At 46.0% G+C, this 288,358-nt stretch overlaps 2 protein-coding genes and 1 non-coding gene across 8 annotated transcripts; all 3 read left to right on the top strand.

Annotated features, from left to right (window-relative positions):
• Positions 1–50,436: 50,436 nt before the first annotated feature.
• ZBTB7C (zinc finger and BTB domain containing 7C) lies at positions 50,437–191,968 on the top strand. Its single transcript, XM_033164533.1, has 5 exons — positions 50,437–50,500; positions 153,468–153,621; positions 178,985–180,160; positions 189,667–190,333; positions 191,665–191,968. The coding sequence occupies exons 2-4, from the start codon at positions 153,569–153,571 to the stop codon at positions 190,301–190,303; spliced, it is 1,866 nt and encodes a 621-aa protein (XP_033020424.1). The 5' UTR covers positions 50,437–50,500; positions 153,468–153,568; the 3' UTR covers positions 190,304–190,333; positions 191,665–191,968.
• TRNAA-UGC lies at positions 182,447–182,518 on the top strand. Its single transcript has one exon. It is a non-coding gene; the product is annotated as a tRNA-Ala (tRNA).
• Positions 191,969–204,620: 12,652 nt separating the features above from the next.
• On the top strand, positions 204,621–243,849 carry SMAD2 (SMAD family member 2). Of its 6 annotated transcripts, none has more exons than XM_033164840.1 (11): positions 204,622–204,735; positions 220,578–220,862; positions 232,235–232,324; positions 233,370–233,563; positions 236,238–236,372; positions 237,667–237,741; positions 239,382–239,435; positions 241,533–241,745; positions 242,183–242,320; positions 242,504–242,648; positions 243,336–243,849. In XM_033164840.1, the coding sequence occupies exons 2-11, from the start codon at positions 220,627–220,629 to the stop codon at positions 243,457–243,459; spliced, it is 1,404 nt and encodes a 467-aa protein (XP_033020731.1). In that variant the 5' UTR covers positions 204,622–204,735; positions 220,578–220,626; the 3' UTR covers positions 243,460–243,849. The 6 variants fall into 6 exon arrangements, with proteins under 6 accessions (XP_033020736.1, XP_033020731.1, XP_033020732.1 ...); XM_033164841.1 differs by lacking the exon at positions 204,622–204,735 and adding an exon at positions 205,454–205,536; XM_033164842.1 differs by lacking the exon at positions 204,622–204,735 and adding an exon at positions 205,728–205,780.
• Positions 243,850–288,358: the final 44,509 nt, after the last annotated feature.

The raw sequence follows: 288,358 nt of genomic DNA, 5'->3' as shown, positions 1-288,358 counted from the left end.
TTACCTTTAAACTTATTGATTACATTGTGTGTAGCTGCTAAGGTGACTTAAGAGTTGGGCAAGCTTTAGATTTTGGAGAAAATATAACACATGAAGGTATATGGACCCAATGCAAGGTGGGATGGCTTTTAATCATGTTTCTATCAGTGCAATCCTAGGAAATCAGAGCTCACTGTAGATAGACTTCTTTCAGCTTTTATCATATTTGAATGATTAATAATTTCCCTCTGCATAACAATTTGAGGGTAATCTGCATCCAAGTGATAACCAGCTGCTGCAGAACTCTTAATAATTTTCATAAAATAACTAATATATAACTTCCGCTGGTGTTGGAAATGTAGAATTGTAGGTTCACTCCGTATACCTCTGGGTAAGGGACAGCATAGAAATTCAATAAATAAAATAAAATAAAAATATTTCCATGAGTGGTAGATAGAACCCAAAACACAAATATACTGGGCACAATTCAGGGATGCTTTTTATTATAAAAGAATAGAATTGTTTCTTTGTGGTATAAGAAGCTATACATTTATTATTTTTATTTGTGTATAGGCAAAGTTCGAAAAAGTAAGGCTGTGAATTTGTTTCGCAGATAATCACCAGTGCAAGGGTTTTGAAAGCGCAGCACTGTCAAACAATGAAAAGCCTTTCTGTAAAAGAGACCGGAGGAAAAGTTGTTGGACTAGGCGGTATTTGATCAAACCAACTAATGATGTGAGGACGAAATAAGAAAGACGAGATAAATTGGCTTTTCTTTATTGGTGAAAGGGAAAATAGAAAGTAAATCATACTGTTACCTCATGTACTGTCATGTCATACACACACACACACACACACACACACACACACAGTGGTATCTCGGGCACCTCTAGCCCTTAGTGTTATAGTCCAGAAATATTCTCTCTCTCTCTCTGTCTGTCTCTCCCCCCCCTAAATAAAAGGGCATTGAGCAAGAAATAAAACAATACAAAAAATGTGTTACAGGTAGGTAGCCATGTTGGTCTGCCGTAAGGTAAAGGTAAAGGGACCCCTGACCATTAGGTCCAGACGTGGCTGACTCGGGTTGCGGCATTCATCTCGCGTTACTGGCCGAGAAAGCCGGCGTACAGTGGTACCTCGGGTTACATACGCTTCAGGTTACACACGCTTCAGGTTACAGACTCCGCTAACCCAGAAATAACACTTCAGGTTAAGAACTTTGCTTCAGGATAAGAACAGAAATCGTGCTCTGGTGGTGCAGAGGCAACGGGAGGACCCATTAGCTAAAGTGGTGCTTCAGGTTAAGAACAGTTTCAGGTTAAGAACGGACCTCCGGAACGAATTAAGTACATAACCAGAGGTACCACTGTATACTCAAAGGGCTTCCCATATGTGTATATTTATTTAAATAACAAAATAAGGTTAAAACAAAATAAAAATAAAAAATTCCTTCCAGTAGCACCTCAGAGACCAACTAAGTTTGTTCTTGGTATGAGCTTCCGTGTGCAGGCACACTTCTTCAGATGCACACAAAACCTCATACCAAGAACAAACTTAGTTGGTCTCTAAGGTGCTACTGGAAGGAATTGTTTATTTTTTATTTTGTTTTGACTATGGCAGACCAACACGGCTACCTACCTTTAAAATAAGGTTAGTCAGTGTTGCTATCCCCATAACTGAGATGGGGCTGAGGCTTAGTTCCCCTCCATGTTTCTCTGTGTGTGTGTATTTCTGCAGGTGTATTCAAGATATATGGGGTGTTAGGGGAGAGGTAGTACTTTTGCTGGAGGGAGCAGGTGGCGCTGTGGTTTAAACCACTAAGTGTCTTGTGCTTGCCAATCAGAAGGTCAGCGGTTCGAATCCCTGTGACAGAAAGATCTCCCATTGCTCTGTCCCAGCTTCTGCCAACCTAGCAGTTTGAAAGCACGCCAGTGCAAGTAGATAAATAGCTACCACTACAGCGGGAAGATAAACGGTGTTTCCGTGTGCTCTGGCTTCTGTCACGGTGTCCCGTTGTGCCAGAAGCCGTTTAGTCATGCTAGCCAGACGACCGGGAAAGCTTTCTGTGGACAATTGCCGTCTCCCTCAGCCTGAATGTGAGATGAGCGCTGCTCCCCATAGTCGCCTTTCACTGGACTTAACCGCCAAGGGGTCTTTTACCTTTTTACGTTACCTTTCTTGGATGCTATCAGGAAACACAGATTCCCCCCCCCCAGAGTGAAATAATTATATTTTGGAACCAAACAAGACTTCATTTCAGTAGCCCTAGCGGTTGCAAGGAACGTCTGTGGAGATTTTGCTGCACACTTTCCTCAAAAACCAATTTGCACCTTCTTGATGCACTTGACTGGCTTGCTTTCAGTTTCACTCACCCCCCCTTCCCTCCACCCCGCTAATGTTCCCAATGCCATTTGCGTAGCCCACACTTTTAAGAAGCGTTCGTAACATGCAATTGTGTCCCGAGACAGATATAGGGATTGGGATTCTAGGGTAGGCAGCTTCCCTTTCAGACAACAACGCCATCAGAAAGGGTGTTGCCTCTTCTCAACATCCTCTTGCATAAATACTTGATCTGGTTGCATAGTAACCCAGTGATTGGGCACAATTGACCCTCCCCAGCCTCCTCCTTTTTTAAACTCTGGGCCACCACAAATGGCTTGATTTAGATGACCGGGCCTTTTTCTTATAGGCTGCCCAGTCAACTGCATTCATTTAGTACTCTCCTTGCTTAGTTCAGCAATGAAAATATGTGTGATCCATTTAGGGACCATGGGGGAGTTAGATATTCGAGTCACTTTGCATTTCAAGGGGAACCTACCTAATCTGAGTTAACCTTCCCGAACTCAGAACGCCTTCAAAGTTTGCACCTCTCTGAATCCAGCAATCTGTACGAAATCTCTTCGGATTTTTGGGTGCAAATTTCCAGTAACCTGTACAGAACAATGCTCTTAGTAGGGGAATCAGCTTTGCGGATATTAGTATAGGAGAGGGAACCGCATGCAAGAAATATGCATCTTCGGAGATATTAGCACTCAAATGCTGCTGCACTTTCTCAAGAACTTCCCCTCCTCCTTTAATTGCAAACTGATATTGAAATGTAGGGAGCTGAACTGAATAGTGGAAAAATTTGAAACGGGAATTGTCGAATTTGCCCACCCCCTTGATCCGACAGAATCTTGCTCGGCTGATCTCCTGTCTTGTGTTTCCTTTTGCAGAGGTGAAACTCTCACAAACCCTTCCAAGATGCAAATAAAGGGTTATATGAACTGCTGCTACATTGATTCATAGAGAATGCATTCCCTGTGCGTAAGGAAAACAAGGGGAGGTGCATGGGAAATGTATGTGTCAGTGGGGATGTCTGTCTTGCGCAATGTTAACCGATAGGCGGATGCTCTGATCCAGAGTTCAGTGTGTGCCTCAGGGTGCGTGGAATTTCAGCACAACCTAGTTTTGCGTTGTAGGTGGGGAAGGTCCATGTGTGCATTGAAGCCCACCTGCCATAGATTCTCATGGACTGAGAGCATGAGCATGGTAGTAACCTTCAAGGGGTTGCGCTTTGGAAATACAGTGGTACCTTGGGTTAAGAACTTAATTCATTCTGGAGGTCCATTCTTAACCTGAGGTACCACTTTAGCTAATGGGGTCTCCTGCTGCCGCCGTAGGATGTTCTCATCCTGAAGCAAAGTTCCTAACCCGAGGTACTATTTCTGGGTTAGCGGAGTCTGTAACCTGAAGCATCTGTAACCCGAGGTACCACTGCAATATTTAGCATTTGTACACTGCTTTTGTGTATTAAGAGCTCTTTGCCTACACTAGCCCTGTACATTTATTTATTACCTTTATATACCACCTGTATCTTCCAAGGGTCTCAGGGTGGCGTACATGGTTCTCCTGCTCCACATTTCATCCTCACAACAACCCTGTGAGGTAGGTTGGCCCAAGAGATGGTGACTGGCCCAAGGTCACCCATTGAGCTCCATGGCCGAGTAGGGATTTGAACCCTGGTCTCCCAGGTCCTAGTCTGGCACTCTAACCACTACTCAACACTGCCTCTCATGAAACGGCAATGTATGCAGCTGATGCCCCCTCTTTCCTTAAAATTGTCATGTGGTGACAGACCTCCTCCTTCTCTGCTCGGCACTGGTGTCGGCCTCCATTTGGGATATTTCTCAGTGAATTTAGGCCCCTGGAAATTCAGGCGCGAGTCCTCATAATGTTTAAAAATTACGGAAAAAGCCAAGTCTATAGGTGCACCAGGATAATTTATTGTTCTAACACAACCTATAGCTATCACAAGATTACGACTCTCAAGACTCGAGCTATAATGAGACAAAAGCAAGTGCTAGTCTGCTATGAAAGCAATCTAATGAAATCAGTTGAGAAGAACAGAGAATACTGTCAACCTGTTACGGGTGCTGACAGACAGATTCATCAGGAAAAAGGATGAAATTTGTTAAGCCGAGACTGGATTTCAAAGGGACTGTTTTGGTAGGATGCCAAAGATTTGAGCTGCAGATTCAGTGGAACTGAGTTTTGGCATCAGCCTTATCTCGCTTGATTGCTGTGAGCTGGAGGGGCTCGGAGGAATCTAAATGAAGGGTATGGATAGAATTGGCCGGAGAGGCAGGTCATTGCCTATTCTCATAAGGTTGTCCCAACAGGCAAGGCAAGTGTGGAGCTGACAGCAAAACCAAGAGTTGCGATTTGCAGGATTTGGACATGGAGGAGAAGCCAGCAGGAGGAGAAAGTTGGATCCATGCTGAGATTCTAAAATTGTGTTTTAGTGGTGTCCCAGTTTTAAAATCAATCCATTGACAATTTTTCGTTTCATGTGGTATTTTAATACTGCATTTTTGTTTTGTTTTGTGAGCTGCCCAGAAAACTCTTATTATTGGACAGCGATGTAATATAAAAAGGTAAAGGGACCCCTGACCATCAGGTCCAGTCGTGTCCGACTCTGGGGTTGCGGCGATCATCTCGCTCTATAGGCCGAGGGAGCCAGCGTTTGTCCGCAGAAGCTTCCGGGTCATGTGGCCAGCATGACAAAGCCACTTCTGCTGAACCAGAGCAGCGCACGGAAACGCCGTTTACCTTCCCACTAGAGCGGTCCCTATTCATCTACTTGCACTTTGACGTGCTTTCGAACTGCTAGGTGGGCAGGAGCTGGGACCGAGCAACGGGAGCTCACCCCGTGGCAGGGATTCGAACCGCCGACCTTCTGATCAGCAAGCCCTAGACTCTGTGGTTTAACCCACAGCGCCACCTGGGTTCAGCGATATAATATAGCTATTAATAATAATAACACCCCAATCTCCAAGCAGGTGTTCCAGACCCAGGGTTCGGTTTCCTTCAAATGAGGGTCAGGGGAGACTGTAGTGTCTTTAGGATATATGGTTTACTTACGCATATATAAAACCTGAGCAGAAGATGGAGGGCATCACGGCACTAACAACCCAAAACGGTGTCTCTTCTTCATCCATCACAAGTTTAGATGCAGCCTGGATCAAGCATGTCTCCGCCTCCAGCTTTGCAACCTGCTTCCTGGTTAGCTCACACACTACTCTCCTATTGGTCTTCTATCTACCAGCCACACGGGGAAGAGGAAAGGCTTTCCTATCTGTCCTGTGGCACAGATTAACTCCTTTGGAAAAAAAGAAAAGAAATTGTCCAGTAGCACGTTATGGACCAACTTAGTTTGTTCTGGTACAGGTATAAGCTTTCGTGTGCATGCACACTTCTTCAGGTACATACACAAAAGGGACAGACCCTAAGCTCTTTTTTTAGGGAGCGCCAAAGTTGTTCAACTTTGTTTTAGGGGAACCCTGCCTGCCATAACAACAGAACAATGCTGGGTTGTTGCTGTTGTGTGTGTGTGTGTGTGTGTGTGTGTGTCTGTCTGTCTGTCTGTCTGTCTGTGTTTTGCAAAGACCTGCAGAGTCAGGCATGTCCAACGAAGCTCATTGTAATAAAGCAAACCACTGACTCTTTCTTTTCAAATCTAAAGATCTGATGCGATTCATTCCATAGAAAATGGCACTGTTCGCCCGGAGCTTAAATGTACAGGGTAGGGTAGTTCTGCCTCTTTTAAGTTTTGTTAGATATCGGCTCTTTAATTTTTTAAAAAACTTTTGTTGTTGCTGCCGCTTTTGATCCCTGACAATAGTCGTTTAGAGCATTCTGCTCGTCTGTCAGACTTCACCTCCCCAAAGCCACCCAACGGGATCCCGACAGAAGCAAATCTTTGTCTTCATATAAGCGCTGTGCTCCTCTTTCATCTGATGTGGTGCTTATAGGACAACAAAGGGATTAACAGACCAAGGAATGCTTTATGTATTAGCTCACCCAGACAACCACGCCCTGGCTTGTCATAATATTGTTGATAATGGTTTTGGGGCGCAATGTTCCTGTGTGGCCGACTCCCATCTTGCGGGGGAAGTTGGGAGCTGGGGGCATTTTGGGGACACTCCCTCTGTCCTGGCTGCTGGATGAAGAACTCGAACTTGGGTACTGGCAAACGCTTTAGTGCATGTTCTTGTTGTTGTTGTTCAGTCGTTCAGTCGTTTCCGACTCTTCGTGACCCCATGGACCAGAGCACGCCAGGCACGCCTATCCTTCACTGCCTCTCGCAGTTTGGCCAAACTCATGTTAGTCGCTTCGAGAACACTGTCCAACCATCTCATCCTCTGTCGTCCCCTTCTCCTTGTGCCCTCCATCTTTCCCAACATCAGGGTCTTTTCTAGGGAGTTTTCTCTTCTCATGAGGTGGCCAAAGTACTGGAGCCTCAACTTCAGGATCTGTCCTTCTAGTGAGCACTCAGGGCTGATTTCTTTAAGAATGGATAGGTTTGATCTTCTTGCAGTCCATGGGACTCTCAAGAGTCTCCTCCAGCACCATAATTCAAAAGCATCAATTCTTCGGCGATCAGCCTTCTTTATGGTCCAGCTCTCACTTCCGTACATTACTACTGGGAAAACCATAGCTTTAACTATACGGAACTTTGTCGGCAAGGTGATGTCTTTGCTTTTTAAGATGCTGTCTTGGTTTGTCTAGGTTTGTCTATGCTTTAGTGCATAAATCTCAGCAAATAGATGGACAAGGAAAGGGCTAAAGGCACAGCTGCTGAACTGCACAACTATGGATGAACTGAGGAGTTGACCCAACCAGCTACACACCCCCTGTCTCTTCCTTTGGAAGAAGGGGGTGGGTACCAACCTTAGCATGGCCAACGACTGGTATCTCCGGTCCAGCCCTGTTGTAGGTTACAGAGGAGAAAGCTCTTCCTTATTCTACGGTGCAATGCTCAAGCGAAGTCCATCATTAATCACGCCAGGTGGGCAATGTTTGCGAGCATAGGCTGATGGAACATTGGTTTAGGAGGAGGAGGAGGAGGAGGAGATGCAACCTCTTTGTAAGCAGCTTTCATCGCAATTAATTCATAGAATCTTAAGAGCTGGAAGGGACCCTAGGGCCATCTAGTTCAACCCCCTTCAATGCAAGAATCTCAGCTAAAGCAGTTAAGCAATATATAAACGCTGTTAAATAAAAATGAAATGAAATTTTTATTTTTAAAAGAATGACAACCCCCAGGAAGCGGCCAGCTAATATTGCCACCTTCTCAAGTTAGATTGACTCCTAGGTCTTATATCTATCTATACAGGGATTGTGAAATGTATTCTAGAAGTGGAATCCAATACCCGCCTGCTCAGAAGTAAGCCCTGCTGCATTCAGTTGGATTTACTTTATGAAGGTGATGGGGAATCCTTGGTTTGGGGACCAAATATACCCCTTCAATCCTTTCTGACTAATCCTTGGGATTATTTCCACTTTCACTGTCCACCCCTTTCTCTCCAGCCCACGGCCATGACCAGCCCTGTTTCATACTGTTTCTGCCTGCCTGGAATATGTCCTCAGACTCTGATAGTGCCTTTCCTAAATGGAGAACAGGGAGGTTTGTGTGAAACTTGTGTTGCATACAAAGGTAAAATTTACACCAGTTTCCCTGCCCACCACTGGCATGTGGCCCCCGTAAGGTTGCCCGGAATGGACTGTGGCCCTCTTTTCCCAGCCCCAACTAAAGTAGAGGCTGCTCATAAGTCAACGTTAGTAGATTGCGGCTGCTTGTAAGATCGATCTGGAGGAGTGAGCCCCTTCTACCATGTCTCTCAGAAGGTGACCCATGGGGGGCTTGGGAGCAGATGAAGATCAGGGGGAGCCACGCAGGTTACCGGAGAGCAGGCGAGAAGCCATTTCACATCCTCTCTCCCCTCCACACAGACATTGCAACTGAACGTAGTGGTTTCTCCTATCCGGCACGATCCCATTACAGAGCATCTCGCAACGGGCTTTTCTTTTCTTTTCTCTTTTTTTGTATTTTTATTAAAGATTTTCTTGATTTACAAAATTATGTGCAATGTCTCTCATTTTTCCCATGTAGCCTAACATTTTTACAAATCAGTTTCATTTGTTGAGACATGGGGAAGAAAAGGGGGAAAGAGGTGGGCGGGGTAGGGGGAAAGATGGGTGGGGGTGGGATTGGGTGACGATTTTTCTATTTTACTTAATATATGTAGGGTTTGATGTCAGTGTTGCTTGTGCAGGTTCTCTGTTGTTCACTTGTGGTGAGAGAGTTTGGGGTTGGCCTAGGGCAGGGGTCAGCAACCTTTTTCAGCCGTAGGCCGGTCCACTGTCCCTCAGACCATGTGGGGGGCCGGACTGTATTTTGGAAAAAAAATATGAACAAATTCCTATGCCCCACAAATAACCCAGAGATGTATTTTAAATAAAAGCACACATTCTACTCGTGTAAAAACACCAGACAGGCCCCACAAATAACCCAGAGAAGCATTTTAAATAAAAGCACACATTCTGCTCATCTAAAAACACACTGATTCCCGGACTGTCCGTTGGCTGGATTGAGAAAGCGATTGGGCCACATCCAGCCCACGGGCCTTAGGTTGCCTACCCCTGGCCTAGGGTGTGCTTGTTCATTTGTGGTTGGCTGTGGTGGTCTTTGTTTTCATGTGTGAGTGGGGTGGGTGGGTGTTTTGGATCAGGTTAGCTGTATTGATTCGTATGCTGTTGGTGGATTTTTGTGATTATCTTCTTAGGCTGTGTGTGTGATAAAGGGGAGCCCGCAACGGGCTTTTCAATGTTCCTGCTTCCCCCCCTCTCTCTACACACACACACCCTCCTTCCTTCACAAGTCCAGGCTTTTCGCTCCCCCCTTTTTCTTCTCTCAGGTACCCATTATCTGTGCTTACAAGTCACTCGGGAGGTCAGCTTGGTCTATCAACAGCTGCCGAGAGAGATGCTTGCGCTGTTTGCCTCATGAACATCCACTTCTGTGATCTCCGCATAGGCTTAGCTGAAAGGCAAGGTGAATCCTAGGTCTCCGCTTTTGTTTGGCACGCGGAAAACATCCCCGAGGAGCCTCAGATGGGAAAGACGGCTGGTTGCCATTGCTGGTGTGAGTGAGTGAGTGTGTAAGTAATGCACAGCAGTTGCCAGAAACCGCAGGAGGTGCGGGTGCTCCTGTTCTCAGGTCCTGCTTGCTGTGGGGCAGGTGGAGATGCGGTTGGATCAGCCGCACAGCCCAGTTCCCCATGGGGAGCTCAGTGGGGCACACAGTCCCTGCAGAAAGCAGCATTGTCAACCCATAGGCTTGGGACCAAGCACCTGACGGCCTGGATAGCTGAGTTGGTTAGAACATGGTGCTGATAACACCAAGGCTGCAAGTTCGATCCCTGTGTGGGACAGCTGCATATACAACAAAGGAAATCCCCTGTGTTGCAAAACAGAGAACTCTCTAAACAACCAAAAGCAACACGCGGCTAATAACGTACTAACAAGTGTTTATGCAGATGGAAGGAGGTTCTGATCTGAACTTGAGGCAAAATGGCCGCCCTCCGAAGTGGTCTGAGGAGAATCGACTCACTTTCTGAAATGCCGAAGTGGGGTCTGAATAAAATCTTGTGTTTGGTGCACACCTCTAGTGTAAGGTTACCAGATGTCCCCGTTTCCTGGGGACAGTCCCCGGATTAACAAATCAGTCCCCATACAAAATCCATTGAAGTGTCCCCGGATTCATTGAAAAAAAATCTGACAACCTTACATCTAGTGGGTAGCTCTCTCTTGTGCTTGAGTGGTTGTGTTTTAGGGAAGCTTTTAATGTTTAATAGACTACTGTATTTTAATATTCTGTTGGAAGCCGCCCAGAGTGGCTGGGGAAACCCATCCAGATGGGCGGGGTATAAATAATAAATTATTATTATATTATTATTATTTTAGCTTGGAGCAACCCTCAGGGAAAGCGTTTGCAATGAGTGCTGGCTGGGATGGATGGGAATTGTTATCTGAAACATTTTGAGGGCATCAGGTTGGTGAAGGCCGCTAAATTGAATGCACCTGCAAGCAGTGTGACCTGGTAATTCAGTACAGTGGTACCTCGGGTTAAGAACTTAATTCGTTCTGGAGGTCCGTTCTTAACCTGAAACTGTTCTTACCTGAGGTACCACTTTAGCTAATGGGGCCGCCACCGCACGATTTCTGTTCTCATCCTGAGGTAAAGTTCTTAACCCGAGGTACTATTTCTGCGTTAGCGGAGTCTGTAACCTGAAGCGTCTCTAACCTTAGTGTCTGTAACCCGAGGTACCACTATAGTTCCCTCATAGCTTAAATACCGGTTCTCACCAGGTGAGGGCACAGATTCTCTGTATGGAATTGGCACTGTGGAATCTCTTTGGCAACGTTAGGATACCCAGAACTCAGGTATGAATTGGGTGTCAAACCCCTTTCTCACACCCTAGACGCCATCACCAAGCCCTTTGTGCAATTCCTTCACTGGAGTCGTCTCAAAGTTTCACTGAGGACTGAGATGTGTTGTCCCACCATTTTGGGGGGGGGCGGGGAATCAGAAGTCACATTAGCCTCATACTTTTATTATGACCTATGATATGTTATTAAAATGGATTGCAATAAATAATTGGGCACAACAATTTTAGTTTAGTTTTTAGTACTTTTCGTTTTGTGATAAATAGTATCACAGAAGAGACACAGCGGCACATTGATCTCCTTAGAAGGGAGTCCTAGCACCCAAAGGTGCTGTGGGATAATTTGTTGGGAATGGGTTTTGAACTATTATTTTAGTGCTTCCTTTATTTCACCCGTGTACTAATTTTAAATTGTCCATTTAATCACCAGCTGGGTTCACATTTTGATGGTTCAGGCAATATTTGGGCCCTGAAATGCCGATGCTTTTCAGGCAGCACACTGTGTGTGTGTGTGTGGGGGGTGTCCTAAGAGTGTGAATTATGAGCAACTAACTCCTCGGTTCAAATCTCATCTTCACCACGAACCCAGTTAGTTGTTAGGAAAAGCCTTGCAGCATTATCCCCCCCTGAGGGAACACCTTGCCTAGGGGTATTCAGGGAGTTCATGGCCGAGCTAAGATTCTTACCACTCACTACAGCCAGCAGTATGGAAGTGGGAGCTGGACCATAAAGAAGACTGATCGCTGAAGAATTGATACTTTTGCAATATGGTGCTGGAGGAGACTCTTGAGAGTCCCATGGACTGCAAGAAGATCAAACCTATCCATTCTTAAGGAAATCAGCCCTGAGTGCTCACTGGACGGACAGATCCTGAAGTTGAGGCTCCAGTACTTTGGCCACCTCATGAGAAGAGAAGACTCCCTGGAAAAGACCCTGATGTTGGGAAAGACGAAGGGCACAAGGAGAAGGGGACGACAGAGGACGAGATGGTTGGACAGTGTTCTCGAAGCTACTAAAATGAGTTTGACCAAACTGCGGGAGGCAGTGGAAGACAGGAGTGCCTGGTGTGCTCTGGTCCATGGAGTCACGAAGAGTCGGACACAGCTAAACGACTAAACAACAACAACAGCCAGCAATGGGTGAGTGTTTTCCTCTGCCTGTAAGGAGGTGGAGGTACACCCGCTTCGGGGGAAAAAACACCTCTGGACAAAATGGAGAGTAATTATGATAGAACAGTAATTCTGTTCTATTCCCTCCCCCCCAGTTCAAAATGACACCCATGGTTCTACCTCTATGAGGAAGGTAAGGCTGAGAGGCCATGACTGTGCTCCAAGGTCACCCAGTGATGGTGGCTGTGGGCATCACCTGGACCCGCTAAAACCTGGGATCAGGCCACTGAGCCCTCTTCAAGGTCCTTGTATTAATTTGCAAAGCACTGAACAGCTTAGGTCCAGGATATCTTAGGGACCACCTTGGTATCCCAGCCCCGACACTGAGATCACCTGTAGGAGTGTTGCTGGTCATCCAGCGAGTTGGTGACGCTCATTGGACATCAACAAGAAACCAAGCCTTTAATATGGCTCTTCCGATAGGGATTCGGCTCGGCAGGCATTTTCTATACTGAAACTTTTTTTTTTTATGCTGCCAGGCTTATGCAGAGAATTAAAGGAAAACATTTTGCTGTAATCGTTCGCTGGCCATCAGTAATTTGTGTGTGTTTTATTGTGCATATGTAATTGTAGCAAATTTGTTATGTTATGAAATTGCAGTATACAAATTCGTTACGTTATGAAATTGCAGTATACAAGTCATTTTTATGAAGACATAATGTATTGGTTGTCTGTTTATGTAATGGATTTGTAGCTTTCAAGCCACAGTTGTTGCATTTGGGGGCAACCTCCAGGCGGTTGCTATTTTTGGGGTGGGATTCAGTCGCATCCTGGCAAATTCAGAGTGTGCAATTAAAGCTGATTTGGAGGGCTTGTGCAAGAAGCCTGCTTCCGAAAATGGTTGGATTTATTTATTTATTTAGCGGAAAGGCAAGTGATGGAAAACTGCCTGGGAAAGTTTGGGGGAATGCTTGCCTGATACAATACTGTTTAACATCACTGAAAACAAATAAGAGTAAATGCCCATTAAAGAGCCAACGCCATCTCACTTCCCTGCAGGGCGGATTTGATTTAAATCAAATCGATTGACATCACGATTAAAATCACGATTAAAATCATTAGTCGGTAAGACTTGGTTTAAATCATTATTATTTTTTACAGAAAGACTCATTCTTGCTGGTATAATCTTAATATTTACAACCAGATGAAGGTTTCATTTTTGGAATAATAAATTTCCAGAGTAGTTTTTGCGATTATATAAAAAATTACTGATTTGGTTATACTATTAGAAATACATAGACAGATATTTATGAAATTATTGTGAGGCTTGAGAAATTAACTGTTTACATTTGGACAACTTTTCTGCTGTACTTTATTGGAAGGAGAAATATAATAATTTCCTTAATAACAATTTAAACAATTTATTTAACTAAAACAATAGCATTATAGCATAGGTATCCATAGCATAACTGATGTGGTTAAACAATTGTTTTAAAAAACAACATAGACTGAGTTTTAGCACACATGAAAAACTCAAAACAAAACCTTATTTCCTGATGAATAGCCTTTGGACCATAATGTAACTTAAATAGAAAACTATCTTTAGAAAGATTTTTCTTCCAAAAGCATTTTATTTTAAAAATCCGATTTAAATAAAAAAAACCTGATTTAAAAAACAACAACACCCCGATTTAATTTTTCAAAGCCTTTACTCGGGGTGTGGCCGCTGTCTATGCAGACAGATTCTAGGAGTTTTTTTTAGGCTTGGTGTTAAAATAAGAGGAAGGAAGAGACAAGTATGATGTTGGGTATGGGGCTAAGACCGTAAGACGAGCCCTACAGAAGCAGGCAGAGGGTCCCTAATGGAATCATCTTGGAAGCCAGCTCAGTTGTGCTAGAACCGTTAGAACTACCGGTTTCATGTGAGCAATCTGACTGCAGAATTCTGTACCATCCTGAGGTCTTCAGAGGCAGCCCCATGTGGGATATACAGTGATCTACTTCCTGCGAAGATGGAGGCTCTCCTTATCCATCATAGCAGAAAGCAACCGGCAGTTCCATCTCTCCTGGTGGAGGCTGCTCTGCTCTGCTCTGTGTCTTAAAGACAATGGTTCGGAAACTCTTTGAGGACTAATTAGGGTGTTTGCCAAAAGCGCAGCGTCTCAAGTTGCATCAAACGAAGCGGGTCAAAGAAGCAATCGATGCTCTCCCTTTGGAAAAATATGAAAGCCACGAGTTATTTGGATCTGTATCTAGCGTTAACTGGAGCACACGAATCCCTTCCAAGGCAGGGAGCGGCAGCAGAAGAAACAAAATCTTATAATAACAAAGCTAGATATTAATTTTAGCTGGTCCACTTGGCTAAGAGTCAATAGAAGCCAAATTGGATAGCTTTACCTGGTGACTGGAGGGCATTTTGCTTCCCCCTCAGGCAAGCCCAAGCTCCTGTGTGTATTTTAGTGTCTATGAATTGCCAACGTCAGAAATGCTAACAAGTGTGTTATAAATTGAATGAGAATAGCTATTTTTAAGTTCTTTTACCTACTTCCTTAAATAGACACTTTGTGCGAAGCGGGCAGGTTTACAAGACGGGGTTCTGCAGCCTAAGTGAAAGTTAAGAGTAAGGGGAAATAAATTAGGGACACCTTTGATTAGACTATGGATATATGTTCTTGTTTCATAGGAATAGCAGGCAATCGCCCTGGATGATCAGGATCACCTGGGGAAAAGAAAACCCCAGCATTCGAACACTCATTAGGAACATAACAGAATTGCCTTATACTGAGTCAGACTCTTCGGTACATGTGGGATATCTTCAGGAGAACAAAAGGCCAAGGAGTAAACCCTACACAAATCTGCCTAAGATGGTTGGATGGCTCCTTGTATGCTGGTGCCAAAGATCTTGCTCTGATTTTCTTTAGGGCGCTTCATCCGGAAGGATTGAATTCAGACCTGGATCCTGCTTGCTTTATTTAGCTTTGGTCATGGAGTGATGTTGCTTTAACTGTGCTCATACATGATTGTAATGGAATGCACCTGATGAGAAGAGTAGGTTCATTAGCTCCTGAAATCCTGAGAACTACCAGCAGTGGAAACAAAATAGAAAATTCTTTCCAGTAGCACCTTAGAGGCCAACTGAGTTTGTTCTTGGTATGAGCTTTCGTGTGCATGCACACTTCTTCAGATACACTGAAACAGAAGTCACCAGACCCTTAAATATAGTGAGGGAGTGGGGAGGGGTATTACTCAGAAGGGTGGTGGGAATGGGTGATCAGCTGATAGGTGTGGAAAACCTGTTGACAACTCTTAACGGCTGCAATTAGTCTTGCAGGGAAAGGCAAGGGGTGAGATGGCTAAAGATAGCTATGTTATGTATAATGAGATAAGAATCCAATGTCTTTGTTCAGACCAGGTTTCTCCATGGTTTTAAGTGGTTTTAAATGGTGATTAGTTGTAATTCAGCCACTTCTCTTTCCAGTCTATTTCTGAAATTCCTTTGTATTAAGACAGTTACTTTGAGATCTTTTATAGAATGTCCTGGGAGATTGAAGTGTTCTCCTACTGGTTTCTCTGTCTTGTGATTCCTGATATCAGATTTATGTCCATTTATCCTTTACCAGCACTGGTTACCTATTCTTATGAACACTGCTCCGTAGAAAATTGCTTTCAATGTATATTGAGGTATGCTGTTATGTTACATTATTAGTATTGCTATGTTGTATCATTTATAGTGGATATATTGATTTCATGGGTGACTGTGATACATTTCCATGCAGGTTTTTGTTTATTTATTTGTCTATTTATTTTGCAGTTATTTGCTGAAGAAGACGTACACGAAACAGTGTCAATACTGTCCGTTGTCTTACTGTTATTATACATGATAGAAAAATATATGCTACTTGTATTGGCCGTCGTGGTGCTTGTTTTTGGTTCCTTTAGTCCTCATTCTTTAGTCCTTAGAGCCAGTGTGGTGTAGTGGTTAAGAGTGGTAGACTTGTAATCTGGGGAACCGGGTTCGCGTCTCCGCTCCTCCACATGCAGCTGCTGGGTGACCTTGGGCTAGTCACGCTTCTCTGAAGTCTCTCAGCCCCACTCACCTCACAGAGTGTTTGTTGTGGGGGAGGAAGGGAAAGGAGAATGTTAGCCGCTTTGAGACTCCTTCGGGTAGTGATAAAGCGGGATATCAAATCCAAATTCTTCTCTTCTCTTCTTCATCAGCAAGACCGAGATCTTGTGGTCTGGGCGGCCTAGGAGCTCCTTACACACTGCCCAGACTTGCACCCCAGGGAGGTCACTTCAGTGCTGTTTGACTTCACCCCCAGAGGTGCACTCCATTGTCTCTCGAGACAGATATCCATGGAGTGCTCCAACAACAACAACAAAAACACCTGTCTCCAAGTGTGAAGGCAGAACAGATCCATCATGGCTAGTAGCTTATGGATAGCCCTGTCATTCATGAAGTTGTCTAGTTCTCTTTTAAAGCCATGTAGGCTGGGGGCCACCACTGGCTCCTATGGGAGCAAGTTCCATAGTTTATGCGATGTGTGTGAGAACAAGTACTTTCTTTCATCTGTCCTGAATCTTCCACCATTCAGCTTCTTTGGATGTCCACGAGTGCTGGCGTTATGAGAGAGGGAGGGAAACTTTTCTCTCTCTGCTTTCACCACCCCATGCACAAATTTTTACAGATTTCCATCAGGTCAGAGGACTCGCCTTTTCTCTAAACTAAAAAGTCCCAACACTGCTGCCTGACCTGTTAGTGTGAAAAACCAACTGCCTTCCACCAGTAGGAACAGCATCAGACGAAAACAGCTGTTCCCAACCTGGTTCCTTCCAGATGTTGGCATGCTGTGGCAGGATCAGCGGCAGAGGAAGGCAGGACTCCCCGTTTCATTCCTGGTTGTAGTTCAAAGCATCTGAAGGGCACCAGGTTGGGGAAGGCTGAGCTAGACCATGGCCAAGTGACACCTCCACTCCTGCTAGTCAGGGATGTTTTGTATGTTCCGACCAATCATTCTTAAGACAGATTTCATTTTCAGATCCGCGGCATCTTTGATGTACATTGAGTCTGCCCTTTTCAGTTCTGCGTTGCTCCTAGCAATCACGTTAAGTACCTCCATGATCTTTATTTTAGTTCCTTTTTCCTGGTCCTAATTAATGACCCCAGGAGGAATGTGGCGGTTAAGTGGTACAGAGTTTTCTCCAGCAGCTACCTACCACCAGCTTTGCTCTACATGCAACCACTTTTGAAAACAATAGGGCAATCAGAGCCTCTTCACAAGAGTGCTCATATCTGCCTGTTTTTTTTTTTTTTAAGTGGGAGAGAAACAGATTGGGAGAAAGAGGTCAGCCATTTAGGTTAATTGATCCCAAAGAAAGGCTTGGAGAGGTCAGGATTGTAGGAGCTGATGTCCCTGCGGAACAAGTTTGGTCTACAAGAGTCCAATAACTTGGATTCTACAATTGCCACCAAAATGTTCTCTTAGTGCGTGTGAGCACCTATGCACCGTCTGTCCCAGAATTTCACAGATGAAATGAGGGGTGCTGTTGTGCACTTTGCAAAACACACGGTTAGCTGTGTCGGTCCACACAGTTCGGCAATTTATCGGGACCAGCCTAAATGTCATGAAATATTGGGCGGGCTTCGGATTCCTCCATAAATCTTCATCAGATTGCATGTAAAGTAAAACAGAGGTGAAGGGGAACTGGAGAAATGGTGCATTATTTTTTTGGTAAAATCGGAGGAGAACCATAGGAGTGTTTTCTGTTATTGTCATTGGAAATGAACCTTGCCAAGCCGTTATGTGAGAGCGTAGTCTCCTCACCTCAAAAAAGAGTGTTGAGGAGATGGAAAAGGTTCAGAAAAGGGCAAAACAAAACAAAACGGCAGTCACAGGGTGGCCCTGAAAAATTCACATGGGTTTAGGTTTTTGCGGATTTGCACTGACAAGATTCCTTGAGGGGGTGCACTATGGCAGTCACATCCTTGCGCGCTCCCCAGAGGTGTCTGGCTGGTTGCTGTGGCAAGCAGGATGCTGGACCGCATAGACCTTGGGCCTGATCCTGCAGGGCGTTTCTTGCATTCATGCCCTCCTCTTCCTTTGCAAGAAGTACCACTTAGTTCTCCTTTCACCTATGGCTGCTGAATTTCTGATCTGCTACAGTTTGTTTAACAATTTGATACTATTGCATGTCTTCACACTCCAGGCTTTGCTCCGATTCCTGGATCAGCTACTTCACCCGCTGGTTTTCTCTTTGGCTCTGCAAACTGCAAGGGTTTTGCAAGTTTAGGTCTTGCTGCTAACACACCACATCCCCATCACCTACTTTTTCTATATGCTATTATCCAAGCCCATCCTCCTCTAGTTACATGCACCTATTGGCCAGTGGCAGCTAAGCCTGGCCTGAAGCTATTGACACGGTGTTGGGGTGAGCGTACACTGACATCCTCTGGTGTTTGTTAAAGCCGTAAAGCTTTTGCGATTTAGGTCAAGAGGGGAGGCTAAAATTCTCTTTGCTTGAGCGGCAGGAAGATTTGCTGCAAGACATTCAAAGTAATCCTGCATCTCCTTTCCTCTCATGAAGTTCACTAAAGTGGAATTTGCGCTGCAATCTCACCTGTGCAAGCCCTGCTGAAATGAAGGGCATTGTGCAAATTTCAGCGGACGGTGCCCTTGGGTCGCCAAGAGAATGGATTGCGTAAAAATGGCAGATAAGCTGCCTGTTGCCCGACTTAATGGGAGAAAGTATTCGGCTTCCCCCTCAAAGGCACACCATGTTTTCAAAATGGACTGTTTCTTGGCACACTGGTGGGCAGCAGGCCAGCAGGAGTCAATGCTCTGCTTGTGATTCTCCATGGCAGGGAAACTAATTGTTGCAATCAGACGACAGCAAGGAATGTATTCCCTTTCACGTACACTTAAAAGAAAACAACCCTTTCTTAAGAAATTCAAAGCAAGCGGCCCATTGAGCTGAGTGGCCTCCGATTTGTGCTTCCATTAATGCACCAGGTTGGGGGTTGCTCATAATAGATAAAAGAAATATCCAAACTTTCCACCTTAATTAGGCCAACAGTATTTTCTCTGGTTGCCAGCTGTGCTTCTAGCCGTTCTCTCCCCCCTGCCGCCCGCTCCACCATCCCATGTGGAAAAACAGGTCAGAGGTGCAAACTAGGACAGAGAACTCATTTGCCTGAGTGTTTATTTACTTATTGTGTTTCAGTAAGATTTGTTGCCTTAAGGTGGAGATCACAGTGTTTATTTACTTATTGTGTTTCAGTAAGATTTGTTGCCTTAAGGTGGAGATTCACAGCAAAAAAGAAGGTGGATGGATAAATTTTTTTAAATCACATATGAAAAAACCAAGACCCTGCCCCCTATGATTTAGGGGCAGGATTGTGAAAAAGGCATATCATTGCTTGCTCCTTTGTGAAGGCTCGTCCTTTTTTTTTTTTTTGCCTATTGCAAATAGGAATGGGCAAATTTGTCAATTTCATTTTCTCTCAGTTTCTCATTTTGCCACCCTTAAGTTCAGTACCACATTTCCACATCAGGTTGTTGTTGTTGTTGTTGTTGTTGTTGTTGTTGTTGTTTTAAAAAGAAGTCCTCATGAAAATTCACCTGCATTTTAGTGTTAATTGCTCTAAATACACACAGTTTTGCATGCAACACTGCCTAATACAGTGGTACCTCGGTTTAGGAACAGCCCTGTTTACGAACTATTCAGTTTACGAACTCCGCAAAAAACCCGAAAGTAGTGCCCCAGTTTGTGAACTTTACCTCGGTCTAAGAATGGAATCTGAATGGTGGGAGGGTACCAGAAGTGGGAGGCCTCATTAGGGAAAGCACGCCTCAGTTTAAGAATGATTTCGGTTTAAGAATGGACTTCTGGAATGGATTAAGTTCGTAAACCGAGGTGCCACTGCATACATGTTTTTTGCAAAGCATATTTTGCCTACTATTCATATTTCCCCTAATATAATGCATTTCTACCTGTTACACTTATATATGCATTTTAACGTGCACTTTACCCTAGCAGATGTGTTTTTGCATATATTACTTGACTGCACTGCAAAATCCAGAGTAGTACAAATTTCGAGGGATGTCTGTTTTGGAAGGTGCAAATGAGTGAATGCAACTTCGAATGCCAAACTGAATCAAATTTCTCCTTTGTCCCTAATGCAAGAGCTTTGTCGAAAGAGGGAGAGGAATGGCATTGCAAATTGTGCTACAGATAACTTCCCTTAAACTTGCAAATCGGTGGACCCCATCCCCTTTCTTATCAATTCGCAAACACTCTGACTGCTTAGAGGAGAGGTGTGCTGGCCCCAAGGGTTTGTCCGTGAAGCGAGGTCCAAGTCCAGTCCTGGGTCTAGGGGTCCAAAGGAGGTCAGTCCGGCGGGGAGCGAGGCAGGGAGCAGGTCAAGGTCCAAGGCAGGTTCAGGCACAAGGTTGCAGGTTGAGCACACGCTTGCAACTAAGTTGCTCATGCTATGCTTAGGGCGGCCCCGATCCTCTGGAGACTCGCCTCTCCTCCAGGCCTGGAGGCGAGCACTCCTCCTGTAGGCACTTAGCTCCCTTCGCCTCTCTGTCCTGAGCCTCTGCAGCTCAGGAGAGGCTGGTGGGTTACTGGACCCAGAGGCTGCCTCAGCTTCCTCTGAAGAGGCTGGGAGTGGAGCACCTGCAGGCAATGGGTCCTCCTTCCCATCAGGAGCCAGAGCAGACTCTGCTGATGCCTGCATCTGGGGATCCAGCACAGGTGAGGAACCTTCAGGCTCAAGCCCTGGCCCCGGCTCAGCTGGTTCTGGAGGCGGGGAATCCTGTGCAGGCTGGGATCCCTCAGGTTCAGCATCAGAGTCTGACTCCCAGGCCATCACAAGAGGTAATGTGCTCCGGATTGGTTAGGGTCACCCACCTGGCCAATCCAGGAAGCATTGCCCTTGCTAAGTGGGCTGTGCTTGATCTTAGTCCTGTCATCACATTGTGGTCTCCGATTGGCTTGGATCACTTATACACAAGCTCATGCCTGTTCTTGGCTTGGTTGTGGCTGTTCTTCCCTTCACCATGAAATTACAGTTCTCAGATTCTCCCAGGACCAGCCTATGACTGTAAGGGTGGGGGAGAAATTCAATTCAGTTCATGCTTGAAGGCGGACCTACCTGATTTGCACTTTCTGAAACAATACGAGAACTGAAACACAGCCAGGCTTCAGCATTCACACTGCTCCAAATTTTGCGGTGCAGTTCTGCTGCCAAGTAATGTATACAAAAAATAAAATAAAATAAAATAAAATAAAATAAAAAATGCAAGCACTAGGGTGAACTTTGCACAAAAATGCACATATTTGTAAAACAACAACAACAACAACAACAACAACAACGTACTAAACTGCATTGTGTGGGGGAAATTGCTTTGTAAGAACTGTCTGTTGGGCAAAATTGAATACAGACCTGTATATTGTTAGTAGTTTTTATTTGCCGTGGTGGGTGGGTAGCCTTAAACCCTATAAATTAATAAATGTTAGGATTTTGAAACAAAATAAAAAAAAATCCTTCCAGTAGTAGAAGAAGAGGAGTTTGGATTTGATATCCTGCTTTATCACTACCCAAAGGAGTCTCAAAGCGGCTAACATTCTCCTTTCCCTTCCTCCCCCACAACAAACACTCTGTGAGGTGAGCGGGGCTGAGAGACTTCAAAGAAGTGTGACTAGCCCAAGGTCACCCAGCAGCTGCATGTGGAGGAGCGGAGACGCGAACCCGGTTCACCAGATTATGAGTATACCACTCTTAACCACTACACCACACTGGTATCTGAAGACGTATGCATGCACATGAAACCTCACACCAATAACAAACTTTGTTGCTCTCTAAGGTGCTACTGGAAGGATTTTTTTATTTTATTTTGTTTCGACTACAGCAGACCAACACGGCTACCTGCTTGTAGTTAGGATTTTGATTATGTGGGATATGAATGAAAAAACAAGCTGTAGAACTGTGCCAGACAAAGAATCCCTGGGCTGGCTTCTGCAATCCAGCCTAGGCAGGCTAGTGGAGAGCAAAGCCGTTGACATGACAAAAGGTGTTGATGGCCATCTTAAGAGGAATCCTTGGGCCTGGGCAGACAGAGGTTGTCAAGATGGCAGTGTCTCTCTGTGTCTGAGGTGACAGGAAAAGTGTCTTTTAGCAAGGTGTGCTTGGGCAGGCTGACTGAAAGCAGGCTGGGAGATATGCCTTGGTCTCCAGTGCTGCAGGAAACAAGACCCTCTTGAGATGATCATGCTGTAAGATCTGGACTCCCTCCAACTAAACTCAGGTATAAAAATGTGAACAAATCATATTTCGTAAGACTGCAACAGTCTCCAAAGCCAAGACCCCTGGAATTCCGTGCACAGCTTGGCAGGTGGCCGGTAGCAGCGTATTGTGATAATTATTAAGGATAAGGATTAAGATGCTGGTGGGTTTTCATGGGGACTTTGAAAAACAATAATCATTCACATACTTTGGCCACCTCATGAGAAGACAAGACTCCCTGGAAAAGACCCTGATGTTGGGAAAGATGGAGGGCACAAGGAGAAGGGGACAACAGTGGATGAGATGGTTGGACAGTGTTCTCGAAGTGACTAGCATGAGTTTGGCCGAACTGCGGGAGGCAGTGGAGGATAGGGGTGCCTGGCGTGCTCTGGTCCATGGGGTCATGAAGAGTCGGACACGACTGAATGACTGAACAACAACAATAATTCACAAACTGAGTAGAAATGCAGAGTCGTGAGCCTAAGAAGGGAAAATGGGAAACTGAGAAAAACTGGAATGGACAAACTTGTCCCTCCCTATGCGTGAACCAGTTTTATGACAGCTGTGATGTTAGCAGCGCCAGTAGCCGAGGGGGCAGTTGAATGTGATGAATTCATAAAAGCACAAATGCCCGAATTTCTTTACAGCAGGTGCCCAGTATGGCTTGTTCCTTGCTCTGTAGACTCCCAATGGTTAATTCTACTCTGATTCAGTCAACTTGCTAATACAGTGGACGCTCGGGTTGCGAACGCGATCCCTGCGGGAGGCCCGTCCGCAACCCGCAGCGCCGCTCGTCTGCGCACACTTGAATCGCAATTTGGGACTTCTGCACATGCACAAAGCGCATTTTTGCACTTCTGCGCATGCACAAGCTCCTAAACCCGGAAGTAACCCGTTCCAGTAATTCTGGGTTCGGCGCGTAGCGCAACCCGAAAACGCGTAACCCACAGCGTTCGCAACATGAGGTATGACTGTATATTGGTTCCTCACCCAACGATGTCCTTTTGTCTTTCCACTGCACTTGCTTCACAACTGGTCACGTTGGTTAGGGGGACCATCCGTGAGGCAACTACGGCGGAATGAACAAGATGGGGAGTAGAACCAACACCCTCCTCAGATCCCCTGCTGGATCAGTCAGGAATCTTGAGTCTGACAGGCCCATTCAGTGTTTACTCCAGAGGCACTCTCCCCAGGTTTCCACAGAGCTTCAGAGGTGGGTGGGAATTAAGTGAATCAAGACCGGGATAAAACACAGTGTACTCTCTTTCTAGTGATTTCGTGTGCCAACCCACCCCTTTCATTGGGTTAGCAAGCTACAGCTCGATCCAGAAAGGCTTGAACCTGGGAGGACTTTGCACATCACTCCCTTTGCTTGCCTCTGCATTTACATCCCAACTTTGTCATAACTTGCAGCTTGGTGCCTGCCCCAGGGCGAAGGCAGGGAGGAGAAAGGATTAGGGGAACAGGCCCTCTACCTTTGTTCCCTTTTTGCAAACGAATATTACAAGAGAATGTTGGAGGATTTCTTCACCGTATCAAGAAAGGTGCAGGGAAGGAAGAAGCTGGTTGAGAGCTGAGCTTCTGGTTTGCATTTTTAAACTTAGGGACAAGAGTATCTTGCGTCTGCAGTACACAGACAGGATTTTTAAGAGGGAAGGAGACAGACAGAGACCAGCCAGTTCAAGGCTTCTGGTCTTTGGGATCGCTGCTTTCCAGTAGTTCCTGCTTCAAGATCTGTCTTGTTTTTCATGGCTCAGGGTGAAAAAATGTCTCCACAGTTGCCTCCCATACGTCACCCGTGGGTGAGGTAGAATGACCATGAGGCAGGAACAAAATGCAGCCTCCCGTCAGTCAAGTTCTCATCTCAGTTTGCACCAGGCAAGGAGGTGGAATTCAGCTTTGCATTTTAATGAGGAACCACCGGATTCCCACTTCTTGAACCAATAGGTGAACCCAAACACAGCCAACCTTCGAAGTTTGCGCTTCTCCAAATTTTCTGATGCAGTTCGCTGACTGAATAGTGTCTACCAAAATGTATGTGTTAGGGAAAACTGTGCATAAAAATTGTAGTGGAAAGGACATTTAAAAATGCATTACATTATGGAAAATTACTTGCATGTGTTAGTATGTGTTAGTTAAAATGGCATGTTGATCATTTTTTAATGCATTCTAAGAGCAGAAATTTCTGGGCCACCTTTGGAGTGGAATGGAACATTAGTTTTTAGGATCTCTCTCTCTCTCTTTCTCACTGGGAGATGGGTCATAGCTTAGTGGTAGAGCATCTGCTTTGCATGTAAAAGGTCCCAAGTTCAACCCCTGGCATCTCCAGGTAAGGCTGGGAGAGACTTTTCCCAAAACCGGGAGAGCCACTTCCACTGAGTTATATAGACCAATGGTCTGACTTGGTATAATACAATTTCCCATGTTCCTATGCCGCTATTCCTTGGAACGAAGCAACTCACACGTAAGATCGAATGAAGGCCAAAATACAGCATCCTAAAAAATATACCACAAAACATTCCAAAGTTAAACAGGACAAAGTATTTCAAGAAATCTGGAACTGAGTCCTTTCCCATGCTACTTGACCACTTCATCCTAAGGACAGATTGTCACCTTTCCAGGAGAAAGAGCAAGCCATGGCTTCATCCATTGACGGCAAAATTCTGGGCCATCGCTTGTTCTGCAATGGCCTCTTGTTATGCAGAAAGAAAGGGAGGATTTCTCTAGCTTCTTTTACAAACACCCGAGGAGGTCGATTCTCTCTTTTGATTTATTTGCTTTAATATTCTTGAGACCTTGCGACTCCCTTTAAGCCTCAAGAGAACAAAGCCATTCCCAAGTTTGTACTTTTTAATTTCTGCTTTATGGAAATCCCCCTCTTTTCCCCCTCTCTGGTTTGGAATGAATGTGGCAGTTATGGAACCGGAAAACATTGTCCAGGAACAGGAAGATCTATGGCACCCCCCCCCTTTTTAATGAGTCTCCTTTAACCTCCAAGCCCAGAGACCCAGAAGATTTCCTTCCCATATTTTGCTTCCTTGCCCCACATCAGGCTCTAGCACCACTGGGCTTAAGGACCTCCTTGGTTGATGGGGGAACACTTTTTGCACATTTCTACAAGAATTATGGTGCTGGAGGAGACTCTTGAGAGTCCCATGGACTGCAAGAAGACCAAACCTATCCATTCTGAAGGAACTCAGCCCTGAGTGCTCACTGGAAGGACAGATCCTGAAGCTGAGGCTCCAATACTTTGGCCACCTCATGAGAAGAGAAGACTCCCTGGAAAAGACCCTGATGTTGGGAAAGATGGAGGGCACAAGGAGAAGGGGATGACAGAGGACGAGGTGGTTGGACAGTGTTCTCAGAGCTACTAACAGGAGTCTGACCAAACTGCGGGAGGCAGTGGAAGACAGGAGTGCCTGGCGTGCTCTGGTCCATGGGGTCACTAAGAGTCAGACATGACTAAACAACAACAATGACAACAACAACGACAACAACAACAAAAATGTACTTAACATTTTCGTTTTTTGTATGCAGACCTTATGAATGGATGCCGTCATAGAGCATATGCACAAATCAACTGGGATTTAGTCTGCACTTAGTCATGTGCTACCAGACTGTAAGCTGCACCAGTGGGCAACCACTACCTGTTGATGCAGATAGTAGTAACTAGTTGCAAGGTGGTGCAATTTCCATAGCTGGATTGTGACTCTCAGTGAAGAGTTGTCCGTCAGGACTGGCAAGCACATGGAGCAATGAAGGTGCAAGCCCACAGGGAGGAAACATGTCACAACAGGCTAGACCCAGGATAGCCAATAAGATGCTTCACAGATGTTTTGGACTACAACTCCCACAATCCTTGGCGAGTGACCATGCTGACTGTGGTTTATGTTCGTGTTGGAGTCTGCAGCAACTAGAGGTACCATGGTGGCTACCTCTGGATTAAACATTTCATAGGACAAGCAAGGAGGGGGTTTATAGTTGGTCAAGTACTAGGTCAGTTTCCATAGCTGAAGGAAGTATTGCTTATGAATACCAGTTCGCTGGAAACCACAGGAGGGGGAAGAGAGCTCTTGTGCTCAGGTCCTGCTTGCAGGTTTCTCACAGGTATCTGGTTAGCCACCGTGAGAACAGGATGCTGGACTAGATGGGCCATTGGCCTGATCCAGCAGGGCTCTTATTAGTCTTGACCGTGAAGATAGAGTTGCTCCAAAGGAAGAACTGGGAGAGATTCTGCAGACTTACAGGGCAAGGTGGAACATCATTGGTCCCTTGGGACACCTGACATAGCTGTTTAGCAAGGTTTAGGCTGTCCGATGGTACTTTCTCCTCCCCTCCCAACTGCTGGGGAAGATTTGCTAGATGAGATAACAGAACCGAAAGGTCAGCTGGCCAAGAGCATTTCCTTCCTTCTCGGTATGATTTCACAGAACACCCTTCCAGTTTCCCAAGGCTGTTAGGAGAGAGCCAGAGCATCGTTGCTCCAGCCCTACTGAGGGTAATGTGTAGCCCAGCTACTAAGCATAATATTGAGTTATCCAGTCACACTGAGTTTTTTTCCAATGACTTAAGGCAAATAGCAGAAACATTTCAAGTTTGTTCCACCCATGCCATCTGGGCACACTATGTGTTCCCCTCCGCCTCCACGCTTGGGCGTTAGTTGAGATGTGGATCCTGCCATTCCCTAGCAAATGATGTCCATCTTTTTCTTTTTCCGTTGGCCTGGTCCCAAGAAGTGACTAGCTGGGGCCCCAACTGAAGTTGCGATGTGAGTTGGTGGTGATTATAGATCTGCTTGACAACTGGTGGCCCAGCACCTCATACAATCGTAGAGTTGGAAGGGACCTCAAGAGTCATCCAATCCAATTCAGGAATCTCAACTAAAGCATTCGTGACAGTTGGCCTTCTAACCTCTGCTTAGAAACCTCCAAGGAAGGAGAATCTACCACCTTCTGATGGTGTCTGTTCCACTGCTGAGCAGCTCTCACTGTCCGAAAGTTGTTCCTGATGCTTAGTCAGAATCTTCTTTCTTGTCCCAAGGAAGGAATAGCTACAGAAAATGTATTCTCCCCCTCTTCCACCAAAGTTGCCCCTAAGTCTAGAAAACGATTGGGGAGTGGACATTTATGTCAAAAGTTCTATTCAACCTTCTGTTCTCCTTCCCTCCGGTCTTCTCTCCCCCCTGCTCACTAATGGAACACTTCTCGGCATCAAAGAGGCAGCTGTATTCAGAACTCTTCATGATTGCCTCTATCTCTTCAAGATTTCAAAACCGCCAACTACTCCTCAATTTGTTATAACCTGAAAATAATGGCAGATAAAGGGAATTTGTACCGGGAAGCATGCCAAGCTAAAGACATTAAATTATTGAGTGATCTGTATCTGGATAATGGATTTATGGCCTTTAACAACTTTTTCAGAGAGAGGAGGGGGGAATCTAATGTTTTTGTGTGTGCCTAGATTGGGAATTTCTGTACAAATTGTGACCCACTTTTTTCCTTCTAATTGTGATAATTTAAAAACTGATGGAACTACATTTGGATGCTATCTGCTGATTTCTTTATATTGGAAATTAACAAAAGGAGCTAATCAGTCATTTTAAGGCACTTTACAAGTCACTGTGTATTGGAAAAGGTACAGACCATTCATCAAGGCAGAGCTTGAGGACAAAATAATTAGAAACCATACAAGCATAGCAAGGGAAGATTAGGCCGGAATTAGAACCTATAAAGTCCGGTTTATTTTGGGTTATGACAAAATCTGAGCAGGGGCTTTTGCTGTAAAACGTCTTGCTTAAGAAATATTTCATATACGGGCTGGCTAGTTCAAAATGATTTGTGTTGGGATAAAAATGATCTTCTGTCGCTCCCTAGAGGACAGAGTGGTTCTTCAGAGTGGCTGCTGCCGCTTGCTGCGTGAGTGTTGGGAAGGCCGCTCCCTTCCTGCTAATTCCACCTGGCTGAGGGGGCGGGGCCTGCACTCACCGTTACAGCTCAAAAGCCTGCAGTGAGGCCTGGGACATTGCTGCTGCCGCTTGCTGCGTGAGTGTTGGGAAGGCCGCTCCCTTCCTGCTAATTCCACCTGGCTGAGGGGGCGGGGCCTGCACTCACCGTTACAGCTCAAAAGCCTGCAGAGAGGCCTGGGACATTGCTGCTGCCGCTTGCTGCGTGAGTGTTGGGAAGGCCGCTCCCTTCCTGCTAATTCCACCTGGCTGAGGGGGCGGGGCCTGCACTCACCGTTACAGCTCAAAAGCCTGCAGAGAGGCCTGGGACATTGCTGCTGCCGCTTGCTGCGTGAGTGTTGGGAAGGCCGCTCCCTTCCTGCTAATTCCACCTGGCTGAGGGGGCGGGGCCTGCACTCACCGTTACAGCTCAAAAGCCTGCAGTGAGGCCTGGGACATTGCTGCTGCCGCTTGCTGCGTGAGTGTTGGGAAGGCCGCTCCCTTCCTGCTAATTCCACCTGGCTGAGGGGGCGGGGCCTGCACTCACCGTTACAGCTCAAAAGCCTGCAGTGAGGCCTGGGACATTGCTGCTGCCGCTTGCTGCGTGAGTGTTGGGAAGGCCGCTCCCTTCCTGCTAATTCCACCTGGCTGAGGGGGCGGGGCCTGCACTCACCTTTACAGCTTAAAAGCCTGCAGAGAGGCCTGGGACATTGCTGCTGCCGCTTGCTTGTGAGTGTTGGGAAGGCCGCTCCCTTCCTGCTAATTCCACCTGGCTGAGGGGGCGGGGCCTGCACTCACCGTTACAGCTCAAAAGCCTGCAGAGAGGCCTGGGACATTGCTGCTGCCGCTTGCTGCGTGAGTGTTGGGAAGGCCGCTCCCTTCCTGCTAATTCCACCTGGCTGAGGGGGCGGGGCCTGCACTCACCGTTACAGCTCAAAAGCCTGCAGTGAGGCCTGGGACATTGCTGCTGCCGCTTGCTGCGTGAGTGTTGGGAAGGCCGCTCCCTTCCTGCTAATTCCACCTGGCTGAGGGGGCGGGGCCTGCACTCACCGTTACAGCTCAAAAGCCTGCAGTGAGGCCTGGGACATTGCTGCTGCCGCTTGCTGCGTGAGTGTTGGGAAGGCCGCTCCCTTCCTGCTAATTCCAACTGGCTTGGGGGGCGAGGCCTGCACTCACTGCTGCACTTTTAATTTGTTTTAATGGTGGTTTTTATATTATTTTATTATTTTTTGTTGGGGGTGGGGCAAATGTTTAGTTTAATTTTAGCGTTGTTCTCTGTTTTTTATTTGTATTATTTTGTTAATTTAGTGTATGGTCTTTATTTGTTTTTTAAGGGGATAGGGGTAGGGCTGCCTGGGATTGGGCCTCAGCCAACAGGATGGCTGGGGCAGGTTCCACAGGGGGGGTAGTCCTGGAAAGACACCCGATCTCAGTGATCATGGGCAGGAGGAGGAGTCACGCTAAGACCAGATCATGTCATTACCGAGGAGGCAGGTTTAGTCGTTGTCTGAGGACTATCCCTGCCTCCAGGTCTGGTCCTGACCGGATGGATACTGGAATCAGCAGGGGATACCCACATGACCTGAAAGTGTTGCTGTGTAATGCCAGGTCAATGATTAACAAAACCACTGCCATCCACGACTTGATTGTGGATGGAGGATTTGACCTGGCATGTGTAACAGAGACTTGGTTGGATGAAGCAGATGGGCCTGTCCTTGCCGCTGCTTGTCCACCAGGTTTCTCTTACGCACAGCAACCCAGGCCATCTGGGCGGGGAGGGGGGGTTGCAGTGATTTTTAGGAAGTCATTAGTTTGCACCAGGCGTCCTATTGGGAAGACCCAGTTTTCTGAGTGCATGTTCTGGAAGTTGGGCAATAGGGGCAGTACAGGATTCCTTTTGGTGTACCGACCTCCCCGCTGCACCAAGGATTCCCTGCCCGAGCTGCTTCAGGTCGTGGCGGATATGCTCCTGGAGACACCTAGTTTGGTTGTCTTAGGGGATTTTAACATCCATGCCGACACGACCTTACAAGGGGCCGCTCGGGACTTCGTGGAAAGCATGGCCTCCATGGGGCTGTCCCTGAATAAGTCTGGTCCAACTCATAGCCGCGGACATGCCTTAGACCTGGTGTTTACCTCTATGGATGTTGGTGATCTGACACTAAGTAAAAGTGAAACAAAAGAAGTGCCATGGTCAGATCACTTCCTGGTGCAACTGGACTTCTCTGCGACCCTTCCCCTCTGCAGGGAGGTGGGACCGATTCAGATGGTCCGCCCCCGCTACTTAATGGATCCAATTGGCTTCCAGAGAGTGGTAGGGGAAGCATTATCCCATGCTGATGGCCTTTCAGTTGATTCCCTGGTGGCCCGCTGGAATGCGGAGTTAACCAGGGCTATTGACTGTCTGGCTCCGAAGCGTCCTCTCCGATTGCATGGAGCCCGGACAGCTCCGTGGTTTTCCCCGGAGCTGAGGGCGATGAAACAGTCGCTGAGACGGCTAGAGCGCCGGTGGCGGAAAACTCATTCTGAATCAGACCGGACACGGGTTAGAGCTCAACTTCGAGCCTACCAAGTGGCAATGGCGACAGCGAAGAGGACCTTCTTCGCTGTTTCTATTGCATCTGCAGAAAACAGCAGCAGGAGACTCTTCCAGGTGGTTCGCAACCTAGCAGAACCACCTTTGTCACCGGGGTCTGGTAGGGACCCCAAGATCTCCTGCAATGCTTTTGCAAAGTTTTTTGCAGATAAAGTCGCTCAGATTCAGAAGGAGGTAGACTCCACCGTGGGAGCAGGGCCGGGGCGGGAGAGTGCTAGAGCCCTGTCTAGTCATGTTTCATGGGATCAATTCCAATCTGTTACCTCCGAGGATGTGGACAGGCTGCTTGGACGAGTGAAACCGACCACCTGTCTCCTAGATCCTTGCCCATCCTGGCTTATAAAAGCTAGCCGGGAAGGGCTGGGCGATGGGCTCTGCGCGGTGGTGAATGCTTCCCTCTGTGAGGGAATCTTTCCAGACCCGCTGAAAGAGGCGGTCATTAAACCGCTTCTTAAAAAAACATCTCTAGACCCGGCCAATATGGCCAACTATCGCCCAGTCTCAAATTTACCATTCTTGGGCAAGGTGATTGAGCGGGTGGTTGCTGAACAACTCCAAGCACGCCTGGAAGATGCGGACCATTTGGATCCCTTCCAATCAGGATTCAGGCCTCATCATGGGACTGAAACTGCCTTGGTCGCGCTGGTTGATGATCTCCGGCGGGCTAGGGACAAAGGTGAGAGCTGTTTCCTGGTTCTGCTGGATCTCTCAGCGGCCTTTGACACCATCGACCATAACATCCTTCTGGACCAGCTAGAGGGGTTGGGAGCTGGGGGCACTGTTATACAGTGGTTTCGCTCTTTCCTCCTGGGCCGTGTTCAGAAAGTGGTGGTGGGGGATGAGTGTTCAGACCCCTGGGCTCTCACTTGTGGGGTGCCTCAGGGTTCTGTCCTCTCCCCCATGCTTTTTAATATCTATATGAAGCCGCTGGGAGAGATCATCAGGGGGTTTGGGTTGGGTGTTCATCAATATGCAGATGACACCCAGCTCTACCTCTCTTTTAAATCAGAACCAGTGAAGGCGGTGAAGGTCCTGTGTGAGTGCCTGGAGGCTGTTGGAGGATGGATGGCGGCTAACAGATTGAGGTTGAATCCTGACAAGACAGAAGTACTGTTTTTGGGGGACAGGAGGCGGGCGGGGGTGGGGGACTCCCTGGTCCTGAATGGGGCAACTGTGCCCCTGAAGGACCAGGTGCGCAGCCTGGGAGTCATTTTGGACTCACAGCTGTCCATGGAAGCGCAGGTTAATTCTGTGTCCAGGGCGGCTGTCTACCAGCTCCATCTGGTACGCAGGCTGAGACCCTACCTGCCCGTGGACTGTCTTGTCAGAGTGGTGCATGCTCTGGTTATCTCCCGCTTGGACTACTGCAATGCGCTCTACGTGGGGCTACCTTTGAAGGTGACCCGGAAACTGCAATTAATCCAGAATGCGGCAGCTAGACTGGTGACTGGGAGTGGCCGCCGGGACCACATAACACCGGTTCTGAGAGACCTGCATTGGCTCCCAGTACGTTTCCGAGCACAATTCAAAGTGTTGGTGTTGACCTTTAAAGCCCTAAACGGCCTCGGTCCTGTATACCTGAAGGAGCGTCTCCACCCCCAGCATTCAGCCCGGACACTGAGATCCAGCGCCGAGGGCCTTCTGGCGGTTCCCTCACTGCGAGAAGCAAAACTACAGGGAACCAGGCAGAGGGCCTTCTCGGTAGTGGCGCCCGCCCTGTGGAACGCCCTCCCGTCAGAAGTCAAGGGAATAAACAACTACCTGACATTCAGAAAACACCTAAAGGCAGCCCTGTTTAGGGAAGTTTTTAATTTGTGACTCTGTATTGTATTTTGATATTTGTTGGAGGCCGCCCAGAGTGGCTGGGGAGACCCGGCCAGATGGGCGGGGTATAAATAATAAATTATTAAATTATTATTATTATTATTATTCAGAGTGTACCTGAAATGGTGAATGGGTGGGTTTTGACTTTTGATGAGGTTGTGAGAATCTTGCTTTCTCTGCAAGCATGAGGATTACTGTTGGCCATGGCATGGGGTAATGTGGAAGTTCTGTGGGCCACTAGCTATTCATAGAATCATAGAATTGGAAGGGATCCTGAGGATCATCTAGTCCAACCCCCTGCAATGCAGGAATATGCAGCTGTCCCATTTGGGGATCGAACCTGCAACCTTGGCGTTATCAGCACCGCATTCTAACCAACTAGGCTATCCAGTCTTTCAAAGACCTCATCTCACAACATCCCTTAAGGTTGAGGAGCATTGGTGCCCAATAGCTTCTGGAGGGATACTGATGCCCAATTCCTCCTCTTTGGTAAAGGTAAAGGGACCCTTGACCATTAGGTCCAGTTGTGTCCGACTCTGGGATTGCGGTGCTCATCTTGCGTTATTGGCCGAGGGAGCCGGCATACAGTTTCCGGGTCATGTGGCTAGCATGACTAAGCCACTTCTGATGAACCAGAGCAGCGCACGGAAACGCCGTTTACCTTCCCGCCGGAGCGGTACCTATTTATCTACTTGCACTTTTGACGTGCTTTTTAACTGCTAGGTGGGCAGGGTAGTGAAGCTCATGGTCAATGGGTTGACCTGCTGGCTGTGTGGAACCTGCGCCGTGTGCATGTCAGCTGTGAATTCGTAAGGTGGGCACACCCCGCGGCCACCCCCAAAATGGCCGACACTATGCGGCCACCCCCATGATGGCCGCTGTCATGCGGCCTCCACCAACATACTTGACCTCTAAAACTTGTTTGGCGATATTCCGGTCACTGCGAGCCATTGCAGGCGAGTGGTTTCCTGTATGAGTGAATTTGCTGAAGGAGCAGCCAAGGGTGTCTTGTTTTGGCAAAACAGCGTGTCAGGTGCCACCTACCATAGTGTTTCACAGCAACCCAGATCCAGTTTTGCTACATCTCTAGCTCCAAGCACCCAGGTTTCCAAACGAGAGGAGCGGATTGCCAATTTTGGCAAGCTTAGTTGGCTATCTGTTGCTGTACTGGCTGGTTTGTGGGCTTATCCTACCTTTCCACACCATTTAATTGTGTACGCATGCTCTTGATTCGGTCCCCCTCCTTAACAGTGCCACACCTTTCTTTCTGGCTCACTTTTCCACCTAGACACACAGTATGACTATTGCTGTCCAAACAGGCACCAAATTTCCATAGGTGACTGGTGGATACAGTCAGTGGATACCTTCCACAAAAAGGTGGTGTGGTGTTGGTGTGGTGCTGTGTTCTAAACCACCGAGCCTCTTGGGCTTGCTGATCGGAAGGTTGGTGGTTCAAATCCCCGCGATGGGGTGAGCTCCTGTTGCTCTGTCCCAGCTCCTGCCAACCTAGCAGTTCAAAAGCACACCAGTGCAAGTAGATAAATAGGTACCGCTGTGGCGGGAAGGTAAATGGCATTTTTGTGTGCTCTGGTGCCTTTCAACACCTCCTTTTCTCTTTGTAAAATAAAAAGCATGATCCTCTTTTGGCCCCTGGGAAATTCAGCTCCAGGGACCACCATTTGCTCCATAAGACGCACAGATATTTCCCCTTACTTTTTAGGAGAAAAAAAGTGCGTCTTATGGAGCGAAAAATACGGTACATGGTGCTGAATGCCCTCACCTGTAAGATTTAGTCTCTCTGCCAACCACATGGCACCAATATACACAGCAGACACATAAGCCGGACAGCAACATGGGATGTGATTGGAAGATTCAACTGGACAAACATCTCAGCCACTTGGCTACTGGTAAGGTGCCCTTCATAACAGTCCCTTGCCTAGTCATTAATGCTTCCTATTTCTTCCCGTCCCTTTGAAAGATAGCCGTAGATAACTCATTAATTTGCCATTCGTCCATTTGTCAACCCGAATGCCCACACTCGGACAGCCGAGACGTATTCCGTGTCCCGCACGCCTCCCTTGGTCTGCGCAGGGAGGGGATGTTGGATTAAAGGAGGCACGTACAATAGGAGCATCTCAAACGCCGTCTCGAAAAGATCTGATGGAATGTATCAATCACAACTGCCGGGTCCCCCACAATGCTCCGGCCAATATTTCCTCTCTCGGCGTGCGAGGTTGTGCGAGAGCTATTGTTGAGCTCATAATGACTACTCCACTTGGCTACACTCGCGGTATTCAGCTCATTACCTTGCGAAGCACTTTGGGGGGGGGGAAACGCACGGGAGATGAGAGGTGCCCTGTCGGGCCAAACTCAGCTCCATTTGGTAGTACAATAAGGTGCGTTTTATCATGCAACTCTTGACAGACTTTCAGAAGGCAATTGTCTCCCTAATTCGGTATGCCGAGGAGAGTCATTAGCCAGAATTAGCAAAGCCACCGCAGCCCCACACTCTCCCTTTTCGCAGCCGAGATTTCAAAAGCCCGACAAGTCAATCTCTGGTACTTTTGCCGTCGCTGAAAATCTCTTTCAGGTAGAGTGCCGTGGGGTGGGGGTGGGGGGAAGCAGCCGCAGAAATGGCAACTCACTCAACCTCTGCGCAAGCAAAGGAGGCAGCCACACGGCTCCAAAATGCTTCTGCAAGTGCAGATTACCATGCCCGACTGATCTGCAGCACCCTTTGTATGCAAAACAAAACACCGCTAATCTGATGTCAGCAACCGGAATGCCATCCCATTGGAAATTCTTTCGGAGGCACAGTGGGGAGGGAGGGGCTAACTTGAAGGGGGGTCGGCACCTTCAAAAGATGCTCGTTGCACCGCCATGTTTATTTCTGCAGTATGGGCATTTCTTATGTGGGTGCATGCATGCTTTAGACTCCTAAATGGTGGCAGGCCATAGGCTAGATCCAAACCTTCCAGCCTTCCTCCCGTGAGCCAGCACAGGGGTGACAATCAAAGATCCAAACTGGCCAAATTCAGGTATATTCAGATCTTAACTCACCAGGCAGGTATCAGCACCTGGTATCCTTGGGCAACTTCGCAGGGCCCCAACCCTCAATGTGAGGTGGAAAATTTCTGAAGAAGATTTTCCATTTCAAAAGTTCATTGGTCAGAGTGTTGTTGTTGTTCAGTCGTTTAGTCATGTCCGACCCTTTGTGACCCCATGGACCAGAGCATGCCAGGCACTCCTGTCTTCCACTGACTTCCACAGTTTGGTCAGACTCATGTTGGTAGCTTTGAACACTGTCCAACCATCTCGTCCTCTGTTGCCCCCTTCTCCTTCTGCTCTCAATCTTTCCCAACATCAGGGTCTTTTCCAGGGAGTCTTCTCTTCTCATGAGGTGGCCAAAGTCTTGGAGCCTCAGCTTCAGGACCTGTCCTTCCAGTGAGCACTCAGAGTGAGTCGAAGTCAATTGCCGATGCAACAGGAGGCAAGCTTGGCCTGATTCGTTTTTTTTCTTTAGCTTTGCTTACAAAACACAAATAAAACACATGTGCTAAATTAGGTTGCGTTCTAGGGCCCTTCCTTGGACAGAACAGTTTCTTCCACACTTTTGATTCCTCATTGCATCTTCTCAACTTCCTTATTGAACTGTTTCCAGAGTCTGTTAAAATAGCCTCGTTGCACTTAAAAGACTAGCGGCTCCATTGTAGTATAAGCTTTTTTGGACAAGAGCCTACATCAACAGGTATGTAAACCTCAGTTGGCAGAGCTGTCAGTCCATCTGTCTTTACCCACACAAAGGCACAAAGACGGAGAGAAAATATTTAATTATATTTATTTGTTACATTTATATCTGCCCTTTCCTCTTAGGAGCTAAAGTTAGCATACATAGCCCCTCCCATTCTTTCCTCACAACAACCCTGAAAGGTAGGTTAGACCAGTGTTTTTCAACCTTTTTTGGGCAAAGGCACACTTGTTTCATGAAAAAAATCACGAGGCACACCACCATTAGAAAATGTTAAAAAATTTAACTCTGTGCCTATATTGACTATATATAAAGTAATTCTCTTGAATTTTTCAATTTTTCCCACGGCACACCAGGCAACATCTCGCGGCACACTAGTGTGCCGCGGAACAGTGGTTGAAAAACACTGGGTTAGACTGAGGAACAGTGTCTGGCCCAAAGTCACCCAGCAAACTTCATGGCTGAGTGGAGATTTGAACCCTGATCTCCCAGGTCCTGGTCCAACACTCTAGCCGCTACATCACACCAGCTGGGGATATCGGCGATAACACAAGTGACATTTATTTATATTTGTTTTATGTATTAAATTTATATAGCACCCTTCTTCTGAGGGTCACAGGGTAGTTTACAGTATAAAGCCACAAAATTACATAATGACAAACAAAGCAATACCATGCATAGTTTGAAAGGCCATAGATTTTTTAATTGGCCAACGGCCTGGGAGAAGAGGAAAGCTTTTGCTTGGTGCCAAAAGATATATAATGCTGGTGCCAGACGAATCTCCCTGGGGAGAGCATTCCACAAATGGGGAAGAAGAAGAGAAGAAGAGTTTGGATTTGATATCCCGCTTTTCACTACCCAAAGGAGTCTCAAAGCGGCTAACAATCTCCTTTCCCTTCCTCCCCCACAACAAACACTCTGTGAGGTGAGTGGGGCTGAGAGACTTCAAAGAAGTGTGACTAGCCCAAGGTCACCCAGCAGCTGCATGTGGAGGAGCGGAGACACGAACCTGGTTCCCCAGATAACGAGTCTACCGCTCTTAACCACTACACCACACTGGCTCTCCACTACACCACACTGGCTCTACACCACACTGGGGAGCCACTACAGAGGCCCATTTTGTGTTGCCACCCTCCGGACCTCTCGTGGAGGAGGTACACGAAGAAGGTCCTCAGAAAATGATCTCAGGGTCCAGGTAGGTATTGCAGTCCTTGAGGTATTGTGGTCCTGAGTCATGTAAGGCTTTACAGGTCATAAACAGCACTGTGAATTGGCCCCAGAAACTAATTGGCAGCTGGTGCAGTTGGGCCAGGACCGGTGTAATATGCTCGAACAGTCTTTCCTCAAAACAAAATAAAAAAATTCCTTCCGGTAGCACCTTAGAGACCAACTAAGTTTGTTTCAATTATGGTGCTGGAGGAGACTCTTGAGAGTCCCATGGATGGCAAAAAAATCAAACTTATCCATCCTTAAAGAAATCAGCCCTGAGTGCTTGCTGGGAGGACAGATCCTGCAGCTGAGGCTCCAATACTTTGGCCACCTCATGAGAAGAGAAGACTCCCTGGAAAAGACCCTGATGTTGGGAAAGATGGAGGGCACAAGGAGAAGGGGACAACAGAGGACGAGATGGTTGGACAGTGTTCTCGAAGCTACCAACATGAGTGTGACCAAACTGCAGGAGGCAGTGGAAGACAGGAGTGCCTGGTACATGGGGTCACGAAGAGTCGGACACGACCGAACGACTGAACAACAGAACAACAACAAGTTTGTTATTGGTATGAGCTTTTGTGTGCATGAAGAAGTGTGCATGCACACGAAAGCTCATACCAATAACAAACTTAGTTGGTTTCTAAGGTGCTACTGGAAGGAATTTTTTTATTTTGTTTTGACTATGGCAGACCAACACGGCTTCCTACCTCTAACTTGTCTTTCCTCAGTAAGCAACCTGGCTGTTGAATTCTGTACTAGCTGAAGTTTCCAAAATGTCTTCAGAGGCAGCCCCACGTATAACATGGTGCAGTAATAATAATAATAATAATAATAATAATAATAATAATAGTTATTTATACCCCGCACGTCTGGCTGGGTTTCCCCAGCCACTCTGGGCAGCTCCCAACAGAATATTAAAAACATGATAAAACATCAAACATTAAAAACTTCCCTAAACAGGGCTGCCTTCAGATGTCTTCTAAAAGTCAGATAGTTGTTTATTTTCTTGATATCTGATGGGAGCGTGTCCCACAAGGTGGGCTCCACTACCCAGAAGGCCCTCTGCCTGGTTCCCTGTATCCTCTCAGTGAGGGAACCGCCAGAAGGCCCTTGGAGCTGGACCTCAGTGTCTGGGCAGAATGATGCGGGTGGAGATGCTCCTTCAGGTATACTGGACCGAGGCAGTTTAGGGCTTTAAAGGTCAGCACCAACACTTTGAACTGTGCTTGTAAACATACTGGGAGCCAATGTAGGTCTTTCAGGACCTGTGTTAATCCAACCTAGACCATAGACCTCTGAGCATAGACCGCAGAAGCTGATTGCTGTCGTAGGACAGGAAATCACCGTCGTGATTCAAGCCAAAGTGAATAGAATCGAACTTCCTGGCTAGGCATTTCACACTGCAGTCTCCCGTTGATGTTTCCTCTGTTGGAGAATGACAGCATCTGGGTCTGCAGCCAAGGGTATCTCAGTCTGCATGGTGGTGTGTGCCATGCTGCCATTTCCAATGCTGGACTTGTGCCTCCTCCTCCTCCTCCTCCTTCTCCTCCTCCTCCTCCTCCTCCTCCCGTTCTACAAAGGTGTGCTATACGGAACCGAGCACGGCCCTTTGACACGGGCTTGCTGCCTCCTCTGCTGCAAGGGCAGGAGAGTCTTTGCTGACCGTGGGCGGATGAGGGTTAAAGCTGGGGCACCCTGCTGTGGAGGAAAGGCACCTACCCCACCCTATAGGACTCATGCAAATCTGTCAGCCACTGAGGGTGGGGGCTGACAGCTGGGGCCCATCCAGGAATTCGCCCTTTCATGGGGAAGGGCTCGGGGCCTGGGCGAGGCCCCGTTCTCAGGGCGGGGTGTTGGCTGTAGAGCTGCCTGCCGGTGCCCTTCCCTGCCTGCCAAGTGCCAAGCAGGGCGGAGGGCGAGATGGGCTGCGCAGAGAGAGGAGGCTGTTTGGCAGCTTCCGGCTGCAAACATCTTCTGACCAGCTAAAGATATTTCCCAGAAACAGACGGCCATGGTGAAGCCAGTTTGGCTCGTTCATCTAGGGGCCCCACCAGACGAGCTGTTTATTGAGCTCTCGTCCTGATTTGCTCTCACAAAGCTTTTCTGGAGGTTAGATTATAGCCAGTCTTTGGCTGTGTACACACTATTCCTTTAAAGCACATTCCGTGCACCCCTCTCCCCCACAATAATTCTGGTTTAACCCTTGCAGAGTTATAATTCCCAGCAACCCTTGAACAAATGATGGTGCCCAGAATTCTCAGCCTGGAAAATGTGCTTCGGTTGTGCTTTAAGCGTATAGAGTGTGCACAGCCTTAATTGAGCATTAATTCTGAACTGTTGATCAGGAACTTGTCAGCTGTGATTCCTGCATCACAGGGGGTTGGACTAGATGACCCTCATGACCCCCTTACTTCTACACCACACTCTTCCAAATGTACAATTCTCTGATTCTGTGACAAGGAGCCATTTGTCCTGTGTTCATCCTGGTTTCTCTATGGGGTGTTCACATGCCTTCCTGTTGGCCGATCATTCATCCCACCCCATTGCTTTCCAAACTGCAAAAAGTCCTGTCCCCACCTTTTAAAGGTTAATTTTTTGCACCAGGTTGATAGGGTGCTTAAATACACTTTAAATGCACAGACCCAAATTTTTTGGCATGCAGTTGAATCTAAAGTCCCTCATCTGTAGCCCCTTGATTCCACGAGGCTGTAACGCTTCCTCCCCAAAATCTCCTCTGTTAAACCCCACATCGACTGCTTTCCTCCTTTTGACTTATGCATTGGAAACAAGGTGACGGCAGTTTTGTAGCTTTCCACGATCGCCGCTGTTGTCTGCTGCCTGCTTTCCCTGCAGACCCTTTCGTTCCTGATGCCTTTCCTTTTAGCCCCTCACGGAGGGCCTGGTTTCCGTGGTGGGAGCCTTGTTGTGCAGCACAAATTTTAGGAGCCATTTTCCTGATTGCGACCTGCGTGAAGGAAGCACCTCTGCCCGTCAAGGTGACAGAGGGAAACTGGCTAAGATCAGATCGCCTCCTGTTTTAAATCCAACTGATTTGCCCACATGAGTGACAGAGAAACCTAGGAGGCAGAAGAAACATGTGAGCCTCTGCGATGGCATGGGAGTTTATGGGATTAGGTTTAGAGGCTAGGCTGGCCGCCGCCGCCGCCCCATTCCCCCCCCCCCCCCCCGTTTTTCATCACCCTTGTGCTGAGCGAGTTTCCAAGCATGGTGCAGAGTTTGTTTCTCCCAAGGGGAGTCAAAGTTCATTTCTGAAAGAATTTATAGGAACGGGCTCGCTATCATGTGCAGAGTGCCCTTCTCTAATGTGGGGGACTCTCCTTCATTTGTCCAAATTCTTTTGTGTTGCAGCTTGAGAGCCAGTGTGGTGTAGTGGTTAAGAGCGGTAGACTCGTAATCTGGGGAACCGGGTTCGCGTCTCCGCTCCTCCACATGCAGCTGCTGGGTGACCTTGGGCTAGTCACACTTCTTTGAAGTCTCTCAGCCCCACTCACCTCACAGAGTGTTTGTTGTGGGGGAGGAAGGGAAAGGAGAATGTTAGCCGCTTTGAGACTCCTTCGGGTAGTGAAAAGCGGGATATCAAATCCAAACTCCTCCTCCTCCTTCTTCTTCTTCTTCTTCTTCTTCTTCTTCTTCTTCTTCTTCTTCTTCTTCTTCTTCTTCCTCTTCTTCTTCTTCTTCAGAACACAGCAGGTATTGGCAGTAAAAGCAGGTGCTCTGTGATTTTTCCAAGGCATTGCTTGCTCCATGTCAACAGACCCAGAGAATAAAATTATTGATGGGCATGTTACTCTTTGGTTCCTCACAGGAACAGACATAACAGGAGTCAGTGAATTTTTCACCACTCACCTGTGTTGTGAATCTGACTCAAAAACTGGACCAGTTACTAGCAGGTCAAATACTGGATCTGCATCCTGCATTGGCCCTCCTTCGTGTCTCAGGGGGGCCTGTTGGTTGGCTTTCTAAAGCAGCTGCACGTTTGTTTATATTAGTTTATACAACCACCCTTCGCCGTATGGAAATAAAACTTTCAGGTATTTTTTTTTAAAAGAAACAGCTTCAAAAGTGCTCCAGGGGTTGTAGGCTGCTAGATGGAGAAAGTCTGAAAAACTGCAGAATAGGGTGGTATGCTCCCCCCCCGCTCTTTCCCCTATCGGCACTCACACCGGGAGTGAAATGGTTCTGTTTTGGATTCAAAGTGCTAAGGGCGTTTTGATCCAGCTCTTTGCTCCAAGGGTGCTTGTAAAATTGGGTGGAGCCGGGTGAGCGTCGGAAAGTTGTTTTGGCACTGCAGTAAAGCCACAGTGTCCTTTTATTCGAAGCTGCCCTTGAGCCTTAGCTATTAGATGATGCACATTTCCTAGCAGGCACCTCTAGTTCAGACAGATGATAAACCATAGTTCAAGATTACAGGATGAGGCCTCAGTGAGCTTTGGGGAAGGGCAGCGGCTCAGTCGCAGAGCATCTGCTTTCCTTGCAGATGATCCCAGGGTTCATTCTCCAGCATCTCCAGGTAGGGCTGGGAGAGGTTTCTGTCTGAAACTCTGGAGAGCTGCTGCCAATCAGTGCTGCCAGTACTGGGCTAGATGGACCAATGGTCTGACGTGGCGTAAGGCAGATTCTTATCTTCCTGATGCTCACATTGGACCTCAGTAACTCAGAGAAGTAAAAAGACATTCCTTTTTCTCTTCGGTTCAGCTGTGAGGTAGGGCTGGGCAATATCTGGTTTTCAACAACGCGGTATATCACCAGCTAAACATTGCGATATACTGATATACCATGATGTCCGAAGTAAGGATGGAGCCATGTAGAGGCACTGACTGGCTTTACGGTTTTTCCCTACATTGTGATTTTTGCAGAGTACAAACACATACATCATGAATCGCAATATATTGCCAGGTCAAAAACTATGAAACCAATATCGTGAGATGGACTTGAAACCAGTTTTGAATGATATATCGCCCAGCCCTACTGTGAGTTGGAATTCAGAAGCTCCTGCATCTTTCCCCCCCTTAAGCACAGCTTGCCATGGTGTCTGAGCTTGTGGTTAAACCTGGGCTGCCTCGCTCTGGTCTTGTGGAGCAAGGGAGGTTGGTTCTTGTAGGACCAAGGAGAGCTCCTTGTGAGCCACTTTGTCCAAGGCGAACCAAGGCCTTTTATGTCACCCCTCTCATGCTCTGCTTCCTTTGTAGGGCACAGTCTCTTATAGGGAGTCTACTGGTTTGGAGATGGACATTCTCCATGTTCTCCCATCTGGTTCACTCCCTAGGTAGTTGTTGTGCGAGAGATGCTTGGCTCCTCAAGCTCAAGGGAAGATACTCATGGGGGTCATGGTTCCAGTTCCACAAGTCCTGGTCCAGTTGGACTGCTGCTTGCTATCCCCAGGTTCATTGGTCTCTGGTTACCAGTTCAGAAAATACAAATCGAGGGATTGTAACAGATGCAGTTGGGTTTCGATGCCTGGCAGTGTTATTGTTAATGATTATTTGTTGTCACCCATCTCTCATCCCTTCCCAGTCTTTGAGCAAAATCTGCTGTTAGGACAAATTTCTTTCAGTGGGCATAGCCAAATATAAAGGTGGTTAGAAAGAGCATACTTGATGTGTACTGTCAAATAATGGCCCAACCAGAATTTGGCAGCGATAGGAAAAGTGAAGCTGTTGGTTGTGGGGAATCCGCACCCTACATTTGAGGTATTTTGAGGTGTAGATAGTGGCAAGCAATTCCCAGTTTCCGGGAGAAATTAAAAACGCAAAGTTATAGCTACTGATAAAGCAGTCACTCGTCTGGATTAGGGCTCGTTCGGCGAAAATTCGTTATCAGCATGCAGAAATAGAAGGAGAGAAAGGTGGAGGGAGGAAAAGAAGAAGGAGACGGCTATCTGACGGAACAAAACCGAGCACAAAAGGTTTTATCTGGCATTTGTTCGAATGAATAGATTTCTTTTCAAAAGGAGGGGGAATGAATTGGTGGAAAATCTGTATATCTGCCCCGTCATTTTATTATACAAACAAGTGCGCAGCTCTCCAAAAAAGAAGATCAGTCAATTTTCAAATAATGAATGTAGAGACTTAAAAGAAAAAAAGAAGAAAACCTGCATCAGGATCTGGAGGGTGGGTGGGGGAGAAACACAGCGATAGTCTTGTGGTGAATATAAGTTTTTGTTCCTCAAGTCGATGGGGAGAAATTAGACCGGCCGTAGAGCAATTTGAATGAGACAGCCATGTAGGATCCTGGGTTGTTGCTTTTTGCTTTCTCCAATCTGCTCCTCCCAGCTGGAAAGGATTGATTGATGTTCTTGGGGTTTCTCAGAGTCCATCCTGTTGATAGTATGAGTAAAAACGACAGTGTCCTCCAGAAGAAGGATGACCAACTTCTTCAGCCTAGGATGGAGGAGGGTGGAGGAGATTGTTCTCAGTCAAGCTGCTTGGGAATGAGGCTCCATAAGAGCCCCAAAAGAGCCCTGCTGGATCAGGCCCCTCTGTTTAAGAGGGGCTACCCAGATGCCATGGGTCTCAGGTGCTCAGTGGTGGAGCACCAGCTTTGCATGCAGAATGTCTCGAGTTCAGTCTCCAGCATCTCAAATTAAACAAATTGTTATGTACTGAGTTGAATAGGATCCAAAATGCAGCAGTCTGACTGGTCCCAGAACAATAGGATTGAGATTGCAGCAGTCTGATTGGTCCGCAGGAGCCACCTAATCCAGCTCCAGTTGGAAGTGAATCCGCACTCTGATTGGCATACAGGAGTATCCCGGAATCAGCCAATCACGTGGGGCCCATTGTGTAAATAGTGTATATAAAGCAAACGTTTTGGGGGAACTGCATTCCTCACTACTATGAGCTGAATAAAGAGCATGAAATTCACACTCGACTCCGAGTATATTTCACAAATGGAGTAGTAGGCTGTTGAAAAGACAACTGAGACGCTAGATCATGGGTAGACAAACTAAGGCCTGGGGGCCAGATCCAGCCTAATCACCTTCCAACCTGGCCCATGGACGGTCCAGGAATCAGCAGGTTTTTACATGAGTAGAATGTGCCCTTTTATTTAAAATGCATCTCTGGGTTATTTGTGGGGCATAGGGATTCGTTCATTTATTCTTCTTCAAAATATAGTCCGCCCCCCTCCACAAGGTCTGAGGGGCAGTGGACCGCCCCCCCTGCTGAAAAAGTTTGCTGACCCCTGCTCTAGATCAGTAGCGGGCTTTTTCTGGGCAGGAGGGCACATTTGCAAGCTGGAGAAACTGTCATGGACACCACACACTCTCACTCATTCACTCACTATAATAGAATGCTTCTTTCAGAGCTAACTTCAGCGGTGGGAGGGGAGGGACCCTGCAGGCACATATGTATTTGTGGGTGTTGCATTGTCGGCCCTGCCCTAGACAGCCAGTAGGCGCCCATGGGTGCTTCCCAGCCAAAGGAATGCACACAGCAGAGAGTTAACTCTTTGTTGTCAAAGATAACACAGTCGCTTCTGCAGCTCTAGATACCCACACACACCTGTCTAGCACCTAGGCAGCTATTCCCAGGTCTGCGCTCTATGGAGCAGTTGCAGCAACAGGGACCACTCTCCCTCCACCAGTTTATGCACCCTCTGCTGATGGGCTGCACACTTGCAAGCAGAGACTATACTTGCATGGAAACTTCCTTCGCTCATCCCTTTTCAGCCCCCTCCTGGTTCTGGGAGACATTGGTGCAGGAGAGGGCGGGGAAGCACTTTCCTGATCTGCCTCTTCCTTCTCTTCTTCTGGCTCACCCTGTGCCCCACACCCTCCGGCTCTGAAGCTCACCCTGCCTCCAACTTTTGCCTCCTGGCTGGTACAGTTCCCCACAAATCCCTGGCACCCTCTCCTGAGTCAGACTCAAGCCCCTCTTTCCCCCGTGCACAATTGTCAGCGTCCTGACAGTCCCTGACAGAAGGAGTAGGAAGCTGCTTCATGCCAAGTCAGACCTTTTGGTCCATCTAGTTCAGCAATGTCTACTGTTATGTACTGAGTTGAATAGGATCCAAACTGCAGCAGTCTGATTGGTCCTAGAACAATAGGATTGAGATTGCAGCAGTCTGACTGGTCCCAGAACAATAGGATTGAGATTGCAGCAGTCTGATTGGTCCCAGAACAATAGGATTGAGATTGCAGCAGTCTGATTGGTCTGCAGGAGCCACCCAATCCAGCTCCAGCTGGAAGTGAATCCGCACTCTGATTGGCATACAGGAGTATCCCGGAATTAGCCAATCACGTGGGGCCCATTGTGTAAATAGTGTATATAAAGCAAACGTTTTGGGGGAACTACATTCCTCACTACTATGAGCTGAATAAAGAGCATGAAAATCACACTGGACTCCGAGTATCTTTCATCTACCTTGACTGGCAGCTGATTTCCAGGGTTTCAGAAAGGGAGTCTCTCCCAGGCTGGACCACTGAGCTACCTTCCTTCCTAGTAGACAGTTCTTAGATTGACTAATAGTCTGACATAAGACAGCTTCTTACATAAGACATCCAGTGTTCCCATCTCCAACAGATGATGTTCACAGGTGCATAGAGAAGGCCTGTAATCTGAGTGAACTAGGACAGTCAGGCAGGAGGAGCATCAAACATCTCTTCCTCCTCTTGTTGTCTCAAGATCGTATCACTAGTCTAGCAGCCTCCAAATCTTGATTTTTAATATGAACGTAGGAAGGTGTCTGATGCCAAATCAGACCATCGGCTCATCTGCTTTGGCATTGTCTGCACAGTTTCTCCCCGGGTTTTCAGCTGGGGTCCTTTCCAGCCCTATCTGGAGATGCCGGAGATTGAACCTGGGACCTTCTGCATGCAGAGCAGGTGCTCTTCCACTGAGCTACGGCCCTTCCCCATAATAAGCTCTGCAGCTCTTTATCAACCAGCTGGTTGGAGAGCAGCTAAAATGGAGATTACAGGGCAAGAGGGCGAGGCTCCTGGGATCCCATAGTCATGAGCCTGCAGGTAATGTTGAGGGTTGGCATGTCGTGAACAGCGGTGGTTCTTCCACAGCCCAGGTGTGAGGTTGCAGATAAGTGTCCCGAACTTGCTGCAAGGGTGTAAATGTTATCCGCAAATCTATGGCTTATTAATGAATGATGAAAGCTTTCTTTGCGCAATAATACTATTTGCACATGCGACGCATAATGGTGATTCAGATCTACATTTGTGCTGCTGGCTCCGCTTCAGAATGGGAATGGGATGGGGTTAACTCATGCAGATGTGATGCGTAGTGGCGATTTCTGTGTTGCCAAAATGGCATTTCTGCCTCTGATTCTGGACTTCTCTCTGCCACCAACTCCCCCAGCTCATGAAGCCCTGTTACTTCTTCAACTTCCCGCACCTCCTCCTCCCAGTCTTCTCCCTCTGACCATTCACTGTCGTCTCACCACCACTTCCTGGGCTCTGAACCTTCTTCCCTTGGTGGTTTCCTAACTGGATCCTCCCACCTTTCCTCTGCATCCAACCACTCCGCGATATCAGAGACTGAGGACACATTCCAGGCAGGCCAAAACACCAAAAGAGGGTGCAAAGGAGAGCTGGTGAAGAGCATGTCCCGGAGAGAGAGAGGATCGGTTTGGGGATGGCGGATGGTGTGGGGGAGAATCCGCCTGGCCAAATAGAGAGGCCTGAGCTTTCCCACCGCTTGTAGGGAATCAGGACTTCCTCTTGGGCTTTGGTGGCACCTCTGTAAGACTGCTTTTCCAGTGGGCTGCACGAAGCAGAAGCATTTCCCTTCTTGTTGATGGCTTGCTGGTGTTTATCAGCTTTGTGGCCAGGGACCAAACCATTAGCTTTGAGCGCAGCCGTTGCACATCAGCCTAATGATCTCGGCTGGAGCGGGAACGAAGGAGAAGCGACAGGCTAAAGGGCAGGAGGTCGGATGCTGTTAAGGGTCTCCGCGGCAGAAGGAATCGTTAGCAGCTTTGGGGAAGGGAGAGCGGGGCGGCGGATGGTGCTTGTTGCTGACCTTAGTGCAAGTCTGTGCTCGCGCTCTGAATTAAAGGATATTGACGAGCGTTCTGCAAACTGTCGCGTGCCTTGCCCTGCGCAGTCTGCCTCCTGGGGTTGTTGGCTGCATCTCGATTTTCTTATTAGTGTGGTTTTGTTTTTTTTAACACCACTGCTTCCCAAAGGGGTGCACCTGTCAGCAAGGGGTGGGGAGATGGTTTTGGAAATACAGCAAATGCAAAGCGGGGGGGGGGGGGGGGCGTTAAAAAAACAATTATTCTTGCAGCTACAGCAGAGAAAAGGGAAATAAATATCTGCATCTGGTACTCACCATGAAAACATTCTGTCGGTTCTGGCTTAAATGTATCCATTAACGCAGGCAAGTGCATATGTTCAAATAGATATAGAAAGGGCAGTGGGGTGTTCAGATCACTGAGGAATGGATGGTGGCTGTTCACCCTTTCTAGCCATGCAGGATGAATCCCTTTGCAAATGTCAAGGCTCAAAGGGTCCATGTTCATTCCCTATCTGCCAGGAATGAAATTTCAAGAGTGCGTGGACACCTGCAGATATAAAGGATTATGCTGTTTTTTGTTTCTTTCCTGTTATTTCTGCTTGAGACAACTCCGATGAGATAATAATAATAATAATAATTTATTTATACCCCGCCCATCTGGCTGGGTTTCCCCAGCCACTCTGGGTGGCTTTCAACCAAATATTTTAAACAATACAGCATCAAACATTAAAAACTTCCCTAAATAGGGCCGCCTTCAGTTGTCTTTTAAAAGTAAAATAGTTGCTTATTGCCTTGACATCTGCTGGGAGGGCGTTCCACAGAGCAGGTGCCACTACCGAGAAGGCCCTCTGCCTGGTTCCCTGTAACCTCATTTCTTGCAGCGAGGAAAATGCCAGAAGGTCCTTGGTGCTGGACCTCAGTGTCCAGGCTGAATGATGGGGGTGGAGACGCTCCTTCAGGTATACAGGTGAAACTCGAAAAATTAGAATATCGTGGAAAGGTTCATTTCTTTCCGTAATTCAACTTAAAAGGTGAAACTAATATATGAGATAGACTCATGACATGCAAAGCGAGATATGCCAAGCCTTTATTTGTTATAATTGCGATGATTATGGCGTACAGCTGATGAAAACCCCAAAGTTGAAATTGTTAATTTGGGGTTTTCATCAGCTGTACGCCATAATCACCACAATTATAGGAAATAAAGGCTTGACGTATCTCGCTTTGCATGTCATGAGTCTATCTCATATATTAAACTCCAGTAGCTAATGAAAACAATTGCTTACATAAATTGACTTTTCCACGATATTCTAATTTTTCGAGTTACACCTGTACAGGACTGAGGCCATTTAGGGCTTTAAAGATCAGCACCAACACTTTGAATTGTGCTCGGACAACGTACTGGGAGCTCCTTAGTAAAAGGAGCCAAAGTGGTGAATGATTAACATTTCCCAACAGTATTCGCTGCAATTGTGCAGCATTCCCCAACCTGAGGGCCTTCAGTCGGTTTGGACCCCAAGCTCCTCCACCTGCAACCAGAATCACAACCCAAAGACAGGTGCCTTGCTCTGAGGAGCCTGTACAATCTATCACAGCGAAGACAGTAAGGGATGGTGGGAGTTGTAGCCTAATAAATTCTGGAGGGCCCCAAGTTTTATTTTATTTTTATTTATTAGATTTGTATGCTGCCCTTTATGAAAAGGTCGGTTCACAAGGTAAAAATACAAGACAAAAGCACAAATAAATAGCTAAGACAGAAACAACGAAACAATAACACCCCCTCCCACAAATACATTTAAAAGGCTGTATAATATTAATCAGCCAAAGGCCTGGTTGAAGAGGAATGTTTTTGCCTGGTGTCTAAAGATATGTAATGAAGGCACCAGACGAACCTCCCTGGGGAGAGCATTTCACAAGTGGGGAGCCACTGCAGAAAAGGCCCCGTTCCCATGTTGCCACGCTGCAGACCTCATGTGGAAGAGGCACATGAAGGAGGGCCTCAGGTGATGAACACAGAGCCTGGGTTGGTTTTTACGGGGATCATAGAATCATACAATCATACAATCATAGAATCATAGAGTTGGAAGAGACCACAAGGGCCATCCAGTCCAACCCCCTGCCAAGCAGGAAACACCATCAAAGCATTCCTGACAGATGGCTGTCAAGCCTCTGCTTAAAGACCTCCAAAGAAGGAGACTCCACCACACTCCTTGGTAGCAAATCCCACTGCCGAACAGCTCTCACAGTCAGGAAGTTCTTCCTAATGTTTAGGTGGAATCTTCTTTCTTGTATTTTGAATCCATTGCTCCGTGTCCGCTTCTCTGGAGCAGCAGAAAACAAGCTTTCACCCTCCTCTATATGACATCCTTTTATATATTTGAACATGGAGAGGCAGTCCTTGAGGCATTGTGGTCCTGAGCCGTTTATGGCTTCATAGGTCAAAACCAGAACTTTGAACTGGGCCCAGGAGCTAATTGGCCGCCAGTGCAGTTGGGCCAGGATCGGTGTAATATGATCAAACCGTCTTGTCCCAGTGATCAACATGGCCCCAGCTGGGAAAGGCTGTGACTCTTAGCTTGTGATTGCAAAATGCACCAACAATAGCCATTTCCTCTGTTTATAAAAATCAGCTGAGATGGTGGCTCCCTATCTAGATTGGGACTGTGGCAGAGGAAGGTTATTCCCCTCCCCCTGCACAATTTCCCTGCCAAGTGTCAACTTGTCATTGAGAGGGGGACAGGTGCTACCATATTCTACAACAGCCTTCCTCAATTTTTCCCCTTCCGGAGATTTTGGACCGATGGAAATTGTAGTCTAAACATTTGGAGGGGGCACCGGGTTGGGGAAGGCTGTACCCCCTCTCAAGGCTATGGTGCTCGGAAACCTCTGCTAGTTTGAAATAAGGGTGTCTACCACTTACCTGTGCGAACAAGGACATGATCATTATCTCCAATATTCTTCTTTTTGAACTTTCTTCCTTTAGGAAGTGATCAGAGTATCACGGGCAGAGATGCCTTTCTGAAGTTTGACACGGAGGAGAGACAAACAGTGAGTATATAGCGAATTCCTCTTTTACTCCCATCAATGAGCTAGTTAAAGTTGGCTGCTTCTGAGAAATAAGAGCAAGACTGTTGACTTAAGGGCACAGGCTTATTTCCAAATAAAGTTATAGCAAGTGGGACTTACCACTGAGCAGACATGGCTCAAGAAGGAGAGAGCTGCAAGGAACGTTTATTTTTGTTGCCTTTTAAAGAAACATTGAAAATAAAGCCAGTCACCTGTACACAAACAATACAACTTGCATTCCGTTTCTAGAACGTTACGGGAAGCAGCAAATTAAGCAGAAACAGGGGAAACAAGGAATCGGGCTGGACCTTGGTAATCTTTGGTAATACGGCACCCTGAGCGAGGCTAACATTTGCCCCCCTCCCAAATAGATCTTCTTAATTATGGATTTTCTCAATTTGGCGCCTGCTCGTCTCGGCACCTCTTTCCAGCAACTCCTGCGGCCAAGATGGTGCCAAATATTTGCTCTGCTTTCCTTTGGATCCCATCAGCGAGACCGAGGCGGGGGTCTTGTCATCTGGCCAGCCCAGGACCTCCCTACACACTGCCCAGGCTTGCACCCCAGAGAGGTCACTTTGATGCTGCAGTTTGAGTCCCCCCCCCCCCCCGAGGCACACTCCATTGTCCTTCGAGACAGACAGATGGCAGTAACAAGAACAATAATTTATATCCCACATATTTTCCGGCATGGAGTTCCAAGGCGACATATATGTGGTCCCAGCGCGGTCACCCATCCAGTTACTGACCAGGCCCAGACCTGCTTAGCTTCAGCAAGGTGGTGGCCTCATATATTGGGTTGCCATACGGACATAGCCAGGATTCAGCCCTCGTAAACAGTGTCCAAGTGGAAATCGCTGAAACGTCCAGCCCATGTCGGTAGTGTGGGTTTGGGCAAATCTCGTCAAAAATAGCTCAAAAGTTCTCTCACTGTTTTTTGAGATTTCGCTCAACAACTTTGCCAAAAACAAAAACTAAACAACCCTCAACTTTTGCACCTGGGTTTTCACTTTTTGAAATATGGCCACCGTACTCATGTACCTTTAGACTAAGCTGGAACAATGAGTGTTTCAGCTTGGTTTTGCTCAGTGTCCTGCAACACCCCTGATTTTTGCCCCCCCCCCCATATTTTAGCCTTTTGCTCTTGCACTTCCAAAGGAACATTCTTTGCCTGCTTTTTTAGAAAGCTTGCTACAGTAGATGCACACATGCGTACTGTGGTTATAACGACCCCCCCCCCCCCGCAAAAGTGAAACTCTAATCTATGGCAAAGTGGTTAGAATCGTTATCTAGGCCTGCATAATTCCCCCTTCCATCCGGGAAACTGATAAAACATCAAATTGGTGCTGTTTTCTTATCGGCACATGGAATTTGGAGGATGCGAAGTAATGACCTGTCAGCTTTCTGCCAGCAAGCCAGTTTTGCAATGCGCGGGCCTCCCTTAAAATACAGAACAAAATACATAAATGCCTCGATTGCCTTTTTAATAAGGGCTTCTAAGACATCTACCTAAACAGAGAGAGAGAGAGAGAGAGAGAGAGAGAGAGAGAGAGAGAGAGAGAGAGAGATGATATGCAACTCTATGCATAGCGTGAGTGCAGAGATCGCGGTATGGCTCATTATTTTGGGTATCTTTACGCTGCTGTATTTAGAGTCTGTTGCGTTTAGAGTCAAAAGGTGATGCAAGGTGGGACCCCAATAACAAGGCGACCCAGCTCGAGGGACCGGATTGAACCTCTTACTGTCTAATGGGAGCCTAGCATGGCAGGGTTGTAGCATAAATTGCTTGCTGAGAAACCTACTTCCAAGTGCTGTCAGCAACTCAGCCACAGGCAGTCTTGTCATTATGGGGTTCTGCAAAATGCCAGTGTCCCAAACATGCCAACAGGAGAGTTCAGCTTCCTGGGAAGTGGGAGCATCCGGGTGGCTTGTTCTCTGAATTGCTGGTTCTCTGAATGGAAGCTTCTCTGCAAGTCCAATGGAGTCCTGCATTGCAGGGGGTTGGATTGGATGACCCTCGGCACCCCTTCCAACTCTGCAGTTCTGTGATTCGAATCACACTGCACATTTAAAGCCCTATGGTACCGGTCATGGCTTCTCCTCAAGAACCCGGGAGCTGCAGTTTGTTAAGGGTGCTGAGAGTTCTTAGCAGACCCCTTCAGGGGCAGAGGAAGCCTCTTCGCCGCCCGGGGCGGCAAATGCCGCGCGGAGGCACCCCCCCTGGGGGCGGGGCATCCTGACGCGTGCGTCGTGACATCACAACGCACGTTGGGACAGACTGCGCATGTGCGGAAATGCGCTGCTGCTCCCGCAGTGACCGACCGAGCAGCGGCTCGTGGGGCTGCCCCGGCCATCTGTAAAGCAGCATGGGCGGGGTGCCGGGTGGTGGGGCTCGGCTTGGGGAGTGGCGTGAGGGGCCGCCGAGTGTCACCCCCACTCCCCTGGAACCCGGGGCGCCCCGCCCCCATCGCCCCTCCCTTGCTACGCCACTGGACCCCTGTTCCCCTTGCAGAGCTACAGTTCCCAGAGGCATTTAATGGTCAACCCATCTTCCCAGGCAACTCTGGGAATTGTAGCTCAGTTTCAGGGGGAAGGTAGAGGCCTCTCCTAGCAAGGCTCAGCTCCCAGGATTCATTGCAGGTAGCCATGATTGTTTAAAAGTGGCACCCACCACAGTGTTTTAAATCTATGCTGCGAATGTGACCCAAGGGAGGAGCAGGTATGTCAGTTTTGGTTTCTCTCAATTTCTCATCTTTTGAATCTTTTAAGTTCACTTCTTCATATTTCCTTATTAGTTTATGAAGGGTTTTTTTTTTTTTAAAGAGCCCTCAGAAAAATACTAAATGGCATTTTCGAGCAAATTTGTTCTCTTAACGTATGTCATTTTTGTATTAAATTTACTGTTACTGTATTGAATATATACAATTGTATAATATTATATACAATTATATACAAACCTTCGCCCAAAGATCGTGGGGAGGTTTATTATATTATTTTATTTATTGAATTTGTACACCGCCCTCCGTTTGTAGATCTCAGGTTGGTCCACAACATAAAAATACAAGATAAAAACCACACACAAAATAAATAATTAAAAACAAGAACAAACCAATAGCCCCCCTCCCCCACCCTGTCCAACTTTACATCAAAAAACGCAAAACATAAAACATAGAATTGTACAGGATGTGTTGCTAGTGTGTGAAAACGGTCCGGATCCGAGGAGCCCCAGATGTGCACCTCCAGATGTTGGAGACGTCGGGCACCATCCTGGTCTTGCGCCCTGGTCCTGCTTCTTGGTTTCCCAGTTGCATCTGGTTGGCCACTGTGAGAACAGAACACTGGACTCGATGGGCCATTGGCCTGATCCAGCAGGCTCTTAGGTTCTTAGGCAGGGATGTAGGAAGGGGGGGGGCGGACCGCCTTGGGTGCCCTCACTGAGGGGGGGGTTACATTCAGTTTGCCATCCGCCTGCAACTCCCAAGCCTACCCCGAGCCGTCGGGGTAAGGGGGGAGCTGCGCCACTTTGCCTGTGGCATTCCCCCCTTCCCCCTTCATTTTGACAGCTTTGGGGAGGCTTGGGAGTCGCGGGCAGGCGGCGCGCTGAATGTCCGCCATGGGCGGCTTGCTCCGCCCCCGTGAGTGGCTCACTCTGCCCCTGTGGGTGGCTCGCTTCACCTCCGACTGCAGACACCCAAGTTGCTATCCTGCACCTGGGAGGGCACCCTCCACAGCACGCCCCCCCTCAGGAGCGTGTGGCGGAATAAGGCCTGGTTCATCATGGGTTAACCTATCACTCCCATGTTAGGTAGGTGTTCCCTGGGAGGCGGAGCTACTTGGCATTCTAAAAGGAGGGGGAACAACCTAGAAAGGCAGTTGGGGGTTTGGCAGTTGGGTGTGGAGGTTTAGAAAGAGAAACTGCGAGGTTAGGCTTTGGGGAATGGGAGGAAAGGTCATTACCATTGCTAACGGGATGCAGGAAAGATTATAACTGAGCTGAATTATATAAGAAGATTTGTACCAGTAATAACTCAAGACATCCATGTTTTCAAGTTACCTTAATAAAGTTAAAAGTGCTTAAACGTTCGCTGACTGTGGCAGTGCGTCAGTGCCTCAAGAGGTGTGGCTGAGGGGAAAAGCACTAAGGGTTTCCTGTGATAGAGGGAACGGGTGGCTTATTTTCCTGGCATACAGAGGACTGGGCAGTGAAGCCAAAGGTGCCACGCAGTTGCCAAAAAGGGAAGGCGAGCTGCAGTAGTTTGGGAACCCAGGGCGGGAGATCCCAAGGTGGCAAGAGTTGTTTCGAATGTAAAGCACTGAGGTACCCCAGAGACACTCCCATTTGAACGCTTTAGGATTCATTTTAGTCGTCGATGAAACCTAGGGAGAGTCACGGTTGGGGAAGAATCGAAAGGGGAGGGAATAGGATCCCTCACAGAGCGCACCTGCCCTGGGCAGCGTGGACATAGGCTCTGCCGCTGTTCTTAGGTATTTACTTTCGACAGGGAAGGGGCGTAATTCAGGGTTAGTGTGTTTGTTTTGCACTCAGAAGGTCCCATCTTCAGTCTTTGGCATCTCCAGGTAGGGTTAGGAGGTCCATTGCCTGAAGCTCTGCCAACAGGGCTGGATTAACCATTAAACAAAATAAGCATGTGCTTAGGGCATAAAGGGAAGGGGGCACCGAAGACATTTTCCATTGCCAGCTTTTTAATGTGAATGGCTGCCAGCTGCCAGCTGCCAGCTGAGTGTTCATTTTCTCAGCTGAAGTATATTAAGAAGCCCAACGGGACAACTACTGTATTTTTCGCTCCATAAGACGCATCTTTTCCCTCCTTAAAAGTAAGAGGAAATGTCTGTGCGTCTTATGGAGCGAATGCATGGTCCCTGGAGCCGAATTTCCTAGGGGCCAAAAGCAGATCGTGCTCTTTTTTTTTTTTTTTACAAAGAGAGAAGGGGGTGTTGAAAGGAAGCCGCTTAACAGCTGTTCAGCAAGTGATCCGGAGTGAGATAAGGCTCCCTTTCCAGCCCCGCCCCCTTGCCCAGGCCTCCATTGTTGAATGCAGAGGGGGGCTGTTGTTTCTCCAGTGACATGTGACTGGCTGATTAGATTATCTGTCTGGAAACTGTAGAATTGGCTGTAGGACTAGAAGCTGCAGAACTGTGAGTTGAACCCCATAAAAACAGGGCTTTTCCTCTTTGAAAAAGAAGCTGCACCACCTTCAGCTGATCCTCAAAAAAGCAGGGCTTTCCCCCTTTCCTCCTCTAAAAACTAGGTGCGTCTTATGTTCGTGTGCGTCTTATGGAGTGAAAAATATGGTATGCAACAAGGCAGGCTGGGTGCCTGATCTCTACCAAGTATTGAAGCAGATGCATTACATAAGGTTAGTTTTGAGGATCTGATCAAAGACTTTGCAGTGAGAAATTTTTTTTTTTCAAATATAAATAAAGTGGAAGTGCACAAAAATAAACGTTGTTTTCCACCTTTCTGTAGGTTTCGTTTCATTTTGAAAAAAATATATATTTTACAGTATATTATTGTTTCTATTTCGAATTAGATATATACGGAGGCACCAAAATCTTTTAAGTGCTTGGGGCCTCTGAAGGTCTTAATCCAGACCTGTCTGCCAGTCAGTGTCTATCTAGGGTTTCCTAAACTTGGGTCTCCTGCTGTTTTTGAACTACAATTCCCATAATCCCTGACCATCAGGATGATGGGAGTTGTAGTCCAAAAACAGCTGGAGACTTAAGTTTGGGAAACCCTGCTGTAGACAGCACTGAGCTAAATGGTCTGATTCAGTGTAAGGAAGCTTCCTGTGTCCCCAAGTCCATACGGCTCGTGGTTCTTGGGGAAGCTGTGCCTGATTTTCCTACACGTAGAAGCTCCCCCCTTCCACCCTAAGTCTTCTGGCTTCCATCTGAGGGATGTGTTCATAAAAGTTCCCTTTTCTATAGCTCACCTCCTCCTGAAAGGAAAGGTCTGCTACACCTCTGGGGATAATAGCAGGACCACTGTTGAGTTGTAGGAATCTGACAACGCTCTTGTGGAGTGGATGCGAAGCAGGGCACGATAATGGATAGTTTGCAACATCGCTAACAGAAAGAGAGGGTGTCTTTTCAAAAGGAAATGAATCTAGGTTGGCCTGACTTCCTGCTGTGCTCCACTCCAGCCCTCCCGTCCTCACGCACCCCAAAGAGAGAAAGAGATTGCGCTGCAGAAGGGGTCATTTCTTAGCGCAGACACCCCTTCCCGGGCCAGCCGTCTCTGCATCCAATTTCATTGGTTTTCCACGGCTGGGGGGTTGGGGGGGGGCTGCAGATAATGTCCTCCTGTTAATAGAGAGCCGTGAGCATTTACACTTCTGTATTGATAGGAGTGGCTGTTTCATCCTTGCACGTCTGAGATTTCAGCCCTTTCAGGAAGGTCACAATTCCGATGGCATTGAATGCATTGTGCAGAAGAGAACGGAATTCATTCGATATGAAAGCGTTGGCTCCCTCTTTCTCCCCCCCCCCCCGGCTTAAAAAAAAAAGAGTGGGGGAGAGTCTTCTTCCTTCTTCAGGTGCTGGGCTTTCAAGTCGCACAATGCATCAAAGATCCTACGTGCAGACTTTGAAAAGGGCAGAGAAGGCGCTCGCTAATATTTGGACAAAATGAATAATCAGTATCCCGAGACCCCGGCAACTAATTTGGAAGTTCTCGATGCGCCTCCTGGCAGAATCGCTCCCCTGGAACCCGAAGGCTCGGCTAACGAAACGTTTCAAAAATGCCGCTCGGAGACCAACTTTCTGGCCTCTGCGTGCCCCCTTTCAGAATTGTTCCATGGTTAAGAGCTGCTTGTGAAAAGATAAAACGCTGCCCATCCTGGAAAAAGCATGCTTCAAAGAAAGCCCAGGAGCCAGCGAGGATTCCCCCCCCTTCCTCCCCTTTCTTGTGCCTTGGTATTGAAAGTGTTGCTTGCAGGACTTCTTAACGGGGACCTTACAATGCAAAGGAAAATATATTAGCATGGGGGTCCCGTTTGGCAACGTTGTATTATACAGAGGGGTCTAGATTAGATGAAATCTCTCACTGCTGTGGCTTTTGCTTTAAAAAAGAAAGTTTTTTATTTTATTTTTATTTTTTTAAAAAAGATGTTTCATTGCCTCTTTAGACACAGGCCTGGTCGCTCTCCAAGTAACCTGTTGGTCTTTTACAATGGGAAGAAATGCATCTTTGCAGAAGGCCCGTGGGATCGGTTATTTTCTGGTGGTGTTGAGGCTTGCCTTAAAAAGCTGAAGCAAGCTGTCTCCTCTTCTTAATTAAGCTATGGGATAAATTAGGCAGAATGAGAGGATGTAGGCACCACCCCTGTGGTTAATTGCCATTTTCTCACCACTTGCGGAACAAGCCCCTTAGAGCTCATCTGGATGTTATAGTTCTGCAGGAATCTCCAACCCTGTTGTGGCTTCTGCCTTCCAGCTTTACTATTTCGGGGTTGGGGTCCTCCTCACTGTGTGAGCTTCCCCACCCACAACCCACCTCAATTGTATTTGTTGGTGACAGCAAGGAAGCTTTTGAGCTAGGTCAAATGAGGGATAGGGTACCTCTGACCTTCCTGGTGTTATCACAGCGGTATCAGGTTCACCTGCCCCAAACCCCTCTATGATCTAAAGATGAAGGGCTCATCCCTCTTGCCCCATGTCTAGAAAGAACGTGTCTAGGAGCTTTTCTGCTTCTTCCACGCTGCCAAGGCACGGGTGCGAGTGGTTTCACGACCGCCACACAACATTCCCGTGGAAAACATGTTCTTTACTGCTGAATTGGAACAAACAGCAATCTGCAGAAAACCCCATTGCTGTCTGGTCTGATTCAGAATTACAACGCGGGTTTTCTCGGGGAGAAGCGGCGAGACAAAGTGGGGGTGAGCCCTCAGAGAGTAGGGGGTCTTGCTTTATCATGATATTCAGGGAACATATAGAATGGCAATTTATACCGAGTCAGATCATTGTTCCACCTAGCCCAGGGGTCGGCAATTTTTTTAAAGCTGCGGGCCACTCCACTGTCCTTCAGACCTTGTGGTGGGCCAAAGAAGCGGCACTTGGGGAGGAGCTGGAAGAAGAGGCAAGGGGGGCAACTAGTCCTCCTCCCCATCCCCCACCCCCGTCGCTGCGCTTACCTTCCCAGGGGCTGCCACTGCCGCCACCACCAATGCTTCTGTTGCTTCTTCTCATGGGTAGGCAGAGCAAGCTCACCCACTGCGATGTCTGGCCCACAGGAGCACCAGTGGGGTGACGGAGGAGGGAAGATGAGCAGCTTGAAAGGGCTGGCTCCGGAGAGGGGCTGCTTAAAATGGCGCTCAGCCAGCTCAGCCCAGCCCCCTTCCTCCTCTAGGCAGGGCAGGGAGAAGCCTGGAGGAGGGAGGGAGGAGGCGCCGCTGTGGTGTGTGGGAGGGAGAGGGGGGGAAATGGAACGGCACAGGGGAAAAATGGCATAGCCCGAACGAACAGAATCCCCACGCCGATCCATGAACAGTGCACGGACTAGATCCTGAAGGCAATTGGGCCTGATCCAGCCCACAGGCCTTAGTTTGCCAACCCCTGACCTAGCCTAATGTTGTTGACACCTGCTGGCAGCAGATCCCCAGGGTTTCAGGCAGGGTCTCTCCCATTCTGGGAAATTTCTCCCGCAGGGCACTTTCTGGAAGCTTCTTGCAGTTATGGGTTATGGCCATTCTTGGGTGACGCTTGCAAAAGACCAAAACCCAAACCTCACCCCTCCAAACAATGCAAGTAGACTTTGCACCCAATTGTGGGATGGTGGAATAAGCAAAACTCAACAAACTTTGCAATGATTTATTTTATTTTATTTTGGCTCGGCTGCAGAATTTCCATCCCCAGGCCTTTCCCAGGAGAGACACCTTTCATGGCCTCTAGGAAAAAAAACACGCCATGAATAATATCAAGCGGGCGGGGGTGTCGCAGGGACACCTAAGGACCAAATAATTACAACGTCAGCACAGTTGCTCCAGCTATGGAAGCCGAAAGTGCAAAAGTGCCCGACCACAAAAATCATTAAGTGAAATAGAGAACACGCTAATGACTGGGACCAGATTCATCTTTTTTTTTTTTAAGAGCAAGATATTATTACGAAAATCCTTTTTTTTCCTTTAACAGCAAGTGTCTACTCCGAAAGCAGCTCCCTATTCCCCCGGCTGACCTGACTTGTCACATCAAACTTTATTTTTACCATCTGTGGAGCTGTAGCTAAAGTTTTAGCACTCACTTATCTCCTTCTCCCCCAGGCCACAATTAATTGAGGCCAGGAGAGAGGCTGGATCTCTCAGGCAATATTTACAAGACGAAGGGAATGTTAATGGCTTGCTTGGGCTGAGGCTATGGGCCTTTTTTTTTTTTTTTGCAAAAAAAGGTGCTGGGTAGAGCTGGGTGAGGAGGAGATTTCGGGGAACGAGTCTCTGGGAATTCGACTTCTCGGTAAATAAATAAGATCTCTCCACTCCCCCCACCCACCCTCCCGCTGCACTTCCCAATTAAACTTACAGCTCGGCGAGTTTTGCATTTCCCTGGGACCCTTTTGGGGATGGAGTCGCCGTGTGAAATGGGGCGCTGCATATTACGTATGCACACACACACACACACACACACACACACACACACACAAAGAGCAAATTCACTCTCTGCACGCTCTCAGTTTTGCAGTCAACACAACAGCATCCACACACAAGCGGGAAATGCCATTGGCGTAGGGGAAACTCAGGTTTGCAGGAGTCTAAAAAGTCACAGCGGGGGGGGGGGGCTTACCTGAGGGCAGGGGACCCCAAATCATCAAGATGATCAAGGGTCTGGAAACCAAGCCTTATGAGGAACGGTTGAAGGATCTGGGTATATGTAGCCTAGAAAAGAGGAGACTGAGAGGAGAGAGGATAGCCATCTTCAAATATCTAAAGAGCTGTCACGTGGAAGATGGAGCAAGCTTGTTTTCTCCTGCTCTGCAAGGTGGGACTCAAACCAATGGCTACAAGTTACAAGAAAGGAGATTCCAGCTCAACATCAGGAAGAACTTTCTGACAGTAAGAGCTGTTCGGCGAAGGAGTGGTCTCCCTCTGGAGATTGTGGACTCGCCTTCCTTAGAGGTTTGGAAGCAGAGGTTGGATGGCCATCTGTCACGGATGCTTTAGCTGAGATTCCTGCATTGCAGGATGGGATCCTCATGGTCCCATCCAACTCTACGATTCTATAGAATCATATGATTCTATGACTAGATCAGGGGTCAGCAAACTTTTCCAGCAGGGGGCCCGGTCCACTGTCCCTCAGACCTTGTGGGGGGGGGCGGACAATATTTTGAAGAAGAAGAAATGAATGAATTCCTATGCCCCACAAATAACCCAGAGATGCATTTTAAATAAAAGGACACATTCTACTCATGTAAAAACATGCTGATTCCTGGACCGTCCGTGGGCCGGATTTAGAAGGCGATTGGGCCGGATCTGGCCCCCGGGCCTTAGTTTGCCTACCCATGGACTAGATGAACCTTTGACCTAATGCACCAGGCTATTCTTATTTTCTTAAGTTATTAAGTCAATAAGAACATAAGAACAGCCTCTCTTATTCAGAAGAAATTTCTGGTTTCTGTTTCCATTCATTCCCACTGCTAGCCACCTGCTTTCCGCAGCTTGGGCGAGTCCAACTTTAAAAGCAAGACCTGTAATATATCTAGAAGAGTCAGACTTGAAGCAAAATGTATTCTTCAGTCTAAGGGAGGGGATGGGGGCGGGAGGGAGAACGGTTAACCCGGGTCAGAGAGGTAGCAGAAACCACCTGTGGAGAAATTATCAGCTTGCCGCTTCCTGTATGTTTTGGAAAGAGAGTGGGCCTGTGGGTGGTTTTCTTTCTTGAGGAGTAACTTGAAAGCAGATAAGGTCAGGGCTTAAGGATTTGCCTGGGAACAGTTCCCAGTCTTTTTATCAGCACAGAGCAGAAGTCTGGTGTCCCACAAAGGTCCCACATTAACCCTCTGCCTCCTGGCTTCCCAAACTGCGAGACAAGTGAAGGGTGCAGTCAGGTACAAGGGGACTCACCTTCCTCTCCAGTCATCCCCATTTTTTGTGTTTTAATTGACGTTGAGTATGTAAGATATGGGACGCGGGCGGCGCTGTGGGTTCAACCACAGAGCCTAGGGCTTGCCGATCAGAAGGTCGGCGGTTCAAATCCCCGCGACGGGGTGAGCTCCCGTTGCTTGGTCTCAGCTAATGCCCACCTAGCAGTTCAAAAGCACGTCAAAGTGCAAGTAGATAAATAGGTACCGCTCCGGCGGGAAGGTAAACAGCGTTTTTGTGCACTGCTCTGGTTCACCAAAAGCGGCTTAGTCATGCTGGCCACATGACCCGGAAGCTGTACGCCAGCTCCCTCGGCCAGTAAAGCGAGATGAGCGCCGCAACCCCAGAGTCATCTACGACTGGACCTAATGGTCAGGGGTCCCTTTACCTTTACCTTTATGTAAGATATACCTATCTGCTAACTGAGGACTTGAACTCAGAGTTTCATAGGCTGCCTCTGGTCTGTTGAACAGGGCTGGGCGATGGATTGATTATGGATTATTTAATTTCCAGACTACTTAATATATACACTCACAAAAACCCGAAGCAACAAGAGACAATGTAAATTAATATTTTTTACACTAAATAGGTGCAAAAATGTTACATGAATACCAATATATATTCAATATTGATTCATTTTCCTTCTGACACACCCTCTCTCTCAGCTGCAGGGTTCTTATCCGGGGTCCAATGAAACTCTCAGCTTGCCCAGAAAAGAGTTCCTGGAAACAGTAGACACCACCCTAGTTTCTCATTCTAGATTTGTTTTTTTATGGGCAGGCCCAAGGCGGATGCTCCTTCCTAGGGCTGCCAACAGCTGCATCTCATTCAGCTGTATTCTCCACACCCAGTTCCAGGTGCAGCAGGTTTGTTGAGCTTCCCAGAGGGTCCAGAGCAGTCATGGCCAAACTTGGCCCTCCGGATGTTTTGGGACTACAATTCCCATCATTCCTGACCACTGGTCTTGTTAGCTAGGGATTGTGGGAGTTGTAGTCCCAAAACATCTGGAAGGCCAAGTTTGGCCATCCTGGCCCAGAGGATGGGGAATGAACACCCTTCCACTTACAGCTCTTTCTAGAATAGTAGTAGTAGTAGTAGTAGTAGTAGTAGTAGTAATAATAATAATAATAATAATAATAATAATAATAATAATAATAATAATAATTTATTTATACCCCGCCCATCTGGCTGGGTTTCCCCAGCCACTCCGGGCGGCTCCCAACAGAATATTGTTAATAATATTAAAAACATCAGTCATTAAAAACTTCCCTAAACAAGGCTGCCTTCAGATGTTTTCTAAATGTCTGATAGTTGTTTATTTCCTTGACATCTGGTGGGAGGGCATTCCACAGGGCGAGTGCCACCACTGAGAAGGCTCTCTGCCTGGTTCCCTTGGGAACCACCAGAAGAGCTGGACCTCAGTGTCAGGGCTGAACGATGAGGGTGGAGACGCTCCTTCAGGTATACTGGGCTGAGGCCGTTTAGGGCTTTAGGGGTCAACACCAGCACTTTGAATTGTGCTTGGAAACATACTGGGAGCCAATGTAAGTCTTTCAGGACTGGTGTTACGTGGTCTTGGCAGCCGCTTCCAGTCACCAGTCTAGCTGCCACATTCTGGATTAGTTGTAGTTTCCGGGTCACCTTCAAAGGTAGCCCCACGTAGAGCGCATTGCAGTAGTCCAAGCGGGAGATAACCAGAGCATGTACCACTCTGGTGAGAAAGTCTGTGGGCAGGTAGAGTACCAGATGGAGCTGGTAGACAGCCGCCCTGGACACAGAATTAACCTGCGCTTCCATGGACAGCTGTGAGTCCAAAATGACTCCCAGGCTGCGCACCTGGTCCTTCAGGGGCACAGTTACCCCATTTCTCCATCCTCTGTCCTGTCCTGTCCTCTTCCAGCTTTGGCTCTCCAGATGTTTCAGGACTACAGTTCGTATCATGCCTGACCGCTATCTATTCTGGCTGCGGTTGATAGGAGTTGTAGTCCAATGGAAGTATGGAGGGCTCCCATCTCTGTCTAATGGAGTTCCTTGGGAGGATGTGCACTTGAGAGGATGTGAGGGTGCAGAGGGCGATCAGGGTGTAAGTGGTCTTGCTGTTCTTTAAAATGATGTTGTACCATTTTCGTCAACCTTAACCTGTTTAATTGCAGCTCGCTTCGGCAAAAATTCTCTTCGGATTTTCTTTGGTGCATCTGCCAAGATCCGATTCAGTGGGAAAGGCCTGATTTTTACAAGGCGCAGAACAGGGAAATCTCTCGCACCGGGGGGAATCATTTGGCATATGACACAATCAAAGCCAGTGTGGTGTAGTGGTTAAGAGCGGTAGACTCGTAATCTGGGGAACCGGGTTCGTGTCTCCGCTCCTCCACATGCAGCTGCTGGGTGAACTTGGGCTGGTCACACTTCTCTGAAGTCTCTCAGCCCCACTCACCTCACAAAGTGTTTGTTGTAGGGGGGGAAGGGAAAGGAGAATGTTAGCCCCTTTGATACTCCTTCGGGTAGTGATAAAGCGGGATATCAAATCCAAACTCTTCTTCTTCTTCTTCTTCAAAGCATGCGTCAAGCAAAAGGGAATCCCAGGAGCCTCCGATTAGGAGATCTCCAGAAGGCCGTCCTGTGTGGCCCCTGGAGCAGAGCCAGTAGATTTCAGAAGATGATTTTGGCCTGTTACAGATACAGCAATGGGGCAAAGGGAGGAGGGCAGTCCTTTGAGCAGAAGGGACCTAGCTTCCCTTCTGCAGAAAGAGCACACTTTGCCCTCATTGCAGCAACTTTCATGTAAGGCTATTAATGCAGAGGCTGTGCCAGGTTGGAAACTAATTTGGGAAGGGGAATAATAGAACCCAGACCTCCCTGAAGATGCACCAGGAATCCAAACACCCGGGCCTCTCTTGGGATGCTAATGACTAGCTCTCTGCAAATGTGATTCAGTGGAGAAGGGAGGAGACCCGCGCCCTGCCTGAATGATACCGCAATGTCTCCCTTATTAATACAGCATGTTCTTACATTGTGTATACATTAAATACGCTTTAATTGTTATTACTGTAGCTTAATTGCCTCTGCGTTGCCCCAAGCACCTGGGTGGAAGGGTTGAGGCTCGATGCTGCCAATATTTTTGGTACAGTTAAACCTATACTGTATTATAAAAAAGCCTGTTAGACTTGCTTCAACCAAGGACAGACTCACAATGGTTTCCAGCCGTGAACGGCATCCTAGCGCATGGGTCCACGCTCTTGCCCACGTAGGGTGGACTTTCCAGAACAATTTAGGCGAAGTTTTCCCAACCTGGTGCCCTGCAGATGGGGTGTTGTTTTTTGAAATCATGAATCTTGGTATCTGAAGAAGTGTGCATGCACACGAAAGCTCATACCAAGAACAAACTTAGTTGGTCTCTAAGGTGCTACTGGAAGGAATTTTTAATTTTATTTTTTTATGAATCTTCCAGTCATTTGTTTCACTTGACGTGACTTGGTGTAATGAATCAGATCTAAGTTAGAGGATGTTCAGAAACCCACGGTGTTTTAGGAGTTAATGGGCACCCCAGTTTGAGTGGCAGATACCCCTTGGGAGGCGGGACATTCCGCTCTTTAAAAGGAGGGAGGAGCCATTAGAGAGGGAGTGAGTGGTGACTGGAAGAAGGAGGGTGTGGGGCCAGGTTAGGTTTAGGTTAGGTTAGGATCGTTGAAGATGTGTATATGTTGCTGAAAGAAAGAGTTTACACTGTTATGAAACTTAGCTTATGAACCATCACTGAAACCGTTATGTTCTGTAAGAAATAAAGACCTCTTATTGTTGAGCTAAGAAAATATCGTCGTTCATTTGGTCCAGCGAGTTATATAGGCTCTTGAGGAGGGGAACTCAGGGAAAGGACAAAACTAAACTGAAGGGTGATAGTTTGTGTCTTGGAGTTCCCTCAGGAGGGGCTAGCGGGCGGAAACCCTGGTATTGCCAAAGAGTTGCTAAGAGGGCTTAGCTAACTGATATAGTGAGGGGATCTAATAAGGAGAGACCCCGAACTGTAGGCAAAGAAGAGTTTAACCCCTGAAGCCCAGAGCAGAGGATATAACCGGCCACGGCCGCTGGACAGGAAAACTCCCGTTACTAAGGGATCCCCAGATTATAGATAAAAGGGGATTGAAATAACAGATGGACCTCAGAGGGACAGGTGGGGTGCATTGTAATTTGACCCGGAACACCTGATTAAAATTCACTTAGTAACGAGCAGTGGCGTCGCTAGCCTCTGCGCTGCTGGGGGCGGCGGCAGCGCAGAGGCACACCCTGGGGGAGGGGCACGACGCCGCGCGCCGTGACGTCATCATGACGTCACGACGCACGTGTATACAGAAAGGGGGGATTTCCCCCTTTCCGAGGCTTTTTTTCGGCGGGGGGGTGGTGGTGACCAGCGAGGAGGGGGTGACGGGTGACCCCCACCTCGCTGGTCGCCCCCCCCCGCCGAAAAAAAAAAGCGGCGGGAAAGCGGAAAAAGAAGTAGAGCGGCGCTTAAACGCGCCTGCTCTGCTTCCTTTCCAGGCTTTCCCCGCCCCCCCCGCGGTTTTTTTCGGCGGGGGGGTGGTGACCAGCGAGGAGGGAGTGACAAGGGTGACCCCCACCTCGCTGGTCGCCCCCCCCCCGCCGAAAAAAAGCGGCGGAAAGCGGAAAAAGAAGCAGAGCGGCGCTTAAACGCGCCTGCTCTGCTTCCTTTCCAGGCTTTCCCCGCCCCCCCGCGGTTTTTTCGGCGGGGGGGTGACCAGCGAGGAGGGGGTGACAAGGGTGACCCCCACCTCGCTGGTCGGCCCCCCCCCGCCGAAAAAAGCGGCGGAAAGCGGAAAAAGAAGCAGAGCGGCGCTTAAACGCGCCTGCTCTGCTTCCTTTCCAGGCTTTCCCCGCCCGCCCTCCCGCGGTTTTTTCGGCGGGGGGGGGGGTGACCAGCGAGGAGGGGGTGACAACCCCCCTCGCGGGTCGCCCCCCCCGCCGAAAAAAAGCGGCAGAAGCACCCCATCCATGTGCTGCTGCTCCGGGGGTGACGGAGGGAGCGGCGGCGCGTGGGAGTGGCGGGAGGGGCCGCCGCTTGACACCCCCACCCGCCGCTGCTCACCCTGTCACTGGGGGCGTCCCGCCCCCACCGCCCCTCCCCAGCGACGCCCCTGGTAACGAGGGGAGAGTCTGAAGTGGAAGTTCGTCGCACGTGGTGCATTTGTTTCAATCTGTGTAAAAATGCTTCGACTTACAGGAGGAATATTTTAAAATACATTTATCTTTGCGAATGAAAGATCTGATTGTTCTTCTTATCGTCTCCAGCTCTGTGTTTTGTGGCTTTTTTGAGGATTTCATTTGCACTCAGCTATCAATGCAGAGTTACATAGTTCCCTCGATGCAGATTCTGGGTGTCTAGGAGAGAAGCAGCTCCCTGGAAACACCCTCCCGATGAGGTCACTGAGCAAAACAGTTTGCAGGTGGCTGCTTTATCTCAGGATCCTAGGTGTGTAACCTGATAGCTCTGTCTGGCACCTGGGAGGGACAACTCTGCCTGCAATCTCCACCTTGGAACAGAGTCTACAAGATGACCTCCAGGTTGCCTTCGCTCAGGATTGTGGTGGCGGCAGACTAGTCTTGATCCTTTTCTCTAGAGGAACAGTGAGCTAAAACCAGTGCTATTCCCCCCCCCAACCGAAAAAATAGGTGCCAGTACTCACCATGAAAGGGGACATGGGTGCTGCTGTGGGTTAAACCACAGAGCCTAGGGCTTGCTGATCAGAAGGTCAGCAGTTCGAATCCCCGCGATGGGTTGAGCTCCCGTTGCTCGGTCCTTGCTCCTGCCAACCTAGCAGTTTGAAAGCACGTCAAAGTGCAAGTAGATAAATAGGTACCACTCTGGCGGGAAGGTAAACGGCATTTCCGTTCGCTGCTCTGGTTCGCCAGAAGCAGCTTAGTCATGCTGGCCACATGACCCGGAAGCTGTACGCCGGCTCCCTTGGCCAGTAAAGCGAGATGAGCGCCGCAACCCCAGAGTCGTCCGCGACTGGACCTAATGGTCAGGGGTCCCTTTACCTTTACCTTTACTCACTATGAATTTGTTACAGTAAGTGCCACACTTTTTAACAACAACAACAACCAACAAAAGAGGTGCCGGTATCCCCTGGGGGATGGGGGGAATGCACTGGCTAAAACCACGTTTAAGTGCAAATGTTTCTGACATTATGCTGTGCGCTCTGCTGCACCCATGAACACAGAGAATGGAGTGTCGCAGGCAACTTACAATTTTCCACCTGTGGTGTTCGGATAGAGTACCGAAAGTGCTCATTTACGGGAGAAGAGAGCCACCCTAATTGTCTCTGACAACCCCAAAGGGGCGTTGTGAGCCCAGGTTGGCCTCCGCCCGCTTCAGACAGTGCCCTTGTTTGCAGGCTCACACTTCACATTCCTCCCATGCCAACAGGAGCTGACAGCCTTAGCCCACCTACTGAACTAGCGTCGAAGGCTGCGGTGTATTTTGGGCAGCGGAGCCACCTTGTGCCTTGTAGCGCTTTGGGCAGGGCAGGCAAATTGCCTTCAAAAAGCCCAAGAGCATCTCTTCCCCTTCCCTGGCCCGCTTCTGCACTGCCAAGCTGAGGCAGCCTTGTTGCCATGAATGAACCGTGACGACGTCTAGGCTTGTGTTCCACCGAGACAGCGTGTCGCCCCGGAGGAAAATAGCCGCCTGCCACCTCTTCTCGTTTGTGTGTTGTTTGTAAATTGCATCTATGCCCCCATCCTTTTCCTCTGAGGAGCTCCAAGTGGCATAGTTGGTTTCCCTCGCCTCATTTCGTCCCACAACAACCCTGTGAGGTAGGTTAGGCTGAGAGCAAGCCCCGCCCCCCCCCGTGAGCTTCGTGGTCGAGCGGGGATTTGAACCCAGGTCTCCCAGATCCTAGTCTGACACGCTAACCACTACACTGTACTGCCTCTCACAAAGGACTTGCGGTCACTTTTGTGTACAGCCCTCACCTCACACTGTCCTCGGTTTAAGGTTGCTGCTCTGTAGCATGGATGCCGTTCAGGTTCCCTTCTTTGTTTTCATTTCTTTATTAAATTTAATAAAGTCCCCTGCCGTGGCAGGAAGCAAGGCAGCCTCCTAATGCAGGAATCTCAGCTAGGGCATACATGACAAGCTGTGGGGAGCGATCTTTGTTGGCAGGATTGTGTGTGTGTCCTGCATCTCTGAACGAATTTGGTAGGTGTTCTGGCTGAGGTTCATAGAAGCACAGAATTGTAGAGTTGGAAGGGACCCCAAGGGTCATCTAGTCCAACCCCCTGCAATGCAGGAATCTCAGCTAAAGTGATTCCTGGGCTTTATTTTGTGCTTTGATTTAAACGCTTGAATCTACAGCTTCAGGTGTAATCTCTCTATCTTCTTAGCATTCCTTAGGGTAGAGTGAGGATGGAAAATGTGGATCCTACCACTCCTCGGGCACTTATGTGACACGAGGTACTTTGAAGGTGCTTTACGATCTTTTGTGCTTCTCACAACAACCCTGAGAGGTAGGCCATAATTATTTTCTGTGCACGGATGGATTTTTTTAAAATAATAATAATAATAATCAAATTTTTTTCTGTTGCAATTCCTCCTGTGCAAAGGGGCGGGGTGGGAATTGCGGGTAGTGGATGCAAAATTCAGGCCACTGAGATTCTCGGCTGCCACTATTTTCTTAAACAAGTTTCTAGTCCTTATGGGTGCAAAGGATTACCTGGAGGTTGCAGCCTCGGAATTGTGAAATTTCCAGCATCCGAGGGCAGCCCATACATGCCTTGCGTAACCGCGGCTAGCGTCATCGGGATTAAAATTTGCAATCCAGAGACATGATTATGTAAGTTGGCTCCCTATTTGCATAACTTATGCAGGTTGCTGCCTTCATTATTTTTGGGGTGTGGGCAGAATTAATTAAAACAACAACAACAACAACAACAACAACAGCAGCAGCAGCTTGGATTACAGCCTATCCCCAAATATAAAGTGCAGGAGGAACGTTCCTCCAGGCCTTAGCCTTGCTGTGGTCAAGTTAATCCTGTGTCAAAGTCACTTTTCCCTGGAAAAGAGGAACTTTGAATTGGCAGCTGGGGAGAACATCCCCGGTGTGGGCGGACTCCTCTCTTTTCCTGCTGGTGCCAGTTTTTGTTCTTTTTTCTTTTCCTTTTTACGAGGAACTTAAAACGGAGGGAGAATAGAGAAGCTTCTCTTTTCAAACATGTTGTTCAGTCCTAATAGCTTGTAATGAGAGCTGGAGCAGTCTGGGTCTCTGAAGTGGCCGGAAAAGGGCGCCCAAGTGTTGGGGTGTGTGTGTGTGTGTGTGTGAATCTTTAGGAATGAGAAATGCCATTAATCTTGTTGACGTGCGTCCTTGCTACTTCACTGCACTATGCTCCTTCCCTCAAGAAACTCATAATAGTCCTTAGTATTTACTGCAAGTGTGAGCGCTGTCATTTGTTTGTTTCTACGAAGCTAACAACGTTTGAAAGGGCTTTTCGGAGCTCTCTTAAGGGAAGAAGAAGACGGGTCTGTGCCCCAAGGAGCTTCTAAAATAGGTTTAGGAGGAGGGGAGGGGAAGGAAGGGAATAGACGAGTGGAACCAGGGATGAGTGTCAATCCAGTGAAATCACACCCCTGCTTAGGCTGGGTTAAAGATGGAGCTGAGGGAGACATTGTTTATTTACTTCACAAAATTTATACGCTGCTTTCTTTTTGTTGTAGCGAAACCTCAGAGCAGTTTACGAAGGGAATGAAACAAACAAACAAAAAATGCCAGTAAAAAACCCCAACAGTTTAAAACAACTTTGAAACATTAAAAAAAATATTAAAATCGACGATAAGCCGAGAAACAAATTTAAACACCGCTGCCTCAGACAGCGAAAGCAGAACATAGCCACTGTGGCTAGTAGTAGTTGATACCCTCCTCCCTTGTGAATTTGTCCAGCCCCCTTTAAATCTACCCAAGTTGGCGGCCACCACTGTTTCTTGTGGGAGTGAGTTCCATAGTTTAACTGTGTGTTGTGTGAAGAAGTACTTCCTTCCTCCCTCCCCCCCCCCGCCCTCTCATAAGGGCAGCCTGCTGGCTAACCATGGGGAAAAGAAATCTTTTTCACAGTGTTGAACATTTGCAGGATTGTGCCCTCGGGGAGAGCGGACTGTGGCCAAAAGCAGCAGGAGGTTTGAAGAAGAAGAAGAAAAGAAGAATTATGGAGAGAGATTTTCAAGAGGGAGGAGGAGGAGGAGGAAGTGACTCAGTTGCTTGCAGGGAGGGTGGAGAGGAGTGAAGATGGAGGGAAGGGAGGGTAAAGGAAAAGAGTTCCAGAAAGAGAGAGGGGGGTGGGGTGGAGGGCATGAATGAAAGAGACGCCCCTCCCTGGGCTTTGGAGATGGACAGAGATGGAACCAGGCGTGGAGAAGCCAAAGTGCGTGGGAAGCAGAGAAGGGAGGCGAAGGCGATGTCGTCAGAGAAAAAAGGCTCTTCTTAGCAGATGGAATCTTAATAGAAAACACACTCCATGCCTCTGCCTGAGCAACCGATCATCATATTTATTTGACGCGTTCGTTGCATCATATCACACCTCTTTCTCCCCAGCAACTTGAGGCGGGGAACATGGTTCTCCCCCTTCATGAATCCCCACCAAAACCCTGCAAGGGAGGTTAGGCCAAGAGGCAGGGACTGGCCCAAGGTTACTCAGGACCTTCATGGCTCAGTGGGGATTCGAACCCTGGTCTCTCCCCAGGTCACCAGTCCTTGTTACATGTAGGTAGCCGTGTTGGCCTGCCATAGCCGAACAAAATAAAAGAATCCTTCCAGCAACACCCTTAGAGACCAACTAAGTTTGTTATTGGTATGAGCTTTCGTGTGCATGCACACTTCTTCAGATACCAAGTCCGTTGGTCCGACACTCTAAACACTACACCACACTGGCAGCGCCCCCTGCGTACTGCTGTTTCTTGCATTGCTCGTCCCCTTGTCCCTTGACTTTTACTTTCCAGTTCTGAGCAAAAATACCCCTGAATTTCTCCGCCTTATTTGCAGACTGCAAAACTATGGGGGTTGTAACGGAAAATCCCAGGTGTGGAACTGCCCAGCCACCTGGCCCTTAGGGATAAGCCCACTGGTTTCTGTGGAGTTAAATAAAAGAAGTCCAGCCCCTGGAGCAAGGACAAGACAGGGTTTATTGCGCAATAGGTTACAGTCAAACTGCACACCCAGAGCAGCGTTGCAAGAACTTTTAAAAACTCCTACTATATCCCAGAATACAGTTTGGAAACATCATTTACTACATCATCACTACATCACGAAAGGGAAGGGTTATACATGATTGACATATAGGAAAAAACAAGATTAGCATATGGGGGAGGAAACAGAGCAATATCAGGGAGATAGCCCTGGGCCAATGTGAATGGGCGTTTAAGTATTGGCAAGGATACCTTGAGCACCTTATCTGGGAGAGAACAATGGGATTCCAGCTGAGGGATATTAGCAAAGTGGCTTCCTGAAGCACCCACAGATTACCTGCTGAGGCATTTCCCTGTGTACGTGGTCTCTCGCCTACTGGATCATGGCAGAGAGATGGGTTCCCTTAAGGGCATCACTCCATACCCAAATGAGTTTACTCAGGAGGAGACTTTGCTTAGGTGACCCCCCCCCCATAATTTCCGTAAAAGGTACACCATCTTGGCAAAAAGTCTCTTTAACATTTTTGGGTGGAAGAAGAAGAAGAAGAGTTTGGATTTAATATCCCGCTTTATCACTACCCAAAGGAGTCTCAAAGCGGCTAACAATCTCCTTTCCCTTCCTCCCCCACAACAAACACTCTGTGAGGTGAGTGGGGCTGAGAGACTTCAGAGAAGTGTGACTAGCCCAAGGTCACCCAGCAGCTGCATGTGGAGGAGCGGAGACATGAACCCGGTTCCCCAGATTACGAGTCTACCGCTCTTAACCACTACACCACACCGCTCTTAACCACTAAACCACACTGCCCATCACCGCCAGCACAGCTTTTTCCTCTTTCTCCCCTCCAATTTTTTTTTTTTTTGCAACTCTGCTTGCAGCGTATCCTCCATTTTGCACCCCCGACAGTGTGCCAGTCTGAGCATCATCCCACGGGGGATGGGGGAGGAGGGGGGACAAATGGGAGCTGCCACTCCAAAAACGCTGGGGCATATTTGGAGAATATTCCACAAAACCGACCTCTTTTTGAGGGAGGAGGCCAAAAGAAGAGATGGAAGACTCTCAGATATCTTCTCGGGAAACTCCTTTCCAAGAAATCCCAGCTCGTCTGTTTCCCTTCTCCCTCTTTTTCGTAAGGAGATGAGTCCTGCTGGATCAGACGAAAGGCCCTTATAGCCCAGCATCTGATATCAGAGTGGACAGCCAGATGACATAATGGGAATTCCCCCAAGTGTGGTCTGAGCGTAATAAGCACTCTTCCCACCTGCGATTCCCAGCAACGAGCACTCAGATGCATGCTCTGAGTAGCCATAATAGCTGTCTCTTTCGAGTTATATGGACCTTCCTGGTTAGGTTCCTGCTTCATGCCCTCTGATGCCAGAAGTTCTGCTGCAAGTCACATATGGTGTTATAGATCCCACTAACCCCTAGAAATTAATGAATGGTTAGGATTGTGATTAATCGGGATATGGATGAAAAAGTACAAGCTGCACAATTTTGCCGGACAAGGAATTCCCGGGCTGGCTCATGTAAAGCAGCCTCGCTGGCTTAGCGAAGAGCAAATCTGTTAACATGAGAAAGGGTTTGATGGGCCATGGGAGAGGAAGCCTTTAGCCTGGGGAGCAGTTGGTGGCAGGGTAAGTGGGTGTGAGGAGGACAGGAAAGGGAGACTTTTAGCAAGGTGTTCTGGGAAAAATGAAAGAAGAGAGTGAAGAGTTTTGGATTTGATATCCTGCTTTTATCACTACCCGAAGGAGTCTCAAAGCGGCTCACATTCTCCTTTCCCTTCCTCCCCCACAACAAACACTCTGGGAGGTGGTGAGGCTGAGAGACTTCAAAGAAGTGTGACTAGCCCAAGGTCACCCAGCAGCTGCATGTGGAGGAGCGGAGACGCGAACCTGGTTCCCCAGATTACGAGTCTACCGCTCTTAACCACACCACCACACTGGAGTAGGAAGAGAGACGGGGATCCATCTTGAGCAGGCTGGCTGCACTGCTGTGGGGGGCAACCCCCTCTTGAAATGACCATGCTGTAAGATCTGGACTCCTTCCATGCAGACTGAAGGTACAAATAGGTGAATAAACCATATTTCTTAAAGCTAAGACACTATCTGCTGTGTCTCAATTCTCCAAAGGAACGCAGACCTGACGGAGTGCCTGGAACCCCCTGGAATCTTGAAGAGAGTGTGGGGGGGGCACACAACTTTTCTAACAATATTCTTAGTCTTTAAGCTGCCATGAGACCCTTTGCTATTTTGCTGAAGAAGTGTGCATGCACACGAAAGCTCATACCAAGTGTGCATGCACACGAAAGCTCATACCAAGAACAAACTTAGTTGGTCTCTAAGGTGCTACTGGAAGGATTTTTTTTATTTTTATTTTTATTTTGCTAGGGGTTGGGGAAGCTGGTTTGCGTCGCTGCAACGGACTAACCCTGCTGAAATATGCCTGCCCTGCATCTGTTAAATGTCCTAGAAGCTCCCGGTGCCTTATCATTCGCTCAAAGTCAGTAGGAGAACTCCCCCCCCCTACAAACCACTCGTGCGTTAATTGCAAGTTAATAAAAACCCATGCCGCCTCTGTGCCGAACTCGGGTGCATTCAGAGACTGAAGGGCGAGCTGTGCGAAAACGTGTAGGAAGGGATAAGAAAAACATCCCGGCCTCAGGAGCGAGATTGGGCTGGGCCAGAGGGGGAGAGGGAGTTGAGGTCATCTCTCCTTTGGAGAGGCGGGAGGCTGTTTGTGGTCACATTGCATTCTTCAAATCTGCCTTCACAGGAATTAAGGCAGCAGCGGCTGGCAGAGGGATTGGAGGCGGGAGAGTCAGGCAAGACCAGCCAGGCAGTAAGGAAGATGCTGGGGTGGCATTTATATTTCTGAGGCAGGGAGGGGACAGTTTTAGGCTAGAGCAGTTGCCAGCACTGGGGAAACCAGGAGGGACTTGCTATACAGTCCGATATTTTAGAAAGGAAGGCCATCACCTGGTCCCTTTCTTCCTCCTTGCCATTTCAAGAAACAGCCGGGCTGCCAAAACTTAATTCGGCTCGTGTGAATATTCAAAAAGGAAAGCAGGTTTTATTGGTTCGGGTTGGTGCTCCTTCCGATGGGTCACTGATGCCACACAGCCTTGTTTGTTCACACGCTGAGTTAAGAAGGCAAAGGAGGCCAATGAGAGGAGTGGAGGAGATGGAGGCGAATGGGGAATTCTTGGCAGAGGAATTATGGGTCTCTTGAGAGGCTAAACTGGGCGCCTCTAATGAGGCCAGCCAACGGTTGAAGGCGACAAGAGAGAAGGAGAAGACCCAGAGAATGGGCTGTGTATCAGGCTGTGGGGTCTGCCTGAGAGCCAGCGTGGTGTAGTGGTTAAGAGCAGTAGACTCGTAATCTGGTGAACCGGGTTCGCGTCTCCGCTCCTCCACATGCAGCTGCTGGATGACCTTGGGCTTGTCACACTTCTTTGAAGTCTCTCAGCCCCACTCACCTCACAGAGTGTTTGTTGTGGGGGAGGAAGGGAAAGGAGAATGTTAGCCACTTTGAGACTCCTTCGGGTAGTGATAAAGCAGGATATCAAATCCAAACGCTTCTTCTGAGAAATAAGAAGTGAGGAGAGCCTGCCCAGACCATCTTGACAGCAAAGAGGATGCATGAGAACATCTCCCCCATACTGAAATTATTTATTTATTAGACCTTAAAGGTAAAGGGACCCCTGACCATTAGGTCCAGTCGTGTCCGACTCTGGGGTTGCGGCGCTCATCTCGCTTTATTGGCCGAGGGAGCCGGCGTACAGCTTCCAGGTCATGTGGCCAGCATGACAAAGTCGCTTCTGGCGAACCAGAGCAGCGCACGGAAACGCTGTTTACCTTCCCGCTGGAGTGGTACCTATGTATCTACTTGCACTTTGACGTGCTAGGTGGGCAGGAGCTGGGACCGAGCAATGGGAGCTCACCGCGTCGCGTGGATTCAAACCGCCGACCTTCTGATCAGCAAACTCTAGGCTCAGTGGTTTAACCCACTGCGTCACCTTGCATACCGCTTAATAGTAAATAAAACCTCTAGGTGGCTTAGGGGAAAAAATAAGATCGTTTTTTAAAGGTCAAGGTTAAAATCAGTTTCAAAGTATAAATTACTGAGTTTGGGTTATCAACCTGCCTAGATGAGAGAGTGTTTCAGGACAATGTGAAAGCTTTTCTGAGTTTGTTGGCATCCGTCTGTCTTGGGAGACAATGGAGGAATGCGCCTTTGGGGATGAGGTCAAGCTGTTGGAAGGTTTCAGCGCCTGCTGTGGCTGTAGAGACTGATGCAGGAGAGATATGTTTTGTTGCGGCTGGGGCAGATGAAGGTGTATAAGCTATTCTAAGTGGGGGAGAGAGGGGGGAAATGTGGGGAGGAGGAAAAAGTGTTGCGGCTGGTTTCAGTTCTACCCTACTACATGCCGGGGGGGAGCAAGCATTTGTTTTATCTATTCGTACCCCCATGATTCCATCATCACAACAACCTCTATGGTAGACTAGACTTTGAGGGAGTTACTCAGTGAGCTTAAGAACATAAGGAACTCCGCTGGGTGAGATCAAAATTCTGCCTAGCTTAGTGTTCTGTTTCCATGGTCAAGCCTACTTGCAGGACACAAGGATCATACCACTTGTAGGGGAAGTAGAGGCTTGAGCATAGGTGTCCCCAGGTCTCTAACCATGTCTAGCTCTCTAACCATGTGATTGAAACATGCATCACACACCCAACAGGCTGTAAGGACTGGAAGAGAGAGCCAGTGTGGTGTAGTGGTTAAGAGAGGTAGACTCGTTATCTGGGGGAACCGGGTTCGCGTCTCCACTCCTCCACATGCAGCTGCTGGGTGACCTGGGGCTAGTCACACTTCTTTGGAGCCTCTCAGCCCCACTCACCTTACAGAGTGTTTGTTGTGGTGGAAGAATGGAAAGCAGAGTTAGCGCTTTCATGCTCTTTCGGGTAGTGATAAAGCGGGATATCAAATCCAAACTACTCTTCTCTTAACCACTACACCACACTGGCTCTCTCTTCCCAGTCCTTAGATCTTTCTTATATCTTTTTAACAGGAGATATCATGGACTTAATCCATGACACGGCACCTCCTACTCAGACCCTGGCCCGTATTGACCACTATTGTCTTACCCAGGAGAGGAGAACCTCCGGCCTGCAGGTGAAGTTTGGCCAGGCATGGGTCCCAATTTGTCCCACAGACAAGGCCATTTCACCTGACCCACACCCGGCAACAGTTATGATGTCACATGTGGAGCAGGTCGAATGAACAGACTGTGCACATGGATAAAGATCTGAAGAAGGAAGGTCTGCCCAGGGGGGAGGGTGGGAGAGGAGGGGGGAGGACTAGGGAAGAAAGAGAGAGGGAGAGAGAGGGAGAGAGAGAGAGAGAGAGAGAGAGAGAGAGAGAGATGGTAAACCGTAAGGTACTTCGAATGATTTTTTTATGTAAGCCTTTTCAGGAACTATATATAATAATGTTACATTGTTATGCATTGTAGTATGAAATAAGTTTGATTTTGTATTCCGATTTTTCATAGAATAATAATAATAATAATAATAATAATAAAATAAATAAATAAATAAATAAATAATGATAAAAAACACATGTGGAACAGGTAGAGACATGCCTGGACCAGCTGGACAACTGAGATCCCCACGGGGAATTCAATCACACAGCTAATCCCTGCAGGAAGCAGATTCACCAGCCTGGTGCTTCGGAAGTACTGAGCATCAGGATGATGGCAAAGGCTGCAGTTCCAACAACCAGCTGGTGGTTGGTGCTTGGAAAGCAATTGCACAAGGGGCTTTTGACAACACAGCTGACAGTCATCTGATCAGATGATTGGCAGGAGGGCTGTCAGAGTTGGCCAGTAAGGGTGTGGTCTGCCGGGCCAAAAAGATTTTCCCATTCCTGGTTTTAAATTCTCGGGCAGGCGTCCTTCCCTACCTACCTGCATATATCAGGGCTGGGCATCAGTCCGAGGTGAGTCAGGAACCATGGGAGAGGCAGTAGCCAAGACCAAAAAGTGGGTCAGAAGTGAATGGAAATGCAGATTAAGATGCAGATTAAGCAGCAAGCCAGAACCAAAACCTCAACTGCTTAGGAGCTACTGTATGAGGATGATAATGTTGGCAATTAATAAATGTCTGATAAGGATACAGGAACACACTGGGGTTCAAGAAGGCGTTGCTGCACAAGCAAAGCTCACCTGCAACAGGAGGTCCTTTGATACCGGATACTTTCCAGGCAGCCAACGGGGATGGAGTCAGTTCAAGGTGTGAAGGTTACTTCATGGAGAAGGGTGCCACTCCCAATTTACTGGCTCACCACATGGGGCAGCTGTCCACACTTCCCCAGCAACTCCTGACCACCCATCTATACAAATATGCATGTAAATACATGTGGAATCACAGAATTGTAGAGTTGAAGGGACCCCAAGGGGCATCTAGTCCAATGCAATGCAGGAATCTCAACACCCATGACAGATGGCTATCCAACCTCTGCTTAAAAACCTTCAATGAAGGAGAGACCACAACCTCCCGAGGGAGACCATTCCATTGCCGAACACCTGTTACTTTCAGAATGTTCTTCCTGATGTTGAGTCGGAATCCCCTTTCTTATAACTTGAAGCTGTTATTTTGGGTCCTCCTTCCCGGAGCTGGAGGAAAACAAGCCAACTTCATCTTCCATGCGACAGCCCTTGAGATATTTGAGGATGGCTATCAGACCTCCTCTCGGTCTCCTACTTTTTCATGCCAAGCATCCCTCACTCCCTCAACCATTCCTCATAAGGCTTGGTTGCCAGACCCTTGATCATCTTACCTCCTCTGCCCACATTCCAGGTTGTCAATATCCTTCTTAAATTGTGGTGCCCAGAAACTGGACACGGTTACTCCAGATGTGGTCTGCCAAAGGCAGAAAAGAGTGATCGGGACATATACATACCTATTATATTTTCTTGCCTAACGTTGAGATAGCAGAACTTTGCACATGTACAGCTTCCCAGTTTACATTTCTCATTCTCTTGCTTTGCATTGGAGGCCTTTGGAAAAATAGGTGTGGCTTAGCTCAGGGCTAGCTAACATGGTGCCCTCTCGAAGTTTTGGACTACAGCTCTGCAGAGCTCTGACCATTGGCCCTGCTGGCGATGGTGCCTAGATCTTGTAGGGCACCATGTTTGCAAACCCCTGACTTAGTCACACACTCGCTGTGGTCACATGTTTGAGGATCCTGCACCATATGACATACTGGACTTGCACTGGCCTTAGATAACTACAGGAGAACATCCCTCTGCTTGCCACCAGCCGAAGTCGATAATGAAGGTTGCTATGGTTAAGTGTTCTTGAAGCTACTAACATGAGTTTGGCCAAACTGCGAGAGGCAGTGAAGGATAGGCGTGGCCTGGCGTACTCTGGTCCATGGGGTCACGAAGAGTCGGACACGACTGAACGACTGAACAACAACAACAACAATGGTTAAACACCCCGGGTTTTTAATCATTAACACACACTCTCACCCTTTCCCCTTCACTAGCCTCCGGCCCCTCCCTCTGGCCCCAGCTTCCTAGAAGGAGCAGCTCCTAGCAGAAGCTACGAGCAAAATTTCAAAAAAGGTGTTTGTGTCACCCTCCCCTCTGGTTTTTCCAGACTGTATATTGGTGGCAAAGTCAAATGCAAATGAAAATCAAGGGGAACAGGCAGCCATTACCCAGAATCCTTTTCCAAGACATCAGGCGGTTGTCGTATGTTCTTGATGAGTAATTAATGCTCAAGGACATAATAGGGCAGATTTGTGCAGCCAGTTAAAATGTCGCGCAGGTTAAAATGAAAACGGATGGGGGAAGGGTCTGCCTGGAGTCGGGGTAAAGGGCAGCGGGTGCTCATCTTCTCGTGGAACAACTCCTTAGCAATCTTTGGATGAGTGAGATGCCCTTTGGACGTCACAAGATGATAGGAGTAGCCACTGTGGCATTTTGTAGGGCTCTTCCCTCCTCCTAATCAGCCGGCTAAGTAACTCTGGCGACCGTGGGTTCGTCACAGAAGTGGAATTTACGAGGCTCACACCTGACGCCTCTCTTGACAAGTCTGTCCTTCAGGGTTTGGAGATGCGCAGATTCAGAAGTCCCACTTTGAAACAGACCCAAAAAGTCCTGCTGTTTGTAACTCAAACACTGTAAAATAGTGGTCCGGCAAGATCCTGAGCAGTTTTCAAGTCGTCGTGGGGAGGAATGGTTTAGGACAGGCAGATGTTTTGGGACTACAACTCCCATCATCCCTAGCTAACAGGACCAGTGGTCAGGGATGATGGGAATTGTAGTCCCAAAACATCTGGAGGGGCCGAGTTTGGGGATGCCTGGTTTAGGAAGTACTCTGTATCTCTGTTGCACACGGCTTGGAAACGATGGTAATGAATAGCATCTATTTTTTTTTAACCCAGTTGCACCAGATCTAAACCTGGTTCATCAGAGGGGCTGGGGCTGCTCTGCCTGAGCCTGGAAGAGAGAAAAGAAGCCTTTAAAAGTAGTGTTCTGTGCTGGGTTGCCAGGTCGTGTGACCAAGATGAATGCGCTTAAGATTCAGACTAAGTCTCCTCTTCTGCCCCCACCGAATGCCCCTTTGGGGGGGGGAATTTACACTGATTTTTGGCTCAGCTCACCCAAATGTTTCATTGGCTGAGCTACGATTGGAGACTTAACACCGCCTGATCCCAGTCGCCCTTACAATAGGAGTGCCCTCTAATTCTCTACCAAGGCTCATCTGATCTCTACTGCATACCGGTATATTGAAACAGAATCTATTAGTGATATTTGCGCATGAAGGGTGTTCTCTTGCTGTTTTATTCCTATGGCCATGTGTTCTGTCATGATCCCCTGAGGCTTGGGGCTTATCCTCTGTGCTTTCCAAGCATGGTCCGTGGTCAAAACCTCTGTTTCCGAGCACCCTCCCCCCCCGCTCTTGAGCTTTCCCTGTGAAAACCTGATCTTTAGCACTCCATCGGAGCAAACAGCAACGCGCAGAAAAACCCCAATTGAAGTTTGCTCCGATTGAGCACCAAAGAGCAGGTTTTTGCAGGCAGAAAAACCTCACGTTTGGACACAGAGCTTTTAAGAAAGGATCTGTGCCTGGAAAGATCGGGGCAAAAGGGACAAGCTCTTTGTCTTGTAGTCAATCTATTGATAATATCCAAGCAGCTTTGGGATGTGGAATCTCTATTACTCCAGGAAGGGGCTCTTAAAGCCAGATATTGAGGGATAGAAAACTTTAAGTGGGTCAAGTGAAGATCTGAACCAGGGTGATATAAACTGAGCAAGGAAGTTGTTGCAAGATCCACCCACTTCCTGCCTCCCCAGCCCAGCTCCCAACTCCCATTTATCTTTTCTCGTAGACCAGACCTCTTTGCAGTCATGTGCTGTGGGCACAAAAACAGCCCAAGTTCCTTCCTTTGCAGAACTTGTGCAGTGTGCTGCCCTCCAACCAGGCTGACCCCCGACACAGAAGATTGGCTGCGTCCTTTCGTTTGCTGGGCTTTTGTGCGGGTTTTCCTGATGAAGGCAAACAGATGCTTGACACTATCTGCCCTCTCCATGATGTCCCCTCCCTGCTTTGAGGAATCACTGTCCCTGCCTCTTCGGGGACATTGGATTCTTATCTCATTATACATGACAAAGCTATCTTTAGGCGTCTCACCCCTTGCTTTTTCCCGTACGGCCAATTGCAGTCGTTAACAGTCGTCAACAGGTTTTCCACACCCGTCAGCCAATCAACCCATTCCCACCACCCTTCTGAGTAATACTATATATAAGGGTCTGGTGACTTCTGTTTCAGTGTATCTGAAGAAGTGTGCACACGAAAGCTCATACCACGAACAACTTAGTTGGTCTCTAAGGTGCTACTGGAAGGAATTTCTTTAATTTTTTATTTTGTTTTGACTATGGCAGACCAACACGGCTACCTACCTGTAACCAGAGTCAGGAAAGATTTTCCTTTGGATCAGATTGGCCAATGAACTGTTTGTAACTCAAACACTGTAAAATAGTGGTCCGGCAAGATCCTGAGCAGTTTTCAGGATCTTTGAGCTCTGCGGCTCAAAAGGAGGCTGTGGAAGCGGCGGTCCGACGACAGAGAAGAAGAAGAAGAAGAAGAAGAGTTTGGATTTGATATCCCGCTTTTCACTACCCGAAGGAGTCTCAAAGCGGCTAACATTCTCCTTTCCCTTCCTCCCCCACAACAAACACTCTGTGAGGTGAGTGGGGCTGAGAGACTTCAGAGAAGTGTGACTAGCCCAAGGTCACCCAGCAGCTGCATGTGGAGGAGTGCAGGCGCACTCCGTTGTCGGGCCATGTGCTGCCGCTCCCAGGGTGGCGGAGGCAGCGGCAGCGCGTGGAATGGTGGGAGGGGCTGCCGCTTGTCACCCCATGCGCCGCTGTTCGCTCCGTTGTCCCGGGAGCAGCAGCACTGCACACACCGTGCGCTGCTGCTCCCGGGGGGATGGAGCGAGTGGTGCGGCGCGTGGGGTTGACAAGCGGCAGCCCCTCCTGCCACTCCCCACGCTGCCGGTCACCTCGGGAGCAGCAGCGCTGCACGGACAGGGTCCTCCCTCGGCCGTTGTGCTGCTCCCTCCCGGGGCGACCCTGAGCGAGCGGCAGCACGTGGGGGTGACAAGCGGCGGCCCCTCCTGCCACTCCCCACGCTGCCGGTCACCTTGGGAGCAGCCTGTGCTGCACGGACGGGGGCTTGTTCGTCCGTGCGCTGTTGCTCCTGGGGTGACGGAGGGAGCGGCAGCGCTTGGGAAAGGCGGGAGGGGCTGCTGCGCTTGTCACACCCCACGTGCCACTGCCGCTCCATCGCCCTGGGAGCAACAGCTCACGGCCGGGGGAGCACCCTGTCCGTGCAGCGCTGCTGCTCCCAGGGTAACCGGCGTTGCGTTGGGGAGTGGCAGGAGGCCGCCGCGTTGTAAACCCTGTCGCCTGGGGCGTACCGCCCCCACCGCACCCACGCGTACCGCCCCCACCGCACCCCCACGTGATGCCCCTGCCCGGAGGTGCTGTTGATGATCGAACTTGAGACCTTCTGCATGCAAAGTGGGTGTTTTTGCCGCTGAGCTATGGCCCTCGTGAGCAGGAAGCCAACCAATGCTTGCAAAATCAGAAACCGCCCGTGTGCTTCGCGATGATGCCATCATGGGGGGCAATCAATCTGGGTGAGCAGATATTTTAGGAAGGAGCTACCGAAACTCAGCAGAAAGGGGTGTGGTTTCCCCTGCCTCTCTTTGGGCAGTATTCAAAGTACCCGAAAAGATAATTACCATTAATTATAACAAAATAGAAAATTCTTTCCAGTAGCACCTTAGAGGCCAACTGAGTTTGTTCTTGGTATGAGCTTTCGTGTGCATGCACACTTCTTCAGATACACTGAAACACTGAAGTCACCAGATCCTTAAATATAGTGAGGGAGTGGGGAGGGGTATGACTCAGAAGGGTGGTGGGAATGGGTGATCAGCGATAGGTGTGGAAACCTGTGACGACTCTTAATGGCTGCAGGGAAAGGCAAGGGGTGAGATGGCTAAAGATAGCTTTGTTATGTATAATGAGATAAGAATCCAATGTCTTTGTTCAGACCAGGTTTCTCCATGGTTTTAAGTTTGGTGATTAGTTGCATTCAGCCACTTCTCTTTCCAGTCTATTTCTGAAATTTCTTTGTATTAATTAATTAACCATTAATTATGAACAGGTTCAGCTTTGGCTTGTACAAATAACTTATTGCTATTGAGCGCCTTGTATGAATCAGGGTTGCGCTCGGTTCTGCTGCTGGAAACATTAGTAAACACAGAGGGTTTTTTTTTTGCATACGCTGCTGCTTTATCGATCCTGTGGGTTTGGCTCAGTCGCCTCTTCTGGAGCGCAAGGACTGAACGTACAAGTTCTTCGTCACGTTGAGCCGATGCCATGATTGCAAAAGGGCAGCTCCCGGGGAAGACATCGGCAGGAATGAGATCTGCAGCATGTTTCCTTTATTGCTACATGATTGTGCACAGATAGTGCCCCGCCTGATCTGGGGTGAATTTGTTTCTGGGTTTATCCTTTACAGTGTGATTTCGCTGCCTGTTCTTTATCCTTTGAGCAGCAAAGAGAAATGCTGGCCTTTGGCTGGGGCTCTTGGTTTTTCCCTTATCGGGGACTGCAGCTTTACTCATGGGAAAAGGAACAGAATCTATGGGAGCCATTATATTATTATTATTATTATTATATTATAATATTATTATGCTGTGGGGATCAGGTCTGCTTGAAAGTTGTGTAGTAAGAAGCAGGTTTTCCTAGCACCCCCTAAAAGTAAGCTAATGGGGAATGGGTGGACTGCTCAGGTGTATTTCTTAAAATTTATTTGTCTCAATATTTCGATCCTGCCTTTCCATTGAGTTAAGCACTCAAAGGAGCTACCATATTCAGTGAATTATTATTTTTAAAGCAAGCAAGCGGAAACACCAGACAAATAACAGCAGAAAGTAATGAACATTCTCCACATCAAATGGAGTGCACGTTTTGCGTGGTCGCGAGTAGCCCCTGGATCACGGAGCAGCTCCCTGGCAGTGGGTCTGGCAGCGCCTTCCCAGGTTGGATACCTGTGGACTCCGCCTACTCCAGCAGCCGCCCAATCCCGGCTGGGGAGGTGTTGCCAGGGGGATTTGTCAGGTAGAAGGAGGGATTATACAGTACACACAATAGAGCTTGAGTCATACCTGGGAAGCGGCCATCGGATTCAGAGCTTCCCCACCCTCCACTCCCTCAATTGACGTTTACGTTGCAGGTTAATCACCTATTTTCCACAGCCACACAGGCATGCAGGTGCTGCTATGTCAAGGTCGCTGTTGAAGGGCCGGAAAGGACTTTCCCTGCATTGGCAGGTTTCGCATTTCCCGTTAGCAATTCGTCACAACTTTGGCGGTTGCAGGCCTTGGCGGAATCCTTTAGTCATCTACAAGATTGGGGGGGGGGGCGCGGTGACCCCTGCCCCCATTGCGGCAGGCAATAACAGGGTTCCCGTTAAAGGGGGTCTCAGGGGGAGGCATTGACCATACGCCCAGAGGTCGTCACTGCCCCCCCCCTCCAGCGGCGGCGAACGGGAGGGCGGGCTATCTGCTTGAAGATATGTTCTCCAGAGTTAGCCCTCTCCCCACTCATGCTGGATAACCCTGAAATTACCCAGAACCCCCGGCTTGGGGGGGGGCTGGGAAGGATAAATGCCCAATGCCTGAGCCAAGGTCATCCTACATCTGAATATTAATAAAGTTGTGGCCAATTTAATCCCATAGAACGTTGTCACGTGTCGTTATTTCCCTCAGGGGTTCGGGGGACTCCGCCTGGCCACCCAATTTATTTTTTTTTAAAAAATCAGCATCAAAAGCAGCAGATTGTAAAGATGGGGTAAAGGAAAAACTAACATAAAAACCTGGCCAAATACCTGTTTAAATGAAGAAATCTCTTCAGAATTGGCAGAAAGTGAGCCGAAGAGATGCCCTGTTAGATATCCTGGATAAGAAGAGCCCTTTATGTTTGTTAACAGCTACGCTTTCCCTCCTTTTTTCTAAATTATTTCTTATTAGAATGTATATTTTATGCATATCATAATACGATTAATATGTAGTTCTTGTACAGGATACAAACATGAAAATACCCACGCCCTAGTGCAAACAGAACGAGGATTTGTGTTATTTTTGCAGCGTTGGTAACCGCTTTGAAGTATGAAATGGAATACATGTTATTTAAAAAAGGGAAAAACAACTGGTTTTTGGTGTAGTTCGTACAAAAGAGCAGTTAAAGAAATAGCCTGTTTCTAGTTAATAGCCTGGCTGCTGTGTTTGGAAATACCCTAAGTTTCTGAACAGTCGTTATAAGGCAGCTCCACAGAGTGTGTTAGAGCAATCCAGTCTAGATGTGCTAAGCTTATATGACCATCGTAGCAGATTGGGTTGAAGGAAGAAGAAATACCGTATTTTTTGCTCCATAAGACGCACTTTTTTCCTCCTAAAAAGTAAGGGGAAATGCCCTGTGCGTCTTATGGAGCGAATGGTGGTCCCTGGCGCTGAATTGCCCAGGGGCCAAAAGAGGATCATGCTTTTTATTTTACAAAGGAAAAGGGAGTGTTGAAAGGACCCTGCTCAGCAGCTGATCAGCAAGAGATCGGGAGAGAGATAAGAGTCCCCAGCTCCCTTTCAGCCCCGCCCTCCTTTGTTGAATGTGCTGCAGAGGGAGGTTGTTTGTTTCCCCAGCGACATGTGACTGGCTGATTAGATTATCTGTCTGGAAACTGTAGAATGGCTCCCTTTCCTTAAGATTTTTTCAGAATGTGAGTTAAACCTCATAAAATGGGGCTTTTCCTCTTTGCTTTTCCCCCTTTGCAAAGGAACTTTGCTTTTCCCCCCTTTGCAAAAAAGCTGCAAAACCTTTTAAGCTGATCCTCGAAAAAAAACCCCAGGGCTTTTCCCTTTGCAAAACAGCTGCAAAACTTTTAGCTGATCCTAAAAAAAGCCTTTTGCCTTTGCAAAAACAGCTGCAAAACTGTTAGCTGATCCTCAAAAAGCCAGGGCTTTTCCCTTTGCAAAAAAAGCTGCAAAACTTTTAGCTGATCCTCAAAACACACACACACACACAGAGGGCTTTTAGAGGAGGAAAATCAGAAATATATATATTTTTTCCTTGTTTCCTCCTCTAAAAATGAGGTGCGCCCTATGGTCCGGTGCGTTCTATGGAGCGAAAAATACGGTAGCTCCAGACACTGGTCATACGGAAGAAGCAGGTTGAGGGCTTCAAGCCAAGCATTTGGGATTCAGGGCTAATTCTCCCATCTACTGGAGAAATAACTTATCTAGAGATTATACTGCAGTTCCCATAAAGTACCAAAAATTTCTGTGGGTACGTAATATTTTTCATGCCAGAATGGGAGCGGCCAAGTTTTGAAGAGGTGTGTTGGGTCTTCCTTTAGAGTACAGGGACGTCTGGTCTTCCAGATGTTGTTAAATCCCATCAAGCGCAGCCACCATGGCCAATGGATGGTGGGAGTGGGAGTTCAATATCTCGAGAGCCACAAGTTCTCTCATCCACACTAAGGAATGCCAATGGAAGTACCAGTGGTCAAATATCCTCTGCGACCAGCAGTCCTGAACACCCTTCAGAAATGGGTTTTGCTCCCCAAGCCCTTCTAAGTCTGGGGTTGGGCCAAGCAAAAGCTACAGTTAGGCAAAGGATCATAGACACAGAGAGAGACAACAGAACTGCTCAAGGTGCCCGACTATAAAATTGGAGAAATTGAGAGATACATAGCCATATGTAACATAGCAGCATATCTCTTCTTTCTCGTATCCAAAAATGCAAGAAGGGCTTTTACACTCGCCAGAAGCTGGCTATGCCCTCGCCGGGTCTGGAAGGATCCTATAAAAAGTCCCTTATGCTCAGAGACTTTGCGCCTGTTCCTTTGGGGGAAATAGGAAGCTCAGAGCACTTATTGTTTAGATGTCCCTTCTATGAAGAGGCACGTAGTGACACCATTGAACCCCTGCTGGTAAGGCTCGTGGACCTCCCGGAAATAAAAAATACGGACCTTTTTACTGTTAGGCAAAGATCAGAAGACGACCCAGATGTCGCCCGAGTTCTGGTACAGATCTGTAAGACACCCCCTGATTCAAAGTAGTTCGTTAAGAAAATCCCGTAACTCGGTTCCATGGGCGATCTGGGTCATTTCTGTGCGGCAGCTTATCTTAAAGTTTTAAAGTGTCTATACAATTAACGCATTATAAATTTTAATTTTACCATTGTACAATGTTTTAAATGTTTGTTTTCCTGTCGGGATTGTACCCCAAGTGTATTTTATAAGCTGGTCTCTGACTGTAATAAATTCTATCTATCTATCTATCTATCTATCTATCTATCTATATATCTATCTATCTATCTATCTCTATCGTTGTCTATATCTATCTATCTATCTATCTATCTAATCTATCTATCTATCTATCTATCTATCTATCTATCTATCTCTGCTCAAGTATCTGGGGTGACTGGCACTCCCTGTCCCATGCAGGAAACCTGTAGCATTCAATGCCCTGATGTTGAAAATAGGCTCCGGGTTGAGCCTTGGGAATCCCTCGCTCAGTTTATGCTCTGAATCCAACCAAGAAGACTCAACTGCTGCTGTTAAGACCTTCCTTCCCTCAGGCTTGGCACCTGAGCTCCATGTGGGCTGCGTAATTGCAGCACAGTGCTGGGAAGACAAGGTTGGCTTTGGATCAAGAAGTGCTTTGATTCTTTTCAAGGGTATTTCTGGAGCACTCTCCTCTTGTGCAGAGACAAACAATAGCTGCCATGTTTGATCTGCAATTGGTCTTAAATTGCTTGCGTTCCAAATTGCTCAGGCCCCTTCAGAGGCTCTCCCTTCCCTTCCCTTGTGCTCTATCACCACCTGTAAGACTGATTAAAAAGTGTTCTCTTTGCTCTCTCTGTCAACGGACGATCACAGTGGCTCTCCTTGGACAGTTGCCAAGGGCTTTTACTGTCTTGTATCGAATGATCTGAGACCCCGAGGGGTGCCAGGGACAGCCTGAATGGGCTTGGCTGCAGCTGGAGTCATCTGTCACCTCACGGTCCGTATCAGGCAACAGGTATTGGCTTCCAAGGAACTGGATCCAGAATACAAGGGCAGAGTGAGCTCAACAGGACCCTGGAGAGCTTCCTGGCAAAGCAGACGTTGCTTTGACCTAAATCGGGGACGAGGAATCTCTTATTTCCCCTAACAGAGCTACAATTACAAGAGTGGTGTGACAATCAATGCCTCTTCCAAGGGTACTTCTGGGAACTGTAGCTCAATGAGGAGAATTGGGGTCTGCTAATACCCCTCAGCACCTTTAACAAACTACGCCACCCAGGATTCTTTGGGCAAATTCATGGACTGTTGAAATGGTACAATAGTGATTTAAGTGTGACCTAGATGTTGGAGCTCCAACTCCCATCAATCTTGACCAGTGGCCAAGTTGTCTGGGACTGATGGGAGCTGGAGTCCGACAACCACTGGAGGAGCACAAATTCCCCTAAATGGTAAAGCAGATGTGCCGAGTGTCTCAAGTCCCAGTAAGCAAAGAGGTGGCCCAAGTATAAATGAGGAGAGCTCTGGCTTGCTGAGCAGCCCAAGTTCCACGCCTTTGTCTTTTTTCTGCGGGAGCCTCCAGGAGAGTTAGATATATTGGGTGGCTAGAGAAATGGAGGAACTGTGCTTTCTTGCTCCTTGCTCCTGGAGCTTGAACCCTGGACTCTAGCCTTCTCTCAGGAGGTCAGAACTGGTGAAACTGTGGCCCTCAACATTTTGGGGACTACAACCTCACAAACCCCGGCTATTGCTCATGCTAGCAGGGACTGATGGAACTGAAGTCCAGCAACATGGAGCGCTGCAGGTTCCCATTCCTTGATTTAGGGGGCCAGCAGAGTGCTCTCTCTCTCTCTCTCTCTCTCTCTCTCTCCTTCTCTCTCTCTCCCCACACACACCTTTTTTTGAGGTGGTGGTGGGAAAAGGAAGAAGACGTATTTAGAAATGGACAAGGCACTCAAAATGACGTGATGTGAAAGAGCTACAGACATACTTCACAAAGGTGCCACAGGCACAATCTAAGAGATGCCCGCATCTTGGGTTGCCACTTTCTCTCTCCTTTCGTTTGCTGCCCTTCCGCCTATGTCTTTAACGCAACCTGACGCACACAATGCAGGCGGCTGAAGCTTTGACCACCCCTTATCTCCACATTAGGAAAAGCTGGTACATTTCTGTGTGTCGGGTTGCTGTTAACTACACAACGGAGGGTGAGTAAAACAAGCTAGCATCTTTTAAACTTTTAATTATTATAACTTATTTCTGCTTTTCTGGAGATTCCTCATTCCTCTGTCTGCATGCATTATACGATGTAGCATTCTAAAGATAGTAAGCCCCCCCCCTTCACTCTAGAATAACAAACAAACAACAAAACACTCTGTGAGGTGAGTGAGGCTGAGAGACTTCAAAGAAGTGTGACTAGCCCAAGGTCACCCAGCAACTGCATGTGGAGGAGCGGAGACGCGAACCCGGTTCACCAGATTACAAGTCTACCACTCTTAACCACTACACCACACTGGAAGGAAGCCCACATGCAGAAATCGAGTGCAAAAATGCTCTCCCAACTTGTGGTTCATCACAACTGTATTCAGAGGCATATTGCCTCTGACAGCAGAGGTAGAACATACAGTAGTTGTTGTGGCCATGATAGCCGTGTCCTCCATGATTTGGTCAAATCCTCTTCCAAGCCATTCAGCTTGGTAGTGATCACTAGGGCTGGGTGATATCTGGTTTCAACACTGCAATATATCACCAGCTAAAACATCATAATATACCGATATATCACAATGTCTGAAATAAGGATGGGCTATGCAGCTGTCTTCGTGGTTTGCCATACATTGCCGGGCCAAAATTATGAAACCAATATCACAATATGGACTTCAGACCGGGTTTGGACTGATATATAGGCGTGCCTGGCGTGCTCTGGTCCATGGGTCACGAAGAGTCGGACACGACTGAACGACTGAACAACAACAAACAATCGCAAGCCTTAGTCACCACCGCACCTTGTGAGAGCAAATCCCCACAATTTAGCTATACATTCTGTCAATTGTTGTTGTTCAGTCGTTCAGTCGTGTCCGACTCTTCGTGACCCCATGGACCAGAGCACGCCAGGCACGCCTATCCTTCACTGCCTCTCGCAGTTTCGCCAAACTCATATAGTAGCTTCAAGAACACTGTCCAACCATCTCATCCTCTGTCGTCCCCCTTCTCCTTGTGCCCTCCATCTTTCCCAACATCAGGGTCTTTTCAAGGGAAGTCTTCTCTTCTCATGAGGTGGCCAAAGTACTGGAGCCTCAACTCAGGATCTGTCCTTCTAGTGAGCACTCAGGGCCGATTTCCTTGAGAATGGATAGGTTTGATCTTCTTGCAGTCCATGGGACTCTCAAGAGTCTCCTTCAGCACCATAATTCAAAAGCATCAATTCTTCGGCGATCAGCCTTCTTTATGGTCCAGCTATTCTGTCAATAAATACCTCATTTTGTCTGCTCTGAATCATTCAACATCAGCTTCCTTAGATGGCTCCTGGTATCATGGGCAAGGGAGAAAAAATTCTCCCCATCTACTTTCTCCAAACCATCCACCATTTTGTACCCCTATATCGCCACACCTTTCCCCCCCTAAACTCAAAATCCCCGAATGTTGTAGCTTTTCCTCACAAAGGACATTGCTCCAAGCCTCTTGATCATTTTTGTTGCCCTTTCCTGAACCCTTACCCTTTTTTCAGTTGAGGTGAACCGCAGCATTTTTGGGCCATTCAGACTTCCTGCAAGGGGCTGGCTAGCTCCGCTTTCTCTTGCTGTTTAACAAAAGCTTGGCCTTTTATATTACTATTATTAAATCCCGTATTTCTTTTGCGCTTTTGCCACCTCCACCCATACCAGGAAGGAGAGGGGAGAGTTCAGGGTGGATATGGGAACTCGAGTTTCTGTCGGGCGATGAATGCAAGACTGGGGTGAGTCTCCTGCTGTGTTAGACTATATGGTCAAGTTATGAGCTCGATTGACAGCAGTCTGATGGGGAGAGTGATAGCACAAAGCTGCATATTCCCTGTCGGGTGTTCACTGCCCATAGGAAGCGGTATTGTGTGACTGAATGTTCCCCAGAAGGTGGGGGAGGGAGAAGTGATATGGGTCCGTTCTATATATAATTCATCTGTTCATTAGCTCTGTGGTACCAAGGCAAGTGGGAAGATTATTCCGCGTTTCCGAGCATTGTCCATCCGAGATGGGCGCCCGGAGTTTTCCAACCCCATTTATTTAGGACTTCTGAACAATATACCAAATAAATGAGCTCTCTGTTTATCCAACAGAGATCCTATCAGTCCTGTGCCATGTCACTTTTGCAGCATGGCCACAGTGAGAAGATTTGTCCAAGTGTGTGTGCCTGGGACTCCCGGCCAGCAGTGCCCGAAGGGATTTACTTACTGAGGTGTTTATTTTATTAATGAATTATAGACTGTTCATGTAAACAAAACCTGGATGCAATTTACATAAAACAGTATATAAAACAGCTGAGAAAATGCCAATTAAAGAGAGGTTAAAACAGTAGCTATAATACAATATTGAATTGGTGAAAGTGGTGAATATTGACCTGCCCTTCCCCTTAAGGTCCCAAGGCGGGTCACAACTATTTGAAAAGCAAGATTGAGATCTGTTTGAAAACAAATAGCAATTGCAGAGATGGGAGGGTCCCTGAATGATACATCTTATGCGTTGAAGGCTGAGGTAAAGAGGTGTTTCTTCAACATTCCCCGAAAAATGTGTAGTGAAGGTAGTGAAGCCCAACTCTGTGGGCAGGAAGTTTCACAACTTAGGAGCTGCCACAGAAACTGCCATTTCCTGGGAAGGAGATGGTCTTTCAGCCTTATAAAATCAATAGTTTAAGAGTAAGTAAACATAACTTTTTTGCCTCAACTTTGAGCCCTGGGAGTGCAGATAACAACAACAACAACAACAATTTATTTACACCCCGCCCATCTGGTTGGGTTTCCCCAGCCACTCTGGGCAGCTCCCAACAAAATATTAAAAACACGATAAAACATCAAACATTACAAACTTCCCTAAACAGCACTGTCTTCAGATGTCTTCTAAAAGTCAGATAGTTGTTTAATTCCTTGACATCTGATGGGAGGGTGTTTCACAGGGAGGGTGCCACTACTGAGAAGGCCTTCTGCATGATTCCCTGTAACCTCACTTCTCGCAGGGAAGGAAACCGCCAGAAGGCCCTTGGCGCTGGACCTCAGTGTCCGGGCTGAATGATGGGGGTGGAGACACTCCTTCAGGTATACAGGACCGAGGCCGTTTAGGGCTATAAAGGTCAGCACCAACACTTTGAATTGTGCCCAGAAACCTACTGGTGTTATGTGGTCTCAGCGGCCACTCCCAGTCACCAGTCTAGCTGCTGCATTCTGGATTAGTTGTAGTTTCCAGGTCACCTTCAAAGGTAGCCCCATGTAAAGTTTATAAACGTCCAAACCAGCCCTGGTTTATTTAGAGATCTGTTTCTCTCTGTCTCTCGTTTTTCCAACTTTGAATTCAGCTCTCCACACTTCCGCAGCAATTTGCAGATTTCCTAGCATTCTGACGCTTTGTACTCTTGTGTTATGTGCGCAACGAAAGGTCTCGTAAAGTTTCTGCCTCCTCTTGCCCGATTTTCCAAAGCCACCCTTCCTTGCCTCTTTCCCTCAACGCCCTTCCCTTCTCCGGAGTCAGCATCATCCACCAACCAGTTCCAAAACCAGTTCCTTTAAAGCCAAAAGTTCTTCCGTCCCAGCCTCATGCAAATGGGCTGCAGGTTTTCCTTGATGCCAGTGCCAGCCGCCCCAATTAAGCAAATTAATTTACTCTTCCCTTCCAATCTTCACAGTTCAGCATCACGCCACACCCCTCGCCCCACAAGCAATGTTTCTGTTGTGACAGTGTCATGGAATAACCAAGGGTGTTTGTGTGTGTGTGTTTAAGCGGGGGGAGGGGAAGAGATATTGCAAATAATTGTGATTATAAATAGGAAAAAAATTTTTTTCTTTCAACCCCCCCCCAAAAAAACTTTAGGAGGGTTAACCGTTTTTGGAGAGCATAGTCAACACTGGTTGGGGAGGCACACCCCCTCACTGCCCAGCGTCTCTGCAATGTTGTGTCTGAGGCATTGTGTGGGGCGGAAATGGTGGTCTTTGGCGGGCAGCAAAATAAAGCGTTAAAGGTGTTTTAAGAATCTGCCTCTCATACTCTTCTAGATAGAATAATAGTAATAGTAGTAGTAGTAGTAGTAGTAGTAATAATAATAATAATAATAATAATAATTTATTTATACCCCGCCCATCTGGCTGGCTTTCCCCAGCCACTCTGGGCAGCTTCCAACTGAATATGAAATACAATAATCTTTTCTGAACCAACAGAAACTAACCTACTGTATGAAAGTGAAATTTGTATTCATCTCTCTGTGTCCACTGTTGTCTCTGGCCCTGCCACTAGTGACGTGGGGAATCTCAACTGCAGATATCAGCAACTTCTACTTAAAAGTGCATAAAACCCACGTCTTTTCGTTTTGAACCTGGAGTGAAAAATGCACCGTTCTACCGGATTGCTAAGACAGGTCATCTATTAAACAACAGGTGGTGCAATGTGGCCGATTAGAAGAGCCAGTCTTTGACTGTAGCATATTTTCTTCATGGACATGTATATATTATTTAATTGGATTTTTAGGGAGGCCATAAAGAGTTTAATTTCCAACTGAAACTCGGTCAATACATTCTCCGTCTTGGAGCACTTTTGAGACGTAATACGGAGGATGGGAGCAGAGGGAGGAAATCGGGTCAGCTGGATATTTTAGTTCGGGAGAAGCAATATTAAATGTTTGCCCGCAGCAAAAATAGGCGGAGGGAAGGGAAATGGAAAAGAAAGAAGGAAGGAAATAAAGTTTTGTTACTATAAGCAGAAGATACATCGGTGGCTCAGTTCAACTCAGGAAAATGACGGGGAGATTTTTCTTAGCCTGCTGAAATCTTTAAGGCCCTGCCCATACTAAATGGCGTTTCCATGCACTGCTCTGGTTCGCCAGAAGCAGCTTAGTCATGCTGGCCACATGACCCGGAAGCTGTACACCGGCTCCCTCGGCCAGTAAAGTGAGATCAGTGCTGCAACCCCAGACTGGACCTAATGGTCAGGGGTCCCTTTACCTTTACCATACTATACATTTAAAGCAGTATCATATCATTTCCAGCAGTCACAGCTTCCCCCAAATAATTTTGTGAACTGTGCTTTGTTAAGGGTGCTGAGAATTTTTAGGAGGTTACTATTCCCCTCGCAGGCGGCGCTGTGGTCTAAACCTCAGAGCCTAGGGCTTGTCGATCAGAAAGTCGGCGTTTCAAATCCCCGTGATGGGGTGAGCTCCCATTGCTCGGTCCCTGCTCCTGCCCACCTAGCAGTTTGAAAGCACGTCAAAGTGCAAGTAGATAAATAGGTACCACTCTGGCGGGAAGGTAAACGGCGTTTCTGTCCACTGCTCTGGTTCGCCAGAAGCAGCTTAGTCATGCTGGTCACATGATCTGGAAGCTGTACACCTGCTGCCTTGGCCAATAAAGCTAGATGAGCACCGCAACCCCAGAGTCATCCGCAACTGGACCTAACGGTCAGCGGTCCCTTTACCCTTTATTCCCCTCACAGAGTGGTTGCCTGGGCATTGGGCTCCCCATACCCCAACCCTTATAAATAAGAGACCAATAAGACTGGTTTTGGGTCAAAACAGCCCGCAACTTTATTGAATAAAAACAAAAGAGGTTTGGCTTCAGCATTGTTCAGTCGTTCAGTCGTGTCCGACTCTTCGTGACCCCATGGACCAGAGCACGCCAGGCACGCTTATTCTCCACTGCCTCCTGCAGTTTGGCCAAACTCATGCCAGTCGCTTCGAGAACACTGTCCAACCATCTCATCCTCTGTCGTCCCCTTCTCCTTGTGCCCTCCATCTTTCCCAACATCAGGGTCTTTTCTAGGGAGTCTTCTCTTCTCATGAGGTGGCCATGGCTTCGGCATGGGGCAATCTAAATACTTCCAGCCCACCCGCTGGAAGTGATGCATGGTCAATCCAGGTGGGGGTACCTAAGACTTATATCCAATAGGGTGACCCCTGCAGGGACAGCCGTCTGGGGGAGTGCCTTTGGCCCTGGTCCCCCTGGGCACACGGACATAGCCACTCCCCCCGGATCCCTTTAACGGGATACCCCAGCGCTTGGAGGGGCAGGCAGAGACTACAACCTCCCCTCCATCCAAAACATAGGATTGCCCCAATGCCCAAGCAGTGGTGACAATTGCTATGAGGTAGGCAAAACCTCCGGGTCACAGCCAATTAGCTCGGTGTGATAATTCCTACCTGGCCACAGCAAAGTCATTGACTGACTAGCAGCGCAAACCACGGGTGGGCGGGTGGGAAAACCCGGCGCAGGAACAAACAGGCTGAGTCCCAGGTGTAGGCTGCTGAAATGGGCAAGGGGCAGATCCGAGGGAAGCCCACCATCGGCTCCATCAGCTCCGCCCCCTGGCACAACCAAGGTCCCAGCCTGCACCCCCATTCACCAAAGCAGGGTGCAAGCTAGGATCTGGTTCCTGATAGGCGGCGGGGGTTTATGCCTCCTCTGCCCACCAGGAAGGGCACAGCAGTTTGAATTCCTCTGTCGGGGCCCCTTGAAGCCTCCTCCGTCCCACAATGCCTCGGCACCAAAAGGGGTGAACAGACTTCTAAAAGAAATCCCTCTTCCCAGGGAACTCAGGGAGGCGAGCAGGGAATCTGCTAGCAACTCTCAGCACCCTTAACAAACTACACTTCCCAGGATTCATTGGGGGAAGCCCAAAGCTGTAGCCACATGTAATAACATAATTAATGATGTGATTGTTACGTGGTTTTTTAAAAAATAATGACAGTGAACTGCAGGCTGGAAAAGAAAAGTTGACAGCGATTGCTAGTCCTACTTGCCAGATTATATAGGCTCCCCCTTTAAAAAGGGGGGGGGGTTCCTGCACCTCTTTTTCCAGGATAAAGCAATATCTATTAAAATTTTATTAAATCTCCCAAAAAAATTCCAAAACATTGACCATCCTATACAAAAAAAATAAATTCAACACAACTTTCTTCTTGACTCCCCACCTCACTTTTCCTGATGTTTGTTTTTAATATAATAATAATAATAATAATAATAATAATAATAATAATAATAATAATAATTTTATTTATACCCCACCCTCCCCAACCAGAACTGGGCTCAGGGCAGCTAACACCAATAAAATTACAATAAAACAGAAAACAAACGGTGCTGGCACTAATTGAGCCCCCGCAAGAGATGGGAGTTAGCCCCCCCAACCGACCCAGCCAGAGGACCTCTATCTTTGAAGGATTAAACTTCAACCGGCTCTCACGCAGCCATCCAGCCGCAGCTTTCAAGTATCTGGTCAGTGTGTCCGGGGCCGAGTCAGGGCGGCCGTCCATCAACGGATAAAGCTGGGTGTCATCAGCATATTGATGACAACCCAGCCCAAAACTCCAGACAATCCGGGCAAGGGGGTGTATAAAGATATTGAAAAGCATCGGGGAACGGATTGCACCCTGAGGGACTCCACACACCAAGGAGTGCCGCGGCGACAACTCCTTCCCTAGCGCCACCTTCTGTCCCAGACCTGAGATAAAGGAGTGCAACCATTGTCGGACTGTGCCTTGAATCCCCATGTCGGCAAGGTGGTGGTCCAAAAGTTCGTGATCGACCATATCGAAGGCTGCTGACAAATCTAAAAGAATCAGCAGTCCCGACCCGCCTCGATCCAGCTGTCTTCGGAGATGATCTGTTAGGGCAAACAAAGCCGTCTCGGTTTTTTATTAGCTGTTTTACAATACATGTGCTTTTACTATCTAAACTTTGCTTTTCTTAGATCTTTCAGTAATCCACTGCTTCTATTTCAAATCCTGTCCGTGACTTCATGTATGAGTGATACTTTGTTAGATAATCAATCAGTGGTCTCTATTCCTCCTTAAACGCCTCGCCGTTATGCCCTCTTCGTCTGGCAGCTAATTCCGCCATTTCAGCTTAAGTTTCCAGACAGATTTCTACAACATCCCTGTTGAGAGGCAGGTACCACAATGTAGCCTGGGTCTTTGCCTTTTCCAGGGCGTTGGAAGGGACCTCAAGGGTCCTGTAGTCCAGCCCCCTGGAGTGTAGGAATCACAGTTAACGAATCCCTAACAGATGGCCATCCAACCCTTGTTTAAAAACTTCCAGTGAAGGTGTGTCCACCATTTAAATCAAGGGAAGTAATAGTACCACTATATTCTGCTCTGGTCAGACCTCACCTGGAATACTGTGTCCAGTTCTGGGCACCACAGTTCAAGAAGGATACTGACAAGCTGGAACGTGTCCAGAAGAGGGCAACCAAAATGGTCAAAGGCCTGGAAACAATGCCTTATGAGGAACGTCTTAGGGAGCTGGGTATGTTTAGCCTGGAAAAGAGAAGGTTAAGGGGTGATATGATAGCCACGTTCAAATATATAAAAGGATGTCTTATAGAGGAGGGTGAAAGGTTGTTTTCTGCTGCTCCAGAGAAGCGGACACGGAGCAATGGATTCAAACTACAAGAAAGAAGATTCCACCTAAACATTAGGAAGAACTTCCTGACAGTGAGAGCTGTTCGGCAGTGGAATTTGCTGCCAAGGAGTGTGGTGGAGTCTCCTTCTTTGGAGGTCTTTAAGCGGAGGCTTGACAGCCATCTGTCAGGAATGCTTTGATGGTGTTTCCTGCTTGGCAGGGGGTTGGACTGGATGGCCCTTGTGGTCTCTTCCAACTCTTCTATGATTCTATGATCTCCCAAGGTAATGCATCCCACTGTCGAACAGCTCTTGCCACCAGAAAGTTCTTACCAACGTTTAATCGGAATCTCCTTCCCTGTATTTTGATTCTGTTGGCTCGGACCCTACCCTCTGGGGCAGCAAAACACAAGCCTGCTCCATCTTCCATGTAGCAGCCCTTTGAGGGGAGACTTTTACTGCCTTTTGGCTGGTTGTGCCAGGGGTTTCTATGTACAAGGGACGAGTCCTGTCCTTCAGCTTCTCTCCTCCCATGGCCGACTTTACGATGCTGGCCTTCTGTTCTTTCTGCACTTCACCCTCCTCCCACAAGTCTTGAGGGGTGGGGGCTCAAACTGGGAGGTGGGAGAGCAGATCTACACAAGGGTGTATTCCTCTTAGGGCGATATAACCGGAAAACCACTGGGAGGGAATTTTCTCTCTCTCTCTCTCTTCATTTCCAAGGCTGGGTAGATTGGCATTTACTGGACATGGCCCAGATTTTGCTAGGACCTTATCTTGGGGCAGGCATATGGTTTGCACTGGCTCTGCTGATTAATGTACCCGGACACTCCTTAGAAAGCCAGTAGCCAGAGAAGTGTGCTGATAGCGGGGTTGGGTGTGGGATCATAGGAGAAAGGTGGGGGAGGACGTTCAGAAACCAGAGGATTCCAAAACCTTTTTTAAAAAAATCAAATTCCCCTAAGCATTCAACTTCTGCAATTAAAGTAAAGCCTCGCCCAACTTGTCAGCACACAGATTGCTGCTTGTTCATCATTTGAATTGGCTGGTCGTATTTCAGGAGCTCTGCCCTTAGCAAGCAGAATAATTGGGCTGGATAAAGCTTTGGGTGTCGTTGATAAGGGTAATCAAACGTAGCCTTTCCATGGGACTTTTTTGAGTATTCCGATCTCAGCAATCCTTACAGCAACCTCATAAATTCGATTAATATTATTGCTCCCATTTGGCAGATGGAAAGACTGAGGCTGGAGGGGGGGAGGAGTAGGGGAGAGATGCCTAAAGGCACCCAAGGAGTGGTTCATAGTAAAGTCGGGATTTCAATGAGGACCTTCCAAGTTGATAGCTCAGAAGCTGAAAGCTGGTGGCCCAAGCATGCAGAATGAGACAGGAATTGAGAGGTAAATTGCTCCTGAGATAATAGAGCAGAATACGGCGGACTGGAGATTTAAGGTTGCCATATTTTGAAGAGCAAAAAAGAGGACACATTTGCCGACTTCTGCTTTAAACTATGGATTGCTATGACGACTCTCATTTTACATACCCAGGAGAAAGTGGAGGCGTCCTTGAAAAAGAGGACATATGACAACCACTAGATTTAAAAGCAAAGCAAATCACCCTTGTCCCTGGAAGTAGAAGCTAGCACAAGAGGGGAGGAGCTGAGCTAATTTCTCCTTTGTGCAAAAGTTTGTTGCTGCTTTTAAAGGGCATTTTTTTTCTAATAATAAAAGTGTGGTAGTGCATTCAAAAGAAAAGGCTTCCAAAACCTGTAGTGGTACTATCTATTCCATACCCTCCAACATTTCTCTGATGAAAATTCGGACGTCCTAAGGAAAAGTGGGACGCAGGTGGTGCTGTGGTCTAAACCACTGAGCCTAGGGCTTGCCGATCGGAAGGTTGGCGGTTTGAATCCCAGCGACGGGGTGAACTCCCGTTGCTCAGTCCCAGCTCCTGCCAACCTAGCAGTTTGAAAGCACGTCAAAGTGCATGTAGATAAATAGGTACTGTTCCAGCGGGAAGGTAAGCGCCGTTTCCGTGCGCGGCTCTGTTTTCGCCAGAAGCGGCTTAGTCATGCTGGCCACATGACCTGGAAAAACTGTCTGCGGACAAACACCGGCTCCCTCGGCCTGTAAAGAAGAAGAAGAAGAGTTTGGATTTGATATCCCGCTTTATCACTACCCAAAGGAGTCTCAAAGCGGCTAACATTCTCCTTTCCCTTCCTCCCCCACAACAAACACTCTGTGAGGTGAGTGGGGCTGAGAGACTTCAAAGAAGTGTGACTAGCCCAAGGTCACCCAGCAGCTGCATGTGGAGGAGCGGAGACGCGAACCCGGTTCCCCCGATTACGAGTCTACCGCTCTTAACCACTACACCACTCTGGCTCTCAAGATGAGCAAGATGAGCGCCGCAACCCCAGAGTAGTTCACGACTGGACTTAACTGTCAGGGGCCCTTTACCTTTAAGGAAAAGTGGGACATTCCAGGATCAAATCAGAAACTAGGAGAGCTTCTGTAAATCCAGGACAGTCCTTGGAAAATAGGGACACTTGGAGGGTCTGTTTTTCTATCACCACCACCACCACCACCACTGGATTCTAACACTTCATTTTGCTGCAGTTGTATTATAACAGCATGGCATGTGCCAAGGTATCAAGGTAGGGGTTCAGTCCCTTACGTGCAGGAATTCAGCCTGGGATGGATGCAGTTAGAACTAGTAATCTCCTACACACATTCCTGCCCAGATAATCGCCTCTACCCTCCTCATCCATTTCCCCTCTCCTTCTTCCAACTGGCTGGATCCCTCCTCAGCTGCCGTTTCATACTCTGCCAACGTCCCAAATCTGCTACCCTTAAAATGCCCTATATCTGCCTTCCATAGGTTTTGGACTAGCCAGCCTGATGGGAGTTGTAGTCAAAACTACACCAGTTTAGCAGAGGCAAACCTACGTCAAACAATCTCCTCCCTGCTCCCCTCTAAACACATAACCCAAACACAGTTCACTTTATATTCCAGTACAATAGGTTTAAACCTTGCATGGCATTGATATTTTATAGCATATCGCATGGTGTTTGTTTGTGTGTGTGGATAAATTAAGCTCTCTGTGATCCACGGATGTCTTTTAAATTTGCACAGAAGGAATGCATTCTTAATAGTTAAGGTGCAACTAATTGCATTTTTTAAATTTCTAATTTAATTATGCTTTAACTATACCTGCCTTTTTAATCTGATGTTCGTCTAGTTAGTTATTCAGAGCCTGCGCTCTCGGTTTGCAAAACTGCTGCTTAGACGGCAGAAGCCTGGGCAAGAGCCTGCCTTTCTTTAAGAAGAAAGGAGGAAAGAAAGAAAGAAAGAAAGAGAAAGTCTTTCAGAAGAACGCAGTTGGTGAGAAGGGAGCATCTGAAACAGGCGCTGGCTTCCCCCGCGAACTGTTTAAGCCTTTCGTACAGGTGGACAGCCAGGGCTGGGTGCCAAATTCTTTTGGTTTACAGGGAGTGGTGGGAAGGAATCCTTCAAACCGCTCCTAGAAGGGCTTAACTTTCCTCTTTCAAATGAGGGACAAGCTACTACGTTCTGCCGCAGACGCTCGGGGAGAATGCTTTTTCGCAGATGTCTTTCTGAAACAGAACAGCGCGTTTTTACGACCGAAGGCTCCGGGGGAAAGGAGGAGGAAAGAGTTGCGGAGGTACGTCAGGCTTGTCTCCTTTCTCTCTCTCTCTCCCCCCGCTGCTTCGCTCTTTCCCTGAGAAGGGTGGCTGGAGTTTATTATTTTCAGGGCTTCCAAGTTTATTTAATCACAAGGAAGCATCCTGTCTTCTCTGTGCAGAGGCTAATTTGGTTAATTAAAAAAATGTTTCCAGTCTGCCTGAAGTGCCGTAGCGTGTTTCAGTTTGCTGTTCTCTTTTACAGTCTATCACAGCCAACATGTTTTGTTAATTGCTATTCAAAGGAGAAGCTGTGATTCTCTCTCTCTCTCTCCTGTCTTTTTAGTGCTTCTTAAATCCTTCCAAAACACACTGGCATCTTGGCTTGACGTCAACCCAGCAGATAGTAACAGCATCTTCAGTTTCTGCATGTTTCCCCCCCCCCATGTTGGATTCAATACATTATTTTTAATCTTCTTTTTCTTTTCTTTTTTTGGCTGGGAAAAATGTGGCATGGACATACCTTGTTGTTTTAGTGTCTTACAGTGAGTTTGGGCATACTGGATTTTTGTATCCGACAAGATTGTCTCTTTCAGCTTGGTTTGAATCTCACTTTTGCATGGGGGTTGATTCGTCCATCTGACGGTCGCCTTTATGCTCCTTGCAGATTTGTGCCTCAACAAACATGTTGAGTAAAGACTTACCCTGGAATTGAATGCTGCGGATACTCAGGGCTGTAGTTTTAAAAGCCACTCAAAGCGACTGGTTCCGCTGCTCTCAGGGAAGAAGTCTGTCATTATGTACGGAAAACAAGAAACTATCTTATAACCATTGCGTCATTGTGATCTGAAACTCGGGACGGAATATCCTGTCAATAGCTTTGTGCAACTTTTGTGTGGCTTCTCCCCCCCCCCAAAAAAAATCAGATACTAGGAAACAGATGAGGTACTCTGGAGCCTTGGCACATTGTCTTTTCACAGTTCAACCTGTGTGTGTCTACTCAGAAGTAGGCCCCAAGTAAGTGTGTATAGGACTGCAGACTCAGGTGCATGTTGGTTTTAAAAAAAATTGTTGCAAACATTCTCTGGATCATCATGGTGGAAATAATATTTTATACCTTATGGTGTGACATAGAAATTGTAGTGATGTGCTTGATCGTCCGTCAGTATAACCTCTTGCCTCTCATAGCTGAATGAGCCCTGAATGAGGTCAGGATTAGAGATGAGCAAATCATTCTGTGTTTCCCATTTTTTTCCATTCTTAAGATCATTTCTGCACATTTCTACATCTGTTTTCTTTTTTTAAGAAAAAATCCCTTGTGAAAGTTCACCATCAAATTGCTTCTAAAGTTTTGTGTGCAATTCCCCTGATAAACAAGTTTTTGGAAAGCGCCCCCCGCCCCTGAATATAACTTATTTTTGTATGATGTCATTAATAATAGATGCACGCAGTCCATTATATGCATCTTTGTACAGATTACTTGCTTGGAGAAGTGCCCTGAAAAATTCAGAGGTGCGAATTTTTTAAATAAAAAGATGGCTGTGTTTCAGTTTGCATATTGTTCTGTAAAGTACAAATTAGGCAGGTTCACTTTTAAATGTAAACGGAATTGAATTGTTCCCCTTCCTTAGCCAGGGGTACATGCATTTGCATTTTCTTCTTCTGCACAATACATACCTGAAATCTTCGTGGAAAACTGCTATATGGCCTTTTGGGAATAGTGTGTTGTTCAGTTTCTTTAGTAAAGAGCAGCTTGATATCATCAGTCTTGTAGCAATTGCTTTCACTGGAGTACAGATTGTTTAAACAATCCATTGATGGTTGGACTGTGGGTTTCCTTAAATCACACCAAGGTTAGGGACACCGAACTTTTTGTCACTCTTGGGATTTTTGAGGCACAATCGTCTCATGGACATCTGTTAAGAAATTGCTCCTCCACTTACACACACACACACACACACACACACACACAATGTGTACACACATTTTTGCCCAAAGACTTCAGAGGCTTAACATTTCCCTCAAAATTTGCTGGAAAACGTTGCTAGCTGTACCAAACATTTCTTTTTTTATTTTTTTATTTTTAATAAGAATTTATTGGTTTTCCATAAAAAACAACAACAAATAAACACATTCAATCAACATAAAAAACAAATACAACAAAGACTAACAAAAAAGAAACTAATACATACCTCAACCAAACAGGAACACAGGAATCTATTACTTATAATCTCATTTCAATTCTTATTTGGGGGGACTTCCCCCGTTCTCTCTTCTGCGTTCAAATTCTGATTTAATTTTAAGTAGCTTTGTCACTAATTTAACAATCATTCACCATAAATCTTAAACTTCAAATAAACCTCTTATACATCTTATATCATTCAACTTATTGCTGTACCAAACATTTCATTGAAATTTAACTGAGGAAGAAGCTCAAAATTCGCCTGGAATATCTCTTTAGGAAAAATCCAGTGATTGCTTTGCAACGTGCAGGAAGCCCATGAGTGTTTACTAGTATTTGCAGAACTCTTTTTTGCTTCCCTCCCAAATTCATCGCATCTTTCGCATGAGAAACTATTCGGATTTTGCTTTCACTGTTGCTCCAGGCGAAATGTGGGCGGTAGCTCTAGGTGCTCTTTATTTTCTGACAAAATCGGTTCGCGTCGTAGAAGGATGGTGCACGAGCCAAACAAGCAAGCCTTTTAGTGTTGCTGTTCACGTTATTAGTAATATTATTTATAGTGCTGTCATTATATGTGCTGCTTTCCTGTGCAACATAGGCAAGCAACTTGCAGTGACCCAAGGAGGCTGCTCCTTGTAAAGGGGAGCTAAAAACACAGAGGGAGGGCAGAGGAAGAAGCAGGTGTAGAAAGGGTTAAGTGCAGGAACACACAGGGAATACACACACAGAGGCTTAAGACGGCAATTGAATGGGTTAGCCCCGATTCCAGTGGTATTTATTCCCCAAGAATAAAGTTAGATAAAACTGTAGGTTTCTGTTTCTCCCCGTTTCTCATTATTTCAGTCTTATGTTAAATTTGCCACATTTCCACATCGTTTTGCTTTTTTTGTTTGTTAAAGACTGTCCTAAGAAATGTGCGTGCACACAAAAGCTCACACCAAGAGCAAACTTAGTTGGTTTCTAAGGTGCTACTGAAAGGAATTTTTTATTTTATTTTGTTTTGACTAAAGAAAATTCGCCAGCATTTTAGAGCAGATTTCTTCTTTTTTTGCAAGCATTTTTGTTTTCCAAGCAACTCCCCCTATTATAATGCATTTTAAATGTTACTTTTTTAATAATATGTGTATTTTAATCCATACTTTCCCCTGATATATATGCATTTTTGGTTGGAGAACTACACTGCAAAATTCAGTAAAGTGCAGATTTCAAAAGATGGATCTGTTTTGCTTTGCCTATTGTAAACTACAAACCAAACCAAAGTTTCCCCCCATCGTTACCTGATAGAGCCTCCATTTCCAAAATATAGATTCCCTTGCAGCCGCCACGTTATATTTTTCACATTTCAGGGTAATAAACATGTTTTTACAATTGCTCTGGTTACATGACATTCGCTGGCAGTAATTTTAAGGATTTTCGGAGCCCTGTGCATGTTTGCAGAGTTAGTTTCAACAGCTAAGCAAGAATACATAACATTGTAGCCCAGATAAGTGCCCTTGACAACCCTCCACTGCTAGGCAGAAGACCAGAATTCACCAGAAAGTAGTACAGTTCAGTAGTGTGCATGCAAAAATTAAATTAAATTAAATTAAATTGAGAACTGGCATAACATAGTGTCTAAACAAAATAGAAAATTCTTTCCAGTAGCACCTTAGAGACCAACTGAGTTTGTTCTTGGTATGAGCTTTCGTGTGCATGCACACTTCTTCAGATACACTTCTTCCCTGCAAACAATCTGAGATGAATGCTCAATAAATAAGGTGTCTGGAATCACCATTGGCTTCTTCAGATACCAAGAACAAACTCAGTTGGTCTCTAAGGTGCTACTGGAAAGAATTTTCTATTTTGTTTCGACTATGGCAGACCAGCACGGCTACCCACCTGTAACTGGAACTATAGTGTCTAAAACAATAGTTATCGATTCAGAAGCCATAGAATCAAGGAATTGTAGATTTGGAAAGGACCTCTGTAAGCTCTGGAAAGGCCCCTGGGATGCCTAAATCACAACTAGGTTGCTGCTTCAAATATCACCTCTGCCATGAGCTCACCAAGGAAGTGTCTCTCTTGACCCTTCAGCCCATTTGTCTACAGTAAGTGGACATTACAAGCTCTCGGAGATGATCTCGCAACCCTGGGTCCTTTTTTTGCTGCCATGCCAGGTTTGGTTTAGTGTGTTGTTTGAACTTGGACTCCCTCTGAACTGGACCAAACTGTGGTCTACAAGCTGTGGTCCAAAAAGCTTAACATGTCGCGCGAACCAACTCAAAGCATGTGAGGCCCTTTGAACAGTTGTGCTATGAAGATGAAGGTGATGGATGGTTGGTGTGAGAAGCAGGGAAGAGAAGATCTCCCAGGATGGGAGGCTAGGAGAAGAAAGGGAAGCTCACTGGTGAGAGCTGGGAGAATTCACCTCCTTCTGAGTGGTGTAAGAGTTAAGATTTACCTGTGAGAGAGGACTTTGCATTCTTCTTTTTCTTTTTGTTTCTGGTTTTGTTTTGTTTTTTTGGGTAGTGTATTATGAAAAGTCTTAATAAAATCTTACAAAAAGAAAAAAAGCAGTTGCGCTACAGAAGAACTTCTTCCGGTTGTTAAATCCCTGCAGCTGAGATTGAAATATGAATTCAGCTCTCTGAAACTGTACTTCGTTCAGGTGTACAGTTACGTTCCTAGCAAAGGAAGCATGAAAATTCATGTCATTGCCCCAATCCCACAACAGCATTTAAGTTTGTGGTCAAAGTAGTCAATTAGAGCCTCTGAAGACTATAGCTGTGGTTGTTCGTGATATCTTACCCTGCGGAGGGTCTTCATATCTCTCCGTTTCAGCCAAAGGTCTGTTGTGGGACCTAATCAATTTCCCGCTGTGTTCATGCAGGAGTCAGCATTTTCTCTCTCTACACACTGCATGGCTGAAACCACACTGTAGCAATGGATTTCACCACAAAACTATCACACCCCCTGAATCCCTTTGTTGTGGGTCTTGTCGGTGGCTCAGACTGCTGCTAAAGGATGCTTTTTAAAAAACTTATTGCTTTTGTTTTGATTACAAAGGCAATGTGCTCCAGCAAATATAGCTCAGTTGGAAGAGCATGGAAATTCAAGTCCCGTGTTGGGCAAAAAGATTCCTGCATGGCAGGGGGTTGGACTAGATGACCCTCATGGTTACTTCCAACTCCACAATGCTGTGAATCTATTATTCTAAAACCAAGGCGTGCTTCCCCATAGAAAGCAATGCAAAATGGATTAATACGTTCCAGACTTTTAACTTTTAAACAACTCCAAAACAGCAATCCAACATGAATTTTACTATCCAACGAGACCATTGATGCATAAAATGAAAGCAATGACCAATGTACTGTACTATAAAATAAATAAGACAGTATTGTAGAGGATAAAAATTAAAATTATTGTATTTTTTCTTACATGCACTGATGATAGTCATTGTTTGGATGGGTTAGTCATTGTTTTATCCATTTCTGTAGTCACACAATCAATCAATCAATCAATCAATCAATCAGTAGCTGAAGTGGGTTCCACACAGTCACAAAAACGAAGTCACAAACCACAGTCACAAGTCAGTCCCATAAAACGAAGAACAAGTCACGGTCAAAAAAAAAGGAAAAAGCCACACAAACAAAAAGGCAAAAATTAGCAAAAACAAAAGCTCCAAATATTACCTCTGCGCTGCGTGGGTGCTCGGGACTCAACAGCCGACAGACTCAACAGGAAGTGGAAGATGTTCAGCTTCCAAGACAAAGTTCACAAACCGGAACACCTACTTCTGCATTTGCAGCATTCTATTTCCAAGTTGTTCATAAACTTAGCTGTTCTAAAACCAAGGTACCACTGTATTGGGTTTATAAAACCTCCTAGTACAGTGGTACCCTGCAAAACGAATTTCTCAATGGCCGTGCTTCGCAAGACGAGGCATTTGTCTTGCGCGGTACCACTGTAAGAAGAACCCTCCCCGCTCGCCCTCCCCGCTCGCCCCTCACTAACCGCTCTCCCCACTCGCACTCCCCATGCCTGGCTTCCTCCCGCTTGCCCTCCCCGCTCTCCCTGATCGCGCTCCCGACACCCGGCTTCCTCCCGCTTGCCCTTCCCGCTCGCCGCTCACTCACCGCTCTCCCCACTGGCTCGGTGCAGGCGGCAGGAGGCTCCCGCTGGGCCCAGCCAGGCCCAATCCCCCCCCCCTGCTGCTGCCGGCAACAGGCCCTGACTGGTTTTTTCCCATAGGAACGCATTAATTAAATTTCAATGCATTCCTATGGGAAACCTTGCTTCACAAGACGAAATTTCCGCAAGACGAAAAGACTTGCAGAACGAATTAATTTCGTCTTGCGAGGCACCACTGTACTGATTCGGTGTGTGTTCATTTTACATTGCGCACAGAAAACCACACTTAATGAATCCAGAACAACTACCCGCTGTTTACTTGAGAGTTGCAGTCCTTTGTTCATCCGCTTTTAATGGAAGATACAGGCAGTGTGGGTGCCAGAGTGTGGCTTCCAGTGTTTTCAGCGTTCTCCCATCTTTTCTCAGACCTGATCGGTGGTTATTCCCTTCCCCCCACTTAAATTGCAGCGGCAGCACCAGCCTGCAAATCGCTATTGTGGATTTTCAGAGCTTCTGAGTTTTTGGTTATTTTTATTTATTTATTTATTTATTTATTTATATGCCACGCGGGTGGCGCTGTGGTCTAAACCACAGAACCTAGGGCTTGCCGATCAGAAGGTCGGTGGTTTGAATCCCCGTGACAGCGTGAGCTCCCGTTGCTCAGTCCCAGCTCCTGCCAACCTAACAGTTCGAAAGCACGTCAAAGTGGAAGTAGATAAATAGGTACCGCTCCGTCGGGAAGGTAAACGGCGTTTCTGTGCGCTGCTCTGGTTTTGCCAGAAGCGGCTTGGTCGTGCTGGCCACATGAGCCGGAAGCTGTGCGCCAGCTCCCTTAGCCAGTAAAGCGAGATGAGCGCCGCAACCCCAGAGTTGTCCGCGACTGGACTATACAGTCAGGGGTCCCTTTACCTTTACCTTCCCAGAGCCACAGACTTACAGTCTAAAAGTCATGACACAAGGTGGGTGGGTGGGGGAGTGGCAAGCAGAGAAGAGGGAAAAAGCAAAGTGAGGTGCTAGTTTTTTAAATAAAACAGAAGTTTTTACAATGACTAATTAAATAGTTCTTAATTAGAAGCTTTCTTATTGTGGCTCCTGCCCCTATAATTCCTCCTGACCAGTGGGGGATATGGCATTATTTAATTGCCTCTTAATGAGCCTCCCTGTTTCCCCCGCTGTAGTTATTGTTGTCTGTTGTTAATTTTACTTTTTCATCATGTAGAGCAATGAAAATAAAAACAGTGAGAGGAAACAGTAATTAAAGCCCCTGGAACTGAGGAATTAAGTGGGGCAATTCAGGGGCAATTCATCAATATTTTTTGGGCGTGACGAACAGGAAGCAATTACAGCCGGGCACCACACGGAAGAAGCTTTTAATTAAACATGCAGTAGAGTTTTGTTGGGTGGGACATACTTCTCTGTGTTATGTGGTTTTTAATGTGTGCTCTTAGAATCTCCTCATGACAGTAAAAACTGTATAAATTTCTACTCTGGAATTTAAGACATTTTATAAGACTAGTCTGTCAGTTTACATAAAAAATAAATAATCACCACTTGAATTAATCTGAATTTTGAATTGTATTATTGCTTTGGCTACTTCTGTGACCCGTTTTGATCCAGAGCTTTATTTGTAATAGTATGCTAAGTCCTCCTGTTTGTGACACACACTTTCTCAAATTTCCCAGTTCGTTGAAATGGTTTCTGCTTTAGGTGTTGTTTTTTGTGTGTTTTCAACCCTTACTCAGTTCTTGTATTTTTTTTAAAAAATAAAAAAAATATTTCAGGTGTTTTTAAGGATTTGCCTGTAAAGTTAAAAGAGTAAATGACATGGGCGTAGCCAGGATTTTTGTTAGGGGGAGCAGAACTCGGTTTGGGGGGGCAGGGCTTTTGTTAGGGGGCAGAACCAACGTGATTGTTCAGTTAGTTAAGTATTTATATTGTTTTACTTGATCTGGGGGGGTGGAAACTGCCTCCCTTGACTACGGCCATGGTAAATGACCCCTGGACGGTTAAGTCCAGTCAAAAGTGACTGGGGTTGCGGCGCTCATCTCACTTCAGGCTTCTAGCACAACTTCAGGCTTCTGGTACAACGGTGAAGGAAACCAGAGCTCACGGAAATGCCATTTACCTTTCCACCACAGCGGTACCTATTTATCTACTTGCGCTGGTGTGCTTTTGAACTGCTAGGTTGGCAGGAGATGGGACAGAGCAAAGGGAGCTCACTCGGTTGCAGGGATTTGAACTGCCTGTAAGTCACCCTGGGAAACATATGTGGGAGGCAATTCACAAAACAATGTAAGCATTTGTTTTAGATAAAATCATTTCTAACCCGCTTCCTAGTTCAAAAATCTCTGAGCCGTGTACGGTCTAAGACAAACAAGCAATATATCATTAGAACCAAATTACAACACAAAACCAATAGAACAGCAATATAAAAAGACCAGAAAGCATAAGGAAGGAACTAAAACAGATATTTGGGGATCCAGGGAAAGCCCGGGCAAAACCAACCGTCATCATCACCATCATCAGAACAACAACTGGAAGGGGAAACTAGCACTTATGACATCATCAAGTTACTACATGACCCCATATGAACTTTCAATGAAATTCCGAGCACTAGAATTCCCACATTTTCCTGAAACTTGTGAATCATATGAGGAAAGACGGAGATGAAAAACTGGAAGTGCTTGGGATGTGACAAAGGAGTGGAGACTTGTCAGGGTTTTTTTAAAAAAAATTCTGAGAATTAGTAATAAGGCTGGGGTAAAGGGGATGTTATTTTATTAGCTTTTTTTACCCACAAAGGGAATGTAGACCTCAGGATGGTTGGGGATGACCGTTCTGAGCAATTGAAGATTCTCCATCATTGGAGCTTTTAGAGAACTGGGCAGTATGTTACAGCCACCAAGGGTATGTTCTCAAAAATGGCTATCACTGGCGAGTTGTCTGCTCCACGGTGATGATATCTAGGTTTCCTCATCTTGCACTGCTATCGCGTTGAGTTTGCCCTGCCAGTGGCCTCTAGGAGTATAGCATCTAGATCAAGGGAGGTAATAGTACCACTGTATTCCGCTCTGGTCAGACCTCACCTGGAATACGGTGTCCAGTTCTGGGCACCACAGTGCAAGAAGGATACTGACAAGCTGGAACATGTCCAGAGGAGGGCAACTAAAATGGTCAAAGGCCTGGAAACAATGCCTTATGAGGAACGGCTTAGGGAGCTGGGTATGTTTAGCCTGGAGAAGAGAAGGTTAAGGGGTGATATGATAGCCATGTTCAAATATATAAAAGGATTTCATATAGAGGAGGGAGAAAGGTTGTTTTGTGCTGCTCCAGAGAAGCGGACATGGGGCAATGGATTCAAACTTCAAGAAAGAAGATTCCACCTAAACATTAGGAAGAACTTCCTGACAGTAAGAGCTGTTCAACAGTGGAATTTGCTGCCAAGGAGTGTGGTGGAGTCTCCTTCTTTGGAGGTCTTTAAGCAGAGGCTTGACAGCCATCTGTCAGGAATGCTTTGATGGTGTTTCCTGCTTGGCAGGGGGTTGGACTGGATGGCCCTTGTGGTCTCTTCCAACTCTATGATTCTAAGATTCACTGGCATGGCACACGGGAACAGGGAAGTCCACAATGTGATCATGTGACAGGGAGCACTCCAATATGCTATGGAAAGGAGGGGTGTCAAATCCTGATTGAACCTTGAGCAGAAGCCCTCAGCAAGTGAGGGTGTGGGGGGGCTGATCTCATTCACGTCACATTTGTGAGCCCTCAACTGCAGTTGAAGTGGTACATTCCAAAGTAGTGCTGAGTGAAACTTTGGGCAAAATTCAAGAGCAGGGCTGTGAAAAAGCCCCCCTCCAAAAAAAAAATCAGAAGGCCAGTTTTGATAGAGAATAAAATAAAGTTCAGAGTTTGCATGGGGTGGTCTATTAGCTGTGGCACACTGTGTTTCACTTTTTGTTCTTTGTTGTTGTTTTTTGTCTCTTCCTGATGGCCAGCTGTCACCAGATGCCATGTCCCACCCCCATAATGCCTCTGGAATGATGCTAGTGAGATGTATTCTGGTAGCCACCCATAGAGATCACCATTTCCTACCCAGAATTCTCCTTGGAACAAGGTTGTGTCATGACATAGCATCCTGCTGGAAGATATATTAAGGAGAATTCAACATGGTGGCTGTCAGCAGTCAAGCGGCAGAAGTCATGTTTTGAGTTTTGAGTCCTTCCTCTACATGCCCCCTTAGCTGAAAGAGTTCCACTCCCCATGGATGTGAGCCGTGAAATGGAGGGAACATTCCATCTCGGCCCTTTCGCAAACACAACTAACCCTTTCATGGAGAACCAGGTCTAGGTTTGTCAGACATTTGTTGACTAAGCATGGATGAGTTCAGTCCCTGAGACAGTGAGATCAGTCACCCTCTCACATGAGGATGATCACTCCAGTGTGGTGTAGTGGTTAAGAGTGGTAGACTCGTAATCTGGTGAACTGGGTTCGCATCTCCGCTCCTCCACATGCAGCTGCTGGGTGACCTTGGGCTAGTCACACTTCTTTGAAGTCTCTCAGCCCCACTCACCTCACAGAGTGTTTGTTGTGGGGGAGGAAGGGAAAGGAGAATGTTAGCCGCTTTGAGACTCCTTCGGGTAGTGATAAAGCGGGATATCAAATCCAAACTCTTCTTCTTCTTCTTCTTCTTCTTCTTCTTCTTCTTCTTCTTCTTCTTCTTCTTCTTCCTTAGTCTTTTGAAGTAAGTATTTCTAAGATAGATTCCTGCTTCTGGGGAGGGGCTGAACCTGATGACTGACGCAGGTGTCCTTGAGATACCACTGACATTTGAGAGAAATATTAGGCTCTGGCATCCTAGACATCTTTGAATGTCACCGTGTAATTTGACATGGAATGGTAATAATAGTGTAAGATACAAGAACATGCAGATTGGTCAAGCTGACCCTGAGCTGCAGCTCAACATGCTGAACACACAGAAACTATTAATTCACATCTCTGTGGGTGTAATTATAGGGGAGACTTGTCCCCTCCCATATTTCAGAATGGGTGTGGGGATATAATTAGTCTACTTCCCCCTCTCCCCTCCTACATCTTCTCAGCCCACAGTCTCCATAAATTCAACTACTTGAGAACATAGTAAAAAGAGGTAAAAGGAGTGGGAGGGCTGGGATTACTGCCACCCCGTCTGTCTCCATGGATTGAACAAAGATTCAGCTGTGAATGCAAGAACATCAGCATCTGGTTCTATTTGTTCATAAGTAAAAAGCCTAGGGTTTGCCGATCAGAAGGTCGGCGGTTCGAATCCCTGCAACAGGGTGAGCTCCCATTGCTTGGTCCCAGCTCCTGCCCACCTAGCAGTTCCAAAGCACGTCAAAGTGCAAGTAGATAAATAGGTACCACTCTGGCGGGAAGGTAAACGGTGTTTCAGTGTGTTGCTCTGGTTTTGCCAGAAGCAGCTTAGTCATGCTGGCCACATGACCTGGAAACTGTACACCGGCTCCCTCGGCCAGTAAAGCGAGATGAGCGCCGCAACCCCAGAGTCATCCGCGACTGGACCTAATGGTCAGCGGTCCCTTTGTCTTTAAAAATGAGTATGTCCATATGTTTCATTGTCCAAAACACTTCAGTACTTTTTTTGGGGGGGGGGGTTGCTCCAAAGTAGAAATGTTCTCTACAGCAATGGCCTTCAAGCTGTGTTCTGGGTTTTCCAGAATCTTTCCTGGGCAAGTTTCGGTAATTTACACTGCAAATGTTCTGTGCACGTTGGGAAATTTCCTGGTGCCCTAGAGCAGGATGGGGGAATCTCTGATAGTTAGGCCACCCCATCTGGCTTGCAAGGTTGTTTTTGCCAAGCCATTTCTACCTGCCCTGTGCCTGATGTCATATATGGGGCAGGTGAAGTTGTGACTAGGCCCAAGGGGCATTTACAGCTCCATGCAAGCCTTGAAAATCAGCTGGCCATTGGGGTTTGTGCAGGCCCTGAAGGCCAGCCGATTCCCAAGGCTTGCATTGCTCTGTTCATGGCTGTCACCACCAGGTGATGGACAGGGGTCAACTTTGTTCGCCTGCCATACTTGGGCCACAGGATGTCAGAATGATAAGGATCTGGCCTGCCAGCTGGATCCAGTTCCCTACCGCTGCCCTAGACAATTATCTAACTTAGCTTTCCAACCTGTATTTAGTAAACAAAGCTAAGAACATGGAAACAGCCAAGCTTGCCTAATGCTGTCTTTCCATGGACTTTCCTCAGACTCATCACTGAAACTCCCGCCTCTCTAGAAATCAAAGCAGATTTTTTTCTTCCACATTTAAAATAAATAAATATTTGCTTGCTTCTATTTCTTCACTGTTGTTGCCCAGCTTCCTCTTCTTTTAAACTAGATTTGGCTATGACTTTACTATTACAGAAAGCGATCCAAGTTCCAGTGTGGCTTCCTGGCTATTGTTGTCAGGTTTTGCATGGAGGGTTTGCAAGGAAAATCAGGGAGCGTTGTTCAAGGCTGTTGCGCAGTGTATTCCTAAGGCAGCTAGAGGTCTGAATCCACAGGTCCGCACAGAGAGTTTTCGCAAGAATGGCAGGGCTTCTGAGACCTCTTCCCCAGCACCGGCTGCCTGGTTCTAGTTGTAGCACTCTGTGCTTGCAACCAGCCACCCCTGAAGCTTGGCTAAATTTTGGCAGGCCTGGCCTGAGACAGAACAGGGCCGGAACCTCTTCAGCTCCAGCCAGCATGGACAATGGTAAAAGATGATGGGAGTTGTAGTCTAAAGCAGCTGGAGAGCAGCACATGCACATCACAGACCTCTGGTAGTTGTTTTTGTTCAGTCGTTCAGTCGTGTCCGACTCTTCGTGACCCCACGGACCAGAGCACGCCAGGCACCCCTATCCTTCACTGCCTCCCGCAGTTTGGCCAAACCCATGCTAGTTGCTCCGAGAACACTGTCCAACCATCTCATCCTCTGATGTCCCCTTCTCCTTGTGCCCTCCATCTTTCCCAACATCAGGGTCTTTTCTGGGGAGTCTTCTCATGAAGTGGCCAAAGTACTGGAGTCTCAACTTCGGGATCTGTCCTTCCAGTGAGCACTCAGGGCTGATTTCTTTAAGGAGGGATAAGTTTGATCTTTTTAGTTACAGGTAGGTAGCCGTTTTGGTCTGCCATAGTCAAAACAAAATATAAAATCAAACAATCCTTCCAGTTGTCTGCAGATGGTGACAGCAGTCACGAAATTAAAAGACGCCTGCTTCTTGGGAGGAAAGCAATGAGAAACCTAGACAGCATCTTAAAAAGCAGAGACATCACCTTGCCGACAAAGGTCCGTATAGTTAAAGCTATGGTTTTCCCAGTAGTAATGTATGGAAGTGAGAGCTGGACCATAAAGAAGGCTCATCGCCAAAGAATTGATGCTTTTGAATTATGGTGCTAGAGGAGACTATTGAGAGTCCCATGGACTGCAAAAAGATCAAACTTATCCAACCTTAAAGAAATCAGCCCTGAGGGCAGATCCTGAAGTTGAGGCTCCAATACTTTGGCCACCTCATGAGAAGAGAAGACTCCCTAGAAAAGACCCTGATGTTGGGAAAGATGGAGGGCACAAGGAGAAGGGGACGACAGAGGACGAGATGGTTGGACAGTGTTCTCGAAGCGACTGGCATGAGTTTCGCCAAACTGCTGGAGGCAGTGGAGGATAGGGGTGCGTGGTGTGCTCTGGTCCATGGGGTCATGAAGAGTCGGATACGACTGAACGACTGAACAACAACAACAAGTTTGAAAGCTCATACCAAGAACAAACTTAGTTGGCCTCTAAGGTGCTACTGGAAGGATTTTTTTTATTTTATATTTTGTTTTGATCTTTTTGCAGTCCATGGGACTCTCAAGAGTCTCCTCCAGCACCATAATTCTGGTAGTAGGGCTGGCCCAATACATTTTGGCACCTGAGGCAAATCACAAAATGGTACTCCCCTCCTTTCCAGGGAAGAAAGGGTGACTGAAGATTTACTTCATGAACAAAGGGGGTGGGAATTTGCATTGGGATTTGTTGCCCCTGCGGATCCTGGTGCCTGAGGCGGTTGCCTCATGGGTGGGCCGGCCCTGCCTGGTAGAAAGCACTATGGCTGGCACCTGAAACCCATGAAATAATCAAAATGTGCCCAGAAGCAGCGCATAGATCCAAGAACTTCTTAGGATCTTTTGGTGAGTTTTTTTTTTAAGTCTTCAAATGCATGTTAGGACATCTCTGTGGCCGCACCTCTCCTCTCCCTCATTCCTTTATTTAAATTGATTTATATACTGCTGTTCATAAAACAGTGTATTGCAAACTTAAAATAAAACAATAAAACAACTGTTTGTGAAAACCAAAACAAAAACAACAACAACCAAGCACAGCAAAACAGCTCTAGGACACAGCATGGAGCAGTCAACTCTAATTTTCAAAGCTCAGCTGGGATACATTGACTTTTGCTTGTCTGCGAAAAGCTAGCAGAGGGGAGGCAGTGGGAACCTGCTTTGGGAGAAAGCTCCCAAGCATTGGGGCTGCAGCAGAGAAGACCCTGCTCCTTGAGACTGAACTCACCTCCCTATAATATGTAACCCAGAGCAAGGTGGCAAGATTTGATGTGCCGGGGGAGGGGGCTTATATGGGAGGAGATGTTCCCCAGAGACAGGGAACTTTTTGTCGTCCAGATATTGTCAGACTCCCAACTCCCATCAGCCCCAGGCAGCATGCTCAGTGATGATGGCAGCTGTAATGCCAACATTCCTTAGTCCTGCCATAAGGGTGTCATACGAATTTCCTTGCTCCCCATAAACAACAGGTAATCAAGTAGGGTAGAGAAAAGGAGCTCCCAGAATGTGTGTGTCGTTCCTTTTCTAGGCTCAGATCTGTTGCTGGCATGTACACAGATCATGAACTGATCCAAGAATGACAGGATCCCTCCCAGTCCACTGGAGAGCCAGTGTGGTGTAGTGGTTAAGAGCGGTGGACTCGTAATCTGGGGAACCGGGTTCGCGTCTCCACTCCTCCACATGCAGCTGCTGGGTGACCTTGGGCTAGTCACACTTCTCTGAAGTCTCTCAGCCCCACTCACCTCACAGAGTGTTTGTTGTGGGGGAGGAAGGGAAAGGAGAATGTTAGCCGCTTTGAGACTCCTTCGGGTAGTGAAAAGCGGGATATCAAATCCAAACTCTTCCTGCGCTGATGATAGCTGCACACCCTGTATTTTGCACAAGCAAGCTGATTTCTGTTCCTGCTCAATTTAAAATATATATGGGGGGAAAACACAGGCTCAGTTGAGGCCACTGGCTCAAATGGCACTTAGTTTCCAGTCTGGCAGTGCCAGCGACCAGGTTTGCTCTTCCCTTTCTAAATATAAAGATTAGCACTGGGGATAAGGCTCAGGAGCATGTGGCGGGGTCTGTTCTGTAATTACACAGGTGTATAATTGTCCAGAAGTGTTTTGCTTGCCATGTTCCCATTCAGCAGCACGACTGTACAGGTTTGGTCAGTGAGATAGCTGCGTGGTTTATTTTCTTTTGGCTGGGAGCCCTGGAGGATGAATAGAGGGAGGGGATAAGAGGCTGGGATTTTTATTTTCTAATGCCAAGAGCCAACCGGAGACTCCCAACGCATTAGTCAGTGCTCTTTCACTTCCATTCTGTTTTCTCCTCCTTTCTTCCTTCCTTGCTTACTTCAGTGGTGCACCAGGGCTGCCAACACACAGCGTTTAATAATTGCAAAGCAAATCCCACCAAAAACTCTAGTGTCATTATATATAGAGAGAGCATAGCTGTCAAGTTTCGGATTTGAAAATAAGGGATCGGCAGTCTCACCTATCCCGGGGACAGTCACATGTCAGTGGTGGGCGGAGCCAGAAGCAAAAGTGGGCGGAGCAGCAATGTAAACTCCAAGTGGGCTCGGGCTCGGAGCGGAGCAAAGAGGAGGGCAGCCAGCAAAGAGGAGGGCAGCCATGTGCTCCGCGCAATGGAGCCCCATGGTCTTCTTGTCTGATCCCTTCAAAACAGGACAGGAAGCAGCAGCTGCTCAAAGGCAGCCAGGATCCGCCCACCAGCTAACCCTATTGGTCAGCTGAGGGACTCGGCGGCAACGGATAGGGGCTGATGCAGGGGGAGGAATACACCCCCCTGTAAGCACAGGAAACAGCTCCCACTTGTTTTGAGGGCTGAGGCTTTTCTCTCCAAGTAGGCGAGGTCTTCCCACCCAGTCCCTGGCCAGCAGGGGAGGAGCTGCTTCCATTAAAAACGGGAAATTTAAGGGAAATAAAAAATAAGGGAGAGCAGCAGGAAACTGCTTAAAATAAGGGAGAATCCCGGGGAAAACGGGATACTTGACAGCACTGAGAGAGAGAGAGAGGGGAAAGACTCAGTTATTTCCCCAAAGCCTTGGGGCATTTTGGACTGCGATCGTCTGAAGATAAGAATGTAAGAATTGTAAAGTTGGAAGGGACTCCGAGGGCCATCTGGCCCAACCCCCTGCAATTCAGGAATCTCAACTAAAGCATCCATGACAGATGTCCATCCAACCTCTGGTTAAAATCATGCCGTGCAGAAGAGTTCATCATCTTCCAAGGCAGTGCATTCCACTGCCAAACAGCTCTTGCCACCAGAGAGTTCTTCCTAATGCTTCGTCAGAATCTCCTCTCTTGTAAAGTGAACCCATTGTTTCATGTCCTACCCTCTAGAGCAGGGGAAGAAAAAGTTGGATCAGAAGAGCTGCATCGAACCAAAGGGTCTAACTCTACTGCAGCATTCTGCCTTACTTGTTCTGCCAGCTGTTTGTAGGAAGCTTGCAAGCAGGGATCTCTGTGTAGCCTTGGGATATGGAGGTTCCCTTTAGCTGCCATTGATAGATTTATTCACAAATTTGCAAAACTCCAAAAGCCACAGTGCAGTGATTCCAAAAGAGGACATCCATTGGTCCATCTAACTCAGCATCGTCTGCTCTGACTGGCAGCGGCTCTTTAGGATTTCACTTCCAGCCCTACCTGCAGAATAATAATAATAATAATAATAATAATAATAATAATAATAATAATAATTTATTATTTGTACCCCGCCCATCTGGCTGGGTCTCCCCAGCCACTCTGGGCGGCTTCCACCAAACATTAAAATACATTTAAAATATCACAGTTTAAAAACTTCCCTACACAGGGCTGCCTTCAGGTATTTTCTGAATGTCAGGTAGTTGTTTATCCCCTTGACTTCTGATGGGAGGGCGTTCCACAGGGCGGGCACCACTACCGAGAAGGCCCTCTGCCTGGTTCCCTGTAGTTTTGCTTCTCGCAGTGAGGGAACCGACAGAAGGCACTCGGCGCTGGATCTCAGTGTCCGGGCTGAATGATGAGGGTGGAGACGCTCCTTCGGGTATACAGGACCGAGGCCGTTTAGGGCTTTAAAAGTCAGCACCAACACTTTGAATTGTGCTCGGAAACGTACTGGGAGCCAACCTGGACTGAACCTGGAATCTTCTACATATAAACCAGATGCTCTACCACTGAACTATGGTCCTTCTGCAAGAGCAGGGCTGCATAAAGTGCATTGCAGTCATCTATTCGGCAGGTTTCCAGGGCACTGAGTAATGTGGCCAAGCTATCCCTAGCCAGGAATGGTCAGAGCAAGTTCTCAAGGGCTTCAGGACTCTGTCTCAGGCTGAATGTTCAAGATATAGCTGGGTAGCTGCTGGTCTTTACGTTTTCAAAAAGAGTGCCAGCAGTCGCTTCCTTGTTGCGGAATCCTAGGCGTCGCACGATGGCAGCCGTACCTGGCAGACTCTTAATTCAATCTGTCTCCAGTCTCCATCTTGAAACTGAGCCTAATTGCACACTTTATGGCTGCAACATCCAGCCAAAGTTTCTTTTCTTTTGTTTTCCACCTCCCTCCACCTGCACTTTGCATATCATGCACCCTGAATAAAGAGTTCTAGAGAACGTGAAAGCCTTCTCACCATTTTGGGGTATTTCGGCTGTTCCTAATAAATTGCATTCTTCAACTGTGGAGTTTTTCTCACGGACCACCGAAGCATCCTTTGCTTTTTTCATGTTCCAACTATGGAATCTGCTTCCACAAGGGGTAATGATGCCTAACACATTGGATGGCTTTTAAAAAAGGAGTTAGACAAATTAATGGAGGGCAAGGCTATCAGTAGCTACCGTGTTTCTCCTAAAATAAGACACCGTCTTATATATTTTTTTGCTCAAAAAAACACAGTATGGCTTATTTTCAGGGGATGTCTTATTTTAACCGTGTCGCATCGGTACGCTGCATAGCCACGCCTCCCCAGGCTGTTTTAATGGGAGGTACCACGTCACTATGGCTTATTTTCGGGGTATGGCTTATTTTTGGGGAACGGCTTATATTTCACAAATGCATAGAAATCCTGCTATGGCTTATTTTATGGCTATGTCTTATTTTAGGAGAAACAGGGTACTAGCCACAATGGTTGTGTTCTCCCTCCACTGTCAGAGGCAGCGTTCCTCTGAAGATCAGTTGCTGGGAATCCCAGACTTCACATCTCGTTGGCCACTGTGGGAACAGAGTTCTGGACTAGACACACCTGATCCAGCAGATTCTTCTTAGGGCCTGCTTGATCACGATCTCAGTAGGTGCCCTTGGCTCATCTGGTATCTCACACAAATGTAAAATAACAATGAGTTGGCATGGATGAGGATAATAAGGAACTCTGTACACTTTAAGTGGCCTTTAAGCGAACAACAGTCATTGGTGGGAACCATGCATATAGCCAAAGTGATCTTCTTTGGGGCTTGTTGTTGCAAGTTGTGCCGGGGTGATGAACCCTTTTCAGCTTGCTGGCTGCATCCATTCATGGACAACCTTCTGGGTTTCACATGTTGTGGCAGGCAGGGCCACCAGCCATTATTGCAACATACAGCTACTGACTCACACTTGTGTGCATGAAAGAGTTAACCTGAGCCCAGAGCTCAGGTTGCAAGTGGGTGTGGCTTAGCAGGCATGTGGCCAATGGCTCCCAGCTGCGAGAAAAGCCAAGTAAACTGAATATCTCCAAAAAGCAAATTGTGCAGCCAGCACCTTTGCTAACCCAAATATTCCATGATCCTTTTTGTAAGGAAGCCAAGCTCTTTTCTTTTTAAAGTCATTTGGAATCTTTTTCCATTTTTATTTTACTGCCAGCAGATGGAGTCTTTGTTTGCTATAACGTCTGGAAACTCTGTGGGTAAAATCTCCACTTATTTGCAAAGCTAAGTGCCTGTGATTTATTCTAGCCTAAGTATTTTCATGGGAAATGTTTGTTAAAGGTGGATGAAGACAGATGCAAATCTAACCCAAGTTTTAATGTACTTGGAGCAATAATCACCATTGTGCTTAACTCTGCTAATGGAGAGTAAGCTCTCTCACCCAACCCCTCCTCCCTCCAACAGTTGGCTGATCGAGGGTGCCACCCAAATGTGCCTGTAGGGTGTGAGAGCTATGAATTGTGATTGGCATTTCCGGGGATATTCGAGGAGAGAGAGATTTCAACCTTACCTGGGCTAGTAAGCCAAGAGCTACTGTATTGCGGAATCTTGATGGAGTTTCTTCTTCATGTAGGCAGCTTTTATTGATTCAGGATAACACTGACTCAGCACCCTCTGAAACAATGCCAGGTATCCCTGATCATAATCGTTAAAGGATCATTCCTTTAAAATATGGGGACTCTGGCTGATGGCTCCCTAACTACCACATAAAGTTCTTTCCCCCGAGTCTCAGTTTATGTGCTAAATAACGCACATAACCTTTGCACTGAGAAGGAGAAGCTGTGCTCACATCTCCTGTCCAATAGCTTGTGATCCCGTGCCTCTGTGTCTTTGCCCTAAACATTTCTAAAGGGCCACCAGCTCAATGTGCATTGGTGCACCATGCGGTCAGGATCCCCGAGTGCACGATTCTCCCCATAAGTGGACAGCCCTTTGCAGATGTTTAGAGCAAATGCACAGGCGTGGTAGTGCAAGCTGATGGAGGGGGGTCAGGGCCAACAGTGCTATCTCCTCCCCCCCTCCATCCACACAGAAATGCTGCACATGGCTTAATGTCAGAATGTTAGACATGCTGCTCACTGGATTCCACCCCCCCCCCAGAAGAACTGCGGTTTGGAATTGGGTGACCAGACACTCTTTTTTTCTAGGCCACAGCTGAGGGTTGTCCACACAGACAGATGCGTGCAGGAGGCCATATCTCTTACTCCCCCCCTCCCATGAAGAGATATTTTTGATATCAGTGGCTCTCTAGCGAATCAAACGGTGCCTAATCTGCATTGTGGGAGGAGCCCTGGGGCCGTTGCAAAATCCGAACAGGCTGTGCTTTCCCAAGATTTTGCCTCGAGTTCACATCATCATCCATTTGCTTTAATTGCTCCATAATTAATTGCAGCAAAACTGTTCCAAGTTTTGCCTGAACGCACGCACAGCTCAGAAGCTGGAACATCCCCGTTGAACCCACTTCCCTTCCTTTATTGCCACAAAAGAAGTGTTGGCTGCTAAGGGCTTTTCCTAGCGTTCATCACTCTACGCTTGCACAACGAAGAGCGTGGTAGCTGTAGGTGGAACCGATATGGGAACTGAAAGGTCTGGTCCAGGGTCGGCTCTATGATTTTTTTTGGGGGGGGGCACAGTTCTTGGTTGGACCCACCTCCCCCGAGAGAAAGCGCCAAGTAAACAACAGCAACAACAACTTATTTATATTCTGCCCATCTGGCTTGGTTGCCACAGCCGCTCTGGGAGACTCCCAACAAAATATTAAATACACAATAAAACATCAACTGTAATAAACAACAACAACAACAATTTATTATTTATACCCTGCCCATCTGACTGGGTTTCTCTAGCCACTCTGGGCAGCTCCCAACAAAACATGAAAAACATGATAAAACATCAAACATTAAAAACTTCCCTAAACAGGGCTGCCTTGAGATGTCTTCTAAAAGTCAGATAGTTGTTTATTTCCTTGACATCTGATGGGAGGGCGTTCCACAGGGCGGGTGCCACCACCGAGAAGGCTCTCTGCCTGGTTCCCTGTAACCTCACTTTTCGCAGGGAGGGAACTGACAGAAGGCCCTAGGAGCTGGACCTCAGTGGCTGAATGATGGGGGTGGAGATGCTCCTTTAGGTATACTGGGCTGAGGCCGTTTGAGGCTTTAAAAGCTAGCATCAACACTTTGAATTGTGCTCAGAAATGTACTAGGAGCCAGTGAAGATCCTTTAGAATCATAGAATCATAGAGTTGGAAGAGACCACAAGGGCCATCCAGTCCAACCCCCTGCCAAGCAGGAAACACCATCAAAGCCTTCCTGACAGATGGCCGTCAAGCTTCCGCTTAAAGACCTCCAAAGAAGGAGACTCCACCACACTCCTTGGTAGCAAATTCCACTGCCGAACAGCTCTTACTGTCAGGAAGTTCTTCCTAATGTTTAGGTGGAATCTTCTTTCTTGTAGTTTGAATCCATTGCCCTGTGTCTGCTTCTCTGGAGCAGCAGAAAACAACCTTTCTCCCTCCTCTATATGACATCCTTTTATATATTTGAACATGGCTATCATATCAAATATATAAAAGGGTCACCGCCCTCTTGGTCCTGCAGTGGTGAGAGTGCTTACCTTTTTCTCCCTTGACAAGTACACAGAGCTGAAGAAGGTAGTTGGAAGAGTGAACCCCCCCCCCAAAAAAAACTGTGCAGTTGGAAAAATGGGGAGAAAGGCACACTAGGTATACAGGCAATGTCGGGGACAATGTAAACAGGCAACCCAGCCCCCCCCCCCATTTACACACGGTCAATATGCGCACGAAATCACGCATCGTGCAGAACCCAGGAGTGACCCCAAAGCATCACAAAACGGGGTGAAATAGGGCGGGGGTGAGAACAGGGTGTGGTGGAATGAAATGGGGGTGTTTGCAGACATTTTCAAGGGCATTTCAAAAATACGTGATTTCACATGTGCAGAGAGCCTGGAAACGTAACCCCTGCAAAAATGGGGTTTGCCTGTAAACAAATACATAAACTGTCCAAATCATATTAAAACTCCTCTACTTCACTATCTAAGTTGCTATACCAAAAGAAGAAGAAGAAGCCATGAGCCAAGATGGCGGAGGGGAGGGGAATGTACAAGGAGAATTAGCAGCTGCATAACTCTTTTCCCCTGCTGAACATTATCCAATCTGTGTTGGCGGAAAGATATATACCGTACAATAGGTATATAGCCTGTTTGCTGTCTGCCTCCTTTGAAGTTAATACCACACAAAAAAACCACCAGCCCACGCTTTGAGTTGCTCGTATATTCTTGCCCTCAGAATAGAGCTTCAGACCTTCAAAATGCAGCGAATGGCTGTGAAGGGAAAAATACATATGCCTTTTCTTCCTTAGCAATTCATCCCCTTCTAGCATTTCAGCCCCTACCTGTAATAACTAAGCCATTCACGCATTCACCCGCGATCAGAAGGACTTTCATCGCTTTTTTTTACATTTTGAAGAAATCCCTCTCGTGCAAACAATGGTGGCTGCTTCTTATAAGTATCAGTCGCGGTGGGTATTCGTTAGAAAGTGGGATGTACCAAGGACCACCTGACGCCCGTTTCGCTCTGTCACCTGCCGCTGCTCTTGTTTGAACAGATGCACAGATTCCTGCCCTGCCCAAGACTCTCCCCAAATAGTTTTCATAAACAAAGATCGCTCCGCACTACCCTAAACGCACCTGTGTCCAAACCAATTATGGGTCTCGCCAAAATAGTAATCATAGACAAATCTCTTGCTCGGTTACTGGCACGTTTTCATGCCATTTGGTGATGGGATATACGCATGCAGTTGCCTTCCTGCTGTCTGATGTGGTGATTTCAGCACACCCATTTTGCATCCTGGATGTTTCCTTTGAATGTGCCATTGTATGCCGAGAGGCTGTATTTATCATTTCAGTGGGAACCAGTTGCTCTCACTGACGACCCTTCCAGACTGGTGGTTTTGTGTTTTTGGTGTTTTTTAATGTGTATGCATATTCTGCAACCCAGCGATGCAATAATACTGCGACAGTGGTGGATTTATTCTGGACTGTCCATACACCATTCCATTTTATTTATTACTCCATAACACTGCCCCAGTGTTAGCACATTACTTTTTTTTTTTTAAACAAAATTTATTAGCATTTTCATAATATAACACAAACCCAACCCCACACCTACAAATACAAAAACAAATACTAATACACATAATGTCAGGATTCTTCTTCTTATTTGTATATCTTACAAAAAAAAAATTTCTACTTCTGAATCTTGACGCTTGACTTCCCCCGCCTTTTCACCTTCGGTTTTAAATCAGTATACTATTTCCTTAACAACTTTTCTCTATAAAAAATTTTAACTTTACTTAAAAATAACACAACTATCTTGATCTTTTTATTATAACCTAAATCTTAACCATATACTCTTATAACTAAACTTATTTCTTCTATCCTTTATCATGCTGCTTTTGACTTAAGATTCAATATCTCCTTACTTATTTAAAATAAACTTGTAATTAACAGACTTCACACTCCGATTTCGGATACCATGACAGACCATTTGGATTATACATTTAATACTTCAACCCACTCCCCCTCTGTCCATTGTCTTTTTCTGTCTTTCACCAGAACCAGATCTCCAATTATCTTCTTCTGAGTGTCCACAGATCCAGGCATTCACAACAAACCTAGCATCGAGCTTCAGGGTGTTCATCACTTCCTTTCTGGGCTCCTCCGTACCTTTGTACCATACTTCTTCTTCTTGTAGAAATCTTAATTCCATGTCCCTTGCCCCCGAGCTGCCACCTCGGAGTCTGGATATTATAAATTTTCCCGTTCCAGGGCTGCCACCCCCAGAAATCGGTTCCTTTTCCCGGAGTTGCCCAGCCATTTCGAACCATCCTTCAAGCACCCCTCCTAGCTCTTTGCCAAGGTTTGATTCCATTGTATAAAACTTTTGGAAAGCCTCCTCTGTGGAAAGTGAGTCCTTTTTATTTATAATTCCACTCAAAACTTGCAGTTTCCGATTAAGCAGTTCCAGCTTCAAGACAGTGAGCATTTCCTCATCCTTTAAACCAGAGTTCAATACCAGTGCGAGCACAAAGTCCAGCATTTTAGAAGGGAGGGTGAGTGTCAGATTTCAGTTCCTGTCTCTTCCTTCCTTTGTTTCAATTTTTTCCCACGACAGTCCAAGTCGTCGCCATTTCTCCGAAGCCGGAGTATAAAGACCAAAACTTCAAATGGAGATATTTTTTCCCCAGTTAACCCCCAAAGGGAAATCTCAACAGTCTCAGTTTTCAAATTCCAGATACTTTCTATCGATTGTTGTAGCAGCAGTCACTTAAACGGTTAATTTCTTTCAACTCCCGAAGGGAGGGAGGCGGGCTGCCTTTCTTCTTTCCCCCAGATCGTTCCAAGAATACAAAGAGTCAATCAAATACTCACAGCCACTGGGTTCTTATCAGCTCGTTAAAGACAGGTAGAACTTAGACGCTCATCACAGGCTTTGTCGCCGCATTTACATCCCGGTTGGGGCATGTCCCCTATAGCCCGGCTCCGTCGTCCCTTCACCCCCACTCCCCCTTTACAGGGGGAGCGGGGGAAGGGTTCGGAGCCACAACGGGCACAGCCGGGGAGCCCAGGGTGCGGAACGCTCTTCCCGCACCCCAACCGGAGCCCCGCTTTGCGGTAGCAGGGCTCCTAACCCCCGGGATGGACTGGGTGCTTCGCAGCCGAAGCAGCCCACGACCACCCGCAATCCAGTGTTAGCACATTACTACCACCCGGAGGGGTATATTGATCTCTAGCGCAACAAAAGTGAGGCAAAACAACAACCCAACCCACTCTCAGTGACAGCGTTTCAGCAGGAAGTTATGGGATATGCACCGGTCTGAAACAAAGCAGTATATCCATGCTGAAATATTTGCAGGTGCAAACCGTATTGAAAGCAGGAAAAACTGCCTTGATACCATCATGAGCAGGGCTCCCCCCCCAGGGGGTACTCAAGGATATGCAGTATTAGCACCCCCCTTTTTGCTGTTGTTAAAAAGTGTGGCCCTTACTGTAACAACCTCATGATGAGTAACCGGCACCTATTTTTCTTGAAAAAAGCAGTGATTGTGAGCACAAATATTCAGGAATGCACAAGAAAAAGGGCATCTGGAGGGGCCCTTAGTGAGGGCTCCTTCAAAGTGTGCAGCGTGCAAAACTGATGTAGTAAAAGAAAAAATTGTTCAAAGGTAACATGAGCCGCAGAATGAATCAAAGTCTATGTGGTTCTTTTTGGGGTGTAGCTTTCAAATGACAATGCTTTTCATTAAACAGGTGTGATGAAAAAAAGAGAGAGATTGTTAAATGCCCAGGACAGAGGCTATCCAGAGGGGATGTGAGTTATAAGACACTGAAACATTCAGGAAAAGTATGCTGTTCCCAGGGCCCACCTACAATGTTTGGATATGCTGATGTTGGGAAAGATGGAGGTCACAAGGAGAAGGGGACGACAGAGGATGAGATGGTTGGACAGTGTTCTCGAAGCGACTAGCATGAGTTTGGCCAAACTGTGAGAGGCAGTGAAAGATAGGCGTGCCTGGCGTGCTCTGGTCCATGGGGTCACGAAGAGTCGGACACGACTGGACGACTGAAGAGAGAGGAAGTGTACTTTTGGCAATGAAAGAGTTTATTCCTTGTCTGACAGCACTGTGACAAAGGGCAACTGGGGGGCGGGACCAGAGAAGAATTCAAGAATCATAAGCAAAGAGTAATCAAGGTTGGACAGCATCATGGAAGTCATGACCAGAGAACTGGACCAAGAAAGGAAATGCACTTGAGAGTTCAGGTGGACCTTATTGCCCAAGCTGGGAAAGAAAGTCCATTATACTCCTCCTTGCCTAGGGCTGGAGCCAGGAGCCAGCCTGGATGGGTGGAGCCTGCCAGATTAGAAGAGGCTGCAATTGCAAGGTTCCCCACACGGGGCAGTAGGCACTACTTCCTGTGTGAACGTTGTTCAATGAGAGACTGTGTTTACGCAGTGGTTCTTGGCATTCGTAGAGGGACATCTGAATTCAGGTGCATTTCCACCTGAGCTCCTCCCAGTTGGTGCCTGGCTACTGGAACTGGAAGCTCCAGAGGCAGTTCCCTAGCAGGCCAGATTAACCCCAACCTAGCCTTGGCCGTTTTAGAGAGTCTCCTTCAGGAATTCTGCCGCTTGGCTGTTGCTCCAGTTTGGTATGGCGCTGCTGAAATATCGGTAGCTCTCTCAGCTGGACTTGAAGCGAACTAAGCTCTTCACCTGAAACTTAAATGGGACAGGAGATGGTTCAAAATCGTCCAAAAGAAGAGGAGGCGCTCTTGTGCCTGGTGGCCCAGGGGGCAGGGATTGATCAGTTGGAGGGCAGGGCTCTGGCACAAGGGCTGCCCCCATCCCTCCTCTTGGACCAGAGAGGTATATGTGTCCTCCATCGCTCTGCTTGCAAAAAAGGAAAACCTTAGCCCCTCCAGCTGATGACCCTGTACCTGTTATGCATACTAAATCTGCTGCCGGGATATAAAACTCTTTACACTGATTAATTTGAGCTCGCTGATGGCTCTTATCCTGGTTTCAGAGTAATTGTTTCTCTTGTCTGCGGTCTTCCCTCCTTACATTTCACTGCATATTTATTAGGTTCTCTGCCGAGGCTATCTGCGGCCACATTAAACCAATTTACTCCTTGAAACGTCTGACCTTCGATCTGCCAGCTGCATCCTTTCTAAACCAGCAGTGGAGAAAGCGGAGCCTTCTTAACAATGGGCTGGCCGAGGATTCTTGTACCTCTGAATTGTCCCCGGGTCCGCAAAGAAATCAAGTTATTGCACCTTAATCACCGAAAGTCATCTTTATGCTAATAGAATTTTCTATTAGGCCCCCTCTGTTTTCCTGGTGACCTGGTGGTGTCGTCTTAGTTAAAAATGTGAATGCTTAGCCATGTCTGCTCTGAAAGCGCTGTTGATCTTATCAAGGGTTTGCAAGCAAGCACAGAGTTAGGGTCTCTTGGGACTTTGCACACTGATGCCCTTTGTGGGCCACACAAAGCTGCAGACGGGAGGGGGAAATGTCAGTATAGCCATCCCAGGATTTAACTTGGCTCCTCCCCCTTTGCAACCCATTGGCTCCTCCTGTGTTGTTGTGCCTGTGAGAGCTAGCCAGTCAGGTGTGCATCAATTTTTCCCACTTCCTGACCTTCTGTGGTGGCTTCCTGGTCATCTTCAAAGGGGGAATTTGCTAACCTGCTAGATTTCCAGCTTCAGTGTTTTACTGCAGGCTGCTGCCTTCCCTCCGAGTCTTCTTCAGGCAAACATCTCAGCTCAAACTCAACCAGCAAATGACTTAGTCTTCTGTTCATTTGCTGCCTTTCCCCCCTAATATCTGCCTTGGCTTTCCTATGAGATATCCCCTAATGTCCCATCCTAACTCCTGTTTTTGATGGTGCTAGGTTTTGGGCCCTCCTCGTTCGAGCTGGCTTCACAATGAATGGGACCCTGGGCATATTACACCCTGACGAGACCCCTCCACTGTTGACGGATTTATCTGGCAGCAATTCTGGCTTGGGCTGATGGTTGTGTTGATTGAAAACTTCTAGAGGGCATTAGGTTGATACCAGCTAGGACTATCAAACAGTTGGACAATCAAAGACTGTGCCTGCTTATCTGTGCTCCTCCCACTTCAAGCCTCTTCTGATCCTGGGAGACCAGGGGAGAGGGAAGCTTGTCGTAGCAGGAAGAGGGAGACTCCTGTGCCTCTTCACCAGCCTGACCCATCCCTGCCTCTTGCCCTTCCTCCTCCCTTGCTTCAGCTTCTTCCTCTTGATTCTGGACTTCTCTCTGCCACCGACTCTCCCAAGTCACTAAGCCATGTTACCTCTTCAGCTTCTGCCACCTCCTCCTCCTAGTCTTCTCCCTCTGACCACTCATGGTTGTCCTACCGCCACTCCCCAGGCTCTGAGCCTTCTTCTCTTGGTGGTTCCCCACCTGGTTCCTTCCAGCATTCCTCTGCCTCCAACCAGTCCATGACACTGGCTGGGGCTGATGGGTGGGGTGGCCCAAAACATCTGGAGGGCATTAGGTTGATAAAGATTGCTATACCAGCTTGGGCTTTGTGTCCATCTATCCCAGAAGTGTCTGCTCTGACCGGCAGTGGCTCTATAGGGTCTCAGGTAAAGGTAAAGGGACCCCTGACCATTAGGTCTAGTAGCGGACGACTCTGGGGTTGCGGCGCTCATCTCGCTGTATAGACCGAGGGAGCTGGCGTTTGTCCGCAGACAGCTTCCAGGTCATGTGGCCAGCATGACTAAGCCGAACCAGAGCAGCGCACAGAAACGCTGTTTACCTTCCCGCCAGAGTGGTACCTATTTATCTACTTGCACTTTGACATGCTTTCAAACTGCTAGGTTGGCAGGAGCAGGGACCGAGCAACGGGAGCTCACCCCGTCACGGGGATTCGAACCACTGACCTTCTGATCGGCAAGCCCTAGGCTCTGTGGTTTAACCCACAGAGAGCCACCTGCGTCCCAGGTAGAGAAGTCTATTTCCCATTGTCTGCTAAGCTGGCCTCTTTGTTTGTTTGTTTCTTTCCAAGAGTGGAGATGGCAGGGATTAAACCTGGGGCTTTCTGCATTCAAAAGGATATGCTCCACAGCTGAGCTGTGCCCCTCTTCTTGGCACATCTTTGGACTTTTCTGAATTGCCACTCTTGCATTTGCCTGGGCCTTCCCAGATGAACCCGAGAGGACTGTTTGCTCCAACACACACAGCCCCAAATGACAAATCGCAGCCGAGGGAAACATCTGCAAAACCGCATAATGTCGTTTCTGGCCTTGCAGCCTTTGCAAAGGTAGATTTGGTTTCTATTAATAAAGGGATAATAGAATGGGGGAAGCCTGGCACTGTGGCGGCCTTTGGCCGGTTACGGCTGCGTTACAGTTATAGCAGCAGTTGCTGTACAATTATCTGACCACACCGTAGAGCCACAATAGAAACAGAGGCCGGCTGGCTTTTTATTCTTAGTAACAGCAAAACGGGGAAGGTCGGGGAGGGGGGGGGGACTTCGTTTAAACTCCTCCCTGTGGCCAAGGGGAAAGGCAGAGCCAATGGAAGGTCACATAGACCCCCTTCTGTTGTGGAAGTGAGTTTAGGGGCTGCGCCTGCGGGCAGAGAAGCAGTGAGCTTGGTTCGAAGCCCTTCTTAGCCTTGAGCCATGTGGGTGGCCTCGGTCAAGTTATTTTCTTGTGACTTTCGGGTTTCCCCATCCGTTTTTAAAAAAAATGGAATTGGAATGGTGTGCACCGCAAGGATTAATGGGAGACTGAAAATAGTAAGGACAGTTGCCCCCCAGCCACTTACATGGATTCCACTCGCACACGACGACGTTTACGTGGGTCCGCACAATGTAAATAAATAAATAAATAGACTGGCCTTCTCTCACTCCGGCTGGTGCCCGGACGTGAGTGAAGGAAGGAACGTTGGAACACTGCCCAAGTGAGGGAAAACAAAATAAAAAAAATTTAAAAAAATCCTTCCAGTAGCACCTTAGAGACCAACTAAGTTTGTTCTTGGTATGAGCTTTCGTGTGCATGCACACTTCTTCAGATACACTGAAACAGAAGTCACCAGACCCTTATACAGTATATAGTGAGAGAGTGGGGAGGGGTATTACTCAGAAGGGGGGTGGGAATGGGTGATTGGCTGATAGGTGTGGAAAACCTGTTGACGACTGTTAACGACTGTAATTGGTCTTACAGGAAAAAGCAAAGGGTGAGATGGCTAAAGATAGCTTTGTCATGTATAATGAGATAAGAATCCAATGTCTTTGTTCAGACCAGGTCTCTTCATGGTTTGATGTTTGGTGTTGTTTGGTGTGGTGGAGTCTCCTTCTTTGGAGGTCTTTAAGCAGAGGCTTGACAGCCATCTGTCAGGAATGCTTTGATGGTGTTTCCTGCTTGGCAGGGGGGGTAGGAATGGATGGCCCTTGTGATCTCTTCCAACTCTATAATTCTATGATTCCTGACAGATGGCTGTCAAGCCTCCGCTTAAAGACCTCCAAAGAAGGAGACTCCACCACAGTCCTTGGCAGCAAATTCCACTGTCCAACAGCTCTCACTGTCAGGAAGTTCTTCCTAATGTTTAGGTGGAATCTTCTTTCTTGTAGTTTGAATCCATTGCCCCGTGTCCGCTTCTCTGGAGCAGCAGAAAACAACCTTTCTCCCTTCTCTATATGACATCCTTTTATATATTTGAACATGGCTATCATATCACCCCTTAACCTTCTCTTCTCCAGGCTAAACATACCCAGCTCCCTAAGCCGTTCCTCATAAGGCATCGTTTCCAGGCCTTTGACCATTTTGGTTGCCCTCCTCTGGACACGTTCCAGCTTGTCAGTATCCTTCTTGAACTGTGGTGCCCAGAACTGGACACAGTATTCCAGGTGAGGTCTGACCAGAGCGTCGTTTCCCTTGATCGCTTACTTCCCTTGATCTAGATGCTATACTCCTATTGATGCAGCCCAGAATTGCATCAATTGGAATGCTCACAGGCCAGTGTTTCCCAGCTTTCGGTATTTATACTACATTTTTTAAAGAATTGCCGTGAGAGAGCCTTCAAACCTCTTTTGTTGACCACCAGCATTACGCTTTCCACTTTTAAGTCGGGAATAGAGTACTGTGGTTGTTTTGGAAGACGATAATCAGGCATCTGCATAACATGACCAGTCCAACGAAGTTGATGTTGAAGAATCATCGCTTTGACACTGGTGATCTTTGCTTGATGTGTTAACGTTGGATTAATTTTGAGGGTCTGACCAAAAACTTTGCAATTAGAAAAAGTTGGAGAATCCCCCCCCCCCCAAATACAAATAAAGAGAGAGTCTATGAAAGGAACAGGATAAACTGTACTTCCACCTCCCTCCTGCTTACTCCATGGGCGGATTGTGTGGGTGACATGTGCTGTCCTTGCCTGTTGCTCCAAGTTCACAAACCCACTCTCTCATCCCATCCTCATGATGCAGGCACCAACGAGAGTCAGCAGATCTAATCCGCCCACTGAGAAGTCCCTTTGCCGAGTATAATTATTTCTGTTTCCTGAAAGGATTAGAGGATTTAATTAGTGTCCTGTTTGATGTGCCCAGCACAACAGGAGCGGGGGAACGCACAGCCTTCAGACCACCAAAATACACATTGCAGAAGGCTAATAAAACGGCAGGCATCCAGCGAGCGTGTGTATGTTTGCGCAGGAGAGTGTGTGGCTGGTTTGGGGCCTTTCATTCAATCCCCAGTGTCTCTAGGTAGGGCTGGGAGTGGCCCCTGCCTGGAACTCCGGACACCTGAGGCTGCCACAGAGTCCACTGCCTTCAAATAATTTGTGGGTGGCGATGGAGGAAGCAAAGTATGGTTTAAAATGAAGTTCACACACCCAGATAGGTAAAGGCACCTTGGAGAAAGAGACAGACACTGAGACAGACAGACAGAGATGTTGTAGGACACATTAGGGAGGAAGGGAGAGTAGCAGAATTACAACACAGGAGAAAGGATATTGGTCAAAGGTGGTAAATAGTTTCAAAGGTGGGAGTGCTTGCTTGGTGGGAATGCAAAATTGTTTGTATATTTTGGACCAGGGTCTTCGGTATTACCTCCGAAATTGTTAAACAACCCCTATTGCCAAACCCAGCCTAAGCCCTGCTTTCTCTAAACCCAGATTCCAACCCTACTATATCCATCTTAAAGGTTTGATTCTTTTTCTACTGGCACATCTAGTGATAGCGTAGCACTGGAAATCCCAGGTGGAGCTACCTCTTGAGACCTGGTTCAATAATTTTTGGGATGTAGCTAGTTCAGAACGACTAAATGGGCTTAAGAAGAGTTGCAAATGGGGTCATAAAGAAAAATATCTTTGATGAAACCTGGTCTGCCCCCCCTTTTTTTCATTCGTAAGGGAAGAAGAAAGTAAAGCTCTCCCACCAGCCTCACAAACCTGTCTCTGTGGAGAACCGATATGCACTGCCAATGTTTTAAGACCATGTAAAGTGATGCCATGGCTGTTCTTTGCCTTGCCTTGCTATGACTGTATTGTATAATAAAAATATTTTTTAAAATTAAAGTGGGAGGGTGGGAGTATAAGGGATATTCCAGATCAGTCCAAAAACCCATATAGTCAAGTAGCCTGTCCTCCCAGCGGCCAACAGATGTTCTAATGGGAAGCCCGCAAGCAAGACCTGGGTGCAACAACACTCTCTCCACTCTGTCTGCAGTGGAGGTAGAATGTAGCCATTGTGGCTAGTAGTTGTTGATCGCTGTGTCCCCAATGAGTTTGTCCAAACCGCTATCCATCTTGTGGGAGTGAATTTTGCAGTTTAGCTAAGAAGGACTACAGTTGTACCTTGGAAGTCAAACGGAATCTATTCTGGAAGTCTGTTCAACTTCCAAAACATTTGAAAACCAAAGCACGGCTTCTGATTGGCTGCAGGAAGTTCCTGCAGCCAATCAGAAGCCGTGGAAGAAGAAGAAGAAGAGTTTGGATTTGATATCCCGCTTTTCACTACCCTAAGGGGTCTCAAAGCGGCTAACATTCTCCTTTCCCTTCCTCCCCCACAACAAACACTCTGTGAGGTGAGTGGGGCTGAGAGACTTCAGAGAAGTGTGACTAGCCCAAGGTCACCCAGCAGCTGCATGTGGAAGAGTGGAGACACGAACCCGGTTCCCCAGATTACGAGTCTACCGCTCTTAACCACTACACCACACTGGCTCTCTGGAAGCTCCGTCAGACATTTGGCTTCCAAAAATAGTTCGCAAACCGGAACAGTCACTACCGGGTTTGAGACGTTTGGGAGCGAAAACATTCGGGAACTAAGCTGTTCGACTTCCAAGGTACAACTGTACTTCCTTTGGTCTGTCCTGAATCTTCAATCAGCATCATTGGATGACCTCTAAATTGTAGTACCGTCCTCTCTACGTCCCTCTCTACTTTCTTCACACCCTGCGTAACTTCAAAAGACTTTAAAATGTGACATGGTTGATCCCGAATTACATCGCAGGAAACATCTGATAGGTACCCATTGTATCCAAGCGGTAACATTCTGCATGGAAATCACAATAGCAACGAATGTGCCAGGAACGACTGACTGACTATTTTCAGGTACAAACGTGATGCTGTTTTAAACGCTCAGAAAAGCGCTGTATCTGCGCAACAAGAAGGCAGCCTCAGGAGAGAGGATAGGCAAGTTATGGGCAGCAAACAAAAATGAAATGTAAAACGTCGGAAGGCTGTAAGCTGAACCTTGGTAGTCATAAAACATTGTAAGTGCCTCAGGGGCAGCTATCATTTTTACGATAGTCTGTGAAGTGTGAATATTCTTTGTCTTATACAGAACTAACAGCCTCATACCCAGTGTTATTTGGGAACGCTTAAGAAACAAACAAACAAGCAAACAAGCCAGTGAGGTGTTGACCAGTGGTTAAAATCAGTCCCGTCTTGAAAGGTTCACTCCACCATCTTGATTCAAAATGGCGCCCAGTTGTATCCAAGCATAGATGAAGAACTGCTTTGCCTTGTCAGGAACCATGGTGCAAAATTTGGATGCAGTGTCTTAAGAGGTGTCCAAAAGCATAGCAAACAGCTTTCCAAAATATATAATAGATGAAATAATAATAATAATAATAATAATAATAATAATAATAATAATAACCACTATTCATTATCCATGCAAGGCAAGTACCCGCTTCTCCCTGAAGCATTTCCTCAGTGTGTCTGGAGCCCAACACCCTGCCTTTTCTTATGAGGCTGAAATCTCTTCAGGAGCTTTTCCCCACTGCTATCTGCAGATCATCTCCACTTTTTCGCCGTGAAATACGACAGCTGTCTCAAGCAGCTCTGCATCCCCTCCATCTTCCTTGAGGATGACAGGAAAGCGGCCGCTTAACAAATGGGCTGCGTCTCTGAATATCCTCGTTTCCGTTGCGTCGCTATCATATTTTTAAGGCTGACTCTTTCCCTCCGCGCTGTCCGCCCCTTGTGCAGATTGCAAAGAAGCTTTTATTGTTTGCCGAACGATCTCTTGAAATTTCCCAGCTCGTGATGTCTTTGGGGGGCTCCTCTAATCTTCCACCTCCAAAGTGCTGCTTGTTTTTTTTAGCGCTCTCACAAAAATTGAAACACTTTCCCAGCTGTTTATACATCCCTGTCCAATAGGCTAAGAATGTACAGGCATAAGGAGCTGGATCAGGCCAATGGCGCATCTAGTCCAGCACCCTTCTCTTAGAAGGCCCAACCAGATATCCATAGGAAGCCTGAAAACAGCACCTGAGGGCGACAGCACTCTTTCTTCCTGGCGTTCCAGCAATTCAGAAGTGTTGCTGCCTCTAACAGAGGAAGTGTAGAGCAGGCTTCCTCAACCTTGGCCCTCCAGATGTTTTGAGACTACAATTTCCATCATCCCTGACCACTGGTCCTGCTAGCTAGGGATCATGGGAGTTGTAGGCCAAAAACATCTGGACGGCCGAGGTTGAGGAGGCCTGGTGTAGAGCGTAGGCATCGAGGTTTGTAGCCTCTGACAGATGCTCTATTACTGGGGTAGGAGAGTTGGGGGGAAATTCACATCTGGCAACCAATGCACCCCTTCAGTTTCAGATAGTTGTTGTTGTTCAGTCGTTCAGTCGTGTCCGACTCTTTGTGACCCCATGGACCAGAGCACACCAGGCACGCCTATCCTTCAGATCGTACATGGATAAAAAGGTAAAGGGACCCTTGACCATTAGGTCCAGTCGTGGACGACTCTGGGGTTGCACGCTCATCTCACTTTATTGGCCAAGGCAGCCGGTGTACAGCTTCCGGGTCATGTGGCCAGCATGATTAAGCCGCTTCTGGCGGACCAGAGCAGCGCAGGGAAACGCCGTTTACCTTCCTGCCAGAGCGGTACCTATTTATCTACTTGCACTGGCATGCTTTTGAACTGCTAGGTGGGCAGGAGCAGGGACCGAGCAACGGGAGCTCACTCCATCGCGGGGATTCGAACCGCTGACCTTCTGATTGGCAAGCCCAAGAGACTCAGTGGTTTAACCCACAGCACCACCCGCGTACATGGGTAGACGAATCTAAAAACCCCAGAACACAAATTTTACCAGAAGCAATATATTTAGCATTAGCTCTGGTAGTGTATGCACAATTCGGACCAAACTAAGCCTCCTACAGCAAAATATACTGTACATCAAGGACAGGATGCGTGCTTGTGATGAAATAATGTGTGCAAAAAAAGTGTGTATTGTGATAAAGTAATAGTTTAAAATGCACAATATTAGAGAATGCAATAATTTGAAAAAAACATTTCGTTAGGCCAGATCGCTTGCAAAAAAAAAGTGCATATCAGGCAAAACTGTACGCAGAAATGTTTATGTCAAGATAATTTTTATCTAAGATGCTGGCGAATATTCACGAGGACTTGGTTTTTATTTTTCACGCAAACCGCTTTGGAAATGTGAAGTCCAGAAAAATTGAGAGAAATTAAATGGATGGATTTGCCAATCCCTATTGAAGTGAGCCGGGTGAAACTCCCTTCCCTTCGCAATAGGGAGCAGTGTCTGCGGCAGAACGAAACAAGAACCCAAACCCACCCATAAAGGTGCAGGGGTTGGGTGGGAAGGTGTCAAAATGAGCTTTTGCCTTGGGCAATAGAATAGCTAGAGCCAGCCCTGCATAAACAGTAATTGCAGCAATAGATTTTGGGGTGTGGGTTAATTATATAAATCCCCACACCCTGTAAGGGTGCGGCATTGTCTTTTGACCTCACAGTGCTCTTTAGGGTTGCATCTTTCTTGTGTGCCTGGTTGTGACTCGTTGCTGTTCTCCCCCCCCCCCTTTTTTTAATTAAAAGTGGTGTGTCACCTCTAAAACTAGTTTCAGACGCTTCCCAAAGAGTCCTGCTACAGTGTTTCAGGGCTGTTATTTATGTGGAGTTTGGAATTCAGGTGTCTACCGTTAAGTCCTCCACGTGGATAGCTAGCACACCGTGGGCTCTTTCTCTGATGGGCTACCTTTCTCGGTGCAGGGAGGATTAACAAATGCAGAGGAATTCGAAATACGGACCCACTCGACGGAAGCTGTGAAGGCCCGATAGGATTCTTACCACGTGATTTTGTATAGAATCAAATCAATTACAAGACCTGTTTTCTTGGCCTGGCTTTTTGTGCTTGGGGCTAGGTTGATAGGAGAACGAGGTATTAACATTTGCTTGATCTCTTTTATTAAATCATTTCACATCTTATTTTATGTGTTGTGTATCATGGCTGTAAGCCTCTCTCCATCTATCACACGTTCAGAACCGGCCTTCCTCTGAGAAGCTCAGAGATACATACATAAACTCTGTTCCTCCACGACACGGCTCATATCACCCCATCAGTTTCCTGGTCAAGTTGGATGGCAAAGCCCAGATCTTACTCCTCCAAGTCCCTGAGCAAGGAAGCCCAGGCCACTGAGCTCATGCCGTCAGCTCCTGAAACTGGCCTGAGAATATTTTTGTAGCATTTGTTTATTCTAATATTTAGAATTGGATGCCTTAGCAGAAAGGTGACATATAAATGAATTCACACGGCCCCACATTCAGTGGCGTACCGAGGGGAGGCGATGGGGCGGAGTGCCCCGGGTGCCAGCCTGGGGGGAGGGTGACACTCTGCGCCACCCCCTCATTCCCAAGCCGCCACCCAGCACTCCTTCCGTGCGGTGGCAGCAACTTTCAAAACCCTAAAAGTTGCCACTGCTGCACCTGCACGGAAGAGGTGTTGGCCGCTCGCGACCAGCATCTTGGTTGGACTGCACATGTCCGCACATGTGCACTCCACCCTGGATGCTGCGCATGCATCATGACATCACGACGGAGGGTGCCCCACATTTGCTGCTCCGGGCGGCAAAGCGGCTCCCTACACCACAGCCCATATTAGCTTGATGAACCTGAACAGAAATGCCCACATTTTCCAGCATTCTGGTCCCGTGCCCAGAAATATGCTTTTGGGAATTTTACAAACATAACATGAGGGTCATAATAATGTTTAAAACGGTAAAGGTAAAGGACCCTTGACAATTAAGTCCAGTTGCAAACGATTCTGGGGTTCTGGCGCTCATCTCACTTTACTGGCCAAGGGAGCCGACGTTTGTCCGCAGACACTTTTTCCGGGTCTTGTGGCCAGCGTGACTAAGCCGCTTCTGGCGAAACCAGAGCAGTGCATGGAAAAGCTGTTTACCTTCCCGCTGGAGTGGTACCTATTTATCTATTTGCACTTTGACGTGCTTTTGAACTGCTAGGTTGGCAGGAGCTGGGACCGAGCAATGGGAGCTCACCCCATCGCGGGGATTCGAACTGCCAACCTTCCGATCGGCAAGCCCTAGGCTCTGTGGTTTTGACCACAGCGCCACCTGCGTTTAGGGAAGTTTTTAGTGTTTAATGCTGTATTATGTTTTAATATTCAGTTGGGAGCCGCCCAGAGTGGCTGGGGAAACCCAGCCAGATGGGAGGGGTATAAATAATAAATTATTATTATTAAAAGCATCCACATTGAGCCTCAACATTAAACCATGGTTAATGGTAGCTGGTTAGTCTTCCCTCCATGAAACAGCAGAATCTTTTCCATAAAGGCACCTGAGCTTGTAGCCACCTTAGCCAGACGGGGCTTGTCAATGTGATGTTGTTGGACTACAACTCCCAGCTAGCATGGCCAAGGATGATGGGAGCTGTAGTCCAACAACACCTGGCTGCCTGTCCCTCCTCTAGGAGTTAATCCCATAAATGGATTGTTTCTCTTGCAAGGAAGTATTTCCTTTTGTTTTTGCTTCTGAATTGACTTCCTGCCAACTTTATTGGAAGGAAAGGCTAGTAGATCTAGAAGTCAATCTTGCTTAAATGGATATCAATGGCACTCCCCCCTCCTTTTTTTGGGGGGGGGGAGGACTTCGTTCTCTGAGAAGCACATCAAGCCTGATCTGCTGGGGGTTTCAGGAAACCAGCGATGGCAATGTCCTCTGCTAGGCTTTAGAGAGCCGTTGATCATTTGATTCCTTTACTCTTCATTTGCTTTGAGTCTGTAATTGTGTTTGGTAGTAGGGTGCTGTTGTTTTTTGCGATGCAAGCTTTTTGATGGGGCTCGAGAATGCAAAACGGGATATACATTGTAAAAACAGATTTATTTATTTTAAAAGGCAAAGTACCGGTTAGTTCTGCATAAGTGTGCTGCTGTAGTGAATTAAGCCAGTCAATCAATCTCTAATGTGAGAAATGACCTTGATTTCACATTGACTCTGCTTCAACCGCTGTCTTGCGCCTCGTGTGAGTAATCCAGGCAGTCTGGCTGTTCCTCCAATGCACTCCCTGCTGCTTAAAGGTGATTTCTTTGTTAGCTCTGGTCAGTTGTCCTTTAGTCTGCCATCCGGTGCTATGGACAGTGCAATGTTTTAAAGAGAAAACATGATAATATATTATTATTATTATTATTATTATTATTATTATTTTAAATAGCCACATTATTTTAAATAACCTTTCTCGTATTGTTGAAAACAAGGGGTGCCAGAGGCACAGCCCCCCTAATTAAAACCACATCCTTCCTACCCGGAATTAGAAGCCGAAATAAGTTTCAATGGCTGGGCATGTTAGAAAGATTTTTCTGCTTAAACTGTCTGTTTGGCAATTATAGCTTGGGGTTGGGGGCATAGCTTTCAACCTTTTCCTTTTTTTGCGGGAAATTCCCTTATTATAGCATTGGGAAACAGCAGGGAGGGTTGACAGCTATGTATATATCAGTGGGGAACAGCAGGGAGGGTTGACAGATATGGTTGGGGGGTGGAATCATGACAGACGACCACATCTTCTTGGACTTAATGGTGACTCCAAATACTGCTCCTATTATCTCAGCGATAGAGTCTGCTGTCTTTTTTTTTTTTAAAAAAAAAAGGTGGGGAAAGGAAAGAAACAAGGCGCGCTTAAAATATTCTTTTGAGATTTATGTTCCCATTAGAAAGCTGGCAGAAGGAAGTGAGAGAAACATGTAAGGTCATAACCAAAGAGAGCCCCAGCTACTGCTAAGGTGTTTGGGAGCACTGCTGTGCAAACCATTTGATTAATAACCAGGTCCTTGTCATAAAACCACGGGGTGGAGCTGTTTTCCGCCATCGCTTGTGGCTTGGCTCACTTGCCCGAGTCATCTAGGTGCTGAAGCATGGTCAAAAGCAACCGGGAATGGGAGTCACTGAAGTTGCTGGGGGCTTTCCATGACAAGGGTGTGTGTGTGTGTGTGTGTGTGCGCGCGCGCGCGCAAATGTAAAAAAAAAAAGGCTCAGCTGGAAGCAAATGGGGGCTTGGAGTAGGGATGTGAGAAGGCATCGTGTTACATTGAACCCTAGATGCATAACACACAGTAGCGTTTTTGTTCTGCTGCAGTTTGTCTTCCGCCAAAAACTATGCTCACAATTCCTCAGGAAGCTGAATCCTGCCTGACAATTCAGGACTTTTGCAGTGTTTTTCCAGCACTGCAGCCTAATCCCAGGCCCCGGGATACAGCCACACCATCACATTCCCAATGGCATCATAGCACAACACTAGCTCCCTTGTGTATCGGTGGGTTTTCGTGTGACATGTCAGGAAAGATCGACCAGATGGACTGCAGACTTTGACTTCGCTGCAACCACCACCTCCTCCTCCTTTCAGTACCCAAATTAGGCTGAATGGATTCAACCAGGCCCTGGGGTTCAAGTTTCATTGCCATAGAAAAAGACTTTTTCTGGTAGTTTGAGGAACAAACCACCTAGTGAGCTCTCTCTCTCTCTCTCTCTTTAAAATTGCAGCTTCAAATTTTAAGTGCAATTGTAAAAATAGATAAATAAACAGAGAGGAAGCAACCACAGTCTTTGCCGTGAAGTAAATGGAGTAGAGGGTGATACAGTTTTCGTTGAGAGTGGGGTAGGGGAAATGTATGTGAAAACCATCCACATGCAGGGAAGCCAGGCATTCTGGAATCTGCAGTTAACCAGGCCACAGGTCCTCTCAGACGCAAAACAGCTTTGGTGGGTCTGGAGGAACACCACAGAATTACCTTGCATGGTATCTTGAGAAATGGATCTGTTCTCTCAGCTCCTGAACCAAAGCTGAGCCTACCTCAAAGGGTTGTTGTGGGGATTGTGTGAGGAGTGGGGAGGACCACGTACGGCACCTTGAGAGAAAAGTGGGATTTAGATGCAATAAATAAACAAAATAATCATCTTGCATTTTTTTTTAAATCAGTATGGATCCTCAATGCCTGCTGTTGTAACGTGGGGATCGTGATTCAGCAAGTGACTTCAGCTCTGACATAGCAGGCAGGAGACAGCTTCTTCATGTAACACTCTTTATTCAGACAAACAAGACTCGGGGAACTGAAGAGAGGGATGCTACATTTATATGGACAGAAAGACTGGCTAGAAAGTATACATTTAGGAGGGAACAATCTCAAGCAGTCACAAAGCTGCCTTTTGGTGGGAACCAATAAGACTGAGGATCCAAATGCAGCAACTTGAATGAACCAATAGTAGCTGTTCCTTCTGGAACGGGAAGGCAGTTACTTTCCCCTAATGAGAATACAGACAATAGTAATACAGATATTATAACCATTGAATCAATACACGACACCTGTCCTTTCAGATTTCTTTTTTGATGCCATTTTGGAGTAATAATGCATTTGTTTAATTATTATTCAGTATATATCCTGCCCTTCCTCACAAAGTAGCTCAGGATGGCGAACGCCCAAGTGTCGAAAGACTTGAAAGATCTGAAAATATCTAAAAACAATTCCAGCGGAGAAATAGGCTGGGAAAGAGCTCTACTTGCTGAAAAGGTAATGTTTTCAGTAGGCTGAAAAAATGACAAATATGGTGCCTGGCTAATATTTAAGGGGAGGGAATTCCAGATGTTATGTGCCATGGCAATAAAGGCCTATAATGTAAGGAACGGACCTCCTGGTCATATTTGCAAGAGGTTTTCTCCTGTGGAGCGCAGTGATCAATATACAAGGGATGAGACAATCTTTTAGGCATCCTGGTCCCAAACTCTATAGGGCTTTGGGTGCCAGAAGCATGAATGGCATACAAAAAATTGTGGAAGAGATGCACATGAAAACACACAAATTCACACACTGATGCGAAAGTGAGACAAACTGGAGACTGGAAAAAATGAGAATACAATTGCCAGATTTGTGCATAGCTACCCTGAAGTCTTGGGAAGGAATGCAAACAATTTGTCAAATCTTAGTTTTTTTCTCTTCCTAGTTGAGAGTATATACACCAAGGGGCTTGCTATAGTCACGAATCTCTGAAAACCACAGCAGTGATTATATTATGGATGTTGCGTTGAGCAAATGTGCTTCTCGGTCTTCAGATTGAAATTGGCACAAAACTGATTCTCCTCTGAAAGGCGATCCTGGGCGGGTGAGCTTTGTGCTAGAAGTAAAACAATGTTGAATAAGTTCAGAGCTGTTAGTTTAACATCAGTGATATATGACATGGGTTCACCAAAAGTACATTGCACCAGATGGACTTTTATTTTTAATATTTTAAGAGAGATAGAGAGAGGAGGAGGAGGAAACAAAGAAGAAATTAACTGATTTATTCTGGATGGGAAGTGTGGCTGGATCAAAATGTTTGATTACAGCAACACAGAGTGAGCAGATTATTATTATTATTATTATTCATATACTGCCTTTTACCCTCAGGTCAGTTCACAGGATAAAATCAGAATATAGAACTACAAAATACATAAATAAAAACAACAACAGCCACCCAACAACACCCCCAAACACATTTTAAAAGGGCATAAGATGCCAGTCAAATCAAATAATGAAATAGAAAGTCAAAGAAACAGGTACTGCACACTGGACTAAGAGCTAGTCCAGTATGCAGTAGACCATAAACTTGACATGAGTCGACAGTATGATGCAGCAGCTAAAAAAGCCAATGCAATTCTGGGCTGCATCAATAGGAGTATAGCATCTAGATCAAGGGAAGTAATAGTACCACTGTATTCTGCTCTGGTCAGACCTCACCTGGAATACTGTGTCCGGTTCTGGGCACCACAGTTCAAGAAGGATACTGACAAGCTGGAACGTGTCCAGAGGAGGGCAACCAAAATGGTCAAAGGCCTGGAAACAATGCCTTATGAGGAATGGCTTAGGGAGCTGGGTATGTTTAGCCCGGAAAAGAGAAGGTTAAGGGGTGATATGATAGCCATGTTCAAATATATCAAAGGATGTCATATAGAGGAGGGAGAAAGGTTTTTTTCTGCTGCTTCAGAGAAGTGGACACGGAGCAATGGATTCAAACTACAAGAAAGAAGATTCCACCTAAACATTAGGAAGAACTTCCTGACAGTAAGAGCTGTTTGACAGTGGAATTTGCTGCCAAGGAGTGTGGTGGAGTCTCCTTCTTTGGAGGTCTTTAAGCGGAGGCTTGACAGCCATCTGTCAGGAATGCTTTGATGGTGTTTCCTGTTTAGCAGGGGGTTGGACTGGATGGCCCTTGTGGTCTCTTCCAACTCTATGATTCTATGATTCTAGTTGAAAGAAGGAAGATTGGAGGATATGCCAAGGAGCAAAGTTTTGAGTCAGTAGAGCTTGATTCTTCCCTGTTTGTATGTGCATTTGGTTGATCCTCCTGCAAGTTACGCATGTGGAGGGGCTGGGTTTTTAGAAGCATCTGTATTGTCAGAGTTGCCAGGCACAGGGACAGCTTTTTTTTTTTTTTAAAGGATTTTATTATTTTCCATATGCATATATAAAAGAACAAAACATACACAAATACAATGAAAATACAGAATACAATAAACAATAAACAAATCAAACAAAAACACAATAAACATAAGAAAAACATATACAAACCTGTCTAAACACTTATCTTTATCTCGTTCTTATTCTATCTTCTAAGCATAGAGGACTTCCCCCACACCCTCCACTGCATTGTTAATCCAAATATACTTTAGGTAGCTATATATATACTTTCATAACTATTAACCATCTTATTTGTCCTTAGATTCCTTTATTAAAAGCATAGATCTTAGTCTATTCTCAAATCTTTAGACATTCTTATTTGTATCATATACTGTAAAATTCTTACCAAAACTTTAACTTAAATTTATCTAGCTAAAGCCTGTTCAACAGCTAGTTCTGCTCAGATATTCAATTTTACACCATTAACTAAGTAGTCCTTAAATTTCTTCCAATCCTTCGACACCTTCTCCTCCCTCTGGTCTCGGATTCTCGCGGTCAGTTCGGCAAGTTCCATGTATTCCATTAACTTCATCTGCCATTCTTCCACCGTTGGGATCTCTTCACCCTTCCAGTTTCTTGCCAATAAAATTCTAGCTGCTGTTGTGGCATACATAAAAAATACTCTATCTTGACTGGGTATCTGTTCGTTGGTCATGCTCAAAAGGAAAGCCTCTGGTTTCTTACTAAAGGTAATTTTCATTACCTTTTTAAGTTCATTGTAAATCTTATCCCAGAAGGCTTTAACCCTTGGGCATGTCCACCACATATGATAAAAGGTACCTTCCACTGATTTACATTTCCAGCACATATTAGTCATTGACGGATTCATCTTAGCAATCTTAACTGGTGTTAAATACCATCTATAAAGCATTTTCATAATGTTTTCTCTTAAATTATTACAAGCTGTAAATTTGATACCTTCCTTCCACAGTCTTTCCCAGTCCTCCAACATGATGTTGTGTCCCACATCCTTTGCCCAATCTATCATTGTTGATTTAACCATTTCATCTTTCGTATGCCACTCTAGCAACAAGTTATACATTTTGGAAAGGTTTTTTGAATTCGATTCAATTAGCTCTGTTTCCAGTTTTGATTTTTCAACTTGAAAACCAATCTTCTTGTCTGCTTTAAAAATCTCATAAATTTGATGGTATTGCAGCCAGTCGGTGACCTCACTTTTTACCTGATCATAACCTTTCAATTTAAACGCTTCACCTTCCTGCTGCAATATATCTGCATATCTCAACCATCTTGCAGACATATTAGGTCTCTTATAGGCCTTGGCCTCGACCGGTGAAATCCATCTAGGGGTCTTTCTCTCTAACAAGTCTTTATATCTCAACCAAACCTGATACAAGGCTTTTCTAACAATATGATTTTTAAAAGTCTTGTGGACCTTAGCCTTGTCGTACCAAAGATAAGCATGCCAACCGAACATGTTATCAAAGCCTTCCAGATCCAACACATCAGTATTTTCCAGTTTAAACCAGTCTTTCAACCAGCAAAAGGCCGCCGCTTCAAAATAAATCTTTAAATCCGGCAAAGAAAAGCCTCCTCTCTCTTTAGAGTCCGTTAAGATCTTAAACTTAATTCTTGGCTTTTTTCCCTGCCATATAAATTTTGATAGGTCCTTTTGCCATATCTTAAAGCAGTCCAACTTGTCTAAAATTGGAATGGCTTGAAATAAAAACAGCATCCTTGGTAGGACATTCATCTTCACAGCAGCTATTCTGCCCATTAGTGAAAGTTTCAATCTTGTCCATATCTCTAAGTCTTTTTTTATCTCAGTCCACAACTTCTCGTAATTGTCCTTGTACAGGTTCAGGTTTTTTGCAGTGAGGTTGATCCCTAGATATTTTACTTTCTTAGCAAAGTTGAGGCCAGTAAGTTCTTGTAACTCATATATTTGTTCTGTTTTCATATTTTTAGTCAGCACTTTGGTCTTCTGTTTATTAAGTTTGAAGCCGGCTACCTGCCCAAACTTCTCAATTAATTCCAATGCTTTGGGGACACTACTTTCAGGGTCTTGTAGGGATAACATTAAATCATCTGCAAAGGCAGCTTTAATGTCTGGGAAAGGATAGCAAGAATTTCCTTTCCAAAACGTCAGCTGGACAAATGGGTCTGATCTTCGCGCCTAAGGGCTTCACCCAACACGATACATTAACATGTCTCTGAAAGCCTCTTCCTATGGGTCTCTCTCTCAGAGCGCCCTTGTGCTTATTTCCTTGGAAACTGGGCTACTTGATATCAGGTGATAGGCAAGTGAGTGGATCATGGGCAGCAGAGGGGAGCTCAGGCACTGGCCTGCCAGCAAATCCTGTTTGCCACCCTTGCTTTATGCCAACTCGACAAGACAGGTTACCCCAACGTTACAGGTGAGGGAGCTGAGGCAGAAAGAGAAGCTTGCTTCGTGAGTTCATGGCAGGCAGTTGCAGTTGGCATCCGTCTGCCAGGGGAGTGAGGTCAAACTGTTGGACGGTTGCAGCACCTGCTGTGGCTCTAGATACCGACATGGGAGAGACATGTTTTGTTGCAGCTGGGGCAGATGAAGACGTCCGGTTGTGCTGCTGCAGATGCCCCATAGCATTTCTTCTCTCTGCAGTTATTTCTCCTCTAGTCACTGCTATGAACTTGACTGCCTGACTCCAGGCACTGTGGTCTTCTGCAAGGGATTCCCACAGGGCAGGGTTAATGTTGCCAGCCTTCCCGTCCCGTTTGCAGACATCTTTGTAACGCAGAGTTGGTCTGCCAACGGGCCTGGTGCTTGAAGCCAGCTCCCCGGAGAGCAGGTCCTTGCCACCTTCTGTTTTGTGGACATGGCCAAGCCAGCGTAGACGTCTCTGAGACAGGAGTGCGAACATGCTGGGGACGTGGGCTTTGTTTGAGACTCATGGCAGGCAACTTGTTGAAAACGAGGATTTCCTGAATCATCACTCAAATCTCCTAACCACAACGTTGCACCAGCTTGATCTCCTTCCTAGCAAACCCCTACCTTGCCTGGATAAGCATATTGATTTTGTGTGTACGTGTGTTGTTTTTATCCAGTGGCACTCACAGGGCTGAACACAGAAGCCTCAGCACATGAGACATTTATTCAAAACATTGCAATTCATTTAGTCACTAAGGTGAAAAGCAGGTTCATTTATCCTGAATTCTCGTCCCATTAAAGGAGGGCAGCCGACAGAACCCAAACATTATCAGGGCTGCTGAGTTGCAGGTGGAACCTGAGCCCCAGGCAAAGGAAATCTATTTTTGCAGGTCTCTGAGGATTACACAGGGGGAGTAACATTTTCTTCCTTTTCCCCCGCTTCTCACCCCGGCTCAAGAACGAGAATTGTGAAAAGCAGGGGACATTTGTGTCTTCTCGCTTGTTCACATGGCTTTCTAAACTGTGGTACAGTGCCTGGGATCCTTCAGAACAAAGGCTCCGAAGCAAAATCCAAGCCTGTTATATAGATTAGCGACATGCCAGGGGTGTGTTTGGGATGTGAGGCTGAAATCAGTGTGTAGGTAAAAGGTAAAGGTAAAGGACCCCTGGGCGGTTAAGTCCAGTCAAAGGCGACTAAGAGGTTGCGGCGCTCATCTCGCTTTCAGGCCGAGGGAGCCGGCGTTTGTCCACAGACAGCTTTCCGGGTCATGTGGCCAGCATGACTAAACCGCTTCTGGCGCACGTAACACCGTGACGGAAACCAGAGCGCACGGAAATGCCGTTTACCTTCCCACCGCAGTCGTACCTATTTATCTACTTGCACTGGTGTGCTTTCGAACTGCTTTGTTGGCAGGAGCTGGGACAGAGCAACGGGAGCTCACCCTTCTGACCAGCAAGCCCAAAAGGCTCAGTGGTTTAGACCACAACGCCACCCGCGTCCCTAGACTAAAGGACACAATCCACTTTAGGAGGCACTGTGCCTCCGAATATTGGTTCCTGGAAATCACTAACAAGGAGAGGGCTGAAAACAAAATAAAAAATAAAAAATTCCTTCCAGTAGCACCTTAGAGACCAACTAAGTTTGTTCTTGGTATGCATGCACACTTCTTCAGATACACTGAAACAGAAGCCAGCAGACCCTTATATATAGTGAGGGAGTGGGGAGGGGTAATACTCAGAAGGGTGGTGGGAATGGGTGATAGGCTGATAGCTGTGGTAAACCTGTTGACAACTGTTAACGACTGCAATTGGTCTTACAGGAAAAGCAAGGGGTGAGAAGGTTAAAAATAGCTTTGTCGTGTATAATGAGATAAGAATCCAATGTCTTTGTTCAGACCAGGTCTCTCCATGGTTTTAAGTTTGGTAATGAGTTGCAATTCAGCAACTTCTCTTTCCAGTCTATTTCTGAAATTCCTTTGTATTAAGACAGCTACTTTGAGAACTTGTATAGAATGTCCTGGGAGATTGAAGTGTTCTCCTACTGGTTTCTCTGTCTTGTGATTCCTGATGTCAGATTTATGTCCATTTATCCTTTGGCGTAGGGTTTGAATATGCAAGGAGAGGGCTGTTGCACTCAGATCGTGCCTGCAGACTTCCCATAGGCTTCTGGTTGGCCGCCGTTGCCAAAGCTGTATCGTTGCCAAAGCTGTATGTTGAAAGCTGTATCGTTCCACTTTAAACAGCGACAGCTTCCCCCAAAGGATTGTGGGAGCTCTCGTTTGTTAAGGCTGCTGAGATGTCAGGGACTGGCTAGACGAGGAGGAATGGTGGGAGGCTACAGCCAGGGAAACCCCCAGGGAAGCATCAGTGTGGGAAGGCTCCGAGCCAGGAGACTGGTGGTGGGATACAGGTCAGAGGAAGAAGTGTGGGGCAGATGGGTTGGAGGCTGAGCAAGCGGCAGGTTTGAGCGAGAGTGAGGAAGCTGAGGCTGCCACAGATCTTCAGCCCCTGCCAGTTCCACTGTTCTCCTCTCCCTCCCTCCCTGTCTCCAAAAACGAGGAGGGCATTACGTGTAGCAGAACAAAAGGCACAGAGAGCCCTTCCTTGAAGGGATAGTTACAGGTAGGTAGCTGTGTTGGTCTGCTGTAGTCAAAACAAAATAATAAATAAATAAAATTCCTTCCAGTAACACCTTAGAGACCAAGAACAAACTTACAGGTGAAACTCGAAAAATTAGAATATCGTGGAAAGGTTCATTTCTTTCAGTAATTCAACTTAAAAGGTGAAACTAATATATGAGATAGACTCATGACATGCAAAGCGAGATATGTCAAGCCTTTATTTGTTATAATTGTGATGATTATGGCGTACAGCTGATGAGAACCCCAAATTAACTTTGGGGTTTTCATCAGCTGCGTGCCACAATCATCACAATTATAACAAACAAAGGTTTGACATATCTCGCTTTGCATGTCATGAGTCTATCTCATATATTAAACTCCAGTAGCTAAGGAAAACAATTGTTTACATAAATGGACTTTTCCACGATATTCTAATTTTTTGAGTTTCACCTGTAGTTGGTCTCTAAGGTGCTACTGGGAGGAATTTTCTTATTTTTTATTTTGTTTTGCCTCCTTGAAGGTGTTTGCAACTGTTGGGAAGGCAGCCGGCTGCCTTAGGAGGAAGCGGGAGGCTCAGATCCTGGCAACTGCTTCATCAGGCTAGTCCTGCCCATTGAGTTCTTTGTTTGTGTTTTGTCTCTTTGAATAGAGAATCAACTTACTGCTCATCTCTCTCTGCTGAACCAGCCCTGACATGAGAGCTGTTAGGAGGCTCCTTGTGGAGCTACAGTTCCCAGAGTCCCCTGGAAAGAGGGACTGACTGTTAAACCACTTTTGGGAGATGCTCCCTAACTAAACAGCTTGGAAATTTTGGCATGGTTCCTTGGGGCAAAGCAGCTGCTTTGGTTCGGTTTCTCCCCCCCCCCCCATTATTAGTGGCTCCGAGTTACACCCTGTTGGCAGAAACCAAACAAAGCCTTATCTTGGGTGTAATAAAGTTCTCAATAATTGGGGGATTATTGTACCAGAGCATTCTGGGGAATTAAAGATGGCAAGTGGGAAGAACAACTGGTGAGTTTCACACACACGCCTGTCCTAAAAATGTGCCACACCTCCTAAATTGGGTGACCCCATGTCCTGCTGCCAGTGAGCTACCGGGCCCAGCTCAAGGTGTTAGTACTAGAGTAAGGGAAAGGGAAAGGGATCCCTGACCATTAGGTCCAATCGTGGCCGACTCTGGGGTTGCGGCGCTCATCTCGCTTTATTGACCAAGGGAGCCAGCGTACAGCTTCCGGGTCATGTGGCCAGCATGACAAAACCGCTTCTGGCAAACCAGAGCAGCGCACGGAAACGCCGTTTACCTTCCCGCCGGAGCGGTACCTATTTATCTACTTGCACTTTGACGTGCTTTCGAACTGTTAGGTGGGCAGGAGCAGGGACCGTGCAACGGGAGCTCACCCCATTGCGGGGATTCGAACCGCCGACCTTCAGATCGGCAAGCCCTAGGCTCTGTGGTCTAACCCACAGCGCCACCCGCATCTGTACTAGAGTACAGATCCCTAAATTGCTTGGGACTTAAGTACCTAAAAAGTATGTTGGTGTAGTTGGCATCCATCTATCTTGAGAGACAATGGAGGAGTGTGCCTTTGGGGGTGAAGTCGAACCTTTGGGGAGTTGCAGAACCTGCTGTGGCTGTAGAAGCTGACATGGAAGAGACATGTTTTGTTGCAGCTGAAGCAAATGAAGGCGTCTGGTTGTGCTGCTGCAGATACACCATGGATTTTCTTCTCTTTGTGCTCCTTCCAGTGGTCATTCCTCCTCTGGTCAATGCAGTGGAAACACGGCTTGACCGCCTGTCGTCTGCAGTCGTCTGCAAAGGATTCCCACATGGCAATGTTAATGTTGCCAGCCTTCATGGCATGTTTGCAGACATCTCTATAACACAGAGTTGATCTGCCAACAGGCCTAGTGTCTGAAGCCAGCTCCCCATAGAGTGTGTCTTTGGGGATCCTGCCAATTATTATTATTATTAATAATATTAATTTATTTATACCCCAGCCACTCTGGGCAGCTCCCAACAGAATATGAAACAGAATAAAACATCAACCAGTAAAAACTTCCCTAAACAGGGCAGCCTTCAGAGGTCTTTTAAAAGTCAGATAGTTGTTTATTTCCTTGACATCTGATGGGAGGGCGTTTCACAGGGAGGGTGCCACTACCAAGAAGGCCTTCTGCCTGGTTCCCTGTAACTTCGCTTCTCGCAGTGAGGTACCCGCCAGAAGGCCCTCGGAGCTGGACTGCTGAACGATGGAGGTGGAGGCGCTCCTTCAGGTTTACAGAGCCGAGGCCATTTAGGGCTTTAAAGGTCAGCACCAAAACCTTGAATTGTGCTTGGAAACGTACTGGGAGCCAATGTAGATCTTTCAGGACTGGTGTAATATGGTCTCGGAGGCCACTTCTAGTCACCAGTCTAGCTATATACATGATTGTGCTAAAAGTTTTGTGAACTGAAAGAGTGCCTTCCCCAATATTTCACACCCCACAATTGGCAGGTGAGGCCTTTTTGCTGGTGCTACTTGGCTGGCTGCCTAGATGCTGTTGACCCATGACGGGGCCTTTTTAGTGGTGGCTCCCCATTTGCAAAACAAGGTGTGTCCCTCATTGTTGAATTTTTGGAGGGATCTCAATACATTCTTTCTTACCCAGGCATCTGAGGGCTGGAAAATACTTTTGCTGGCCGCTGTTTGAGAGAATACTTTAAAGCTGTTTTTAGAATGCTTTTTAAATTTGTTGTTTGCTGTCCTGGGCTTCTTTGGGAGGAAGTGTGGTATATAGATTGATTGAATGAATAGATAGATAGATAGATAGATAAACCTCCCATCTTACACTTGTGCATTTAGTTCTCCTTCACGCTCATCATTTAAAAAAAAAATTCATTTGCTTCCTATCGGTCAAACTGTCCAATTTATCCTTTCGAGCGTTCAGCCTACTCCACAAAGTGTCCTCGTATAAACATGAGCTCTGGCTCTGACATTGGCACAGGTTGCCAAGAGTCTTGTTGTCAGACAGGAAGACCCACCCAGCTGCGGGTTCGAAGTAAGGGACCTTGGGCCAGAGAAGAGGTGTTCATCCTGTCCTCAGTTTTTTACAAAGCTCAGCAAATACTGTGGTCAGCTGGTAGCCGAGGTTAAGGCTGCTCTCACAGAGAATCCTCAGGAAAACTTAGCTAGTTTTGTCAAAAGGCACCACAGTTCAAGAAGGATACTGACAAGCTGGAACATGTCCAGAGAAGGGCAACCAAAATGGTCAAAGGCCTGGAAACGATGCCTTATGAGGAACGGCTTAGGGAGCTGGGTATGTTTAGCCTGGAGAAGAGAAGGTTAAGGGGTGATATGATAGCCATGTTCAAATATATAAAAGGATGTCATATAGAGGAGGGAGAAAGGTTGTTTTCTGCTGCTCCAGAGAAGCGGACACGGGGCAATGGATTCAAACTACAAGAAAGAAGATTCCACCTAAACATTAGGAAGAACTTCCTGACAGTGAGAGCTGTTCGGCAGTGGAATTTATTTGCTACCAAGGAGTGTGGTGGAGTCTCCTTCTTTGGAGGTCTTTAAGCGGAGGCTTGACAGCCATCTGTCAGGAATGCTTTGATGGTGTTTCCTGCTTGGCAGGGGGTTGGACTGGATGGCCCTTGTGGTCTCTTCCAACTCTTCTATGATTCTATGAAAAGGGTGTTTTTTCTTTTCTTTTTTAAGATCGCCAGGTGTTTCTCCTGAGCAGGAACCTCAAAATTCACCTCAGAATTTTTTCCTCCAGGTAAAATTCGGCGGCAGCTCAAGCCCCAGGTCTAATAACGGTGGCCGCAGTGTGGAGAGTTTATTTCCCATCCCGTTAACTCTGATGCTGCTTAGAGATAGATGAGATCCACTGCACAGTTCTCAACTAGTAACCTGTTACCTGAGAGCCCCAGGTAAGAATATGCAAAAAAAACAACAACAACCATTTTTTCAAGGTGGGGGTGTTTAATTTAAATTGAGCAGTAAACGTGCATAAAAAATGGACATTGGGCATGTTCAGCAGGCCTCCTGGAGAATGTGCACACCATCTACACATGAAGAGGGAATTGTGCCCATTTCCCAGTCAATGTGCATAATCTCCAAGAGGACTTGAAGAATATGCATTCTCCAGTCAATATGCATCACTACCAACGGACTTTGAGGGATGTGCACAACTTGACTGTATTTTGTCTATTTTCTGGGCAATATGGAGAGAGAGAGAGAGAATGAGAGAGAGAGGGAGGGAGAGAGAGAGGGGGGGGAGAGAGACTTTAAAAGCCCTCAGATGTTTTGTCCCAGCAGGAACCTCCACATGCATTTCTGTACATGTATTAAGAGACTTGTGTGCCTCTTTTCAAGCAGTAAATCCTATCAAATAATAAAACCGACTGCATTAAAAATTCACGGACAGACAACAGAACAGTAGCAAACAGGAAATAGCTGAGCAGAGGAATTACAGGGTCCAGCAAATACTTGGGTGATGAATGGCTTTCATTTGTGAAAACACCCTCCCGGGTACTATATGTGCAAAACGCCCAGTTGTACAAGTGATCAGTAGCAGAGTGTGTGTGTGTGTGCATGTCCGTGCACACACAGATCCTACAAGTGCCCCAATTTTCCAGGGACCGTCCTGGATTTACAGACGTCATCCCAGTTTCCGATTTGATCCTGGAATGTCCCGCTTTTCCTTAGGACGTCCCCATTTTCACCAGAGAAATGTTGGAAGGTGTGCTGTTAGGTGCAGCGGCAGAGCATATGCTCATGCTGCCCAGGGTGGACGCATTCCCGAGGGGGGCATGGCATGCTCCTGAGGGGGGCATGGCACGGAGGGTGTCCTCCCAGGCACGGAATAGCCCAGCGTGGCACGTGCCCTGCAGCCAGGGGCGGAGCGAGCCGCCCACTGGGACGGAGTGTGCCGCCCGCCCACAACTCCCAAGACTCCCTCAAGCTGTCAAAACGAAGGGGTAAGTGGGGAATGCCGCCGGCAAAGCAACGCAGCTCCCCCCCCCCTTACCCCAACAGCTCAGGGTAGGTTTGGGAGTCGCAGGTGGGCAGCGTGCCAGGTGTCACCCCCCTCAGTGAGGGCACCCGGGGTGGCCCACCCCCACCGCCCCCCCTTCCTCTGGTTACCCCTGAGCTAAGGAGATAAGTAGCCATACAACCTTTAGAAGACACGTGAAGGTAAAGTAAAGTTTCTGCTGGTGGACGCTGACCCACGGATTTCCTACGTGGTAGCGGTCTTTGTAGCGAGGGCTATGAAAACCAGGGTGGGGTTCGTGAATGATGTAGTGAAGGCCCTCCCATCGTTCTCCTAACCTGTTGTATCCTCTTTTCTGTTTGGTGGGGGGTTTTGGGTTTTGTTTTTATTTATTTATTCCTTTATTTATTTATTTATTTATATATTTGGTTTTGTTTGTCTCCTTTGCTGGGACAGCGTGGCATGAATTTTATAACCTATTTTAATAATTTTAATTCTACCCTTTTAATAATGTTATATGGTATTTTGTGTAAAGGCATGGACCTCACAAATCTAATAAATGATGACACCTGAAGGCAGTCCTGTATAGGGAAGCTTTTTAAAAAAATTATTGTTATATTATGTTTTTATATATGTTGGAAGCTGCCCAGAGTGCCTGGGGCAACCCAGCCAGATGTGTGGGGTATAAATATCATCATCATCATCATGGAATAGGTATAGGTAAAGGTATCCCTGACCGTTAGTCCAGTTGTGGACGAATCTGGGGTTGCGGCGCTCACCTCGCTTTATAGGCCGAGGGAGCCGGCGTTTGTCCGCAGACAGCTTCCGGGTCATGTGGCCAGCATGACTAAGCCGCTTCTGGCGAACCAGAGCAGCACACGGAAACGCCGTTTACCTTCCCGCAGGAACGGTACCTTATTATCTACTTGCACTTTGACGTGCTTTCGAACTGCTAGGTGGGCAGGAGCTGGGACCGAAGAACAGGAGCGCACCTCGCTGTGGGGATTCGAACCGCCGACCTTCTGATCAGCAAGCCCTAGGCTCAATGGTTAGGACTACAGCGCCACCCGCATCATCATGGATAGGCCATCCCTATTTTCATCAGAGAAATGTTGCAGGGTATGTGTCTGTCTGAAAAGCAGCCTTACTCTGCATCCGTGAATGTAGTCTTTGGAGAGGCCCATGCATAGGACTGAATGCAATGTCTCACCCAGATCCATCAATCGGATCACAAGGGGGCAAACCTGAGGAGTCTACTTTGGTGATATTGAGGGGTTGGGGGACTGAGGAGCTCCGTTGTCTTTGTAGTTATTAAAATAAATGAGAAAAGAAAGGAGTAACGCGCCCCGAATGATATGTTTTCTGCTGCTCCGAACCTTTCAAATAATTGTGTGCAATCTCCCTTTCCGAACTCCCACCCCAACCCCAGTTTATGGGGCCTTCCTCCCCACTTGACAATATGAGCCAGTAATTCTCCTCGGGGAACTTTAATTCAGCATGGTAGCAGAGGGAATTAGAAGCTATAAAATCTGGAAGCAGCAACAGGGCTGGGCGATGGGATGAAGAGCAAAGGGAGCAAAAAGCTGGACTTGAGGAGGAGTATGTGGGGGAGAGAGAGAGAGACAGACAGAAGGGGAAATTGTGGGCTGGACCTCTGGAAACTTTTCTTGCACGGTAAGGTCAATAAAACTTCCCTTCCAAGGGAAGTGGTGTGTGTTCCCTGCAGCTGGAGTGGTTCAGGCGCATCCTTGGAAAAACAGTGCGGAGGGGAGGGCAATGTTTGAATTTGCAGGGAACAATCCTGTCTTGGCAGGGGACGCACTGGATGTGCTAACAGGTCCCTTCCTTATTATATATATTTATTATGTTTATCATTAAATATCTATAATTAAGAAACCCTCTTTCACACTCTTGCCTGGAGACTCTGTCCAGGGCTTGTCTGTTCCTGCTTTTAATCCACCGCAAACCTGCTCAGACGCTCAATGTCTTCCTCGCTTGCATTGTTTCCTGTGCCCCACACCCAGCCCTGATAGAAAGATAACTCCCCTTACACACACACACACACACACACACACACACACACACAGGTCCCACCCTCCTCTCGGTGACTCAGTCCTTCAGGCTGAGAGCTGCAGCCGTGTGGGCACATATGTTTCTGATTTAATGTGCCAACACGCCAACCTCAGCTTCCTCTTCGTTCCTCCCTGAGGGCTTTGCGTTGTGATTTCCCCACCCCCCCACCCCATTTGTATATATATAATTTGCTTTTGAAAAACACGCCTACGGCCTTTCCCCACCCTCTTTCTCCTCACCTTCTCTCCTCCACCCCCCCATTCCACTCGTCTCTGTGTTTTTTCTTTTCTTTTCCTGTGGCGAGTGGCCTATTTTAGGGTTTTCTCGACAAATCCTGACAGCTTCTGAGGACAGAGCGCTGTCCATGTTCGTCCGTCCTGGGGCGCTCTGGGCAGCTTTGAGCCAAACCAGTTTTCTGTGGGTGAGCCAGTCTCATATTCTGCAGAGTTTTCAGTCAGGAAGGAAACCCACCCATTGAGTCTGCTGTCAAACGGGATTTTATATTTATATTTATATCCTCTTTGGGGACAGGGCAAGGGAGAATTCGCCTGACAGAATGAAATAAAGATCTGCTTCGTTGAAGCACCTTTCCCAGGAGACACATTTAAAGCAGCCTTCTCTGACCTGATGCCATTCAGGTGTCCTGAGTACAACTCACACAAGCCCCAGCCAGTTTTGCTAGTGGTCAGGGGTGATGGGAGTTGTGCTCCAAAACAGCTGAAGCCTGGGCTAAGACTTTAGTGCAGGCATAGGCAAACTCGGCCCTCCAGATGTTTTCGGACTACAACTCCCATCACTCCTGACCACTGGTCCTGTTAGCTAGGGATGATGGGAGTTGTAGTCCCAAAACATCTGGAGGGCCGAGTTTGCCTATGCCTGCTTTAGTGCCTTTTCAGGTGTAGCGGAAAAGGGACTGAGGCTGCGGTCCTGTTTCTACTTACCTGGAGTCAGTGAGACATATACCTGAGTAGATATGTATAGGATTAGGGAGAATCTTGGTTGAGTTCACTTTCGAGGCAAACCTAATTTGCATTTTCTGAAGCAATGCAAAGCTGGAAAATACAGCCATCCTTTGAAATTTGTGCTGCTCCGAATTTTGCTGAATTTTCACAAGGACTTAAAAAAAAAAAAAGATAGCCAACTGATGTGTAAATGCAGAGAACCAAATTTAACATTGGAAAAATGAGAGATACCCAGGGTTGGATTAACCATTAAGCAAAATAAGCACATGCTTAGGGCATCTAGGAAAGGGGGACACCATAGAAATTTTCCATTGCCGGATTTTTAACTTTAATGGTCACAAACTGCGCAGCTGAACATTCATTTTCTCAGCTAAAGTATATTAAAAAATCCCAACAGAACAACTATGCAACAAAGCAGGCTGTGTGCCTCATCTTTACTAAGTATTGAAGCCGATATGTTTTGAGGATCTTAGAATTATAGAAGCATAGAGTTGGAAGAGACCACAAGGGCCATCCAGTCCAACCCCCTGCCAAGCAAAGACTGATCAAAGACTTTGCAATTAGAAAAAGTAAGAGAATCCCCCCCCAGATATAAACAAAGTGGAAGTATACACAAATAAACATTGTTTTCCACCTTACTGTAGGTTTTGTTTCATTTCAAAAAATAAAATGTTATTTTAACTTTGTTTATGTTTTGAATTAGATATATATGTGGGCACCAAAATCCTTTAAGTACTTAGGGCCTCTAAATGTCTTAATCCGGCCCTGCAGGAACCAAAATTGGTGGATTCACCCGTCCCCGATGTACAGATATAAAATAGGAAGAGGTACTCTTGTTTTTGTCTACAACTGCCCACTGAGTGTACAATCAGCGGCAAACCTGAGTTTGCAATGTGTGGAACAGACCTCTGTGTTCTCACCTTCGGTGGTGACATGCCACCCCTCTTTGCACCATGCCAGGCAGGCAGAGCAGCCAGCTTGGGAAGGGCAGCCTCAAAGTCTGAGGGCCATGGAGTCTGGTGCCAAGAGAGCCTGAAATCCCAGCTGCGCTCTGTGTTTGCCAAATGAGAAAACGCTGGGCGCTCTGCCATGCTATAGAGAGCCGCAGCCTGATCCCTGGAAGTTAGCAGCCAGGAAGGTGGAAGCTGGCAACCGGCCTCCCACGCACCGAGCTCTGTCCATAGAGGCTGGAAACTCTGCCGCGGACGTGTTTCCAGGTGAAATCCGAGGAAGGGAGAAAGCCATCAGTGGAAAAACCTGGCCCTCGAGGCCTCCAGGGTGCCAAGGGCCTTTGGAGGCAAGCGCGAGGCTTTAGAAAAGAAGATATCTGGGCTCGCAGGGGAATGTTGCTATTCAAACTGGGTAGAACGCGAGATAATTTAATCCCAAAATATATGACGAGGGCAGCAGTCCCACGAAATGCCCCGAAAGTGAGCGGGGCAAACACCACCACCTTTTGCACCCAGGTGCACAAGAGTGAATAAAGATGCGAGGTCCATGTGCTCATTCCTTGGCGTTTGTTCGAAAGCCATTGCACCAACCTGCCAGGACAGGGGCTGCCTGTCCCATTTCGTGAATAAATTTTGACTTTGGAGGACTCAGCCAATATTTATGTGAGTCTGCCCGCCTGTGAGCTTTCTTCTGTGCCCCTATAATGCCTGCTAGGCTTGAACAGCTTGCAAAGAAAGAAATCGGAAGAAGAGTTTGGATTTCATATCCCGCTTTATCACTACCCGAAGCAGTCTCAAAGCAGCTAACATTCTCCTTTCCCTTCCTCCCCCACAACAAACACTCTGTGAGGTGAGTGGGGCTGAGAGACTTCAGAGAAGTGTGACTAGCCCAAGGTCACCCAGCAGCTGCATGTGGAGGAGAGGAGACGCGAACCTGGTTCACCAGATTACGAGTCTACCGCTCTTTTTTTTATATAAGAATTTTATTGGTTTTTTACAAAACAAAGAACAACAAAACACATATAACAACACAAACACAACAATCAAAACATAATAAAAACAAATGCAAATCCCCATTAATACACCAATAATTCTTTTTCTTGTTTAACACACACACAAAAAAACTTTTCTTGTTCGAGTCTATACTGGGTGACTTCCCCCGTTTTCTCTCCTTTGGTTCCAATTCTAATGTACTTTAATAACTTCTCATCTCTAAAGTTTAAATTATCCAAAAGAAACTGAACATACTTCTTGATATTTAATTTTTACTTCAAAATAACCTATCACTTCTTAACTCAAATCATACATCTTATTTCACTTAAACTGCTGCTAATAAAAAAAACTTAACATCTCTTCAATAATTCCAAATCTTAAATTCTTAACACACTGACTTCAGGGTACCATAATAAACCATCCTAATTATATTTTGTATATTCTCACCCTATCCCTTTTCTAACCATTTTCCTTCACCATCTCGGGGTCTCCCCCCAGACATTTCTCCATCTCCCTCCAACACCATTGTCCAGAATGTCTTCTTTTTCTATAAATCCACAGGTCCAGACGCAGTCCATAAACGTCCTTGCAGGGGGCTTCAGGATACACAAATCATCTTCTTCTAGCATCTCCGTTTCAAAGTTCCAATCATGTTGTAGATTCACAAATCTTCTTCCCATCATTTCTGGGCTCTCACCCCAGAAATTGGATATAAATTGTATTCCAACCCTGCGTCTCTCACACCAGCAGGATTTTTCGACTTCTCGGAGTTGCGCAGCCTCTGTACTTTGTTTTCCAAAAACTTTCTCAAGTTCCCTTGCAAGATTTTTTTCCAGTTTAACAAAGTTCTCAAGAGTCTTTCCTGTAGCATATAACTTTTCTTCAACATCCTGGTTCAACAGAGTTAACTTCTGGTTTAACAGTTCCAACTTCAAAAGAATAATCCTTTGTTCATGTGTCAGTCCCGAGTCTAGAGCCAATTTGAAAACGAAACCAAGCATGGTAGAAATAGGCAGAGGGTTTCAAGTTTCAGTACTTTTCCATCTTTAATCATAGATTTTAGCCGCCATTTCCCCCCCAAGTTAGGGTGGAAAGATTGCAATCCAGCAATTTCAAAAAGAGATATTTCCGATCTCTTAATTCCCCTAAAAAGGGATTCAACCAGTCTCACTTGTCAAAACCTCCGTAGAAACTTTGTATCTGCTACTCCAGCAGCAGCTGAAAACAATGTTATCTTCTTCCTTAAACAAAGGGAGGAACGGGCTTCCTTTTTCACGTTCCTCCCGGAGTGCCAATTAGCAAAAATTTAGCATCCAATTATCTCCGTACTCACAGCCTCCGTGGTTCTCTTTTTTTCCTTTCCAATAGGTAGAACGACGCGCTCAGTGCCGGCGGCAGCCGCCGCATCACCGGCCCGGTTGGGGCATGCCTCCAAAGCCCGGCGCTGTTGTCCCTTCACTCCCGCGCCCTTTTACAAGGGCAACGGGAGAAGGGTTCCGCGCCATAGTGGGCTGGCTGGAGTGCCCATGCCGCGGGACGCTCGACCCGCGGTTTAGCGGAGCCCCGCTGTGCGGTAGCGGGGCTCCTACCCCCGGGCCAGCCTGGGTCGCTTCGCTGCCGAAACGACCCACGCCCGCCCGCAATGGCGTCCTCGCCGGAAGTCCACGAGTCTACCGCTCTTAACCACTACACCACACTGGCACTGTTGCAAAGACACTCTAACACTCTGGGACTCTTGCCTTTGAAGGATATGGACCATATAATGTCCGCCCCCCATTATCTGGGAAAATGAGGAGCTAAATCAATATGATGTGTGATTTGGTGACATGCAAAATGCATGTATTGAGTTGAAGTTAATAAAGAGCAATGGAGGACATAACCTAGGACAGAAACGACACACAAATTTCATTAGTTAGTAAGATTTGTTAAGTATCTTCTTTTTGCTGGCTGCATCCAAGTAGACACACAACCCATGAAGTGTTGTACCAAACCCAGATTCCCTTTCCATACAGCCACGTGAATTTTGTATTTATTTGCATGCCCAGAAGTAGCATTGAGTTTTTGTACTGGTCTTGCTCCCCTCCAAGGAGCCTGGCTTAAATACAGTTCAGCGGGCAGCAGCTGAAGACTCCTGCCCTGGGAGACTCTCCCATATTACAGAATTGTAGAGTTGGAAGGGACCCCAAAAATCATCCAGTCCAACCCCCTGCAATGCAGAAATCTCAGCTAAAGCATCCATGACTGTCTCGCCAGAGTGGTGCATGCTCTAGTTATCTCCCGCTTGGACTGCAATGCGCTCTATGTGGGGCTACCTTTGAAGGTGACCCGGAAACTGCAATTAATCCAGAATGCTGCAGCTAGACTGGTGACTGGGAGTGGCCGCCGGGACCACATAACCCCAGTCCTGAGAGATCTGCATTGGCTCCCAGTACGTTTCCAAGCACAATTCAAAGTGTTGGTTTAAAGCCCAAAACGGCCTCAGTCCTGTATACCTGAAAGAGCGTCTTCACCCCCATCGTTCAATCCAGACATTGAGGTCCAGCGCCGAGGGCCTTCTGGCAGTTCCCTCACTGTGAGAAGCAAAGCTACAGGGAACCAGGCAGAGGGCCTTCTCGGTAGTGGCGCCCGCCCTGTGGGACGCCCTCCCATCAGAGGTCAAGGAGATAAACAACTACCTGACATTCAGAAAATACCTGAAAGCAGCCCTGTTTAGGGACGTTTTTAATCTGTGATATTTTAATGTATTTTAATATTTGTTGGAAGCCGCCCAACAAATATTGTTGGGTGGGGTACAAATATTATATTATTATTATTATTATTATTATTATTATTATTATTATTATTATTACAGATGGCCATCCAACCTTTGCTTAAAAACCTCCAAGGAAGGAGAGCCCAACACCCCTCGAGATGTCATTGTTGTTGTTGTTGTTCAGTCGTGTCCGACTCTTCGTGACCCCATGGACCAGAGCACGCCAGGCACGCCTATCCTTCACTGCCTCTCGCAGTTTGGCCAAACTCATGTTAGTAGCTTCGAGAACACTGTCCAACCATCTCATCCTCTGTCGTCCCCTTCTCCTTGTGCCCTCCATCTTTCCCAACATCAGGGTCTTTTCTAGGGAGTCTTCTCTTCTCATGAGGTGGCCAAAGTACTGGAGCCTCAACTTCAGGATCTGTCCTTCTAGTGAGCACTCAGGGCTGATTTCTTTGAGAATGGATAGGTTTGATCTTCTTGCAGTCCATGGGACTCTCAAGAGTCTCCTCCAGCACCATAATTCAAAAGCATCAATTCTTCGGCGATCAGCCTTCTTGATGGTCCAGCTCTCACTTCCGTACATCACTACTGGGAAAACCATAGCTTTAACTATACGGACCTTTGTCGGCAAGGTGATGTCTTTGCTTTTTAAGATGCTGTCTAGGTTTGTCATTGCTTGTCTCCCAAGAAGCAGGCGTCTTCTAATTTCGTGACTGCTGTCACCATCTGCAGTGATCATGGAACCCAAGAAAGTGAAATGTCATACAGGGCAACAAATACTCCTTTTGTTTTGCCTTGCCCCCCCCCCCTGCAGCTGAGAGCTGCCTCTGCCAGCTTACATGGGAGGAAACTGAGGCAACAAATGAAAGTCAGATGACAAGCCATTTGCAAGTGCGGAAGGCAAGGGCAGCAATTATCTATTAACCAACACAGAGCATGACACAAAGGCAGGAAGGAGCGATTTAAGCTCTAGCAGGAAATCTTTTCTTCAGGAAGACTTCTGTAGTTTGACGGATTAGCGTAATCTTGTGTATGGATCTTAATCCGCTCCTTACTGCCTTGCACAAATCAACATGGAAAGGGGAACCATCTTTTTGTTGTTGTTGTTGTTGTTGTTGTTGCTGGGTTGGTGCTGTTTGAGAGGGCAAGAGAAAGGCAGAGGTTGGGAGCTGGTAGCTTCACCCATCCTGTGGGCCTTGTTGCTGGTGTCTGGGAAGCAGTGAAATGTTCCTTGTTACTTTTGTGTGGATTGTGGTGTGTTGGGTTTTTTGGGGTGTGTGTGTGTTTCTTTTTCTTTCTTTCCCCCCCAAAAAAAATTTATTGGTGTTTCCGCATAGACAACAAATACAAAAATAAAAACATCAAATCAACATATAAGACAAAACAAATACAGATACAATAAACTATACTAATAACAAAAATAAAACTTATACATACCTAACCACCACAAATACATGGGAAACTATTAATTAAATTCTTATTTCGAATCTTGTTTATAGGGACTTCCCCCATTCTCTCTTCTGCGTTCTATTTCTAGTCTACTTTAGTAACGTTATAACTAATTTAACCATCATTCACCATATCTTCAAATAAACATCTTGTATACCTTATGTCTATTGCTAACTTAGTAAAGCTATTGCTATTATTACTTCTAATTCCTACCTTAAAAAATTAAATTCCAAACCTTATCATAATAAGCCTAAATATTTCTTCCCTTCTCCGAATCGCTTGTTTCCCTCTGGCAAAAGAGTACCTTGGTAAGCCGTCCTAATAAAATTCATAACTTACTGTGTGTTTCAACAGCAGATTTCACGTTGCCTCTTGCGTTAGCGAGCATGGTCACAAAATCATACAGTCTGTATAAGAGATTCTGGGGGTTTTTAATGATTGTTGTTTTGTTACGTTTTTATACATGCTGTAATAAGCCACCCAGAGTGGCCGGGGAAACCCAGCCAAATGGGCTTGATATCAATAATAAAACCATCACCATCATCATAAGATATAATTTAGTTCAACTGCCTGCTGATGAAATAAATAGAGTACTATCTGGGTCCTTTTCTGGGGCGAACGAAGGCTAACCGGCACCCAGGGCAGGGCAAACCGCCTGCTGCGCCCGTGTTGCGTCGCTGCGTACGACGCATGTGTGTCGCAGCTATGTAGGCTGCATGTGTGGCGTTGCTATGCACAGCGCATGCGTGCGACACCGCATATGCGTTGTACGTAGCACTTTGCTGCCGGTGCTGCCCAAGCATCATACGGACGGTGGTGGGATCCTTTGCTCGTGGCTGCAGCAGCGACAGAGGGGTCCTCCACTTATGGCTGTAGCGGCAATGGAAGGATCCCACCACTGTCCGTATGGTGCTCGGGCTGCATGTGCGGCATCGCTGTGTACAGTGCATGCGTTGTACGTAGCAGTTTGCCGCCAGCGCCACTCGAACGCCGTACGGACGGTGGCAGGATCCTCCACTTGCGGCTATGGCGACGTGATGGCTGCTCGCGCCCAGGGGTGGTGGGGTGAGCACCCCGTGGGGTGCCTTCTTGTCACCCCTCCAGACATGGCACCTGGGGCACACCGCCCCCTGCCCCCTTGCGATGCCACTGGTCCTTTTACATGCAAGGCATGCAGCTGTGCAACAGGATCAGGCCAAAGACCCATCTAGTCTCTCTGAATGCCACACCAGACTGCAACAGCCCCGATAGGTGTGATATTATGTTCTTTGTTTTGGTCTATGTGTATAGGATTCTTACATGCACAGCCCGTATTTGAATGTTCAGACTGTGTGTGGAGCCATCAGAAGTGGGGTCAGCACCCTGGGTGACCATGGAGGGCAGTCTCTCTCTTGTACTCTGTGCCAGGAGTGGTTTCTCTTCTTGGCCAATTTTCAAAAGCGCCCTGTGGGCGATCAGTTCAGACCTCTGGCAAGAGTTGATCTGCCCCTCTTCCGGCATCCTAGGAAGAGACTAGAGATAGAAGGGGTGGCAGAGAGAGAGGGGACCCCTGAGAGATTGTTTCAAAGGAACATGGGTCTTGAGTTAGGACAATGGTTGCCTCCACACACTCTGCATGGTTACAGTGGGGACGGGGAGTATTGGCCAATCTTAGATGGTAAAGGGATAAAAACCAAACAAAGCCAGCCTTTCACTTCCACTGAACAGGCCCACAGTGCCGCAGAGATTGCTTCCTGAAATTTCTGCTTCCTAAGGCACGGGAACCTGATGCCACAATGAGTGATTATCCTGGAGCTGCACACTAGAAGGATTAAGGAGGCTGTAACGTAAACCCTTATTTGTGTGGTCACTATTTAGGGTGGTTCTGAATAGTCAAGTTGAAACTGGATATCTCAGCAGAGTTGAATCCCTTACCCCGCCCCCCCCTCCTGAAAAATACTTCGATTGTGCGAATGTTCACCTCCCTCATTCCCTTTGGAATAAAAGCGCTGTTTGGCATCATGTCACCCCCTGGCTCCTGCACCTTCCTAAATTAGTCACATGGGTGATTTCGACGGATTCAACGTGCATGGGTTGGGGAGCAAGCACATGTTGAAACAACCTCGCTGGTAGCTGAGCAGGTCTTGAGTTTGGTCACTTCCTGGATGAACCTCTGGAGTTGTTGGGTCAGGGAGTGGCTCCTCCATGTGGTGAACCACTGAACAGCAGGTGGCACCTCCTTGCGAATTACCCTCAGGCCCCAAACTGGCTCTTCCCTCCCACTGAAGTTCCCATTTGAAGTCGGCAAATGCATCCTCTTTTTTTGGTCTTCAAAATATGGCAACCCTTATCTATCTATCATCTGTCTGTCTATCTATCTATCTATCTATCTAATCTATATCTATCTATCTATCTATCTATCTATCTATCTATCTATCTATCATCTATCTACATCTATCTATGTATCTATCATCTATCTTTCTGTCTATCTAACATCTATCTATCTATCTACATCTATCTATCTATCTATCTATCTATCTATCTATCTATCTATCTATCTATCTATCTATCTATCTACATCTATCTATCTATCTCTCATCTATCTATCTGTCTATCTAACATCTATCTAATCTATCATCTATATCTATCTATCATCTCTATCTATCTATCATCTATCTATCTATCATCTATCTATCTATCATCTCTATCTATCTATCGGCCCAAACATATGCAAATATCCCACCCCACTCCCCTCTGCAAGATGGAAAAACACAAATCTGTTGGGGTAAAAAACCGACAGCGAATGGGAGACTTGGCCATCGAGCTTTTTTCTCTCCAAAGGAGCAGCTTCTTCTCTCTGGTGTGACCTGCTGGGCTCATGCTCTCTCAACCACATACACAGTTGTTTTCTTAAACAGCTCTCCTGTTTGCTGACACAGCGTTTCTAATCGCAGCTGTGGACTGCCCCTGAGTGGTTTGTGGCAAAGGGGAATGACTCAGCAGAGGAAAGGAGGGAGGAGGAGGAGGAGGAGAAGAAGAAGACACAGGGAGCATTGTCATTGCTGGAAGCCTGATTCCTGCCCCCATTCAAATGGGAAAGTCGGAGGAGGACGGGCACCCTAATAGCCAAGATGGTGGCTTTTGTAGGTGGCTGCTGCCAAATAGAATTTCTGTTTTCACCAGCCTGGAAAAGAGCAGAGTCCCCTTCCCCTCACCCAGATTTAAAATGCCTTGTGGTTTTTTTTTGTGTGGTTTTTTTAAAAAGCTGTTCCTTAGCTCCATTTTCATTTGTTTCTGGCCCCCAGAAAGCAGAGGAGGGGAAAATATTTCAGACATTCGATGCACCATTTCTGTCTTTCTGATCTGCCTGCTTGGATTGAGTTGGTACTTCAGCTTGTACTCTTGCCTTACTGTGTGGTTGGCAGCTGCGGACTCTACCCTATTGGTTTCAAGCCTTTGGTTGGTACATTTCCTTTGCCTGCGGTGGTATTCTGTACCAGAGGGGTGAGCACAGCATAGACTGAGACCTGCTGGCCGATCCCTTGACGATTTGAAGGAAATCAGCAAGGGTTTCTGATCTCCTCCAGCTTGCTTTACTAATGCCAACAAACTGAACTCGTAGACAGCCGATGAAGCTGAACTTTGGAAGGTGCAGGACAGGCGAAAGGAGGAACCAAACTATGGAACTCATTCCCACAAGAGGCGGTCATGGACACCAACCTCTAGAGTGGTTTAAAAGGGAATTGGACAAATTCATGGATGAGGCCTGTTGACGGCTGCTAGCCATGATGGAGCCAATGCTCTTTCTCCACAGTTGGAGGCAATAATGGTTTTGAAAACCAGTTTCTGGAAACCAACGGAAGAGAGAGTGCTGTTGTTGTGCTTGAGTCCTGCTTGTGGGTTTCCCATGGACATCTAGTTGGCCATTTTGAGAACAGGATGTTGTGCTAGACTGGCCATTGGCTTGAACAACAGTTACTTCTTACATTCTTATATGTTCTTATTTCCTGCCCACTCTGGTTGCATTGTTGAAATGAAGAAAGCAGGATGGGTGGGTGTCCACCACGAGTGGATTTTCACATGTGGGAGGACTGTGATCGCCTTTTGGTTCTGGAACCCAGAACAAGTTCCTGGGCTCAGAATTGTTTAATTTGACGTGGAAGCTTGTTGCATGGATATCTATAGCATGAGCCAAAGCGTAAAGGTAAACGTAAAGGGACCCCTGACCATTAGGTCCAGTTGCGGACGACTCTGGGGTTGTGGCGCTCATCGGCATGTGACCCTGATGCTCATCGCCTGGTGAGGTCAATAAGCACAACGCAGGTTAAATATGCATTTTGGTGCAGACAAGGCGGGCGGGCTACAGATTCATCATAGCATTGTGAGATTTTTGATTAAGGGTGGTGGATTAGTCTGTGTTCTTAAAGGTAAAGGGGACCCCTGACCATTAGGTCCAGTCATGGACGACTCTGGGGTTGCGACGCTCATCTCGCTTTATTGTCCGAGGGAGCTGGTGTACAGCTTCCGGGTCATGAGGCCAGCATGACTAAGCCGCTTCTGGCGAAACCAGAGCAGCGCACGGAAACGCTGTTTACCTTCCTGCCAGAACGGTACCTATTTATCTACTTGCACTTTGACATGCTTTCGAGCTGCTAGGTGGGCAGGAACAGGGACCGAGCAACGGGAGCTCACCCTGTCGTGGGGATTCGAACCGCCGGCCTTCTGATCAGCAAGCCCTAGGCTCTGTGGTTTAACCCACAGCGCCACCCGCGTCCCAAAGCTAGCATCGAGCAAATGGAAGCACCTGCACGATCGCTAGTGCCTGCCTCTTTCCCTGATCTGCACCAGCACCAGAAAGTGCTGGGAATGGCAATTCTGAAGCCTGTTTGCTGAATGAGCCAACTCTTCCTGGGTAGCCGCTGCCGGTCACTGTGGACAATCCTGAGCTAGATGAACCAATGGTGTGACTCACTATTGGGCAGCTTCATATGTTCCTAATCTCCCCCTACTCTTAAAACAAAATATGTTGGGGTGTTAAGGTGAAGCATGCCTCCCCTGTTCATTCTGGAAGCCGTGTGGAATTGGTGATAAGCTCTTGGTGGGTGCAATGCGGGAAGGCGTGGAGCTCGAGAGAGAGAGAGAGAGCGGGCCAGTTGATAGATGTCATTGCCTTGGTACACAAAATATGTTTCGTTGCAGTGGAGCTCTTGGAGCAGAAGCCACTGGATGAGGAGGGTGGGGGAGGAAATCCCATCTCAGGAAATCAACTCCGCCGATTTGTATTTAATTGCCGTCCCCCTCGATAAGGGACGGTCCCAGAACCCAACAGCTGTCAGCACCCACACGGCCAGAGAGTTAAAATTATGGGCAAAGAGGAGGCCAGGATGTTTAAATATGGAAGAGGGACGGCTTGGACCGAAACTTGAGCAAATCGAACCTGCTTGTTATGATCATGCTATTACATGGAAATGTGCAATTACGTCCGAAAATTGCATGTTTCTGCTGGTGGGTCAGGCAGTCGCCGTTTTACTCATTTCCTCCACGAAGGGATAGAATGGAAATCGCCAGATGCCAACTGCTGAGGGGAGGGAAAGCACCCCTCCCCTTCCAACACATTTTGACTCGATGTAAGGTCATTTGAAACTCCATTACGGGGCCCTTGTCAAGGACAGACAATCCCAGGCTCCTGGTTGCCATGCACTTAGAATATTGATGCTTGTTCCTAGAGGTGTGGTGGTGACCCCAGGAAAGCTTAACTGTCTTCTTCCAGCTCTACTGGCCCCTACCTGCTCTCTAAGCCTTCACTGGACATTTTAGAGCTCTCCAGCTTAACTTGTTGTGTTTGGTTTTTGGTACTGACATTATGGAAGACTTTCCCAAGGTCCCTTATCAGGATGCTTGGAGGTGCCCTAAGAGTTTCCCAGATACTTACTCCAGATACTTCAAGTTCATCACCCATTACAAGTTTGTTTCTGGGTTTGATTCAATTTTTAATTTCAAAGTTTTAAGCCAATGTATCTGAACATTGACATGGGTGGCGCTGTGGGTTAAACCACAGAGCCTAGGGCTTGCCGATCAGAAGGTCAGCGGTTCGAATGCCCACGACGGGGTGAGCTCCCGTTGCTCAGTCCCAGCTCCTGCCAACCTAGCAGTTCGAAAGCACGTCAAAGTGCAAGTAGATAAATAGGTACCTCTCCAGCAGGAAGGTAAACGGCATTTCCGTGCGCTGCTCTGGTTTCACCAGAAGCGGCTTAGTCATGCTGGCCACATGACTGGCTCCCTCGGCCTGTAATGCGAGATGAGTGCCGCAACCCCAGAGTCATCAGGGGTCCCTTTACCTTTACCTTTATCTAAACAGCAGCCTACTCCCATAGGAATCTGCCTCGTTGTTGAAATGATCTAAGATCCACTCTGGATGCATTGCACATACCTTCCAAATGAAGGTGTGTAAACTACCAGTGACAGGGTCTTCTAAGTAATGGCACCTTGCCTGTAGAGCTCTTTCTTCTTTCCATTTGTTGATGCTTAATTCATTGACTTTCAGGTTCCGGGTGAAGGCTGAGGCTGCCACCCCAGTTCCTTTCATCTGGGAGCAGGCCCTGCTGAATTCAGGAGGATTTACATCTGAGTAGACCAAGTTAGGGTTGTTTCCCCATGCGGTGGGTTCGTGACAGAAAATGGGCTTCGCTTAGAGAAAGTCACAGGCAGAATCTGTAGCATTTCCAGACCAAGGTGGGGTTTTAAGGCACACGACACCAGTTGCTGAAGCAAAGTGCTGGGTTGGTCTAGTTCGTGGACAGGAGACTGTTTGAGAACCTCAGTTCTCTTAGCGTGGATCTTTCTGCAGCCAAAATAGCACCTTCAAGGCAAACAAAGAGCTATCAGCAGGCTTGGGGAGACACTGAATGAAGATTAAGCATGTTCCGTGGGCACAGAATGCTGTCTGAGGGGGAAACCGGAACACCATGGGTGAGGTCGGAATGGAAGGGAGTATCTGGAAAGGGGGCCAGGGCTACATGGCTGGAACCCTGAACAAGAACACTCTAGAGGGCAACCCCATCTATACACATATTTCCCCCCCCCTCTCTTTACTTGCGCTCCCTCCCTTTAAAAAATAAATAAATAAATACTGGCTACACTATTGCTTCTCTGTGGTAGGCAATTTTTCGCAGCAGGGAAGCTGAAGTTGAAAAGAGGGGTGGAGTAGGGACACGACGAACCCCGAGATAAATCTCGAAGCACTGCAGATTGCAAAGCAAAGCCTCTTTCAGAGGCCGGGGTGGGTTTGGCTGCGGTTTCGCAAATATAGTCTCCAGGGTGTGTCCAGGGGAGGTTTGCAATAACAGACTTGGCCTGAACCCCACACATGCCGAAAGGAGAGACAATGGCAGGTTTCCCCCTCCGGCTGTGATCTTGTGGTGTTGTGTGGTTGGGTGTGTGTGTGTGTGTGTGTGTGTGTGTGTGCGTTGGAGGAGTGGCGGGGGGGGACGGACAAAAGAGAGAGCAGAGGGAGGGTTGTTGATTGCTGGTGCTCATAAGGCGGTTCAGGAGATTTATGAGCCAAAGCCTGCCTCGCTTGGAATGCTTCGTGGCTCCGGGGAGTGGGCGTCTCGGTGGATTAATGGATTCTGGTTTTTTACCTTGCAAGCTTGAATTTCAAACCTCAACCCTGTACAGACTGGCTTGAAGTTTATTTTCAGCCACTGATGGCTGCCGTTTTTATATGCAGAACGGAGAGGGGGTGCTCCCAACCAAAGCTCTTTCAGGTCATACACTCTCTCCATGTACAGAGTCCGTTCCCGAACCACTACAAAGACCGGGCTCTCATTCAACAATTTTTGACCCCTTCCTGCTCAAGTGTCTCCCATAAGTCCTGTGCCTAGGGCGGGCCTTTCCGCATCGCTCCTCAAAAAGCGAGCACCGTTTTGCATAATAATGCGCATGCGCTAACTTATATGCACATTGAGAAACAATTGCAGTCATTTAACTTATATGCAGATTCAGAAACAATTGCAGTCATTTAAATTAGAAAATGGACGCGGTTGGCACTGTGGGTTAGACCACAGAGCCTAGGGCTTGATGATCAGAAGGTCGGCGGTTCGAATCCCTGCGACGGGGTGAGCTCCTGTGCTCGGTCCCTGCTCCTGCCCACCTAGCAGTTTGAAAGCACATCAAAGTGCAAGTAGATAAATAGGTACCGCTCTGGCAGGAAGGTTCTACAGAGCATTGTCCATGTGTAAGTTGGTTTGAACAATTTAAGAGAACAGGTCCCTACCCCAAAGCAGAGGTGGATTTCAGGGAGCATGGCAGGTTCCCCCATAATGGGCACTGAGCGACAGAGGGGGCACCGCAGATCAGCGTAACTATGATGTACTGAATGCGTAGAACAGAAGGCGAGAGGTGGGGGCACATTTTGACCTTGCATAGGGCGCCACTGAAATTTGAATTACCAAAGTCCGCCCCTGCATTCAATTGGAAGCTGTGGAAGCCACGTCGGACGTTCAGCTTCCCAAAAATGTTCACAAACCGGAACACTCACTACCGGGTTTGCGGCGTTTGGGAGCCAAAACGCCCAAGTACCAAGGCGTTTGACAACCAAGGTACGACTGTACTTAGGACCCCTCCAGCGTCCTTTATATTGTGCAGTCATGACCATTTGCGCTCATGATGATATCAGGGCAGTTATATGCAATCCTGCTTCTGATACTGTTTGCACCTGGAAAGGTTTCTAGGTGGATGTGCTGCTTTGCTACCAGTTGGCGCACATCCTGCAACATGCAAAACGAATATGAACAAAAGGAAGACAAAACAGTCCTCTGGATCCCACCCATCTGGGATGTTAACGGCCCATCAGTGGGTACCAGCACACTTGGTTATACTTCATTCAGGCTTTTATATGTGACTAGTCCAGGTGTCAGAGGACACAAAAAAGGAAAAGGAAAGATTATTAATGGATAAACCTGCAGACACATATCCTTCCAAACCCCCATGCTATGTTATTGTTTGTTGCATGTTGGCACCAAAGCTTTAATTGTGAGCAAGCTGGGGCTGATGAGGTTCAAAACATCTGAAGAGAACCAGACCAGTGAAGACTGGGACCGAAACAGTTTGGGAACAGATTATTTGAAGGAACGCCTGCACCCGTATAAACACCCCCCAGGCCCAAGATTGTCCTCTGAATCCCCACTTGTAGACCTGCTGTCAACATTCATCAAAATAGTGTGCACTAGAGGTACGGTCTTTTCGATGGTGGCCCCATATCTCTGGAGCTCTTCCTAGAAGTTCAAATGGCTCCTTCCTCATTAGTTTTCAAATGTAACATAAAAACTAAATTGTTCAAACCATCATTTGGTGAAAAGTGTTGCGAGCTGGGTTTTATCTGTTAGCTTTCGTTACTGGGATGTTTTATTCGCATGCTTTTTAAAAAACAAAAAATTGTTGCAGAGTTTTATTCGCATGCTTTTTTAAAAACAAAAAATTGTTGCAGGGTTCTCTGCCGTAAGCCATCTTAGGTGGTAGCAAGCCCCCAAAGGCGTCACTTAATTGCACTCTTAGCAAGGAGCACGCCCGGCAGAACAAAACAGGACTGACTTCTGAGTAGCCTTGGATAGGACTGCCCAGTTAATAAATAAAACAGAAAGTGGCTAGGAAGAGAAATGGCCAGCTTGCTGTTAGGTGTCACCTTCATCCCCCCCCCCCCCCGGTCTCGGCTTCTGCCAGTTTCACCCTGAAGGGCATGAAATTTTGAAGGTCACTGCAGAGCCGGCTGTTGCATCCTGACCAGCAGTGCAGAGCAACACAGCTGTCGAATTGTCAGGCTGGCAAAAGGGCAGCTGGGAGAGTCCTTTTCTCCAAACTTATGTCAATGTTGTTTAGAGGGATAGTCAGGATAATTAGCAAATGATCGGTGGGGTGGGGTGGAGTGGGGGGTGGGTGAATAGCGCAGTTATTTTGCTGCAGGTAAACAGGCTTAGCCCTCTAGGTGCCTGGTTGGAAGACACTGAACTGTGCAGAGACAGAGACAGAGCATTAGGGATGGGGGATGAATTCGATTCAGTTTGTATTGAAAGGAGAGCCTAACTAAGCCTCTCTTTCCGAAACAATACATGAACCGAAATGCAGCCAACAAGTTTGCGCTTCTCTAAATTTGGCAGTGCAGTTCTCCAGCCAAGCAACGTGTACATAAAATGCATGTGCTAGGGTAAAGCATGCGTGTTCATGCATGCTCGTAACTTACGTGCATTTAACATGTGCATTTTGCATTTTCACTCAAAGTGTTTTGACTATACACCATTTTGGCTTTAGAGATAATGTTATGTGCTGAGTTGAATAGGATCCAAAATGCAGCAGTCTGATTGGTCCTAGAACAATAGGATCCAGAATGCAGCAGTCTGATTGGTCCGCAGGAGCCACCCAATCCAGCTCCAGGTGGAAGTGAATCCGCAACCTGATTGGCATACAGGAGTATCCCGGCATTAGCCAATCACGTGGGGCCCATTGTGTAAATAATGTATATAAAGCAGATGTTTTGGGAAAACTTCCATTCCTCGTTAGTATGAGCTGAATAAAGAGCATGAAATCCACACTTGACTCCGAGTATATTTAAGATAAGCTTGGGGTGTATTGGTGAAAATAACACAGAAGTTTGCATTGCTGTGTATGAGGGGGAATTGGTTTTCAAAAAAATGTGTATATTAGGCAATATTGCACATAACATCCCAAGACTGGGAAAATGAGAAACCAAAATGGGTGGCTTTTCCCATTCCTACAGGCTATAGATGTACTGTGACTGTGCTGAAGAGCACACATTTTCACTTAAGATCTAAATAGGGTCAGCCATGGAAGGAGTCAGTGCTAAGCTTTGTATCTGGAATATTTTCTATTGGGAAGTGAGCTATAACTAGGGATGGACGAATCTCACTTTCACAGGTTTTTTGCCCTTTGTTCCAATCCATTTCTACATTAACATGCAATTAGAAACTTTCCCTCAAAAGATGTGTTTTCAGCACTGTCGCTGCTTTTGAGGTGAGCTGTACCACTTGCAAATTGTACAGACTGCTCCCCTCTGTACAGATGGAAGGAAGTTCTCTGCACCCAGAAAATTAGCTGTTGAGGAACGGGCTAGGCCAGAAACCTTTCTCCTTGGCATTTTAGCTTTCTGTGTGCAGGAAACCCTTTCAGGAGAAGCCCTCGGCCGTGTGAGCTCCTATCCCACAATCTGACACAGCAAAGCCCAAGCGTAGGTCTGCCAGCGAGAACGACATAGCTCAGGTGGGAAAGGGGGTGCCCTTAAAAACAGGTTTCTGAGGAGTAAACATGGACCAATGGTACCAAGTAGTATGGGAAACAGCCCGACTAGAAAAACTAACCAGTAACCTGAAACTGACACGGGGACAAACAGAAGAAGACACCTTCATCCCGGTATGGTTCCCCTTCATCACACACACAGCCCAACAACACAATGACAAAAATCTACCGACAGCATACAAATCAATAAGGCAAACCTGATCAAAAACACCCACCCTCCCCACCCACACAGGAGACCAAAGATCACCACAGCCAACCACAAATGAACAATCACACCCTACACCAACCCCGACCTCCCTCACCGCCAAAGAAACACAAGCGAACAACAGAGAACCAGCACAAAACAAGAAAATCTTTAATAAAAAACCAAAACCAGGTTTCTGCACATAAGGATGACTTTTGTGCTGAATATAACCAAGGAAGTATCATGAAGGGCATTTATTAGCTGATTTTCCAAGGTTTAAGGTGTCTCGAGTTAATGTTTTAAAACAGAACTCAAATAATACAGAAAACGCAGATTGAACAGCACCAGAAAAAACCCAAATAACCAGCCAAGCCAAAAGCTGCTGCTTTTTTAAAATTATTTGTTTTGTTTTCATCCTGTACTTTATTCTGTGAACCGCCCTGAGCTCTTACGATGAAGGGCGGCGTATAAATCCTAATAAATTAAATTAAATGAATTTAGGAAGGTTGGCTTGCAAGAGCAGCTGCTTTCATCCCATCTCCCAAGGCCGGCCATCCTTCTCCCACATAGTAATTGCCAAGCAAGAGAGGCTGGCTGGCCGGGAGTGTGGGCAGTGGGCATGGCACAGACAGATAACCTCAAGGTCTCAGCTGCTGATTGATCTTCTGTGGGCGGGAGGGAAGTGGAACGCTTGAGGAAGCCCACGCCATAAACATCTGACTGCTCTGCAATCAGGACACATTCCTTTCCCTCCGTACCCTTAGACCAGCTCCCCTGGACTTTTCAAGGTAGAAGAGTTGTTTAAGATGCACCAGCCATTGAAGCCGGTTCTATGTTTCCAGCAGTGGCCGGGCAGAGAGGTCTCTGAATCTCCTTCACGCGTGTCCAACATGTATGTTTGCTGGTGCCTCTGGCCGTTGCTTTGCTATGTTTTGTTTGTTTGTTTTGCTACGTTTCTGAACGAGGAAGCATAAGGCATCCACAAGACCGGAAAGGAAAAAGATGGTTTTCTCATTCTTAGAGCCAAACAACATGTGATGTTAAAAATTGTAGAGTTGGAAGGGACCCCAAGAGTCATCTAGCCCAACACTTTGCAATACAGGGATCTCAACTAAAGCATCCATGACAGATGGCCATCCAACCTCTGCTTCAGAGCCTCCAAGAAAGGAGAGTCCACAACCTCCAAGGGAGACCATTCCACCGTCAAACAGCTCTTACTGTCAGAAAGATTTTTCCGTATGTTTAATCAGGATCTCCTTTCTGGGAACTTGAAGCCATTGGTTTTAGTTCTACTGTGCTGGCCCCAGGGGTTTGTCCGTGAAGCGAGGTCCAAGTCCAGTCCTGGGTCTAGGGGTCCAAAGGAGGTCAGTCTGGCGGGGAGTGAGGCAGGGAGCAGGTTAAGGTCCAAGGAGGTGCAGGCACGAGGTTGCAGGTTGAGCATACACTTGCAACTAAGTTGCTCACACAACTTGGGCTGGGTCTGGCTGGCTTTTATCTGGCCCTGTGCTTAGGGCGGCCCCGATCCTCCGGAGACTCGCCTCTCCTCCGGGCCTGGAGGCAAGCACTCCTCCTGTAGGCACTTAGCTCTCTTCACCTCTCTGTCCTGAGCCTCTGCAGCTCAGGAGAGGCTGGTGGGTTACTGGACCCAGGGGCTGCCTCAGCTTCCTCTGAAGAGGCTGGGAGTGGAGCACCTGCAGGCAATGGGTCCTCCCTCCCATCAGGAGCCAGAGCAGACTCTGCTGATGCCTGCACCTGGGGATCCAGCACAGGTGGGGATCCTTCAGGCTCAAGCCCTGGCCCCGGCTCAGCTGGTTCTGGAGGCGGGGAATCCTGTGCAGGCTGGGATCCCTCAGGTTCAGCATCAGAGTCTGACTCCCAGGCCATCACACCTACCCTCCAGAACAGGAGAAAGCAAGCTTGCTCCCTCTTGATTACCAATCGCAGCTTTCTTTCTCTGCTGGTTGGTTGGTTGGTTGGTTGGTTGGTTGAGCAGGCAGGCAGATCCTCACTATATTTCAATCTATAACAGCAACATGTTTTGTTACAGATAAACGTTACTATCCTGACCACCATCATACACACTATCAGCAAATTCTTTCTCCGTATGTAGGCAAAACGGTGCCACCAATTCACAAAAAGCCCTAAATCGGGAATGGGAGGCTAACAAATAAAAAGCCCTAAATCTATATGGGAGGCTAACAAATTAATAGCTGCTGTGGTTGTTATATTGTGCAATGGCTATGAAAGCAAGTGCACGGAGGGGTCAGCTTGCCCCCGGCGCAGGATACAGGCAGGCAAACAACACGCTCTGTGCTGCCCCCAGCCTCTCGGGGGCAACTTTGCTGTGCTGCAATGCTCAGGTGTGTTGCAGCGCCCCTAGCCCATCCTCTGCATCCGAGCAAGAGTTGCGCCTATAACCCCGAATTTGGAACCGAGCTTGTGCTTCACTCGCTTGTGCTTCACTCCCCTGTGCTCGAAAAACCCATGCGGCACAAAACAAGTATTTCAGGGGATGGAAGGATGTGGGAGATACTGCGACCAAGGAGGAGGAAGGAGTGCAGCGGCAGGGATAATTAAATGAAGGTGGAGGCCGAAGGCACAGGAGAATAATGGGAGGCGGCTCCATTTGTCGGGAACAGTCTAAATAAAGACCGAGAGCAGACAGGGGAGGGGAGGGGAGGGAAGAGTGCAGGGCAGGGTGTGGGATGAGATCACGGAGGGCCTTGAAGGACAGAGCAAGGAATTCAATGTCTAGCGCACGGCGAGACGCGATGTGTCTGGGGCATCTGGGAGCAGCCAACGATGTTAATCGTGATTCCCTTAATGCGCTTTCCAGAGGAGCAAAGATGTGACGGCGATAAGGACCGCAGGAGTAGTGAGATGATAGATGTGGCATTTGGGGTGGGGGTGGGGGGTGGGGGGAAGCAGAGACTGGAGGGGCAAGGAGGCACCTTTGTGGGAAGGTGGCTGAGGGACGCTTTGTGCCAGGGACTGGCAATAAAAAATTCAGTGTCAACGTAAGCTAGAATCTATAGCCTGGGTAATCATGTCAATATTGATGGGGTGGGGAAATATTAAATTGTGGGGGAACCTTCCAGGGGCCACATAGCAGGGTGGGCAGGACCAGGAGCGAAACTGGGTGGGCCAATGAATTGACTTTGTTCGTGGGCATCCAGCTCTTGCATGCATGAACATGAAGATCAGCATCTGAGGCTGTTCGTCATTGAAAACAGTGAGGTTGGTGAGTGCCAGGATCAGAGCACCATTCTCTAAGGTGGTCCTGTTTTGGCATACCCAGCCCTGGAAAATTTGCACAACCCCTTCTCTGTTGGCCTTTCGGGACACTCTAAATGGCCCTTGCATTTCAGATGTTGCGCTTATCCTGATTGTTTTTACCTCTATTTTAAATTGTGAACGCTGTGTTGGGCTGATCGGTTGCAAGCAATCCATCTTGGGAGGTTATAAAGCGATCTAGAAATCCCTTAAAAAGATGGCGGTGATGGTGATCGATTGCCTGTATCGGAAGGCAGATTGAGTCCCATGTTTTGAAACATTTTTCTTTCTGGGAATTTTGTGTCTCTGCTGACTTCAAGGATACATACGAATGCGCTAATTCATTTTGTATGTGTGTGTGTGTTTCATCCTAGGGCTCTAAGTGAGAATATGGCCAATGGCATTGAAGACCTTATAGGGATCCCATTCCCAAACCACAGCAGCGAAGTCCTTTGCGGCTTAAACGAACAGCGGCACAACGGCCTACTCTGCGATGTCATCCTCATTGTCCAGGACCAAGAATACAGGACCCACAAATCTGTCCTGGCTGCCTGCAGCCAATATTTTAAGAAACTCTTCACTACCGGCACTTTAGCAGACCAGCCCTATGTTTACGAGATTGACTTTGTTAAGCCTGAAGCACTTTCGGCAATCCTCGAGTTTGCCTATACCTCGACTCTCACCATCACCACCTCGAACCTCAAGCACATCCTCAACGCGGCCAGGATGCTGGAGATCCAGTGTGTCATCAACGTCTGCCTAGAAATCATGGAGCCCAGTTTGGAGGAGGGAGACGAGAGGGAGGAGGAGGAGGAGGAAGAGGAGGACGAGGAAGAAGAGGAGGACGAGGAAGAAGAGGACGTGGGAGACTTCGCAAACCAGAACCTAACGGACGTCCAAGACGTCGGCTGCCACCAAAGCCCTTCCAAATCTGACCTCGCAGAGGAAGCTTACTCAGAGAGACCAAGCGGGTTCTCCAACCATTTTCAGGCCAACAGCTCCAATGGTTCCTTGGGCGTGATAAGAGACTTCTCCATTGAGTCCCTCCTAAGAGAGAACTTGTACCCTAAATCTAGCATCCCAGAACGGAGGCCAGCTCTGTCTCCTTTTGTCCCTGACCTCTTCCCGCACTTGTGGAACGGAGACTTTGGCGCCTTTTCCCAGGTGGAGCAGCAGCAGGTGGACAATGGCCCCTTGGATCTGGTCATCCGGAAGAGAAAGATCAAGGAGGAGGAGAAGGAGGAGCCCTCTCCCACCTCGTTCCCCAACGACCTCTTCAAGGACATGTTTGCCAACAACCCGGTGGCCCATTTGGGGCACATCAAGGCGGAGAATGATTACGGAGCCTACCTGAACTTCCTCAGCGCAGCCCACTTTGGGGGAGTCTTTCCTCGGTGGCCGGAAGAGAGGAAGATCAAGCCCAAGGCTTCCCAGCAGTGCCCCATCTGCAACAAAATAATAATGGGAGCCGGGAAGCTGCCGCGGCACATGAGGACCCACACGGGGGAAAAGCCATATATGTGCAATATCTGTGAAGTCCGATTTACCAGGTCTGCACACGTTAAAAAAATACTAGACACCCCAACAGTTATAAGATTTCCCTCCCCCATGTGGTATAAAATGAGTGTATGCTTTATCCTGTTCTGTTTACAAAGACTTCAGGCTGGCATATGTAGTTATTCCCCCCCCCCCGTCTTAATCCTCACAGCAACCCTGACAGGTAGGTTGGGGGGAGATGCAGTAGGCGTCATGCACAACTGGGGTCCTGAACCATGATCTCCCAGGTCTTAGTCCAATGCCTTGGCCCAAGGATGGAGAAAATGTAGACCTACAGGTGTCGCTGGGCTCCCACTGCCATCAACCCCAACTAAAAGGTTGAAAGGTCAGGGGTGATGGAAGCTGAAGTTAAACAGCTTCTGGAGGAAAACATATTCCCCATCTTTGCACAAAGAATTCCTCAGTGCGAAGAAATCAGTTTGAATAGGCGTCTCCTAAAAGCTCTCAGCGCACTTAACAAACTGTACTCCTAACAAACCACAGTTTACAGGATTCTGTGAGGGAAACCATGGCTGTTTAAAGTGATATAATAGTGCTTTAAATGGACGGTGCAGGTGTGGCCCAAGTCTGTTTTTAATAGCGTTCCTTGCACACTATGGGAAGGGTAGAGGCAAAGTGGGGCATCTGCTTAGGGCTCACACCTCAGCAGGAGCCCACTGGTCCTTGGGATAGCTCAGTCGGTAGAGCACAGGACTCGTAATCTCAGGGTCATGGGTTCCAGCCCCAGGTTGAGCAAAAGATTCCTGCATTGCAGGGGGTTGGACTAGATGACCCTCAGGGAGGGTCCCTTCCAACTCTACGGTGATTCTATGATTCTGTGACGAGCCCTCCCTCTTGCTGCAGTGAGGAGGCAGACTTGGTGAGGAAGGAGGGAATGAGTTGCCTGAGAGCCCTCCAGAACTGGGATGCCGTCTGAGTGCCTTTATTAACAGGCTATGTCAACCTCATGCCGACTAGAGATGAGAAAGGGGAGGCAGTGAAGAGAGTCAGAGACACCCCCAGAAACCTGCTCGCTGGAATCAGCGTCTCCATCTCCCAGTTGTAATCTCCAATATCATGTTCTGGTTGAGAGTATTATTATGCTAAAAGACCGTGCTCATTAACCATTAATTATCATCTGCGAGAACAGGCCTGGGAATTGATTTGCCTCTGCAGTCCAATTTAATTCGCCAAGAGGATTTTTGAAAGGATTCTTCTGCAGCAGAAGGTAGAAGCTGCTTGAAAGCCCACGGGGCTGGGGGCAGGGGCAAATCCCAGTCTCACTCCCCCCCCCAAGGATATGTGTGGGAACCAATGGGATGGGGCAAGGGAGTGGTTTTCCCCCAGAGAGTTGCTTCAATCCTGTGCCAAGGACAAGAGAAATGGCATCTAAAGGTGCTGTTGGGAATTTTCTTTTATGGAAATGATCCCATCCATAACATAGCATGACACTAACATTCCCACCAATAGAAACATTTTTACATTTTATCTAATGCTAGCTAGCTGGTGATATTGTGTATATATTGCTGTTAATGTGAGTTGAATGGAGAGGGTGCATAGGAACCAGACAATGTGCCTCTTTAGCACTCAGATGGTCCTATTTCGGTTCAATAAGCTGAAATATATATGAGCCTTTTGGCTGCACCTGCTTCACCCCTTCCTTCTGCAGCCAACTCCCAACCATGGATTCCTATCCTTGTTATATTAACCACAGTTTCCTAGTTTGGGTGTAACAGGAAACAGTGGTTCACAGAGGACGTCCTGGTTTGTTTGCACACTTTTACAAGGGGTGCAAGCATCTGTGACCCACCCGGCTGTTTGGCATGGTTGCCACTCGAGTGTGTGAAAGATGCACAAACCCCACACCTCTCAACGTTGCTTTTGGGATGACTCATATTCAGTGTGAGCATTTGGCCTTGAGTTTATTTGGCGCGGTGTAGCCAATCTGCACACCAGCAGCTAAGCAGACCTAGGGGACATGACTGTGGCAGCCATGGTGGAAAAGGCTTAGGAAACCTGTTGTAGCAGCCTTACAGCAATCTGGTTGTGTGCATTTGGCACCGTGCCCGGGGCGTGGCTTTTGGCACCCCATCACCAAGGCCCCCAGCAATCAGCAGTTGCCACTTCACATCAAAAACCAATTTCAGCAGCAGTCGCTTGTGGCCAACACTGCCAGTTCGGAAACAAATCGCTGCATGGGCTTTCCCCTTTCCCATCACACATGCAGTTAGGTTTATGGCTGTGCTCCGGTGCTTTTCTATTTCACTCTAAAGCCAGGTTGGCAAGTTCTGTTGGCAGGAAGGGCCGTAGCTCAGTGGAAGAGTATCTGCTTTGCATGCAGAAGGTCCCAGGTTCAATTCCTGGCAACCCCAAGGCAGGACAGGGAAAGATTTCTGCCTGAAATCCTGGACTTTCACAGCCGTTCAAGCATAGGCAGGCATGAGCTAGATGAACCGATGTTCTGACTGAGTGAAAGACAGCTTCCTATTTCTGCGAAGTTTCTCGAGAGGCATTGCTCCTCCTTTGTTGCTGCGTTCAAACAAAATTAGGGAAAGAAAGAAGCTGCGCTTCTGTCACTGCTCGTGGAGACCCTCAGCCCCAAGGAACAGCTGAAGAATTTCTCTTTGCCTTGGAAAAAAATTGATGAAATGGTACCCTGCCCCCCACCCAACACTATACTGGTCCACAAATAGGGTAGAGAATTTCAAGAGGTCATTAGTACCCAGCAATCATTCGTTGTAGCTGCTCTATTTTCCAGGCAGCAGTCTGGGGGCAGGAAGTATATTCTAGCATGCAAATAGACCCCTATTACAGTCCCTTCTCCGTTGCTACAGCCTGACATTTCCATTGCAAAAACAAGGGTCTGGTCCTCCTGTTAAAGATGGCAAGGCTCTTTTATACAGCAGGCCTCACCTAGCAAGTAAGGATTTCCTAAGATGTGCAGGGCATTATATACAAAACTCAAAGAGGCAAGCGCACGTTCAGATCAGAGAATCAGAATTGTAGAGTTGGAAGGGACCTCGAGGGTCATCTGGTCCAACCGCTGCAGATGACTAGATGACTCAACTAGATCCAAGAAAGGAGAGTCCACCACCTCTTGTGGGAGTCTGTTCCATTGTTGAATAGCTCTTACTCCCAGAAAGTTCTTCCTGATGTTTAGTTGGAATCTCCTTTCTTGTAACTTGAACCCATTGGTTCAAGTCCTACCTTCCAGAGCAGCAGAAAACAAACTTGCTCCATCTTCCATACGACAGTCCCTTAGGTATTTGAAGATGGCTATCGTGTCTCCTCTTCTCCAGGCTCCTTCAACCGTTCCTCATAAGGTTTGGTTTCCAGACCCTTGATCATCCTGGTTGCCCTCCTCTGCACATGTTCCATCTTATCAATATCCTTCTTGAACTGTGTCGCCCCGAACTTGACACAATATTCTAAATGCAGTCTGGCCAAGGCAAAATAGAGCGGTACTATGATGTGGAATCTTTCTCACAAACATGCACACACTTAACTTTAGGGTGGCGCTGTGGTCTAAACCACAGGGCCTAGGGCTTGCCGATCAGAAGGTCAGCGGTTCGAATCCCCGCGACGGGGTGAGCTCCTGTTGTTCGGTCCCAGCTCCTGCCCACCTAGCAGTTTGAAAGCACATCAAAGTGCAAGTAGATAAATAGGTACCGCTCTGGCGGGAAGGTAAACGGTGTTTCCGTGCGCTGCTCTGGTTCGCCAGAAGCAGCTTAGTCATGCTGGCCACATGACCCGGAAACTGTCTGTGGACAAATGCCGGCTCCCTTGGCCTATAGAGCGAGATGAGCACCACAACCCCAGAGTCGTCCGCGACTGGACCTAATGGTCAGGGGTCCCTTTACCTTTATGGCTTCCTTTGATCTGATGTGGAGTCTTTCTCACGAACATGCACACACTTAACTTTAGGGTGCAAGTATAATCACTGGAAGAGCACTAGCAGATCATATCAAAGGTTCGTCATCCCATCTCCCCCAGTAGCCAACTTGATGCCTATTTAGGAAGATCACCAGAACAGGGTGGCTTTAATTCCCACCCTTAGCAAGGCAGGGTCTGCCTTTTTGTGCTGGTGAGCACATCTGGAATTTTGAGGAAGTGCTGTGGGCATCAGTCACACTTCACATTTAAAGTAACACTGCTCCTATACTGGGAGGCTCATTTTCCTTAGGAACAAAAATGTTTTGACACTTTTCAATTACTATCTGGCAGGGCTTCCTGGGATCCACTAAGATGGCTTCGTGGCCTTAGAAGTTGGCTCCGAAATCAGACAGGGAACCTATGTCTTTCCAGATAATCAATGATCTCCGATTCCCATCAGCTCCAACCAGCACGACTCCTGGTCATGGATGATGGGGGGTTGGGAGCTCAGCAATCTCCAGAGCGCTACGGCTTCCCCAGTCCATGGTTGCACCACGTTTGTGCCAAGTGCCCTGGCGTTGCAAAAACAAATGCTAAGATTGTAGCAGTAGTTTAAAGTGCTGCTGCAGTTTTGTTTGGATTTCTTATTTTTATTTTAAGGACTGCATCATGCCAAGCCGTGATTCATGCATCCTTGGACTGGTATCAACATGCAAGTTGATGACGGGACCATTTGCAAATCCATTGTGCACAGAGGGAGGCAATTGCTGTTTCCTGACCTGCCCAGGCTTCATCATGCTGTTTGCAAACCCTCCAAGAGCACAAGCTGTGACCTTGCATGCCGGCACAGCTCACCTTAGAATAATAATAATAATAATAATAATAATAATAATAATAATAATAATAATAATTTATTTGTACCCCACCCATCTGGCTGGGTCTCCCCAGCCACTCTGGGCGGCTTCCACCAAACATTAAAATACATTTAAAATATCACAGTTTAAAAACTTCCCTAAACAACCGTCACCACTTCCATGCTTCAATTATGTGTTTGTATGAAGAAGTACTTCATTTACCCATCCTAAATCTTCCAAGATTCAGTTTCATTGGCTCTCCCCAAGTTCTATGAATGAGACAGTGAATGAATGGATGGGGCTGAGGTGTGGAACATGGTGGAATTACTGGGCTTATTAGTTTACATAGTGCCATCAGTGGACATGGGGCTTTCTCACATAGACAAAAGGGGCACGCCCCCTACATGGAGGAGCTTACGGTATAAAAGTTGAGGGTGATGGAGAATGGATGGGGGGGGAGGAGAGGGAACAAGGGGTGCACAGTCCTTGGTGCTTCACCTCAAGAAAGACATTGCATTGCTGGGAAACATGCAGAGAATGTGCTGCTAAGCCTGCTATCTTATGCACCAGGGATAGCCAGCATTGTGTCATCGAGATGTTTTGGCCAAACCCCAGCAGTGATGAGCTTTGTAGTCCCACCCAGAGGGTACCAGATCAGCTACGCACTTTCCTCGGAATAATTCCCGTTGAATTAGATGCCTCTTATGTCTGAGCAGAGAAGTGTACGATTGCACTGTTAAATGAATGAAGGGTTTGAGAACTTTTCCTAGGAGGACAGATCAAAGTGTTGGAGGTCTTTGAGTCTAGAACAAGAAATGATTCAGCAGAGGGTCGGTGAAGGTTGAGGTGTCACAAAACGGTGACGAGAAAGCTATGGGCAGGCAGAAGCTTTTCCCCTTCGCTCATAATGCTAGAACTCAGGGAGAGCCAATGAAACTGAATCTTGGAAGATTTAGGATGGGTATAGAATCATAGAATCATAGAGTTGGAAGAGACCACAAGGGCCACCCAGTCCAACCCCCTGCCAAGCAGGAAACACCATCAAAGCATTCCTGACAGATGGCTGTCAAGCCTCCGCTTAAAGACCTCCAAAGAAGGAGACTCCACCACACTCCTTGGTAGCAAATTCCACTGCCGAACAGCTCTTACTGTCAGGAAGTTCTTCCTAATGTTTAGCTGGAATCTTCTTTCTTGTAGTTTGAATCCATTGCCCCGTGTCCACTTCTCTGGAGCAGCAGAAAACAACCTTTCACCCTCCTCTATATGACATCCTTTGATATATTTGAACATGGCTATCATATCACCCCTTACATGGCTATCATATCACCCCTTCTTCATACAAACACATAATTGAAGCATGGAAGTGGTGACGGTTGCTGGCTTATGTGTCTTTCAGAAAATGCTAGGCATGTTTCTGGTGGAAGATCAAAGGCTGTTAGCCAGGATGGCAACATAGAACCTGAAAGTTCAGGTGCAGTATATTTCTGAATATCAGTTGATGATGAGCACCTGCTGGAGAGGACCATCACCTCTAAGCCCTGCTTGCGGGCTCTGGTTGGACTTGGACAGCATACAAAGCAAACCACTGGAGGTTTCTTAGGGGCAAATGCAATGATCAAATGCATTTTCCGGCTTTGTTTCAGCTGGGAATGGGTGGGGTGTCTCATCCTGTACACAAGGTAAACAGCAGCCCTTGGCTACACCCAGAATACACTGTGCACCAGAGAAGTGTGGGTTTTTTTGGGTTTTTTAGTGGCAAGCTACCCCTATAGAAGCCATGCGGGCTGGCTGTGTAACAGGGTGGAGTTTGCACAAAGGACAATGGCGCTCACAATAGCCCTCCCTGTGACCCTGTTTCTCAGTCTGATCTTGTGATGCCACTGTCAAGACATCCAGCACCTGGCCGATGAAGTGGTGCAGCAAAAGTGGGCATGCGTTGAGAAATTGGGCTGCCTGGCAAGCAATCGCATGAGTGCTGCCAAGCCAAATATTGGCATATTTAGGGAGAGCCATAGCTTTGTGGCAGAGAACCTGCCTTGCATGCAGAAGGCCCCAGTTCCACCCCCCCCCAGCATCTCCAAGTAGAGCTGGGAGAAACTCGATTTCGGAAACCCTGGATAGCTGCTGCCAATCATCATGGGGGCCATGGGATGACACTTTGCCCAGGGCTCCCCGAATTATGGAGATGCCGGTTGCTGAGTTCTGCATCTAAGGAATGTTTACTGAGTTTTGACCTCCCCTGCCGTCAGCACTGTGCATTTAAAGCAGTATCGTGCCACTTTAAAAGATGCCGTGGCTTCCCCCGCAGAATCTGGGGAGCAACAGAGCTCCCATTTCCATGGTGGTTTAACCACCAGTCCTTCCTTCCAGGGAACTCTGGAAATTGTAGCTCTCTGAGGAGGACCAGTGTCTCCTAACAACTCTCAGCACCCTTAACTGCATTTAAAACGGAATGGAAGAAATGAAATGTGATGTGGATTTTGGGGTGTGGGTTCGTGCTGCCACCTGCTGGCTCCAGGAGCTCGCTTCTCGCTCAGTTCTTTGTGTGCTAAGCTTTCCGCACAGCGAAGTCCAGTTGTGGCATCTAAGATGGTTTCCAGGAATGACTTGTGTCTGTAGCTACTGTGGCAAAAGTTGGAGGTTCCTCAGCCTATTAGTTCTTGTGTTTGGTGTGGCCTCTCTTCAGTTGCCTTGATCCAGCTCTTGGAAGTAAAGTCCCCAAATCCCAACTAGATTATGGTTACCAGATTTTTTTCAATGAATCTGGGGACACTTTTTTTTTTTTTTTGAAGCTGAGTAGCAACAGGGAGTCAATAGTTGGGATGGTGAGGCCAAAGACCCTGGGCCCAAGCACACATGCATATTGTATAAAGGTGCAAAGCCCTTCTTTTGCACCCTGTGAAACATAAATGCGCAGAGTTGTTGTTTTCTTAAAAAAACTGGGCAACGGCACGCCACCCGCCCGTGACTCCCGAGCCTTCCCCGATCTCCTTCCCCCTTCCCCCTTTGTTTTGACAGATCAAGGGAGGCTCGGGAGTCACGGGCAGGTGGCCGTTGCCCAGGAGGGGCCAGCCTGGTAGCACAGTTGGCTCTGGCTGGCTTCAGGATCTGCTCTCTGCTGTGGCACAGGAAAAATGGTAGGCACCATGGCAGCGTGCAGCAACCAGCTCCTGAAACCAGCCAGAGCCAACTGCGCTACCAGGCTGGCTCCGGGCTGCTGAGGCTGCCACTGCCACGTTTCCCGGGGACAGATTTGCAAATCTGGGGACTGTTCCCAGGAACTGCGGGTGTCTGGTAACCCTAAACTAAATTAGTCCATTTTAGAATCATAGAATTGTCATCTAGTCCGACCCCCTTCAATTCAGGAATCCTGCCCACAGCTGTCCATGGGTGGGCTTGAGCCACCATCCTGTTGGTTAACAGCCAGACCCATCGAAAGAACTGTGCGTGTGAATTTGACAACATAGCCCATGTTTTTATGCCAAGTACCATTGGTTTTTTTGGCAGCTGGATAAATTAAGAAAAATAAGTATGGACGAGCAAGTATTGTTCTCTCCATGATTAAGCTACCCAATGGTTCTTGGAGATCTTTAAAAAAAAAAAAAGTTGGCCAGTCATCTGTTAGAGATGCTTCAAAACACCTGAAGGAGCCAATGAATTTAGGACAGCAGTTGCCATGGAACTTTCTGGAACTGCCACCACGGCAGAAATCATGGGGGGCTTGTGCAGGAAGCAGCACCCACCCACCTGGGGATTCTTACAGTTTATGTACATGCCACCTTTTGGACCAAAAAGCCCCCCCCCCGCCCCCGGCGGTTTCCAGAGAAGAAACACATAAATTCAAAAATGCACATTACAAATTATTATTATTATTTAATTCAAAACGGGATCTTAGCATTTCAAAAACATGAAGATCCATGTGAAGGCCACTGCGACAGGCATCTGGTTGTTGACATTTTTAGAAGCAGAGTATTTAATTGGCAGTGTCCTAGAAGTGCTTGCCTCGTATTTATATTCATTTATGATGTTCATGTTACCTTATGGAGTATTAAAAAGCAATGTTTATGCAGTTTCTAATTGAATGTTTCCCTTTTTAAAGTTGTCTTTCTCTTAAGGGTTTTGTGGTTCTTTTCCTTAAGCTATAGTCCATCAACATTGGGCGGGCCACAGAGTCTCCATCTGATTCGTAGAATCATAGAATTGTCGAGTTGGAAGGGATCCCAAGGGTCATCTAGTCCAACCCCCCTACAGTGCAGGAATCCCAACTAAAGCATCCCTGGCAGATGGCCATCCAACCTCTGCTTAAAAAGCTCCAGAGAAGGTCCACCACTTCTCATGAGTTTGTTCCACTGGCAAACAGAAGGTTCTTCCTGATGTTGAGTCAGAATCTCCTTTCTTGTAACGTGAAGCCATTGGTCATACTCTCCAGTGCATCAGAAAACAAGCTTCCTCCATCTTCCATGTTCCATAGCCATTTAGATATTTGATTATGGCTACCATATCTCCTCTCAGTCTCCCCTTTCCAGGCTAAGCATACCCAGCTCCCTCAACCGTTCCCCATAAGGCTTGGTTTCCAGAACATTCTTGTGTTCCTAAACTAGCCTCCCCCAATCTTGTGACTCCAGATGCTGCTGGATTCCCAACTCCCATCCGCCAGCTGTCAGTGATGTTGTGAACTGTAGTCTGAGAACATAGAGAGGGCCACAGATTCGGACAGGACCTTATAGGCGTGTTCCAACTCCATATTCAGCGGAGCTGCCCAGAACTGATAATGTTGCTTCTCCTTTTTGCAGGCAAGACAAGCTGAAGATCCACATGAGGAAGCACACGGGAGAAAGGCCCTACCTCTGCATCCACTGCAACGCCAAATTCGTCCACAACTACGACCTGAAGAACCACATGCGTATCCACACGGGAATCCGCCCTTACCAGTGCAAGTTCTGCTACAAGAGCTTTACCCGCTCGGACCACCTGCACCGCCACATCAAGCGACAGAGCTGCCGGATCTCCAGGCCCAGGAGGGGGCGCAAGCCGGCCACCTGGAGAGCGGCCAGCTTGTTGTTTGCGCAGAACGGCCAGCCGGACGACAAGAGCTTCCTGGTGCCTCCGGCCCTCGAGGAGATGAGCAGCCACCTTGGCAGCGCGGCGATGTGCCTTCCGGGCCCCAGCCCTAAGCATTTTATGGACGGGGCCAAGAACGCTCTGAATTTGCAAGAGCTGGAGAGCCAGTTTGAGGAAACCCAAATGAAGCTGTTTGGGAGGACACACCTGGACGTGGAGAGGAACGGAGGCCTCTTTGCCTTCGCGCTGGGCCACAATGAGAGCCTCTCGGCCCGGCCGTATTTCTCCCTTCCCGACCCCTGGGGGACGGGGTTCAATGGACTGGCGGGACTCAACCACCTTGCTCCCATTTCCGAAGCGAGCAACTAAGTGCCACCTTCTATCCAATGGATGGCTTTGGTAGGTTGACGGTTGGCAGAGGAGATAAATTTCAGCTAGGAAGCCAAATAATGTGCAATACTGACTCTTTACTTCTTTCTGTCCCATACAGTACATGTGATTGGTTAACTCTGGTCACATGGAAAGGACAGTGGTCCCTTGGTTCTCAAACTTAATCCGTTCCGAAAGTCCGTTCCAAAACCAAAGCGTTCCAAAACCAAGGTGCGTTTTCCCATAGAAAGTAATGCAAAACGGATTAATCCGTTCCAGACTTTCAAAAACAACCCCTAAAACAGCAATGTAACATGAATTTTGCTATCTAATGAGACCATTGATCCATAAAATGAAAGCGGTAATCAATGTACTGTACTATAAAATAAATAAGACAGTATTGTAGATGGTAAAAATTAAAATTTTCTTACCTGCGCCGATGATAGTCATTGTTTGGATGGGGGGCTTTTATCCATTTCCGCAGTCACACAATCAATCAATCAGTAGCTGAACTGGGTCCCACACGGTCACAAAAACAAATTCACCCCAAAAGCCTCAAAAACAAAAATGCAAAATAAGTAGCAAAAACAAAAGCGCCAAACTTAATCCATTCCGGAAGTCCGTTTGACTTCTGAAATGTTCGAAAACCAAGGCGCGGCTTCTGATTGGTGCAGGTGCTCCGGAAACAATAGCCGACAGCCCCATCGGATGTTCGGCTTCCGAAAAATGTTCGGAAACTGGAACACTTACTTCTGGGTTTTCGGCATTTGGGAACCAAGGCATTTGAGTACCAAGGCGTCTGAGAACCAAGGCACCACTGTATCTTATTACATTCGCCATTTTGTTTTGTGCTTGAGTGACTTGACTGCAATGGCTGCATCTCCATGAACACCGAAGAAGAGGCAGAGTTAGATAACTGTCTCTCCAAACGCAACGGAGGAGAGGAGTGCTAGATCTTAAGACACAGCCAGTCTGTTATGGGAAGAAACATTGGGGTCCCGAGCTGTTTAGGGCCTTAAAGCACCAGCACCTCACATTGGGCTTGGAAGCACATAACCGGCCAATGTTAATTCTTTCAGAATAGGTGCAATGTGTATCAGTTGAAATTCCAGCAGACAGTTTCTGCACTCATTGAAGCCTCCAGGTTGTCTGTAAGGGCAGCCCCACAAACTGTGCATTGCAGTAGTCTAGCTGGGAGGTTACCAGAGAGCATGGCAAGGCGAACCCCCCATTTTTTATGTGGGGGGGGTCTTCCTTCCAAGAATAATGAAAGAAAAACCATAGGATTGTGACTTTAAAGAATGGACTACTGAAAGCAACGTTCCCTGTACCTGAAATTTCTTTTCTTTTTCTCTCCCTAGGCCCCCTTCCGCACTGCTTGGCTCCCTCTGGTGAAGGGACCTTTCAAGGATCAAAGACTTTTTTTTCTTACTGGAAGACTGTTGGAAATTAAATCACCCCCCCCCCCCAAAAAAACACAACTGCCTGCATTTGTTTAAAACCCACCAAAAGACTTCTCTTATTTGCACCAGTGTGGGGAAGGAGAACAGAACCTTTTGAGAACCGCGTCAGACTAATTTTTTTTGTTTTTAAATGTACAGACATCTCTCTGAGCTACTGTTTTGCAGATTATGGCTTCCTTCAGGTTTTGAGGGGTTATTTGAGTGCGGGGAGGGTTTGCCGGGGGGGGGAGCGTCCTACGATTTGGAGTCCTTGTAAAATATCCAAAGATTCTGAGTACTGTATAATCTACAAGAACTTGAAGCAAAAGGGACATGGTTTCGTTATGTTTCCTGTTTGTCGGGATGGGGGTATTGTCAGGAGGGTGGAAGATCCTTTGGAAATTTTCTATTTATAACTATTTTTATGTGACTGCTTTATGTAAAAAGAAGAATGGGGTGGGGTGTGGGATACCATGTCAAACAGATTTGCCTTAGATAATCAAGGGACAATCATCCTTAACTCTTGCGGACGCTCTAGATTCTTGTTTTAAAAGACCGGAAAAGATACTTTTATGTATTTATTAAGCAGTATTCGTCGATTTTCTTTTTCTTAAATTATTGGCAACATGCAGGGTTTTTAAAGATGCACATCAGTGAAACACGGGGAAGGAAAAGGCTGGTTCACACATGACAGGGCAGCAAACCTGGGTTTGTCACCAGGTGTACACTCAGCAGGTAACATAACTGTGGCCGGTCATGGCTTTCTGACAAATATACTTCGATAATGCACGTGTTTGTAAGTATATGGGTCACATGTGCTTAAGACATCTTCAGGGTACACCGAAGAAACGTAATGTGTGAATAGATGCTAGCAGGTGTTCCATAATTTAACCCAGCCTTCCCCCAACCTGGTGCCCTTCAAACGTTTTGAACTACAACACCCAGTTCAAACCCACCTGTGTACATTTAGTGCCATTCAGTTTGACTTACAGGACCCCCAGATTGGGCTGCTTCCAAAGGCCTTTTCCATGTGACTTTGCACCTTATTAGACTTCTTGATTGTTAAAGGGAACAATGGGCGCTGATTGTGTTGCTGTTGTTAACAAGTTAAGGCTGATTGCCCCTGGATGATCTCATTTGGGTTATATGTTAGCTGGCTCATAGCTGGGCTCATTTTCTGGTGGAAGGGACATTACAGACCATAATGCTCTCGCAGCTTCTTGACATTTCACTGCAATGCAGAGGTGTGCTGGGCCCCTGGCATCCCATAATTGCAGCTGCCTGCTTCGAGGGGGCGAATACCCCATTGTGGGCTGCCCTTGGCTAATTGTTCCCTGTGATCAAGTACATGTAGAATTTTCCACGGCATCTGGAACCTAGATTCTGACAACCTTCCGCTTTTCTTTGCTTTATTTCTCTTTTTTTTTAATATAAATAATCCATACTTCTAGACCCTGTGATTTTGGAGATACATTTGAAGTCATGCAACATGGACAGCTGCTCACTTTGGTGCAATGAGCTGTGGTTGGTGCCCTGATGAGAGATCTGCTCTGCAAAAGGATTTCAGCACCACACACACATAAAGGGATGGTTGCCCCTCCACTGAAGTGAACAGGAAATCTCGCTTCAGCAGAAGCTCTCTCTCTGTGTCGGCATCACAGCACACAAGAGGTTCTGGACTATGGCAGCTTCTGGAACTTTGGAGATGGGTTTGAAGCTCAGTTATGCACCAGCTGCATCTCCGAGCTTCATCATCTGCCCATGCACCTTGCGTTTCAATTCCCCTGAAGCTATCCACATGTCTGCCATGCAGGTGGAAGCAACTGTGGTGCTGGCATGGGCTTTTCTGCCTCTCTTCCCACCCCAACTTCGGGCAAAAACACCTGCTGCCAGAGAGATCTGTGAAAATAGTAGACACAGACGTTCTCTCTCTGGTCAGAAGGTCGATGCAGCTAGCAGGTTGCAAGTACTTTCTTCTTTTGGGGGAAGTGGGGAATGGTGTGACCCAGAAGGAACCCCTCCAGCTACATGTGACGTCCTCCTAGATCAGGGATGAAGAACCAGTGACTTACTAGTTGTTGTTGTTGTAAGCCCAAGAAAACGTGGTCAGGGATGATGTCCAGCAGGATCTGGAGGGCCACAGGTCCACCACCTCTGCCCTAGAAGATGCCGGCACGGGAAGAAAGGTGCGCTTTACATGTCTTCCCACATTTAGAGGGTAATACCTGAACTTGCCCATCGTATCTGCGAGTGCTAAAGCAGGAAATTGCCATGCAGACATTCCCAATACGCATCTCCAACATTTGGAGACTTTATTCTGGTCCAGAATAAAGCTGGCGTATAACTGAGCAGGGTTTTGTGCAGAAGATATTTGCAACTGATTTGTTCCATTTATCTGGAGCGCAGAATTGGAGGGGAGGGCCTCTCACTCATGCGGAATATTAAGGGTGCTCGCTATCCTGTAACTCATTCCTCACAATGTGCAGGATGAATATTCTGATGCACCAGCTTGCCCAGGGAGGTTCATTCTGATCAAGGGTATTGCTGGAGTCTGTAGACAATGCAAAATCTGACAGGCCACAGTCCAACATAGTTGAGCTGGCCAAAGCCCATTGGAATCAATACTAAAAGTGGGTTGAGCTCCCGAGTATGGGCTGGTTCCCAAGTGATGAATGGACCATCGCAGGCATGTCTGAATGGACCACCACAGGTGCAAAACCACAGGCAGAGCTTGCATATCTGTTTGCAGCACCTCCAACGCACAGGTCTTCCAGTGGTGTCAGTTCACACCTTCAGCTGCCAATCGCAAAGTGCACAGTAATCAAGTGTGAGAGAGAAGGAAGTGGTGGGAAACACCTGAGTAAACCAATCAAAGCACAGATTGCAGTAAAATGCCCCAGTCTGCTACAGGGCCCAATGCTTTGATGCCTGGATTCATCCACCCTTCCCAAAAGCTACTTGAGGGAATTCTCTGCAAGAGGCATTGCTTTGTACAGGTGTCCAGTCCACAGCGACCACCTTTGTTGTGGTAGATGAGGGGAATTGCACTGTGTGGCACATGGAAGCAGAGAGGGGCACTGGAGATTTTTGTGTGTGTTAACTGAAATTTCAGAAGCCAATTTAAAAATTGCCAGCGGGCAAGGATTCAGGGCCCACCATAGCCCTTTCCCTGTGACTTAAGAAACCTGAATCAATTGTGCAGAATAGTAGGAGTGGTGAAAACCTGCAATATAAGTGATGCAAAGTTGAAAGAAATGATGCAGTATTGCTCAGTTTGCATAATTTACGCAAGCCACAGGACCCAGTTTTTGTATTGCTCAGGGGCAGATTATTATTATTATTATTATTATTATTATTATTATTAAGCATTAAGTACACATGGCCCCAACTATTTTGATCTTTCCATTACCCTTTCTGCTTCCACATTATTGGATCTCATTACACACCGATAACACTTGACATGAGGAACGAAGCAGAAGTCCCAAACCATGGCATTTTCCCCTGCTTCAAATGTTACCCATGTGGTACTGGACATGGGGCAGAGGCAATTATCCTGCAAACCTTCCTTTTAGTCAAGTGGTTGTTCTGCACAGATGTTTCAAGATACCTTGAGAATGAGCTTGCATGAGCAACTCTGGCCAATGCAGTAAGCAGTCCATGTGAACATGTTGAGCAAATGTTTTACTTGCACTAATTGCTGTAGAGCAGGATGTGACCAGACTCCTTCCATTTGATTTATTTGGGGGGCAGGGGAAAAAATTGCAAATCCCATCCGCTGACAAGGAGCCGGTCCTGTAAACATACCTATTGCACATTTTTGCAACCCGTGGACAAAATAAAATATTATCTCAAATCAACCAGTGTCCTAAACTCCTCAGAATTATGTGTTGTTATTTGATCTGCATCTGTTTCTTAAGGCCTCCCTAATCCTAAACCTTCTAAAAGTTCAATCTGGTACGTCTTTGCTCAGAAATAAGTCCCCATTAAATTAAACAGGACTTACTGGAATGTGTGCAGGAGGAGGAGAACTAAGATGATCAAGGGTCTAGAAGCCAAGCCTTGTGAGGAATGGTTGAAGAGTCTGGGTATGTCTAGCGTGGAAAAGAGGAGACTGGGAGGGGAGATATGATAGACATCTCCAAATATCTTAAGGGCTGTCCCATGGAAGATGGAGCAAGCTTGTTTTCTCCTGCTCTGGAGAGTAGGACTTGGACCAATGGCTTCAAGTTACAAGAAATGAGATTCTGACTAAACATAGGGGGAAACTTTTTGACAGTGGAACAGTCTCCCTTGCGAAATTGTGAACTTTCCTCCCTTGGAGGTTTATAAGCAGAGGTTGGGCCCCAGGCCTGAGTTCCTTACTCCTTACAGTGACTGACAGCGACTCTCCATAATTTCAAATGGGTCTCTCCCAGCCCTACCTGAGTCTATCTGCATGCAGTGCAGATGTTTCACCGCTAAGCTATGGTTTAAGAACAATAATCTGTGCAGCTCTTCAACACCATCTAGTGGCCAAATAATGTGGGAAACTGTCGCAGACAAACTGCACAGTGTTTATTTACTACGAACACATGAAATTTTTTTATCTTCTCAAGGCCTGATAAAGAGTTCTGGGGAAGCGAAACACCTGCATGCTATTTTGCAACATTCCTCTGGCCTAACAGTGGTATTTATTTCATTTATTTGTCTCATAAAATTTATAAACACACACACCCCTTAAAGCGGTTTACAAGGAGGTATGAATTTTAGGTTTTTGTTTTTTTAAAAATGATATTCTTTAAAGCTTACAACACATCCAAAATGAATCGTGTGAAATAAGGTGACAAATAAATGAATATCCCATCAAATAGTTCCCATGATGGAAATCTATTTCTAGACTGCAGAAAGCTGGAGAGAGTGAACGGACCACAACCAGACTGCGGTGTTTGGGGTGAACCAAGAGTTCATCCCCAGAACTTCCTGTTCCTCCCCACCATGTGACTTCTTCAAAGCAGAAATGGTGGCCCAACTAAATGAACACAGGAAGCATTAGAAATGCATATTGCATAATCCACTTAAGGTTTAGTAAATTGACTCTGCCTCTGCAGTTACCTGCGGCCAGTTTTAATCTAGATGCAATGCTATCATAGGGAGAATTTTGTCTGATTCAGATGGATCACTGGTATTGTTAAATAGACCTAGATGTCAAACTCTATTATTATAAGCGTGTTTACTTCTATCTCCCACTGATATCAGTGGGGAATGTTTGATAGTGCATTGTTTTAATTCATGGATAAAAAGGTAAAGGACCTCTGGACAGTTAAGTCCAGTCAAATGTGGCTATGGGGTTGCAGCACTCATCCTGCTTTCAGGCCGAGGGAGGCGGCGTTTGTCCACAGACAGCTTTCTGCGTCATGTGGCCAGTCACCATGACTGAACCACTTCTGGTGCAATGGAACACCATGACAGAAACCAGAGTGCACAGAAACGTCATTTACCTTCCCGCTGCAGCGGTACCTATTTATCTACTTGCACTGGCGTGCTTTTGAACTGCTAGGTTGGCAGGAGCTGGGACAGAGTAACGGGAATTCGCCCCATCGCGGGGATTCGAACCGCCAACCTTCTGATCGGCAAGCCCAAGGAGCTCAGTGGTTTAGACTACAGCGCCACCCGCGTCCCGTGTATAAGTCATGGACACCCAATGGGCACAGCACACAGTTAGAATGGACTTGCTCTCACAAGAGGCAGTGGTGGCTAACAGCTTAGATGCCTTTAAAAGAGGACTAGACAAATTCATGGAGGGAAGGGCAATGGACAGCTACCGTACTAGCCATGATGCCTGGGCTCTTCCTCCAAGGTCCGAGGCAGCAATGCTTCTGAATACCAGTTGCTGGAAACCTCAGGAGGGGGGAGAGTGTTTTGTTCTCAGGCCCTGCTTGCGGATTTCCCACAAGCATCTGATAGGCCACTGTAATAACAGGACGCTGGACTAGATGGGCCATTGGCAGGTTCTTAATAAAGTCCTAAGCACCTGTTGCTTTCAGCTGCAGCTCCAGATGTCAGAGATCCTGGATTGGACAATACCCAACCCAGGTCAGGAATGGGTCCTGACAGCCCTCCCATCTGCTCTGAACAATGGAAACTGTGGGAATCCGCATGTCATTCTCTGTGTCCTTTGGATGCTCTTTTACTCCACAGAGACCAGTTGAGGTCCAAGTGGAAGCCATAAACTTCAAAGTAAGCTGAGATGGGAACATGTGCTATCTTGTGAAAAGCATTTTAGAGGCAAGGTTTCCAAATATCTGAAAAGGTAAAACTGGAGGGGGGGAATAAATTAATGGAAGAGGAAATTATGAACATGCCTGGCAGGAAATGGTGGAGAGAAGATGATGACATCTTGCAAAAAGAAAAAAGAAAAGGGGGGATTACAAAGATAAATACATAAATATAGGAATAAATGAAGCTATGGGTGACTGACATACAACAAGTTTTGCATATTGAGTAGATGTGACTTTAGCACTCAGGTAAGCATCTCTGCACATCTGTGAGGCCTGAAGGAATCATAAAATTGTGGAGTTGGAGGGTCCAACCCCCTGCAATGCAGGAATCTCAATTAAAGCATCCATGACTGATGGCCATCTAACCTCTGCTTTAAAACCTCCAAGGAAGGAGAGTCCACTACCTTCCAAGGGAGCCTGCTCCACTGTCAAACAGCTCTTACCATCAGAAAGTTATTCTTGATGTTTAGTCAGAATCTCCTTTCTTGTAACTTTAAGTCATTTTCTCCCTTCAGAGAAAATGAGCTTGTTCTGTCTTCCACGTGACAGCCCTTTTTAGATATTTGAAGATGGCTATCATATCTCCTCTCAGTCTCCTTTTTTCCCAGGCTAAACATACCCAGCTCCTTCAACTCCACATTGTGTGCTTGATTCAGATTGGCTTTGGGGCAGGAGAGAGACATCAATGTCCCCATGCCAAGCTCCCTTTCCCTCTCAAGAGACAATGGAGTGTGCCTCTGGGGGTGAAGTCAAACTGTTATTGAAGAGACCTCCCCAGGGCACAAACCTAGACAATGTGTATGGTGTTCCTAGGCTGCCCAAACAGCAAGACCCCTCTCTTGGCCTCGCTGATGTAGTCCAAAGGAAAGCAGAGCAAGACATTTAGCACCCGTTTGGCTGCAGGAATTGCTAGAAGGAGGTGTAAGGCACCATCCAACCGTCTTGGGGACTCCACTCTGAATTTGCATAGGAGATAGATGATAGATAGATAGATAGATAGATAGATAGATAGATAGATAGATGATAGATAGATGATAAATAGATGATATAGATGATATAGATGATAGATAGATAGATATCTCCCTCTTATATGTTTCCAGTGTGCACAGATGGTGTAGAAAATTGGGGTAAATCTCATTTAGGCCCTAATCTGCACAAACATATGCTTAATTAGCCCTAGCCCTTTTTTTACATAGTATAAATCGGAAGCAGACTGTATTGCAATAACTGACTGATCGTACAGTAAATTGGCTTATTCTTATCTTCCTGTCTGTTTCATTCAGATATTGTGATGAGTATTAACTTCATCCTATTGAAGAGATAAATGAGAAAATAATAAAGGTGAGATCAGGGTTAATCAAACTAAGCCCAAGATTATTGCATGCACTTAATTGGGCTCACATGACTTCCAAAGAACCCTTGGTTTCCTATTACTTCCCCCGCTCTCTTCCAGCATTAAGGCTTTATGAATATGGTTTGGGATGGCCCAAAAACATGCAGAAAGGATTGGCTTAAGTTGTGTGATGATTTGGACATTGTTGTTTTCACAGGAGGGGTGTGGGTGTAAGCATGAGGGGCCGCTTGGCACCTGCCATCGTGAGACATCTGCCAAGGTTCAGACTCCATCAGGTACAACTGCCTTGGTGGGCACCCAAGACCACCCTTGAAAAGTGGGGTGTAAATTTAAGAACGAGGCAATGTTAAGACAGGTCCATTGTAAGGGCTGGGCTGGGACTAACCCTGCCAGGAATCCCATCTGCACTCCAATGCAGATAAGGAGATCCATGGGTAGAAGGGGGCTCCTGTAAGCTTTGCACTTGCTGGGAAGTGGGATGAGGCCATAGCTCATTGCAAAAAGTCAAATCTTTGGGGGAAGCTGGTTTGTTGTGCAAGATCTCCCAATCCGCTATAATTCTGCAACCTGAATTTGCCACAGTCTGGAAGCAGCCCGAGAGAAATCATTATGCAAGTTTAAAAGCGAGACAAATACATTCACAACCATCATATTCAACCTTAACTTGCATAGAATCTGGGTTTACACACCGGGAAAGAGCAAGTTCTCTGTAGAGGAGAACAGATGTGTAATAAAAACAAAAACAAAGAACAAATAGGCTTGTGGCACCTTAAAGACTTAACAAATTTATTATGGCATAAGCTTATGTAGACAGATGTATGTAGCCTGATGCATAAAGTGAGGTATGATTTATTGATTTATAAAGCTTGTTTGCTGCTTCTCATTAAAATGTCTGAGATTATCTATAATAGAACAACAAATTTAGACAACATATATAATTGTTAAAAATGTTTTAAAGCCAGCAGCAATTTAAATATAACAAAAGGAAGACAGCTAATTATTATTTTTTAAATGCAATTCAGCCTTCCAACAATTCTTTTCTTTTTAAAAAGCCTTTTGGAATTAAAATGCTGGTGAGTCTTTTGAATCGTAACGTCTGTAAAGGTGAGTCCATGGAACCAGACTTTAGACACAGATGTGAAAGATGGTGAAGTAATCTTTGGAGGAAACACTTTTCAAATTAGCACGTAGGACCCAGGTTGCGCAGCGTGCAAGGTCAGTACATTGATCTGACAACTAGGTCCCAGCTGTGTAGTATCATAGCAATAATAATCAGAAATGTCTGTTTTGTTTGTTAATTTATTACATTTTATCTCACCTTCCATCATCTTCAGTTATCTTTGCCAATGCTCAGGGACAAGGAGAGTTGTAGTCTAACAGCTTCTGGAGACCAAAGGTTGAAGAATAGTGCTCTAGAGGACAGGACCATTTCTATACAAAGGCAGCTTTGATGCTTCTCTCAACTCAGTCTCAAGGTTACGCAAAGGGCTTTTCTAAGATCTGCATATATTTACATGAAACATAAGGGCAAAAGATATTATAAATAGCCTGTGAAGTCTCTAGGAAACTACCTCACCTTCTGGGAAAAGAAAGAAAGAAAAACAAAGCCACAAGGGGTTATGTGCTAGGGGAAGAGGCAGATACATGGTGAGATTGTGACAGATTTAAATCATAACGAGATCAGTCATGAATTAACTATTCAGCAGAGCCCTGAGAAAGACCGCAAATACATTCCTTCTAAAGTGACCATTAGTAAGCCATTAAGAATTAGTAAGCGTCTGACCTATAGAACCCCACACATCTCCAATTTGCATGTTGTATATTGCATCCCAGGGACAGGCTGACTTTTGTCTGCTTTCTCCCCCTAACAGCTATCACCCTCAAAGTCCAGCTATTTATTTTGCAAATTTGAAACATGACTGCATTTTGCAGATTATCTAACAATTAAGGCAGAGCTGCTCTGTGTTCACTGATCCCAAGTGTATGCTTCGTTTCAAGAGCAGAAAGAGATCCTTGCAATTCGATAAGAACATAAGGAAGGCTTGCTGGATCAGGCCAGTGGCCCATCTAGTCAGGCATCCTGTTCTCACAGTGGCCAAGCAGATGCCCGTGGGTAACCTGCAAGCAGGATCTGAGCATGAGTACTCTCTCCTCATGGAGTTTCCAGCAACTATTAATCAGAAGCATTGCTGCCTCTGCATTACTGAATGTGAAGGCAGAGCATAGCCATTGTGGCTAATAGCCACCGATTTCTCTCTCTCCTCCATGAATTCATTCAACCCTCTTTTAAAGCCACCCAAGTTGGTGGCCATTACTGCCATGTTTGGGAGCAAATCCCCCAGTCAGAGCTTCGACGTCGTCTTCGTCTTCTTCTTCTTCTTCTTCTTCTTCTTCTTCTTCTTCTTCTTCTTCTTCTTCTATCACTCGTAGCCAAGGAAGATTGTCTTCCATAAACATGGTTTTAACAGTGAGTCCATAAGTGACTATGGAGGCCAGTTCTGGATCCACACATCCTTCCACAGTGGGAACATAGGTTTCTGGGTGGGAGTTGATCACGGTGAAGGTTTGCCAAGCATGCCTTCCTATTAGCACGTTTCTTCCTTTCGTCCTGAGTTTGAGCATCTTCAAAGTCCACAACACCTTTGGTAAAGGCTGTTCTCCAAACACCAGTTGGTGTTTATGCTACATTTTTAAAGATTTGCCTTGAGAGAGTCTTTGAACATCTTTTGTTGACCACCAGCATTACACTTTCCATTTTTAAGTTTGGAATAGAGTAGTTGCTTTGGAAGATGATAATCAGGCATCCGCACATGACCAGTCCAGAGTTGATGTTGAAGAATCATTGCTTCGACACTCATGATCTTTGCTTCTTCCAGCACACTGACATTAGTTCGCCTGTCTTCTGAACCTTCCAACATTCAGCTTCATTGGATGTCCACGAGTTCTAGTGTTATGAGGGAGGAAAAATATACTTTCTCCATCCCATGCATAATTTTATAAACTATCGTGTCACCTCTCCCAAATGCTGAAAGCTTGACAAGAGTTGCTCCACTTCCCCAATCATTTTGGTTGCCCTTTCCTGAACCTTTCCCAACTCTGCAATATCCTTTTTGAGGTTGAGGCAACCAGAACCATACACAGTATTCCAAATTTGGTTGCTACCCTAGCTTCTCAGCAGCTGAGTCGCTGTTGCTTACCAGGAGGGGCGAGGACTGAACAAAATAGTTCAATCACCAATAAGGCCACATACATATAAAATATGTGCATTAAATCCCCATAATAGCAATACGGCATGCATAGAATAGCTAACTCTTATGGGCTGCTGACAGAGGAGTGGGAGGACTGTTCAGTTGGCCAGTTCTTGATAAAGATCTCCTTGGTACTTGGATAAGGTTTATTCTGCAACAGGAGGGATTTCTGTTATCTCTGAACAAATTGGAAAAGTTCTACCTAGCAACTATGTCACTGAAGCTCAGCATAAAAATAATCTATTGCCTGAGGAATTAGAACTTTACAAAGGAATAAAGGCTTGATAAAAACTGTATGCAGCTGGAAGCACTTTTTGCTGGTACATTATCACCCATGAATTGTTGTAGATCAAGCTGGTGTTAAAGACTGTACCTAAGTCATTGGCAATCCCAAGGAGTAAAAGACTTGTGATGTTTAATCAGCCATTTCTTTTTTGAATGGTTATCATTAGATAGTTTAGCCCTTTATGGACCAAATAATGGCAATGACCCTGCCAATTTCTTCAGGAATTCTGGCTCTTCAAGAGTAGAGTGCTTCATCTTTGAAGGGTGCCATCATTGAATCATAGAATCATAGAGTTGGAAGAGACCACAAGGGCCATCCAGTCCAACCCCCTATTGAAAAACACATCTTTTAGAAAGTAGGTGAATATGAAGGATCACAGCCAAATACATCTCCTGTCCCCTAATTTCACATCATGTTGTGCTGATAGCTGACCAGAATACTGACATACAGGTCATACCCACTGGCCATCTTGAGAAGGGGATGCTGGACTAGGTTGGCCACTGGCCTGATGCATCAGACTTGTCTTCTGTTCTTTTGACCTGAAGCCTAATTTTGAGAGACCTTTGAGCTAGGCCTCACACTTGATCTCCATGACTGTTGTTGTCTCCCTCCCTTCGGTGGGAAACCTGTAGATGTCCAGATGTTGGTGGACTTCACCTCCAGCTCGACTTGGACCACTTTGGGGGATGCTGGCTGAGGCAGAAGAGCGCTGGGAGCCCCAACAATGTCAGGAGGGCCAGAGGTTCCCAGCCCTGTTTTATTCCGTTGACAACATCCCTAAGCAATACATTTCCAGCCAAGGGTGCTTCTACATCTGCCTCCATCCACACTTTTGCAGACCTGCCAGCACACACTGTGGATTATTACGGAAATGGTTCTTCAGCGATCAAGTTTTCCCCTCACAAAAAGAGTAAGAAAAACACAGCTCATGCCCTCAGCTACACTCCTAAACCATGTTTTGTTCTGAAGGCCTAATTCTGTGGAGCCTCTGAAATATTACCTGACACACAGGTGTGATGTTGGGCGTGTGTGGAGCAAGGCAGAGGGAGGGGTCAGGAATGGCTTTTGCGGCGTATGTGTTTAAAATATGTGTTTATTTTTATTAAGGAGAGCTGAGGAACTGTATGTAACTGTGTTCGTTTTGCTCTGCTGCTTTTAGTACGTGGCGGAGCTCGGGGCCTATTTCCCGCCGCGAGAGACAATTCCCGCGCGGAAGGTTACGAAGCGCATCTGGCGGAGGAGTTCGCCGCCGACCTCCTTTCCCTCCACCTCTAGTGCTTTTGCAGCTCAACCCAATTTCTCCCACCCCGCACCCGCCTGGCGCAACCAACCCCCAAATATTGAGAATACGGGGAGGCAGCCCGACAACAGGCGGGAGGGCCAACCTGACACCCGCCTGGACCAATGCGCCGGCGCCTCCCGTCCCTAGCGAGGGCGGTGCTTCTCCCTCCCCTCCCGCCTCCCCTTCGACGCCGCGCGCCCTACGTGCGAGGCGATTGGCCGGCGACACCAGTCGCCGCTTTTCCAATGAGAGCTGAGGCAGCAAGAGAGAGCGGGAGGGGGAGGAGGGGCTGAGGAGGTGGAGGAGGAGGCGTGGCCGCTCGAAACCCCTCCTCTCCCGTCCCCCCTTATCCACTCCGCGCAGCAGCTTCCCCCGGACGGGCGGCGTCGGCGTCCAATGAGCGCGTCGTCGGTGCGCCGCGGGAGGGGCCTCTTCCCGGTAGCCAATAGCAGGCGCGGAGCGGCGAGCTCGCGGGGAGGGCGGGGGGGGGAGAAGAAGGGAGAGGGGCCTGCCAGCGAGAGAAGGAGCGAGGGTGGCAGAGGCGCAGCTCGGGGGGCGAGGAGGTTGGTCTCTGAGGGGGACGCGGGGCGGCGGCGGGCTGAGGGGCGGCGGCGGCAGGAGGGAAGGGGGCGCCCAAGCCGGGGGTCCCGGAAGGGTGGGCGGGGGGCACCCAGCGGCCTAGGCCCCGCGGCCTGGGCTGCGCGAGGGGGGTGGCTCCCTCGCTTTGTTGTGGTGGGAGTAGGCGGTGCTGCGGCGGGGGGAGGGGAGGCCGCCTCCGGGTGGGTGGGGGAGGGGAGGAGAATGAGGAAGGTGATGGTGTTGCCACCCAGCCCCTCAAAGACCCCCCACTTTCCTTCTTGGGTGGGGAGGCTCGGGTTGTGCATCTGGGCTTTTTAAGGGAGGAGGATTGTTTGCTGGTACTCTGCGTCCCCCCCATCCACCCTCCTCTCCCCAAGCTTGATCCTTTAGTAGGAAGAAAGCAAGCCAGCCAGCCCCCACGCACCCCCTTCTACTGAATTCAGTCAGCTCCTCCTCCCCCCTCCCCACTTTTTCATTACTCCCAAGGTGGGAAACGCGCGTGGGATCGCCTCCCCTTCTCTGCTCCGCTCCCTTCCCCGTTGCGCGCGTGCGCTTCGGCGTTGGAGCCAGCACCCGTCGGGGTCCTCTCCCAGCGCAAGTGAGGGGTGTGTGTGAGTGTGTGCGCGCTTTTAACTTTCCGGAGGAGCGGGGTTAACAAGTCCTCGAGCCCCACCACTTTGAAAACAAAGCAAATCTGCAGAAGCAGCTGAGCGGACGTGCCTTGGAGTTGGTGTCCGCGGGTAGTTTGTGCGAGCGCCGACCTCGGAAGGCGTGTTTGCTCGGAAGTAAGCCCTTGTTGCGACTTTAGGCTTCCCCTCCCCACCCCCTGAATAATGTGCACGAAAGGATTAATAGCCCTAAGCGCAGTTACTAAGGAGTCTGTTCCGCCGCGGGTTGATGGGTTTTACCTCTGAGTAAACATGGGTAGGATTACCCACTTATTCTTTATCTCTCTTCCTTAGATGCTGTTAGTTGGGTAAGAGGCAAGCAAATTCAAGCGACTGCAGAATTCTGTTTCCTTACAACCATGTGCGTATTTTAAAAGGTTGCACAGATTGACTTATCAATGTGCCAAGGATTGCTGTGTGTGCATATGTGTGCATACACTTTCTGTTGTTGGAATGGAGGGATGGCGGGAAGAGTCAGTAAAAGCCCATCAATGTGTTTTTTTTAGCAGTTGTGGGGGTGAAAAAGGTGAAATTCCCCTTCCCACAATTCTTAGTAGAGAAGCAGCTGAGAATAAAGTATTTACTTCAAACTTGTGCTACAAAAAGCAGCAATATTAGGATGGAAATGTCCAAATGTTCAAACTTGTGCTACAAAAAGCAGCAATATTAGGAAGGAAATGTCCAAAATAAGATTATTTTAGGCCAGTCCTTTCTTAATGTTGGTGTTTCTCTGTTCCCTGCACCCTTCTAGCAAACCAGCAATAAGACTGAGAACTGTATTTCTGACATCTCTTCCTAAATAGTTTTTTTTTTAATCTCTAGGGTTCCATTAAAAACAAAATTAGGAAAAGTGTTTATACATTCTACAAACACAGAAGTTGAGCACTTTGCAACAAGCCATTTGCACTAATCACAAGTTGCAAAATTGAAAGCTGAGGTTTTCTGAAACTAGGTGTGTTAAAAAAAACCAACAATATAATGCTATCGCATCTGCAAGCACACCATATTGTAAAAGGCAGTGTACATGATTCCATGTGTAAAAGATTGGGACTGGGATGCACAGCACTGTATGCCATAATAGTCAACATGGGTGGCTTCTGGGAATTGTTGGTATTCCTGTCAAGGATGCTGGGTCATACACAAGTGAGTTTCTTCAGGCTAACTTACTGCTGAGTGTGTTAGATTTGTTCTTGTAATACAGGAAAGGCTGATTCTGATTGTAAAAGGTAATGTACTTGAAGTATATTTCTGTTAAGTTGTGCTCCAGAGTAATTTGTCTGCCTTGTGCAGTATAAAGTCTTGATTATCATACTAAGTATAAGATTAGAGGTGAGGTTGCGGCCGTGTATTGTTGCAGGAACAGCTTGAGTATTATGTGCTGTGAATTTTAATTTTTAATTTTTGTTATTTAACGGCTGTTGTGGTTTTACTTTTACTGTAACCTGCCTTGGAATTGCTGTGTGGTGAAGGGCAGGATATAAATAAATCCAGTAAATAAAATACAGAAGTGCATGCATTAGAAAAACACACTTCTGAGCACCTACTGTGATCAAGGTTGTGAACATGTTATGCACTCATGTGGCAAGCAGCAAACATCTGTTTGAAAGAATTTAATTTAAATAGGCATGCTGGGCAAAGGAGTGAGGGACGTACAGAAGAACTGAATGACTTGCAGTGGAGTGGAAGTAATCTTTTGAAAGTCCTCTGTTGTTTAAAATGAGTTCTAATAGCAAAAAGCAGGTGGTGTATTGTGGTTTTACAAGGTTGCCTAAATGTTATTTGTAAGTTGCTACAGTGGTGCCTCGCTAGACGAAAATAATTCGTTCTGCGAGTGCTGTCGTATAGCGAATTTTTCGTCTTGCGAAGCACCAACGAGAGAATAGCGGTTTGACGAAAAAAAGAAAAAAAAAAATCGGAAATTTTTTCGTCTTGCGAGGCAAGCCCATTGAAAAATTCATCTTGCGAGACAGCCTTCCGCTAGCGAATGCCTTTCGTCTAGCGAGTTTTTCGTCTAGCGAGGCATTCGTCTAGCGGGGTACCACTGTATTTGTCTTGTTACAAGTACTCACCAAGCTGTGAAGCTTTACATTAGTTAAGTTGGAAGTACTGTACTGAACTTGGTGAGACGGACACTGAGCCAACATGCATAGAAACAGACTACCCAGGCCTATTAGGCAATGTGGGCTAGTAAATCTTTCTTTGAGCTCTAATTTTCCTAGGTGTATTTGCAAGACAGCATTGTCTGAAGATGAGGTGAACTGCTTTCCCCTTTCATAATTTCCTCTGGAAATTTTTGTTCTCACAAGAGTATTGGCTATGTGTATTCTGAAGGGCAGGATAACATTTTTAAAATACAGTAGTATTTCACACATTAAAAGTGTTTGACAAATGCTTGCTTGACCTTGCAATAACCCTGTTAAGGTAGATTGCTGGTAGTTGCAGCCTTAGTAGACTTGCCTCAGGCCATGAGGAGAATCTGTTTCTAATCTGTTGTTAATTTGGGAATTGAGACCAGGTGTCAGCACGCTACCTAATCCTGAGTTGCAGGAGTCAGGTGTTCTGTTGAAATTTTGGGGTGCTCTTGTCAAAATGTGTAAGATTCTAGTTTCAATCTATATGCCTACGTTCACCTATTAGTCTAGATTGACTTGTATTCATAATTGTTGGAAATGTTTTTTTCCAGGATGTCCTTATGAGTGCCAAAAGGATTATACTGCATGTTTGATGCTTTTACAAATGGATTTGGTCAGAGCTTGCAACCTAAGGAGCTGATTACTGCTTTCTTCATTAGCAAATAATGGATTTAGTAAAATAATGTGGAGAAAACAATTCTTGTGCTTAATTTTGTTCTAACTACAGAGATATCTTCTGCATATCTTGATTCTCGAGAAATACTGAGCTACCTAGACTTTTGCAAGTTTCATCTTCACTGACTCACTCTCACAAGTAAATGCTCATGTGAGAGGCCTATTTGGCTGAGCAGTATAACGTCAGAGAAGGGGGCATGTGTGAATTTGCATCTCCCCCAAGCAGTTACTTGCAAGAGCTTAGCTAAAATGACTCTCACTTCAGTATTTGACACCTGTGTATTTTAAAAAGTGCTGTGGAAAGAGGAGGTTATTTGACTAGACTTCTTACTCTGCACTTGATAGGAAGTCTAAATTTGCAATCTTACCAGTAATGTGTTGGTACTCTTAAATTCCTCAGGTGGCAGTTGTCTATCCAGAGAGCTGCTTCAATGTGAAGTTCTCAAGATATTACAAACCCATGCATATACTATTTGGTCAGTCAGTACTATTAGAATATATTATTTGGTTCTAAATGAGAGAGAACCGTTAAGAGACAATAGTTTGTTCTTACTGATGCTGTGAGATTGTCCACATTCTTTTAACTATGTTATATTACCAAGGACATAAAACCGGTAATTGAGCATTACTGTCTACATCTATGGTGCTTTTAGGCACAATACTGAACAATCTGTATTGGTAGTTACTGTGTTGCATATTTGCCACTAGTCGTGTTTAATAGCATAGTTCACATTGCCAAGTATCAAAGTGTTTTTTGGTAGGAATATTCAGTTCTCTATATTGGACAAACAGGCCAAAGGATAAATGGGCATAAATCTGATATCAGGAATCACAAGACAGAGAAACCAGTAGGAGAACACTTCAATCTCCCAGGACATTCTATACAAGATCTCAAAGTAGCTGTCTTAATACAAAGGAATTTCAGAAATAGACTGGACAGAGAAGTTGCTGAATTGCAACTCATTACCAAACTTAAAACCATGGAGAGACCTGGTCTGAACAAAGACATTGGATTCTTATCTCATTATACACGACAAAGCTATTTTTAACCTTCTCACCCCTTGCTTTTTCCTGTAAGACCAATTGCAGTCGTCAACAGGTTTTCCACACCTATCAGCCAATCACCCATTCCCACTACCCTTCTGAGTAATAACCCTCCCCACTCCCTCACTATATATAAGGGTCTGGTAACTTTTGTTTCAGAAGTGTGCATGCACATGAAAGCTCATACCAAGAACAAACTTAGTTAGTCTCTAAGGTGCTACTGGAATTAATTTTTTATTTTGTTTCGGAAATGTAGTGGTAGTTTAGTAACGTAGCAAAACGCTAGAGGTATCAAACAAATGGTGATGGTACATTTTCTTTCTCCTCCGCCCCCTTCCCCCCAAAAGTTGACACTGTGTACAGTTACAAATAAATCAAGGGAGTGGCTGTTGCCCTGACACAGTAGCAATTTGATTGTCATTGATGCATCACCAGTAACAAGGGGGCATTTGTTGTGGCTATCTCTTGTTGGGAAACACAGCCCAAGGCAAGAATGGCAAAGTTCTTCACTTGCAGAGCTGATTTTGCCCAGTTAAGCTCTTTGGTGATCCAAGACTTTGTTGTGATCCCCATCACTGCCACCCAATCCCAGATTTCAGATGAAGAGAATCTTGATCTCCCACTGGCAGAATGCCAGGGAAGAATTGAACAGTTAGCTTGAACTAATTTTTGCCTGGCTCAGCCTATGCTGTTTCCTCAACGAAAATTTGTTAATATGGTGGTTGGACCATGTCAAAAGCTGTGGGAGAGGTGTGGCTTCACACCTGGTAGACACTACTTGAAGCAGGAAATGAGACCCCTCTTTTCATTTCCTGCCTGAAGGGGTGGCTGTCAAGTGGGGTAGGAAAGGAGAAGGCTAAAAAGAATATTCTGCACCATCTGAGTTGTTGCCATCTGCTTATCCCTTATCTATAGTATATCAAGTAATTGCTTATGCATATGGGTGCACTCTTTTGAGATGAAGGCTCCTTACATCACATAAAATGCAATTTATGCTGCTGTAAGTATTCACTTGGCTGCAAAGAGGCTGTTCTGATCTACTGGATGGATCACTTTAGGAAGAAGGGAAGCAGTAGTACAGGATGTCACTCAGCAAACTTGTCATCGGAGTAGAGTTGGGCTTTTGAAGGGGGATATTTTGCCACATTTTCTTTTGGAAGGACAGAACACCTGTGCAACTTGTGCAGTGTAGAGTCTAGAGGAGCTGGTGGTTGTCCTTTCCTTTGTCATGTTAAATGAGGCTTCCCCACTTCATTTTGAGTAATGACATCCCTGAGCACCTGATAACTGCTTTAATCATGTGTTTCGTGTAGTTTCACAATTGCAGCAGACTGCAAGGTGTGTTCACTACCCACAGTATTACTGGTAAGTGTTCACACACTTAGGCTGCCCCTCACATAATACTAGAACTTCAAATCACCAAGGAGATTGATTTGAATTAGTTTTAGGACAAACTAAAGGAAGCACTTTTTCACACAGATCATTATTACATTATTGAGTTCCGTGCCACAAGATTTAGTGATGGCCCCTAATTTGTTGTTGTTCAGTCGTTCAGTCGTGTCCGACTCTTCGTGACCCCATGGACCAGAGCACGCCAGGCACGCCTATCCTTCACTGCCTCTCGCAGTTTGGCCAAACTCATGTTAGTAGCTTCAAGAACACTGTCCAACCATCTCATCTTCTGTCGTCCCCTTCTCCTTGTGCCCTCCATCTTTCCCAGCATCAGGGTCTTTTCTAGGGATTCTTCTCTTCTCATGAGGTGGCCAAAGTACTGGAGCCTCAACTTCAGGATCTGTCCTTCTAGTGAGTACTCAGGGCTGATTTCTTTGAGAATGGATAGGTTTGATCTTCTTGCAGTCCATGGGACTCTCAAGAGTCTCCTCCAGCACCATAATTCAAAAGCATCAATTCTACGGCGATCAGCCTTCTTTATGGTCCAGCTCTCACTTCCGTACATTACTACTGGGAAAACCATAGCTTTAACTATACGGACCTTTGTCGGCAAGGTGATGTCTTTGCTTTTTAAGATGCTGTCTAGGTTTGTCATTGCTTTTCTCCCAAGAAGCAGGCGTCTTCTAATTTCGTGACTGCTGTCACCATCTGCAGTGATCATGGAACCCAAGAAAGTGAAATCTCTCACTGCCTCCATTTCTTCCCCTTCTATTTGCCAGGAGGTGATGGGACCAGTGGCCATGATCTTAGTTTTTTTGATGTTGAGCTTCAGACCATATTTTGCGCTCTCCTCTTTCACCCTCATTAAAAGGTTCTTTAATTCTTCCTCACTTTCTGCCATCAAGGTAGTATCATCAGCATATCTGAGTTGTTGATATTTTTTCCGGCAATCTTAATTCCGGTTGGGGATTCATCCAGTCCAGCCTTTCGCATGATGAATTCTGCATATAAGTTAAATAAGCAGGGAGACAATATACAGCCTTGTCGTACTCCTTTCCCAATTTTGAACCAATCAGTTGTTCCATATCCAGTTCTAACTGTAGCTTCTTGTCCCACATAGAGATTTCTCAGGAGGCAAATGAGGTGATCCGGCACTCCCATTTCTTTAAGAACTTGCCATAGTTTGCTGTGGTCGACACAGTCAAATGCTTTTGCATAATCAATGAAGCAGAAGTAGATGTTTTTCTGGAACTCTCTGGCTTTCTCCATAATCCAGCGCATGTTTGCAATTTGGTCTCTGGTTCCTCTGCCCCTTCGAAATCCAGCTTGCACTTCTGGGAGTTCTCGGTCCACATACTGCTTAAGCCTGCCTTGTAGAATTTTAAGCATAACCTTGCTAGCGTGTGAAATGAGTGCAATTGTGCGGTAGTTGGAGCATTCTTTGGCACTGCCCTTCTTTGGGATTGGGATGTAGACTGATCTTCTCCAATCCTCTGGCCACTGCTGAGTTTTCCAAACTTGCTGGCATATTGAGTGCAGCACCTTAACAGCATCCTCTTTTAAAATTTTAAATAGTTCAGCTGGAATATCATCACTTCCACTGGCCTTGTTGTTAGCAAGGCTTTCTAAGGCCCATTTGACTTCACTCTCCAGGATGTCTGGCTCAAGGTCAGCAACCACATTACCTGGGGTGTATGAGACCTCCATATCTTTCTGGTATAATTCCTCTGTGTATTCTTGCCACCTCTTCTTGATGTCTTCTGCCCCTAATTTACGTGACTTCTATTAGGATTAAGAGTTATGGTCTTTCAGTAGCGCAATACTTAAATAGAAGCCCCGTTGTATGTTCGGGTTCCAAAGAATGTTCGCAAACTGGAACACTCATGTCTGGGTTTGCGGCATTCAGGAGCCAAAACGTTTGACTCGCAAAGCGTTTGGGATTCAAGCTATGACTGCACTGCATATCTCTTATGAGCATTCTCTTTACATGCATTCTTAAATGTAGGCACTGTAGACAACAAAAATGCAGTGCAAAAGGTCAGACTTGCTGTGCGTTGAGGTTAGCCGATGTGGTGACCTGCAGATGTAGGGACAGTAGTTCCCATCTAGCCACCCAGCATGACCAATAAGCAGTTATGAAGAGAGTTGGTAATCCAACAACAGCTGCAGGACACCCAAGTTCGCTATCCCTATTATGGACTCTGGGCCTTACTGAGCTGTTCCAGGGGTCTTTTGCCAGCCTATCCTGTGACTACAAGTACATGTAGCAGGCCTCTCTATTCCAGTTATTTGAGGGGTTTGGAGGAAGATGGAGGCTGTGTTGGGCTGCATTTATCTCTGCCATCTTAGCAGCAGTTGATAAACACTGACTTTCAGGGGTGAAAACCCTCACCCTTATTGAAAATGGCAATAAACACTTGAGCCTTGTGATGATGGGTGGGGGGGGGGCATCCTCTTGTGTATTGTCACACCAAGGGGCCAGGATGTGTTAATAGTATGGAAAGAGGATAGGATGTAGCAGTGCCTGTGAATTGTCATTCATGTTGAAGGGAGGAGAGTGAGGAATAAATGTGGATAAGTGAGTGGGGCCATCTATTGCCCCCTGTGAATAGCATGGTCAGTGCTCTTTAAAAAACTAACAAACTCTTGATTATTATAGCACTCTGGTTCACAGAGAAAAACGTCTTTTAAACTGTAATAGGTCTGCATACAAATGATCTTGAAATACCAAAAATATAGTTTCTTTACACTGTGAGTGTCTGGAGTTATAGAATGCTGACCACTTGCACCTTAGACTGATGCTCATTATTTTGAGCCAAGTTTCCAATTATAATATGCACCCTAACCTCCCCCTCTCCTGTTACCACAGAGAAGTGACTTGAGTACACCAGCTATGACATGTCTGCTTCTGTTCTCCCCACTATTGCACTCCTAGTTTGCTTTGTTTCCCCACTTCTGAGATAACAGGTTTGGTCATCTTGGAATTCTTCGCTTTGATAAGAGGTACTGAGAAATATGGGAAATAGACACAAAGTGGTGATAGTATTCTGAAATCGATAATACAGTGTAGTGTAAGTGGATATTCTGTTGGCTAAATGTGAAAAGGCATAAGTTTTACTGTTACACTGTTGTGAATGGTATAATAATTATATAATTTTACTATGTTTTTTATATGTGCTATAAGCTGCCCAGGATGGCTAGGTAAACCAGCCAGATGGGTAATGTATAAACAATAAAATTATTATTATTATTATTTAAAAAAACCTTAGTGGCAGTATTGGATTCTACAACCGTGTCTAGGTTCCCTCTCTTATTTCTGGAAAAGTGGCATCTGGATCAAGTATTGTCCTTTAATCATGTGAACAACAGGCTTACAGTGCCTGTAAATCAGGCATAGGCAAACTCTGCCCTCCAGGTGTTTTGAGACTACAATTCCCATCATCACTGACCACTGGTCCTGTTAGCTAGGGATGATGGGAGTTGTAGTCCCAAAACATCTGGAGGGCCGAGTTTACCTATGCCTGCTGTAGATGAATGCAGAAAAATTTATACCAGGTTTTGTACACCGGGCTATTGTTTAAACAATTTAAGGGGTTTCAGATTTACATTGTATTACTTTATTGTTCCCTGCATGTAAATTCTGTAATTGGAAGCATCCCTTTAGGGGTTTGACTTGCTAAGTGAGCTGTAAATTCTGCTTTCCAAATTGGATTTAATTACTTCTGTTCTAAATCCACAAGACGATACCTAAGCTTACTTTGTGAGAATATTTGTAATTGTTGACCTGTTAAACTGAATTGCTGCAAGTCATGAGATAGGATTAGTTGTTCCATGAAGTAGAAAGTAGTTGTGGTATTTGTGATCTCTGGTTGACTACAAGAAACAGAGGTGCCTAAAAGTTCAAATGAATATTCTTTGAAGTCTCTGGATTGATGAGGCAAATTGTTGACTTCAGTTGTTGGTTTGTTCTGGTTTATAGATAAGAATGTCGTTCTGCCCCATAAATGACCAAGAAGTAAAAGTGAACAAATGGCTTCTCCTTTTGACATACACTGTGACTACTATAACAAAAGCATTTTGAACGCTTTGAGAGCACTAGTGAAACCAGTTCCCTTTTCATGCTACTTTCTATTTATACCCTTCTCTTTCTACATTTTGTGGCCAGGCCCCTTGCTGTGGTCTGAAGATTTGCATGATAGTTTAAGGCCAGCTTTGAAGTACATCAGAAATTATATTTGCTTTATTGTATAAGCCAGAGGTAGCTAACCTGTGACCCTTCAGGTGTTAATTTTAATTTTATTTACTTGTAAAATTTACATTGTAGGTCAGGTCTCAACATATAAAACTACATAAAATGGTATATTAAAAAAAATCAGCTAACATTCAGAATTTAATTTTGTATCTAACATTCCTCCATTTCCAGTATTCAAAGTTCAAAAGTCCTGGTGCCAAAAACTAACTTGTCAGTGCCTGCCTAAAGTTGGGGAAAGAGGGAGAGGAGAGGGAATCCACAATCAGGGTTCTACCACTGAGAAGTCCTGTTATGAGTCTTGCAGCCTGGACTTTATTTGGTGTTGGTACAAACAAAAGGGCCTCCCCAGTGAATTTTGGATTGCCTTCAGGTTGGTGTGTGGAAAGAGGCAATTTTATTAGGTTTCAAATAACGGGGGGTCAAATAAATGTTTAATTTTTATAATACATAGAAGATGGGACAGCCTTGGGTGGTTCTGGACTCGCCTTCCTTGGAGGTTTCTAAGCAGAGGTTGGATGGCCATCTGTCATGGATGCTTTAGCTGAGTTTTCTACGTTGCAGGGGGTTGCAATGGAAAGATGGCCCTTGGGATCCCTTCCAGCTCTATGATTCTATGTTTTCCTGCTTCAACAATACTTCATTTTGTTCCTATCATTTTATGTAATTGTATTTTGTACAAATTATAAAACTTATAGATAAAAAATGTTCTATTTACAAACAAAGCATTTAAATAGCTACCTTTCTACCGGTAGGACAGGGGGGGGGGCCCACAGGAAGGAAACAAGGTTGAAAGGGGGCCACTGTGAAAAGGAAGAAGGTTGGGAAACACTGGTCTATAATAATCCAAGAAATGTTCTGTTTGTGAGCCCTCACGTTCTGGCAGCTTCAATGATCAAAGAATTTTGTCTGTGCTTAGCAGCTGAAGGGTATTTCTGAGCTGCTGAGTCTGCTAAAAGAGAATGCTCTGGAACTAAATTCAGCAGAGAGGAAATGCGACTTACGCTGGTAGAATGCCCATGTGGTCAAGGGCTCCTTCTATTCAATTCTTGTTATCCATCCTACAGCACGAAGTTTCTTGTTCCATTTGAGATGTGCTCCAAACCTTTCTGTGTGCTTCCCTTATTTCCCAAGATACCAAATGTTACTTTCTAATTGGACCTTCATGGGTTAACTTTTGGTGCTGGAGTTGGGCTAGGGAACCTGAATTCCAATTCTCCTTGTTTGTGGACCTCACTGGGTTACCTGAATTCACACTCTGACACACTGGGTGGGTCACACTCTCAGCCTAATGTATCTCAGCTGGTTGTTGTGTAAGAATAAGAGAGAGATAAAGAGAGTAACCCCCATGCACAGTGCCCTTAGCTCAAATAATGGGGGGGGGGGCTAAAAATGTGAGAGAGCATTAAAGACCTTTTTAGTCTTCTTGGGTTATCCGTGGATATGCAATATCTGGTCTTGCTATTTCTGCTTTGTATTCCATTGCTGGCAGTTAATTGGAGTGTGTAACACTGATCAGCGCCTCAAGTGTTTTTAATAGAAATGAGTAACTGCTGTGGTACCTTTTTTGGTTCATTTTAAAGCTGATTAGTTTACTGTCATGACAGGAACCTTCATGTTTCATTAGATGTTTAACAGACCGAGTAGGTGGATAAGTTTAAAAACGAGTCTTTCCCCAACTTGCTGTCCTTCAGTTGTGTGACCACGGTGGCTGGGATTGATGGGATTTGTAGTCAAAAATGACTAGAAGGCACTGAGTTGGGGGAGACTGGTCCAGAACATGAGGACTCAACGCTGAATCCAGCTTGGCCAACATCCTGTTTCACTCTTGTGGAAAGTCTATAAACAGGATCTGAAGGACCCATGGCCTGGAATTCGCATATAATTCTCATGACTTTAACCATTGATGCTCATCCTCCAGTTCATCTAATCCCCTTTTAAAAGTAATCTAAGTAAGTGGCAATCAGCACATTGTATGGCAGCAAATTTCATAAATGGGAGCGCTTTGTGAGGAAGTGTTTTCTTTTGTTTGTCCTGAATATCTGCCCATTGGTTTCATTGGATGAGCCTATGTTCAAGTAGTAATAAGAGGTGAAAAAGGTGTCTTTCTCTATACCATTCACAGTTTCTTAAACCTTTCTGATGTCCACCCTCCAATTGCCTTTTTTTCCTAAACTGGGGCTGGGAGGAGGGAGGAACCCTTTTTTTTTTTAGCCAGAGGGCCACAATTTCTTATGAGGAAGCTTCTGGGGGCCGCATGCCAGTGACAAGCTGCTCCAGAAGCGAAAAGTAGGTGAAGTAATGGATGTGACTCTTACCTTTGTATAGTCATTGAGAAGTATACAGCATATGTGAAGTCTGATGGCAGAGGAATGATGAATCAGACAAAGGTTCCATTATCCCAGTTCAAGCCATAGAGAGTCTGAAATGCTTTTCCATTTTATATATATGTTCCTATTAATATCCAACTTTTAGATGGAACCTGCTCTTCCACAGCACAGGGATGGATGAAAATAGGTTCTTTGAGAATTAATTCCTGAACAGAACCCCTAAATTAGTTATGACTGGAAAGATAACCACATATTTCCTAATGTTCTGGTACTGTTAAACTTGATCCTCATCTTGGTAAAGAATGAATGCAAAGTGCAGTTCCCTTGAAGAAATGAGGTGCTTTGTAGCATTAGCAAGTTGCATCTCACTTTAAAGTGAGCCTCGGCAGTCTTGCATGTTCTCAGATGCATTATAAATCTAGTATATGGTGTTCATTATAGCTGTGTTAAGGCCTTTATAAACATTTTGATTTTACGTTGGAATTTTAACTGCAGGGTGTTTAGTCAGTTCAAGATGCTTTGCATGAGAGCATTTCTTCAAACAGGAAAGATGTCCCTTTTAATTTTGCTAAGTAGTAGTGTCAGAGCTGAGCTGGTTTTGCTGCTTTGACTTTTTTGACCCATTTGTTGCCAGTTGAGTACTGTGTATTCTGGCGTATAAGACTACTTTTTAATCCAGGAAAATCTTCTCAAAAGTTAGGGGTCGTCTTATACGCTGGATGGAGAATCTGCAGTCGAGTATATCTCAAACTCTATATTTTAACTGGAAAAGTTGGGGGTCGTTTTATACGCCCAGTCGTCTTATACGCCGGAAAATACGGTAGTTGGATAGAACTTAGCACAGTGGATGTAGTTGGCAAAAGAACGGGTTACAAGAAAGGAGTTTCTTCCAACTAAACATCAGGAAAAACTCCCTGACAGTAAGAGCTGTTCGACAGTGAAATGGACTCCCTTGGGAGGTTGTGGACTCCCCTTTGTTGTTTTTTAAGCAGAGGTTGGAAGGCCATCTGGTATGGATGCTTTAGCTGAGATTCCTGAACAAAGGGGGTTGGACTAGATGACCCTCGGAATCCCTTTCTATGGAACTGAGGTCCACTTTCAGCATGCTGCCAGTTTCTCCCATCTTTCATTTTTCCTCGCCATGCTTGTGTAGAGAAGTGCAGGCTGGGGCCTTGCTTGTGTTTCTGTCTTTCGCCCTATTACTGGAGCACTTGCAGGAGAAATAGGGCACAAGCTTGATTTGGCACTGTTTTGTCTAATACCAAGACCAAGCTTTTCTAGAATCAGCTGCAGCAGTCGAGTAGAAAGATTCCATTTCTTCCTCAACGTTAGAAAAAGAGATTTCCTTCCACCCACACCTTCTTTTTTTAAAAGGAAGATAAAACAAACTTATTAGAAATCTATTATTTAAAGCATTGCTTTCTTTTACTAAAGGGTAAACATCATTTTTACTCTGGATGCACCTGCCCCTGTGTAGTTTTGGGTGATTCAGCAAAATCAAAAGCAACACGATAGCCAGAAACAATTACAGTATAGAAAACTTTATGGAATAATGCAAAAAATAATGCATGTCCAACTGAACTCTGCTGTAGAAAGATGTGTAATTTCTTCAGTAACCAATCTTTTTTTGAATTGATGTAATATACGTACATGAGAATGAAAAATATTCTGGAACAGTGCTCATGCGATTATGTAGTCACTGTGATTACAGAGTTGGACTTCAGAATTGGACGTTTGCCGATTATACAAAGCTTTACAAGCTTGATCTCCGCTGGGTAAAGTCTGGCACCGTGACTTATTCAAGGACTTTCAGAGACTTCAGTTTGATAGTTTTGATGTTTTGCATTATTCCATAAAGTTTTCTATACTGTAATTGTTTCTGGCCATCGTGTTGCTTTCGATTTTGCTGAGTCATACTTTTAACACAGGGGTTTGTTTGTTTGTTTGTTTGTTTGTTTGTTTACTCACTCATAGTTTTGGGTGATGAGGTTTCATGATACAGATGTTTTCTGCAATCCATTAGAGTGGACGTGCTGGACCCCAGTGGCAGGAAGAATAGAGATGTCGCCACAGATCAGACATTCACAAAGTCTGGTCTGACCTATTAGGGAGTCCAAACATGGTCATGATGACCCTCCACCTCACATGCATTGTGGGAGAGGTGTAATCTTGTACTTCTCCTTACACTGAGCTTGGGAGACATAGATGCAACCCGCCCCCCCCCTGCAAGCCCCCCCCCCCATTTCAAGAGGAGGAGGAAATGGAATTGCCATGCTTGCCAAAGGAGTGGTAAAGAAAGATGAGCAATTGCATAATTCTCAGTGCTATACAGCAGAGTTCATATTCTGCAGTTAATTAAACCTTAGTCCTCGGGACTGAATTATGCATTCTATTTTTGTGTGAATAAGCCAGATCTCCATGCTCTATTTGAATCCAATAGCTGAGGTTTCTCCTGAATTTTTTTGACAAACAACTAATAAACTCTGAACAGGGGAAATGTGTGAGGAAGGTGTAGAAGCTTGTGGTGTCTTGACACTGCAACCGTTTGCAAAGATTGCACATAATCAAATGTGACTGCAGTCATGAAAACCAGAAACTTGTTTTCAGACTTATCCTCATTGATTGAGCTTTGCAATCAGTAAAATGAATACAGAGACTCTGATAATGGACTTTGCTGAGAGTGACTAGCACATTGCGCTACGACAAAGCATTTATACACAGATTCAGCACTCTTGTAGCTGGCCTTGACACAGATATGTGCAACCTTTTCCCGTTACTCTTGAGTTTTAGAATTTATTTAAAATGTATAAAAAGAACTTCCCAACATGTATTGGAATGACCAGAAGACACCCTTGCCATACCATTCTGGTATTTTTAACACCAATTCAAAGGAAAAATCTGTCTCCCCTAGTTGCAAAATAGACGTGATAAGATGAAATTCAGGAAAAGTATTTTATTTATTTCTGCTTAAATCTGTTGCTTGCAGTGATGCATAGGATGTTGCTTGGGAACTTGTTTACAAGGATTGGTGAATTGTAGCAAATCATACATACATTTTCTAGGCACAAGTGAATGGTGAGTTATGTCTAATTAATGCTACAGTTCTATGCCCATTTACTGTGGAGTAAGTCAGAATTGCGTAGACTAAAGCATGCATAGGGCTCTCTTGCATATCCTTCTGGTTTCAGTTGAAGTTAAGCCTCAGCAATTAGGTGCAAATGGGAATGTGGGTGCTCATTCTTAAAAGAGAAGTATGGTAGTCAGAACATTGAGGTTAGATGAAAGATTAGGCAGTGTTCTTCTTTAAACCTTCTAATAGATTTTTTCTTTCCATAGGTTCTAAAGGGCAGCTAAACCATTGCATAAGTTGAGCCACATCTGGGCCATGTCGTCTATATTACCGTTTACTCCACCTGTTGTGAAGAGACTGTTGGGATGGAAGAAGTCTGCCACTGGTTCAGGAGGTGCTGGCGGGGGCGAGCAGAATGGCCAGGAAGAAAAATGGTGTGAGAAAGCAGTGAAAAGTTTGGTGAAGAAGCTCAAGAAGACAGGACAACTGGATGAGCTTGAAAAAGCAATCACCACTCAAAACTGCAACACAAAATGTGTTACAATACCAAGGTAAGAACTCTATAGATCGGAAACAATTCAGTGCCAAAGCAAACAGCAATTTAAGTCTTAAACTAAATAAAAAGTCCTTCAGCAAGGTATTTAATGGCACGAATACCTATTTACATGGGTTTCCTTTCCTTATTTTGCTTGTATTTTAAGCTAACTACATTTTGTTTTAAAATGTATTACGAAGTATCTGGGATAGTTAAGTTGTATTACCTAGATTTCTTGCTCTACTGATATGTGTATTCCTAGAAAGACATATTAACTGACTCTTTCCTTGGTCAACACTTCAGTTCACTAGCCATGTGTAAATGTCATCCTACAGTTTTATGCACTGGTCTTGCTTCAGCGGTATAAAACCACGTGTTCACGATATGAATGGGTCTTAGTTTGTCTGTTTCGGTTCCAGAATGTCTGCTTGTCCTCTGTTTGGATTTCTGGAACATCCTTCTGGTGCTCTCAGCATAAGAAAGGAAGGCTTCATGTATGGTGAAGTGGAAAGTATTCTTTGCAGCACAGGTATCCACCAGGATCGGATTCCTTCATGACTTCACACATTTTAAAGTTACGCTCACAGTAATCGACGGTCATAAGTATAACTTAGGTGCTAGCATTGTTAGAATGCAAAGTCCATTATAAAAGGCAGTTATAGAAGCTGGTAGTAGAAAGAAAGTAGGAGAGAAGGAACTGTGTTAGCCCAGATTGAGTAAATTGGTATACAACTTTGTTTAGAGAATTGTTCATCTTTATATTTATCAGGTATTACTGAGGAAGAGGCACCATTGATTCTGCAAAGGAATTGTTTCTTCTTTGATATTACAAATTATCTATGGCTGTTTAAAAATGTAGGCAAGATTAATTCATTGATACGATGTTACTGGATATATAAAAAGCTCTTTGGAAACATTGGTGCCCTTTTTGTTATAAAGTTAGAAATAAAGAAACAAGTGGCAAGTATTCTTCATGGTTGAGGGGTAAATGTGCAGGCAATGACTGATTAATGCGCGTCCGATTGATGTGTGCTTGTGCATGTGCACACAGCACTGAACCTGAAAATGTCACTAAAAGAGTGGAACGCTTTACTCGGGCCCTACCCAACACGCATGGGGGTCCGGAACATAACCCATGCAAAACGAGGATTGCCTGTATATCAGACGGTGTATTCCTCTTCTAGAGACCCACTCAGGATTTAAATACTTTAGGGGGTTCAGTAGGCACAGGTGCTCATAAGATTGTTAAATCCAGATGCACAGTATTTTGCATTTTGATGTGATTTATTACAACTGTTATTTACTGGACAAATTATTTAAATACTGTAATAATTTTAACCTTTACATTTTTATAAATAAGTGGAGTGGATGATACTGGAGTATGGCAAAATCATGATGAGTGACATAGAAATTAACTTTAAAACATCCTAGTTTATGGAATTCCATGCCATGGGATGTTACAACATCTTGCCATAAGTAGCTTTTCAATAGTAATAATTTATGTACAGGTTTGTTGGCCACTACAGGTGGTAAGGTCTCTTCCTTGAAGAGACACTAGCCCAGGCATAGGCAAACTCTGCCCACCAGATGTTTTGGGACTACAACTCTCATCATCCCTAGCTAACAGGGCCAGTAGTCAGGGATGATGGGAATTGTACTCCCAAAACATCTGGAGGGCCGAGTTTGCCTATGCCTATCCCTAATCAGTTCTTTTGTTCTGAATGTAGACAAGTACAATAATAACCACCAACTCCGTTTTCAAAAGACTAATATAATCCTGTAGGGTGGCATGTTCTTTGAGCTTTCATTTTTATGTGGTCTTAAGACTCCCAATTTAACATATGGGAGTGATCTTGCTTATTTAAAATTAGAGTTGGCAAGGTCTCCAAAGTCCATGGTGTAGAACAAACTGGATTCGGTCCTTGGACCATATGTTTGACAGCTCTATGCTTGAGATCTTAGTCTAATTCCATTGCAAGCAAGTAACCCAAACATCACAAAGTCAATAAAGCTGCTGGCTCATTTGCTTGCTTCTATAGAGTTTCTCTGTGTCACCTTCTTCCATGTATTGCACTCCTGTTGACAGTAGTGGATCATTTGGTAGCTCCAGTTGGAAATTTAATTAATCTTACCCTTGGTTTTCCATTTCTAAATTTAAAAGACACATTTATGGTACATAATTAGCAATCAGTCATCTGGTTCACATCAAGCCAATTGCAGAACTTCAGTCTAACATGGAAAACAAACCAAGGGTTTCAAACTTGGTCACAAACAAGTCATATGCTGTTGCTCAGTGAAGATAAAATGCAAAGTTGCTTATTTATCTCCTGAAGGTTCAAGCTGTTTATTGGAAAACTGTTTCCAGAGTTCTTGCAAATTGTCATCCCCTCCCTTTCACTTTCAACTTGAACGGAAACCCCTATCCAGAGCCTATGAAGAACAGAAAAAAATGTTTTAAAATAACTGCATTTAAATTTAAAGGGGAAAGATCAGATAATATAGGATGCTGCATCAACAGCTCAGATTCTGCCAAACTCTAAAGGTAAAGGGACCACTGACCATTAGGTCCAGTCGTGTCCGACTCTGGGGTTGCGGCGCTCATCTCGCATTACTGGCTGAGGGAGCTGGCGTACAGCTTCCGGGTCATGTGGCCGACATGAATAAGCCGCTTCTGGTGAACCAGAGCAGCGCACGGAAACACCGTTTACCTTCCCGTCGGAGCGGTCTCTATTTATTTACTTGCACTTTGACGTGCTTTCGAACTGCTAGGTTGGCAGGACCAAACAATGGGAGCTCACCCAATCACGCGGATTTGAACCGCCGACCTTCTGATCAGCAAGCCCTAGGCTCTGTGGTTTAACCCACAGTGCCACCCATGTCCCCTGCCAAACTGTACTCTGAACTAATTGCTTGAACTGACCATCATAGATCCTAAGTAAAATAACCTTGACTTCATAGCTGAGCCAGCGAATCTTGATTTTTAATGAATTATAGATATACAAAACAAATTAAACTATACCATAATAAATTCATAATATATAACAGTCAAACATAGTAACTATATGCATATATTTATAGAGAGAGATTGTTAATCTGGATCTTAACAATATTTCACACCAGTTATCAGTATTATATTTTCATATAAAGAATTGGTATCCAGAGTTGTTCAGATGAACAAAAGTTGTTAACTTAACCACTGAGGCTGTATGCCACTATATGGTCTCCACTTAGAAGGTATAATTATCTTCGTTGCTGTTAGGAGGTTTCTTACTAACTCCAGATGTTCACATCTTTAAAATGCCCAAGTAAAGTATATAAAAGGTTGGTAGTATAGAGTATCAAATCATCTTGTCTGAGCTACAGACTTCTTCCAGGTATAGTGTTTATATAACTCCATGTGTGAAGGAAAAGGAAAAGCGATGCAAATTTTCCACAGGTACTACTGACTTCAGTTTATCTTCTTTTGAGGAGTAATGTCAGCTGTACAAAACCATGTAGAATTTTTCTTTTACATTAACACCCTGCTGCAAAAAATATTCTTTCATTGTTCATCTGAAATTCCTTTATATTTGGCAATCCTTTTTTAACTTAATTTGATTTCCTTTTAATTTATGTCTGGATATGTTTTTTGTTACAGTCTGGTCTAAATTTGCTTTTAGAAATGCATTAAATATTTCCAAACTCTCATCCCCATTTCTTAACAGTTTTGCTTCGGCATCTCCCACTGGCCGCTCTAAATAATCAGTGCAAGAAACTGAGATATGAAAGCTAGGAGCTAAATAGCACCTTAAACCTAGGTGATGAGTGCAACAACGTAATGTCTAGGCGTCCCTTTTCGATAAGAATACAAAGCTGAAAATGAATGAACTGCAGCCAAAATGTTATGTCCATTTTTCACATGATTCAGTCCTTCCCCTGCCCACCCCCCTAATACAGGTGAAACTCGAAAAATTAGAATATCGTGGAAAAGTCCATTTATGTAAGAAATAGTTTTCATTAGCTACTGGAGTTTAATATATGAGATAGACTCATGACATGCAAAGCGAGATGACATGCAATGCATAGACTCATGACATGCAAAGCGAGAACCCCAAATTAACAATTTCAACTTTGGGGTTTTCATCAGCTGTGCGCCATAATATCACAATTATAACAAATAAAGGCTTGACATATCTCGCTTTGCATGTCATGAGTCTATCTCATATATTAGTTTCACCTTTTAAGTTGAATTACTGAAAGAAATGAACCTTTCCACAATATTCTAATTTTTCGAGTTTCACCTGTATTCTTAAGAGAGCCTGTTCTCCAGTCTTCAGAGAGTGGGGAAGTGGGGAGGCAGACAAAGTTCCTTCTTTCCTTCCACTCTGCAGCTTTAATCTGAAATCTTAGGCACAGTACTGCACGCAGAGCTCAGAAACTGCTCGCGCTAATGAAATTCCCTGTTGCAAAATTGCCTAGAACAATGGGAGTTTCGAACACTGCAAATAATAAACTTTGAATAAACTTCATAAAGCTATTGGGGTCTTGGGTGCATTTGCACCAGAGTCGAAGGAAATTTCCCCTTCTCATTTGTGAATCAATTTGGTTCATGCTGTGTGTGTGTGTGAGTGTGTTTGTGTGTGTAGGTATAAGTGCGGTTTCACAAAGAAAAGCAAGCTATCTCGGCCTCTAGTGACAGACTGGTAAACTGGATGCTCTCTGCTTTCTCTTATAAAGTAATTGCTTTAGATCGCCAGAAAGCACTCCTGTCCAGGAAAAGAGGTATCCTAAGATGTCCTGGCTGCTTTCCAGTGAGCCTCTGACACGACTCACCCATGCAGACTGACAGTCATGGAAGGAAGTGAAGCCCTACCCCCCCCCACCCCTTTTGCAATGCTAAACTAAACCATAACCAAATGTGTGGGCTTCTGGAGAGGAGCTTGCGACTGGTCTTTTTTTGTTGCACTGCACTGAGCTAAAGCATAGTTTGTCTTAGTACGTTGTCAGAACTTAGTCAAGAGTTAGCTGTCATGGATAAATCTGTAAACCATTGGACAAACTATGGCACAGTGGCAAAAAGAACCACTAAAGAGCAACTTGGAGCTTCCACATTTGTGCTAAAGTGGGTTAACATAACCAATGGATTAAATGTTGCAGCCCTAAAAGCAACTAAAATGGTGTTAAATTGTGATAGCCACGATCTTCTTTATTTAGTAAGGTGATATTAGGTACTTTATCACTTTAGGTGTATAGTGTTATGTTGGTACATAAAAATACTGTCTTTTTATGATGTACCATACCCAGGGAAAGCACCTTCAGTAACCACACAGGTTACTAGTTTGAGAAATGCGGAAGTGGATTACTGGGTAGTAAGGCATGCAAATTGAATGAATGAATGAAAGTGAAGGCTGAGTGCAGAGCTACTCTTGACTCTTTATCTGGCTAGTAGTTTACAGCATGGTTTCTGGATAGTCACAAAAGGTGGGTCTCTCTAATTACTTCGTGATGTTCTCTTGCCCTTCATTGTTCTTCTATGCATAATTTGTTGTAGATGCTTTATACGAGGGACATTTGGAGTAGAGATTTAGCAATTCTTACCCCTGAGTAGACTAAGTTTGTAGTATCCCATTTGAAGTAGGTGTTCGTTAAGCAGAGCGACAACCAGTAATGGTTTAGTGTGCTGAACACCAGTGTGGTGTAGTGTTGGAGTAAGATCGAGGAGACACAGGCTCAAACCCCCATTTGGCCATGAAGTCCACTGTGTGAGCCTGGGCCAGTCCTTATCTCCTGACATAACTTCACAGTGTCCTTGTGAGGATAACATGGAGGGAGAAAATCATAGTTTGCTCCTTCAATCTCTTTGGAGGAAAGGTGAGATACAAATGCAGTTGGCTTTAATTCCACTTTGGTAATGGATCTACTTTTAGGGACTGATTAACATTCTGTTAACATTCAAATGTGTTTGTGGGGGGGGGGGTTATTGGTTTGTTCTTGTTTTATTATGCATTTTGCGTTCTCATTTTGTATTTTTATGTTGGGAACCGCCCTGTGATCTTTGGATGAAAGGTAGTATACAAATTTAATAAATAATAATAATCTTAATAGTTAATCCCTCTCCCTCATCCGGAACCATTTCTGTATGAGCAGACATTCTGAAACTTTCATATGATGAAGTAGACTAGATTATCCTCAGGTTCCCTTCCAACTCTACAATTCTATGAATGCTGGACTAAGCGGGCTTAGGTCTGATCGTGGAAAAGTATTTCTTGCGTCTAAACAAGAGTGTTTACTGAAGGTCACTTAACATAGATGAGTTATGTCTTAATTAATAAATTCTGAGTATGCACACTCAGGGTGGTAAATGTAAAACACATTGGTAGACTGGGAATTCTAATAAAGGAGACCACACAAGACTTCCAGTCTCATTCTCGCTGTTGTGGCTCATTCTACAATAAATGTTAGTCTTGAAATACCACAGGGCCTGTTTGGGCTAAGATAGGGAGGGATGCATATACTTCTGTTCCTATCTTTTGTTTTAGGTCTCCAGTTTTTTTGTGGAACACAGGTATGGAAACCTGTTGCTGCTGCTTCAGTGTACAGCAAGGAAAAAAGATGCTTGCCTCTGCAATCCCACAGCTGCTTCATATTTGCCACATCAAGTGGAGAAAAATGGTGTGAGAAGGGTTAAGCACATATCCTGCTTGTTCCACCCCATGCAAATCTCCCTTGGTTTTCTGGGAAGTGATGAATGAGGCTCCTAGAACAGTGAATTTCTTATGCTTACTACTTCCTGTTCTTCACCAGCGGGAAAGGAGGCTAGTTCTAACCAGGCAGTAGCAACTGCCCAAACTTTATCTGGCGGTTTCCGAGAGTTGCGTTGCATATCTTAAAAGGAGGCAGATGTGAAAAACTAGCGCACAATCAGATGCTCATGATTGCAGCTTGTCAAATTCTGCTTAAAAACATCTTTTGTCTGCACAAAATGTAGCAGTTGTGCACCTTATTATCACCTCTGTACGCGCCTAAGAGAGATGGGTGGTGCTGTGGGTTAAACCACAGAGCCTAGGGCTTGCCGATCAGAAGGTTGGTGGTTCGAATCCCTGCGACTGGGTGAGCTCCCATTGCTCGGTCCCAGCTCCTGCCAACCTAGCAGTTCGAAAGCACGTCAAAGTGCAAGCAGATAAATAGGTACCGCTCCGGCAGGAAGGTAAACGGCGTTTCCGTGCGCTGCTCTGGTTTGCCAGAAGCGGCTTAGTCATGCTGGGCACATGACCTGGAAGCTGTACACCGACTCCTTCGGCCAGTAAAGCGAGATGAGCGCCACAACCCCAGATTCGTCCATGACTGGACCTAACGGTCAGGGGTCCCTTTACCTTTACACTCCTAAGAAACTTGCTAAAGCAATCACTGTCAAAGGATTTGTTTCGTGGCAGCTCTGTCAATGCTTCAAGAGCAGTGAACTTTAAAAGTAGTTCCCATTTACTGCAGGCTCTTGAAAACAGCTCCTTATAATTAGCATTCTCAAATTCAGATGGCACACGTGGAAGGTGTAATAGTCCTGTCATGTTTAAAGGAGTGCCCTCATTTTTGCTGCTTTTCCTCTGATGCTTAAACATTTACCACAGTTACTGCCCTGGGAGTTAACCCATTCTGTCTAGTGACCTCAGATGTATATGTAATAGACTTTCCAGCTTTGCTTTCCAAGCATTATGAGTAGAACTGAAACATGTTCCATCCTCCATCATTAGGGCCTTTGTGTGCTCCTACTAGAATCTGAAGCATAGGATCACAACTGAATTTGTGTTTCGTTTCCTGAGACATTTCCCCCAAAGTTTTATGGTAGAAGGAAACACTGCCTTTGACCACTCAACTTTCGTCTTCCTCCCAACGCAGTGGAGCCAGGAGATTCTGGAAACCATTTGAAGCCGAGATATCTGGCTATTTAAAGGCTTACTTAAGTGCACATATAGAAACCCCCCCAATATTAGATTACATATTTGGACCTTTCATCGTATGGATGTATATATAAACAAGCTTTTCAAAATCAGCCTACTCTCGGAGAATATGCCTTGTCTTTTCTAAAAATAGTATTTCCGATTCAGGTTACCAGCATTATGAGAGCTTTTAGTAAATACTGTACTTATGAAACACAAATGTTTGGGCTAAGTTGTTGTTTTGGCAATGAATTTTTATTACTTGAACTTATAAATTTTCAGTTAGCCAGGTAGCGTCAGAATAGCAAAAACATATAGTGATTTTTGGCATCTGGAACTTTTGCTAAGTTTTCTTTTAACTGGGTGAGGGGCTTTCTAAAAACTGTTACTGAGTCAATAGGAAGTTCTGGTCAACCTTAGCAGGTACTAATTTCCAAAACCATTCCTCTAAAACTGTGCGTGCCAAACGAAAAGCTGCTTTGGAAGCTTCTTCCAAAGGGAGAAAATGGTCTTTTGGGCTTGAGATACTTCAGAGACTGTTTTTCAGAAGTGTCCTTGTGGTCTGCGTACAAGACTTTCCCAGAAAGTTAACTTAATGAAATACAGGAAATGAATGAAATGCAGGAATAAAGTGCAACAGCCTCATTTTATTTCCATGGGGCTTCAATGAGGTTGGAGTCAATTGCTATGCTTAAATATTTAATTTTCTTACATCTGTATTATTCCTTTCTTCTGTCATGGAACCAGTGGTGATCTGCGTGCTGTTCCCTGGTCGTCGCATATCCAGGCACTAACTAAATCCAGAATTCCTTAGCTTCAACAAATTGGTTTTTCCATGGGCCTTCAGCCCACACCCTGGGACTGCAAGGGTATAGATTAGGCATGTGAGCAACAGACAAAACCACACACACACACACACACACACACGGGACTGTTTTGTGGGACCTCCTTGGAACCTGGTGAATTGAACAGCTATAGGTCCTAGTGATAGCTAAAAGATGATTTTTATAAATTTTAAAAGGTCATTTGAGGCTGCTGTCAATACTAGGGTGAGCCAATGCCATCTAGAATTCAGCCATAATTTAGGAATTATGGAGGGGCAGAAGCTGCTGCTTGGGTTACTTGGCTGTATGAAATTTTCCCTTCTTGCCTCCTTTAACAGGTTCTTCATTGGAGTTTAGCACCCCTTTTTATTCAGTTTGTGAATGGTATATGCATAGCACCAAGCAGCACTTGGTGGGAACTTCCATGGGGGAATATGCAATCCTCTGTGGCCTAGTCCTGGTTCCTCAACTATGGTTAATTGTTCTGCACCACTTAAAGGTAAAGGGACCCCTGACCTCTGCACCACTTAGGATATCTTTAATTTGCGATAAACGAGTGTTGATCAGGGTTATTTATATCTGTTGAACACATGAGGAAAATCTCAAATGAAACATCCGTAACACTTGTGCAATTACAATTTATGAGCAGGAGCAGTTTCCAGTTGCTAGATCTTTGCTGCAAAACCTTCATAGGTCAAGTACTGGGTTATCTTTTCACATGCAGTGGTGGCTGGAAGAAAAACCATGCGTGGGAATTGGCTCTGTTTCCAGCTAATTGAGGTCTCTCTAAGAAAAAAAAATGTCTGATACTTCCAGCATCCTGAGCCATTGGTGTGTGATGGGAAGTAAGACCAGAAATGGACTTGATATTTTCAAGACATGTGCGTATTTTGAAGACCACTTGCTGGTTAGAATTGCATGTTGATTGACCAGTCAGGAAAGAATTGTGGAAGTTTTTCATTCTTCTGCATTTTAGCTGCAGAAGACTGACACTAGCAAATCGGGCTAGTGGTGTTATATAGCACACATACATTTGGGCTCAGAACCTCGATACCACATTTCCCCCCATAAATCTCTATCTGACCTCTAACATCTGCAGAGGCACTGCTCCAAGTTCTTCCTTATTCTAAAGTGCAGAAAGCTACAGAGAAGGCTTTCTCAGCAGTGCCCTCCCATCTCTCAGTTTTGGAACACACTCCTTAGAAAGGCTTGCCTGGCACCTACATTAATGTCTTTTTGGTGCTAGACAATTCCTTTTATTCACTAAAGGTTTTTAGTGTTTTAATTGGTTATTTATTTATTTATGTAGCAAAATTAATAGGCAGCTTGATGGTAAAAAAACAAACAAAAATCCTCTAGTTTACAAAAAAGTTATTTTAATATAGTGCTAGCATCTTTTATTGATATTTAGTATCTCCTGTGTTGTGGTTCTGATGGATTTCAGTGCTGTGCCATAATTATGTTTTATGACTGTGCATCCATTTTAAACTGTGTCACCCAGAGAACCGCAGTTAAGGTTCTCTGGGTGACACATTCAAATACATTCAAAGAGGTTATTTATTCATTGTACTGTACTTGGAAAGTGAATTGAGAAAATCAAAAAAGGGGTGTGTTGACCAGTCACTGTTGGGTAACCGCTAGAGTGAAGGAAATTCTAAGCAAACGAAGTTTATACCGCTAAGCGTGTAAATTGACTTGCTTCTTTTGACTTGTGACATTTGGCCATCCAGAAATAGGGCAGTATTGCCAGAGAGTAAGGTGCATAACTGAGAACTCTTCCAGTAGGTGGAAAGCAAAGTGCAGCGGCTGGTTCCTGAAGAATACAAAAAGGTATAGAATAAATAGTCAGTGATATTCCATGTAGGCATTCTGTCACTGGTATAAATCAGGTTTGTTGTAATATTGTACCCATATTGATGACATTGGTTGCTGGGACGTCTATTAAATCTTTTGTGTCTTGTGAAATGACTGCCATCTTAGTTTGGCAACTTAAAGGTTTTTTGAGTTAATAAATGGCATTTCTTGTACCTTAAGTTGAGCTGTTTGAACTTCTCCTGTTGGATTTCAGCCTGCATAAATGTGTACTTTGCAACAGCATAACATTGGACGTATCCTTTTTCTTATATGGCACTGAAGAAAATGGGAGAGGATTGTCATAAGGCCTTTCCACTACACAGAAAAAAAGCCTGCACATTCAAGCTAGTAATAGATCTACATCGTTCTTGTGGTTCCTGATTGCTGTGTTAACAACTTGTGGAAATCTACCATCATACTGACATGGCTTAGTCTGTGACTTTTCATATGCTTGCAAATATACTCCCTAAAGCTAGAAGATACTATTGTGTACTGCCACGTTGAGGAGGTTTTGCCTGTTTTAAGGTATATTAAAATTATGCTGTTTGCTTAAACCCAGCGAACTTGTTCACCTTTTTGGAAACATCATTTTACCTTGAATCACATGTTCCATTTTATTGGCCTCCTTCATATAGAATATACAACATTTGAGGCTTAAGAAAAGCTGCATCTTCTATGTGAAAGGAAGCTTTCTGTACATTCCCCCCCATGTCTTTACATCATGGTAGTTTGAATAACCATGCTTCCATATTCACATCAACTTTTTTGTTTTTGTTTTTTTTCAATTTTATACACAGCACTTGCTCTGAAATTTGGGGACTGAGTACACCAAACACGATAGATCAGTGGGATACCACAGGCCTATACAGCTTCTCTGAACAAACCAGGTGAATATTCTGCCCTGTGTCTCATTGTAGAGATCTTGTGGGAGGGTTGGCTTTCAAGGGTCTTGTCTAGTGGAAATGCTTCCTAGTCAGCAAAGCATTTTTTAAAAAAACTGGTTTTGCCTTAAGTGTTCTCAGCTGATGTTTTAACCAATGAAATTCTAATTTTGGAAAAGAAAAAAAACCTCTCTCCACATCAGTGCCGTTCTGAAAAGGGGAAAACTTGGGGTGGAGGATGCAACCATATGGTCTGTACTTGTTTAATAAGACTTGGGGGCAAGTGTGTGTGTGTTTAAAACAGATTGCACACTGGGAATTTTTTTGGCGGGGCGTGGGGGTAGCTGATCAGGTATGTGCATTCAGAGACCTATGGAAGGTGGGGGGGACACAACTTGGGGAGTGAGCAGCTTGTTTAGGTTTTTGATGGTTTTTTTTCCATGTCACCCTTACTCGCATTGTGTATTGAGGTTTGTCTTTCCCATCCCATGAGTCATAAACCATCTGCATTTGTGTAGGCCTAGGCAGTCTTATCTTAAAACTAGCAAAACTTTTCAACTGGTAGCAGCAAGGGATGCGAGGAACTGACCATGAAACCACAAGCAAGCCCGATGTATGCCGAACGCAAGCTTCAGGTTGGCAAGTGATGTGGATTGCTTGGAGATCTGACTGCTGTTACCTTACGCGCAGTCTTGTATGACAGAGATGTGCTTAAAGCAAGGAGCAGCGCCAACCAAAGTGTAGCATAGTATTCATGGTGAGCAGGCTTAGGTGTAATGTACTGTTTGCTTAGATGTGCAGTAGTTGTCACCAGTGCACCCTGTCACCCAGGGACTCCTTGATTTCAAGTGCCAATAATAGTAGTGTATGCTTTAACGATAACACTACCTCTTACCTGAGAACATCATGAATGTCTTTTGTTGGCTCTCTGGTTTAAAGGGGCGGCGGCAATGAGAGGTGCTGTATATGCCTAATGATACAGAATATCTTGGCTTATATGTGCTTCCTGAGAACTTCCCTAAATGTTCTGGAATACTTTTCCTCCCTTTAGGTCTCTTGATGGCCGCCTGCAAGTATCCCACCGTAAAGGATTGCCCCATGTTATTTACTGCCGTTTGTGGCGCTGGCCTGACCTTCACAGTCACCACGAACTTAAGGCAATTGAAAACTGTGAATATGCTTTTAATCTTAAAAAGGACGAAGTGTGCGTAAACCCTTACCATTACCAGAGAGTGGAGACTCCAGGTAGGAAGATGGCAATCTGCTGTTGGCGTATCGTTCTCTGCTGCCCCTGGCTGCTTTTACTAAGGATCTTACTAACAGTGTGTGCAAAGCTGAAGTGAAAGGAGTCCATGTTATTGTTTTGGAATTCCAAGAGCTTGAGTGAGAGCTAATCCAAAATTTAATCGGGACAATGGTGCTTAAATGTTGAAAGGCATTGTTGTTGTATTGAATGCACGTGTTTGGCACTTCCCATAATAGTTTGGAATTGCAAAATGTTAACATAAATGCTTGCAGCTAGGGCAGCAGAGCGTCTCTTTCAAAACTATTTGTTGTCTGCTCAGTTGCAGAGACTCGGAGCAAAACACAGGACTTTTTAACATAAGTTCAACAAATGCACATACAGCTTAAAGGCTCCCTCCCTCCCTACTTTTTTTAGTCATAGCCACTAAGCTGACTTGTATGCTTAACCTTTCTTTTATATCCGGGGAGTGGACTCCATTGGTGAGCAGCTACTACCTGGAGTGCGTCTCCCTTGTGGCTTCCACCAGTAAAAGTTCAGGCATCAGTACCAAAAAGAGCTGCATGCGTTTACAATTTTTTTACTGGCATTTGTACAGGGAGCTTAGAATGATGCGTCTCCACTCCTGCTTTATCTTCACAACCCAGCCATGTGCTGGGAAATGATGTCTGGCTCAAGGCAGCCCAGTGACCTTTGTTGCTGAGTTGGGATTTGCACCCTGGTTGCCCTAGTTGGATTTATGTTCTCTAACAGAATGTTGGACAAAGCTGAGAAAACCATGGTTCAGATGTTGACTGTAAAACTCATTGGTTGGCCTTGGGCCAGCCTCTGCCTTCCAGTCTTAAACCTACTTCACAAAGTGGTTATGACTAAAAACAGGGAATGCCCATGATATCCAAAACTCCATGGAGGAAGGGGAAATAAATGGCACTGCCCATCTTAAACTTTTCTGCTTGAGAAAGCACCTAGGGAACCAAGAACCAAGAGATGAAGGCTGAGCCAAAGACTCTTCGTATATCTGTTGTGGATGGGGTTGCTTTCTCTCTTAAAGGTCAGGTTCATAGTTTGGGGGGTTGGAAGCACGTTTGTTGTTGACTAGTAGTGACTTTTATGAACTTAGGGTCGCAGCTAGCAATTTCATTTCATTTTTATTTGTATGCCACCTTTCCACAGTTAAAAACAATGCTCAAGGCGGCTTGCAACATGACAAGATTTACATAATTACAAAAGTCATAAACAATCAATAAACCACATCAAAAAAATACACAACCAAATGGAAAACAATTTCCACATTAATCAAAATCTAAAACTAAGAATACAGCATTAATATCACAGTTTAAAATGACATAATTCCAGTTACAGGTGGGTAGCCGTGTTGGTCTGCCATAGTCAAAACAAAATAAAATAAAAAATTCTTTCCAGTAGCACCTTAGAGACCAACTAAGTTTGTTCTTGGTATGAGCTTTCGTATTTCAGTGTATCTGAAGAAGTGTGCATGCACACGAAAGCTCATACCAAGAACAAACTCAGTTGGTCTCTAAGGTGCCACTGGAAAGAATTTTTTATTTTATTTTGTTTTTAAAATGACATAAGTAAAAAATAACAGCAATTTAAACAAAAACAAAACAAAACTGAGTCCTCTCTGCCCAGCAGCAGCAGTCCTTTATAGAGCCCATCAGGCCCTGCCCTGGACCAGGTGGTGAGTTGCAGGACTGGGGCCCTCAGGCACTGAGCCAATCAGCCTATCTAGATACAGTGCTGCTTAAATCCTGTCTGGACAGCTGGAGACTCCTCTGTCTTGGGCTACATTTTGAAGACTAGAAGCTTCAGCTGGTGCAGAATGCAGGGGCTTGGTGGTCACCTCCAAGGAGCTTCCTGATTGAATAGGGGATTTGAACCCAGGTCTTTTTTTTATTATTTAAGGAAATGGCTTTTTGACGGCTTTTCCCCACCTGGCCTGGAAGGATGGGGCCCTGATTGACTCCAGCTACAAAAGCTGAGGCTTCTGAACAGCCTTTTCGGTTGGGGCATTGTTTGCTGGGGGGCGGTTTGTTGCTCTTTTTGATACTGATTTTTGTACCCTTATTTTAGAGCTTACCACAATTTATGTCAAAATTGTTTAATTTGGTTGTGAATTTTTTATGTTTATTGTTTATGACTACTTTTGTTACCTTTGTAATTATGTGTTTTTTCATGTTGTAAACCACCTTGAGCATGGTTTTAACTAGGTTTTGTTTTCAAAAGTTGCTCATAAAATTTATTAAATAAAATGAATTAAAAAATAAATACATCCTGCTTGATTCCAAGGGAGATGTCACTTGGCATGTTGTCCATACTGGACACTTGTGGCCTCTCTCCTACCTAATAGTTATCTTGTCTTTTTTCTTGAAACAAAACTGATCATTTAGTACTTGGTCATTATAACTAATTGAAATCAGTATTACCTAACACCCTGAGGCTGCAATCCAATGCATTACCTTTCAGTAAGACCTACTTACCCAAGTCAGTAGCTGTGCTATTATGTGGTTGTCTGTTGAAGTAAGTCCCAAAGTGGGAGTTATTTCCAAGTAAACATCCATAGAACTGCACTGTTAGTGCAACTTAGTGTCTGCACTAATCTATAGCAAATCTAAGCAGTCTCTTAACATTTTTGGGAATTTATTTCTCCTCCCACAGTTCTGCCTCCTGTCCTCGTACCACGACATACAGAGATTCTGACTGAACTTCCACAACTTGATGACTATACTCATTCCATTCCCGAAAACACTAACTTTCCTGCAGGAATTGAACCACAGAGCAATTACATACCAGGTATTTATGTGAAAGCAAATGGTGCAACGAGTGGCCTCCTGCCACCTGAAGGACTAATTTCAAGTATAGCAACCAAAGAAAAAGCAAATAATGCAGATAGGAGGGTAGGGCACCCCAGGATTTGAGCTTCTTTGCAGCGGCTGTGCTGGTGGTAGCATCTCTGACTCTTTAGAAGCCTGTCCAGCTTTCAACAGAATCTTTATCAGAATTGAAAGCCCACCCAATGCACAATTGAGTTTGGCATCAATGGGTTGTTGGGAATGGACTTGACTCTTAACATTTGATCATCTGTTGACATCCTGGATTTGGGATAAGAGGCACAGTCCACTCTGGCTTCTAGTAGATTTTAATGTGTAGGCAGTAAACATGTACTAAATTCTGCTTCCTTGTTCTGTTCTTCAAAGCCTAATTCAAGGTGGCTTTATAGGTTCCAATCTGTATAGGCTGAGTCCAGGTTATATTTGAGAGTACCTCTTACATAGAAGCCCTCTTGTCCTTTAAGATCTGCAGATTGACCCTTGCTCGCTCTCTTGGCTGTGGGATGCTCCACAAATAACCCAGAGATGCATTTTAAATAAAAGGACACATTCCAGCTTCCCAGACCATCCGCAGGCCGGATTTAGAAGGCGATTGGGCCGGATCCGCCCCCCAGGCCTTAGTTTACCTACCCATGCCCTACATTGATTTGGCTTTGTGATTGTTCTAGTCTCTTATATTTTATGTATAAGCCACCTGCAGTGTTGTGGCAAGCAGATCTACACTATGGAAACAGATCCCGTATGCTTTAGATATGATTGGATACACATTGATTCATTTTTCTTAACATCTTTTTTTTTAAAGCTATGTAGGTTGTCATATACTTCATATACTACAGTACCTGTTCCCAAGGGAGGAGGGAGGCTGTGGGGTGTTTCTGTTTTCTCCCTGGAAGACTAGAGCCCATTGGCATGTCAGCTGGTATTTGGCTTGCTTCGGACTGGTTATAATCTAGCCCTGTTTGTGGTGCACCTTGCTTGGCCTGTTTTTCAATCAACTGTGCTAGAAATCAATCCATCCACAGTGTAGAGGGGCATGTAGCGTAGAGAGCAGGGAAAATGGCAGATAGCTGGTGGGTTTTATTCCTCTTTCCCCATGTAACATAGACAGTGACATAATGAGATCCACTTCAGTTTATAAAATAAGGCCTGTGTGCATTCTTTAATTCTGCAAACGCAAAAGCTTTAACGTGTTCAGGTTGTACATGACACTGGGAGAACCCTTTCATTTAATGGCTCATTGATTGTACTTTTGGTAGAAACACCACCGCCCGGCTATATCAGTGAAGATGGAGAAACCAGTGACCAGCAGTTGAACCAAAGCATGGATACAGGTATTGGTCTTAATTATTACTGAAGACTTTGAATATGTAAGGGGGCTTAGCAAACCTCCCTTTGTACTGATGAAGATTTATTAAAACATTTCTGTGCCACCTTCCCACAGTTGAAGGTGGCTTACATTAACAAAATGAAATCTGATTGTGTCTCAACATGGGGTTCAGCCTTAATTCAGGCTGACGGGCTGTGCACTCCTTGGAATATAATTCCACTTCCAATTGTATCAGCTGATAGGTACATTTCTCACTAGCAGCTTCCAAGTTGCCTTCATGGGTTGTCTTGAGTTGTGCCCCTTGTAGTTAATCCAGGTTAACAAAAGCATGGATCCATGTCTCAAGATCCCCTTCCCTCTAAAGGTGTGAAGCTTTGGCAGTAACTGGTTGGTAAATGAGATTTACCACACTGCACTGCCTCTTTTCAGCCCCAAGATATGCTTGAAGGCGAGAAGTGGGATCAGTGTAACATACGCAGGCTTCTCGCTATAGAACCAGTAGCTCTATTAAGAAAAGAAGGGAGTGAGGCAGCTGCACACTTCATCACAGCAGGAAAGAGGCAGGTCTTGGGGCCCAGCTCTGATATAAAAACCCCGGTTGTTACAAGTACAAACTAGGAACAAGCCTGGCTTTTGGTACCCCCACTTTGCCAAGTTTGGATGCAGCAAAGAAGGGGGGGGCAATCCGTTTTAAACTGTGAACTAGCCCTAGTCCAACAAGCAGTTGTTGTGTCTAAACCAGACACTTTATTTTCTGCAAGTGGCTAGGCAAGCATTTGAGTTTAGTCCAAATCCTCTTAATGCTGTGCCTGGGTTATTTCATGTAATCAAGGGGCAACGTGGCCTTCAGTGCCCAGGGTCAGAATGGGGACGCTGTGGTTGGTGAGAGGTTGAAGTGTTGCGGAGATAAATGTCTGCAAAGATACTCTGCGCTGAATGTGGGCCATTGCTTGGAAGTCTTGAAATGTGTCAAGAGGCATGAGTTGTATTGTGTGCAGATCAAAGAGCAGTGCTTGTCGTAGGACTAACCTTGCAAAGTTTTTTTCCCCCTTTGCGGAGCATTTATGTAGTGGCGAAAGCACAGGTTATCAGCTTGTTTGATGGTGTTATGTGTATGGTGTGTGTGTGTGTGTGTGTGTGTGTGTGTCTGTCTCCCCCCACCCTGATCCCATAACCTTGGGTTTTTGTTTTGTTTTGCTACTCCTGATAGGGGTAGGCTTAAGTAGTAAGCCGAACGAAGTTAGCCGAGGAAACGGTTGAGTTTCTGCTCCCATTCAGTTATGGCAGATGCTCCGTCCCAGGCTGCAAACATGGGTATTTCCCAGTCTTTGTAATACAGGGACAATATTCGCTGTGCGTATGGCATGAGGTTACTGGCATCTGTTAAGTTAGAAAAAAGCTTGCATTTGGCTCCTTTTCCAAAGTAGACTTTTGCTGAACAGTAGCAATATTGTAACATATTCAGAGTAAATCTAACATGGGATTGTGCTAGTGAAAACTGGTCCCAGGACCTCAAAACTGCTGCCGGCAGCACAGCCTCCAAATGTGATGTTATCATGTGGGGAAACATGGCCCCCTGCACTCAGTCCTAATTACTAAAGTGAATTTTTGTTGTGAACTAACATTTTTTGATTAATTCCTCAGGATCTCCAGCAGAGCTGTCTCCCAGTACACTCTCTCCTGTCAATCACAGCCTGGGTAAGTTGTAAACACTTCTCTATAATAAATGAGGTAAATGTGCTTGCATTTGAAACGAGCCCCTGTTTAGGGAAAGGTAACTATCCAAGAAGGACTCCGTGGCAGGAGGCATCGGTTGATTATATTAGAATCCATTGCAGGTGGAATTAACTTGTGGAGTGTGGGGAGAAGTGGTTTATTGGGGTGCGGGGATTAGCAGGGACAGTCTATTTTATTTTAAGCACCTCTCCTGTGTCATGTTTTAAGTATGGGCACCTATAGTTTAATGGCATTGCTGTCTTGTGTTTTTTAATCAAGGTGTATTCTATGCTTGAACAATGTTGTTTGTGTGGCTTTTTTGTAACCTGCTGAGTAGACACACTGGGTATTGTGCTCTTAACCCGAGGTACCACTGTATATGGAATATCTTCTGGACACATACAGTGGTGCCCCGCTAGACGAATGCCTCGCTAGACGAAAAACTTGCTAGACAAAGGCATTTGTCTAGCGGAAGGCTGCCCCGCAAGACGAATTTGTCTATGGGGCTGCCTCGCAAGACGGGGAAATTTTTTTTTTCATCTAGCGAAAACCGCAGTTTGCATTGCCGCTTCGCTAGACAAAAAAACCGCTAGACGAAAAAATTCGCAGAACGAATTATTTTCGTCTAGCGGGGCACCACTGTACTTGCAGCCTAAAGTAACTACAGTATTCAAAGCATTAGAATAGTGCTTTTTTGTGTTGCAGCTGTTTTGTACTCTTCCTCCACAGTCCTTTGAAAAGTCCTCCAAGGTAGATTTGTAATGTCAGCTGCATCCTATATGGCAAAACTGAGGCTTAGAGGGCCTTTCCTGATGGGGTGAGCAAGATGGGGGGGGGAGATTTGACCCGGGACTTTTGTTGTTCATAGTTTGGACACTTGGCCACTCTGCTACATTGACTCCCCCCCCCAAAAAAAAATCCCTTTCTGTATCTCTGGGGTGTCATTTTTTTAAAAAGCATATTGTTCTGTTACTGCAACCCTTGTGAGAGGTTACTGGACTGTGCAGTAGTCGGCCACTTTTTAATAGAAATAGTCAGGCAGACTATTTGGCATAAATGGAAAGGGAAGAATTGCCTGATTTAATTTTTTGTCCTAGTTGGCAATGTGGAATGGTTTGGGGAGGAGCAAAGAAATATGTGTTGACAGTCAATTTTGGCTGGCAGTTGATCTATTAAAGGAACATACTTTGTGGTTACAGTTATAGCATATTGTCCTGTAAGAGCTGTTTGTGAAGCAGACTCCCACAAAAGGTAGTGCACTCTCCTTCCTTGGAGTTTTTAAAGCAGAGATTGGATGGCCATCTGTCTTGGATGCTTTAGTTGAGATTCCTGTATTGCAGAGGGTTGGACTAGATGACCCCCGGGGTCAATTCTTTGACCTATGATTAAGATTTCCCTTAGAATCTCCTGAAAACTAGACACTGCTGAACTGATATCTAGTTAATTCTGTATCTTCTAGTAATATTTTCTGAGGGTTGACTCTGTGTTTTGGGCACCTTTAAACTTGAATATTGCTGTGTTAGGTTCCACAGTACATAATGTAATTGCTTCCTTCTTTTGATCATGGGAAACGTAGAGGTGGTTGACAGTATGTCACGAAGCATGTGTTGTTTAGTACAAGATGTTCTGGATGTGGAGCATTTGGACAAATCAAGCAATTCCAGACATGCATGCCGGTGTGTGTGAGATTGTACACACACAGTGTGTTGAGGCAACTTGGAGAGAACTAGAGGTTTTGGAGACCTGTAAATTAGCATTAAAAATATGTTAAACTTGTTGGATCTGTCGCACAAGATGAAAGAGAGGAAATGCAGAGGTTTTGAAGAAAGTAGATTACGTCTTTTCTGCTCAAACAATAATTAAATGTTTATTTACTTCAGTGAAGGAAACTGCATCAAACACAATGTGCAGCTAAGAATTCTTTGAGCAGTCTAACAGAAGTCAAGGGAATAGCCTTGTTTAAGGAGCACAACTAGAGGAGGATTTGGGGAGTATAGCCTTGACTAGTTTACTGTTGCCAAATGATAGTGCAGCATTAATACATGTTAACCACAATAATTCTTCCTTTTTCCCTTCCAGATCTGCAGCCAGTTACCTACTCAGAGCCTGCTTTTTGGTGTTCTATAGCATATTATGAATTAAATCAGAGGGTGGGAGAAACCTTCCATGCGTCACAGCCTTCACTTACTGTAGATGGCTTTACGGATCCATCAAACTCTGAAAGATTCTGCCTAGGCTTGCTCTCCAATGTTAATAGAAATGCCACTGTGGAAATGACAAGACGGCACATAGGTATGTACTTATCGCCACGTATTCCAGCTGCTCTCCTGCTTCATCTAGCCTTCTTCCCTTGATCTGCTGAAAAAAACAGTTCCTTCTATTGCATTCTTCTTTTTAAACTGAACAGTTCGTTATTTCTTCATCTAAGTAATGACAGCACAGTAGGTCATTTGAACAGTAGCTGAACGGTATGTTTATATTGCTGCATATTGGGGGCCCTCAGATCTGCTAATGATATATATTAAAATATATGAAGAATGAGCAACAGGCAGTAAAACAAAACTAACTAAGCAGCAGAGTAGCAGGTGCTTACTGGAAGAGAACAAGCACCCAGAAAATATGTAATCATAGCTTGGCTAAACAAGACTGTTTGCACTTGCCAGTATGTTGGATCTGGCAAATTTTAGCTGCTTCTGTTCGTTTAATGTCCTTTTTTTTCTTTTTTTTAGGAAGGGGAGTGCGCCTGTATTACATTGGTGGAGAGGTTTTTGCTGAGTGCCTAAGCGATAGCGCAATCTTTGTTCAGAGCCCCAATTGTAATCAGAGATACGGCTGGCATCCTGCAACCGTGTGCAAAATCCCGCCAGGTAAGAGGTGTATAACCAGCAGAGATCAGCCATCATTTCAGTGTATTGAAATGTATTTATTTGCCTTGCTGTGATGCCTAAGGAAAAGACGTTTTGAAAAAAGTTGGGGATTGAATCACTTAAACGTGTGTAATGTAGTGGTACCGATCATTCATCCTTTTACCGTTTTTGTTTTTTTTGTAGGCTGCAACCTAAAGATCTTTAATAACCAGGAATTTGCTGCTCTTTTGGCTCAGTCTGTAAATCAGGGCTTTGAAGCAGTGTATCAACTAACCCGAATGTGCACCATAAGGATGAGTTTTGTTAAAGGATGGGGCGCTGAATACAGGTACAGAGTGGCATTCCTCTCCTTTTTAGTAGAACCATCCTGCAGCAGGGATGTTAATGTAGGCCTGACGTTCCCTTTTACAAATTAAGCAAATCGGTATCATCATATTGTCATCTTCAGATGAAGGGTGAAATAGAAATTTAATAAATAAAATCATTGCCCTCATTTTGTTTGTATGCCATCTTTCCTATAGCTAAAACCATTCTGGTGATATATCGCAGTGTTGAAAACCAGATATCGCCCAGCCCCAAATTGGTGACAGGACTTGCTATTGGGGTCAGCTGCCGGGGGGGGGGGTTTGAGGCACTGGGTCTTTGTCCCTTGTGGTCTTAAATGTGGCCCTGCAAGCTGATTGTTAAGCGGGGACTCTAACCAGGGGTCAGCAAACTTTATCAGCAGGGGGCCGGTCCACTGTCCCTTAGACCTTGTGGGGGGCTGGACTATATTTTGAAAAAATAATAATAATGAATGAATTCCTATGCCCCACAAATAACCCAGAGATGCATTTTAAATAAAAGCACACATTCTACTCATGTAAAAACACGCTGATTCCCGGACCATCCGCGGGCCGGATTTAGAAAGCGATTGGGCCGGATCCGGTCCCCAGGCCTTAGTTTGCCTAAGCCCTTGGCTTGTATGCTGGCTTCACAGTGTATTTCATCCCCCAACTCTTTCTCCCTTCTTCAGGCGGCAGACGGTAACAAGCACTCCATGTTGGATCGAGCTTCACCTGAACGGGCCTTTACAGTGGCTGGACAAAGTATTGACTCAGATGGGCTCTCCCTCAGTGCGCTGCTCCAGCATGTCGTAATGCTCCTTGTCTCCACTAGCGCGCTTGAAATGCGAAGTCCAAGCAACAGACTTAAATATTAACAGCTCGTCTGTCGTAGTAACTCGTGTGTGGTCTCCATGAACTGTTTCCTATCCAAAAAGTTCAGAGAGAGAGAGAGAGAGAGAGAAAGAGAGACAGAAAAGCACTTGAGGGTCTCATCAGTTTCTAAGCACCTTGTGGGTTTTGTTTCCTATACTCTGATGCTCTAGATGAAAAGTTAGTGTATAGAAACGCCTTCTGCCGAAGGAGGGAGGGACATATTAAATACTTTAATGGTGTTTTTTATTGGGTATATATAAATTGAGTGTCCTAAAGGTTTACCAATAACATGAGTGGTTCAGTTAATGTATCATGGGACCCCCCCCCACCCCACCCCACCCAATTTTGACACCATTCTGCTGTCCTGAGTTTAAATTCCCATTGATAGATGTGCGGAGCTCTTTGACTTAGGCAGCCATCTCGTAAAAAGCCCAAGTTCTTGCTTATCTATATTTTTTTATATTTTTATATATAAATATATATGCAGGCTTTCCGCTGCCCTATAACAGACTTTATGCAGAAAATCTCTCTCCCACCCCCCCACCCCCACCCCAACCTTTTCCAAGTGTACTAGCTGTCACCTTTAAAACCCCTCTTTGGAGTGGGAGCGATTCTTGGGTTCCATCTCTTGAAATCTTGCATGTTGAGTATGCTTAGTGGGCCTGAAATAGGCAATGCCACGTCCAACCTTTCACTCCTTGCCCCCACGCCCACCTCCCCCGGGCCAAACCATGCTTTAAAAAAATAGATCCTTCAATTGCCCACCTAAAGTAGTGGCATCTGTTGCCGGCAATGGGTGCTGCTGGCCCTGAGGTCCAGCTTGCACCTTAGTTCAAAAATATGGCGGGAGGTCGTTCTTGGGAAGATGCACCAACAGGCCACTGCCACTGTAACTGTGTGTGGTCTTCTGACTAGGGTTAAGAGATCACAAGGAGGATTATGCATTCCTGCCTTCTCCTGCCGTTAGCCATGGTTAATTACCATGGAATCAACATCAATGTGCTAATGCTTCTTCACCTTGACCATGGCTAACAAATGCTACTGGGATCATGCTTAGCTGGGATCAAGGAGGGAGCGGAGGGGTTCAAGACCTGGATGGAAGCAAGGAATCTCTTTAACTGTCAGCATCAGTCCTTTGCCTGGAGTGTTGCAAACTCTCAAATGATTTGTCTGCAGCGCATGCACACATGCAGCTGTTGCCAAATAAGTTTTTTTGACTGAGAATAATCCACATTTTTCTCCCAAGAAAGACTTGTTCACCTCCTTCAGATTGGTGAGTGTGCACATTCAAAGCAGCACCCTTGCTTTTCAGTAGTGACAAGCGAGCAGCTGTAAGATGTTGCTGGTCCTTTTGTATCTCTAAACCCTTCGTGAGAACTTTCCCTTATCCACACAGCAGAGATGAGTATGTGAAATGCAGGAGTGGAACTCTACCCCCTTGCACACACAAAAAAAGGTTGCCAGGATGCAACCCAGAGTTTCGTCTCCTTTGCTGTTAAATCCATTGCTAAAATGCAGGAGAGACAAACCCCAGCTCCTCTCCATCCCAAGGTGTAGGGGGACTCCAGATACACCAGGCAACAGTTTTTGGGGGTGCAGATTGAAAGGAATGGGTAGGAGCAGCCGCACCATCAATTATCTCCTGCTTCACTGGTAGATTTTTAAAGATAAAAGTCTAAATCAGATTTAATCTGGCTGCCCTACAAGTTTTCCCCTCTCCCACACAGTGAAATGTAACTTCCACAAGGGTTTGAACATAAAACTTAACATTTCTTTGAAGGTTTACCGGGCTGGTCCGAACAAAATTGTATGGCTTTGCTTAATGAGCATCCATTGCAGAAGGAGTGGATCTTGCCGAAGTCACTGCTTCTGCAGACTCCCTAGGCTGGGTGTTGCGGCCAGCCATAAAAAGAGAAGATTCCCTAGTACATGTTATTGAGAACCCTTGGACACTACATCTGAACCTTGCTTTAAGAAATATTTTGAATTATATTCTACAGATAAGTCTGGGTTGGGTAAGGGTTGGGAAACTGTATAGCAGGGTTATTCTGACTTGAAAAGTATACATCTTACTAACAATCTTGTGATCTAGCTGTCTGTCATTCTCTTGTTGTTGTGGCAGTAGCAGGATTGCCTTTTTTTGTCTGTTTTCTTTCCTTCCCCCCCACCCCACCCCAAATCGTTTATTTGCACTAGTATTGTACTTTGTAAGTACACCTAGTGACAACTTCAGCTTTGAGAACAAACGTGGCCAGTGTTAAGCTTTGCAATCAGCTGACTGAACGGAAGATAAATGATGGATTTTTTTATGCCTTAAGAAATAGGGCATAGGAGCAATACCAAATATCGAGCCTGAGGGTGGGCAATCAAAGTGGGTCAGACAATTTAAAAAGAATTGGCGAAGCCATTACCAATTTGTGTAGTTTTACCAGTAGCCTAATGTATTGGTAGAACTTGTGAACCTAAGAAATAAGCTTTCATGCGTGTTGCATTTGCCTAATATGTGAATACACTAATAAAAAATTTAATTCTCACCATGGCTTGTTTGAATGGTTAAGCAGCAACACTGTGCAGACATCCTCTGATTAGAGGACTGCTTTATATACTATCTGTGATAACTGGTCCAGGATCCAAAACTCTGTGACTTGTTTTGCGTGCCTGAGGGGGTCTGATTGAACTTGGCGTAAAGCTCTCTTGAAACTGGAGACAGGGGTGGGATTTGCAATATGGCATGGTTTGATGGGAGCAGGCCTGCCATTCCAAAGCAGAAATCTTTTGAGCATCTTTTGCTTCCGGGGGGGGGGGGACAAAATGCTTTCATTGTCTAGCAAATGTGAAAGCACAATGGCTGTGTGTATTGCTGGAGTGATTTCCAGGATCTTGATGCATCAGTATAGAAGACACGGCTGCTGTCAGGCAGTAATCGCAGAACATTTGTGGAAAGTGTCTTTCACAGAACTTAAGTTAAAGGAAAAACCAGTTTCTGACCCTCAGTGCCATGGTAGCAAGTTCAAAAGCAAGCTAGCCAAATTGTCAGTTGTTGTGAAAAGTTGTGCTTGGGCCTCTCTCATTTCCTCAGTATGCCCTTGTCCTACTCAGGCTACTCTCCTATCCTTCTCTTCCTTCCTTCCTTCCTCCCTTCTTCCCTCTTGCCATCACATTGCTCCTTGGCAGAAATTACAAAACCCTACAAAATCTCAGCTGTTGGCACTTGATCGGGCTAAAGGGCTTTACACTGTTGTGTTTAGTGGCAATAACCTATTAAAGTTGGTAAACATTGTGATCATCCATGCCTGGTGGTAGTCTCTCCCCCCCCCCCTTTTTAGAGGAACAAGTGTATGGCACAAGCGTATTGCTGGTTGCTGTTCTCTCGAAAAGCTGTTAAAATCTGAGGGATGGGAATTTGTGTTTTAGTGACAACTTTTATTTCCAATCATATTAAGGGGAATTGTGTAATCTGCTGAGCTGTGGTCAGGGCCTGCGCTCTATGCATTGTGTCAGAGAGGCTTTATAGCCAGCTTGTCTCATATGATACCTTGCAAGAGAGCATGCCCGGATTTTGTTCCGATGGCGCCCTACTCATTTATTCCAGTTTGGTTCAAAGGCACCGTCCCCTTCCTGGCAGGTGCTCAAGTTCATTGAACTGTCAATGATAAATATAGAGCTTGTTAATGCAAAACTTGCACAGGCAGGGCGGAACTGTCCAAAGGAAGATGCCTAAAGACATGGAACAATGCAAAACGGCAAAAATGGACGGAAATTCTTGGCTCTCAGCTGTTCCTCTTGAATAGTGGCCTGTGTTCAATTATGATAGCTAAAAGCGAAGTTGGTGGTGTGCTACTTAGAAGCCATTTAAAAACCCGATAAAAGAAGAGTTTTTAAATAAGATTTCCAGTGGACAAAGGGTCAGGGCTGTAACACTTTCCTTGGCCCTCACCCTTGTTGCAGGGGGATGTGGAGCTTGTTGGCCTTCCAGGTGTTGCTTAATAAAAGACAGCCAGGCCACAGTTTACATGTATAAATTGGTTCCAGGAAGAGAGCGGGGGTGAGAGGTCTTGAAAACCAAACTCTCTGCAAAAGGAGACTTTGAGTAAATGATCCCTTGTCAGTGCCTTGGCTCCCTTCATCAGGACCAGTGTTCGAAATTAGCTACATGCATTTTGCACCTGGCTCTCGACCAGTTGCAAACAAGTGAAGATGCCTGGGTGCCAGGATAATGCCAGACATCACCATCTGGAGGTGCACGCCTGCGGACCATTGGATTTGGACTGTTTTCACACACTAGTACCCCATCCTGTAGAATTCTGTCGGCTATATTTTATCTGCACAATCTGAATGAATTTCTGGAACCAAAATGCTTTTTTCTGTGTAGCCTGAGCAAGAGCAGTCACCATTAAGAAAAAGAGGTCGGAATAGACCAATATATATGTGGACTGTCCCTCGATCAAGTGACGTTTCTTCCTTAAGTTCTCAAAGCTCTAAACCTAGCTCAAGGTTGTCATCTGAACTCGCCAGATGTTTAACTGATAATCAACCACAGTCAGTCCATCATTTGAGAAATAAGACACCAGAGCCACCTTGCCCCCAAATGGCATGTAGGCATTCCATTTTGGCAGCTGTAACCTTTAGTTTTAAGGAGCCTTTTGGCACCTAGCTAATATATCTGAGTTTCTAACGCTGATCCAGACCTTACAGAAAGGTGAGTTTTGGAATGAAACGTCAGAAACGGTACCCAAGTCAAGGATCACTTTTCACCAATGAAAGAATGGAGCAGGCTGCTTTGACGTTTTGTGAAGTAAGGAAGCATTTGGTAATGTGGACGTAAATGCATGTGTGAGATCTTCAGTATGTCCTGCCTGTGTGTATCTCACTATCCCAATTTGCAATTGAAGGTCCCTGGTGAGTCACCATTTGAGGTAAAGGAGTTGACCATCACAGAATGGGCCTTCTTGATGGCATCCCAGTTGGTGGAACATTATCCCCAGAAATCTTTGCCTGCCGTTGCCCTTAATTGTTGTGAAGACCTTTTTGTTTGTTTCTGGGGTGCAGTTTTAATTCTGCTGACTGTTCAATGCTGGTCTCGAGACTTTATTTTATTTTATTTTTTTGCTTAATTGGTTTTTGTATTGCTTTTACTCTTTTTGAAAACTGCCCTGAGAGAAGAATCGAAGGGCACTATATGAATACAGTGGCACCTCGGTTTTGGAACATAATCCGTTCCGGAAGACAGTTCGAGTTATGAAACGTTCGAAAACCGAAAACTCAATACAGAAGCCCCGTAGCATGTTTGACTTCTGAGGCGTGTTCAAAAACCGATGCATTTACTTCCGGGTTTATGGCGTTCGAAAACCGAAATGTTCGTCAACGGAGGCGTTTGAAAACCAAGGTACCACTGTACTTACATTTGCAACTTTTTTTGTGCCTGCCTCCGCCCCTCTTTACGCCATCCTTTTTCTCACCCCCCCCCTTATTATGAAGCAACCCCTAAAAATACCAAGCTTTTGCTGTGATAGCCTGCACCTCTTCAAGTACTGTATTTGTTGCTCCATAGGACGCAATGGACCATAGGGCACACCTCATTTTTAGAGGAGGAAACAAGAAAAAAAAATATTTTTCTGGTTTTCCTCCTCTAAAAGCCCTGGTTTTTTGAGGATCAGCTAAAAGTTTTGCAGCTTTTTTGCAAAGGGAAAAGCCCTGTTTTTTTTAGGATCAGCTAAATGTTTTACAGCTTTTTTATAAAGGGAAAAGCCCTGGTTTTTTGAGGATCAGCTAAAAGTTTTGTAGCTTTTTTGCAAAGGAGAAAGCCCTGGGGTTTTTTGTAGGATCAGCTAAAAGTTTTGCAGCTTTTTTGCAAAGGGTAAAGCCCTGTTTTTTTGAGGATCAGCTAAAAGTTTTGCAGCTTTTTTTGCAAAGGGGGAAAAGCAAAGCTCCTTTTGCAAAGGGGGAATAGCAAAGAGGAAAAGCCCCATTTTTATGGGGTTCAACTCACATTTCTGAAAAATCTTAAGGAAAGGGAGCAGTTTCTACTGTTTCCAGACAGATAATCTAATCAGCTAGTCACATGTCCTGGGGAAACAAACAACCTCCCTCTGCAGCACATTCAACAATGGAGGCCTGGGCAAGGGGGCGGGGCTGAAAGGGAGCTGGGACTCTTATCTCTCTCCCGATCTCTTGCTGATCAGCTGCTGAGCGGGGTCCTTTCAACACCCCTTTTTTTCTTAGTAAAATAAAAAGCGCAATCTGCTTTTGGCCCCTGGGCAATTTAGCTCCAGGGACCACCATTCGCTCCATAAGACATACAGGTTTTTCCCTTACTTTTTAGGAGGAAAAAAGTGCGTCTTATGGAGCGAAAAATATGGTAGCAAGAAAGGAGATTCCGACTCAACATTGGGAAGAACTTTCTGACAGTAAGAGCTGTTTGACAGTGGAGCTGTCTCCCTCGGGACGTGGTGGACTCCTTCCTTGGAGGTTTTTAAGCAGAGGTTGGATGGCCGTCTGTCATGGATGTTTGAGCTGAGATTCATGCATTGCAAGGGGGGGGGTTGACTAGGTTGCACTGCAGTGCTGTGATTCCTTGTGGGGAACTTTCCAGGGGTCTCTTGCCAAAGGTGTTTGGGGCCAGAGGCAAGAATGGGTGGAGCAATAGATATGTACAACTGAAGTTTCTGCAGGCATCCTAAGCAGAGAAAGATGAGGCATACCTGCTGTCGGAGGACCCATTTGAGCCAGTCAAATACATTCACGTAGGGCACAAAGGAAGGGTGGTGAAGGGTGTGGCATTTTCAGAGTCCTAAGGGCCACAAAGGAAGACGTGGGGGGCCACATTTGGTCCTCTGGGGTGGTAGAGCCTGAATGTGTTCGGACCAGAGTGGAGTTGCACCAGTCGCTTGGTGGCAGAGCCTCTGTTTGTCCCAGGTTCAAGCCTTGGCATGTTCAGTTAAATGGGACAGGTAACAGATTATGGGCTAAGAGCCTTCTCGTGTCAAAGATCCTGGAACCTTAATTAATTAATTCCTTTATTGTCTCATTTGCAGATCTTAGCACATGGTTTAGGAAATTATGGTCTGGAGTCAACATTCCTTGACGGCCAGCAAAAGGCTTGTTGGGCTGATGTGTGGGTAATGATGACACAAAATGAAATTATAACCATTTCTTTGTTGTTTATTAAATTTATACGGCGCCCATCATCTGAGGATCGCAGGGCGGTTTGCAGTCTAAAAATCCAGCACAACAGTTGCACCAGTGGGAAGTTTGTTGTGCAGATTGGGGGTATTGGGATGACATCAGATCGCTGAACAAGAAGACATGAAAACTATGCTGGCTTCCTGCGCCTTTTCTTGTGCAAGCCATTCCACTAGCGCTGGGGTGGCCAACTACCAAGAGACTGCGATCCACTCACAGAGTTGAATACTGGCAGTGATCTACCCACTTTTGGGGGGTTCAGGTCAAAGTTGTTTTTTTTAGAAAGGAGGAAGGCCCATTTGGGGGGGTTGGGTCAAAGTTGTTGAGTTTTTTCAGGGAGGTGGTAAAATGTTGAGCTTTTTTTAGGGGAGCTACAGTTGTTCAGCTTCTTTGGGGGGAGCCAATGATCTACCAGTGATCTACCACAGACGTCCAGTGATCTACCGGTAGGTCACGATCTACCTGTTGGACATGCCTGCACTAGCGCAACTAGCACACCGCTAAAGGACTTCAGTTTAGTGCCACATTGAATTTCTTCCGTTGTCTTCAAAAAGTTGAAACACTTGTTTTGTATTCCACTAAATGGTGTTTTGCCAAAGAGATGTTGGGGAGATAGAATGTTCTAGAAAGCTCACTGGGAGGGACAGGCGCTCTTTCTCTCTTTTGGTGATCAAAACCAGAATCACTTTTATTTGTTTCTGCTGCTCCCACACAAAAAAAGCCATGATTCCACTGAACTTGAAAGAGAGGTTGCACAGGAAATTACTTGCGTTGTATTTTTAAGGTGCTTTAAAAAAAATGTTACTATAGGCCACCATGATTTCTGGACTTGAATGGAAGGCTTCCATACATCAAAGGCCTCCCTTTTGACCATGAACGGCTAATTTTTATGGTGCATTTGAAATCCTTCTCCCTTGCCATTTTTAAATTGGATTGTAAAAAATAAAAAGAAATGCAGTTGTAGCCCCTGGTCACAGAAACCTAGAACTGGGAATTATTTTTAAAACACGAGCCTATTACTGGCCTTAAAATGAGAGAGGGAAGAAAATGAAATCCATATTTCATGAAAGATGCATGTTGAAATCATGAAAGGAGATATTTATAAGGGAGCCACAGATCATTTAGGAAGGATGGAATTCTTCCTTTAGTCAAACCACATGGTCGGCAGCTAAGTGATCCGTCAAATGATGTAACTGTGTATCTCTACACAAAGCAGTATGCCACTGTTCTGCTTTCAACCACTGCTGGAAGTGCTCCGACAGCTAGCATGCTCTACAACAGTAAGGTAAAGGTACCCCTGACCATTAGGTCCAGCCGTGGACGACTCTGGGGTTGTGGCGCTCATCTCGCTTTACTGGCCGAGGGAGCCAGCGTTTCGGGTCATGTGGCCAGCATGACTAAGCCACTTCTGGTGAACCAGAGCTTTTGTTGTTGTTGTTGTTGTTCAGTCGTTCAGTCATGTCCAACTCTTCGTGACCCCATGGACCAGAGCACGCCAGGCACGCCTATCCTTGACTGCCTCTCGCAGTTTGGCCAAACTCATGTTAGTAGCTTCGAGAACACTGTCCAACCATCTCATCCTCTGTCGTCCCCTTCTGCTTGTGCCCTCCATCTTTCCCAACATCAGGGTCTTTTCCAGGGAGTCTTCTCTTCTCATGAGGTGGCCAAAGTACTAGAGCCTCAACTTCAGGATCTGTCCTAGTGAGCACTCAGGGCTGATTTTTTGAGAATGGATAGGTTTGATCTTCTTGCAGTCCATGAACCAGAGCAGCGCACGGAAACACCGTTTACCTTCCCGCCGGAGCGGTACCTATTTATCTGCTTGGACTTTGACGTGCTTTCGAACTGCTAGGTTGGCAGGAGCAGGGACCGAGCATCGAGAGCTCACCCCATCGTGGGGATTCGAACCGCCGACCTTCTGATCGGCAAGCCCTGGGCTCTGTGGTTTAGACCACAGTGCCACTCACGTCCCTCCATGCTCTACAGTAGCAGTCAGCAATTAATGGAGGACCGCCCCTATCATTAGGTAAGGTGACCAATCTCCCGAAGCATGCTTTTCCCACAGTGGTCAACCTAGATGTCTATGTGAAGCCCACAAGCAGGTCCTGAGCACAACAGCACCCTCCCCACTTGAGATTCCCAGCAACTTGCATTCCGAAGCAAACGGCTTCCAAACAACGGAGGCGAGAGCATTAGCACCACAAATCTATCTAACAAGATTTGTTGATTGTAAAACAAACCTCTAAACTATTTGCAGAAATGTAAAATGGAGCTTTTAAAATTCTCAGCAGAAAAACAGTTAAATACGTAAAAGCATTGAAAAGGTGAGTTATAATCGACAATAGCTGAAAAGAGAGAAAACGTGTAACGGGGGGGGGGGTCTCCAGCCGGAACTTGATGGAACTCCGTTCTGGCACCTCTCGGGTAGGTGCCATTGCCATTATAAGAGAACAAGTGAAGTGTTCCTGGTGAGTTCTGGAAAAATGGTACTGGTAACTTTCATTATTTTGTTATTTGTTAAATTTGTATACCAGACACAAGCTAGAGCTCAACTCCGAGCCTACCAAGTGGCAATGGCGACAGCGAAGAGGACCACCTTCACCGTCTCTATTGCATCTGCAGAAAACAGCAGCAGGAGACTCTTCCAGGTGGTTCGCAATTTATCAGAACCACCTTTGTCACCGGGGCCTGGTAGGGACCCCAAGATCTCCTGCAATGCTTCTGCAAAGTTTTTTTGCAGATAAAAGTCGCTCAGATTCGGAAGGAGGTAGACTCCACCGTGGGAGCAGGGCCGGGGTGGGAGAGTGCTAGAGACCTGTCTAGTCATGTTTCATGGGATCAATTTCAATCTGTTACCTCCGAGGATGTAGACAGGCTGCTTGGGCGAGCGAAACTGACCACTTGTCTCCTTGATCCTTGTCCATCCTGGCTAATCAAAGCGAGCCGGGAACGGCTGGGCGATGGGCTTCGCGGGGTGGTGAATGCTTCCCTCTGTGAGGGAGTCTTCCCAGACCCGCTGAAAGAGGCGGTCATTAAACCGCTTCTTAAAAAAACATCTTTAGACCCGGCCAATATGCTCCAACTATCGCCCAGTATCAAATCTACCATTCCTGTGCAAGGTGATTGAGCGGGTGGTTGCTGAACAACTCCAAGCACGCCTGGAGGATGCGGACCATTTGGATCCCTTCCAGTCGGGATTCAGGCCTCATCATGGGACTGAAACTGTCTTGGTCGCGCTGGTTGATGATCTCCGGCGGGCTAGGGACAAAGGTGAGAGTTGTTTCCTAGTTCTGCTGGATCTCAGCGGCCTTTGACACCATTGACCATAACATCTTTCTGGACCGGCTAGAGGGGTTGGGAGCTGGGGGCACTGTTATACAGTGGTTCTGCTCCTTCCTCCTGGACCGTGTTCAGAAAGTGGTGATGGGGGATGAGTGTTCAGACCCCTGGGCTCTCACCTGTGGGGTGCCTCAGGGTTCTGTCCTCTCCCCCATGCTTTTTAATATCTATATGAAGCCACTGGGAGAGATCATCAGGGGGTTTGGGCTGGGTGTCCATCAGTATGCGGATGATACTCAGCTCTACCTCTTTCAAATCAGAACCAGTGAAGGTGGTGAAGGACCTGTGTGAGTGCCTGGAGGCGGTTGGAGGATGGATGGCGGCTAACAGATTGAGGTTGAATCCTGACAAGACAGAAGTACTGTTTTTGGGGGACAGGGTGCGAGCGGGTGTGGGGGATTCCCTGGTCCTGAATGGGGTAACTGTGCCCCTGAAGGACCAGGTACGCAGCCTGGGAGTCATTTTGGACTCACAGCTGTCCATGGAGGTTAATTCTGTGTCCAGGGCGGCTGTCTACCAGCTCCATCTGGTACGCAGGCTGAGACCCTACCTGCCCGCAGACTGTCTCGTCAGAGTGGTGCATGCTCTAGTTATCTCCCACTTGGACTACTGCAATGTGCTCTATGTGGGGCTACCCGGAAACTGCAATTAATCCAGAATGCGGCAGCTAGACTAGTGAGTGGGAGTGGCCGCCGGGACCATATAACACCGGTCCTGAGAGAGCTACATTGGCTCCCAGTACGTTTCCGGGCACAATTCAAAGTGTTGGTGCTGACCTTTAAAGCCCTAAACAGCCTCGGTCCTGTATACCTGAAGGAGCGTCTCCACCCCCATCGTTCAGCCCGGACACTGAGATCCAGAGCCAAGGGCCTTCTGGCGGTTCCCTCACTGCGAGAAGCAAAGCTACAGGGAACCAGGCAGAGGGCCTTCTCGGTAGTGGCGCCCGCCCCGTGGAACGCCCTCCCAGCAGAGATCAAAGAGATAAATAACTATCTGACATTCAAAAAATACCTGAAGGCAGGCCTGTTTAGGGAAGTTTTAAAAGAATATTGGATGTCAACCTGGTCGAAGAGCAATGTTTTCACCTGGCACCTAAAGGTGTATAAGGAAGGCACTGGAATATTTGTTACAGGTGTGTGTGTGTGTGTGTGTGTGTGTGTGTGTGTGTGTGTGTAAGCAAGCAGGGCGATCAGGGCATAACTGAACATCGCAGGGCCTTCTCTGTACCCCTAAGCCAGCCTCCTGGCCCCAGACGTGGCGAGGGGTTCTGTACTATTGCTTGAAGCTGGAGATGCTGGGAGTTAACCCTGGAATGTTATCTGTGCCAAGTGTGTTCTGCAGCTGTGGGCCTGGATTAGGCCTTTGCCTGTGTCCCTTTGTGCAGCTAGAACACTTAAACCCGTGGGATAAACAGTGACCTTGAAACCAGGACGAGAAGTGCCGGTTTGCCATGGATATCTCTGAGCCTGTTTTGCCTTGAGATCTTCTTGTTCCCCTTCATAAATGTCATCCTTGGAAGCACATCTGTAATGCAGGGGAGGGATAACTTTTAACTGGGAGCAAGAAATTTTCAGGAGGGGGAAAAATCCTAAGGGGCTTCTTCTGCCACATCTTTGGTGTTCAGACGGTAAGTAGACGATGTGGTTTTCCAGGGGATAATTTTTTGGCTTCTGGTTCTGTTGCAATGTTTTCTCCCCCTACCCACTGCTTTGATTTTATTTCTTCCTTTCATGAAACCGATGTGCTGCTTAATTGTAAAAAAAACAAAAACAGAATTCAAACTGAATTTTCAAAAAATCCTCCCAGAAGCACCTTAGAAACCAAATAAATTTGTTCTTGGTATGAGCGTATCTGAAGAAGTGTGCATGCACACGAAAGCTCATACCAAGAACAAACTTAGTTGGTCTCTAAGGTGCTGCTGGAAGGAATTTTTATTATTTTTTATTTTGTTTTGACTATGGCAGACCAACACGGCTACCTACCTGTAACTTGAACTCTAACTGGTTTGCAAAAGCGTAAAGCAATGCAACTATTGGTGAAAACAGTTAAAAGCAACTATTTAAATTAAAACTGAACTGATAATGAAATGAAAAAGGTGTTAAAAGACACCTTCTTCAAGAAACCAGAAGCCTTTCTTTTGGGAATCATAGGGGATGAAATCCCCCAAAAGGACTATACAGGTGAAACTCGAAAAAATTAGAATATCGTGGAAAGGTCCATTTCTTTCAGTAGTTCAACTTAAAAGGTGAAACTAATATATGAGATAGACTCATGACATGCAAAGCGAGATACATCAAACCTTTATTTGTTATAATTGTGATGATTATGGCGTCCAGCTGACGAGAACCCTAAATTAATAATTTCAACTTTGGGGTTTTCATCAGCTGTGCGCCATAATCATCACAATTATAACAAACAAAGGCTTGACGTATCTCGCTTTGCATGTTGTGAGTCTATCTCATATATTGAACTCCTATAGCTAATGAAATCAATTGCTTACATAAATGGACTTTTCCATGATATTCTAATTTTTCAAGTTTCACCTGTACTTTCTTTTTGTATGCCACAACAGCAGCAAGAATACTAATGGCGAAGAACTGGAAGACCCATGAGATACAGACGGTAGAAGATTGGCAAATGAAAATGATAGACTTTAAGGAACTTGCCAAGCTTACAGCGAGATTGCATGACCAGAGGGAGGAAACGGTGCTGGAAGATTGGGGAAAAATTAAAATTTATTTGAAAAAATATTTTAAAGTTTAAATGTTTGAAATCCTAGCGAAGTAGTTATAGGTTTCTGCTACAAAATTGGGTATAAATGATATAGATAATTGACATAGGGAATTTAAAACTGGATAATGAATTAGCAATGAATAATGGATATTTGTTTAATTTATGAAACTTGATGAATAGAAATGAAACCCAGAAAGGAGAGGCTGCGGGAAGTCGCCCTACGATGTTAAGGAATATATGTGAGGAATATATAAGAGTTGTTTGTGTTGTATTTGTTTTTGTAATTGTTTTATATGTTTTATCTTATAAAAAATGAATCTTTTTTAAAAAAAATAAAAATAAAAATAAAACTGAACTGAACGAACTGAAAAATGTCATTCTACATATCTGAGTAGAAATGTTTGTAAAGGTAAATGGACCCCTGACCATTAGGTCCAGTCGTGTCCGACTCTGGGGTTGCGGCGCTCATCTCGCGTTGCTGGCCAAGGGAGCCGGCGTACAGCTTCCGGGTCATGTGGCCTGCATGACTAAGCCGCTTCTGATGAACCAGAGCACTGCACAGAAACACCGTTTACCTTCCCACTGGAGCGGTACCTATTTATCTACTTGCACTTTGACGTGGTTTTGAACTGCTAGATTGGCAAGAGCAGGGACAGAGCAACAGGAGGTCACCCCGTTGTGGTGATTCGAACTGCCAATCTTCTGATCAGCAAGCCCTAGGCTCTGTGGTTTAACCCACAGCGCCACCCGCATCCTGAAATGTTTTTAGCAGGTGCTAAAAAGAGTACAGTGAAAGCACTGGACTTGGATTTTGTTAGTCGCTTTGGATAACTGTTTGAAAGGTAGGGATGTAATTATTTTAAATTAACTATATATGGGTATTCTATCTGCCCTGCAGCTACATGGTTAAAAGTGACACGATGGGAATTTATAAAATTATGCAGGGCATAGAGAAAAGTTTTTCTCTTGTCTCTCATAACACTAGAATTCATGGACATCAAATGAAGCTGAACATGAACATTGGAATATCTAGGAGAGACAGGAGAAAGTGCTTCATCATGTGGTGCATAGTTAAACTCTGGAACTTGCTGCCACAGGAGTCAGCGATGGCCACGAACTTAGGTAGCTTTTCCACGCTGGCGTGGCCATGCCCACAGAATGGAAGATGGCAGGGTCCCCAGCGGGGAGCTGGCTTCAGGCACCAGGCCCATTGGCAGACCAACTGTATGTGTTAGAATGACATTGCAAATGAGACGTGGAGGCTGGCGACATTAATCCCACTATGTGTTTATTGCTTTTTTTCACCTTGTCCTCCCATTCTCCATCAGGATACCGAAATGCTATCTGTTTAAGGGCACAACGCCTTCTATTTCACTCAGCCTTCTGCTCAGCGTTTCAGTTTTGCTGTCCCTTGGGCCGCAGGAAGCTGCCTTATACTGAGATCATCAGCCCATCTAGCTCAGTGATGTCTGCACTGACCGGCAACTGCTGTCCAGGATTTCAGGCAAGGACCGTTCCTGGCCATACCTGGAGAAGCTGGCTCTCTGGGGATCCCCTGCAGATGACCACAGCACCTGGTGACAAGACAGGCAGGTTGTACATCCGTAGCAGTGACCAGAGGAGGAATGACCACTGGGAGGAGCGCAGAGAGAAGAAATCCCGTGGTGCATCTGCAGCAAGCAGCACAACCAGACGCCTTCATCTGCCCCAGCTGCAACAAAGCGTGTCTCTCTACAGCCACAGCAGGTGCTGTAACTCCAGCGATTTGACTTCAGCCCCGCAAGCACACTCTTCCATTGTCTTCCGAGACACACGGATGCCAACAAATTCATGAAGTGGCTATAAGTGGGCTACCTGCCATGATCGCTATGTTCTGCTTCCATGCAGTAATGCTTCTGCATGCCAGTTGCTGGAAGCCACAGGAGGGGAGAGTGATCTTGTGATCAGGTCCTACTTGCGGATTTCCCACAGGCTTGCGGGTTTCCCACTGTGAGAACAGGATGCTGGCTTAGATGGGCCATGGACCTGATCCAGCAGTTGGTTCTTATGCGCAAGACATGCTTAAGAGTTTCACTTACACCCACCCATGCACCCCAAGCCGCACTCATTGGTTTCTCCCTATATATACCCAATGGGTATCTTGGCCTTTCCTAAACCGTGCCTTCCCCTGTTTTAACCCAGGGAACATTAGCCCAGTTGAAGGCAATAAACCACCATGCCTTTTGACTACGGTTAAACATTATTGGCAACATCCAGCGTTTTGTGAATGAACCTGCACTTATGTACCAGATCCTTCTCCTTAAAGGTAAAGGTAAAGAGACCCCTGACCATCAGGTCCAGTCATGTCCAACTCTGGGGTTGTGGCGCTCATCTCGCTCTATAGGCCGAAGGAGCCGGCGTTTGTCCGCAGACAGTTTTTCCGGGTCATGTGGCCAGCATGACAAAGCCACTTCTGGTGAACCAGAGCAGTGCACGGAAACACCGTTTACCTTCCCGCCGGAGCGGTCCCTATTTATCTACTTGCACTTTGACGTGCTTTCGAACTGCTAGGTGGGCAGAAGCAGGGACCGAGCAACGGGAGCTCACCCCATGGCAGGGATTCGAACCGCTGACCTTCTGATCAGCAAGCCCTAGACTCTGTGGTTTAACCCACAGCGCCTTATAGGTCCCCAAATCTGCTCTTGGGCATTCTCCAGGTTCTGGGTATGTTTGGACGGACACCACTGAATATTTTTTACCAGGTCAGGATTAGAAAAATGCTCCTCTCTGCTAGTATCCCACTTATTTAGGTTTCTGTTGGAGGTTTTCACAGGGGAAGCAAAACATTCCCAGCAACTGCTGGGATAGTTTACTACAGAGCAGGGTGATAAAGCTTCTGGAGGAACAAACATCACGTCGGCTTAGAAGATAGCGGAAGACGTCAAGCGTGACTTAAAAACCAGCTTTCAGGAACTGATTTTTTAAAATGTCCTTGTCTGCAGAGGTAAAGTTATGTCTGATGGGCTTCTGATGGCCTTGATATACCGCGTCACAGCTCCGGGTGCAAATTCACATGTGACTGTGCGTTTAAGTAAAATAGAATCCGTCAGCCTTGGAAGTCTTTATCACAGGATGGGGGCAAAGTGAAGCTACTGAAAGAGGCTGGATAATTAGTGCAATTGCATCATGCCAAATGCAAAGGAGATGGAGTGATAAGGTATCATTGGGGTTGTGATTCGACTGGGGGAGCTAATGGACTGCTCCAGGCAACTGCGCAATGAAAATCTAGTTATGAATTTATCAAGAATGCCAAGATAAAGAGCTCTGAAGGCAGTCAATGGGCAAAATTATTGCTTTTTTCACCTTGTTCTCCCATTCTCCATCAGGATTTGTTGTTGTTCAGTCGTTCAGTCATGTCCGACTCTTCGTGACCCCATGGACCAGAGCACACCAGGCACGCCTATCCTTCACTGCCTCCCGCAGTTTGGCCAAACTCACGTTGGTAGCTTCAAGAACACTGTCCAACCATCTCATCCTCTGCCGTCCCCTTCTCCTTGTGCCCTCCATCTTTCCCAACATCAGGGTCTTTTCCAGGGAGTCTTCTCTTCTCATGAGGTGGCCAAAGTACTGGAGCCTCAACTTCGGGATCTGTCCTTCTAGTGAGCACTCAGGGCCGATTTCCTTGAGAATGGATAGGTTTGATCTTCTTGCAGTCCATGGGACTCTCAAGAGTCTCCTCCAGCACCATAATTCAAAAGCATCAATTCTTCGGCGATCAGCCTTCTTGATGGTCCAGCTCTCACTTCCGTACATTACTACAGGGAAAACCATAGCTTTAACTATACGGACCTTTGTTGGCAAGGTGATGTCTTTGCTTTTTAAGATGCTGTCTAGGTTTGTCATTGCTTTTCTCCCAAGAAGCAGGCGTCTTCTAATTTCGTGACTGCTGTCACCATCTGCAGTGTACTGAAATGCTATCTGTTTAAGGACACAACCCCTTCTAATTCACCCAGCCTTCTGCTCAGCATTTCAGTTTTGCTGCCCCTTGGGCCACAGGAAGGTGCCTTATACTGAGATCATTGGGCCATCTAGCTCAGTAATGTCTGCACTGACCGGCAGCTGCTCTCCAGGATTCCAGGCAAGGACCATTCCTGGTCATACCTGGAGATGCTGGTGATTGAGCCTGAGACCTCCTGCATGTGGAACAGATGTCCTGCCCCTGAGCTGTGTGGCCCCTTATAGAATCAGATATTCATAGACTTCTCGAGTCGGAAATGACCACGAGGGTCATCTAGTCCAACCCCCCCCTGAAATGCAGGTATTACCGCTAAATTTGAAACTTGATTCACTTTCTCTGCTGTGTGTGGAAGCAGACATGCTTCACTGAGTCAGCTTTGATGGACATATTTGGAATTTTGCGATCAGAATATCTAGAAAGAAGCTTTGTAAATTTCAGCATGCATGTACATTTTGTGTCATTTTGAAAAATGGAAAAAAATATTTTATGCTTTAGTATTGTTTTTGTGGGACCCAGGTGGCGCTGTGGGTTAAACCACTGAGCCTAGGGCTTGCTGATCAGAAGGTCGGCAGTTCGAATCCCTGCCACGGGGTGAGCTCCCGTTGCTCGGTCCCAGCTCCTGCCCACCTAGCAGTTCGAAAGCATGTCAAAGTGCAAGTAGATAAATAGGGACCGCTCCAGCGGGAAGGTAAACGGCGTTTCCGTGCGCTGCCCTGGTTCGCCAGAAGCAGCTTTGTCATGCTGGCCACATGACCCGGAAGCTGTCTACGGACAAACGCCGGCTCCCTCGGCCTATAGAGCGAGATGAGCGCCGCAACCCCAGAGTCGGACACGACTGGACCTGATGGTCAGGGGTCCCTTTACCTTTTTATTGTTTTTATTCTGAATTACATATGGGTGGGTTACAATAACCTTGTAAGTGCCTATGGCCTCTAAAGGTCTTAATCCAGAAGTGCTTTTCATTTTTTTTCTGGTTAAAAAAAGAGATGTGCTGGTAGTCATCTATTGATAAAAGTGCTTTGGGTGCCAGCACTAAATGGCTCTCATAGGCAGCAAAAAAAAGTAAGACAGGTGCCAATGTTTACGGTTGCAAAAGAAGTCTCCAAACCCCTCTGTCTTACCGTTTTACAATCATCTACGACAGGGGTGACCAACTCCCAAGAGACTGTGAACTACTCAGAGTTTAAAACTGGCAGATCAAACTGGTTCAGATCAAAGTTGGGGAGTGCAGGGCTAAAATGTTGAGTTTTTTTTTAGGGAAGCCAAAGTTTTTTAGCTTCTTTGGGGGGAGCCAGTGATCTACCTGTTGGGTGTGCCTGATCTATGAGATACTCAATCCTTGGAATAGAACCAGCTGGGATGATCCACTAAGTCTGGCCTATGAAAATGTCCTCCCCTCTTTCTTATTAGCAAAATACATGAATGAGACGGAGATGCACTGCTTATGCAACTATTGAGCCCATGGTGCAGTGTTTCTGTGTGTGAAACCCATTCATACGCATGCAGAAAGCGCACCTTCAGTTGAAGCCAAGGGCTTCGACACTGTCAGGGGAACAGCTAGCTGCTGAAACGAAGTCAACTGAAATTGAAATAAGAGGCCAAAGAAATATTCATCTAGGTGATCCGTTACATTTTTGGCGAAGCTGAAATTACTCCTCCCCACAAAAAAATCAAAAAAAATCAGTCTCTTATCCTCACCCAGGTGCCTGAGACAGAAGCTTCCCCTGTTCTCTTCCCTTGGAATATACGTTTGTGGGAAACCACCTCTGTCTAAAAGATTGTTTTTTTGCAGTGGGGCGAAAACCACCCTTTTGCAGGTCCTACAAATTCTGATCCCAGCATGACTTCAGCACCAATTACTATTAGGAAGAACTTCCTGACAGCAAGAGCTGTTGGACAGTGGAATTTGCTGCCAAGGAGTGTGGTGGAGTCTCCTTCTTTGGAGGTCTTTAAGCGGAGGCTTGACAGCCATCTGTCAGGAATGCTTTGATGGTGTTTCCTGCTTGGCAGAGGGTTGGACTGGATGGCCCTTGTGGTCTCTTCCAACTCTATGATTCTATGCATTGCTTTTCACGAAGCGACCACATGATGGTAGCAGAGAATAGGAAACCACAGGTAAGAAGGTGCCATTGACATCCTCCATAGAGCAGTACACTCAGCCCCACCTTCTCCCACAATGGTGAGAGCGGGGCGAGGTTTCAGATCTGCCACTTAATCACTTCTAAGATTGCTCTGCCTGTTACCAGCCCATGCAATGAGAAGGATGAAGCCCATTAAGATTCAACACATCCCATTTGCCTTGCAATGGGTTGTCCTGCCTGCTGGCTTTCCACAAGCACCTGATTGGCCATTGTGAGAGCAGGATGTTGGAGTAGATGGACCATTGACGGGACATCTAGCAGGCTCATCTTATGTTCTTAGTTGGCTGTCGTGTTTGTACTCTTTAAACTAACCCACTTGCTAGCAATTGAATGGTCCAACGCCCAATTCTTTCTCCGTTTGCTTCAGGGTGGATAAAAATCAATGATTAAAAATATATATACCGGATTTTTTAAAATTTAAATTGGATTTTTAAAATAAAATGCTTTTTTTGGGGGGGGGAATCTTTCTAAAGATAGTTTTCTATTTAAATTACATTATAGTCCAAAGGCCTATTCATCAGGAAATAAGGATTTGTTTTAACTTTTTCATCATAAGGAAACAATGCCTTATGAGGAATGGCTTAGGGAGCTGGGTATGTTTAGCCTGGAGAAGAGAAGGTTAAGGGGTGATATGCTAGCCATGTTCAAATATATAAAAGGATGTCATATAGAGGAGGGTGGAAGGTTGTTTTCTGCTGCTCCAGAGAAGCGGACACGGGGCAATGGATTCAAACTACAAGAAAGAAGATTCCACCTAAACATTAGGAAGAACTTCCTGACAGTAAGAGCTGTTTGGCAGTGGAATTTGCTGCCAAGGAGTGTGGTGGAGTCTCCTTCTTTGGAGGTCTTTAAGCAGAGGCTTGACAGCCATCCGTCAGGAATGCTTTGATGGTGTTTCCTGCTTGGCAGGGGGTTGGACTGGATGGCCCTTGTGGTCTCTTCCAACTCTTCTATGATTCTATGATACTATGTGTGCTAAAACTCAGTCTCTCTGTTGTTTTTTTTAATTGTTTAACCACATCAGTTAACAAACATGGATACATATGCTATAATGTTATTGTCTTCGTTAAATAAATTGTTTAAATTGTTATTAAGGAGATGATTATTTTTCTCCTTCCAATAAAGTACAGCAGAAAAGTTGTCCAAATATAAACAGTTAACTTATCAAACCTCACAAAAAAATCACAATTATCTATGTATTTCTAATAGTATAACCAAATCAGTAATTTTTGATATAACTGTAAAAACAACTCTGAAAAATTTTTATTCCAAAAATGAAACCTTCATCTGGTTGTAAATATTAAGATTATACCAGCAAGAATGAGTCTTTCTGTAAAAATAATAATAAGGATTTAAATCAAGTCTTACTGTCTAGTGATTTAAATCATGATTTAAATCAATTTGATTTAAATCAAATCCACCCTGGTTTGCTTCCCCCACTGCCAGGGCCATTCACTGTGCAAGCCAGGCTTTGGGAACCTGCTGCCCTTTAGCCGTGCTGGACTACAAGTCCCATCAATCCCAGGCAGCACACCTGATGGGACTTGTAGTCCAACATACCTGGAGGGCACCAGGTTGCAAAGGCTGGTCCATATTTAATTCTGTGTCTTCTCTTAGATGGTGGTGGACTCTCCTTCCTTGGAGGTTTCTAAGAAGAAGTTGGATGGCCTCCTGTCACGGTTGCTTTAGTTGAGATTGCTGCATTGCAGGGGGTTGGACTAGATGACCCTCGGGGTCCCTTCCAACTCTACAGTTCTAAGATATTGCAGTTTCCTAAGTGTACATACAAAAGAAAACAGGTGGTATGGGAAAGGAGCCATACGCTACCAACCTCTGACAATAGGTGGTGCTGAATTCTTTGAAATCTCTCTCTCCTACTCTGCATTTGCAGCACAGTTTTTTTCCACCATTGCATCCATGCATGATAAAGGCAGACCTGATCTCTTATAATTTGCAATATTTCTTGCAAATCAATTCATAAATATAAACAACGGAACAGAAGGAAAACTAAGCTGGGATTTATACGAGGAGCTTGACAGTTGCATACCAATCCCGGTATTGATTCTGTATCATTATATTGCAAACCCCATTATTGCATGGGGCTGTATTCTGCTAGATGGAGAAGAGAAAAATAAAAAGAATCTGTTTCAAGGTTATTACACTCTTGTATATGTATACAAATCTATATTCGCATCAAAGCAGAGGGAAGATGCCCCGGTTCTCAGCAAATCGTTGAAAAGGGCATTGGGCAACCATCCTGCGCTTTCGCTGTTCTGGGTTAACCTGATCTGATAGCTATTTCCCCCCATGTTAAGAAATTCTAGACAAGAGGTGGTTAATCTGTGGCCCTCCTAATGTTGCTGGACATCTGTTATCTCTGATCCCTGGGCAGCGTGGCGTAGCAGTTAGAGTCTTGGACTAGATCCAGAAATTCCCAATAGTATCTGAGTGTCAGGAGTGAGCCAGCAGTAAATCACACAGAGCAGGTGAAGTTAACTCTTTATTAGAAGACACAGGATCTGCCCAGGAGTGCCAGGTCTAATGACCACAGAAACTCTTATTTGGTGGATCTTGCCCTTATGAGGCAACTGCAGAGACTGAAGGTCCCTGCCTTCCCACAACTGCCTGTTGCCTCCTCTCCAGGATCCTTTCCAAGCAATTTAAGGCTGCGCCTGTGCATCCACCTTTTCTCCTCCCTCTTCATGCCTCTCCTGGTCCTGGGAGGCGGGGAGCTTGTTGCAGCAGGAGGGGGAGACTGTTGGCATTTCACTCCTCCGTTGCTGAATGTGTCACATGTCAGTGTTTGCTTTCTAGGCTTGGAAAGTGTGAGAACAGAAGTCAGTCTTATCTCTCTTCCGCTGTTCTGTATTTGTACTTTCTTGCTCTCTCTCTCTCGGAGATGTGAGAGGAGGCCATGATTGCTTTGTCCTGTATATATTGCTTAATAAATACTTAGAATGCACACTCTCACGCTCCACAATCGTTTCTGCTATACTCTGCTGATTGAGCCTGCACATGTCTTTTGATATGTGTCGCCGGTGCGCACTGGGACTGATTTGCGAATGTCCTGGACGGCGCTTCATTGGGAAGAGGCCCGGAGAGGTCTGTCTCATTCCGGGGGCTGCGTGTGCCCCCCAAGCGAGTTCCGACAAAGACACCTGTGCCTCTTCACCAGCCAAACTCCTTTCTGCCTCTGGACTTGCCTCTGCCACAGCATCTCCCTGCTCACTAAGCCACGTTACCTCTTCAGCTTCTGACACCTCCTCCCTGTCCTCTCCCTCTGACCACTCAACATTGTCCCACCCCCAATGCCCAGGCTCTGAGCCTCCTTCCCTTTGGGGTTCCCCTGCTGGTTCCTCCCACCACTCCTCTGCGTCCAGCCAGATTATGACACTGGCACAGAAAAAATACAAAACCGTGTATATAACTGGAAGAATTGCATAAATATAAAACTAAACTGACAATATCATAATGCAAAGGGCATTTATAAATACTTCATAAGGCAAACCTATATATGCTTTAAATCATCAAAGTGCTAGTACAAAGTGCAAAAATACAAAGTGCCATATAATGTTCAATATAATGACGAAGATGGTATAGCAAATGTCTATCAGACGCGTAGGTCCATCCTCACAATGTTGGGGAAGGTTATTCAGAATCCCTCCAACATGTGGGTGTGTTCTCCCGATGGGTGGCTAGCTTCAAACTTCCCGTTTCACCAACGGTTTCTTCAAGGTCTGGACTTTTCTTTGGTAACAACAATACAAACCATCAACATCAAATCAGAACAAAGAAAGAAAACATAACTCAGCTATTCCCAGTGCCTCAGACTCCCATCCTTCCAATACCACTAAACACCGATCTGTTTACTTGTTGAGAAGCCCAATACGAACATTTCAAGCCAAAATGGAAGCTGGCCAGCGTTTGTGAATCTATACTTCTTTTTCTTCTTTTTTAGATCTATGACTCCACCTAATTCCTAGATGCAATTGGTCTGAGCTATTGGGCAGGGCCAATTCGTATTTCCTTGTCTTCAACCTGTCTCCCATGTAGTGTTTGCGGGCTTAAACTAGGTTTCTACCGCTGCACACACACATGTTTGTGCGAGGTCCCTTCCGAGCTGCCCATGCCATCTGCCTGAATCTAAGAGAACGATGGGGGGGGGCGCATTTATTTGACCTGCACCTGAACCGGGGTGACCCCCCCAAACCAGCTAGGGAAGCAGCTTGCCATAGATTTTAGCACCTCTGCAGGCTGTGAGCGAAGCTGCTGTCAAACCGGCACCTATTCAGGGCTGCCCTGAGTTCCCCGGCAACTTAACATCTTCATAGTGAGTTCCAGCACTTATTTTTCTTGGGAAAATAAATATTAGCTAGGGCTGGTGAGAGCTGGAGAAGTTGTGGATGATTTGTGTGTGCCAGGTTGGAGAAGGCTGTTTATAGTCTTGTTAGTCCCATCTTTCTGCTCCTGATAAAAACGGCTCATTTTTTACACAACTTCCCCCTTCCCTCCCCCCTGTGTGTGTCCCACCAATTCCCCCCCCCCAAAAAAAAACATCAGTATGATTTGATTGTGGAGGGGGAAAAGGAGAGAGAAGTGCATATAGCACCCAATGCCATAAAACCCTTTGAATGTGGGTGCTCTTTTAGACAGAAGGAGATGATATTGGGGTTTGTAGGTGTGTGGCTCCATTTCATTTAGACACAAGACGTGCAACAGTTACATAAATCGAGAATCAAAATAAAACGGCAGTATACGCTCAAATAAACGTTTCCGAATATATTGACGGAGTTGTGTTAAAGTACATGCATCATAATTATTCCAGATGTGAAATGACTCGTAATAAAAACAAGTGTGTGCTAAGATTGTTGACCATTAGTAAAAGGTACTTTGTTTCCATGATAATTTTAATTTATGGGGATTTACAGTAATTGATAAGGGGTAAGGAAGAAAAGGGGAATATATACTTCATGCATGCCAAACTGTGCTGTGAAGTAGCGGCGCTGTTTTATGTGTGTGATTTTTTTATTTATTCAGAAGTACCATTTGTAGAGGGACGCGGGTGGCGCTGTGGTCTAAACCACAGAGCCTAGGGCTTTCCAATCGGAAAGTCGGCAGTTCGAATCCCCGCGACGGGCTGAGCGCCCGTTGCTCGGTCCCAGCTCCTGCCAACCTAGCAGTTCGAAAGCACGTCAAAGTGCAAGTAGATAAATAGGTACCACTCTGGCGGGAAGGTAAACACCGTTTCCGTGCACTGCTCTGGTTCACCAGAAGTGGCTTAGTCATGCTGGTCACATGACCCAGAAGCTGTCTTTGGACAAACACCGGCTCCCTCAGCCTATAGAGCGAGATGAGCGCACAACCCCAGAGTTGTCCGCGACTTTACCTAACGGTCAGGGGTCCCTTTACCTTCACTTTACCATTCGTAGAAAAGCCATCCAAAAGTGGCTGGTTAAAATCTGTTAAAGCCATGAAGCAGGTCTTTAAAATCTTGAGCAATCCAGTTACAAAAACAAGAAGCAGCAGTGTGTGTGTGTGTGTGTGTGTGTGTGTGTGTGTGTGTGTGTTTAATAAAATTGAAACAGGTAAATTTTAAAGGTTGCTTATTTAGGTATGGAAGAGAAATTTCAAACCTGCAGTTTCTGATATATGCAAGTTCATGTGCTTCAATTTGCTAATCTGTCTTCTGCTACCCGTGCAGGTGATGTGAAACACAGGAAGTTGCTCTTTTATGAGTAACAGGATCAGATTTTATTTGTGTGCGATTCAAAATTACTCATAACCTCTGTGTTGTATTGGGCTTGTGGTGGAGAAGCCTTTCACCCTGATTGGTTGAGTTAATGTGATGTCACAGCATATTGTCCATGATCATTCCTGCTGCTGTTGGAATGTTTGAACTCCAGGTTCTGTGAGGGAAGAGAAGACTGTCAGTTTTGGCTACTATTAAAACCTAATATATAGACCCTAGAGGTGTAAGTAGGTTTGTGGGGATCGTTTGAAGATTAGGAGGAGGTGAGGATAAAGTAAGTGTGTATGGTTGTTGTGCGAATGTTCAGGGTGGCAGGAGAGGATATATTGATTATTAATATCCTTCCTAACTTGCGCTAACAAGTTCCTTTATGTAGCAGAGCTACATTCCCCTTTTTACATGCACAGCAGATAACTGGTTGCAGGCTTGTGTGAGCTTCATACTATTATACAATTCAATCTGTCTCAGATTGAATTGTACATTCTTGGTAAGTTCCCTTGAATCCCTCTTAAAATAATATCCTTGAAGTTCCCTTGAATCCCTCTTAAAAGAATAAGACACAACAATCTTATTCAAAGTCAATAAAAGAACTCACATCAGTTCACAGTTGGATTCCTGAAGGCAGACTTAGTTGCAAATATGTACATGTTGATCTACCTCATATGGGGGAATAATGCCAGTGCTTCTGCTAGCTGAGAGCTAGCAGAGCAGTCCTAGCTAGAAGCTGGTCAAATGAAGAAGGAAGTAAAAAAGAGAGTGACTCATCCTTTTGTTACCTGGACAGGTTAGGTCACGCCCACCTTCTATCACATGCAAAAGGAAGGATGCTCCAGCAAGGAAGAACAGGAAGTTTCGACTGGTTGGACCAAACCTTTACATGTCTTCTCTTACAGGTAGGTAGCCGTGTTGGTCTGCCATAGTCAAAACAAAATTAAAAATTAAAAAAAATCCTTCCAGTAGCACCTTAGAGACCAACTAAGTTGGTTCTTGGTATGAGCTTTCGTGTGCATGCACACCTCTTCAGATACAAATGTAATGCATTACAATATGAATTGTAATGTCTTCTCTAGCATTACAAGGAATGTTGTACTTGACTGCCTCTCATGGATCACATCCCATAGTTGTGTACCACATATGCTCTCCTGAGTCACATGGAGGAAGAATGGGATAAAAATAAAGTAGAATCATAGAACTGTCCCCCATCCAATTTGAAGCCATATCGGACTCTGTTTAGCAAGTGTGCTAACAATTTTATTGCTGCACCCTAGTAGTTACAGATTCTCTCAAAATGGGGACTGTGTTATTTATGATGGGCATTCGGCAAAACAAGGGAGATCCTTCTCCTGATATAACTCGTCTATTTAAACTGCTGTAAAAATAATAACGAACCCTGACACAAGTATTCAACCGAGCTTTGGTATAAAATAAATAAATAAGAAACTGCAGTAAAACCAATTTTGAAATATTCAGTTTGCGCGATCCCAGGACTGGGCATTGGTCCTGAGGGATGGAGAAGCCAGAGGCAAAGAAGAATCCGGAACCAATGCGGAGAAGCCAAGGAGGCTGGAGGGGAAAGAACCTGTAGGGTGGGTACAAAATGAGGCCCTGCATGAAAATAATGGAGAAGCAGGGAACTGAGGGAAGAGAAGGCTCTGACAAAACTTCACAGCACTGAAAATTCAAGAGGCTGCATGTTGGAGCAGGGGAGAGAAAAGAAGTGCAGGTAAAAGAAATGGAAAATATCACAATTTTCCAGGGTGGGGTTAATCTTTCGCAGCAGATGCACCTCAAAGTCCTCTGGCACCGCCTTTGATTTATTTGTTTTTATTTAACAAGACTGATATACCACTTAATCAGGGGGGGAAACAAATCCCACAGACTCCCGAGAACAATAGAAAACATGGGTCAGAAAATACCGATAAAATCAAACGTGAAAGAAACCTAAGTAGACATTTAAAAAAAAAATGGATTAAAAATATGGATTAAAAATCATTTTTAACAAATACAAAAGAAGAAATAAATATGCACAATAGAATTACACTTGTGTATTATTGGTAGGTAGCCATGTGGTCTGCCATAGTCAAAACAAAATAAAAAAATAAAAACATTTCTTCCAGTAGCACCTTAGAGACCAACTAAGTTTGTTCTTGGTATGCATGCACACTTCTTCAGATACACTGAAACAGAAGTCACCAGACCCTTATATATATAGTGAGGGAGTGGGGAGGGTTATTACTCAAAAGGGTGGTGGGAATGGGTGATTGGCTGATAGGTGTGGAAAACCTGTTAACGACTGCAATTGGACTTACAAGAAAAAGCAAGGGGTGAGATGGCTAAAGATAGCTTTGTCGTGTATAATGAGATAAGAATCCAATGTCTTTGTTCAGACCAGGTCTCTCCATGGTTTGATGTTTGGTAATTAGTTGCGGGAGGCAGTGAAGGATAGGCGTGCCTAGCGTGCTCTGGTCCATGGGGTCACGAAGTTTCGGACACGACTGAACGACTGAACAACAACAACAACAATTAGTTGCAATTCAGCAACTTCTCTTTCCAGTCTATTTTTGAAATTCCTTTGTAGTAAGACAGCTACTTTGAGATCTTGTATAGAATGTCCTGGGAGACTTGTTTATTACGGCAGGGTTTAGGGATCCTGCGGCTCTCTGGAGACTGTTGATTTGATTCACCTGCCTGCTGTTTTGCAGAGATGTTTTTCTGTGCCGAAGTTATTTATCGCATTATATTCTGCATTTTCCTCCAAGGAGCTCAAAGCGTCTTTCTCTCCCTCTGGGCTGCTGGTAAAATCCAATAACTAAAAAAAAAGTAATCATAAAAAATCGGGGGGGGGGGGGTCACAGAACAAAGGGTGAAAAAGTAGAGGTATTACCACAAGTAAGAGTCTATAGTTCTCAGTGAGGTGAATGGAAGTTGTGTAAACCACAAACAAGCAAGCTGCAGTAATACCAGCAAAAAAAGAATTTCTAATGGGGACCTGGCTCAATTTTTAAATTTTTATTTAAAATATTTTATTAATTTTCAAGGAAAAAAATATATAAACACAAACATTATCCAGACAATTGGTTTCCCCGCTCCCCCCACCACCACTCTCCCAGAGAATACGACGAATGTTCCAAATTTCCGCAGAAACCTTTATTGTCAGCTTAGTTACTGAATTTACATGTTGTACGTCAGCCATAGATCTCAGCAGAACCTGCTGCTGCGGGACCCAGGCGATGGTAGGGTTGGCCCCTCTGTACCACCCCAAATCTCCCCCAATGGCCTAAACATGTGTCAACAGGAAGAACCCACATCTTCAGTGCAGATTTTTAAAAAAATGAATATTAATAGATTTTCGTTGATTATTCCAAAAAGCAACAAAACCACATACAGCCAAACAATAGGCCCTAATGTTTCCAAACCGTGTGTTCTGGGTGATTTATTATTATTATTATTATTATTATTATTATTATTATTATTAGTTAAATTTGTATACCACCCTCCATCTGCAGATCCAGAGGCACTGGCTTGGACCCAAGATGGGGGGGGGGGGGAGGGCAGCGTTGCATCACACAACTGATGTGCATTGCACACCTGTGACGTCACACATGTGACATGTGTCACTCAAGGAGTCCATATATCAGAGAATTTCCCCACTTTCTTTTCAGCAGCTAAGCTCAGTTTCTCATCCGTTGCCAGTTCAGCCATGTCTTCTGGTCGCGGTACGATTTCGGTGTGTGCATGTAAACCTCTCTCTTCAAAATGCTTGGTGTATAGCTGCCCTGAGTGCGCAGATGTTATCGAAGCCCCACAAGAACCATGTATATTTTTGGAACTATTTCGCACCGTCCCTTTCCTTGAGGGCACCAACAGGTGTGCTCCAAATAAAGGAAACAGGTGCATACTGTATACAATATAGCGGTACATCGGTTTACGAACTTAATCCGTTTTGGAAGTCCGTTCTTAAACTGAAACCGTTCTTAAACCGAGGTGCGCTTTTCCTAATGAGACCTCCCGCCGCCGGTGCCCTTCCACCGTTCGGCTTCCATTCTTAGACCGAGGTAAACTTCGCAAACCAGGACACTGCTTCCGGTTTTGCGGAGCTCGTAAACCGAATAGTTCATAAACAGGGCTGTTCTTAAACCGAGATACCACTGTACTGAAAAGAAGGTCCCCCATCGTTTCAGCCTGTCCGCCACCACAGCTCAGGAGACTCTGGTTTCCGAAGGGGCGTTGGGTCAGAGGTGAAAGTCCTGCCGGCTGCGTCAGGGGAGAATTAGTCCCTTTGTGTTGGCGAGGCCGCCAAGCCAGGGAGCCCACGACCGCTTCCATTCAGGAGTGACCTTTCCGTGACCGAGACGCCATTGAGCTCCCCGGGTCCTCCTTAGGTTTCACCTGAAATGTTGTTGACACAAATAGAACCGGCTGTGCAGAGAAGCTCAAAAGTAAGGACCTCGAAGGCCCATGTTGTTTGAAAGTCAAAGAAAAGCGGAACAAGCTGATAAGGATCTTTTGGCATGCTAACCAAACCTTTAGCTAATAATACTAAATGCTTACAAAAGCAACCCCTTCGGCCATTTACGGGTAATAAACTATTAATTAGAGCGTTGTCATAAACTACCCTCGACCTCTCAGCCGACACAATAGCCCATCCCGAATCTTTTGTTCTCTCCCCCCTGATTCTGGCATTGTCAAATGTTGGCTACAGGTGAGCCCGGGCCTTCTCGCCGCTTTGGGAAAGGTGAAGCCTCGTAACTTGAGGATGTGCACCAACTTCAAAGCTAATTAGTTTCAAATTAAATTTTCCACTCTGCCAGGCCAGGCACAATAAGAGAGATCTCAAGACACACGAGGGCGTCTGGAAAAGGCGGGGGGGGGGGGGGGGGGAGAGGAGGGAAGAGAGAGAGTAAAAGAAACAGCAGGCATTTAATATGAATCTACGAGGACTAATTGCGGAGAAAAAAAGAAAAAAAGTATCGCTTAGGTTCTTAGGAACTGCTGTCTCAACTGAGTGACGCCAACCTGCATCACCCACTCTCTCAAATGTTCCTCTTTATTGTCGGATGAATAGGGGAAGTGGGAATCGCCCTGCTGCCGCCTCGACTCTTCCGTTTGCCCCTTTTCTTTTTACCGTCAATATTATTTGTTAAATTTTGCGATGATCGTATAAAATGAAGGGGAGGAAACCTTTTCAGCCGAAAGAAAAAACCCTCCCCAAATAAAAAAAAATGCAAGCCACTTCCATGCCTGGAGGGTGTGCAGTCTGCGGCACATTTACTCAGAAGTAAGCTCCGCTGTGTTCAAGGGGCTTACTCCCTAATTGGTGTGTTCAGAGAGCAGCAACCTCTTACATGTTCTGCAGAGAGAAGAGCTGCTATACGTCTGGATTTTTCCAGGACATTACCGGGATTTCAAAGGCGGAATTGATGTCCAGGGGGAATTTTCCAATAGGCGGTGCGCTTTGTCCTGGATCTTAAGCAAGTCAATCGAAAATTTTTGGTGGTTTCTTAAAAGAAGTTTTTACTTTTTGAAATATGGCGGCCCTAGCAGAGAAACCCATTCATTTGTATCACATTCCTTTACCCCATAACAGCCTGACCCTGGACCCTGCAGGAAGTTGGTGGCTGTCCTTACTACATTTAACATGAGTCAATGCCATGGTCTAACTCTGTGCTGTGTGAAGAAATACTTCCTTTGGTCTGTCCTGGTCTGTATTCAGTTACATTGGATGCCCACAAGTACTAGTGTTATGAGATGGGGGTGAAACTCTCTATCCAATTTCTCCATCCCATGAATAATTATATACACCTCATACATTTCTCCTCTCACTCACCTTTTCTCTAAACTAATAACTCCCCCCCCCTTTTTTGCAATCTTCCCCTACAGGAGAGCCGCGCCACCCCCCAGATAAGGGGCTGCCCTTCTCTGAATCTTTCCCAGCCCTACAATATCCATGGTGACTGTTAAGTTGTGGGTGGACACAGCAGACGACACAGTGATTTCCAAACAGCTCTTGTTTATTCTCAGGCTGGAACAGAAGTGAGCTGAAGGGCTCAGCAACCTGCTTATATAGAACTCAGCTACAAAGCAACAGTAACAACTTTCTGTAGTTACCCAATCCCTGAACGTCAGCTTACAATCCTTCATTTGCATATGCGGACCTGAGTGAAAACTGCAGAAGAATGAACTATATACACACACCCCTAGTGGCCTAGGGTGAGAACTTCAATACATAACAGTGACTGTGGTTGATGGTACCAAAAGCCCTGGTCTATACTTGCACCAAATTCCTTTCCCCTTACTGGCATTAGGCTGGTTTTAACACTGACTTTGCACTTCTGTGTTTTAGATGGTTATATGTGCAGATTTGAATTGTTTATAATATTTCAGAGCACTGTGGGTTGTCTTCATTGGTGGGAGGGGATCACTGTGTCTCACTGGTCAGCTACTACCCACGGCAGCCTCTGGTCATTAAAGCAAGTGAAATCCAAGGAATAAACCCTACCAAAAAAAAAATCTGGAGTGGAGTCCCTAAGATGGTTGGGTGGCACCTTGTATGCTTCCTTGCGGCAACTCCTGCAACCAAGCTGGTGCCCAACCTATTGCTCTGCCTATTGGGAGCCAGTGTGGCGTAGTGGTTAAGAGCGGTAGATTTGTAATCTGGTGAACCGGGTTCGCGTCTCCAGTCCTCCACATGCAGCTTCTGGGTGACCTTGGGCTAGTCACACTTCTTTGAAGTCTCTCAGCCCCACTCACCTCACAGAGTGTTTGTTGTGGGGGATGAAGGGAAAGGAGAATGTTAGTCACTTTGTGACTCCTTCGGGTAGTGATAAAGCGGGATATTAAATCCAAACTCCTCCTCCTCCTCCTCTTCTTCTGTTGCTTTGCTTTCCCTTGGACCACATCAGTGAGACTGAGGGGGGCGGGTCTTGTCATCTGGGCAACCCAGGGCCTCCACACACTGCCCAAGTTTGCACCCTGGAGAGCTCAAGTTAGTGCTGTAAAATTGATCTTGCATATTGCAAGAATGCTGTAAACCACTGGGAGGCCTAAATGGGATATAAATGTTAAAATAACAGTAAAAACAAAGAACAACTCTGTACAGTAGCAGTAGTAGAAATACTACTACTACTACTACTTAATAAATGACTTCCAAAGAGGTGGAGTTTCAGAAGATGCCGCCCTCTGGAGGCCTATAGCTCCAAATTTCCTGCCACTGGTGGTCCTGCCCAACCAGCAGTTGAATGCAGAGGCCAGTTGTTTTTTCCACTTGCATTTCTTCTTTGCTCTCTCGTAGCGAGGCTGTAATTGTTCGTAAGTGGTCTTGGCACTTCTTGAAGTACAGTATGTGTTTAATGGGTCGTTAAGCCATGATAAATAACCCTGCTGCATAGATAGGTGCATCGGAGGCTTATAATTACACAAGGAGAGGGTAATCTTGACCGTGTTGTGGAGATTGGCAGAAGGCTCCCGCTGCTAACTGAGCTGCCATTGGCGCAAGAGCAGTGCAGAAGAACTATTTTAGCCTGTTAACATCAAAACCTGACAGACTGTTGTTCAGTCGTTCAGTCGTTCAGTCGTGTCCGACTCTTCATGACCCCATGGACCAGAGCACGCCAGGCACTCTGGTCTTCCACTGCCTCTCGCAGTTTGGCCAAACTCATGCTAGTCGCTTCGAGAACACTGTCCAACCATCTCGTCCTCTGTCGTCCCCTTCTCTTTGTGCCCTCCATCTTTCCCAACATCAGGGTTTTTTTCTAGGGAGTCTTCTCTTCTCATGAGGTGGCCAAAGTACTGGAGCCTCAACTTCAGGATCTGTCGTTCCAGTGAGCACTCAGGGCTGATTTCTTTAAGGATGGATAAGTTTGATCTTCTTGCAATCCATGGGACTCTCAAGAGTCTCCTCCAGCACCATAATTCGAAAGCATCAATTCTACTACTGCTCACCTATTCCGGTGTTGTCTCATCTGACAAGCAACATCTCAGACAGAGGCCTTTCGCAGACCCGAATCTTTAGAATCAGGATAGCCAACTGGTCCTTCCTGAAGTTGTTGGACTACAACTCCCATCATCCCTGACCATCAGCCATACTGGCTGGGGCTGATGTGAGCTGGAGGCTAACACCCAGAGAGCATCCCCTGCCCTGCAAACTGGAGTCACTCAGATTCAACCTGGGACTTTCTATAGGCAAAGGATATGCTCTGTCACTGAGCTTTGGGCCAGGATCTCGCATGGATAGTCATATGATTGCTCTTTCTGTCTGAATTCTTTTATCAGCAAAAGCTTGTTTATTTAAGAATGCATAAAGAGCTTCTAAAGGAACGTTTCCGATGAGCAAAACAAAATAAAAAATAAAAAAATTCCTTCCAGTAGCACCTTAGAGACCAACTAAGTTTGTTCTTGGTATGAGCTTTCGTGTGCATGCACACTTCTTCAGATACCGATGAGGTATGCTATAAAGTCATTAGAAAACAGAGTGTATAATTATATACAAATTATATATACCCATCAAACATATCTTACAAACATCAGATCACGTTCCTTCATTATAAAATGCCTGAGTCATACTTCAAGGAAGGCTCCCTTTAAAAAGATGTTTTCTGTAGCCTCCTAAAGGTAAGAATGCTAAGCGCTTGCCTAATTTCATTCCAGAAATTTGGAACTGCAATGCTAAAGGGGGGGCAGTGGGTCACACATATCTGTAGGCAAATGGTTCTCCTAGCGATGCCCCATCAGAGGAACACAGTTGCTGGTCAGGGGTCTATGGAGAAAGCAGGGGCATTGCATGAACTCATAGCGCCCGGAGCGGCTGTGCACCACTGCTGGGGGGTGGTGGGGTATGCCGGAGGGCATCATGCATTTGAAACACATGGCTTCCTCCAAAGAATTTTGGGAACTCTAGTTTACCCTTCAAAGAGTTCCCGGCACCCTTAACAAACTACAGTTCCCAGGATTCTTTGAGGCAGTCATGTCCTTTAATTGTGTGCTGTGTACGAAGGGTCGCATAAGGAACGGCTTTATTCTGTTTTTTATATATATAAAGAATTTATTAAATTTTAACAATAAAACACACACACAATACAAAATACAACAAGACAACAACAACAAAACTACAAAACTACAAAAATCTTAACAAATAAACACTTATCTAACTATCCTTATCTTATTCATAACATTATTTGGGGACCTCCTCGCATCCTCTCTTCTGCGTTCATTTCCAATCTTCTTTAGTAACTTTGTAACATTGTAAAATCCTCGTTCTCATCTAATCTTAAACTTTATAACCAATAATCATAACTCTAATCTTAATCCTAATAAAAATAAACATAACATATTTCTAACTACTTCTTATATCCTATTTTAATCTAACTTCTGGCATTACTGTAGCCTTAAATGTCCTCTGATTTCAATTTCAAATATCTATCTTTTCACATCGTTTCAAATAGTCTTTAAATTTCTTCCAATCCTCCTGCGCCCTTTCTTCCCTCTGGTCTCGGAGTTTCGCGGTCAGTTCTGCGAGTTCCATGTATTCAATCAACTTCATCGGCTTTATTCTGAGTCAGAACTCTCCTAGTTGAATTCTGATGCTTCCAAATCGTTCTCAATACGGCCGCTTAATTGTGTGACTAATCACTGGCTGCTGGTGGTGTTGTATTATTTTTAATGTGGCCTCTTTCTCTCTCCCACCCCCAACCCCCCACCACTTGAAAACCCAACTACATGATACACCCACCGGGTGCCCTCGTGTCGCAATATTTTGTTCCATTTCTAAGGGCTCTCTGGTTCCCCCCCCTCCCAAACACCTCTAGAGGGCAGTCGTGAGAAGTGGAGCTGGCTTTGGCTAGGAGCGAACGCTCTCCTCCAGCAGCTGCGTTTATGGTACCCAAACACACTTCTCTGTTTGGAGGGTAATTTAGAGCAATTACACCGATTATTATTGCTTTTCTAATTAGTGCTTTTCCTACAGAATTAGCTGAGTGTTTATTAGGAACTGCTTGTTGCCAATAGCTTAACTGCTTCGCCGCTGGTTTTTTTGGTGTTTTTTAATCAACCGCTAGAAGGATTTGTAAATACGAGTGTACATGTGAGGTTGTTTGGATTGTCTGCCTTAAGACTAAAAAAACTAAGCCAATTAGATATTTTGTGTTAACGCGTTGATGAGACGCACCCACTTTTTGTGACCTTAACACGAAGGAGGTGTGTGTGTGATTCAGTCCCTGATGGAGTTTTTTGTGTTTGTGTGGCAAGAGATGTTTCGAATGCTCCAGATCTCTGCTTTCAGGGTTTTCTTTTAAATCCACAAGTTTCTAGCCCTCATGGTTGACTTGATACAGATGGGAGAGTATTGCACATAATTTCCAAGGAAGAATATCTGTGGAATAAGCGCAAGAGTCTGTACACCTAATTATAGCAATGCACAATATTTCTAAAAGCAAAGTAAAAAAAGTAGTTAGAAGCTTGCAGACATCTGACACCACCCCTACTCTACAACAGTTATTCGAACAACTGCAGAAAGAACCTCTCGTGTGTGGGTGGGTGTGTAAGGAGAGGGAATATTTTATTTGTTTGTAGAATTTATATCTCACTCACTGAGCGATTTTTGGCAACCCCCCCCCCAAAGAAGCTCAACAATTCTGGGCAATCCCCCCCAAAAAAGCTCAACAACTGTGAATCATCTCCCTCCATTTTCTTAAATTTGAGTCCCCCCAAATAAGGGGGGGGCCTAAAACATGGGGGAGTCTTAAACATGGGAACAACAACAACAAACTTTATTTGAATAGCCTACAGGCCATTGCATCAAAAAGACACATATTACAGATACTGATAAAAACCATATATAACCAATAAAATGAGCTGAATCGGGATTCGGCACAATTAAAACAAGAATAAATGAGATCTTAATTATGAGGGGGCACTGTTATCATTCAGCTGGCAGCCCTCAATTTCATGGCCCTCTCAACAAATCTGGCTACCTTCTCCGTTGCCTGGGTATTCTGGTCAGCCAGGAGGAAAAACAGTACGTCCTCGGATGGGCGGCCCAGAATGGCGAGTATAAGCGGCGTGACGATCTCTTCCCTCAAGTCTTTATATAAGGGGCAAGTACATGTGATACAGTCACCACATTACCAACTCCACAGGGGCAGAGTCGATTCTGGAATGGTGTTTTTGAGAATCGGCCTTCAAGAACAGCGGAACGGATGTGAGGGCGATCTGGCTGCGACATCTGTCACCCCATTGATCGCCAGGGTTGATTCGGCTGATCTGGCTGGCTAGGCGGGTGTCCCCTTCCTCCCTCACCGCTCCATGTGCGTCCCTCCTGAAGCTGCGCACTCAGTGGAAGAGGACGACCATCCCAGATAGAAGGAGTGTACCGTTCTTCGGTCAAGGGTATACAATAGCTGCGCTCCCCTGCTAGAACCTCCAAACAAGCTCAAGATCAAGAACAGCGGAAGGCAGCATATCTAATCTTGGGAAAGTATGGTATTTATCAAGAAATCCCAAGCACAGTACCGCTCAGGACCCTAGCATGTCCATCTTGACAGTTATGTTCCACCTCCACTGTCAGGAGCAGTACGTTTCTGAACACCAGTTGCCGGAAACAGAGGGAGGGGAGGCTACTGTTGTGCCCAGGTCCTGCTTGTTGGCATCCCATGGGCATCTGGTTGGCCATCAGGCTGCTGGACTAGATGAGACACTGGCCTGATCCAGAGGAGAAGAAGTCAGAGCAGACACAGCGTTGTATCACACATGTTGTGCATTTGCAGCACCCAATTTGGTCAGCGGTCTGACCTGCTATGATCCGTTGGTTTGGATGAGCTTTTCATCCATCTCCCCCTCCCCTCTCTGAATGTTGTTACGTATTCTTTCACTGTCCTTCTGCCTAACCCTCGGTGTCACGGCTTACAGAATGGCTACATTGCTAAACATTGACCGGGAGGTAAAAATCCAAAGAATCGCATCATACTTATGAATTTCCGCAAGCTACCTTCCAAGTAAATTCCCGGGGATAAGTGGTACGGGAAATAGCGTACACTAATATGTGTATGCACACATACTGGACAAAGCTGTCTTCCTAACTGTTTAACTAGTGAAAGGTGTTGAGATAAATTAAATTCATAGTCAAGGGATCAGTCCTTATCCCTCTCTTGGGGCAAGAGGATCTGTCTCCCTATAGGAAAAGCTGGCTTCTGCATTGAGAGTTTCTACTGTACTCCAACAGGGTGCAAATTAGATCAGCTATGGGCCTTTATATTGTGCTCATCCTGCTGGGCTTTATTTGTATTTTGGGAAATTAAGCACACTCCTATTTCTTTGCCATTTAATCATTTATTCAGTGCTATCTAGGATCAATTCACATGTTGCATTTTTTTTTTTGCCCAACTGCTTATTTCTTCTTAGTTTATATAACACGAGAAGGGGCAGATCAGTGTATTTCTGTGGTCAAATACACGAGTTGGGAAGCCGATTCCTACACCCCCTTAAAACAGTGGTTCTCAAACTTTTTTTTCTCTGGGCCACACTTTCAGAATAAAAATTTGCTCACACCTCATTGGTTTTTTTTATTGGTAAGAAATACATTGGGAGGGGGGACACAACAACTAGCAGGGCTTATAACATAGAACACAGCTACTTTAAAATATGGTCATGGAACATCTGGAAAGTGGGAAACAGTGCAGGTACATAAGAACATGACACGGGTGGCGCTGTGGTCTAAACCACTCAGCCTAGGGCTTGCCAATCAGAAGGTCAGTGGTTCGAATCCCCGCAACAGGGTGAGCTCCCGTTGCTCGGTCCCAGCTCCTGCCAACCTAGCAGTTGAAAAGCACGTCAAAGTGCAAATAGATAATAGGTACTGCTCCTACGGAAAGGTAAACGGCGTTTCCGTGCGCTTCTCTGGTTTCACCAGAAGTGGCTTTGTCATGCTGACCACATGACCCAGAAAAACTGTCTGCGGACAAACGTCGGATCCCTTGGCCAATAAAGTGAGATGAGCACCGCAACCCCAGAGTCGTTCGCGACTGGACTTACAGGTGAAACTCGAAAAATTAGAATATCGTGGAGAGGTTCATTTCTTTCAGTAATTCAACTCAAAAGGTGAAACTAATATATGAGATAGACTCATGACATGCAAAGCGAGATATGTCAAGACTTTATTTGTTATAATTGTGATGATTATGGCGTACAGCTGAGGAGAACCCCAAATTAACAATTTCAACTTTGGGGTTTTCATCAGCTGAACGCCATAATCATCACAATTATAACAAACAAAGGCTTGACATATCTCGCTTTGCATGTCATGAGTCTATCTCATATATTAAACTCCAGTAGCTAATGAAAACAATTGCTTACATAAATGGACTTTTCCACGATATTCTAATTTTTCGAGTTTCACCTGGAATTGTCAGGGGTCCTTTACCTTTTTAAGAAGCATTCCCCAAAAATAAATGAGCTTCTTATATATGCACCTTAAGTATGTATACAAACTCAATGAGAGGTGTGTGCTTGCATTTATAATAGGTCTAATTTGAGACAAATGAACTCTCATCTCCTTATCAACACAAAGAAGCACCCCTTCCGTCCTGATCCTTCATATTTGTCAGAGTTTAAAATCCCTGTTCGCAACAGTATGTCATGGGAAACTGTGGAATAAAAGTCAGTGTTCTTCAAGAGAGATGTGGATGCTGTTTCCGGTTGTATATCCCCAAGAAAATATATTTTGTACATTTTAGGTGACCACCAAATACGTAGGGCAACCAATGGATCGCAGCACTTATGGCTTTAGATCTATCCCGAAATCCAGTCAGTGGCGGACCTTGGGGTCTCAAATTTCAGTGGCACCTTGTGCGCTTTGATTTGTCTTTATTCTTTCTTACACTTAGTTTTCAGGTTTCAGTATCTTATTGTGTGTGTGTGTGAGTGTGTGTCTGTATTTTCTCTTTCCCTTCAACTGTGCTGCACCTCATGGGATGACACCATTGCTAAGTATTGTGCCAGACATAAAATCCACTCAGTTACTTCATATTTATGGCTTTCCAAACGCAAGCTTTAAAAGAAATTCTCGGGGATAAGTGGGATCAGAAAGACACCCAATAATATGTGTGTGCACACGTTGGCAAGGAAAGTCGTGCTCCTGGCGGTTTAGATAGCGTTAGGTGGCAAGGAAGATGCATTTTCTGGTTTATCAACATTCTTTTGGGAAGAGTTTGATTTCTCTACGGATTCTGAAGTGTCTTCCCAGTTACATATACAAAATTATCCCAGTACAGGGGGGGGGGGGGAAACCCTGAAGCACAACTTTTTGGATGTGTAAAATCACCAAGCATGCAGCAAGTTAGCGAGCGGCGGAGGGTATGTTTTGTGGCAACTGGTTTCCATTTCCGTAATGTCACTTGCCACCCCAAACTCCAAGCGGTGCCAGATTCCAGGGCTTCCAGGCACTTGCCCAGGGTTTGGAATGAGGCACAGCAGAGACTGTGGTGTCTGTATGATATATGGTTTATTTACACATATACACAACCTGAGCCTAGAATCGAAGAGTTCACAGCATTTACACCTCAAGAGGGTACTGGTTTCAGAAATCTGGCATTGCTCTTCCTTACAGGCTTCGGCCTGCTTCTCCCTCCAGTTTCCAGCTTACATGTACACACAACTTAGCTCTGGCCTTTGTCTCGTCTAACTAACAGTGAGTTGAAGGGAGCCCACCCATTCTGGCACAGAGCCACTTCCTTTGTTACCTTCACGACCCATATTTAGAGGACTGTTATTCACACCAGGAACTTAGCCTGGCTATTCCGGGAATTTGAATCCTAGCATGGATTTTAACGCTTGTTCTATCCAGGATTTAGAAGGGTCTAAGAACACAGATGGGACGCAGGTGGTGCTGTGTGTTAAACCACAGAGCCTAGGGCTTGTCGATCAGAAGGTCGGCGGTTCGAATCCCCGCAATGGGGTGAGCTCCCATTGCTCGGTCCCAGCTCCTGCCAACCTAGCAGTTTGAAAGCACATCAAAGTGCAAGTAGATAAATAGGCACCGCTCCTGCGGGAAGGTAAACGGCGTTTCCGTGTGCTGCTCTGGTTTCACCAGAAGCGGCTTAGTCATGCTGGCCACATGACCCGGAAGATGTACGCTGACTCCCTTGGCCAATAAAGCGAGATGAGCGTCGCAACCCCAGAGTCGTCCGTGACTGGACCTAAAGGTCAGGGGTCCCCTTTACCTTTAAGAACACAGACTAATCCAACACCATTAATCAAAAATCTCACAATGCTATGATGAATCTGTAGCCCGCCCGCCTTGTCTGCACCAAAATGCATATTTAACCTGCGTTGTGCTTATTGACCTCACCAGGCGATGAGCATCAGGGTCACATGCCGATTCATCAAAAGTCCCAATGGACGCCGTTTGGACAGTTTCTGGGGAAACACGGATGTATGGCAACCTGTAAGACCTGGAACTATCAAATTTTGTCCTAGAATTTTGCAAATCGACATCGAAACACATAAAAGTTGGGATTTGGGGATTATCTGCAAAGAATGCAAGAAACAGCAGGGCTTTCTTTTGTTTTCTCTCTCAATGCAAAGTAACAGCAGCTCAGCTTGGCTCATGTGAAGAAGGCCTCTCATTCCCCCCCACCCCACCCTTTGAAATGGCACCGGGGGAGACTGACAGAGGCAGAAAGCAATTATCGGGGTTGAAATCTTGCCAGGCTAACCGGCAGAGACACCTCTCCTCTTCTTCAAGAGCTGCAGGCACGGAATAATTACAATGGGGCACGATCTCCCATTTTTATATCTGTATCCCAGCCACCGACATCTTTCCCCGGCTCCATCAGCTGTCAGCCGGCCTCCCACCATGCAAACAACAGGCCAGGTAATGGTCTCAGAAAAACATCTCCCCGCAGGAGTTATGTTGCACCACCTTTGCCTGTGGAAATCTGACTAGCTGGTACCTTGTTGCTTCCTTGCATGGAAACATCTCCTTGGTGGATCCAGAGCTTGGCTCCATGTTCTGCACAGTATTGCAGTAGACGCTGGTCCATTAGGATGAATGGGGCACTGCCCCACCAAGCTCAGCTTTACCTTCACTTTACCCCACCCCACATTGGTTGTAATAAACCCTCAAAGCAGTTTGCAAAAAGCCATGCAGTTTTAATGTGGGTTTTTCAAAATCGATTTGATTTCCCCCCACAAGGTTTGTACAACCAGTCCAGCAAAGCAGAGGAGGAAATGATAGCCAGCCTTTTTTTCCTCAACAGGGAGGAGGATGGACACAACTAGAATAAGTTGACTCAGAGAGCCAGTGTGGTGTGGTGGTTAAGAGCGGTAGACTTGTAATCTGGGGAACCGGGTTCGTGTCTCCGCTCCTCCACATGCTGCTGCTGGGTGACCTTGGGCTAGTCACACTTCTCTGAAGTCTCTCAGCCCCACTCACCTCACAGAGTGTTTGTTGTGGGGGAGGAAGGGAAAGGAGAATGTTAGCCACTTTGAGACTCCTTCGGGTAGTGATAAAGCGGGGTATCAAATCCAAACTCTTCTTCTTCTTCACCTGTTTTCACCTCTCTGCTGTGATACATTATCGCAGGCAAACCAACAATTCATGTCTTGCCAGAGAGGAACATGAAGATGCTGAGGCTCACTGAGTTTTGCTGTAAAATTTTGCTAGAGAGAACTCTGTCAGATCACTTCCCTTGTCTGCCTAGTCATGAAGCTGTAACACCTACATACTTCCTGCATGGGCAGCCTCCTCTTTCTACATCATGTCTCCAAGCTGATCACACATGCATGTCTGACCACTGCAGCTCAGACACCACTTTGAACTTAGATTTTGGACTTTTGTAACTAACACCTTGCCAACAAAGGTCCGTATAGTTAAAGCTATGGTTTTCCCAGTAGTAATGTACGGAAGTGAGAGCTGGACCATCAAGAAGGCTGATCGCCGAAGAATTGATGCTTTTGAATTATGGTGCTGGAGGAGACTCTTGAGAGTCCCATGGACTGCAAGAAGATCAAACCTATCCATTCTCAAGGAAATCGGCCCTGAGTGCTCACTAGAAGGACAGATCCTGAAGTTGAGGCTCCAGTACTTTGGCCACCTCATGAGAAGAGAAGACTCCCTGGAAAAGACCCTGATGTTGGGAAAGATGGAGGGCACAAGGAGAAGGGGACGACAGAGGATGAGATGGTTGGACAGTATTCTCGAAGCTACTAACATGAGTTTGGCCAAACTGTGGGAGGCAGTGAAGGATAGGCGTGCCTGGCGTGCTCTGGTCCATGGGGTCACGAAGAGTCGGACACGACTGAACGACTGAACAACAACAACAACAACAACAACAACAACAACAACAACAACAAGTCCTTCCCCTGCCCACCCCCCTAATATTCTTAAGAGGGGTCTCTTCTCCAGTCTGCAGAGAGTGGCTGGAAGCAGGGATGTGGCAGGTTACACTTCCGGGTTATGGGAGTTCGTAACCCAAAAAGTACGCAACCTGAAGCATACGTAACCTGAGGTACGACTGTATTCTAAGGTGCGTCTGAATACAAAGTCCCATCCACATTCTGGTGCAGGGCTAGAGCTGTATTGGGGGAATGAAATTTTGAGTCAGGCGGTGCATACAGTTCAGTCCATCTTCTAGTCTGGTTATGAACCACACCTCCAGTGAGAGCCAGTGTGGTGTAGTGGTTAAGAGCGGTAGACTCGTAATCTGGTGAACCAGGTTCGCATCTCCGCTCCTCCACATGCAGCTGCTGGGTGACTTTGGGCTAGTCACAATCTGAGGTGGAGATTTGGGGAACAGATTTTAACATGAGGAAAATAAGAATATGACAGAAATGGAGATTGGCAATCTTGTCCAGGGGTCCCCAAACTAAGGCCCCAGCGCCGGATGCGGCCCAATATCCTTCTAAATGTGGACGGTCTGGGAATCAGCGTGTTTTTACATGAGTAGAATGTGTCCTTTTATTTAAAATGCATCTCCGCTGATCAGCAAGTCCTAGGCTCTGTGGTTTACCCCACAGTGCCACCCACGTCCCCAATACTACTTGTACTTCTTCACAAAACAATGTGTGAGAGAGATGGTAATTTTTAAGGGGGAGAAAAGGGTTAGTACCAGGAAAATCTAGTCTGCCTTAAAGCACCCCAGACTGTTGATTCTAGAAGGTTAAATCAACCTTGTATTTGCTTCCAAGTTTAAAGGATGGTACTCCGCTGATCTCACTCACATGAGCAAGGAAGGATAATAACAAAATAATCTATCCTCTCCTAGTGCTTAAATCTGTTCCTACACCCTATTTCACCCAATTAGCAAACCCAAAGGATGATGTGCATTACTGGTAAACCAGCCCCAACCTGCTGAACAGGGCCCTGGACTTCTGCCCCCGAGTCTTCCCCTGGTAGTGCTGCCGTGAAATGTTGGAGGGTTTGTTTCCTGCGCTCCCCTTCTTTTTTTACAACTTTTAGTTTTTGGTTTTAACAGTATCTAACCGCTGCTCATAGTCCAGCCCTTGGGGCATGTGCGCTATGGAAATATGCAATTAATACTGCAGCAATCATAATTGCTAATTATTAAATCAATGCAACCTTTGCTCCTCCCCTCCTCTTTTTTTTTTGCGTGGCCTAGTTCTGTATTGTAACGTGATCTTAAATAACGGGGGAAGAGTGGTTGGTGGCTGAGAAATGTTCCTAGACAGGGGGAGATTCTTAATGAGCTGTGGATAACAAAGCAAAGGCTCTCTCCATATTTCAGAAATAATCATAAACATTTATTATAATACTACACCTGGCCTTCAATTTAGAATGATCCTTCGTTCCTTTTCCCCCTTCCCTTTTTCTATGAAGAAACCCTTCTGAGACCCCACATTGAAACTTTCCCCTGGTTTCCTTGCTGGCCCTAGCAGGACTAACTTAGCCAGTTAGCCCTGGCAATGCTACATGTATGTTGTACTTTATGCTGTTTTTAAGCAGTTTTTTTAAAAGTTGTTTTTATTCAATGTTTGTATATTTGTTGTTAGCCGCCCTGAGCCCGGTTTTTAAATCGGGAAAGGTGGGGTATAAATAATAATAATAATAATAATAATAATAATAATAATAATAATAATAATAATTACACCTTAATACAGTCCAGTCTATAGCTGCTGCTGCTGCTGCACAGCAAAGCACTCGCCGGTGCGGAGGGAGAGGAGAAGAAGGACTTTGATGGTATTACATCTTGATCAAGGGATGACTGATAATATTCCAGCGTGCCCCATCATTCAGGCCCCTCGTTTGATGACAAAGCACAGCCTATGTCCCACCATCCATTATCTGCTTCCATCCCCGAGGCAAAGGCATCAATAATGCTCCCTCTTCGCACTGAAGCCACATCTCCCTTCTGCGCACTGGAGAGGACACTGCGGCTGGGCTAGTGGACATTTCCATATGGCAAGGGCACATCATTACAGTCCAGCAATCTTTCCTGCGGCGCATCCCGCTGTTACCCAGGCGCACGGAGCGGCGCCGGGGTTCAAGCCGACCCCCACCCCACCCCACCCCCGCAATTCCTTTTAACTATTTTGTAGCCTGCGAAAATACGTCGAGCCGGTGCGCGGCTGCGGTCTTTGTTGCCGTTTTTCTGTCTCTCGCGCACACACTTTTCTTTGCTCATCCATCCAAAGGAATAATATATATTTTTAAAAGCGCCAAGGAGCCAGAGTGGAAAGGAAAGGGCCCCT

Source organism: Lacerta agilis, chromosome 11 (genome assembly GCF_009819535.1).
Source record: "Lacerta agilis isolate rLacAgi1 chromosome 11, rLacAgi1.pri, whole genome shotgun sequence".
In the NCBI taxonomy this organism is placed as follows: Eukaryota; Metazoa; Chordata; class Lepidosauria; order Squamata; family Lacertidae; genus Lacerta; species Lacerta agilis.
This window is presented reverse-complemented; position numbering and strand designations above follow the sequence as displayed.

Bases quoted from the DNA above. Each gene is read 5' to 3' on its own strand.
- ZBTB7C (XM_033164533.1), top strand. From the start codon at position 153,569: ATGAGATCCACTGCACAGTTCTCAACTAGTAACCTGTTACCTGAGAGC. The intron at 153,622-178,984 runs GTAAGAATATGC...GTTTCATCCTAG, and splicing joins CTGTTACCTGAGAGCCCCAG to GGCTCTAAGTGAGAATATGG. The intron at 180,161-189,666 runs GTCTGCACACGT...TCCTTTTTGCAG, and splicing joins TGTGAAGTCCGATTTACCAG to GCAAGACAAGCTGAAGATCC.
- SMAD2 (XM_033164840.1), top strand. From the start codon at position 220,627: ATGTCGTCTATATTACCGTTTACTCCACCTGTTGTGAAGAGACTGTTG. The intron at 237,742-239,381 runs GTATTGGTCTTA...TTAATTCCTCAG, and splicing joins GAACCAAAGCATGGATACAG to GATCTCCAGCAGAGCTGTCT. The intron at 239,436-241,532 runs GTAAGTTGTAAA...TTTCCCTTCCAG, and splicing joins TCCTGTCAATCACAGCCTGG to ATCTGCAGCCAGTTACCTAC.